At 41.0% G+C, this 288,358-nt stretch overlaps 6 protein-coding genes across 6 annotated transcripts; all 6 read right to left on the bottom strand.

The window, feature by feature from the left end:
* Window positions 1-87,160: 87,160 nt before the first annotated feature.
* LOC307249835 (ADP-ribosylation factor-like protein 8B) lies at window positions 87,161-93,208 on the bottom strand. The gene is made up of 7 exons (XM_080026701.1): window positions 93,051-93,208; window positions 91,568-91,648; window positions 91,353-91,426; window positions 90,925-91,018; window positions 90,502-90,569; window positions 89,560-89,630; window positions 87,161-89,463 (listed from the first exon to the last, which is right to left on the bottom strand). Exons 1-7 carry the CDS (start codon window positions 93,171-93,173, stop codon window positions 89,414-89,416), a joined length of 561 nt encoding a protein of 186 aa, XP_079882827.1. The 5' UTR covers window positions 93,174-93,208; the 3' UTR covers window positions 87,161-89,413.
* A 2,745-nt stretch (window positions 93,209-95,953) lies between these two features.
* Window positions 95,954-100,903, bottom strand: LOC307248912 (N-acylethanolamine-hydrolyzing acid amidase-like). Its single transcript, XM_080025455.1, has 11 exons — window positions 100,664-100,903; window positions 98,575-98,739; window positions 98,325-98,448; window positions 97,903-97,993; window positions 97,733-97,818; window positions 97,480-97,652; window positions 97,318-97,380; window positions 97,160-97,226; window positions 97,030-97,058; window positions 96,307-96,376; window positions 95,954-96,168 (listed from the first exon to the last, which is right to left on the bottom strand). Exons 1-11 carry the CDS (start codon window positions 100,837-100,839, stop codon window positions 96,151-96,153), a joined length of 1,062 nt encoding a protein of 353 aa, XP_079881581.1. The 5' UTR covers window positions 100,840-100,903; the 3' UTR covers window positions 95,954-96,150.
* Window positions 100,904-109,938: 9,035 nt separating this feature from the next.
* On the bottom strand, window positions 109,939-113,083 carry bhlhe40 (basic helix-loop-helix family, member e40). Its single transcript, XM_080025353.1, has 5 exons — window positions 112,749-113,083; window positions 112,569-112,632; window positions 112,347-112,454; window positions 111,870-111,993; window positions 109,939-111,413 (listed from the first exon to the last, which is right to left on the bottom strand). The coding sequence occupies exons 1-5, from the start codon at window positions 112,823-112,825 to the stop codon at window positions 110,539-110,541; spliced, it is 1,248 nt and encodes a 415-aa protein (XP_079881479.1). The 5' UTR covers window positions 112,826-113,083; the 3' UTR covers window positions 109,939-110,538.
* A 2,898-nt stretch (window positions 113,084-115,981) lies between these two features.
* itpr1b (inositol 1,4,5-trisphosphate receptor, type 1b) lies at window positions 115,982-209,053 on the bottom strand (the record flags this gene model as incomplete). The annotated part of the gene is made up of 59 exons (XM_080026491.1): window positions 115,982-117,261; window positions 119,737-119,898; window positions 125,167-125,327; window positions 126,464-126,629; window positions 127,673-127,821; window positions 130,395-130,487; window positions 130,853-131,042; window positions 131,442-131,606; window positions 132,150-132,325; window positions 139,126-139,248; window positions 141,493-141,703; window positions 142,225-142,332; window positions 142,813-142,947; window positions 143,352-143,447; window positions 143,716-143,826; window positions 145,156-145,356; window positions 146,535-146,797; window positions 147,510-147,693; window positions 155,728-155,912; window positions 157,819-157,948; window positions 158,777-158,824; window positions 165,097-165,132; window positions 166,470-166,581; window positions 169,311-169,459; window positions 171,028-171,215; window positions 171,322-171,442; window positions 173,700-173,828; window positions 174,031-174,156; window positions 174,591-174,842; window positions 175,079-175,279; window positions 175,455-175,580; window positions 175,994-176,131; window positions 176,221-176,283; window positions 177,932-178,099; window positions 178,223-178,388; window positions 178,481-178,535; window positions 178,792-178,921; window positions 179,010-179,203; window positions 179,785-179,944; window positions 180,041-180,182; window positions 180,269-180,520; window positions 180,927-181,118; window positions 181,211-181,330; window positions 182,212-182,384; window positions 182,476-182,634; window positions 183,745-183,886; window positions 184,072-184,232; window positions 184,311-184,410; window positions 188,298-188,452; window positions 189,369-189,404; window positions 189,502-189,606; window positions 189,820-189,966; window positions 190,288-190,371; window positions 190,556-190,654; window positions 192,932-193,090; window positions 193,935-194,021; window positions 194,253-194,368; window positions 205,546-205,616; window positions 208,962-209,053. 59 exons carry the CDS (start codon window positions 209,051-209,053, stop codon window positions 117,175-117,177), a joined length of 8,250 nt encoding a protein of 2,749 aa, XP_079882617.1. The 3' UTR covers window positions 115,982-117,174.
* Window positions 209,054-220,258: 11,205 nt separating this feature from the next.
* Window positions 220,259-224,562, bottom strand: setmar (SET domain and mariner transposase fusion gene; the record flags this gene model as incomplete). Its single annotated transcript, XM_080026877.1, has 2 exons — window positions 224,424-224,562; window positions 220,259-221,062 (listed from the first exon to the last, which is right to left on the bottom strand). Exons 1-2 carry the CDS (start codon window positions 224,523-224,525, stop codon window positions 220,259-220,261), a joined length of 906 nt encoding a protein of 301 aa, XP_079883003.1. The 5' UTR covers window positions 224,526-224,562.
* Window positions 224,563-239,520: 14,958 nt separating this feature from the next.
* Window positions 239,521-249,463, bottom strand: lrrn2 (leucine rich repeat neuronal 2). The gene is made up of 2 exons (XM_080025343.1): window positions 249,184-249,463; window positions 239,521-242,607 (listed from the first exon to the last, which is right to left on the bottom strand). The coding sequence occupies exon 2, from the start codon at window positions 242,444-242,446 to the stop codon at window positions 240,293-240,295; it is 2,154 nt and encodes a 717-aa protein (XP_079881469.1). The 5' UTR covers window positions 242,447-242,607; window positions 249,184-249,463; the 3' UTR covers window positions 239,521-240,292.
* Between the last annotated feature and the right edge of the window lie 38,895 nt (window positions 249,464-288,358).

Genomic DNA, 288,358 nt, shown 5'->3' with positions numbered 1-288,358 from the left:
TCTTATCGGCGATAAAAAAAATATCGCCGTTAATCTCTTATTCCACCTGTTCGGCTCAGGGAGCCAGTCATTTGTACAGTTCAGCTTGGACTCGGCCGTAATGCTGCTGCACACAGACACACACACACACACACACACACACACACACACACACACACACAGACACACACGCTGCATGTCAGAGACGAGGGGCGAAGCTTCTCTCACACACCCGCCGCTCTCTCTCTCCATCACTTGCCCACGACACAATCGGGTATTGGAACGCAGGGTGGGTGTGTGTGGCCACCGGTCGCCACGTGACTATAAGTTTCCAAGTTTTAAACAACTATCTCTTCAACGTCACCGTACCCGAATCCTAAATATCCCCATAGCAGACGCTATATTTCATCGGGGGGAAAACTTTGTTTTGCGCCACAGTTCAGACTCGGCCGTAATGCTGCTGCACACACACACACACAGACACAGACAGGCACACACACACGCTGCATGTCAGAGACGAGGGCGCTACCAAAAAGACGAGAGGAGCGGTTGGAGCAGTTGGAGAGTTTAGAGACACATGCGCACACATTTATTTACATAAAATCGCAATCGCAGTCATTTGTGCAGTTATGTAAAATGTTTCACTAAGGAAAATCACAGAAAAAGTAACGCACAGTGACTTTGATGAGTAGGCCTTACTTTAATCTGATTACTGGTTTGGAGATAGTAACGCGTTAGATTACTCGTTGCTGAAAAAAGAGGTCCGATGCCGGTAACGCGTTACTAAGTAACATCTTGTTGAACATTATTTATTTTCATCACCAATTATCATAGTAGAACAGCTTCCTCAAGCAGTTTGTGATGCATGTTGGAAACAGGAGATGAGCCCCTGGTCTGATGCGCCACCTGGCTTGAGAAACACGTTCTCAAAGACTTACTTTGAGTCATTATTTAGGAGCACACACATATTATGAATGAATTCAAATGAGACATTTTAATCTAGATTAATCTAGATTAATTCCAAAATTAATCTAGATTAATCTAGATTAAAACAATTAATCTATGCCCACCTCTAGTTGAATTACATGTCAGTAGGGGTGTTCACAACTATTTCCAACAAATGTAGATATATTGAATTTGATTAAATCTGAATCTGAGTGTGAAGCGGCTGAGATGAGCATCAGCACTCTTAATCTGAGGCCATGGTTATCAGCAGGAAAACGATGGATACTCTACTCCAGGTAGGGAATGAGTCCTTACCCCAAGCGAAGGAGTTCAAGAACTTTGGAATCTTGTTCACGAGTGAGGGGATAGTGGAGCATGACATTGTCCGAAGAATCGGACCAGCGTGGGCGGTATTGCTCTCACTTTACTGCACCGTTGTGACGAAAAGAAAGGAAAGCTTTTGATCTACCGGTCGATATTCCTTCCCACCCTCACCAATGGTCATGAAGGCTGAGTAATGACATAAAGAACAAGATCGCAGGTACCAGCAGGCAGAATGGCGGTTTAGGCTTCTGGTAAGGATGTCCCCTGGGCGCCTCCCTAGGGCAGTGCTTCAAGCACGTCTAGCTGGGAGGAGACCCAAGACTAGGTAAAAAGATTATATCTCCACACTGGCCTGGGAATACCTCGGAATCCCCCAGTCAGAGCTGGTTAATGCGTCCGGGAAAAGGGAAGTTTGGGGTCCCCTGCTGGAGCTGCTGGCTAGTGAGATGATAAGTGAGTGAATCTGATTGGTCATGTCTTGCCTATACTGTAGTCGACTGATAGTCGAATCATGTTTTTTTCTTCCTTTTCTGCTCATTGATCTATATTCTCATTTGTGAGATTACCATGGTCATTTTTTCATACTCTTCACTTGATCACAGGTAAAACTGCTTTGTGCTGACTGTCCCATTGTTTTCCTATGGACAAGGCGACAGCGCCTGAGTAACCTGGGGATTCCACTGGATGTGTTTGAGTTGCGTTAGGGGCCATGGCTCCGCTGCAGTTTTGCTCGGTGCTCCCTTGTCCATCAACATCCAGTGTGGAGCTCGGCCAGCAACACCAGACAGCTGGAGTAGGGAGTCCAGAAAGTTCCTGTGGTAATTACAGAATTAACACTGCAGCTTTTAATTTTATTTAACAAGTACATTTAACAAACGTGTCTTTTAAAAAACAAGGTTCAGTTTCTTGGAAAGAAATGTTAGTGTTTAATCTTTCAACTGTCATTTGTCAAGGTTGTGAGCCTGACAGACACCTCAACTCTATCGTGTTGGTTCCGCAACAAAATCCTAAATATCCTCTCAGAATCCTAAATACAAAAACCCTGCATGGATGGTACCACAACAGTTTCTTCCTAATTTGGGCAAAACATTTAACCACAACGGAGTGGAGTCACTGAAGTTTAGTTCAGATGTGAGTTGATGACCCAGGACAAAGCTGGAAAATGATCAGATGTCATACCATGCTCATGCTCTACAGATGTTTTACCCAGGCCTCCAGGTGACAAGTTCATTGGGTTTTATCCACTCCTAATTATTGATAGTGCCACAGGGTATCGCTCTGTATTTAGATGATGATATATGAACAAGTTATGTTAAGGCCTGGGCCAAAAACTCCCCACATACTCTCCTACACATCATCTGTCATGATCTTTAATTGTTTTCAATTGGGCATGAACACAGCAATCCTGTCAGTAACGCCCTGTTTGAAATGATTCAGGTTTTAATTTATTTTAAAACAAGAGCAGGAGACTTGATCAAACAGCACTCTACATGAACCTATTGAACCATAACTGTTTTGGTTTCTATTCTTGGCGTGACTTCTGTCTTTCCATGAAACCCTTTGTGCTCTCCTTATATGACCTATTGGCAGTGTCACCTCAAGAGGGTTTTCCAGCAGGGATCTGCTCTCTTGCATCGAACCTTAGCTTGATGCATGGAATTTACTAAGACCTTTGGCACGTTAGCATGACTCACACTCGCAAAAATACGCCGTCACCCTTAGCTAGAAAATACTTTCCCTGTTACTTCAAAGATAGCTCTTTGATTTTTGCATAAGGAAAACCTATTTGTGATACTGCCTCAGGAGTTCATGTCTAATTATGGTATAGAGTGAGTTGGGAGTTTGAACACAATGTCAGCATGTCACCCGGTGGAACTTGTGCCAGGTCATTAAAACAGCCCAGAGATGGAATTCAGACACACAACTTATTTCAGGGTGGATCTGTTGCTGTCAGTTTTCTGCAGGCAATATCGATGACAGGCAAAGCACTTGTCATAAACGCTTCATAAAAAGCTAGATAAAAAGGAAAAAATAAATCTGCTGTGTAGAGAGACTATCCTTATCCCACGTTTAAGTCATTACATGATTGATGAACAGCTACAAAAAACAATACAGAATAGAGGCAATGGCTCAGGACATTGGCCTGGTTCTCATTGAAGGTAGGATCGCTGTTTTGCATGTCCTGGTGAGCACGTTTAGATGATGCCCTTGCCTGAACTGCAATGCACAGAACATCACTTTGAGACATCTGACTTGGAAATCGAGGACGGTGCTATTGTTATGGCTCCAGTGTAATAGTTTGCCATGTGGCTTAACTGTTTATACCTCTGGCTTTATTGGGAGCACTGCAGTAGGAAATGACCCACTACAGGAACGTGTTAGCAAATATCTCCAGGGCACTCACACTGTTTCCCTCTCGAATAAGAAAGGATGAAAGGCTCTTTTGTGGAGGTCTGAGGTAACAATTCTAGCCATGGAGCGGGCTCATTACCTTAGCATTGGAAGTTTTCTCAGGAGAAATACCTGCAGGGATGCATGCAAATTGATGGTGTAAATAGTGGTGAGTAATTGGAGGACTGTCCCTACTTAGCAGGCGAGAAAAAGGTAATGAAAATGTATAATGGAGGGAGAGCTGAAGAGGAAAACACCACATGTATCTAAAACCTGCAGCTTTCCCAGATAGAGAGTGAGGGAATGCAGAGTGGAACAGGTGATCAGATAATCCCCCCTGTACCGGCAGGCAGCCCGACAGCACACTCAAGTTTACGCCAGCACCTCTCTGATGGAGGTCTGGATAGTGACACACAGCACAGAGATGAGAGAAGAGAGATAGCACACGAGGAGATTAAACAATATGCCTCACAACAAAAGAGGAGGAATAGATGGTTGTATTTTTGCTCCACTCAGGGTTTTCCTTTTTTTAACATTTTTCATTCTAACGTTACTACTTTAGAAATAACTGCATGGTTGGTATCAGTGTGTGATCAGCATGTTCAAACTCAATCTTGTTCGTTTTAATATTATTGAAAGTAAAAAAAGGCTGCAATTGTATTTAGTATACTGAAACCGTTCCCATCTGAGTTTTGCTAGAAGCATGGTTTGAAGCGTGTGGTTTCTAAATGCTAACTTTAGCATGTTAATATGCTAAACTAAGTTAAATCACCTGGTTGAAAGTAAGCTCACAAGCATTGAAAATATGAAACAAGCCGTATAAAAAAAGTGTTCAATAAACTTAACAAGAGCAATCAACAACACAACAACTCACAACAGTAGCATCTGCTGCGTTCATTTACATTTTCTCATTTTAGAAAATGTGTTACCTGGCATAATGATACAGCTGTTATTACCAAAGTAAATATGACACGTGACATGTTACATAGCACATTAATCCCAAATGTAACATTTGTGCCATCCAAAGTTTGTCAGCTTAAGCAATTAAACCCTATCCAATATCAACAGAGGTTGTGGTGAGCATTCTGCTCTGTGGACTCTGACCCGGCACAATATGACTTTCACAACTCATGCTTGACAGAAGTCTCAGGGGCACTTTACACAGTGAAAACGTGACAGTTTTCCCATTTTTGGTTTAAAAAAAAACCCTGTTCAGACACAATTTATCTGACATCTTCACTCGTACACATGTTTTCAGAGGAAACGGGACGAAATCGCTGTTGTAAGCATGCAAGCCAATAGTCAGCGGTGCAAGCCTAGTAGTTAGCTCTTCCGGTACAATTTGATGCATAAAACCTTACTGTAACCGAAAATTAATGCCACTAACGTTCATAAAGCGGTTGGTGTAAGCTTGGGGTTACAAGTATTGTAAATGACAAGCTTTCTGTCCTCTTGTTTCACCGCATTGAACTCGTGAAAACAGAAGACATGCTGATAGTGAAGAGGCTTCGTGAGCGGCTACCTTCCTGTTAGGCGTGCTTCAAAATAAAAGTCAACTCACGTGTGTCCAGTGAAATGCTATTAATGTTTAGCCAGTGAAATGCTTTTACTGTGAAGCCGTAGCCTTAATGCTCCTTTTGTTGAACAGTAGCCTAACTTAACCGCTGCGCACTGATAGTGTTTTTTTAATGTAGAGAGAGCCGTGTACCTGGCATATAGAAGTGACACACGTTTATTTTGCTAGAAAAACAGGCAGAGCACAAATCTTTCCCCAGCCAAAGTGGCGGGTGGGTGGTCTCAATAACTTACTGCGGTAATCGCTTGGACTAAATTGGCGAGTGTTAGCCTCTATTTTAGCCCTGCACGACACTCTCCGCTGATCACAGTGATGGTGCCGAGGAGACACCGTTCATGTTGTCTTCTAACTTTATAACTCGCTTGTGGGTATTTTGACAGCAAATGTTATAGACTACGCATGTGTGAGGTTGGAGCCGTGACGTCAGCGTTACCAGGGGAAATGGTTTCGGTGTTTACAAGAAACGAAAACCGTTGTGTTTTCCAAAAAATCCTCCCTGGGAGGTGATCTCAAAAACTTGCGGTTTCATGCGTGCGTTTGCTGTTTTCATGTAAATGATATAGTGCATCCGCGGGAATTTTTCCGCGTTTGCACCGTTTCGTGTTGTCGTGTAAAGTGCCCCTCACTGTGTCTGAGGGCGCACTCACACTAGGGCCGCGGCCCCGTGCCAAAGCTCATTAGCATACTAAAGTCTAGAACGTTTGGCTAGTGTGACCACGCCATCCGTATTCCAGCACGGAACAGCCCCTTGGCCACGGCACACCTGGGAGAGGTGTGCCGTGGCCAAAGTACAGATGCTAATGAGATGACACGCGCACAAGCAAGCGCACAGGCGGCGTTCCTGACGTGAATTTATTAAGGATGCATTGTCCGTTAACGTCCGCTGCCTTACTAGTCGGCACCAGAATTGCCCACCACTTGGACTTGTAGCTATAATGTGTGAGAATTAACGTGTGTGTAAGCCTATGTGTGGGCTAATAAAAGAGGGAGAGAGCTAATTAGGTCGGCTCAGAAAGCACAGCAAAAAGGTTTTCGTGTTTACTCACGTTCGTCAGATGATTTTTTTTCTTTTTCCTCCCGTCAGCTGTCATAACTGCATTTACGCATGGCGGTGGAGACGCACCCAAAACAACACACCGCGGCCCGGTGATAAGGAAACAGTAGCCTACACTAAGGTTTAACAAGAAACTTTATAAAGACACTTAAAAAAACGATCTCTGCCCATACAAAAAGTTCTGACTTGGATTTGATGGAGCGATCGATGTGTACAAAACCATCCGGATACATATGGTCTGATGACGGGCCGTTATATTAATAATAAACAGCGTGCTGCACAAATATGAGACTGTTCACCGCGACCTATTACATCAAGACTACATTTAAAAAAAAACAATAGCTTAAGGATTCTCGTTGCTCTAATGTGGAAGTGGAATATTTGATGCAAATTTGGCCGGATGAAAATATTCACAAACAGTCGTATAGCCTACAAGTAGACTAAGCTCCAAATCCTAAACGCGCACGGTGACGTAGGCAAGGTGCAAGTGTGCCCAGGCCACGAGCAGTGTGAGCACGGGCCTGCGGGGGGAGTGGGGAGGGGGGGGGGAATCGTGCTGAATCGTGCTGAGCACGGAACAGGCAAACGGCACTAGTGTGAGTGCGCCCTGAGCCATTTTATCTTCCTTTGATTCTTTCTACCTCTTTCTTTATGCAAACACAACCCTACAGGGAGCCCCTGCCATTGCACACACACACACTCACCTGTACCTCACCTCTGGGCTTTCCCACGTCTGTATTTACATCACAAGAAGAACTGCAGGACACACTGGGGGTCCATTGACGGGGAAATTTGCCTTTCACAAGGAAACAGTTATTAAAAGGAATTCACAGAATTCAGCTAAGGGCGCACTCACACTAGTGCCATTTGCCTGTTCTGTGCTCAGCACGATTCCCCCCTCCCCACTCTCCCAGCAGGCCCGTGCTCACACTGCTCGTGGCCTGGGCACACTTGCACCTTGCCTACGTCACCGTGCGCGTTTAGGATTTGGAGTCTACTTGTAGGCTATACGACTGTTTGTGAATATTTTCATCCGGCCAAATTTGCATCAAATATTCCACTTCCACATTAGAGCAACGAGAATCCTTAAGCTATTGTTTTTTTTTTAAATGTAGCCTTGACGTAATATAGGTCACGGTGGACAGTCTCATATTTGTGCAGCACGCTGTTTATTATTAATATAACGGCCCGTCATCAGACCATATGTATCCGGATGGTTTTGTACACATCGATCGCTCCATCAAATCCAAGTCAGAACTTTTTGTATGGGCAGAGATAGTTTTTTTAAGTGTCTTTATAAAGTTTCTTGTTAAACCTTAGTGTAGGCTATACTGTTTCCTTATCACCGGGCCGCGGTGTGTTGTTTTGGGTGCGTCTCCACCGCCATGCGTAAATGCAGTTATGACAGCTGACGGGAGGAAAAAGAAAAAAAATCATCTGACGAACGTGAGTAAACACGAAAACCTTTTTGCTGTGCTTTCTGAGCCGACCTAATTAGCTCTCTCCCTCTTTTATTAGCCCACACCTAGGCTTACACACACGTTAATTCTCACACATTATAGCTACAAGTCCAAGTGTTGGGCAATTCTGGTGCCGACTAGTAAGGCAGCGGACGTTAACGGACAATGCATCCTTAATAAATTCACGTCAGGAACGCCGCCTGTGCGCTTGCTTGTGCGCGTGTCATCTCATTAGCATCTGTACTTTGGCCACGGCACACCTCTCCCAGGTGGCCGTGGCCAAGGGGCTGTTCCGTGCTGGAATACGGTTGGCGTGGTCACACTAGGCCAAACGTTCTAGACTTTAGTATGCTAATAAGCTTTGGCACGGGGCCGCGGCCCTAGTGTGAGTGGCCCCTAAGGTCTTTCCAGGCATTAGAACATCGCTTTTTTTTCTTGCAGAGTTGCTGCCGACTTGTCTCCTGCCTCCATGTGTATGGCTCATTTTCTATTGATGTTTTCTGACTATTAAATAATATATACGTTTATGTGTAAGGTCTCTTTTTATGTACTACTGGTGCAAGGTGGGTTTAACTGAAGGGACAATAAATTGATGCAAAGTGGAGCCAGGTAGAGGATGTTCTTAATAGCTATCAATTATCATTATCACCATTGGCTTGAAGACACAACTGAGTGCAAACTACAGTATATTGTCATTAGTTTGAGTTGAAAGTCAAACGTAATCCAAATTTCTATATCTGCCAGATAACGTCCATATTCAGTAAAAAAAAAAAAATACCAAAAGCTTTTTAAAACTAACAAACCAAAAATATAACTTTGGCCATGTTTAGGTGAGTTGAAGCTGACGAGATGCCACCGTTTGATCCAGACTGACATAAAGATGTAAGGGGGGAAAATTAATAAACCAGATTGAAATTCTCCAGCCTTACACTGCTGCTCCCAGGAGAGCAACCAAGCAAAAGGAATATCTGATAAAACAGAGAGGAGAAATAGGCATGGAGAAACTTTGGGTTTTAAATTATTGAGGCATCTTTCGAGGGTTGTGGTGTATACATAGGCTTGTGTTTATGTGGGATACCTCATGAATAACAGCAAATAGACAGGATTGTGGTAACACATGGACTACAAAGTGTCTGATCGAGTCAAATTGAAATCCCATCATAATCCAGTTACACCTCCAATTTTCCGCCATATTCAAAGCCATACGCGTGGCTCATGCATGTAAAGAGGAAGTTTATAACAGCCAGCTTGATCGTGACCCCCTATCCTGTTACGGTTCACCAGGAAAATCTTTAATGTCTCTCGCTTTGAGTTGAATTTTTGAGGTAGTGTGGCCTTCACACATGCAGTGCCATGTGGAGAGTAATAGAAATTGGTGTTGAGTATGTGGTATCCATGGTGACCATTAAAGGGAGGGATTCTCTGCCAGCATTGTGTGTGTCTAGACCCTGTAAGCGTCTCCAGTTGGTCGAAGCAAGTCTGGCGCGTCTCGCTTTCATGTGCTAGATCAGAGCCATGCTAATGTTGCTTTCAGTGGTATTAGCAGCACTCATGCGCCCATAGCAACCAGTGATCGTGAATGGTGTTATTTGTTGTTAAGAGCAGTGCTAGAATCAATAGATACACTAAACATGTTGCCTGTTTTGTTGTGATTTTCTGAAACATAGAAAGTGAATCTTTTAAACGGTATGCCTGCTGTTTGAACTTGAACCGACATTACAGCACATTTTTCTTGCAGAAACCTTATTTTCCTTATTTGGAATACTTATGTTTCAGTGAGAAGCATCAATGTGTAATTAAAAAAAAATCTATACAATTTTCGGGTTGCTATGTCACTCAGCACTGTTTCAAGTTACACCGCTGTACAACAGCTAACTTATATCAGCTGCTGGAAATGCTGCTAATACAAGACTGCTATCAATTAGATATGAATTATTAACGACAGATTGAAACACATGTCTTTATGCAGTGAAGACAGATTAAAATGATGCATCAAACTTTCACTGAGAGGAAACAGCTCCCATGAATAGCTTGTACTTCTATCTAAACATAAGAGGCTATCAGAGATGGTTTATGGGTTTATGGGTATTTATAAATGTCCTCATGCACATGCCTGATTTGATGCACACCAACAGTGCTGTGTAAATCATACTATAAAACCAAGGTTTTATACATGCAATTGACATGAATGAAATAAGTTCAACACAGACACGCAGAGCAAGGTCTTTCTAATAATAATTATAGTTATTTACAGTTTGTGTCTTGATTTGCCTCTCATATAAACGGCTATTATTCACACCCCATCATCTCAGCAACCTACCAAACATTCAGCCTGACCCTGAGCGGACATGTCCAAGAGCAGCACTGATGTGCGTGATCAGTATGCCGAAATGTGTGGCACTAACAGATGTGTGGCCACAGTGCAAGGTACTTAAATATGATATATACATTCAGTAAGCCATGTTAGCCAATGGATTCTGCAGGATTTTCTGCATGGAAACATGTGGTATCTATATTCTTTCATAGTTTCTGTCAAGGAAGACATGAGAAGTAAGATAAAGAAAAAAATATTCAAACCTGGATTGTTGATTTAACCCTCGAACAGATGCTTTTTCGAGACACCACTTAAGGGATTATTTCAACATTTAAAATGTTTAACTTTTGCCTCACCCTGCAGCTAAAGAAAGGGCCACAGAAACCGTTTCTGTAACTGTGTGTGCATTTTTGATTTTGAAAAAGGAAAAGGTTGTTCATCCAGGTTAGGTTAGGCCAAACACTGGTAATCAAGGGGAGCCGGTAAGAAAAATTAACTTTACAACATCACTAAACACTCCTGTGTGCTTGTTGGGACTTTATTTACCACGTTATGTTGCAACCTACACTCACACCCACTTTATTAAGTACACCGGTTCAATTTCTTGTTAACACAAATAACTAATCAGCCAATCACATGGCAGCAGCTCAATGCATTTAGTCATGTAGACCTGGACAGGACAGCTTGTTGAAGTTCAAACCGAGCAACATAATGGGGAAGAAAGGTTTTTTTTATTGACTTTGAACGTGTTGATGGTGCCAGACGGGCTGGTCTGAGTATTTCAGAAACTGCTGATCTATTAGGATTTTCACGCACAACCATCTCTAGGGTTTACAGAGAATGGTCCAAAAAATAAAAAAATATCCAGTGAGCGGCAGTTGTGTGGACGAAAATGCCTTGTTGATGTCAGAGGTCAGAGAAGAATGGGCAGACTGGTTCAAGATGATAGAAAGGCAACACTTATGGCTACTTCCAGCAGGATAATGCACCATGTCACAAAGCTCAAATCATCTCAAACTGGTTTCTTAAACATGACAATGAGTTCACTGTACTCCAATGGCCTGCCCAGTCACAAGGGGCCTCATTTATAAACGTTGCGTACGCCCAGAAGAGGGCGCACGCCAATTTCTAAGCAAATATTGGGATTTATAAAAACCAAACTTGACGGGAGATGTGCGGTCCTCCACGCAAACTCTGACCCATGCGTACGCACAGAAAGTGGAGAAAGGAGAAAAGGCGACTCCGTCGGCACATGTATGAAGTGCGAGAACGAATGTGTTTGTGTAAAATGTATCCAGATAGGCCTATTATAAGCCATGTAGGTCTATCATATATTGGGAGTTCCTTTGCAAAACGGATGAAGCCATTCTTACAACTAATGAACAAATGCCTCCACGGATTTTTCCATGGAGTGATACCAACAAAAACAAAACGAATTAGGATCTTAAATAGCCTACAAACAGAGATATATGAGTGCAAATAAAAACAAAACAGCAACGTTCGAATAAGCTCTGCAGTTATTAAAGAATAACCTATCTGCATGTTGTGGAATTAATTCTGATAATATTGAGGTGGAATACAGCCTATTACTTTTACACTGACGCTGTTCTCGATGCCTCAGTCAGGCAGACAGGAGTGCACCTTTTCATACACTAATGATAAGCCTACTGTACATCACATAGGCTACTGTGATTTTTTTCACGGCTTTTAGTCCGTTTTATCTATGTGTTTTTCTTTGTGTTTAAGCACGTCGCAATTGTGTTTTGAAAGGGACTGTGAAGTTTATTATTAACCCGCCGCCGCCCGTCACTGCCCCGGGATGAATTCTCCGAATCTGTATCTCATGGTGCCCCCCGCTCGTGGCACAAACACTGTTGTGTGAGTGAGGATATGCACTTGTTTGCGTCCACATTTATGTCGGATCACTTCTTTTTATTTCGGCCACAGTGTTCACAGAGATCGCCACAGGCTGCACTCTATCGCCTTTACGCTCACACTGCCACCAAACTATATTTTCCCTGTTCGCCACTTCTCCAACGGGTACTTCGGGGTGACCGCAGTGATCCACACCGTGTGGAGTTTATTTTTCCATTTCCCTTTCAGTCGGCGATTGCCACTACCGCCTTCATGCACTCAGTAAATGATATTAATTTGGGCGTGTCGATGACTATGTATGGGTAAATATGGGCGGTACGTGAAGCCCGCAAAGGCTGCGCCACATTTAGAGTTGATTGTGATTTATAAAGGGAAACAGGCGTAGGACGTGAGTGCGCACTGTTTTATAAATCCGAATATTTTTGTTCGCACGTACATCCTACATTTCTTCCGTACGCCAGCTTCCACGTGAATCCCACGCAAAGCTTTATAGATGAGGCCCCAGATCTCAACCCAATAGAGCCCCTTTAGGATGTGGTGGAATGAGAGTTTTGCACCATGGATGTGCAGCTGCCAGAGCTGCAGCAACTGCATGATCCTATCATGTCAATATGGACAAAAACCTCTGAGGAATGTTTCCAACACCTTGTTGGAATTATGCCACTGACAATTAGGGCAGTTCCAAAGGCGGTCCACTCCTGTACTAGCAAGGTGTACCAAATAAAGTGGCCAGTGAGTGTATATTTTCCCAACTTGTCATTTTAGAACCAAATACATACTTGACTGTAACAGGCCCTTGCTGGTTTCTTTCCAGTATCTATTTGATTCTAAAATGATATGAAGTGTAACATAACGTGGTAAATAAACAAGTCCCAACAAGCACATTAACATTTAGTGATGTTGATAAGTGTATCTTTTGACTTGCTCCCCTTGACTACCCCCTTGAAATGCATGCACAGTTACAGGAATGGTTTATATCACCTTTTCTTGAGCGAGTGAAGAGTAATGCTAATAATTAAAAATTGTGAACTATTCCTTCAAGTTTTAGAGTTTTATAAATGCTAAAATACAACATTAACATCATAACCATTTAATGAAAAAACCCTTAAGTACAGGTCGTACTTTAACTTTTTTTTGGATTCTGTGCAAACTAGAAATCACACAGCATAATAGATACACAACAGCCAAAGCATTTTAAAATAAATTCTTAAGTGGTATAACACAAGTTGCAACACATCTACATTCAGCCAAACATCAGTAGAGAATTATTGTAATATGCAGATTTATTCAGCCTTTCCTCCCGGGCAGCATCAGTAGGCCTACATAAAGCTTGTCAGTGTAGCCAAAAGGCTCAATAATAAAAAAAATATTGTCTGTTTTTGGTTACAGTTGCTGAATGTATCAGTCCAAACACTTTACTTTTGTGTTTCCAAGGAAAACTGACAGAGCGCCACTGCTTCTTATCACCTGAAAAAAGCTGTAAATTACAACCTCATGGGGGAACTATGAACATGGGCCTCGGCTTAGCTGTGAGTTGGATGTACCTGTTCATGTCTGCAGGCTTGGCTGATCATCTCATTGCAAACTGACGCCATCACAGCATGTCAGTGCAGTGTTGTCACATATTTGGCTTCCGAGAGCTGAAAGAAAAGAAGCTTGCGTTTTAAAATATCTTGCTGCAAATAAATGAGCCCTGAGGAGATCTTGGCAAACTTGGTACAATGTGAACTTGACTTAAGCTAAACCCATTTTCAACAAACAGGTATTTGGTAAGTCAACAAAATACAGGACTGAAATTAGTTCTCAGTCAGGCAATGAGGCACTAAATTACTAGCAAGTGAAATTGATAAAAGCTTTAAGTTAAAGGACTGAGATGATTACTGTCCGATTTCGTAATAAAACGCTGGTAACTTCTAAATAACCAAAGCAGACTAAATATAAATCTTAAATATGAATGTTCAGACCGTTATACTAGTATGAAAGAAGACATGTTATGGAAGTGAAATGGCCAAAAATCGCAAAATTTACCAGTGCTAAATAAAACAATGTTTTTGCCTATTGTGTCTGTCCTTAGGCTACCCTCCAATGGTGTACAGAACATGTTGACAGCTGGTTCTTGGGTAGTTTTCAGCTGATATGAAAATGCCATATAAATTAAGTGTTAATTACCTGTGTGTGGGAAAAAGTCCATGTACAGAACAAAACCAGACCTTTGCATTTTTCACTTCATGGCCATAAAAGCTTTTGTTAAAGCGCCAGTTGGCTTGGAGAGTAAGTATTATCTTCAAACATGGTCAGCCATTCAATGTAATCCTAATATAACACAAAAGAATAAAACAGAGTAGCTACATATTATATAAGATATGCATCTGCAGACTATATGGGGGGACCTGAGAGGGGTCTTTCTTGAAGCTCTGATAAGCATTTACCACCTGTTCCCCAGAGCCACAGATCCTGGCATTTGATAGCAGCTCAATCAGCGTGGCATTGCTGGTATTTCAACCTTTTGGCAGCGTTATCGAGTGACAGATAATTACCTCATTGTGCTGCATCCATTGCCCTGCCAGCGCTCTCGATAGCAGAGCAGGGCTGATATCAGCCAGCCCAATGACCCTTTAATGAAATACTGTATTCCTTCATCCCTCTTGCTAATCCAGCCAGCTATCTCATTAGGTATGTGGTTGTGTGGTATTTGGAGCAGGTGGGCCTGCCTTGTGGCGGATGCTGCTGACTGACATCCCCCTTTCATCTCAGGCCCAGACCTGCTCTCTTTATACCTTTCATGGCTCTCAGCCTTGTAGCCACATGGAGAGAGCTGTAGAAAAGAGAGATGGAGATAAAACGCAATATCAATAGCTGCAATGGTGACACATGTCATCTGGATGTCCAAGAATGAGATCACCATCAACAAGTGAAAATATGGGTAGGGCGTTTTAATAATAGCAGACAGAGAAACTCTATCGTGTGAAGTACTGTACATGTTCCATGCTGTCAAGACATTGTTTAATGATGTTAGAACCGGGACAAACTGTAATGTATTGAACTAACAATGATTTATGAGCACGCTAAAATGCGGCTTGTCATAGGGACTATTCGTGGTATCTGGCGCGGTCTGGGGTTATGACCTATCACACACATTCACACACACAGACTGACATGCTTTCCCACACACTTAGCTCATGGTTGGCACACATGTCACAGCGTTTTAGCATAGAGTCTTGGACAGCTGTGGAGTAGCAGCAGCTCTGTCACGCATGCGGGACAGCAACATGGACAACTGACAAGGAACGCCACACTTGACATAAAGTTGACCTAAATGACAGGCCTCATCTACAACATATACCATTACAGAACCAATGACAACATGGTCAGTGTTTGTTTGAATTCATCCAATTATTAGCTAAATTAAAATCTTTGTTTTCATACAATGGATTAACTATTTATCAGTGTATACAAAGACTGCATGTTGTCGATATTCATATTGCACAAATTCCCAGCAATATATTTTTTAATTATTGAACTATACAAATACTGCCGCTATCAGCAATAATTAATTAAATCATTAATTAAATTAATAAATGAAATTTGGTTAATGATAATAGAGACAAGTGGCCATCAAAATGTTCATCAACTGTTTTTGTTTTTTATTGAATTGATCGTATTCTTGTAGAAACAGAATGGTACTTAACTTACAATAATTTTAAATTAAGACTGAGGCAATTACTCACATTTGATAACAATTCCAATAAACATGTTTTCAGGCTTGAATAGTGATTGACTCCAATAGTAAACTGTTCATCAAAATTGTCAGCAATTAATTTACTTTAATGTGTAGCTGAATCAGAGGTCACCGAGGTTGGGACCTCTGTATTTTTTACGACGTATATAACTAAAGTCTTGAAAGAATTGCCTTTGTTGCAGGAAATGTTTTCTATTATGTTCCCATTTCTCATCTGATCACGTCATTGTGTGTGAAAAACAAACAAAAACAGATAATTTCTAAAACTATATTAGGGATCTGTCCATGTGAATCAACATGTCTATTCTCCAGATACATCTGGAACCTATTGTAACATGATTTTAATCAGCTACATGAGCAAATCATGTCTTTGGAGGATCAAGATGGTGTTTACATGTGTGAAGACTCGCTGCAGGTTACACTGCTACATATATTTAATACCTTTGAAGACACTCATATCGCTCTCCACAGAGGGAGGATTTGTAACAAATACAATAAAGTAGATATCACCACATTTTTTCCTCCAAACCTCCCTTTAACTGTAAATTCAAAATATTGCCTTCTACATGATGTCAAACAAGCTTTTACCGACACATAAAGATGTCTTCAGTTTGAACAGTAATCTCTGGAGCACACAGTCAGCCTGTAGCAGGTAGTAATCTGAGGCCTGAAAAGTCATTTCTCTTTGACCTCTCTCTTCAAGGCGCTCTGTAATTACTTTGACCCACAAAGACTAACTGGCTATACTTTTCACACTTCAAAAGAGCGCCGCCCTCACACATTCACTCTGAAGATGAATACAGCTGTTATGATACAATCTAAGGGTAAACACCTCCAGGAGGTCAAATTCCAACTTTTCACTGGACTTTCTTTGCTATTTCATGCTCGTCAGTCAATTCAACGTTGTACATTGTTGTCATTTTTCTTCCCTTTAAGAGGTTAAAGAGACTGGGCAGAGGCGAATAACTAAAACATGTACTGTATGTTGGAAATGCACACAACGCAAAAAGCTTTTGGAGATCCCAAACACAATCCAAAAACAATCTAATTTCACCATTTCAATGTTCACATTACAGTAAAGCAGAAATTAAAATGGCAAAATGTATATTGTATTCAGTCTCAATTGCCTACAGCTCATTTCAAAGCTTCCATTATCTATTAAAGGTACGCTGTTAGAAGTATGTAACAGCTAGCTAGCATCATGCGGTTTCCAATTTTATTTTTGAAAAACTCTGGCTTTGCAGCAATGCAAGCAAGAGAAAGCACCAGCAAATAATACATTTCTTTCAATGTGTTTTACATTTATTATATCATTACCATATTATGCTCATTTGTCCATTGCACAACATAGCCAAGCAAGGCACTGAGGCCTATTACACCCTTTTGCGAGCTTTGAAAATAATAGATAACTTACTTGCAATCTGAATATATTCTCCACTAAAACAAGTTCCCCTGCAGCTCTCCAACAAACTCTTTCACAGGGCTTGTACGCAATAGTAAAGCAGCTGATGTTAAAGGAAAACATCAAAACAAATGCAAATACTTTACCTTTGTTTTGTTTTGTGTGTGTGTGTGTCTGTGTGTGTGTGTTTGCGTGTGTGTGTGTGTGTGTGTGTTCAATTCAAAAGAAAGCACACAAAAATGTGGTTGTTTAGATTTCACTAGAACGTCCCCTCTTAAGACTGACAAAAGAAAAAGTTAGACAATTATGGATAATGCTAGAGGAGCTAATTATAACAGCAAAAAGAGAACACATCTCTATAAGCTTAAAGAAAATGTTTTTGCTAATACTTCCGTCCCTGATATTAGTACATGCAGAAAGTTACTGCTTATTTGAAGGTAAAACATTTATTTACAATTAGTGGCTATGATTATGTTCATAATATTTGTATCACAGAGAAATGTTTAGTAATTGTTAAAGTTAAAGTCATGTCATGTCATTTATTTTAAAAAGAAACAAAGGAAGTAATTGTAGCAAGTAATAGGCACAGACAGCCCCATTGCTGCAGTGAATGGAGTCCCCTTTTTGATGTGTAAATATCGAACAACGATACAAGTCCACTCTTGGCAAATTCTTTAAAAAAGGCTGTACAAGTAAATTGTGTTTTTTATTTATTTTTTTATTACCAGAAATAGAATTCCACACTTCGATGAATTCGATGATGAAGACTGACAGTCCACTGATGGTAGTGTTCTCGTGTATTTGTGTGTGTGTGTGTGTGTGTGTGTTTGTCTGTGTGTGTCAGCATCTTGGTTTGTTCAACACAGTCCATATCATGTCTAAATCATTTATTTATTTATTATTCTTTCGGACAATTCAACCAATACACAATTATTCTCTTTCGTATCTTCATACATCTTACTTTGTGTTGTCCGAAGGGTGACGGAAGAAGCCAAAGGCTTATCAGGTCCCGCCCCCATTTTCATCAGATTCGGATTTAGATACACAGATACACAGTTATTGTTTCAGAAAATTATAAAAAAAACAAAAAAAAAGACGCGTGTTTTCAACACGCGGTCAATGGCATTTAGAGACCAACTTAGCAGTTCTCAGCTCAGTTCAGTTTGTCTGTGTCAATGCAAAGTGTGAAGTGGCCTTGTATGTGGCCTGTTCAATTTCTTATCTGGTAGTCTAAACACATCTGCAAAAGTATTCAAAAACATACAAGTCTGTCTGCTGGCCTCTATTATTCGTTGCAATATTGTTGTGATAGTGACATTCACATTGTGCTCAGTTTATTAGTCTGTAATTTTCAATAATTTTTTAAACATAATTAGGGGGCCAAGCCCGAGTAGGGCTGGGACCGCGTTTTGCAGAGCAACGCGGTTCCCAAGCCCTGCGGGGCAGGGAACCCTATTGTTCTTGTAGGGATTATTATTATTATTCCTATTCCTTACGTAAAAGTGGTGCTGCAGCCCAAACCGTAAAGGGTTGGGACATGCCACTTGCATCACTAGATTCAGACATGCCGGCCACTAGGTGGCGCTACAACAAAGGAAAAGGCGTTTTGGGCTATAACTTCCGCACCGAAAGGCCGACAGTCAAAAACTTTATATCCACAGATGCCCACAAGTCAGCTGCATCTTTTGAGATAGGCCACGCCCATTTGCGATAGGATAGATCTTTTTCTACGTCGCAAAAACTGTGTCAGTCACCAAAACATACTCCTCCTACAGTTTTCGCCCGATTTGGACGAAACCAAAAGCATTACGCTCTACCGACTCCCACGAGCAAAAGTGGGTCAAATAGTTTTTCTACGACCATCGGAAGACCAAACGATAGCGCTTTAAAGATTCGCAAAAATTCCTTAAAAAAAAAAAAAAAGGGGATTTTCTTGAAACTGAAGGGAGACTATCATGGGGCATATCTGAGCCTATGGCCAAAATATGGGCTAGAAATTTCTATGTGGGCCGGACTTATTAAAAAAAAGAGTTTTTCAATTTTTTGGCCTGTTTTCGCCATTTCCTAAGTCTTTCGGCGGGAAAATGGGAAAATTCAAAAAAGTGTCTTTACAATGGAGAGGATGACAATTTGATTTTGCTATAACTCTCCAACCGAACATCGCACATTCAAAAACTTGACATCCACTTGTTTGGTACATTGAGCTGCATCTTTCTATCTAACGTAGTTTTGCGAATGTCATCCATAGGGGGCGCCAAAACCACAAAAAGCAAAGGAAATGCGTTTGGGGCTATAACTTCCACACCGAACATCCCACAGTCAAACACTTAATATCCACAGATGCCCACAAGTCAGCTGCATCTTTCTACATAACACAGTTTTGCGAATGTCATCCATAGGGGGCACCAAAACCGCAAAAAGCAAAGAAAACGCATTTGGGGCTATAACTCCCACACAGAACATCCCACAGTCAAAAACTTTACATCCCCGGATTCCGTGAAGCGAGGGGCCGGCGCCGCGGATGACGACGCCCGATCCCGAGTCGCGTGGGAGGCTTGGCCCCCGTTCACAACTGCTTGCAGTTCTAGTTTGTTTTGAAATTGCTCAAACTGCAACTCCCTTTGACATCTTCATCAAGTTCATTCCACAGCTTAATACCCTTTACAGAAATCGAAAAGGATCTAAGTGTGGTCCGTATATTTTTCTCAGTGAATTTTCCTTTTCTTCTTAAATCATGTGAAACTCCTCTTTCTTCAAACATTACTTGTTAACTGTTAGGAAGGCTTTTTTTTAAGCCTTGTAAATAATTTGTACGGTGTGGTAACCACATCACGTAATTTGAGAATTCTACCTTCAATAAAGAAGGTAGTGTTAGTGTGTGCCCTGTAATTGGCCTGGTATATAATTCTTATTGCTTTTTTTAAGAATCTCCAAGGGGTGCAATTTACCTTTGTAAGTGTTTCCCCACACCTCAGCACAGTAATGCAGATGTGGGGAAACCAAACTCCAGTATAATGTTAGTAAAGCCTTTTGATTGAAAAATTGTTGTGCTTTCCACAGTATAGAAATACTCCTGGCTATTTTGCCCCTGAGATGGCTAACTTGTTGTTTCCAGCTTAATTTGTCATCAATTATTACCCCTAGGACTTTGTGTTGCTTGACCCTTTGAATTTCCATCCCATTTACCTGGCTCATAGATAGTAAATAATATGGATGTATCATCCGGGCTGACCTCAGTTATTCACACGGCATCCAATAATCCTGGTTTGTGCGCGTCGCCATTTTGTGAGATTTTTACTCCGCCTCACGCCGGGGGGAGGGAGATAGCTGACGTATACCTCTGAGGCAAAGTGAGGGACAACGGGCGGAGAGCTGTCACTCAAGAGATTGCGCCAATACATTTTAACCTCCAAAAGAATAAAAACTAGCGTGGTACAAAAATATTCACCCCCCTCAGTGTTGTCATGGAGATATGACCTTAACATACAGACTAAAATGGTTTTGTGGCACAGGCTGTAAATAGGTTTAATAAGACTTTGAAAACGGCCTGTCTAACAAGTGAGTCAAAGAAAAACTGCTCGGTCTTGGCACCACCCCCCAGTGGCACTTCCTGGTTACTACAGTTGTGGTCACTTCCTTATTTGATGCTAGTAAAAATCGCTGAGGTTGGGGCTTGGTCTAAATCAGTTACTACATTACAGTTATATTTCGGTCTCTTTTATGATCCAATTCATAAACTCATTTGTGGGGTTAATCAGCAAGCTGATATAAATCAATTGGTAAGACCCCGGAAATAGAATTTTGCATAGAGGTAACCATTACTGTATTTGCAGAGGTCACTTTACAAAGTACCAATTGTTATGATTTTTTATCATATCAGAGTTACGACATTCACACACTGACACAACAAGATTTTCCATTCTTCATCAGCATGTTGATCAGCACCAAACAAGCCCAATACCTTGTCTTCTCTAGCTAATGACAGCCCACTCCCGGCAGGCTTAGCATGAGCCTTGTTCAAAGCAGGGGGGATTACAGGAAAATTAAAATTAACTGGCTGATGTCATCTAAAATTACTTGTTTGGCTGAGGGCAACATCTAACACTGCTTTATAGAGTCCCCTCATTCACCCATATTCCTGGGTGCAATTAAATGCCACACTTGTTCCACAAGGGAAGTCAGACAGGATATTACAGTGCCTGACTTGAGTCCCTATGTACTGTAATACTACTTCTGATGAAATAATGTCGGCAAATCAGTGGTTGGTTGAAATTAATATTTTTTCTAACAGTAAATGATCTAATGGCGAATAAAATATGATATCTGAGTACAGGAATGCCACTGTCCTTTCTGTGAGGCATGGCTGCAATTCGCAGTCTTCACTTAAAATACCAGTTGTCATTCTGTAATAAAATGTAGTGACCTTTTCTTGTAATTTGTAGTGACCCTTCCTTGAACTCAGCTTGAAAGCATCATCAAATACAGATGTGCGTCTGGTGGCAGGGCAACTACTGTTATGAACAACTGCTATTCACAACAGTGTTAGTAGTGTGATGCAGAGAATTCACACAATGGAACATTGAAATTGATTGGCAGGACCCACAAATAAATAAATAGACATAAGGTCATGATTATTCACAGCTTAGTATCAACTTAAGGGTCAGATCAAACAACAGTGGTGAAGGGAGGGGCATTGTGACCACAATTCACAATCACTTAAGCTGATGCACCACAGGGTCTTCAATAGAAATAGCTCATTTTATATCCAGTTTCCCTCATGCTGATTCTTGCACATAACCCCTTGACCTCCATCATTTCTGCCAACTTAAGTTAGTGAGTCCACAATTCATTTAACAAAAGAGCAGAGAAAAAGATAAAAGCACAAAGCACTTACTTCCATACCCAGTGCACGTAAAGGTCTGCTTTTGGTAGTGGCTATATATTTTTTAATTATATGCATAACTGAAAGAACCAAAAGTTTCAGATAATGTCAAAAACACTGTGTTACTATTCCCCATGCAATGGTCATCTCTGAGTAGGCTTTAGCAATGGTATTCTGTGCTCCTTTCCACACCTTTACTGCTTACAAGAATTGTGTTTGTGTCAAATCCTGATATGTCTTCTTACTCTGTCCCATAAAGCTGCATTGTTATCCAAATACAAGTAAACACTCTTCGGTGTACCACACTGTTTCAGTGGGTAGCACATTTCTTCATTATGCTGCGAACTGGCTCTGTAGGTTATATTGTTTCAGTGCAACATGCATCATCCTGCTATGTAGCCAAAAAAAATTATATTGCAAAATAGTCCCTAACAAGAACACTGTTTACTCCTGTTTTCTAAAAATATATTTTCATATACTCATTAATACTTTTTATATTGATTTTACAAGATGTTGAAAAAATAACAATCATAATAAATGTGAAATGTAATTTTAAATGGGCTGCTAGTAGTGAATTCAACAGTGAATCCGCACCCAACTCTGCAGTTCCCCTAAGCTCTACAGTATACAGAGCATTTTAGCATTAAGCCTTGTATTGCTTCACTCTCATGGCTCTCATCAATCTTGTCTCATGTAGCAGAAGCATCCAGCTGTTTTCAGCAAAAAAAGCTCTAATGAAGCGACTGTATGCCACCTGCCCAGTACAAATACACATTACAAAGACGAGTTTATCTCCCAGCTGCTGAAAACAGTGGAGCAATTAGCAGCTGAAGAGCCAGAAATAACTCTTACGGCCTCCACACACATCCTACATCTACCTCTGGAGCGCGTCGCCTTCCGTTACTGCTGCCTCTGGAGCACTTTTTTCGGCCACACATGGAACGTCTCAGCAGCCGCTGCTGCTGCAGTGCTGCTTCTAAAAGCCCTATCTTTCTACATAGAGTTTTCATAGATAATTCCCATTAAAAATGAAGTTCTTTCGTGTCATTTATGATGCATATGATTTATATTGAGTCTAATATTGAGTCTCGACAGTAATCCGTGCGCCCCATAAAAAAAAAAGGCAATGGGGCCCCCATTGCCTTTTTTTTTTTACACACATTTTCGCTTGTCAGAAGTTTTATTTTGAAAGGGACACACCAGGAAATGGTTAAACTACAGCGAAAGCTGCCGGTATGAAGTCAATATGACTCTCAGTAGAGTATTTCTCTAACAGTTAAAGCAGAGAAACCCGAGAGAGAAGCGCGTCTCTCAGAGCAAAAATAGGCGAGCCTCCTGAGGTAAAGTGGAGCGTCACTGCAGACTCACCACCGACGGGCATCGGCAGCGCGTCCGAAGTTGGATGTGTGGCCGCTCTAGGTTGATTACACGGTCGGAGAAAAAAAGTCAGATGCAGACGCGCAGTAGAGGTAGGATGTGTGTGGAGGCCATTAGGAGTTGGTGAAGACCAAACCAAAGCTGGCTGTAAATCAACGCAATGTTTTTGAGCTGTCCCAACATGGTTGAAAACATGCATTGTAAGTCGCTTTGAATACTTAACTTTGATTAAGCTAAATTAATTCCACCACCAAGCTTTGGAATTCCTACCATTTTTTATCGTTATGATAAACCTTTTTGCGTGACTTATCAACTTACTGTAAAATAAAGCATGCACACCAAACAGAAATACATAACTGACTTATTTTGGTGAAACTCTTCCAATGACATGTTGTGCGCCCAAAAACAAAAGTGAAAATATTTTTTTTTACAAACACTGTTCATAGAGATCAAAATGGAGTGAAAAGTAGAAGGAAGCCATTACTCTTCCTTACAAAATAAAATCCTTTACAGGAGTAACCTGATACCCCGAGTCCCCATATTTAAATTACCCTTCCGCTCTAAATCTTTACCGATAGAGATGCATTTATTTCCCCCGCCTCCCATAGAGGAATCAGAAACAGATGTAAAGGGAAACACTACCGCTAGCAAAACAACACAGCATGATTAGGAAAAGGAGGATGAATGACAACATGAGGGGCCCCCTAAAAACCTATAAATGGACACTTTGCAGGACAGGCAACATTGTGTGATGTGGAGCAGAGAGGTCTGATCACTTCAGAGAGCTCAATGGAGATTTTTTTTTTAAGGAGTGAACTCTGAGAAAGTGCCAGGTCACGATGAAGGGGGGCGCACGGGTGGAAAAAAACAGTCCCGATGGTTAAAGCCTGACCTGGCAGATTAGATGGCCTCCACATCCCACTAAGAAAAAAGCAGGAATACCACACCGTGTGACCGGAAAGATGAGCCATGCAGTGAAAGCTTTCTGTGTTTTTAGATTCACAGCAAAGGTGGCGGCATTTCTTTTTGGTTCATCGTATTACAGTGAAGCGGATATATCTGCCGTTTTAGACATTAACCTTTTGGCTGCTGTGTGTAGTGTTAAAACCAGCCGACATGGAGCAGAGCTTGGCTGAGTTCATTGTAAGCTGGTGGCAGCTGAATACGCTGTGACAGGCCTGCTTGGTCCCTGTTCTCCCACCCCTGTGCTTCTGGAGACAGCCTCCACTGCAGGAGACTTGTCAAGCCCAAGGGTCTGGTTAATGCACTCTCATCCACTCAGACATATACAACCACACATACACAGCAAAACACACACACACACACACGTGCAGAAAACACACACATGCACACAAAGACCTTTTCACTTTCTGTCACAGGATACTTCCAGTCTGCAATACCACCTTGGAAATATTTGCAAAGGCATAGACATGAGGTGTTCTACTAAATAATGCATATTTCAATCATGGATAAGTTAATAACATTCCCTGAGCAAACTCAGACGAAGATTGGTGCAAGTTGGTGCTGAGTTTGTCCATAACATGCCCCCATGGGATCCAGTCCTTAAACAATCTCCACCAAAGGATCAAAAGGAAATGTTTTATTTTAACTCAGGTTTCGACCATCATTTCTATCTGTTATGGAAACTCAGCGGAGTAATTGAGAAAAATAGAGAAAACTGAAAAAATGTCAACTTTAAAATGATTTACGAAAATACGTATCTTGCGTTGTCACATTCTGCTAATTCCAGGGTTGCTCTAGAGTGTTTGGACACCCATGTACGATTGTGACTTTGTCTTGAGTGTTTTTGTAATGAAAAATATAATTAATGGAGGCATGGACACAAAGTCAAAGCCGAGTTTTGATTGTGAGCTTTAAGATGGAGTCAGCGATTCTGTAAAACGCTTGTTGTCAAATCACTTGCCATAATCAATGAATTTCAGTTTGAAAGCTTTATATAGATATCTTAATGTTTTGGTTACCCCATGGAAAAAAATTGTATTTGCTGGTAAGACATCCATCACAGTTTTACAGTTGAACGAGCGTCTCTGTGGTTCCTCTTTTACCTACTGGACAAGCACAACGTTTTCATGACCTAAAAGGGTTACTAGCCAACATTTTGTGTGCTTTCTTTTTAAAACTTTTATGACAGTCTAACCACTCATGTCAGACTCTGTTAAAGCAGTCCCAAATCTGAGCAATAACTTAATTACTCAGGGGAGTTCAATGTTATTATACCAGATGGAGATTATGGCCAACATTTCTCAGAAGACTCAAATCAAAAGAATGTCTTTATCTTGTATGGTGACAACATTGAGTGGCTCAAACTTGTAGAAATGCTAATGGATAATAGTGAGAAGTCAATGTGCTCCCAGTCTGCCCTGATCAGTTTCCAAAGCTCTGCTGCATCTGCTGAACTCTAAATTAGGAGTACGGAACTTGCTATCACAAGGATCATTGCTCCCTTCTTATCAGTCAGGCGTGCTCTGAAGGCAAAACAATTCAAGACTGGATCCGAGGCACGCTAGTATATTTATGAGGCTCTGTGAGGAAAGTTCAGTCACCTCCACTGGTTCACTTTTATACTGAATATGGCAGTTTGGACTGCCCACGCTTTATGGCTTGGATCTCTTTCAACAATGTTGCATGTTTTATTACCAAAATATCAGTTCCCTCTGACAAATAAGATAAAGCTGTTAGAAAGAATGGCTTCAAGGCTAAACCAAAGTTTGGCATGCAGCCCCCTGCCGACTCATTCCATCATGTGCTGAAGGCACAAGGCTGACATTAACTATATTTAATATAGATCTTTATTGCTTGTGAAGCCTTTGTGGTTGACTGTTCAGGATTATGTCAGTGTGTGTGGCTACTAGGGGAACAAAAAATCCCCTCACCCAGTGAGTGGAAGGCTGATTGGCTCATCCACCAACAAGTGTGAGTGTTTTACTATGCTTCAATCTTTAATTTATGTGTTCGTTATCATTAGGAAAGCAGGGGAATAATCAAACCTATTCAACTTTGGTATTGCAACAAAATGGAACTGCGGTGCAAAAGCGACACAGATACAGCTGTTGTTGTCTCTGAAAACACAAGCGATTGTGTGCAATGAATAAAGTCCCCTTGATTTTCTCCCAAAGCTTCACTCTTGAACTGTTAGTCTTTAAGAGTGAGGGAATCCAATTTTCATATTAGGGGCTCTTGAACTTTTTCAGCCCAGACTGAATGAATTTGGCCTCATCCTCCTGAACCTTATTAAAACCAGTTGGTGCTCTTTGGATGCAGTGATTCCTAATTCGCCTATGACCTAGAATATGGACTTCTGCTATCAATACAGTTTTCAAACAGGCCAGCAGACCCTATGGGTTTCATCACTGGAGGTACTGGTAACACAACATAATGAGGGTTTGAAAGTTTAGTTTAAATTTAGATTAGGAGAACCCTAACCATATCTGTTTCTCTCTATGATTGGTTTGGAGTGGTACTGGACAACTCAGACATTAGGTCCACTCTGAGGTAGGATCATCAATGTATATTTGTCTATTGCCAGTAACCTGTATGCCCAAAAAGGAATGTACAGTAGTTGGTTAATGATGTGCTCCTTGGAAGTGACAACTTAAGTTAAACAACTTCCACGCCCTTGCAACCCACCCTTGCAACATTAAGGGGACAGTTCTCCGTGCAGTGGGTCTGAAGGAATCCTGCAATTAGATGTAAATTGTGAGGTGTGAATTTGTCCGATATGGATGTAAGTCCTAGAGATACTTGCTAGTTTGTGGGACACTATGTTTATTTCTACAATGACCACGAGAATAAGGAAGACAAGCTTTCTTGGCTGCCCACAGTCTACAGTAGATGGAAAGTATGCCCACCGTTACCAAATGCTAATGTTTGCACAACGTCTGGCTAAAGCAAATAAGCAAACCCACTGTATGTCTTAGGTCTGCACTATGTCAAAACACTGGGATTTCAGCTTGCGTGAGCAAATGAAGAAAACTCGGCTCCATCTGAGCATGTCTCCCATGTGGCCGCTTGGTGTTTACTCCCATCATGCCCTGTTAATTGCCCGCATGTCTCTGGAGCCTGCTGTTATATATTCCCAGGGATAACTGGCATTGTACAAAACCATATTTCATAAATTGATCTTATCTTTTAATCGCCTTAATTGCCTGTACTGCTTTGAGGTTTACCTGGTCTCGTTCCTCAGCGAGTCTTAATCTCAGGACTTCAAAACAAAAGACAGACATATGTTAAACAATGCCTGATATAAGGAGGGGAGGCTTCGCCCCGCTGTGGGTCCAGGCGTTTTCACGCAAGTTCTCCGCACGGAATAGCAAGTGCCTGCTGGGAAAGCCTTTGTTGTGCCATGATGGGGAATAGGGGTATTTGACTTAGATCTCAGTGATTGCTGCTGGTGGGCTATGACTACTACACACCATTTGCTGCAGCTCTCTTCCTACATGGGAATGCATGGACCTGGATTGCTTTCAGCACAAACATTATTCATTTATCCTCATTGTAACGCCAAAATCATACAATATGAGATAAGAAGATTAAGAAAATGGTATTGCATAGTGTTGGTATTTATGATCCAAATTGTTACATGAAATTAATCTTTATCATTCATAAAATCTGAAAATATGTATTTCAACTCTTTCAAATTAGGTTAAATTTGGTAATTGTGCGACTATTCGAGGTCCACTTTGTATATGCTATGACTGACTCGGCTATCGTAGTAGAGTTGACCCCAGTCTGGCAGAGACTGATGCGTGCACACAGGGGACCAGGCCTTATCATTACTGTGAGAATGTTGAGGTCCCCACAGATAGAGATGTCATCTCATATGCCTTTTGTTTGGATGGGTTTACACTTTTATCACTCGCATATGGAGCCGGTCTGACCAAACTGCTCACGCACAGGCTGCAAGCTTCCCACAACCTCACAGTCTCTCAGTTATCTGCCTAAAAGAAGCTATGACTGTGAGTCAGCGGCATGGGTCATATGACTACAACGGGTTTGCCACATAGTAAATCATCTTTACAGCTTACATTTTGTTTTGTTCCTGCACATCTGCTTTTCATCACACACATTTGGGATGGATTTTCAGCAGGCCTTCGCAGTATCAGGTCTCCATTCAAAATCCGCGAATGGCTTGTCGCTTAACAGATTAATAGGTGAAAATGGAATTGGTATGGGAGTTTTGATTGAAAATGTGTGGTTCATAACAAACTGCTGATGAGGTGTCGCTTCTGAGCAAGAAAAAAAACTTAAAATGGCACTCTTGGAACATTCTCCTGGAAGTTGGGGGTGCTGCTGCTACATGCCTGTTTCTTATTTGCTAGTACAACGCATGCACTTATTGCTATACACACTTACTGTAGGCCTGGACATTTTTAAGAAAGAGGAGAAAAATTATCTTTAGACTTGAAGTATATTTATACCTTAATTTAGAATATGTCATTAATTACACTATATACACTCAACAAAAATATAAACGCAACACTTTTGTTTTTGCTCCCATTTTTCACGAGATGGACTTAAAGATCTAAAATTCATTCCAGATACACAATTGTACCATTTCTCTCAAACATTGTTCACAAATCTGTCTAAATGTGTGATAGTGAGCACTTCTGCTTTGCTGAGATAATCCATCCCACCTCACAGGTGTGCCACATCAAGATGCTGATCTGACATCATGATTAGTGCACAGGTGTGCCTTAGACTGTCCACAATAAAAGGCCACTCTGAAATGTGCATTTTTTTGCTTTATTGGGGGTCTGGGGACTCAGAACCAGACAGTATCTGGTGTGACCACCATTTGCCTCATGCAGTGCAACACATCTTCTTCGCATAGAGTTTATCAGATTGTCAATTGTGGCCTGTGGAATGTTGGTCCACTCCTCTTCAATGGCTGTGCGAAGTTGCTGGAGACGGCTTATGGTGGAGAAATGAACATTCAATGCACGAGCAACAGATCTGGTTGACATTCCTGCTGTCAGCATGCCAATTGCACGCTCCCTCAATGCTTGTGGCATCTGTGGCATTTTGCTGTGAGACAAAACTGCACATTTCAGGGTGGCCTTTTATTGTGGACAGTCTAATCATGATGTCAGATCAGCATCTTGATGTGGCACACCTGTGAGGTGGGATGGATTATCTCAGCAAAGCAGAAGTGCTCACTATCACACATTTAGACAGATTTGTGAACACTGTTTGAGAGAAATGGTACAAGTGTGTATCTGGAATGAATTTTAGATCTTTAAGTCCATCTCATGAAAAATGGGAGCAAAAACAAAAGTGTTGCGTTTATATTTTTGTTGAGTGTATATTTACATTTGTAATATTTAAACTCCACAAAAAATATCAATCTTATGTCGGCACTTCGATGATCTGGTGAGCATGATTGTAAAAAGTGTAAAATAAATAAAATTATTTTCTTTTTATCCATTCATTGTTGAAGATATCTCATTTTCTGCTTTAATTTTTTACTTTAATGGCTGTGTCTTTCTCTGCCACTACCATGCCATTGGCATTCCAAATGCACCAAACTCCAAATACTGCGGTAGGCCTAGGTCTTTCTTTTTCTCACTCAAAACACTGTGTACTACATCACTAATTATCCAGACCTGATAGTCTTAAAATAACATATCAGGTCACCCAAGTATCATTCTGTTCATCAGATTTCATTTTAAAAGTCCATTTAGGGGCGCCACTTACAGCCACGTCATTGGTCCTGCAGACTTGTAACATGCAGCGGTGATAACGCTGCCCTGATAATTCCACCACTGATTGAAAACAGTGAACCATACACCTCTGGTTGTTGTCTGGAAATGGAGAGCCAGGGAGCTTGTTTGACTGACCTTTCCCATCATTAATCAAGCATACCAGGCAGGACTGTGTGTGTGTGTGTGTGTGTGTGCCTGACGTGCAGCTACAAACAACAACATGCTACAATCAAGCCTTCAAATGCTACACCGATCATTTTTTACCAACGTTATCATGCTAATGAGATAAAAGTGAGTCAAAAGGTCAGCGCTGTGCAAATTCACTGCCTCTGGTTCCTCTAGGAAAGGCACGGTTTTTAAATAGGCAGCTTTCCCCATCTAGCAACATGAGTGTTTTGCCTTTTTTAATCAGTGATGTCATCCTACATCCATGCTAGCACTGTGAACAATTTTTGGTATTTGAATATACAGTTAAGAGGTCAACTACCAACACTCTAAAATAGGACACAGATCATTTGGAAAACCATACCGCACAAGTTTGGTCAGCCAAAGTGTTACTCTGAGGGGCGTCGATTTTTGTGGTCACATGTAAACCATCTGGTTGCATATGCTGAAACGGGTCCAGAAAGCACATAGAACGGGATGGTGCACCAGAGGCTCCCCTTTCTTTGGACTATGCTCACTGCCATACTTGGAAACACACACACACACACGCACACACACACACACACACACGCACACACACACATACACACATACACTTACAACTTCACGCAGAGCTTTGCATCTGCCCTTGGGCCATCATTGACAGAGTACCCACCATCCCAGTGTAACCCGAGTGGTGGCGACTGGACCGCGGTGTAGAAAAAGCTGGAGGGGTGGTCTATAAGAGGCTTCCAGCGTCAGCTAATGGGGGGGAACTTCAAGCAGGGTGCAAGACAGACAAGAGAGCAGCAATGAGACGCCACGAAAGATCAGGGCGGCACTTCCCCTGAAAGAGGAGCGTCAAGGAGATTGGGTTTCCCTACAACTTGTTGCCTGGTGCTAAATAAACGCTGGCATGTTGTGTGGAGACACCCTACACCCTGGCTGAAAGGGTTTGCTCACCCTGACTTGTACACAGCACCTATGTTCTGACCCACCTCGTGCCCTCTTAACCCCTTTATTTCCTTTTTCCTCTGTGGGACCTCTCTTGCCCATTGCTCCGACAGTTAATGGTCGCCTGTCACTAACAAGGACGGGTGAGTATATAGGAACTGTATATGTTCTAGTATGAGCATCTCAGTCTTGGTGAGGCATTACAATCTAATATTTTTGTTAGAGAATCAACTGCCTGCTGTGCACATGCAGACTTGTGATGATTCTCCCTGTAGTACTGCTTTGCTTCAAGATTCAGGGCCAATTCCAGACCAATACACGCTTTGGATTCTCCCGATTCGGACCTCCAAGGGTACACCCCAATATTAATCTTTCGACCAATCCATCTCAGAGAGAAAAAGGTCTACCCAGTACTACCAACCTCACTAACTGGCTTCCATAGCACAAAGGGAATTTATCATTAAAGAAGCACAATCAATATCTCTCACCCCCTGCATGGCAAAGCATGGCAGGGAAGCCTGGTGCTGAGCTCGGAGAGGGGAATGCTGGGTACCAGAGGAGCCAATTAGAGAGTGAATGTCGGTTATCTGGTTAGCCCTCAGCTGTGGGAGTGGTGCTAATGAGGCGTACTGTACCAACATAGAAAGGCCGTTATTGCAACATGGAAGATCAGTGCACTTCCTAATCTCATATGCTTGTACACTCATTCAAATAATGTATTATTGATGCTTTAATTCCCTTCTGGAGCTTCATGTAGGCAACCAAAGGAATGTCTGCCAGCTACATGGACACAACATGCAAGATCATGTCTGACACCATGAAGGCACTTCAGCAATGCTCCAACATTCCCGGGGCCTGCAGAATGCTCTTCTCGGCAACAACATACATGTAAGTGTATGTTTGGGAATTCAAATGCTTACAAAGGTGGATTTCACACGTGGTAAAATACCATGTGGTAAGATAGCTGGACTTTCTTTCAGTTTTTTGCAGATATAAGATGAATCAGAAAAGACCACAATGTTCCAACATGTTTGCAACCAACAAAAAGTCCAGACACAGCACATATTTAATACTACATTTCACAAATTGAAAAACCTACCTTTGAAAGTTACCTCTTTTGCTGATCCAGTAATTACCAATTAGCTGTGGTAATGGCTTGCACCCAGGCAGACTGTGGTGCAGCATGCCGGTTTTATCTTCATTAAAGAAGGGGGGCTGTGAGCAGCGAGGCCCATTTGACCCCTCTCTCCTGGGATACATCCCTTGGCAGCAGGTCAGGCTTCATATCGGACTAAAACCGTTTTCCTTGCCTTGTTCTTAAAGCACATGTTTCCTGCATGCTCTCTTGGGAGAGCTTAAGTATAGGTTTTTATTGAGCTTCCCCAAGGTTTTCTTTCTATTCATTTAAAATAACAGTCGTAAACCAACATTAGCTGTTTACATCAGCCCAATCAGCTGTAGGCTTAATATGATACAGTGTGCATCAGTATATCTCAACCACTCTAAGCTCAGCAGGGTGAAGCTTGTAAAGCTAAATCATTGCAGGGGGTACTATGAAAGTACTTATCTAAAGCTTATTACTCCATCTACTAAAGCACTTCCGGCTATGGGCTTCAGTTCAGCGCATATTTCTGCCAGTACTACATCCTAGGCCAATGATGGCCCTCTATAGTGTGGGTTTAAACTTCCTCCTCCACAGTCTTGTCTGTGAAATTGGAATGTGCTTCAATGCTGCAGTGCTTTTTGAACAAAACCTCTGAGATTGAAAAACACAATATAGAGGCCAATATCTGCCGTTCTGTCAGCGTGGCCATTGACTGTGCACCTCCCTCGGTTCCGTAGGCTCCTCACCAGGGTAAATATTTACAAATGTGCACTCAATAACATCTGCTGCGGCTTGGGCTCTGCAGCATGGTGGAGCAGGGGGAGATGAAGCACATCATGAACTCATGGGAACGTAACATGGTCTCAGGTTCTCTCCGCTCATCGTGGAAGCTTCAAATGCCACAAACAACTGGTCCCAGATGTACGTCATGATGCAACACAGATGAATTAAAAGGCTAAGGGAATACCTTTGATTGTTTAGCATCAGGAATAGATAAGTTGCTGTTGGCAGGATTACCATAGTGTATAATGGACCGGCAGGATGGGACTCATGTGAAACATCTGTGGAAACAAAGGCACTTTCACTCTAACCAATGAAGCATGTCTCTGGCATCTTAATAGAGCATTAACCAGTATTTATATAAAATGATATACTAAGAGAGAATACAATTACAAATGAACAATTGAGCATTATTTTGCCAAAATGTTGGCTAAATGACAGAAAATAATTTTTGCACTTGTGGCTCACGTGACAATAATTAGCTTTTTACAAATCTCTACAAAATATTTTTTATTTAATCTATTTCTCAATGCACTATATCAATACAAAGAGAATGCAGGGTGTTCTGTTTCCTACCACAAAACAGTTGCAGCACTAGTGCTTGAAGCAGGTGCAAAAAACACTTCAATCCTACAACAAATGTCTTCCAACATTAGTCTTCAACCTGTCTTGAAGTTGTGCATTCAGCATGCTGTATCAGTGAACACAAAAACACTCCAGTGTTGCCTCGACAGGTGCATGAACACACCCCGCTTAAGGCTTTTTCATGCTCTACCCTGGGAACCGAACTGTGTCTGTGCGCTTCCGTGAGCACAGGGAAGCCCAGTCAAATGTTTAAGCTTTGATGGAGTGAACATATGGGACTTCTGGAAGAAGAGACATCAGCCAGAAGACAAGCTACTCTGTGTCCTTTCTTGCTATGCCAAAAAATGTCCCTTGTCTCACATAAATCAGCCCTTTTAAAAAGGGTATACTACTGGTAAGTGGTATGTACATTCATGGGTAAGGATGAGACTGTCCCTTTTGATTTACAATCTAAGGTTTTGTGGGGATTATTAAAATGTCATTATACATGACCACAGAGTTTAAAGATTGTGACGGATACTTTTTTTAAAACCTTTTCTCAGCTACGAATTTGATGAATCGAGCAAATCTTATAACACAAATTATTCCCTGTTCCGAATCCCTGCTTTACCTTTGTTAGTTCAAAGGGTGATTCTATATTAATCATTTATGTGGGAAATGCTGTAGGGGAGAACGGGGTAATTTGTCACACGGGTTGGTTGTCACAATCGTTATATCTCGGAACCAGAAGGCGCTGTCTGTGAAATTTTGGTATGTAAATATCCAGAATTGGGATCAGAGGTCACCTACATAGTCTTCCTTGGAGTTAGACTGCTGAATTTGAGGTGAGAGGACTGTTTGTGTTTTTCATGTCGAATTGAAAATATTTAGCTCCTCAGTATTTTTCTTCTAGGCTTTTACACAATGGGTTCATAACAAACCAGTTGTTAGCCATAAAAAGTGTGAAGGGTAAACTATAGTTAAGATTGTGGTTAGTAAGCTAATTAGTTGTCAGATGGTTGTTGGACTTGATGCTAGCAAGAAATTCAAGTTGGGGTTGGTTGTCACATGTTATCCAAAGGCTACAGCCAGAAACAGGCCCGGTTCTAGAAAGTCAGACTTGGGTGGGCCTGTAGAAATTTTAGGTGGGCACACTTTTCAGGGAGAACGAAGATGCGAGCGCACGCAAAGCGCGCAAGCCGAAATTTTTTGCCCTTGTAAGATCTCTGCGTCTGCTTTTTGGCACATTTACTGTGAATTGTGTAGAACACAATATGCAAATAAACGTTGAGTGTTGCTGTGTGGGAGATTTGATTCTTGCACGTTTTTTTCCCAAAATGTTTATGAATAACATATAATATACATTATATACAACATAATGTATCTATTTTTCTTAATCGCAGTATTAACTGTAGGCAGCCTGAGCTGATTGAAGAGAAAGCTTTGGGACTGGGCAACCTGGATGGTGGTAGTCCAGAGCTATATACTATACACACTACTTTCCACTATTGCCTCTGATGTCCAGCTGGGTGAAAATAGTAGCCAGCCGAGGCCACGACCCTGCTAGGGGGGTCCGGGGGTATGCCCCCCCGGGAGATTTGTTTTTACCTTTTTAAAGTGAAATGCATGAATCTGGTGCCCTTTGAGAGGAAGATTAAGAGGCTAAATCTGAGGAATTTTGTGTGAACAAATAATTTGGAGACACTGGGTCGGATGAATTAGAAGCTACTGAAGAAAGACACATGGATTTTCCATAGAAATATACATTTGAAATAAAATAGTATGCAGGGTCCTCTGTGATGGGCTTGGTGCTCTTTTTCTTTTACGGGACATATTTTTCTGTAATATAATGAATTAATTTAAATGCAGTGAGAGGAACGAAGCAGAATAATTCTGTTGTCCAGCTACTGTATCTTTTTTTCCACAGACGAGGCTGAAATAGGCTATAGACTACAGTATACACAGTGCATGGGCAACTGAGGGCAGCCCCATTTTCAAATATTTTTAAATAAACTCAATACACACTGTGCATGCCATGGACTTGAACGTGATGTGATCAGTTAACCTCGGATTACCTCCCAGATGAACTGATTCAATTATTAAGCTAATAACTATCTACCAAAACATTGTATTGCTTTTATTGTATGATAATTTACATTTACATAATATGATGTTGATATCAAACACACAAACTAAAAAAAAAAAACAATGTTGCCCCCCTGGCAGTCGGGACCCTAAGCAACCGCTCATTCCACTTATGCCTCGGGCCGGCTCTGCTGACCAGTGACCACTATAAGCGGGTGGGTAACTTGGAGGCAGGCTGTCCTGCCCACCCAATAATACAATTAGAAGCAATGCATGTTAATGGTATATTCTTTAGTATTAATTAATTGTCTGAATTTTATTTGACATTTTCTTGGACAGCGAATGAACAGGTCCGTCCGATAGTGGATCTGGACTTCCACCAAAAAAAAAATAAATGTTTTATTTTTTATTTTTTTGGTTGGGTGGGCACGGCCCACCCTGGCCCCTGGCTAACGCCGGCCCTGGCCAGAAAAGGAACCCAATAATGAAATAAATTGTCAAGCTGTATCCTCACTGACACCCCAGAGAAGGAAAGAATAGAGCAGGAAAAGGCAGCTAGCATGCAAAAGAAAAAAGGGCAACAAAATCAAAACAACCCAGTGCATCCCAAACTAGACCAGTTGCCAAGGCTACAATAAGTTATGTAGGCCTATTTGTCAACTTGACAATGCAATTAAATGTTCAAATTTAGTTCTACTTTATTTCCTTCTTTTTATGATTATTCCCATTAAGATAACATTGTGACAAACAACCCCATAATGTGTGACAACCGATGATTAATTTCTTCATTATTACAATAAGATAGAAAAAGTGAGGGGTACACATTTCAAGCCAACACCTTAAGCTTCAATTTAATGTAGGAATGACTATTGAAAGATGTTTTGGTGATGAGCAATTCTCACTAGAGTAAAAAGTGTGCCTACTTACCCCGTTCTCCCCTACCATTCTGTATATTGTATTTCAATATTAAACATTTAAATTTAAATTATGTATGTATGTCCAATAAGTGGTCGAATCCCTTTAAAAAATATATTATTTCTGCTGGCTTTTGCTGGTTTTCATGTGTAGAGCACCTGCTTTTGGTCTAACCATAACTGACTGCCTCAGATGCATGGAACAGAATACTTGATGCTGCGGTTTTCTAATATGTAAAAGCTTTCAGAGCCCAGACGAGCAAGAAGCCGCACTGCATGAAGATCAGCAGCATATAAGGAGGATGGGTCATACTGCAAACCTCATTTGTTTTATGACGCATGACATTCACTTGAAATTACTGTTGAGATTGTGTAAAGGGCAAGAGGAGGGAGAGGTTCATCTGTAAGATAGCAGACAGTTACCGTTATATGGGGGTGGATGTGGCAACAACGCATCTCAAAAACAGTCCTGATGTCATTGATAAAAATTATGTTACAAATTGCTGTATTATGTTATTCTTAACAGGAAATGACTTGGAAATAATGGGCATAACCCTAATCTCAAACACATTATCATACATAAACAACAGTGTGCATATACCAAATGTGACTTTTGTCTAAGAAGATTGTGGGAACTGCTGAAAACTGTTTTAGAAGTTTGCAGGTCCAGATAGGACTTGGGTTGCAGGGTCTTAGATATTAAGAGTTCAGCAACAAAAGTAGAGATGAATACCATTCATAAAGAAATTGAACCAACAGCAATGAGATTGTTCTTCACTTTATTGCACAATTAAAAAAAATATATGGAAAAACAAGTAAAAACCTACCGTAGATATCTATAAATGAACCCTTCACATTAATTTAAATGTGGTTAGAATAAGATAGGAAAGTTAGACCTCTCACCTCTTTAATTATTATGATGCTTGAGTGAACATTCCTATCTCTCCAGCCGAGAAAAGAGTTATTTTTTTGACAGCAGAGGTTTTGGCTTGAATGCTCTGTACAATAATATTTACATTTATTTTTTATTATTACTATTTATTATTAACTTTTTTTAACTCTTTTATCTGTTTCTTCCTACGAAAAAGCAAAGACGGACCAGAACCTGCTGCCTGTGTACTCCATGACTCTTCTGTAGTTGTATAGTGGAAATGCGGATATGAGGTGGACGTGCCTCAGTTTTGGCAACGGCTGAATCATTCACCATGAGTGGGATGATTCAGCGGTGGACTGGAGCAAATCAACGGGAGCCCTAAAGATGTGGATTTGTCAAGCTCACTGATGCGTGGCTCGTACCAAAAACACACTTTCATCCCGGCTGAGAGATGAGCAACATGAGCTACGGCTATTACAGTCTCTGCTCATGTTTCAATGAACAGAGTAGCAGGGAGATATTTAAGTTTTGCGGTTGTGAGCAATATGTGGATGTGGCCATTATCTAGTGTTTATATGGAGTTTACAAAGGTTATGGTCTCTGAGGCTCCCACCTCCACTCTTACGTTGGACAATGCACCATAAAAACCCCTCCTCATAACCTGATGGTTGGCCTCCTTTCCCACGCTTGTGTGAGTGTGGGGGCCCCTGGCACCGAAGGCTTATAAAACCCAGCCCAGGTTGGACCCCTCCGGCAGCGTGACAGACGGGGCACCAAACTGCCCCATACCACCCCCCACAGCCATGGCATAAATAATGCCTGTGTAAGTGAGCTGCATGCGTAGCCCCCACAGCTGCTGTGACCGTGTTTTTTTTATGAGTCGGGGTATGACACTGTTCCTTATGTGAGCTGTAATGAGCTCTCCTACCACTGCTTGCTAACTGGATCAGGTAAGGGTGGGAATACTTTGTCTTTACTGGGCATGCTGTTTAGTGTTGAGTTACTCCACCATTAATGTGATAGTTGGCAATTAAGGTGTGGATCGTTCGGGCTGTCTGCTACCATGCTGGCCTCCTACTGTCCCAGAGTGAATTCAAATGAGAGAATGAAAATGACTGCTCTGTGCAAGGCTGGTGCAAGTTGTAATGGTTAACCAAAATAACCAAGTCTTAAAGCTAAGGCATTTCTTCTGGTGCCCCCATGAGGACTTCTGAGTAATTACAAAATCATTGTTGGCGCATAGGTAATCAGGTAAGCCTTCGGTGATCGCGCATGGATTCTATTCCTTCTGCTGAACGCCCATATTGGATTTCTTAGCAGTAGAATGAAACATTTTGCCGGCGATTCTTGAGCTCCTGCCCGCTTGTCAGGGGGTGACACAATTTGCCAAACATAGAAATACAGAGAAAGTGTTGTGGAGCAGATAAGCCTAATCAACTTTCCAGTCAACTAATTTGGCAATGGCTTGAATAAAAGCAACATTCATTTATATGAAAAAGTTACGCACTTTAGCTTTAATTGTTAGAGGTAGGCTACATTACATAAATTAAAGCATACCTACATTACAAATCATATATGGCAATATACTGTATATTTTCTATTCTTCTGTTTTCGGCCATTGTGTTAAATCCAGTACCATCAACATTGAATTTCACTGCTGGAATGTCTTTGGACACACCTTGCGTAAGTCAGGGTTCAATTAATTTCAGCTTTCCAGGCAGAAAATTAAGTCAGTGTGTTGCCGCTATGGCTCTTGTTGTGGCTCCGGGTGAGTGCCGCAAAAGAATGGCCTTGCTCTGTGCAATGTTATTTTTGTGCATTGGTGTGATAGCAGGTCAACAACCCTACAATCACTTCCACGCCTTTTTTTCCTCCAGTGATACTGAGTAGATCAGTTGACCAGAGATTAGGCAAAACTGGATCTTCCAAACCATACAGGTTCAATAGTGTTTGTTGTTTCTAATTTTAGGATCAGCTAGTTCCAGCCTGTAGCAATGCTGCTCCTTTATTATCATTTGAGTCTTCTACATGAATGATCAACTATTGAATAGTTTGCCTTTATTTTTTCCTGGGACTTCCGTCTGAAAGGATACCTGTAGCATCCCCGGCTGAATGATGATCTGCTCTTGAACTGATGTTTATTATTCCTTTATTTTTAGGTTGTAGTTTTACAAAATAATAAAGCACCGTAAAAGCTAGTGCCCTACAGCCAGGTGCTAGACTGTTGTAAAGAAAAAAGACATCGGCGATTACAATTTTCCTTTTTTCAATGTCAAGTGAACAAAAAACACTCTCAAAACCGTTCATTTCCGTTTCCTGTAAATAATCCTTCAAAATAAAAGCACTCGCGTATAACGTATACAAAAAGAATACTAAAAAATAAAAGGCTGTAAATCTAAAGTAAATATGACCGTGGGGTCCGTTACACTCCCACCAAATCAGGAGTAGTTTCAACCATTATGGGATGTAAACACGAATGATTTCTAAACTCAATTAAGACCTTAACATACTTTACAAGTCTATCCATAACAAAAACCTGATTAATGTTCACACATCATTCTCTTCTTCATAACATGAATGTTATGCCCTTTGAGAAACAAAATGGTTAATCAGTCTCTAGAAGCAGGATCAGCTTCTGAACTGGGCGTTCAACCACAGACGGCTTGCCAGATCGCTGTCCCCCTTTTCCAATCTTCTGGTCTCCGAGGCGAATCTTTACTCTTCTTACAAGTCCATCTTGGTCAGTCACTGTTTTTACAACCCTTGCCAACCTCCACTCGTTCCGTGGTAGATCGTCTGCCTTCTCGATGACGATGTCGCCAACCTTAATGTTCCTTCTTTGAGCATGCCATAGCTGTTCTTCTTCAAATGTTTTCAGTTTCCAACGTTTAACACACTGACGTGTGTATGCAGCAACAGTTCTCTTGATTCTTATGATCAGCTTGGTCATGTGATGATCCTTCGGAGTGATCAGTGGATGTTTCTGTGAAGAAGGTAGAGATGCATTTTGTAGTCTTCCTCCCACCCTCAGGAGTCCATCTTGATCAAGACAGGCATCCAACTGATTTAGCCTGTTCTGTTGCGGAAGTTGCGAACCCTTTCTTAGCAACTTAATCTCTTCTATGTCTGGGGGTATCTCCTGGATTCCGCTCAGCACTCCGTGGTGGGGAATACATGATTTTTCTCCTTCCTTAACCTCCTCAGGAACTTCCTTAACAGCACCCTCTCTTTTTATCTCATTCATGCACTGCATGTAATGCTCCTTGTACCTTTCAACCTTCTGCAGCTTCCTCTCAAGATGACCGAGCTGAACCGTTGCCATGTCTTTGTTGTCAGGTAGATAAGGCCTTTCCTTAAAGGGGAGCTGCATCTTGTAATGACCTTGAGCGTTCCTTCGAATACCTTCCTTTAACATGTTCGGAAAAAGAATGTCATCCTGAGACACAGTCTTCCTGTCTTTGCTGGAATCCTTTAAGTCAGACGCTAGAACCTTAATAGCATCTGCTGGTGTTGCTGGAGGGAGCTCTCTGACAGTCACTCTGTGGCATATATTGGTGATGCTTGGTGAGTTGAAGTGGGGTGACGAACAGCCAATAATGCTCCACCCTAGATCCGTGCGAACTGCATAAGGTTCATTTTCTCCTCCCAGAATAACCTTTCGTGGTGCCAGTGCCCTTGAGCAGTTGTATCCTATTAAAAGGCCAACTTCACATTCCAGCTGCGGTGGAATTTCATCTGCGATTCCGCTGAGATGATTCCAGTTCCTTGCCGTGTTGCAGGTAGGGATGTGTGTACGATTCACTGGTATACAATCCTGGGTGTAAGCAGGAGGGAGATCAATGACGATATTTGAGGTGAAACCTCGCACTCTGAGACCTGAGACCTTTTCGCTGTGTATTAAAGCATCCTTTCCAATCATTGTTGTTAGCTTCAGTTTTACAGGGAGCGCTTCTGTTTTCAGGGATTGACTAACCTCTCTGTCAATGAAGACTGTATCACTTTGGGTGTCGAGCAGGGCGTAAACAAGTTTCTCCATGCCTGGACTGTTGTTAGATGAAACCCATAATGGCACGATCATTGCAGTGTTGACAGTTGGCTCATCTGTACCCACGCTGAGTGACATTGTAGTAGCTGCTTCATCAGTGATGACTTGATTTGAGACCATGGCTGGTTTAGCTTTAGTGTAGCTGTCGTCATGGAGACAGGTTGGGTGTTTCCCTTTACAAGTGTCACATGAGTGTCTGTTACGGCAGTCTCTTGCACTATGACCTGGCTTTAGGCAACCATAGCAGAGTTTCTTCTCTCTCACGTATTTTCGTCTTTCGTCCAGAGATTTCTTTTTTAACTCAGAACACTGATGTAAGCGATGATTGCTGTCTTGACAAAGCATACATGGTGGCTTGACGTATACCTTTGGCTGCACTTGACTTTCAGTCTCTGGAACAGTTTGTGTCTTGAAAACATTGGACTTGGCCTTCTTTTCTTGGTGAGGACGTTTTTCTGTGGGTAGTGTTGCCCCCTTGACTTGGTGGTAGTCAAGAGGGTGTGATATAAATCCTGATTTGAGAAACAAGAGACACGAAGCAAAACTTTCATTAGTCTCGATCGCAGGATTTTTTCTGCACCAGGACATTTATTTCTTCCAAACATCCTGAATTTTACTTTATATCAAAACAATATAAACATATTCAACATTTTTCTTGACACTTAAAAAGTGATTTCTTATTAGGTTACTCTTTTGGTCTAAGTTAAACTAATTCACTCAGTACACAATGTTATCAAAAGAAAAATACAAAAAGTGCACTAATTTAGCTGTTATTTAAAGCGGCAACGAGTAACATTTAAATATCTTTTAAACAGCCTCATGTTTCCTCTCATAATCATAAATTACCTTTAACAGCAAACGAGACCATCAGTGCAAAGAAAGACGTTTTTATATAGTTTTTATTACTGCATTTGATCTGGTCGTACACCCAGTCCGATTTTCGGTTCACGCGTGCATGCTCTATGGTCACATATCCGTATTGGTCGCAGATTTCAGTGTGGCGCAGGAACGTGATTTGAGAAGCCTATCACTCCAGGTGAGGGAAGGGGATAGGGAGACCAGATCCCAATTCACCAGATGTGGGACAAAGACTACGTTTGTGCGGGACAAAGTGCCGTTTTTTTAGCAAAATAAACTCGTGTCACCACCGGTAATGCCAGAGACACGGCTTTCTATATTAAAAAAACACTATCTTTAGATCAGCGCGCAGCAGTTAAGTTAGCTACTGTTAAACAAATAGAGCATTAAGGCTGCGGCTTCACATTAAAAGCATTTCACTGGCTTCACATTAGCATTTCACTTGACAAACGTGAGTTGGCTTTTATTTTGAAGTAACAGGAAGACAAACGCTGAAGCACTGCAGGCAGCACCTTCACACTGAGCCCAGCAGCCCGATACACAGACAAACACACACACAGACAAACGGAGACTGCTGTCTCCTCACAGCTATCGGATAAATGCCAGATTATAAAACACGCATTTAAAAAGGGGGGCTCACTTTCAATAACAATGCTTCTAACTGCTAGGGTGACCAGATCGCATTTCCATTACTTTTCACACGTCCCGCAAATTGAGACGTTGTCCCGCGGGAGCCTTGTTTGAGACAGTTATTTGTCGTCATAATGACTGATAACGGGGCTGAACCATCAAAGAAAAAAAAGAAAATGCAATGAAGAAAAGGGAGAGTGATAGGCGGGCGGGAGGGCGTTGCCAAGCAACGTATACACAATTTCACGGAGTGAACCTAGACTGCAGTGTTTACTCCTAAATGAATGAGCGGTAGCCTACTAAAACAAAGTTTACTTTGCCTCACCAGCATCATCAGATGACCATTATTCATCTGAAATAGTCATTATTTACAACAACATAAACACATTACCTCATCGTGATCCATAACTAACTGCCGTCTCTCGTTCATTCGCTTTGTGTGGGGACACATACTCGTTCAGCTCCGTGAGAGGTGACAATGGATCAACTCATTGCAATCAGGTGTAGTTGATGCTGTGTCACTAACCACTCTCACCGAGCCGAAAAGAGTCCGGTGCCCTCACACTTTCAACACACGGACACGCACTATATTGCTTCCTGATTATTTGAATCTTGCACCCCCTGCACGAGCTTCACGACAGCTGGCGTCGTAAAAATACTACCGCTTTTGTTCAAAGGTGTCGCCAACGTGCCGACTTACTCGTTGTAGCTTTAACTTCTGTTCATTCATCAAAAACAACTTAACATTACAGAATGCACCTTTAACAGGTCTACGTTCGCACACAATGACATATCCCATTCAGCTGTTTAGCTACGGTACGGGCGTCACACCCTTGCATTGTCCTCACACTCACGTGCCTCAGCATAGCATTACAACACTAGTCACTTGATCATACATAGATTAAATCCACAAACACATATTACAAACCCACGTTTGGTATAAACTAACTGTAAGCGGCTAAACCGTGCCGAGGTGAAACTCACGGCTTCATGAACCCAATGTCAGCATAAAGCTTGTAAGAACCCACTAGCTCCGCTAGCTTAACAGCATTAGCATGTAGCTTCATGGTCACGATCACACAAACATTCACAAAACAACCCGTTACTCTTATTCTGACTGAAACTACTACACTCATGACCTAACTAACATGTTTACTCTTCAAAGTATGCTGTGTGTGTGCATTTTGTAGGACTATTAACCCACCTGATTTGAGAAACAAGAGACACGAAGCAAAACTTTCATTAGTCTCGATCGCAGGATTTATTCTGCGGTGCCGTGCCCCCGTGGTATTAATGATCCCCTGGGCGCTGTGCGCCCTCTAGTGGCTTGGTGAGTCATTATAGCGAAAGCTGACATTTTAAAATAGATTATTTAGTACAAAACAAAAACAAAAAAAATAAAGGGGTGTCTATTTTTATCTAACTAAACCTTCTTTTACACTTTTTACTGATGCATCACATGTATTCATATTTTTAACCCTTTTCACACAATGTAGAACTACTTTTTCTAACCCATTACACACTCCCCTGCTTTTTTTTAATGTCTCCAGACATTAGTCTGTGTCTTTTAGAAGTGTTTGTGTTTTGGCCTGTCAATATGCATATGGGTAGATTTGGTATGGATACGGGTTCAGATATGTGGGATAAGGGAATGGGAATGGTAACATGTTTGAAGGGGCTGGGACAGGTTGGCTTTGAATTAACATATTCACACCTGCATTCCATTGTTGGTATGATGGTTGTCCCAGTGTCGCATAGGTGAACATTTCCTTAGGCCTTGCCGTCCGCTGGGATCTCCTGAATCCATCTGCCTGAGCCTGATTGTCCTCTGCCTCAATCTGGTTCTCCACCTCATCGAGGATTTCATTCTGAGGGTCTCCTTCATCTTTATCAACTTCAGCTTCTGCTTCGACAGGAATGAATTCATCAGCTGAAGCTCGGAGCACTGGCTGGGATGGAGGAACCTCCTGATGTCGACGGGGTTGTTGTTGTTGACTTCTCGTTACCATTCTGTAGCATGGAATCTGGACGTGTGGGTTGTACGTGAACTCCTCTTCGTCAGAACTGTCCGTAGCTGGATCACTGACTTCTAGAACTGTCCGTTTTGTTTTTTTAGGTTTAGACTCCCTTGTGCGGTGTTCTGCGGGGAGGTACTCTTCCATAGGTAGTTCATTTACTGGCATGAGTAGGTTCCTGTGGAGCACACGCAAGTTTTTAGAACCTTTTTCAGATTGAACCTTGTAGACTGGTCCATCTCCAACTCTCTCCACCACTCTGTGAACTACTTGCTCCCAGTAGGCACGCAACTTCCCTGGACCACCTCTCTCCGACAGGTTTCTCACCAGCACGCGGTCTCCTGGCTCAAGAGCAGTGCCCCTGACTCCTCTGTCATACTGTTTCTTGCCTTTAAATGACGATTTCTCACTGTTGTTGGCAGCAATTTCATATGCAGAGCGCATTCTTTCTCCCCATTTCTGTGCATACGACTGTCTGTCAGATGTCTCAAACTCTCTTTTAGGTGGAAACAGTAGGTCGACAGGTAACCGTGGACTTCGGCCATACAGGAGGAAATGTGGCGAGAAGCCAGTTGCCTCATGTCTCGTGCAATTATAGGCATGCACAATGTGGGACAAATGGTCTTTCCACTGAGACTTTTTTTCCTCTTCTAGAGTTCTAAGCATCTGTAGAAGTGTGCGGTTCAGCCTTTCCACGGGGTTGCCTTGAGGGTGGTAAGGTGTGGTCCGGGAATGGGCGATGCCAGACAGTTGTTGTAATCTACTGAACATGTTGTTTTCGAACTCTCTTCCCTGGTCATGGTGCAGCTTCTCAGGGTATCCGAATCGAGGAATGAAGTCCTGAAATATCTTATCAGCTGCTGTCTTACCAGATTTGTTCCTCGTTGGATACGCCTGAGCAAAGCGTGTAAAGTGGTCAATTACAACCAAGATGTATTCGTAGCCCTGGCTCTGCTCCAGGTGGAGGTAGTCGATGCAGAGCAGTTCGAATGGAGCACTCGTGGTAATGTGTCCCATTGGAGCTCTCTGTGGCACATTCGGGCGTTTCTGTTTTATACAAGTACATCTTTTGGTTACATAGTCCTCAATTTCATCCTGCATGTACGGCCAATAAAACCTCTCTCGGGCGAGATGGGTGACTTTATCTGCACCTACATGGCCCATGTCATTGTGCAGGGTCTTCAGCACTTTCAATTTCAGTTTCTCAGGGAGGACCAATTGTCTGTGTTGCTCAGTCCTTCGATACAGAATCCCATCCTCCACTCTCAGCTTATTCCATTCACAGAGTAGTTTTTTTGTTTGTCTCTCCATGTTCCTTTTGTCTCTTTCATTTGGAGTCCAGTTTTTGAGTTTCAATGAAATGATCTCTTTGATGGTTGGATCCTCCTGTTGAGCATTCAAGACATTTTCTGGGGTAAAGCTGGCAACTTCATTCAATAGTACGTCATTTTCAGTTACTTTGTCGAGCTGCAATGCCGCTATCCAAGGGACATCATTTATATGTGCTGCCTTGCTTCCGTGCCACACTGCAGACACAACATCAGGTGACATGAACTCAGTATGCTCACACATTCCTTGCTGGAGACTAATGGGGTACCTGGACAGAGTGTCGGCATCCGCATTCATCTTACCAGGCCTGTATTTTATATCAAAGTGAAAATCAGCCAGTTCACCGACCCATCTATGCCCAACAGCATTGAGTCTGGCTGTGCTAAGGACATACGTTAATGGATTATTGTCCGTATAGACAGTAAAGGTCGGTGCATAATATAAGTAGTCACGGAATTTGTCACAGATCGCCCATTTGAGCGCTAAGAACTCAAGTTTTCCGGAGTGGAGATGGTAATTCCTCTCAGCAGGAGTCAGAGTTCTTGAGCCGTATGCAATGACACGAAGCTTGTTGTCTTGCCGTTGATACAGTACAGCACCAAGACCCTCATTGGATGCATCTGTGTGCAACACGAATGGGAGGTCGAAATTTGGGTAGGCCAGAATGGGAGGGTGAGTCAACATGTCCACCAAATTTTCAAGTACACTCTGGTGTTCTGATCTCCAGGTGATGGGCGTTTTTGGTGAGACCTGTCCTCTGTCTCCTTTCTTTGCTCTCCCTTTGTCTCTTTTGAGTTGGGGCTTGGTGTTATTGCCATCTATTCCAGCAGGTTTCTGTAGGAGCTCAAACAAGGGTCTCGCGAGCCGAGAGAAATCTTGGACGAAGGAGCGATAATACCCAAGAAACCCCAGCAGGGAGTGAACATCTCCAACTGTGCGAGGTGTCTTTTCTTTCAAGGCTAAGACAGCTTCCAAGTCCTGTGGATCAAGTTTGACTCCTTCTCCAGACACCAGACGGCCAAGGTAGCGAACTTCCCTCTTAAATAACTCGCACTTCGCTGGTCGGAGTTTGATGCCGTTGGTTCTCATGCGACAGAGCACTTGTCTGAGATGTTTCAGGTGGTCTTCAAATGTAACGGAATAACAGAGCACATCATCAAGGTAAGGTACGCAGCATTCATCTCTGATGTCTTCTAGTACACCCTCCATACATCGCTGGAATGCTGCGGGTGCGTTCGTCAGTCCAAATGGAATCCTTATCCATTCATACAACCCCCACGGTGTACTGAAGGCGGTCAGGTGTCTGTTCTCTTCGCTCACGAACCCTTGGTGGTATGCACTGCCTTGATCTAGAATGGAGAACCATGTATTGCCCCCCAAACTGTCAAGCAGGTCTTGGATTCGTGGCAGTGGATGGCGATCAGGGATGGTCTTCTGGTTGAGACCTCTGAAATCCACGCAAAGACGCAGGCTCTGATCTTTTTTTCGGACACACACCACTGGTGAGGAGTAGGAGGAGACAGATTTGCGGATCCACCCTCGGTCGAGGAGGTTCTGTACATACTCTTTAACCTCCTTGTATAAAGGCTTTGGTATTGAGTTGTAGGATTTCTGGACAGGGGTGTTATCCACAACATTTATCTTAAGATGTAAATTGGGTATAAGACCTATATCACCCTCTCCTCTTGCAAAAACATCAGACTCCTCATATAACATTTGGCGTACAGCTTCCTGCTGCTGCTCGTCAAGGTGATCCACATTGACCTTAGGGTGCCATTTTTCATTTGGATGTGACTGTGTCGAGCTATCAGCATCAGCTGTACTGCTGGGTGTGCTAATCTGGGCAGAGCATAGTTGGGTGTCACTGGTAGGGCTGCTTGCTTGCTGGGGAGGGCCGAGTTGTATTGGCTTGCTGTCAATTATTGTCTCAATACAGCCTAAGACAGATCCACATCCACACATCCACTAGCGCTGGAAACAGGTCTAGTCCTTCTGGCATGACACCTCCTGGTTTTGGTTCAAACAGCATTGTCCCTCCCGCTAATCTGGACCGGAAATGACATTTCACTTGGCAGATTTGGCCACTTGGAATTGTTAACCCTTTTTTCCCAACTTTGACAGTTGTGCTCCAAGGCTCTGTTTTGGCTGAAGGCTCTGCTTGGGTTGGAACTTCACGGACAACTGAGACTAGCGCGTCAGCTGTGTTTGGATTGAGTTGCATTGTCTCTGCTAGTAAGTCACTCAAATCGACACTTCCTGGGTCTTCCAAACTCTCCAATATGATTTCTTCAATAACATTGAACCCAAGCAACAGTCCACTTATGCAGCGCTGACTTACCAGCATGGGTTCATGTATGGCTAAACATCCATGTTTTGCACTTTTTATCTCAACCAGTATCTCTGCCCACCCCTCGAAAGGTAAGTCAGACCCATTAGCAGCAATAACTCGGAGTGGGTGGTCTGGGAGTAACTTGTCTATGGACTGGATTTCGACATGTGGTAGGTGTGTTTCAAGCCATGACTTGTCAAGAATAGTAACCTGTGCTCCACTATCAAGTAACATCTGGGTTTTTACACCATTAAGGTAACATGTGACCGTGCATTTCCTACCAATAAGGTTGGCAACACGACTTCCTCTTCTTACTCTGGGCTTTGTTGACACCCTGCTACTGATTGGAGTTTCATTTTTAAGTGAGGCTACTGTGACTTGGGACTCTGGTTTGGTTTCGGTCACTGGTGGTCCCTCCCAAGTGACCTCTTCCAGTTTTCCGAAGGCTTACGGGTAGCTAGACAGCCAACAGCTCTGTGACCCTCTTTGCCACACTTGAAACAGTGGGTGCACATGACAATCCCTTCTGCTATGCATGTCTTGCATTTCCCTCTAGGTACTGCAGATGGTTGAGCAGATGTTGTCTGTGGGGTATTTACAGTCTCTACGTTACTAACAACAGGGGTAAGGGCTTTTTCCAGACTCTTTGCAAGAGCTGAAACTTGAGCTGTGAGTTCATGGATAGCAGTACGGTTGGCTAGGACCTCTGCTTGGGTCTGCAGGACACTTGCTGGGGTCTCAGCTGGAGACTGTGCTGCTCTTTGTTTCCCCCCTTATTGTGTGGAATTTACAGTGACTGTTCTATTTTTTTGCGTCTGGCCCAGTCGTATTTGTCTCTCCATCTCCTCACTCACTAATCGTGTCATGAGATCTAGGATAAACTCTTCAGTGGTGCTCAAGTTAGCAATATGAGGTTTAAGGTCTCGCCTAAGGTAGGAGTATTTTTCATTTAGGCCCTGATACAGCGAGTGGAGGAACACACCTTGGACAAGTTTACTGTCGTACTGGAACTCAGACTCACTCTGCTTTGCAGCAAACATGACACGTTGTTTTAACCCCATTAAACGGTACATGAATTGTTGTGGGTTTTCCTTATCCTGTTGTTTTGCCTGGCTAAGTTCCTGAAACAATTCTGCGCTACTCTTATCTCTTAAGTGTGCTCTGAGGAACCGTTTAAGCTCAGGTACAGTCAACTTATCTTTGGTATTTAGCATGTCTTTAAAGGTACCAGGCTTGATAATCTTTAGGACAGCACGGATCACTTCTGACTCTGAAAAATTCTCAGTTAACCCCTCTTCAATTTGTTTGCACAGAGTGTTATAGCTTACATCAGAATCAGTATCGGCAATCTGCCCACAATGTAACTTCATCTCTCTACGTGGCCACATATTGGAAACATTTCTCAACTTGATATAATCAGTTACATCACCTTTCTGTGTAGCTTTGGGTGATGCCACATTTACCTTCTCAGCTGTTACAGATACTACTTCAACTGTCTCTGTCACTTCTTCAAACACAGGCTCCTCTTCATCCTGCGGCTCTTTCTGTTCACTCATGAGATCGTTGAAGAAGAGCAGGCGACTCATACCTTGGTCCTCTAGACTTCTCAACTGGTCACTGTTCATAGCATCCATAATGAAGTCAAAAAGTTCCAACTCTGTCGAATCTTGTCCTGGCACCTCTTCCTCGACCACATCCTCGATGGCAGCAGCAAGCTTGTGAAGAGCATCTGTGTCTGCGGAACTGGTCAGCTGTATGAGCTTTCGCTGAATCTCTCTGCGCAGATCTTTTAGAGCTGACATCTCTGGGTCTCTAAAGTCTGTCGTCGCACTCGTTGATCCAGGACTGGTGATCAGGTTCAGTTGTAGCAATTAGCTCCCCTCAGCATTAGAAGCTAATCCCGGACGAGCCCCCAAAATGTTGCACCCTTGACTTGGTGGTAGTCAAGAGGGTGTGATATAAATCCTGATTTGAGAAACAAGAGACACGAAGCAAAACTTTCATTAGTCTCGATCGCAGGATTTATTCTGCACCAGGACATTTATTTCTTCCAAACATCCTGAATTTTACTTTATATCAAAACAATATAAACATATTCAACATTTTTCTTGACACTTAAAAAGTGATTTCTTATTAGGTTACTCTTTTGGTCTAAGTTAAACTAATTCACTCAGTACACAATGTTATCAAAAGAAAAATACAAAAAGTGCACTAATTTAGCTGTTATTTAACTTCTGTTCATTCATCAAAAACAACTTAACATTACAGAATGCACCTTTAACAGGTCTACGTTCGCACACAATGACATATCCCATTCAGCTGTTTAGCTACGGTACGGGCGTCACACCCTTGCATTGTCCTCACACTCACGTGCCTCAGCATAGCATTACAACACTAGTCACTTGATCATACATAGATTAAATCCACAAACACATATTACAAACCCACGTTTGGTATAAACTAACTGTAAGCGGCTAAACCGTGCCGAGGTGAAACTCACGGCTTCATGAACCCAATGTCAGCATAAAGCTTGTAAGAACCCACTAGCTCCGCTAGCTTAACAGCATTAGCATGTAGCTTCATGGTCACGATCACACAAACATTCACAAAACAACCCGTTACTCTTATTCTGACTGAAACTACTACACTCATGACCTAACTAACATGTTTACTCTTCAAAGTATGCTGTGTGTGTGCATTTTGTAGGACTATTAACCCACCTGATTTGAGAAACAAGAGACACGAAGCAAAACTTTCATTAGTCTCGATCGCAGGATTTATTCTGCGGTGCCGTGCCCCCGTGGTATTAATGATCCCCTGGGCGCTGTGCGCCCTCTAGTGGCTTGGTGAGTCATTATAGCGAAAGCTGACATTTTAAAATAGATTATTTAGTACAAAACAAAAACAAAAAAAATAAAGGGGTGTCTATTTTTATCTAACTAAACCTTCTTTTACACTTTTTACTGATGCATCACATGTATTCATATTTTTAACCCTTTTCACACAATGTAGAACTACTTTTTCTAACCCATTACAGTAGCTCTGACGAGCGAAGAGCGTTAAAGGACGTGATGGGATGAGATAACCTCTGCTTCCATTAGCATGAAGTCAACAAAAACCTTGAAGTTGGGAAATTCCTGCTTGGCTTTTATGCTTTGAGTGACTTGGCGGTTCCATCGCGTTGATGCCCAGTCAGGTAACTTTTGAAGCATTTTCTGATTTTCTTCACAGTCATTCAATATATCAAGACCTTTGACGTGAGGCATGGCTTCCTTACATGCTTGCAGAAAATCAGCAAAGGACCTAAATCCCTCAGCATCCTTTGACTGGACCTTTGGCCAGTTAGCCAGTTTTTGCCTGAAGGCTCTCTGTATAATGAATGGCTGGCCATACCTGTCGTTGAGACGGTTCCATGCATCCTTATAGGCTTCATCGTCACTTCGATAAAATAAGCCCTCAAGTGTGTCTCGAGCTGGCCCTCCCCTCATACTTTCTCAGGTAATGCAATTTGTCTGCAGCACAGATGTTCTTTCTGTCGATGAGCGAAATAAATGTAGCCTTCCACTCAATAAACTGTATTGGGTCACCTGTGAATACAGTAGGTTCTGGCACCGGAAGCCTATTCAAGGCTATACTGTCTTGGACCGCTTGAGCAAGATAAGACACATCTGTATGTGGAGGTGGTGCTGCATGAAGAACGTTAGTGGTGGGCTGCTGCATAGGAGCTAAAGACACAAATCGCTGTGGAGGAACATGCTGCTGTCTCCCTGTGTTGTGATTCTCAGAGAAGACACTAGCCTCCTGCTCTGCTTCCTGGTTATAAACCACCAACCTAGCTCGAGCGGCTTTCAGGTCCTTCTCTGCCTTTAATCTTTCCAGCTCACGTTCCTGTGCTTCAAGATCTTTTCTCTGTTGTTGAATCTTTTCCTTTTGTTTTTCCTCCTCCAATAACACTTCATACTCTGCTTCCTTTGCCGCCAGATCTACTGCAGCGTCTACTCTTTTGGCTGCTATGACGGAGTTCAAAGAGTGGTGGCTTGAACGCGATGCTGTGGATCCATAGATGGAGCGTGCATAATCCCTGTTAAGCAGCTGACGAAGACGTAGTTTTACTGCTTCACTGTCGAAATCTCCATCTATGCCTGTTATCCTTTCATAAGCTATTTTAATAATGGCCTTTGTCACTGCCTCACATGCATCGACACGGCGTCTTATCTCACTAGATGGAGTGACATGATCTCTAATTTTCACATAAATGCCGGTAACGTCATCCTTTCCTTTCTCTAATGTGTCTATGAGATCTGCAATTTGACCCTCAGAAATGTCTAACTTTAGCTGATCTCTTGCCTTACGTGCCTCAATCTTCCATTGTTCATATAGATATATTAACCTTTTCTCTCCTTTTTGCGCCTCTTCCTCCTGAAATGCAAGCATTTTTTCCGTGGGGTTCCTTGCTCGACCAGAGCGGCGAAGTTCACTAGCCTGCGAGGCATCCGTTGCTTGGTCTGAGTCTCTACTGTCCAAAAGTAAGTTTTCAGATGCTTCCATTTTGTGAGGAGTTGTTATTTCCTTAGACCATCACATCGAGTCCTCCGCAGTCATCGTGGACATCAATGAGCAATGTGGTAGGACTGATGAGTGGCTAGCTTTTACTGTAGCATCCCCGGCTGAATGATGATCTGCTCTTGAACTAATGTTTATTATTCCTTTATTTTTAGGTTGTAGTTTTACAAAATAATAAAGCACCGTAAAAGCTAGTGCCCTACAGCCAGGTGCTAGACTGTTGTAAAGAAAAAAGACATCGGCGATTACAATTTTCCGTTTTTCAATCTCAAGTGAACAAAAAACACTCTCAAAACCGTTCATTTCCGTTTCCTGTAAATAATCCTTCAAAATAAAAGCACTCGCGTATAATGTATACAAAAAGAATACTAAAAAATAAAAGGCTGTAAATCTAAAGTAAATATGACCGTGGGGTCCGTTACAATACCTGTAGTCATTTAAAAACAACTCAAATATAAAATGACATTCTCATTTACAATACAGCACTTATTCGTAAAGGCATCATTATTTTAGTATAATCTTGTGTATGAAGGTAATTCACCTTCATGTCTGTAAGTCAGCTGCAGACAAAGTTTTGAACCAACGCACAGAGCTAATGTTAGTTAGCTAGCTAGAGCTGGTAAAATCTACCAGCTACAATTGACATTTCATCTGACGGCTAAAAAATCAACATGAGCCTTAAATAGTTTCAGAAATAACTATGAATTTGGCATGGTAAATCTGCTAACAGCATTATTTTAAATTATGTATGTGTTGTGTGAGAATAGAAAGCTTGGCTGGCGTGGCAACAGTACCTAAGGGAGTCGGGCTTAACAAGGGGTCAGTTAAACTCTTTAAATACACAACTTAGAATATGGCCGTATAGTATTGCTTATACTATATCCACCCATGCTTAACCACATCCCTCCATACTACATGACAGGCTTTAAAGCATGAAAACACCATATATATTAAACAATGGACTGACAACTATAATCCATAAAAGTCATTGTTAGCAGACACCGGGGGGAAATGTATGTCTTTTGTGAGGAAAAGGAAGGGAAATGTTTGAACAGACTTGTTACGCCAACTCACTGCAGACCTGAAGGCCCGAAGGTAAAGGGGCTCCACTCTCCCTCCTTTTCCATTAAAGTCACACAAGCAGAGTTAATGCCCTCCAAACTTGTGGTGTAGTATTACGGTCAACCCTATGAAAACTATGCTGGCTGCGCATTAACCAATGTCATATGTTTACTGAGCGATGGGCCGTTATGCCCCAAGACGTCTTAAAACCCATTCATGACTTTGGGACAGCAGGAGAGCCTTTACACACTGATTGGAGGAGGCACTGAGAGACAGGTTGTGTAAGTTTGAGAAGTTATTGTATGTCTCTGTCAATCTGAGGCCAGCCAACTGTAAAAGGTGCTGTACAAGGTGAGAGTCTATAACCTTTCTAGGGTTTCTAGAGTGTTAACACAAGTAAGCATCTCTACACACACTGTTCATCACTTTTATGAGGGTCAAGTGGCCATGGCTGTGTGGAGGAGACATAGGAGGAAGTGGCTAATGACTCTGTGTTTACTCAGGGACACACGCAGCAAGACCATTGGCTCAATTCATACCCTCTTTGCACCACCCTTACCCTATGGCACAGAACAGGAACCATTTAAAGTGTATTTACTTAACCTGATTAACTATGTTACTCATACATATGCTGATATGTCTTTAAACAGTAAGTGACCATTTGCTCGAATACTCCAAGCCTAGCTTTGCATGTAAAGCTTTGGATTTCTGTACCTGGGGCTGTAATATGATACTTTGTACATTTTTCGGTTGTATGAAAATGTATTAAACCCAAAACATGAGCAAAAACGTAATGATTAAAAAGTGATTTTGTCTGCTTCAGTGTAAGGTACATTTACATCGGCAAGGTCAATTTTAATCTAATGAAGTGTGCACATCATGGATGCATTTAGGAAAACTGGATACCGTGTTCAAAGATGGAAGTTCCTCGGTGGGCACGTACACTATGTACGCCAAAAAAAGCATCCGCAGACTTTCTCATGCTGACCAGTCATTTTTACAGCCGCTCCTTTTCCAATAGCTGTGTCTGGGAAAAATGCTTTTGGGCCAGCGTGCGTTATTTTAGGAACATAGAACTTGCGATACGAAACTTCACATCCCAATTTTGTTGCTATGGGGCTTGGTGCTCATGCTTATGTTTGTATGACTGTTAAAGGCACATTGTGTAAAGGGAAAGGCATTTTTCAGAACAGATTTGGTAACAATGGTACATTTATTTTATATTGGATGTCCGTTGTAAAATACACCTGTTGGGAGACGAAGAAGAATTACAATAGAATAAATAACTAAATACATCTTCACCTCATCATTTGATTTTGTGAAAAAAGATATCCCTCATCAGACGACTTTGGCAATGGTGGATGATGCCATATTTAGAAGCAAGTAACTAGCTATCTGTCCTTAATAGGCCACCATAGCTTCTGTTAATTCTCCTAACGGGAGGGGTAGACATGGAGCGTTGCGATCTAGATCTTTCACCACTAGATGATGCCAAACACACCTTAACTACACACTGCAACTTGAAATTCAAACAGCCTCAATAGCGGATAGTTTGAAAGGGGCTGCGAAGTCTGTTTTGTATCACACAGGTGTTGCTTTGTCAGGTGTCAAACGGGGAGAGGACATGTTCATTTTGACGGACAGCAGGCTCGTTCCTCCTATCCAGTTCATCTGAAAGCGCCTCAGTGTGCTGTCTGCTGCTTTTTAAATGAGCGATTGTTAAGTATTTAAAACACGCGGAGGGGGCCCCTTTGATGGACATGCAAGTTGTAGGCAGGTTCTCCCAGGTCCTTCTGAGTGACAATGTAAAGGGATAGAGGTCGGCTGTGGACCTGGTGCTTTTTGCCTCTTTCATTTCCTCCGAGGGTGAAGCGCCGCTCCCCCTCCTGCCTCCTCGTCTCGATGAGACCCAGAGAGAGGTCAAGCCACAGCTCAGACATAGAAAACCTCTGTACAAAATTCTACACATACCAAGCTCTGTTGGTCCTAAAAAGGGCCGATGTGCTCTGTTCCCTTTCTCCTCTCACGGGACACAACATTTAGGGAAGCAATAAACTGTACCAACCAAGTGATTGCGATGTGTGGTCAGGTGCTGTTTTTCTTTCCGTGCTTAATCTGCGAGATGACAATGTGCGTGCCGGAGCATAAGGAGAATGCCAGGAAGTGTCCTGAAGCAGAAAGACTTAAAGCTATAGTGCGTTACTTCTATTGCCCCCATGAGTAATTCTGAGTAATTACAACAACACTGTCGGCACTACATTAGGTTGGCCTTGGGTGATCGCCCATGGATTTTTACATTCTGCTGTAAGTCCAGGGGTTTTCTAAGCAGTAGAAACAACAACTGAAACATTTCTTGGGTGCTGCTTGGAATTTTTCTGAGCTCAGGGTGTGACACCAGTTTGTAAACACTGCCATATTGAGAATTACAGAGATAGTTTTTTGGAACTTTGAATCAACTCTTTTGGCAAAAAACGTTGGAACTATAGCAAAAAGTATCGATTGCAACATAAATGTTCACCATTCCGGTGCAAATCTGACATAAGAGGTCGTTGCACAACTTTCCCTCACTTTGTTTCTGTGACACTCAAGGATTTATTTCCGCACTGTCCCCTGAAAAATACAAGTTCCAGGTCAACCAACTACAATGTCCTGCCTGCGGTTACCCAAACACAGTCAACTGGACCGCTGCTTCCTGTTATGAGAGATTTCGCTTTGATTTCCACTATTGTCAGCGGTGGTTCATTTAGCCCCTCCGCCACATAATGGCCCTCTTTTGGTGTCTGTCTCCTGCAGAGTGATCACCCAGGAGCAGAAGGAGAACAAATAGGTGGAGAGTGAGTGACGATGAATTAAGTTGCTTGTTCTGTGTGTGCCGGGTCAGACAGTGCATGGCTTTGTGTGTGTGTTCTTGAGGGGGCTGCAGAGAGGTCAGGACACTGACAGACACACAGGTGTGGCTGCTGCTGCTGATGAACAGTGCTGCCAAGTCTGAAAAGAGAGACAATACTCAACCTTTGGAAGGCCGAGCGACAGCTAGGAGGAAGAGAGCAGAGGCAAACTCATGATGGAGGAAAATACCAACATGGACTGTGGAATGTTTTGATTAAGTTAATCAGAAAGACATTTACAAAATTCACATTCACATTTATGGTATTCCTGCAAGCATGTGTGTGTGTGTGTGTGTGTGTGTGTGTGTGTGTGTGTGTGTGTGTGTGTGTGTGTGTGTGTGTGTGTGTGTGTGTGTGTGTGTGTGTGTGTGTGTGCTTGTGTGTGTGTGTTTATATACTTGTGTGGCCTGTATCCTTGACGGATGACCCAACCTGTGAGGAAAATTATCATTGTGAGGATATTTTGGCTGGTCCTCACAAAGTTCCAACAAGTGTCAATTATTTGATTCCAGTTCTATTCAATGTTCAGATTTAATTTATTCTTTTCATCCTGATTTTCTCTACATTTTTAAAAGAGAACTAGACCAACTCACAAATCAAAGTAAGTTTTATAGGTTTTGGTGAGTAGTAGGGGAGAACGGGGTAATCTGAGCCACTTTTTACATGTGCTCCCCTCTAAGCGAGCTAAAATGATTTATCACTCAAATTTACACATTCGCATTAATTCAGGATGTTTCCTAGAAATGGGCATTAGCAGAATTGTTTCAAGACAAAGGGCAGTGAAAATATGATTGTTTTAAAAAAAGTTGTCATGTGGCTCACTTTACCCCAGCTGTGGGGTAAACTGAGACAGACCAGAAAAATCAAGGGGGTAAACTGATCCACTTACTTTTTCACTCTGAAACTACCATAACAACACATATTGTAACAGTTAGAATCCTGAAAGCTAGCCACACATTCCAGAACTAATGTCGGACTAGTAAAAGAATGATGGGGTTTGGTCAATTAAGCAAAGCAAATTTTCTAAACACTTCACAAAATCAAATACAATGTATTATAATTAAAAAGGTTTTAATAAGATTCAAATGAAAGATAGAACCAGTTAGATTAGAACACAGTCTGGGGGTCAGAACACAGGACCCTTAGAGCCAGCTTGTGTCTGGGGGTCAAAGCATAGGAAAATCAGAACCAGTGAGAACAGTCTGGGACTCAGAACACAGGAGAAGACCCAACTGGATTATAACATTAGCCTGTCATACTCTACAACTAGGCCTACTCTACATTCCAGCCCTGAAGGTTACAGGGAAAGATGAGAAGGTGCTCTTTCCGTGTGGTTGCCCCAGGTCGTCTTCCTGGTGTATTTCCTTGGCATGATGGCTTTTCTACAATGTGTCTGACATTAAAATAAAACATATGTAATGTAATATTACATTAAAATAAGATTAAGACTAAACTTAACTTGTGCTTCAAGACAGTGTCTCACTTTCCCCCACATCATTTGGCTCACTTTCCCCCACCACCACAATTTGAGAAAAAACTACCTCTCTTAGCATTTCAGGCTAATCTTTAGCTAATATCATCACATGGTTTTTATATGTTGGTAGTTCATCAACACGTATGATAGAAGTTTTTCTACATGAATACATTTGCTTTGGCACAACAGTTGATTAAGTTGACAGCCTGAAAATGTACTTTTACATGCAAAATACTTATTTTGTTGAAGAAAAACATGCTTACCACAGCACCATGAGGTCCTCTCCTTCAGGGCCATGGGGAAATGAGAGGGGCTTGAAAACATATATCTCACATGACCAAAAATGTTTTCCGTTGCCTAGATACAGGGGGTGGCTCACATTACCCGATGCCTCAGATTCCCCCGTTCTCCCCTACTGCATATGTGTAAAAAAAACGGCGTCTGTGGCAGATCTGTGCAAAATGTTGATAAATTGCCTCAAATGATGTCAAGATGCTAAATTGGACGTTACCAGCAAAACAAACCCCAACTCTCTGACTGAGCTGGCTGCAGTCAAAGTGCATTGTGGGAAATGAAGGGGCCTGGTTTTGACAAAGAAGAAGAATGCATGAAATAAAACCTCTCAATGCTAAATTGGTTAAGTCGTCTTTTAGCACAATGCTGGATTCGCTGCTGCATGGCCAGAAATCAAAGATAAGTTGTAGGCTACCACCTGAAGATAAATCCTAATCCAACAAAGTTCAAACTATTAATATTTATGCATATTTTAAATTGATACAGGTTGACTTAGTATCTATAGTTTAAATATACTATCAAATTTAATGGTACAGTCAATTGAGGGTGTTAAAGTTGTATGTTATGCTTTACGTTGCAGTGTGTAAGTGTGTGTGTGTGTGTGTGTGTGTGTGTGTGTGTGTGTGTGTGTGTGTGTGTGTGTGTGTGTGTGTGTGTGTGTGTGTGTGTGCTTGTGCATGTGTGTGTGTGTGTGTGTGTGTGTGTGTGTGTGTGCGTGTGCTTGTGCCTGTGTGTGTGTCTCACTGTTGATTAAACTGTAGCTGGAAGTGCAATTATGCTTCTCTCCTGTAGCCAGTAGAGCAGAAAATGGCCCTGACAGTTCTAAAGGAGGAGACTCATCACTTTTTTTGGTCCACCATCCATCCACTCCATGCAATACTTCAACCACAACGGGCAGGTAAAACTTCAGCTCAAATAAGTTTCTTTGGAGGATAAGTTGCTGCTACTACCTCTGCCATCCAGCTTCAGCCAATTAGAAAAACTGCAACTGTGGGGCAAACCCCTACAATCCCTTCATTGTGAGGGACCTTCAACCTGTCAAGACCTACTTTGTTTTCAGTGTCCACACCATGTCTCCTACTGCCACATTCCCACAGCCCCACACACCCAAAAAAAAGAAACCCAGCCTTCTGCGGTCAGAGCTGCAGTAGAAAAACAAAACCCCTGTTGCCAGCTTCACATGAGAACACGTTCAGATCCTCATGTGATATTGATGAAAAGCTCCGCCCTGACGGGTTATAGATTTTTTTTTCTTTTTACTCAGCCTCCTTTGAAGAATATCCCAATCTCTTGTTTTTGTTTCAGAGGTTTATCAGCAAAAGAGATGAAAACATGTACTCCGGGGATTGCTGCCGAGATCAGAGATATGTGCACTCTTTTCCCCCCAAACGCGGACGCACCCACGTGGCGCGGATGTCTCTGAGTCTTTTCACAGGGTGAGCAGAAAATTGCATGGGATGATCAAACGGAGCTGCAAACACTGACTTGAGAGTGCTGTCCAGTTGTCCAAACTCTGAAGTCTGAAAAACAAGGGAAGAGCCATATGCTTATAGCTTTTTATGCTATAATTCCAGTAATGGATGACAGCTGCATTTTCTCTGTCAGTAGCATCCTTCTTCTTGGCCTAAAAGGAATTAAGAGTGAAGACATAACAAAAAGGGGTGCCCAGAAAGACATTACACTCAAGTAGCTTCTCCAATTGTTATTTCTCTTCAAACAGTCTTTTCCTCTCTGCGCTTTTCTTTGTAACCGCTCGCTCTGTCTGGTCAGATTTAACCATAAGTATATCCTGTCACCCTCAATCCACAACCTCTCACGGTGGTAGAGCATTTCTTGCGGCAGGGCAGACCACAGGTAAATATATTTAGAGCTAGCCCATACTTTTCCAATTCAGAGGTTTTGGCTCCAGATTCTTCAGTGAATGGTGGACATTTCCCTATAAAACCATCAAGAGTTTGGATGCTGACACTAATGCCCGGTCTCTCTGTGACCACTAACATGCAAAATAATTAAACCCTGATTACGGGATCACAGGCGGTGTCAGAATACACAGTATTACACACACTTAAACAGACACACACTAATTATACCCGGCTCCCTCTTATTTAGTGAGGTCTGGGTACTGTATAGACCAGAGTGGCACTCGTATGTGACTATGACAAAAATTGCATGAATTGTATAAACATATACTCTACAAGAGATGTGACGTATCCACACATCATTTGAGGCTAAGCTTCACACCCAAAGGCATGTCAATTTGTAAAGTGTTCAAAGTGTTTTTTTCAGGAATTTTTTTCTTGGCTTTTATTTGATAGTGACAGTGGAGAGATGACAGGAAATGAGGAGAGAGGGAAATATAGGAGGAATCACATGCAACAACGAGTGGGCCGCTTTCTAGCTACATTATCCTGTGTTTTTTCAGACCCAAACTGCAACCCTGCTGTCACAGCACCAATAATGCTCATTCTTTACACTGTATCATTATTTGTTCAACTTCTGTGTAGAGAAGCTACAATTTAAGAAGTCACTAGTAATGAAGATCTATGGCCACGGACTTCTGTAAAGCCTTTGATGTCTCTACCCCACTAATTGGCTTATAGCCAGAGGAGTCAACATTTGTGGAATATTTATGCATTTGGTAAGAGCACACATAGCACAAATCATTCATAATTACTATAAAGAAGTTCCAGCCGGGGTTGAGTGTGTCTTCTGTATGATTACATGACATTTCAACCGTGGATAAATGATGCTAGTTCTTTAATTCACAGCTGTCTCGGGTTGATTTGCCATTTTTCTTACTGTACACACTTTCTTCGTTAAGAAAAACGACTAGTCTTTCCAGTAGGATTGTCCCTATGAGGGACACACATGTGGTATGTGACTGTGTCAATGTTTTAACCACTGTATCTGTGCTGAGTGCCTCTCTTCACAGACACATCCACGTGCCTGACCGCATCCATCCCCAGGAACAACATCTGGAGGCCACATGTTCTCAGAACCTGGGCGGATGGACCGGAGCCAAGGCCCAAAACTGCTCAGGGGGACATTTTATGCAAGGCTGGGATTGCTGGATTAACCTGACTGCGTGTCAATAATTTTTAATTACCAGGACCTCTCATGTGATGTGAGCTCCTTCGCCACGTTTTGGCTGAGCTAAAGAGGTGGAGCATTTGATTGTTAGCAGGATGGCAAACATGGCATTACCTGCCCGACATGATTGAGCTCTGCTTTGACAAATAAGGCTCCAATTGTGATTCGGCCTGCAGTCTTTTGTTCTATTGATTCTGCAAACAAATAATGCATTACATTTACAAAAACCAGAACTGTTTTGTTTAACATAGCTATAGTTCAATGAACATCCCATTTTTATTTAAAAAAGCAGTGTTCTGGCATGTGTAAGCCATACATCAAAGATTCACATATCATGTAGTCATTTTCTAAACAAGAAAACTGCTGAACAGGCTTTTTGGCTCTTCAAAGTGGTTTCCCAACTTGCAGAGGCTTGAAACGAGCTTGAAAAGTATTGTATCATGTTCTAAGTTAGTCCGACTTATCGTGCATGTATTTGCTGCTAATCAAGAATGTCATGAAAAGAAAATCAAATTCAAATCAGTCAGCTGGATAGCTCAGTAGGTAACGCCACTGAATTCTGTGCAGAAACCTCAGGACTCAATGATTGCTAATAGGAGTTAAGGTCTTTTGGCCAACTTTAGCCACATTTCGACATGTATAGCAGTACATAGAAAGTGGAATTTTGGTTGATGCGATTCATCACTGATTACTTCAAAATGACTACATCGTCATCAGTTTCCTTCTAAAGTTGACTTTATGTTGTTATTAGTGATGACGAAATATACTTTTTCCAGCCAACTAACAGATTAATGGCCCCGGGGTTAGATGACACAATGTTTGTAATCAGAGATTTCGAAATCATTCCAAACAGTGACAACATATCATCGGTTTCATGCACACGCTCTCCTTTTTCTCAACAAGGTTCTCCGCCCTTTGATAAACACTGACACTTCCCCCGGTGCCTGTGAGCACCACTTGTGTCCGCTGAAATATTAACAAGTACTGCGGAAGTATTTTTTTCAAGTCAAGTTAAAAAACTTAGGTATTTTGGGGGGATGACGGCCATGCCCCCAGAATACCTCACAAGTCATGCTCTTATGCAATTATGCAACAGCGTTTAAAATAGTTTTTATCAAGTGGGAAGCTTATTGACTGTAATTGGATAATAAGAATCAACATCCAATTGATGTGGTTTATTCGCTGTATTGCACACAGCGTATGACATCGTGCATGCGTGCAAAAGGCTAATCATTCCAATTTGAGTATAACTGCACATTGCATAAAGGTAGTTTTTATATATATATTGTTTTAATGAATACTTGATGCTCCAAAATCTAAAGACCACAGGGAAAACATTTTACCAATGCACTAACGCACATAGTGAGACTGTCAGCTACGTGACAGAAGAATATTACACCATTTTCTTTCCGACCCAGTGGACATACACAGGGACCTGAAGAGCTTTTTGCAGCTATAGCTGTTGGGTCTTGAAGCGGTTAGAGATTTTCAGTGTTGATTAGTGTCAGCAGCTAAGAGAGTGTGAAGCCCCTAAACCTCGTGAGACTGGCATCTGCTGGCAGGACAACAGCAGGTGATGAGACAAAAGGACATGCGGGATGGAAATAGAATGGGGACACACACAACTGAAGTGCTAAACGGACATAGTTGAGGAGTCAGACAGTGGTAAATCGGTATGAAGACAGGTAGTGTTTAAACACTTTGGGATACTTGAAGATTGGATTTTTCTTCAGGTACATTTATTACTAAAGGAACAATATGCATAATTGTTGGCTTAAAATGTATTGGCTATATTACAGTGGACAAAGATGAAGAGGATTAAAAAGACTACATCCCATGCATCCTAACAAAGAGAAGTCTTGGAGGCAGAGGGCGTGACTCTGTCCTGTCAATCACTCCTAGCCTGTCAGCTAGTCAGCAGGGGGCTGGGAGGAGTGCAGAGTGTATCTTTTTCATGTGTTGGTTTGAATTTCCTGGAAATTAAAATTCCTTTCCTCCTAAACGTTCCCTGAGCAGCTTTGAGATGGAAAACAAATCGAGTCTATTTAAAGATCAAATCCAAAGGGTTAAATCAAGTCGTAAATCTATCCACTCTCAATGGCAGCATCTCTTTTTGTCCTAATCTATCAGTTGTAATGCCGAGTAAATTAGTGCATGTCACATGTTTGCCAAAAATCGAATGATAAATGACATCCTTTCAAGTACTAGGTGTGGGTGAAGCAGCTTGTCAGTTTGAAAATGTCTGCGCGACTTTTGTTGTGTGTCAATGATATTTTACCTTACAGTGACTGCGGTTTTTAGACAACCCTAATTAGGCTTTCAAAGGCCGCACAAGCGCTCTGGGGTGTGCGTGCAAAGTGTGTGAGAAAGAAAATTATTCTGCTCCTTGTTTGCATGCATGCAACTAAGTTCCACTGCACATACAGTACGTAGCACATTTGCAAGTTTGTGCAAGCAAATGTGTGTGCATTCTGCGTGACCCCAAGTTAGTCATGCCTGGCACTGGTCCCCCAACATGAGAGTAATACTATCCTTCTTCTGGTCTGACTTTGAGGCTTAATAAAAGGAAAATTGTGGTGCCCCTGGAGGAAAAGTTTGAGTAAAAACCAGTCCTGTTCAATGCCTTACTGTGGAGTATGTAATCACAGGTTACCAGGGACAAACAAAATGGCATTTTATACACCAATAGGTCCAACTCTGTCTATATGATCGCTTAGCTGCAGAGCTATTGGAGATTTTTTATCCTTGCTGTGTGGCACACTCACTCACACAGACTCACTTCACGGTGTGTGGAGAGAAACACGTCGCCTATTGATACATGTTTATATGTCATTACACATCAAGAGGGAATAAAATGGAAAATGGTGAAGGAGAGTCTGTAAAATTAAATGTAAGTTAAACGTCATCTACTTGACTCTCCAAATCAAACAGCTAGAGGACTTTGAGTTGAAGGTTTCCTTTTGATAATTAATAATAATAACATCAATTTATATAGCACCTGTCAAGGTACCCAAGGCCACTTTACAAATTACAGCAAAGCTATATATTTTGTTCCACTATAATGTCTTACGGCATTATAGCTGCACAGCTTTAGCAATGTTGTTTGGTCCACCAGTCCAATTAATAAAAAAAATATCAAATTGACTGCCATGACTTGCCATGACAGACATTAATCGTCCCCAGACAATTTTGCTAATTACTTTGGCTATCCCAAGATTTTTCCAGTTAACATTTTTTTTTCTATTAGAAAATGTTTGCATACCGACATGCTAAAGTAGGATGGTGAACATTGTAAACATTGTAGGCCTACTGTACTTGTTATCTTGGCATGTTGTTGTTAGCGTTTAGCTCAAAGCGGCAGAGTGCAGCCTCACTGAACCACTAGTAGGCATTATAGCTATCTTGTAAATTCATATTTAATTTTGTGAAATGCAGTTCACCAGTGCAAAGAAATATAGTGAATCCACTGGCTCAGGTTTTTTTCTATGCAATGTATGACAAAACAATATATAATAACAATGATAAAATAATTTCATGCTGCACACATACCATCCAATCACAAGTCTCTTCTCAACTTTTGTTTGAAAGGGCATGATGCATGTCTGGGTGGGCTGAACATGCCCCTGCCCCTAGCTACCACCTGAACTGAACTCAACCATGTTTGGACAATATGGCTGCCTGAAAAACACCTTGTCAACTGAGGCTCTGTGTGTATAGGCCTACTGTATGTCTATTCATGGATGATCCTTCAGACATTGCACATGTCCTAGTCCTTTGTATTTACCCATTGTGACTTTTATCTGCATCTACTCAAAAGTGGTGACATGTTTAATCGGATGTTGTGAGGGTCTCCGATCCAAAGGACTAGACGCTGTCATGTGAGATGCTCATCTGAAATGATAGCAGGAGACAGAAAGATTAAGGTTTGGATAAACAAACACAAACACACTCAAACAGACAGGTGGAAACTGTCATACCACTATAGAGACGCTGATGATTTCACAGACATCAGTGTCTGCTCCATGTCATTCACAAAGATGAAAGACGGGATTCTCTCTCTTTGCAATCAAGCTGCACGCTAAGATGACAAAATATGTAACCCTTCTGTCTCCTGGGGCTAAGTGAACAAACGCAATCAGTTTGGACTGTGATGAGATCGTAAGGTTAACAAGATACGCAATCTTTTGTCTTATCGTGATGAAAACAAAAATTTTTAGTGAATGCTTCAGACAAATGTTCCAGTCGGGTGGAGGGTTCCGTGAGATGCTGGATCCTGAATCCAATTAGCCTGAGGTCTGTTTCTCACAATGGCACAACGAAAGCAACAAGAGATGATGTATCAAATATAACCACTTACCCTGAAAGAGGGCATTTAGACCTGAGCTCAATAGGTATTTTAAATTAGGTATACTTGTTCACATAATGCACAGAAGATGATGACATTACAGGACGTTGTCATGGTTGGCTTCCATTTGGTCAGTGACGTTATGTGCCACTACCAACTGTGTCACATTGTGGAGAGACATAGAGAAACCATAGCTGGAACCACAATCTGATTATAGAGGCATAACACCAGTCACAAAAAGAACAAGGAACCTTCAGTTTGTAATGCAACTCTACATTAATAACAATGCTCCCATGGCAGGAGATGAATTTAAGATATAGAATGTTGCAGTCACATTACACTTGCAGGGTAGAATTAGTGCCCCGAGGTCACATCACCCACCTTCTTTCAACAGCATCTGCAGCTGCAATAGCTGGAACCTATTCTAATTATTGTCTCATATTTCATAGAAAGTCTCACAATTCAAAGTTATTAGGCTGTGTTACAGTCAGGTTAAGTGCAGGTGATCCATATGTGTGTATGTGGTACAAGGCCTTCGCTCACAAGTCATGTGTGAAGATATCATCAACGCAAGGATGAAAGAAAAACAGCTGTCCAAACTTATTCAGAAGACATCTTGAAGGTAAAAAAGGAAAAACAAAAAATGTCAAGTTGTAAACATATGTCACAGTTTAGAGAGGACTTCCCGAGACAAACCCACCTGGTTCAACCGACTGTGCTTGCTGTGTATCAGCAGATTCAGCAACCATGGTTGTCCTCTGTAATGACTAATGAGGAAATAGTACTTTTTCCAAATACAGTGATTTAGATATAGTTATGTTGTTAAACTGCTGGCTTGTTCACAACCCGAATATCATGCCGCTTTTCCAGGTTTAAAGGTCTTCAGATAACAGACATATTACAGATGCCAAAAAGCAAAAGCATGGGGAATACCAGAATACTGGTGGAAATGACCTGTATGTACTTTTTGGCCTGCTATTGGGAGAGGGTGGGGAAAGTCCCAGTTCACTTTGTTTGCTGCACTTTCAGTTAAGTTATTGCTATATTGCAGGCTATCATCTTCCAATAAAAACAGATCATGGTACATCCTATCCAAGTCTTTGGTTAATGCAGCCACAACATCCTGTGCCCCCTTTCTCTCCAGGCACCTCTGGACAACTATTACTTACCTTTCTACCAGCACTATCACCCTCCCACAGTTGAAAGACCTCTAGGCCCCAGATCACAACCTCTATCTAATTTATACTCCACTGTGCTGCGGAGGTCACAAGCCTGTTGGCCTTGTTTATGTGGTTGCTGCTGACAAGTCATTAGGGTTTTGACACTTAAATTGTTGTTTTACTGAACTCTGATGTCCCGCATGGCGTACACCACATTCTCCTTTTGAAAGAGAAAGCTGTTTTGAATGTCTTCCAGGACACAAAGTAAAGGCCAAGTCAATAATTTTGAGGTTCAGACTGAGGTTGTTTTGCACGGACAGACAAACTGAAGCAATGTTACTGACATTTAATAGTAAGGGAGGCGAAGATCTGGAGCATTTTTAAATATTTTGCAGGCTTTTTTCAGAGAGAAGTGGGAAGAAAAGGCCTTTTAACTAATGGACGATAGTTCTTCATGAGGCACATATTATAACTGCCAAACTCTTCTGTTTTATGTCTAAATGTGACTCCTGTGGTCCTTTACTTTCTTCCCTTTTCTCTCTCATTCTGTCCTCTCAAGAGCCATAATTGGCTTGGACAGCTACTGGGAAAACTTGGAAGATAATTTAGAAAAGAAAAATCCTCTGTTTTGACATAATTACCCCTGTAAGGAGGGCAAGTGGGACCCCCTTTGAGACTTGATTTCTACAACTTCTGCACTTGTAAACAAGTATTTTCTGAATGTGCTGAGTGGAGGATTTTGGCAAAAGGTTGCAACATCGAGGCTGGAAAATGAGTGTGAAAAGAAAATGGGAGTGACAACAACTTCTCAATTGACTCGTTTCCAATGAGCAGTATAGGTCGGTTTGGTACGGTATGGTTTACTCTGACACAGTGTAGCCCACCAATAAAGTCAATGAAGAAGAAGAACTTGACACAGTAAAGATTTGCCATTTGCCTGTGGATTTGTTAACCTTGATGGACATGCAGAATAAAACTGAAATGAACATTACTCTTTCGTGTTTGGACTCTCCTGTGTTTTGCCCTTTGGAAATTAAGGTTAAATACATGTCACTTCATTGTGAGCTTTTACAACTATTACAAGTGACACATTGAGCTGGTGCCGACCACGACAAATCCATCACTACTCTCAATTTAGCTCTGAGTGAAGCGCCACCCTCTGTCCTTATGCACATGCATAAGACTGATGATATTTTCATAACCCGGTTATGGTGAGGTAATAGGCTATAAACGAAGGCCTCCGCCAACAGCTGCAGTGAGGATGACATTGGCGACAGACCCTGGGATCTAAAATGGACTGCACTCATCCCCTCACACCTACATGGCCTGAAATTCATTGTATTTACAAAGAAATTACAGAACAGGGACAGAATAAAAGGGTGCCACTCTGAAGCCAGCATACGGTGAGTAGGCCTATTGGGATTTAAAAGGTTAGATTGTATTCGAAGGATTTCTACACACAGAATTAGTATCTATCATGTGTTGTCAGTAGTTTAGGTGTAGTCATGTAGCTATAACTAGTAGGCTCAGGATAACAAATGAATAAGGTGCAATGAAAGCAAAAGAAAGGAGGATGTGGTGGCTGTGTCTTCATTTCCTCCTCGATAATACTTTCCAGAGACCCATAAATTGAACACAGCCATGATGACAGCATGATTAAATAATTTGTCTGCAATGAGAAATGCACAGATTCATTATTAATTTGATTTGTAAGTGACTTTTAACTGGAGAAACAGACAGAACAATTAGCCAAAAAATAAACCGGCAATTGAATTCGATAAACTTCTTAATGACACAGTTAAGAGACTGTGATGATAAATAACAAGAGCGCTCAGGAAATCCTGCTTTAGTCTTGAGTCAGTCGACAAAATATACATTACTCACGGGGCCACGTTATAATCAGCCATCATGCATACAATAAACACAGTTTATTTTGAAAAGTAAATGGAAACAGTTCACTTGGAGCTTCAATGGCCAGAGGTTCTGCCAACATCTGTATGTTGTCGCAGCTGTCCACATGAAACATGATGAGCGCCTTTGTGTGTTTATGTGAGGGTCAAGGAGGAGGGAGGGTGGGGACACCAGCCCGGCCTTCAGGTAGCCTATTTCACATCCACAGATTAAACTATGATTCCAGTTTAACGCATATAAGGTGCAAACCGTATCTGCTTTTGCCGTTTTAGTGCGATGCCATTTGGCCATTTCTTTTTAATTCAAACTAATTGACAGCAAACATTATGTAAGGTTTACAGGGGTGTACAACCTTCTTAATTTGAAGTGTGCTAAACTGCACTGAATTGCTGTGGCTATACCTGTTGTAATTTCCATTTTCACATGGCACATGATAAGCCTAATGACGGCAGATTTACAACTAACAATGTTTGAAACAATGAGTAGACAAAAGCAGTTTCTCATTTCTTGCTGCTAACTGACAATGTTTTTGCTGGCAATGATGACACCACCATATTTTATCAGATAATGCTAGCTAGCCAATTAGCTAAAATTAGCTTAACATGTTGGTCGAAAACTCCTCCAGGTTCCTTTTCAATGTTTATGATAAGCCAAAATGGGATAGGTTTGGCCGTATTTTACTATATTCATTTGTAATTTCAAACTGATGTTTTCATTTTAATTTTACAAGAGAAAAATGTATTCAAATGGGGGTTAACTGAATGAATGCTGAACAGAATGCTTTCTCGGTTGTTTTTTTAAGTTCCGCAAATTAACATGGAGCAAAGCAAAATCGCTAAAGATAGCCTGCAAACATTAGATTGTAAACTAGTCAGCAGGAGATGCTAATGGCTGCAGCTTACAGCACACAAACGATCTAATTAAATTAATTAGACTTAGGCTCTTGTGATTTTGGTTTCCGGAAGGTAAAACCATGACATAATTGAGGCCTAGTATGGACCACAGCGATGTGTTTGTTTTGCTTTGAAATTCCTCTGTGGTGGTCGTGGTATGGAGTGGGGGTCCTTGGGGACAGGCGCGGCACTCATCCAGGCCAGAATGGAACAGGTGGCTATTCCTGTAACCAGGCCTTTCCCTAATACCAGTGTGCCGAGTGAGCGTGGTGTTAACACTTTTACAGCTCCCCTGGGCAACTTAAGACCCATGGATAGCCTGTGTAAAAGCCTGTGGTGACAGGTCACCTTGGCAGAAGGTGGCACTGTCTCCCTGGGCACTCTGACAACAGGTCACACCAGTCAGATCTGTGGACAGACACGCAGCCTCAGCATCAAGATGCTGCTGGAGGGAAACACAATAAAACAGGTGTTCAATGTCTAGTTATACTTAACACTAAGGACCAGTGTTGGGAACGTTACTTTGAAAAAGTAATTAGTTATAGTTACTCACTACTTGTTCCAAAAAGTAACTGAGTTAGTAACTGAATTACTTTACAATAGAAGTAATTAGTTACCAGGGAAAGTAACTATTTGCGTTAGCCTAGTGTAAAAAAAAAAAAAAAAAAGTTGTCAATTTGGATTTTTCTGAGCAGTTTTCACAAGTCAGTTGAAATGAGTAGAACAGACAGGTAGGCCTACTTGTAGGCTACATAACCTTCAATATTTATTGCACATCAACAGACAGCCAGAGGTTTAGGCCTATCCTGCACTTCAAGTAGGCCTATTTTGTTCTCAACAAAAGTAGTAGAGGAAACTGCTGGAAGTACCGTGCTGATCTGCTAATATCACTGGATTCACTTCAGGGGTGTCGGCTAAAACAGCCAAAAACGTCAGACTATAAAGCATGAGACGATGAGAGGAGGAGAGGATTTATCCTGTTTATTTCCTTCTTTAACATGCACAGCAGCATACAGATCCCAGGAAAAGAACAATAGCAATATTCGGCTCGTGATGACACGCTAAACAGCTGATGCAACCGGCGAATCGCGGCCGTTTAATAACGTGCATAAATTACAATTTATAGAGATCGGGAAACTCCATGCACTTACTCACAAGGGCGATGCAAACAAACTCAGGGAGAGCACGTTTCAACCGTGGATTGATAGGTGGTTAGTGCGGCAACGTGCAAGCTCACACAACAGAGAGAGAAAGAAAAAGAAACTTCACTTAACAGGCGCTCCGGCTGACTGACGTGACGGCGCTAACTGACAGTTATAATGTCATCCACACTGAATAAAACACACCGGTCTCCTCACTAGCAGTTTGTGTAGTATGGAGCCAGGGGTGCGTTCGGATTACACAGTTTATTCAATCAATTCATAGTAACGCACCGCATTTAACGTTCAGTAACGATAACGGCGTTGTAACGACGGAAAAAGTAATTAGTTAGATTACCCCGTTACTTAAAAAAGAACGGCGTTACCTAACGCCGTTATTTTAAACGGCGTTATTCCCAACACTGCTAAGGACTGGATCATCATTATACGGAGAACTGGGTGTCAAAATGACTATATTATTCATTTTTACACCAATAAACTGGCACCTTGTTGGATTTACCATTATAATAAGGAAACCATGGAAAGGAAGTTTAGCATAAATGGAGCGTTAGATTTTTGAGTATCATATAAATAATAATCAAAAGCTGCAAGGGATATTGGATAAATAATCATGTCATCCTGGCTTTGTGAAATTCAAAAGTCTGGAGGATGAATGTATGTGTCACTGCCATTTAAAGGTGGAACAATTCCAGACAAAGCTTGTTGAAGAGAAATGTATTTTATGTCAAATCAGAGAATATCTCCTCATGGTTCCGCTACCTAGTATGTAACAACGACTGCTGCTGAATGCAATGGGGACCGGACACCTATAAATTAAAAAACATAAACATTTCACCATTTTAGAAACAAATCCTAATTTTCAGATACCTTAATAGGACACACAAGAGATGAGAAAACCACTACACGGTTCAAACACCTGGCAGCAATTCCTCAATATCATAACATCTCAAGTCAACCCTGATTCAAATATTTAATCATGTTTGAACTTAAAGTTTAAGTATTGGCTGCATGTTGATTTTCCTTTTCTTCCCTGTAAAACTAGTACAGGAGGCACTCCAAATATGTGATTCCTTCTTCTTGGCTCATTGGCTCACTAAGATCAATATTGTGTCTCTGCAATCTGAATGAAAGCAGGGAGCTAATACGCATAACATAGAAAAGACAGACACTTTCATCCCCTCACAGCCCGATAAAAAAAAAGTAGTACAAAAAAGTACAATGTGTTTCTGGCCAATTGATACATTGTGGCAAATCATCTATTTCAAAGAAAAACAACTAGAGAAGTCAGTCCATTTTCAGTGTGTTGTGCTATTCTTTGGCCAAATAAACTGAAAACCCCAATTTGATAAATGAATGTCCTTCATCTGGAGGCTTGCATTAGTAGAGACATCAAAGGTATTACAGACATCAGCAGTGTGTTGCTCTCACAAGACAGAGACAATGTTTGACTGGTGTAGTGATAATAATGTAATATAGGAAGGCTTTTATTTCACATGGAAACCCTTTTGAGTAGTTGATGCTATGTAATGTTATACTGTTGGTCCAGAAATGTGACTGCATTCATTTATACGGGCGGCCGGCTGACATTTACAAGAAGCTATTTACTGACTTATAGGCTCAACAGGCCGGCTTTTAATATGAATGTTATGTTGCATTTGCTTTACTGCGGAAGCTTAATCAAAGAAATAAACTGTGGCATGCAAAACAGGTGAGTGGACAAATTAACATATGGATAATGATAATCTATTTTTTTAACAAGTGTTGTTGTTTTATATGCAAACTGATTTGTAGCTATGCCAGACTTTTTGTAAAATACTATCATCCGGTCAAAATTTGTATTTGTCTAGTACTCTGGTAAATGACCAAAAACCTCTCAAACGAATGGCATTGATATCAGCCTGCAGCTGGTACGCTACACACTAAGCTGAGATGATAAACAAGTTCAACTTTTTACCTGCTAAATATCTGTATGTTAACATTGCTGACATTAACATTTAACCCAAAGCACTGCTGTGCCTAATTGCAGCCTCAAAAGCTGTAGACACATAGCCTTAGTTCTTAAGTAAGTCCCCTTTTTCACATTACATTCATCATTAGTTGAATTTTAAACAAAGAGATGGATAGGTTAGAAGGTACATTCATTCTTCATGTCTCATATAAATAAGAAATTAAAGGCTTTTCTACTCTTTGCTTGGTTTACATTTGGTCTTGATTTCCCAGAGCTAATATGTCCTGTGTGTCCCGGGGCGACAGTGACACGGGAGCTTATTGAGAAACTAGCCAGTCCATCAAAATTATGAGCAATATCGACCCACCGAAGAGAGATATCATACATCAACCGGGGGTATTGCTCTTTCATAATGTTCAACAAACGTGTATTGTATCCCTAAAAAGAAATCCATCAACTAACACCAAGTTTCACAGAACCCTTATAGCAACAATTACAGGGGACAAACTGTTACAATACAGCTTTTGTGAGTGCAGGTTGTATAAACTGCAAGGCTCACGGCCAAGCTGTCCACGACCACATCTGTTACCATCTGTATACCTGAGCTGTGAAATTTATAATCTGAAGGTCCAGGGCAGTACAAGAAATAGGAACAATGAAAAATGTGTTCACTTTAGAACCTTTGCTCAGTACAGTATCTTTGTATATATAGGTCATGCAGGACCATAGGTGCCTTGTTTGGAGTGTTTCTTCACGCAAATTTACAGCAGGTTGATCATGTCTTCCCACGGGAGCCTTTGCTCACTCTTCCTACATATCCCTGGCCTCAGCTGTAGAGGGGGAGGGCATAAATCTCACCCCTTAAGAGATTACACACTATTAAAGGCATATGATCCAGGTCGGATGGAAAGCAGAGCATGTGGAGGGGGCTATACAGGAAAGACTCCAGCTCGCCTGGAATGACTCTGGCTGACACACTGGCCCCGTTCTCTGCCCCATTCTCAGCCCTTACAAGCAGGATATTACTGGAGTCCTATCGGAATATTTGATTGCTGATGGTCAAAATCTAATCTATTGTATTGTATCAAATTCAAGGGAGGGGCTGTAGTGTATCTACAAATGTATGATCATGTAATGGTCCGTTGACCCACATAGTCAAGACATGAGAAACGATTTTAGTTTTTTGTGCTTAAGTAAGATATATGATACATCATTGACAGCGAATAAAGGAGTGACACATTGATAGATTAGCACACCTGTGACCATGACTGTGATTGGAGAAGGGATGGTTGGACAGACCGCTTGAATTAACACAATCCAAGGGCGAAATCTTTAGTCGGGCTGGCATTGGTGGGGGACCAACTCCAAAATTAGCTTTGGCACAACCGCTCTCATACAACCTGCAGTCCTTTGCACTCTCAACATGAAAGCCTCCAGGGGAAATTATTGTAAATGCACTCTGTTGAGCTGACATCTGGATGAAAAATGCTGAGTGCTCTTAACGAGTCCCTGTTGTCTCAGTTTTGATAGTCAAAATCTGCATTAATGCAAAGCACAGATGATCACTGGGCTGCTGTCCCCCAAGAGAAGAACACTATAGCGTGTTGAACTGTTTATTGCATCTCCTCACAGCAAGAAGAAAATAAAAAACGACCAATGCTGTGACCAAAATCACTCTAGCGCTCACTCGTGTGAGACTTTTTGAGGGGCAAAGATGTCCCACTCAGAAATAGGATCCCTAGCAAAATGGCGAGGGGCTAAATATAGTGCACTTTAAAGTGACAACGAGTACATTTTAAATATCTTTAAAATAACCAAATTTTTCCTCTGATAATCGTAAATCACCTTAAACAGAAACGAGACCATCAGTGCAAAGAAAGCTGTTTTTATATAGCTTTTATTGATGCCTTTGGTCTGGTCGCACACACAGTCCGATTTTCGGCTTGCGCATGCAGGCTCTATGGTCACATCCAGATAAGGGAAGGGGAGCCTTGTTTGAGACAGTTATTTGTCGTCATAATGGCTGATAACGGGGCAGAACCATCAAAGAAAAAAAGAAAATTCAATGACGAAAAGCTAAAAGGGAGAGTGATAGACGGGCGGGAGGAGGGCATTGCCAATCAACATAAAAATTTAGCAGGAGTGAACTAGTCCTGCAGTGTTTACTCCTAATTGAATGAACGGTACTAAAACAAAGTTTACTTTGCTTCATCATCATCAGATGACCATTATTCATCTGAAATAGTCATTATTTACAACAACATACACACATTACCTCATCGTGATCCATACTGCCGTCTCTCGTTCATTCACTTTCTGTGAGGATACGGAATCTTTCAGCTCCGTGAGAGTGGTTAGTGACTCTGCATCAACTAATTTCAATCAGGTGTGTGTGGCACTGACTGGCATTGAGTTGATGCAGTGTGACTAACCACTCTCATGGAGCCGAAAATATTCCGTGCCCTCACACTTTCAACACGGACATGCACTATATTGCGTCCTAATCATTTGACACTTGCACGGCCGGCACACGCCAGAAAACAGCTTTACGACAGCTGGCGTCGTAAAAATACTACCGATTGTGTCCAAAGGAGCCGCCAACCGCCAAAGTTACTCATAGCCACTTTAAAGTAAATAGGGAGTGATTTAGAAATCAACCAGACTAGCATCTCTGTGAGGCTGTCCTCCGAGGTGAATGCTAACAACATGCTAACAACAGCATTCAACATATTCATAATGAAAAAGCTAGTACTTTACTATGTTCACCATTGAATCAAATGTTTGCTTGCAACTAAAACACAAAGTAGCTGATGATTATGTAATTGAATTAGGTATTTGGTCATAAACTGAAATTTTACCTGATGATGTTGCTGTATGGAAAATCAGGGGATCACCAAAGTTCTTACAGTTAATCCGAAGGTGCTCATAACTGTTCATAGCAAATTCCATGACAATCCATACATTTTCTGTTGAGATATTTCAGTCAGCCACCGAAGCAATGGGCCAACCAATAAACTGACGTTGTATTACCCAGAGCCATGCCAGTAATGTGACCAAAATAGACACATGCAATTGAACTGAATTACTTTTTATTAGATGGCTATGCCTGGTCTAGCTCCAGGACATACACAACCCTGAGAACAGATTAATTTATTTCATATCATTCATGGATCTGTCTTTACGTCCCCCTAGTGTTCTGTTGACTGGGAGAGGAGTCAGAGGTGAGATCTGGAGATGATCATCTCTATCTGATCCCTCAACCTAAAAGCCTTCCCGATATAAACCCTTTCAGTTTATGGATACTTACACTTTATAAAGACCGACATGTACACACGCAAAACCCCATCATTTCTTGATTGATGATGCCCATGAAAACAGTATGAAACAAACGTCTAGCTGTGCCAACATAACCTCTGTGAAAAATGAAATAAAAATGAGCACATGCCCCGTGTTTGTGGTTACTTAAGACAATCCGACACACTGTGAGTTGCTTCCCTTCTGACAGCCGAACAAAAGCTGCTCTGTTTGAAACAAAACATCAGAATGTGCGAGAGGCCCCAGACTTTACTTGGCTTCCCCCCAAGCTCTCCAATGGCTCATCAAAGTGAGAATAAGGAAGGAACTCCGCTGTGGTTTCATGGCAAGCTCAAACACGGGCTCAGCCTTTCATAAGATGAAAAATTGCCATATTTTTCCTTTTTTTTCATTCAGCATTTGTAACAAGAACACTAAAGATACAGAGCCAAATCAACAGTTATGTTCAAATAATGCCTTTTGTGTGTACATACAAGTTGAATGACATACAAAATGAGTGGACATCTCGTAAAATCGCATAAGGAGCGTTATGCATCCCCCACCTAGGGCCTACATCTGTATCTTAAATAACGTCCACGCCTCATCTGGAGTTAATGTCTCTTGGCTAAAGAGCTGGCTCTTACAACAGGCTCCCTATAACAACCAAGGGTGGGGCTGATGAACGAAGACAAGTTTGTTAATGTATCTCTCCCAGGGTGGGTGGGAGTCAGGCTTCAGGCCAAGGTCCCTTGGATGGCAGGCATGACAGACAGGAGGAGGGTGGGGGGATGGCTGGACCAAGGTGCCTGGGAACCTTGCTCTAAGAGGATGACAGCTCTATAAGTCAGGCCCTGATAAAGCCGTCAGGAGTGACAATCTCTGGGCCCCAGCCAACGCAGCGTCCGTCCTGCTCAGATAAAGTGGGACAGGCCATCCATCAGTCCGGAGACAGAGAGCCGGACCCATGCTCTCTCTCCCGCCACAATGGAAACCACTCAATGACCAGCCGCCACTTGGAATGTACGGAGCCTCTTGCTCTTCGAAGAGGCTAGCGGTGGCAGAGGAACAAAGATGACTGTGAACCCTCTCCGGAGGGAATCATGCATAGAGATTAGTGGGAGTGTAGCCTGTTAAAGAGGTAAGAGGTGACACGTCTGCGAGTGAAAAGGGTGGAGATGGCGGTTGACAATGGTGGGGGACACGACAAGTCTCTTGCCCGAAGAGACCACCACGACTGCAGACGGCAGGCCAACACTAGAGGAACCTTTGTACCATAATGAGAAAGCAATAAGCCATGGAGAACTGCAAATGTCACAGGATGCATTCCACACGTCAAGCCCACGTGAAGGCAGACAAAGCAAGTGTCACAAGGGAGATGACAGAAAATACCATCTCCAAGGCCCGTTTAAAAAAAGGATGTGCAGGCTATAATATGTTGTCAAATATCGGATGGAAAAGGAGATTTGATTATGGATACAAGCCACAGGACTGGACACACACACACACACACAAACTATTTTGAAATGTAAAATTGCCAAGACTCTTGTGAATACACAGTACTGTAAATCTAATTATTCAGTGCAAACATCTTCCCATGGAAAAGCCTCTTCACTACCTCCTCTGTATGGACCTCTCGCTTTCTGCTCCGTCTTTGTGCTGTGGTCTGGAGCCAGGAACTTGTCTGTGTATCGCTCCAAAGAAAATAGAACCAATTTCACAAGAACAAACAATGATTTGCCTTCTGTTTACTCAGCATTAGCCTCCTGGAGATGCATATGACGAGATCTGCATTGGTTGAGTACCGGCACCTTAATATGTCTGGATACTGTTTGAAGTTATTATTGTAATTTTCCAACCGTTAAATTCATTTGTATACATTCAAATAAATTCAAATATACCAAAACTAATGCATTATGTGGCTTTTCGCGCAGAGGAACATTTCCAATAAGTGAGCTCATTGTTTGCCTCAGTGTTTACAGGGGCTGGCTAATGTTTCTGATAAGTGATGAAACTGGAAGTGAATGGCTTTACATTTCCACAAGTATCTGGCGTATGTTCTTGGGCCTGTTATTGAAAAACAATAGGCCTATTACACCGTTTTGTACCAATGTTAAAGGAATGGGTCAACATTTTGTAAAGTATGTCAATCACTCTCTCCATTACAATTACACTATCGATACCACTTTCATTTTTAAATCTCTCATAGCCTATCATTGAACTCAAGTTAGCTAGCTAAATATGAACAGCTAGCAGCTGGTAAGTTTTTGGTTAGCATAAAGTTTGCTTTGTGCTAAGTCAACATAACTCACTAAATAACACATTGTAGGCTTATCTTGTTTGTGTTTTGTATTCAATAGCTAAAGCGTAAACAATTTCAAGTTGTAGTGAAAAAGGGTGTGATGTGGAGGATATGTATGTTATAGCTTTTAAGTATGTGAGCATTTAAGGTGTAAGGTGGACTTCGTTTTCTATAGGCTGTTAGCTGTCCCAATTTCAAGTCTTTATGCTAAGCTAAGCTCATCAGCTGTTGGTCGTTGCTTGATAATTAATGGACAGTTATCAGAGTGGAAGCAGCAAGCATCAAAACTAACTCCCGGAAATAAAAGAGAATTGTTTCAGAAAAGGTCAAGAAGACTATTCCGACTGTGGCTGTGAAGTTTCTGCATGTCTCGACTTCTCCGTTAGAATAAGCGTCAAGCTTCTCTATTGAGTACCTGCCTTCGAGTATCCTAGGACACCAGGTTTTGTTTACTACCAAACTCTGGGGGATTGTTCTAAGTGTGGCCTGGCACTAGAACGAGGAGTCGTACTTCACCAGAAATAGCAACTTGTCTTCATTTTGTCAATGCCAACAGCGATGAAACTGCATTCCTGTAAAACAATAGCATTCCGGCCCTGCTTCATCATGATTCTGCTCAAAGACATGCAACCCTCAAATGTTGTTCTAATAGGCAAATCTTTAATCATGCTCTCAGTCAGAGTCGTTTTTAACTCGGCAGCAGAGTGAGTGTGAAGGACATGCTAACTATGTCAAAGAATGTAATTCCTTTTTACTGCCGCGATCGCAACGCCTCATCTCCTTTCCTGTGTATATACAAACACTTTCCTTTGTCAGATCGTGTTGAAACACTTCTTTAATTACAACACAACACATAGAGGTGGTTGGACTGGCAATCCCTCACACAAAATCATGGCAACGGAATTAATGACTGGAAAGTTTGCTTTGGAAATGTCTCAACCACAACATGCTAAAGCTGAACCGCCACTTGGAAACCATTGCAGGCAAGGCAGTGTAATTAAAATGGACAGTCCATTACACTCTCACACACACAGAATAATACAGTGTGGAAAGCATGAACGTGTTGTAGGAAAGAAAAAGGACGTCATAATAAAAACTCAGTTTCTAGTATGCATTAGTAAGACTTCGCTTTCATACGGCTCACTTTTCTGTGTTTCTCTCTGCGGGCTAGCTTGTAGCTGAAAAGAGTGAACGTACAAGGCAGGTGGTTGAAAGTTGCCAAAGTTCTATTTTTCCCATTCTTGTGACTGATGTAGCTTATAGGCCACAGCTGTTTCTCATCAGCAAAACCTATAGCCTTCTCAGGGTTTAGAACGACCCACAGGGACAAACTGCTGCTTCTGCGGCTATGAGCAAGCATAAATCATGTTGCTCAAGAGACAGTACTGCAGAGATTTTCCCTCACGTAATTAAAAAAGAAAATGTATGACAGAAATATTCAAACAAATGTAGTCACGAGAATTAAGCCAGAAGAAGAGCGGCGAACGCGGTCTGTCTCTCAAAATGACATCACACACGCACCGTACTGGAGGCCTCTTTACAAATGCCTTTTCATCTGGAGCTATATATGCTAACTCCATCATCGGTGCACATGCAATGTGATGCGCGGCAAGGATGACGAGTGACCCTGGTAAAGTTGTAGGAGTCATGGCAGTGGATCAGACCAAGGTAAAGGCTGATTGGCCTGGTGTTGTCGGTCCAAGGCCAGCTACCTGCAGAGGAAATGCTCCGCTCATATCAAAGGCAGGTTGCCCGGTTTGGATCCAGCTGTCACCTGCTTTCCACTCCATCTGGCCTGGGGGAACATCTGTCCCTCTCATTGAACTGATTCCAAAGTCTCATCAAGGCCTTATTGAGAGGAGCGGGGACGGTGGGAGCGATGCTGAACTCTTTATGGCAGTCAGGCTCATCACTCAGGGCGCTTTCAAGATTCAAGATCAAGATTCAAGATGGTGTGTTTGTCATATGCACAATTACAGTAGCAGTTGTTGGCAATGAAACTCTCAGGCTCCATTTCAACAATGCAATATAAAAGAATACAAACGTGTAAAACACCTGCAATGTTTGGTTTGATTGCCACAAACTCGGGTGCATTTTCACCTTAGCGTGTTGTTCGTTTGTGCTGATGAGGACACAACAATCGCACTTGGGCGCGCACCAAACCAGCGTAGCAAGACCTTGTTGAAGAGGTGGTCTCGGTACGCTTCTAAACCAACTCTTGTGCGGTTCGTAACGTTTGTGGTGAGAACGGGAGCGGAATGAGTCCGACCCAACTACTACAGGAAGCAACAGGCTCCCCCTAGCCAGCTTTGCTATGCATTAAGGGAAGAGGAAGACAATCTTCTTCCTGTAGTTTCTCTCTATAGTTTTCCCGCATGGAAATTCAGAGCAATTGTAGAGAAGACAAGTTCAGGGACTACGTTATTGCTCAGTAGAAACGATAGGTGTGAAAAAGAACCGAACCTGTTGAAATACAAGAACAATGTATCATTCTCGCATCTGTTGTGAACCGAGGAAGCAAACTATAAGTTGGCTATCAGGTGTGAAACCTGCCTCAGAGGAAGAAAATAATATTCTCTAATGTCTAGCGCAAAAAGGAACCCTCAACTATAGGTTTGGGAAAGGAATGCCGACACCTTAAAATGGTTTTCAATTGAGCCTTCAGGTTGTTACAGTTTACACTACGTTATTGTTTTGTAAATCCTTTTTTTCTCAACATTCCAGCCTGCAGTGCACCATTTGTTCTGTCAGTCTCTTTTCTTCCCAGGGTTTTCAGCCATTGTCAACCTGAAGCCACGGTGACTGGAGCATAATAGACTCACACGGCCCTTGCAAAGCCCTGTTAACACACTTGTACCTGATGCTGAACGCAAACAAAGAGCAGCAGATTCCTCAAGCATCCAGCCAGGGGGGCTGCAAGCGCACAGTGAGGACACCCTTTGTAGGGATTTTGGACAACATTTATCAGAAAAGACACATTTTAGTCACATGTTGCGTTATTTTATTATCTTTTAACTATTGTCTTGTGGGGTTTAAAGACCCCCTATGGTCTAGTATGTTAATGAATAATTCAGTCTAATTATTGGCTGAGTTTGATGCTCAGTGTGAGAGAATAGTGGTAAATCAATTAACTCAACTTTAACACCATAAAATAAGGAGACCAAAACTTAATGTGCACATGGAGTAGCCTAATACACAAGCAGACTAAAGTGCAAGAATTGTCACAATTGTCGTATTAATGTTTCTAAATAAAGTGGTCAAGACAAAGTCCATCTGTCTATCCGACTTTATACCAAATCATTAATAGATCAACAGTTTGGGAAATATATTTATACGCTTTTTTTGCTGAGAGGAAGCTAAGAAGATCAATAGCTCTCAATAGATGCCCATTAATATGAATCTGCTTCCAGCAGCCAGTTAGATGGCTGCTCCCTGTCTTAATGCTAAGAACGTCTCTGTGTCTGTGGCTTCATACCAAAAAGACTGACATGAGATTGGCATTGATCCTCTCATTCAACTCTCGGCAAGGAGGGTAATAAGCATATTTTCCTAAATGTCAAACTATTCATTCAACTGTGCTAATGGCAATAACTGTGTCTCTGGGCTCCATAGCTGTGTGTGGTTGGCATCCCTTTGGAAGAGACAGAGCAAGTGACCTCAGGGAATATGGATCATATCTAACCTGCTCCAGCTTGCACGGTGTGGCAAATGACGCATCTTACTTTCATCTGATATACAGCAGCACAAACACATTGAAGATTGATATTTCATCTTCTTAGTCACATGAGGTTGGGGGGGGGGGGGGCAATGGTTATTATGTTCAGCCACTGAGATTAAACTGACCAAACCACAACTCGAGACATGGCAGGATTTACAAGTTCAGTTGTTCACAGCCCTTTGCATTGCTATTCATCCCACATACCAAGTACACTCCCTTGTTCAAATAATTACACTCCCTACATCACCTTTTCATTAAATATACATAAATCCAACATGGTTTAATAAAGTGGACTACAGTGAATCTGCCTTAAAAATGCAGACTGATAAATACTCAATCTATATGTAAATATGAGGTACATTGGGAAGGAAAAAAATTCAAAACGCAGGAAAAAATGCATTAGCCGCCCTGTTTGATGAGAGCCCCAGGAGCTGAAGTTATGCTTTTTAATGGAATCAAAGAATGGGAGAGTGGCGGAGCAGAGGCAGGGAGGTGAGAGTGTGGAAGCCTTCACAGGAGAGCTGGCTATCTGAGAGGACACCGGATAACACAGTGGACCTGTAAGATTACTGGCACCGAGTGGAAATGGAATTATTGCATTTTGAAGTCTCAGCAGCTTTTCTTATTTTTTTTTGTTGCACTTCCACAATCACAAAAAAAGAAGAGGAAGTCATGGTTTACGTTGAGAAAAAATAAATACAAACTTTCTCTTGTGATGCTCAAACTGCTTCTGTTAGGGCTCGCAGCCACTCTAACTAAAGCAATGCCAAGTGAAAACTTCAGTGTTCCCAGTATAAAGCATGAAACAGAAGTTAAGTTTTAAACAATTTTAGTTGGTTTACTTACTTAATTGTTCAAATAAACACCTACTAGCTTTGCCAAATTCACAGTCAGAAAGAGTAAACAAAGATAAAACATTCTAATGCTTAAACAGTCTATTTATTATCTAACATAAGTCTGAACCAAAGGGGTGGAGGACCTCTGGTGTCATCCATAATGCAGTAATTTTCTAAGTAGGATTTCAAACACTTATTATTTATATTAAAAAGAAATGTACGCTTGTGAAGAATTGAGCATCAAAATGTGATGTGAAGAAAGCAAAAAAAAAAGCAAATGAAAATTGCATTGGGTCAAACACTCTCAGTGGTGTATCTGCACTAATAAACATAAATTCCAGCTCAGCTGAGGAATGTATTCGCCTATGGAGTCCTATTAAGCCGTGCTATTACAGGGCGTGTGTGCATGTCACCATCTGTCTTTTACAAGGTGTAGAGCAGTAAAGGATGGTGATCTGTGCCACACAGCCCTGTATGAATCATGTGACATTCCACCTCCAGTGATTAGTGCCAAATTAGAGTCTACAAACAGGAACCGGAATGAAGTGTTTGCAGATGCATGTCGATGCCTGGGCTTCAACAATCTAATTCCCAGACAGTACATGTAGGCTAGTTTTACAACTTTATTACAACGTATTGACGTCTCATAAAACATGGGAGGCTTTTACATCATGGGGCAAATGACCCTAAAGTTATCTCAGCTGAAGACAGTGGCGCCCTGATGTCATTGCCGTCACACGAACAGAGACGACATAGTGGCAAACACCGGTAAATAAACAACTGGGTGCCCCTTAAATATGAACGGCTGTTTTCATTATTTAAGACCTTACTCAAGCCGTGCGTTTGGGATTCTGTTTCGTAATCCTCTGCTGAATTTTAGATTTAATATCTCGCCGTTTAAAACTCTGACACCGACACTAAGCGCTGTAAATCAGATGTGAAACGGCCTTCACCTTTTAGAGGCACATGTTCACAGCATGGGGGATTTAGTGCTGGGTGCACTGCAAGGCCTGTATATCATAAACAGTATGACCCTCAAGTTTAAAATGCTGGAAGTGGACTAAATGTTATTGCAGGCCCAGTCTGGAAGATAGAAAAACTGTTTATAATGACAAGTGGAATCAGAGGGAGGAGGAAGGAAATGGGGATGATTCAGCCTTGATGGGGATACTGTAGTAGTTGCTCACGATTGCAGAGTGAATGTTAAATAAAGCCAGATGCACGACTAAAACAGGCACACGTATGACCATACGCCAGGAGCAAAAAGCAACTTTGTCACAGAAAAAAAGTGTCCTTGTGACTTAGACAGATAACAGAGTGACCAGGCTGTATAAAGAGAAAATGATCAAGAGGCTACATAAACCAATGTGTGTTTTTCTTACAGTACTGCTGTACTCAAAGCACAGCGCAGGCGTCCTACAATTAGAGAGACAGTACAGGGGTTTGTCTTCTGGAGAGACAGGAGTGAACAAGTCACTTTGAGCGACAGCAGTTTCAATTTAGAAGTGTCAGACTAGGAAGACATTTTACTGGCAGGAAGCTTCGTGCCATGTCAAACTGTTGGTATAAGGTTGCTATGGTTCAGCAATAATTGAGAGTATAAGCTCAAACCTGGACATTATTTAGACCACAGTTTATTATCATATACAGCAGACCGTCCATGATGCTGTGCAGATGTGTTCCTGTCTGATTACATCAGCATGAGCGTTGAAAGTTGAGTTACATCCTCATAATTGAAAACACCCATCACCATCTCTTTAAGGGGAGGATTTATTGAGCTCGGGGGCTGCAAGCAGGCAGCTAAGGCAGAGTGAGAGTTACGAGGGAGTTGAATCACGTCTGGAGGAATATTCCATAATTCAAGTTATAAAAGTTTGGTGTAATTCTGCTGCTGATGAAGAGCCATTCATGGGACTGACACAGAGGTGCTCGGACAACACTCACCGAATGCAGCAGGGAGCACACAGTCCTGACAGGTGGAAGCTGCTAAAACAGGTTGTGTTACATAATGAGGCCGTGGGTAAATGGAGTGTAACTACATTAATAGTAGCCTATGTCACGCCTCTGGGTCTTCTCCCTGACCTCTTCCACACTTAAATCCACGTGGCAGATTTGTAACCACTGCTTAATCCCCGTGTGGTCACTGCAATTGTAAACCACACACAAATCTAAAGTTGCCATATGGACACAAACAGACACACACACACACACACACACACACACACACACACACACACACACACAGAGTCACACACTCACACACAGTCAAACACACACACGTTCTTCGCTGACCCATGGAATTTATCGGACGACACCTAGATCCATCCACACGTTGTAAGTACTGCCCGGGGCATACACTAAATGCCAGCAGCTGCTCATTAACCACTGCGTTTAAGCAATGAGATTAACCAAGGTGTTCCTGCTTTAACAGCGCGGGCCTGCTTTCCTGATGACGGCTCCGACCGTGCATAAGAAAGCCTGCTCACTTTATGGCCCCCTAGTTTGGGACACACTCCCTCCCTGTGCTTGTCTGAACATTGTGCTTAGCAGAGTGTTACATTTCTCTACGCAAGAATAGCCATTCTTCTGCCAAGAAAACGCTGAGAGGTGTTAATCCTCTATTATGGGATCTGCGTGTAACAATAGCTGCTTAATGGAAAATACAGAACCTTATCCATCCCCAAAAAAAGGCAGCCAGGTTAAAGCCTCTGAAAACCTGCTCCAAAATAGTCAAAATCAATAATTGATATAAAAGTTGGGTGTCTTAATGAGCTATTACAAAAATATGATAACAAAAAAAGTTCATTAATATGATAAAACTGAGTAACAAAAAACACATTTTTACTGTAAAGACAGTTCAACAAGACCGTGTGGGTGTGGCCGTATCAAACAGTCTCCATGGCAACAGTGATTGTTTTTATAGAATGTTTCTGGCAGAGAACTGCCATGATTGGTTCAAAATACTTATTGTGACATATAGGCCTACAGTAGGAACGATCATAGCCCGCCTAATCTTAAGTGAATTTCTGTAAAGTGAATCAACTTAAATTTCAATATCTTTCATTTTGATTGATAACTATGCTCAACTTACTATCATGCACCTAGCTCCCTAAATTACATAGTTAGAAGGATTGTGTGGATTTGGGTTTACATGGGCTTTAAGGCTGGATATGAAACTTACGAAGGGAACTGCAGGTGCTGGTAGGCTGCCTGGTGAGCTCCCCCTTAGGAAATCCTTTGTGGATGATGGTGCTGTGAAAAGTCAAGCAAGAACTATAGTGACAATAGCTGCAAGCTCTGTCAGTCAACTCACTCAAACACACACCATGCAATTTTAGTCTTGAGGCTGAAGTTAAAACCTTTCCAGGCCTGCACAGAAACACTGTCCTTAAATCATCACTATATAAAAAACAGGTTCATGATGCAGGAAAAAAAACTTGGGACTTGACATTCTGTAGAGAAGTCAAAGCTCCCATCCTTTACCTTTATCCTTCCAAAGCCCTCTGCTTCCACCTAGTGGTGACACACTAAAATACAAGAACTCGGACGCTACACTTGAAATCCTTAAAAATAAAAACAAATTTATTAGCAATCACATGGGAAAGACTGCATTACATCTACAGGAGCAATTGGTTGGAATAAAAATGCGAACTTCTTATTTACAAAAGTGTGCAAATTGAATGTGAATAGGCTCAGCACATGCACATAGAAATTGCAAATAGGCTATATTACTATTATTATTACACAGGTAACAAAGCTTTCTCCCAAATATAACAGCCCCCTCACTGCTGCCGTGGTCCCAACAATCGACATTTAGGATTTACGGTGATCACCGACGGACAGAGCATCAGCATGTGAGATAACAAGAGAGCATGTGATGGATGGGTAGACAGCATTACAGTGAGAGCGTATAAACTGCGTAGGCCTACATACAGTATTGTAGCCGAAGGGGTAACTCCTCTTCATCCAGCATTGCTCACACACACGCACACAATAAACACACTTTAGTTGATCAAAACTGGCCAAGCAAGAGGCAGGTTAGTATACACTGGTCAAACCTGTGAGAAAATATTGTGTTGTCGCTGAAAGGACAAGGTGCGTCAATCAACACGTCGCTTTTAAAGGAGACAACATGGTCATCATTAGACTGCTAAGGCTTTTACAAAAAAATATTAAAATTCAGACAAGGGCGGGGCAAGGCATGAGTGACATCGCAACGCTATAGACTAATCGTCTTCTGATGTGAGATCAGTCGTCAGGACCAATACTGGCTTTCTGTTGTCCAACCCAAAATTTAAATATATATATTTTATGCTTGTATGGGTGTGACCCAAGTATCTTTCCTAATGCTGTGTGTGTGTGTGTGTGTATATATATATTAGGGATGTCCATGGTTAACTGGTTAACCGTTAACCGTTAAGAAGATCTTTAACCGGTTAATACTAAAGGTTAAACGGTTAAAAAAAAAAAAATCATCTTAATTTTTCTGAAATCCGGACTCTTATTTTGATATCGCTAAACCGGATGTAAGAATGCCAACTGTCGGTAGAGAATGAAAAGAGTTGTGTAGGCTACGCTCAACTTTATAATAGGTCCATGGAACGCTCCCAGAAAGATATAAGCTATAATGTTTCATGTATTTCACTATAAATAGGCTACATTAAATCTTAACGGTTAACCGGTTAATAACCGTTAATTCTTGTGGTTAACCGGTTAAAGAAAAAATTCTAAATGGCCATCCCTAATATATATATATATATATACACACACACACAGCATTAGGAAAGATACTTGGGTCACACCCATACAAGCATAAGTTCAAGCTAAATAAAAAGACACACAGGCTGCAAGAGAAACAGAATTCAAAGGACCCACCCACCAAGCAAAGTGTAACATTTTCTCACAATTCATTGACAACGCACTGCTGTCTGTTCTCAGACATCATAATGCTTTAGTATTACAGAACATACAGTAAAAACAGGATTGTCGATGGGTTGGTGATAAGTGTGATCCAGGGATTAATGCTGTGAGTATTTCTTCATAACATTGGGTGAGAAGTTGCATTGGGCCATAACTGACTGGCATGCTCACTTAGCCGAAGGCACTTAGAACTCTGCTCACCTAGTTTAGGATTTTCATACATTTGTTGTCCCTCAGGCAGGCACAACAACCACTCAGTCTTACCTTCTCTTCAAGTGTAAACTTTCATTTAAATCTCTTAATAAATTAGATACTTCTCTATGCCAGCAAATCAAAATGTAGGCTGTGTTGCTATGAGTTTAGCGGGAAATCAAAGGCATTTAGCACAGGGGAAACCATCTGCAAAGAACTTTAAAAAGTTACAATCACAACCTTTGTCACGTAAACACCGAATGTTGGCAGGCGAGGGCATGGGGACTGCTGGGACTTTGGATTTAGAGGAGCTCCGTCCTAGTGTAGCCGGGGGAACAGCACGCTGCAACATCATTGGATTTGAATGTCGAAGGGAACATTAAAAAAACAAAACAATAACTCCTTGATGTACACAAACACAGCGTCTCCATGGTGACCGGCGATAAGGCATGATGGGTGTGGGAAATCCAAACCTTGGAGCACAGATACTGAAACAACTTTTTCCAAGACTCCAGATAGTCGGGGGCAGGCGGGTAGTGCTGTACAGGGGGCTACACATCTATGGAAGTGTAGTAGTGTGTGGTGGTGACGGTTGTGAGCAGACAGAGCTGGATTACTTCACAGAGGCAGTGGAGGGGGATGGCTGTGGTAGGACCCATGACCATAAAGGGGGCTGAGGCCAGAGCAGAGACCGTCACTCTCAGCTTCTCCGCGATTTTGAATGTTGGATGAGCCACTGCAGTGTGATATCTGTGAACATAAACACATGTTTGTTATGGCCTCAGCAAATGTTGAAACACTTGCAGTTAGATGAAAAATAATTTAAACTCAGATCTGCTTTTTCACCTATGTTGTCCTTCTCTTTGCAGGAGACAGAGTAGCAGCAGATCTCTCGGTCCTGAATGGCAGATAGATTCCTGAAAAAGGTGAAAGGAGGAAAACATCAAGTACATAAATAAGAGTCTTGTGTTTAATAGCATAATGCAACTAGTTGTCTTGCCTATTCAATGGCTCGTTTTCTCTGAGCAGTACAGTTCGGTTTGGTACGCAACGGTAACCCTAGTTCTGGCTTACATTTCCACTGCCGACAGTAGCCTTACTTGGTAAGCGGGGTTTATGCTGGATAGCGATAGCCTCAGAAGCTACGTAAGTATTGAGACATCATAGCAGTGGGACACAGTGTAGCCCACCAACAAATTCAATAAAGAGGGAGAACGCGACACAGTAAACAAAGAGCTGCAAGCCAACCTTCTTCTCAAAACACAATATTCTTCACTCTTGCCGAGGAGATTACACACTTTATTTTGCGCAAGGAAATTACAATTGTTGATCTTAAATACCTAATATTTGTGTCCATTTTAATTTAGGGAACCTCCAAATTATGACTATCCCCCTGACACAGTGAATAATTGACCTGCACTATATGGAAAGACGTCTTTGGACACTCCAACATTACCCTTAATTGTTTAGCATCTCATTCCTCAACTGTGAGTAATAATATGCTGCTACCAACAGCCTCCATTTTTCTGGGGAAGGCTTTTCACAGTATTTCTCATGTGAAAAATAAATATTTTACCAAGGGTAGACGGATACCCATGTCCACATACTATTGGCCATATAGTGTCTAATTGAGAAATGTTTGTCATGGTACATTTTGGATCACCGCTGTAAAGACTCACATAGTACTGATTTATCATGCACTACTTATGACTATACAACACTTTACGTCCCTGATGCTTGTGTGCAGAGTTTTCAACGTAAAACACACAGTATTCTTGAGTGCCTCACATTTTCTCAATGAGCTGCTTCTCATCCAGTGCGTTGGGTAGGTCACGTTTGTTGCCCAGTACTAGAACCTGAGAAAAAAAAAAGGGAATAAGGGCTGATTAATATCCAGCACACGGCAATGTATCAGCATTATCGCACGATGTTAATACATAATTTAAAAGGATTTCTATCAGCTGTGTGCTACGCCCATCACAGAATACTCAATGAAAGGACAAAATAAACTGTCCGTGTGTGACTATCGATTAAGCCCGTCAAACGCTGTCAGGTCAACTCTCCTGGCGGCTAAGGCTAAGATTGAATCAAAGCTTGTGACCAGAGTCACTAGACCAGCAGAAAGTCAACGTGATGGACCAATCGATGAAGCAACATTATGAGCTATTTTTCTTTCTTTGGGGGCCAAAGATCACATAGCGGTCCTCTTACAGCAATGCCTTGTAGCTGTGGTTTGTCTAAAAGGTTGTGCAGTTCATTTCTGGAAGCTTCGATCTTCTCTCTGTCTGCTGCGTCCACCATGTAACTGCAAGGGGGGGGGGGGGGGGGGGGGGGAGAAAATACAGTTAAAAAAATTGGTCACACTGAAATACCAGTGTCAGAATATTCAGTGAATCCCTTTTAAAAAACATTAGCTTGAATATAAAAAGTATTACTATGACATGCTCATTTGTAAAGTGATTTTGTAATAATGAAATTATAAGGAAAGATTCAAAACATAATGAGCATTGTATTTCGTTTCTATGTATCATTTTCATTCACTTTTCAAGCTTTCCCAGCAACCTTAGGAAGCTGAAATAGAACATTTTGCAGTGGGACAAAGGCCACCTTGCTGTACTCTGGAGTGTCCACAAACTTACACGATGGCATTGACTCCTCTGCAGTAGCGCTCCCACATGCTTCTGAAGCGCGGCTGTCCACCTATGTCCCATATCTGAGGGGCAGAAAGCACATTATGTTTCGTAAGCAAAAGAGCAGTGCCGAATACAGCATACAGCTCTAGGAAGTGCAACGCAGCAGATGTCATTTTGAAACAGTGAAAGCATCCAGCAGGATATGCTTTTGTTTGGCCTACCTTTATCGTCACATTGCCTTTAGTGACCTTCCGCATGTTGAAACCGACTGTGGGGATCATGTCCTCGTTGAACTGGCCGGACTGTGCAAGACAAGAGGTGGCGTAATGGGTTAATATCCCATGTGACATTGTTGAAATACACACACTGATTGGAATAGAATAACAAATACTGACACGTGTCTACTCTGTCCCTAACAGTATTGCACTCATCATTTTCATTTCATGTTTATTTGACAGGAACATTTGCTATCACATAGACCCTTGAACAACACATCTCCAATGAATGGGTCAGAGAAGCAGATGAAGAAATGTCTTGATTACAAAGTCATTTTGTTGCTTCTAGCCAGATACTTGCCCTCTGAATCATGCATCACGTGAAGATGATGCCAACTATGCATCAGCATACTGTCATTACCTTCCGACAAGCTGTCTTCAACCAACCACTGCTTTGTTAGCAAGCATTTATCTTAAAAGCAAGGCTGGGTCCCCATAGACCTAAAAGCTAACTAAAAAAACTACTTCCACAGGCACTACTCACTCAGCACTTGATATGCGTGATCAAACATTTTCAAATATGCCAGATAACTTCAATAGCTTTGGTTGTATGCGGCCTGGGCCCCAGTTTGACAGCATGACAATGTCTGTGTGAGAGAGGAGGAAGCAGCTTTGATCAAACATAATTACAGATTACCTGACATGATTCATGTATAACAACAGAGCTTGTGAATGATGAGTCCAGTAAAAGGAGGAGCCGGCCTACAGCTCAGACTGTCTGCAGCTCTACAACTGGACTGCTCCTCCCGACCACAGTTTAGCCTAAAAAAACCAGACACAAACGTGAACTGGAATAACCCTTACCTAGCTAAGGCTGTGGCAGGCTTCGCAAGCAACACATAACAAAAATTATCATAAAACCTTTGTAACATTAACAGTGACAGCGTGCCATAAAGGTGGACAAGACATGTATGTTGGTGACGAGGCATAAACACACTGAATCCATGTTATTCTGATCAAGTACTTGTGATGGTACAGACAGCTGTCAACCTGTGGCCTCCTGAGCTTTTAAGTCCACCTCGGTTAGGTTAGAAGACATACGAGCAGACACACACTGTTTAGTCAGCCCGTGTTGTCAACATATCATGGGTGTTGTCAACATATCCTGGATGTTGACACAGAAGCAGCTATTTTACAAAGCCCTGCCAATCCGCTCACATGACCCCGCTTTGAGAAGTCCTGAGCGCACGGTCATACCAAGAAACTTCGTCATTCTAGCTAGTAGCCAAACAACAACCGAGTAACGCCTGGAGCTACTTATAAGACACCAACACTGTCCAGTCACGCATGCACGTTCCTGTATGTGAGAGAACAATAACAATACCCTATACATTTTGTGGCGGTTAAAGTTCATTTGTAACTCATTCTACCAGGTAGTAGCCCGGGGCCCACACACCGACAGCGCTCGCTCACTTTGCTAGCTACTTACCGCGATAACGTTGACGAATGTGGTTTTGCCGGAGTACTGAAGTCCCACTAATGTCAGCTCCATCTCCTCCTTCCAGAAGAGGGTCCTGAACCAGTCCAAAAGCCTGTTTATTAGGGCCAGCATCTTGGATAACACAGTAGTCGCAGTCTCTGCGGCCGTAGTCTACACAGGAAGTAGCTGTTGGCTGCTTTGTCATATCATGTGATCTGCTGCTGCTGGTGTTACGCTGAGTTCTGCCTGCCCGCCAATGGGGAATAGGCGAGCCTCGCGGGGGCGCGCACAGCTAAGGCGGAAACTAGCAGACAGTTACACATTTTGAAGCACTGTTCGAAAAATAAACTGTAGCCTATATAAAGTTTGAAAACCATATAATCTTATTCTTTAGGTTTATAAATGATAGTATTTGAACGTTAGAGTCATCAATGTTATGTTAGACCTGGTTTAAGCCTAGGCCTACTGACTGTAACTGTTTAGACCAGGGGTGTCCAAACTTTTTTCACTGAGGGCCACATACAGAAAAATCTACGAAGGGCCGGGCCGCTTTGCAAAATTAACACATTTATCAGGACATGTAGCTGCTCTGATGTTTAGTTTCATAGTGTTTTCGTAAATTGTAATCCTTCTTCACGGCAACACTTTACTTGCACATTAAACAGATACATTCCCCCTCTTGTTAAATGCCATTGATACACCCAGTGTTTTCTGCTTTTGCGTCCAATGTCCAGCTTGGTGAAAATAGTAGCCAGCCGAGATCCTGCCCCTCCAAGGGGGGTCCGGGGGTATGCCCCCCCGGGAGATTTTTTTAAGTTTTTAAAGTGAAATGCATGAATCTGGTGCACATTGAGAGGGAAATTAAGAGGCTAAAGCTGAAGAATTTTGTATGAAAAAAAATGGAGACACTGTGTCAGATGAATTAGAAGCTATTGGAGAAGGACACATGGATTTTCCATAATAATATTAATTTAAAATAAAATGTTATGCAGGGTCCTCTGGGATGGGCTTGGTGCTCTTTTTCTTTTTTGGGACACATTTCTATGTAATATAATGAGTGCATTTAAATTATTTAAAAATTAAAAGGGCCATATTACATTATATTTTTTAAATGTGCCACGGGCCAATCAATCAGTTTTGACAACCCTGCACTAGTGGGTTAACTAAGAATTTTATTTTTTTTTTTTCAAAGGGCCATATTACATTATATCTTTAAAATCGGCCGCGGGCCAATAAAAAGCGGGCCGCAGTTGGCCCGCGGGCCATAGTTTGGACACGCCTGGTTTAGACATTTTAGAATTGTTTTATCAACTTGTTATTCTATTCGTCTGTTGTTCTTTATTGCTTTGTATGATGGTTTGGTCTGTTTGAACTATATGTTTATACATAGGTAAGGAATGCACTTCTGCCAAATAATGTGTCCACAGTGTAACTTTATTTATTTGGATCTCTGATGTGCTGCTTGTGCTCCTGAGCTCTTTGAAGGTTGTCCAGCTTTCAGGTAAATATGAAGGTGAGCGATAGCCAAGAGATTCAGAGCGAGCATTGTCTTTTTAATGCAAGATTGCATATGCTCTTAACAATATCAGTAATTCCCTCTGATGCCCACTAAGTTATCAGTCACTTATGATCTGTAAAAATTAAATATGGTACTTTCATACAGTATTGCCCCCTACAATAACTGCTTTTATTTATTTAGGGTCTTTATTGCAGCTGAAATGTGTCTTATTTTAACGCATGCATATCTCTTCTGTGCCTATGTGATGAGAAAGTGCCACTCCAAGTAGGACAGTATCAGTTTTTTTTTTAACGAAGTGCATTCACACATATAAATTGCAAAAGTTCTTTAAACAGCATACACGCCTGCTCAGGTCTCCAAGACTATTGCTTGTCTTTCCTCAGCCATTTGTGCAGACTATGAGCCAATAATGAAGACAATCTTGGTAGGAATTGATTGTTAAAGTTCAACAGACCAGAACCCAGTCGATGATGTAGATGCTGGTGCATCGGCATCCTGCATTGATTTGACCTAAGCCTGTCCACTCAAACTGCAGGAATGTCACTCACTTCTAGATGAACTGGCTTTTTGCACCTTAAGCACAGTCTGGTATCCCCAAGTCAAGGCAGCACTTTATCCATTATCTTAATGTGATATTTGTAATTGTATCCAGTAAAGAAGAGTGGAAATGGGATTCAAGATTCAGCAAACAGAGTGTTTGTCTATTAGGAAACAGATGAGATAAATGATGAAACAGTATTGGCTTAAACATCCTTTCTGATGGCAGATTTCCCAATGTAGCCGGCGAAGGAGAGAGAAAGCTGAAATGATAGCTCCCTAGCCGCTCCCAGCAGCAGGATCAGCACCTAGGAGAGCGCAGGGCCAGTCCACTCCTGACACATAACGTACAGGGGGCAATAGCTAGAGAGGCCTTAGAAAACCATTTGCAGCCTTTGATGTGTAAAAACAGATTTGAAAGTAAAAATAAGTAGTTGTGTGTTGCAACTATATTGGCTATATCTGTGAGACAAGACGAAATGGGGCATGTTGCTACTAGCCATGATGGGCCCCTTTGTCTACATAACCTTTGTTTACATACCAGTTCACAGGGCCTGCTATGTATTAACACCACATTTTTGTTCAGTGCACACACAGTACGGACAGGTAGCGGATCATGAGAATATTCACTGATTTGAACAACAAGCGTTCTAAAAAAACGCTGACTCCACCTTTATCGTGAAAAAAAGGTAATCAATAAAATCTACTAAAATCTTGAAGTGAAAACAACGTGAGTAGCCTACACACATCAACACACCTTAACTTTAGGCTCTGTCACTTCAACCGTTCTACAGACGACTCAAGAGGATCTCGATCATTAAAATTAAATTAAAAACTTTATTTAGATTGGCACATACATTGCAGGTACATTAGGTGACAAAAGTGATCACAAAATGTTCTTATATTAAAGGCATAAAAGCATTGTACCCCTTAACGTCCAGTTCCCTTCAATACTCATTGTTAATAGAATCTCCACAGGATCATGAATCAAAGTCCAGACACACACGGTCACTGCAGCAGAGATGTGCGTTTAGGTGACTGCCCGAAGGCCATTCAGTTTGGGCGACAGCCCTTGAAAGAGATTAGAAACAGGGATTGAGAGAGAGAGAGAGAGTCTTGTGTTATCAGCTGCAAATCACCTCTTTATGGCTTATTATTTTTGTCACAAATTAAGAGAGCAAAAAAAAAATGCATTTAAGTTGTAGTTACCTCTGGCCTGATAAGTGAAGTGTACATCTCAGGGGTTGCTGCACTCATCGTTGTTGTGTACACTGTGATTCTGGGAGATTGTCAACATAAACAATGGACACTATCAAATATCATGCAATACAAAACCTTTATTAAAACAAGTTAAGTGTAGTGTCTCTCCCTAAGGTGAGACACTGCAGGCAAAAACTTTTTTTTTTTTTTCAAGCACTGGTCAATTTAAAGATGTTTAGCTATGTTGCTTCCATATACTATAAATTAAAGGTCCAAAACCTTTGCTGATTGCGTCTGTATATTTATCTTATACAACCATCTTTAACAGCCATTATTCTCACCATTCTTTTTTTGAATATTTTTAACCAAAAATCTCAATTTAGGGAAATATAGACTTATATACACATACATCAACTACACTTTCCATTATCATTCTTCACACTTTTCTGAAGGTTTTTATTTCTTCATATGTTGTTAATTGTCTGATTTAAGGTGCATTTTCTTTATGACCTTGAATGTTTTGACTGAAACTCAGCTAATGCTTCTCTATTTATATAGGCTATGTGCCTGTAGAGTAGGAATGTTCAAACAAAGGCTTATTGATATTATTAGCGAGGTGGGCTAAAGGGAACAGGAACTGCTATGTCCCTTGTCAGCAACTTGAACAGAACAGTCATGGGATTCCTTGAAACAAAAAATGAGAACACAATGAACAGACAGAGTTCTCCTTACCCGTTACACACTGGGAACATCGACAACACCTGGAGGATGAGACTTTGTCACAAATCTGTTCAAAATCTGCCTAAACAATGTTTTCTTATAACATGTACTTCCGTCCCCTGGATTATTGGTGTATACTTGCCTGATAAAGTGTATCCATGTTGATGTGATCTTGGCCAGTAGCATTTAGTGCTTTATTGGCCATGTCTCTGCAAAAACGAACACACAACAAAAGTAAACTAACAATAACAACATCAACACTGTGCAAGCATTTTGTCATGTTAGAAGATGATGACCCACCTTCGATGATCCCTGGCCGGGGGAGGAAGCCAGTGGTCAAAGTTGGTCTCCACTCTGAACCATCTGAAACGGGGAATAGCACAGTTTTTATGTTTAATGTCATCTTAGCCACATACATCTCAAGGAAGTAAATTGTCCATGGATCTTGTATATTGCCTTTACCCTCCATGCAGGGGATCAAGGGGCCAGATATCAGCGGGGCCCATCCGGTCTCTGGTGATGACGACCCCTTCACCAGCTCGCACCCCGCCCACAATGTAATACACGCCGGTGATGATGGGGACTTTGGAAAGACGCATCACTGCATCCTGAAAGTCCACTGCTTGCTCCAGTGTCTGCATTAGGACACGCTCGATCAGTCAACCGTTTCCTTTCCTCATACAGTGATTATTGCCCACTGTGCTTTCCCACTCACCTCCCTCACCAACCAGCTGACCGGGGATCTCCGAAAGAGAATTGCAGAAACCAGGTTCTTCCACAAGTTCCACAAGTGATCACTTCCTGATCATCGCAATAAACAAATTTGACTTCAGCAACATTTCAAACTCAAGCTCAACTGTGGAGGAAGAGTGGGGTCTTTCTTACCTCGCTGGTCGCCAGAGAAAGTGAACTTTTTAGGACTCTGTCCCGTCCACAGGCCAACGTAGCCAGCAAAAGAGGTCCCACGGTACGCCACCTGAATGGGTGTGTCAACAAATAATGACAAATCATATCCATTGCCCACTTAGCCATGATGCAGGGGACTTCGATTTGGCACCTGCTTAAAGGTGGAGTAAGCAATTCTGGAGAACGCTTGATGTCAAAATAACTTTTTGTCAAAATCAGTGAATATCTCCTCAGGATCTGTACGTAGTATGTGTGCGCTGAAAAAAAATCTGGCGTTAATGCAAAACCTATATTTACTGATTTAACAAAAATTGATTTTAAAAGCAAGTGTTCTCCAGAATTGACTTTTGAGTAGGTACAACAGCTACTTAGTTTATACATGCTACAAATCCATACTGTACCTCTCCATTCTTGAGGAAAACTACATTGATGGTCATGTTCCTCAGAATGGGATGTGGATAATCGAGGTTCCTGCCGTGGTAAATGCTCCCGTTTGTGTCCTGAGCTATGACGCTAGTGCAAAATCTAGGAATGCATAAAGTGTGTTTGCATGTGTGAGAAGGCTTTCAACGTAATCCTGTATTTCTTGTCGGACACTGTGTGTGCCTCTGTCATAAATGTGTAATTTATATTGTGGAGAGTCCTACGTACGCAGTCACTTCGTAGGCAAAGTTGAGCATGATGGCGTCTGCCAGGCTTCCTCCTATGTTTGAGGCCATGCCACGGATCTCCCCGGCATAGGGCTGAGGGATGTACTTTTCCAAGGCCATCGCAACAGGTGTAAGGGCCTGGTGCACCCATTTTGGAACTGAAGTGCTGAGAGATTAAAGATAAAAACAGTTGGGAGTGAAATCACTGTCAGCACTACTACTAACGTAAGACAAACACAGTAACACAGTGCTCATTAAAATTGGAGTCAGTTATTCTAGAGAACACTTGTTGTCAAATCACCTTTTGTCAAAATCAGTGAATATCTCATCGTGATCTGCTACCTGCCCGTAATCTGTGTGCGCTTAAAAAAAACTGTGTAGGCCTGTAAACAGGCATTTAGCTACCTTTGTTTACATACTTATGTACAAAACATATTTTTGTACGGCACACACTGTACAGAAAGATAGCGGATCGTGAGGAGACATCCACTGATTCTGACAACAAGTGATTTCGACACAAAACTGTGTTCTGAAGACTCAGTGACTCCACCTTTACCCAGCAGATAGTGTAGCTTACTTGCAGAAGAAGGTTCACAGCATTTGGTAATATTACAGTTACATCATGTTAGTACATGTGCATTATTTGTACTTACTTGCGTTTACATATGTTATCATTTCACATCCTTCCATATTGCATAAAGAACTTTTCCATTCTAAAATATTCCATTTTATATTCTATGTCTTTGATTAGATTTAATATGCATATTATTAGCCTATTTTAATTACACGCACTATGTCGATGAGAATTTGGGAACAAATAGTTCCATTGCCAACGACTGATTTTGCAAATGTTGAGCACATGACCCAAAGATAATGAAATGGAAAGCTAAGCGTGTTTACATTTCGATCAAGCTAAACACTAGTAATAGCGCATGGCTATTTCTAATGTAATTTCTGCCAAACGTACACTGTAAGACATTTCCCTGGAAAAAAACATTAATCAACTGGCAGCAGGGTTGCCATTTTAATACTGTTAAATGAACATTATTTTACTGTCACTAAAATTGACAGGATTATACTGTTAATGAAAAAAAGGGATGAACCTGGACTAAATGTTTGTTATGTTGCTGTTTGCACCGTGAGTGAAGGGGATGTTATATTTCATTGGGCAGATGTGTTTCATTCCATATGTAAGTTTACTATGTCCCCTATTTGTTCAAATGCTAAACACAGAGATCAGCTTCTGTTTGTTACTTCAAGACACTTGTCACAATATATCAAGTTCAATGGAATGATTAATTTATATTGCAAATTGTCTCCTGAGTTGAACTAGGGATCTTGCTTAAGATTTCCACAAACCGTTTGTTATAACCAAAAATAACGGTTAGTTCACACAGAAATGTTTTATTTAAACAAAATGCATAGTGACGTAATGGAGTGAAACATCCCCTTTACTGAGGGTGCAAATAGCAACATACCAGACGTTTAGTCCAGTGCAAGTCATTGTGGGAAAGGGGGCGTCTCTACAATACACTTTGTTGTGCTTACTTGATTTATCGAAGGCAATCCGTTTCCTTCATTCTACTGAGTAAACATAACTTCAGACTAACTTGGTTTAATTATGTTAACTGAACTTTCCATTTCCAAGTAAATATAACTCAACTTTAAGTAAACTTAACCAGAGGATATAAAGTAAACAACACTTATTAGTTAAGATGTGGATGGATGAGGATTAATGAAGAACACTGTATAAGCTTCACATCTGCAGGCAGCTCATTTCAAGTTGTCCCTTCTAAGTTTGATGGTAAATTAACAGGAAAGTTCAGTATTTTTGAAAAACATTACCATTCCGTAACATAACAGCAAAGGACTGTAATTTAACAGACTGCCTTTTATATTAACAGTTAAATGCTGTTTTTATAAATAACAGGTTAATGCTGTTGAAATCCTGCTGTAAATTTACAGCAATTGTTTACAGTGTAGCCTTGCACTATATTGAGGACTACAAATTAAAACATTACTTCGAATGCATAATTCATAGTGACATTTAACAACATGAGGAATGCGGAAAGAGCCCACCGAAAACTTACTCGATCACCTCTGCGGCGGCTTTCTTCAGGTATTCTGGGTCAAAGACTTGGAGCAGAGGGGCCCACCGCACTTCTGGGTCTTCATCCAGGCTGATGTTCACCGTGGGTGGAGCGAACTGTGCCCGGCACGACGCCATCACGAGCCCGAGCAGCAGAAGCACCGCAGCCTGCACCATTATACCCGGTCCGCTCCAACACAGTCACTGGCTGACACTGACAGAAGTTCGCTCTAACACAGACACTGGCTGACACTGACAGAAGTTCAAACTCTCTCAACAGCGTGACTGTAAACAGAGGGACTTCCGCTCCCAGATTTTCAAAATAAAAACAACATTAATAAAATAATAGCCTAGTTATATGTAATATAGTAGCCTAGTTATATGTATCATAACTAGTAATGTATATGTTATATGTATTATTAATAATACACATTATCATCATTATTGTTAGAATAAGAAATGATATAACTAAAACTACAGAACTATAATTTTACCTCCAATCGGCCTATTATAGGGGAGAGTGGCCTAAATTGTGCCGGTGGGGAAGTTGTGCCACCCCTTGTTTCTAAGAAACCATAGAAGAAATTGGAAATGTGACCACATATTTAAGAAGACCCTTCCATTTAACTTATCCTGTTAAGAAGGGAGAAACATGGAATAAGATATAAGCACATTTAAGCTAAAACAAACTGTTTATTGCCTTTCAAAGTAAAATTTCCATTATCAAGGTTTTTTGATTATTGTATCTGAACAATTATAGACACGTTTGAAAACATTTGACACATGTTTTAGTGCTTTAGTATGCTACACTTTGTGTCTATATAGTTAGCACAATGTCAGCCCTAAACTGCTGCATCATGCTTATTATCCAAAATTCTGGGTTGGGGTGATTTGTGCCAGAGGGCCTGGGGTGAGTTATAAGTAAGTAAGTAAGTAAAATGTATTTATAAAAGCATATTTATAACAGTTTGCACTGTCCAAAGTGCTGTACATAGTGCATTCAGTATGTAAAAAATTAAGGTAAAATAACAATAGCCAAAATGAAAGACATAAAGCCCAGACATCCACATATAAACAAAGATAGTAGTGCAGAGGTAAGCTAGTTAATGGGAAGGAAAAGCCAGAGTATACAGATTGGTTTTGAGGCAGAAATGGAGGGGGAATCACATTTGTCAGGTGGCAGTTGCACTGTAAACAATTGCTGTAAATTTACAGCAGGATTTCAACAGCATTAACCTGTTATTTATAAAAACAGCATTTAACTGTTAATATAAAAGGCAGTCTGTTAAATTACAGTCCTTTGCTGTTATGTTACGGAATGGTAATGTTTTTCAAAAATACTGAACTTTCCTGTTAATTTACCATCAAACTTAGAAGGGACAACTTGAAATGAGCTGCCTGCAGATGTGAAGCTTATACAGTGTTCTTCATTAATCCTCATCCATCCACATCTTAACTAATAAGTGTTGTTTACTTTATATCCTCTGGTTAAGTTTACTTAAAGTTGAGTTATATTTACTTGGAAATGGAAAGTTCAGTTAACATAATTAAACCAAGTTAGTCTGAAGTTATGTTTACTCAGTAGAATGAAGGAAACGGATTGCCTTCGATAAATCAAGTAAGCACAACAAAGTGTATTGTAGAGACGCCCCCTTTCCCACAATGACTTGCACTGGACTAAACGTCTGGTATGTTGCTATTTGCACCCTCAGTAAAGGGGATGTTTCACTCCATTACGTCACTATGCATTTTGTTTAAATAAAACATTTCTGTGTGAACTAACCGTTATTTTTGGTTATAACAAACGGTTTGTGGAAATCTTAAGCAAGATCCCTAGTTCAACTCAGGAGACAATTTGCAATATAAATTAATCATTCCATTGAACTTGATATATTGTGACAAGTGTCTTGAAGTAACAAACAGAAGCTGATCTCTGTGTTTAGCATTTGAACAAATAGGGGACATAGTAAACTTACATATGGAATGAAACACATCTGCCCAATGAAATATAACATCCCCTTCACTCACGGTGCAAACAGCAACATAACAAACATTTAGTCCAGGTTCATCCCTTTTTTTCATTAACAGTATAATCCTGTCAATTTTAGTGACAGTAAAATAATGTTCATTTAACAGTATTAAAATGGCAACCCTGCTGCCAGTTGATTAATGTTTTTTTCCAGGGAAATGTCTTACAGTGTGGTTCTACAAGGGCGGAGCAGCTAGTGCAAAGTACATTTCTGAGAGTTGTGCCATTGGCATGGCTGTATACGCTGGTCACCAAAAGAAAGTGATTGTCTACAGTAGCTCAGAAGAGACTGACATCTCTATTCCACTTAACGACACCACTGATGAGAGTTCAGATGGCCAGAAAGATGATGATGGTGACTTTGTCATTGTGAGCTTTGCAGGTAAAACCATTAGATCTGCTAGGCCTTGTTTAAGAAAATTGTCCTTCAATCTTTGTAAAATATTTACTTTATTTACTTTAAATAAACCTTAAATAAGTGATTGTCTAATGGATTTGTCTTACATTACAGTGTATGAGATATACAGTCATATGAAAAAGTTTGGGAACCCCTCTCAGCCGGCATTATAATTGACTCTGCTTTCACAAAAAAAATATAAAAGTGGTATGTCTTTAATTTACCAGGAACAGTTAAGTACTGGGATGTTTTCCAAACAAATATTTTTTGAAAAGCAGTATTTGGTTGTATGAAATAAAATAAAATGTGAAAAACTGGCTGTGCAAAAATATGGGTACCCTTGTGGTTTTGTTGATTGTAATGCCTGTAACAGCATGTAAAACTGATGACTTTAAACACAAAGTTGGTTGGATTATGTTGTTATGCCTTGAACCTCATAGAATTGTCTGTTTAATCATGATAAAATGTATTTTAGGTGCCTAAATGCAAGTTGCACTTCTCTTTGACTCTCTGCTGAAGTGAGACAGAATGGGATCATCAAAACAGCTCCCAAAAGATCTGAAAAACAAAGATTGTTCATTGTCATGGTTTAGGGGAAGGCTACAAGAAGCTTTCCCAAAGGTTTCAATTGTCAATTTCGACTGTAGGGAACGTTGTCAGGAAATGGAAGGACACAGGCATAGTGGCAGTTAAACCCAGGCATGGAAGACCAAGAAAAAAACAGGAGCGGCATAGGTGGAGGATTGTGAGAATGGTTGCACACAACCCACAGATCACCTCCAAAGGCCTGCAAGAACATCTGGCTGCAGATGGTGCATCTGTACATCGTTCAACAATTCAGCGCAATTTGCACCAAAACATCTGCTTTTTATAAAGACCAAATAACTTAATTTTTGTCTCATCAGTCCAAAGCATTTTCTTCCAATATGAAGCTGGCTTGTCTAAATGAGCTTTTGCATACTCCATGCAACTGTATCTGTGGCGTGGGCGCAGAAAGGGCTTCCTTCTCATCACCCGGCCATACAGATGTTTTGGTGCAAATTACACTGAATTGTAGAACCATGTACAGATACACAATCTGCAGCCAGATGTTCTTGCAGGTCTTTGGAGGTGATCTTTGGGTTGTGTGCAACCATTCTCACAATCCGCCGCATATGCCGCTCTTGTACTTTTCTTGGTCTGCTAGACCTGGGTTTAACTGCAACTGTGCCTGTGTCCTTCCATTCCCTGACAACGTTCCTTACAGTAGAAATTGACAATTGAAACCTTTGGGAAAGCTTCTTGTAGCCTTCCTCTAAACCATGACAACGAATAATCTTTGTTTTTCAGATCTTTTGGGAGCTGTTTTGATGATCCCATTCTGTCTCACTTCAGCAGAGAGTCAAAGAGAAGTGCAACTTGCATTTAGGCACCTAAAATACATTTTCTCATGATTAAACAGACAATTCTATGAGGTTCAAGGCTTAACAACATAATCCAACCAACTTTGTGTTTAAAATCATCAGTTTTACATGCTGTTACGGGCATTACAATCAACAAAACCACAAGGGTTCCCATATTTTTGCACAGCCAGTTTTTCACATTTTATTTAATTTCATACAACCAAATACTGCTTTTCAAAAAATCTTTGTTTGGAAAACATCCCAGTACTTAGCTGTTCCTGGTAAATTAAAGACATACCACTTTTATATTTATTTTGTGAAAGCAGAGTCAATTATAATGCCGGCTGAGAGGGGTTCCCAAACTTTTTCATATGATTGTATATCAATGGCACAATTTCCCCCATGGTATTCTCTCCAACGGCACAATTTACACCACACCGGGGGCAAGTTGTGCCACAAGACAACTTTTTTTCCGAAAGCTATATTTCTTCAACAGTTTATTCCAGATCCAAAGTTTTTATTGCCAGGGATGCACAACACCCCAAAATATATGTACATATTTGAGTTGGAGACGTTACTGTCCTTTAAAGTCACTTTGAGTAAAAAGTGGCACAACTTAGGCCACTCTCCCCTAATTGTTTGGCGTATTACATGCAGCATTAAGTTACATTTACTATAAAGGAATTATAACAATGAGTAGTCCTGTAATGTTGTAGTTGGCCAAGAAAAGTGTGCTTTGCGGTCGGGTAGTTTCTAAAAATGCTTCATATTTTATAAACTGATGAATATGTGTTTTGTATGTAAAATCCCTTCTGTGAAAAGTATCCTGAGTAAAGTTACTCACATGTTACAACCAATGTTAATAAGCAGCACGTTACTAATACATAGTTATTATTTATGTACTATTTGTATTGTTATCATTAACAATAACATTATCATACCATCAACGCCTTGCCTCACTTGTAGAATTTATCAAAAGTAATTTATTATTATAAATGAAGTGTGCGGGTGTACAGGGGTAGTGACACTGAGAAGGTTGGACCACTAGAGTGTATTCTTGGTATAATACAGGAAGTCAGTTATAGGAATCAGGGTAACTGAGGTTAAAAGAGGAACTTTGTGGTTTGGTGTGAATTTGATATTCCGTCACAGTTAACACAAAAAATTCCAGCTAAGACCAAAGGTCTCACTATCAGTTGTCTTTTTTTTGACTAAGTTAAAATACAAATATTGTGCATGTAAAGGTTGGCACTTAATAAGCACTTCATTGTAAACCAAGTAGGCCCTACATCAAACCCTTCATCACTCTCCAATTGTAAAGTAAAGCCTATAAGTTATAAGTGAAATATTGTATATTAAATGGCTACATGAGGCTGTTATAAACATTGACAAGTGACTGTCATTCCCTGCTCGGAACATTATCTACAGTTAACATGAAAGAAAGTTCTGTGACTCAGCCGGACCTTTGTGCCCAGTTGCTGTGCGCGCACAAACACACACACAATGTGAAAATCTTTTTGTAAATCTTAACAAAATACTGTACATCAAGATATGAAACTCCAATAATGTGACCTAGTGAGCACAGGGTCTTTATATGTTATCACATCTTTGAAACGTATTTCTGAACTTTTTCACTAATGTATTTAAGTAGTATAGTTAACCAGTCATGCATTTATTATGCTAACTAAAACAGCACTGTGAAGGGGTTCTCACATTGTCTCTGTACTTCACAATTTGATCTTTGTGTCCTCAGTAGTCCTCCACGTGGCCAGACTAATGGTGTTTTATTATCATGGACCGTCTCTTTTCTATCCTGCCTCTGAGCCATGACATTTCTCGCCCCCTTTTGCCTCATCCTCACTGCCCACACTGTTCTCAGAAACAACAACCATGTAACCCATATCCATGCACATAAGTTCCACCATCATCCCAGGCCGTTGTGTCCTTTGGTACAAAGAGCTTCAAAGTTAAACTTCTAACAGCCAATATCTCAATAACAAGGCACTTTCGTCTCTGCAGATCTTCAGGAGCCAGACTTTTATCTTATGACTGTAACACTGGTGTCAGGGTTTTCTACAGTAGCCATCAGGGTTGCTACTTTAAGCAGCAGGAATCAAGGGAGGCCATATACTGCCACGGCTCAATTATGAATTCCCCTCTAGTGATCAAAGGATACATTCAGAAATTAGTTTGAATTAATTGAAAATGAAAATTTATGAATATAGTCATTCATTGAAAATGAAATTGCGTGAATCTTTGTGTTTGGTGTGTGATGTCAACACTGCCATGGTGAGAGCACGGGATTATGAGTCACCCTGCAACAGTCAAATATTATGTTTTAACCCTCATCCATTTCGGCCCAGAGTTAAACATCTCATCATATCTCAGAGGTGTTTTATTTTACCATTCAACTTGTTCATGACTTTCTGAATCTACTTGTTCCTCATGACATTTTATGATTCTCTTCTAATTCCTACTTTTTAAAATACAAATGTATTGGGGCCATTTTGCCCCAGTCAATTCCACCTATGTAGTTTTAATAAAAACAACTATTTATTGAGTTTATCTTTGCCATAGTTTCGAATTTAAAGAATCACACACCATCAGGGAGAGTAGGGGAGCTCTCTCAGTCAATTTGAAGTTGACAGACAGCAGAGTAACTCTAAAACTGATATTTCCATAAAACACTGATATTCCTGTAAAAAAAACAATATTTCAATTGTTTGCATTGAGCATATCAGCTTTTACTCTCCTAAAACGATTACAATCAGTTTCTCTCAGAATACATTATTTACGTAACTAATTATGTTTATTGAAGACAAATAATGTATTAATTTTCTTTGATGGTTTTTTCTTGCAGTAATTTTTACTTGGGGTCTCTAGTGACTGCGTCGGTAGTCTATGTATATAAAATACGCTGGCAGGATTAGGGTTAATATATGTCTAAGACTGGCCTCGTCTTTTCAGCCTGAAGGCTAGATTCTTCAGTGGGTGTAGCTGCCCCATCCATGCTGTCGTTAACCTACATCAACTATTTTCTTTGACCACATGGAGGCAGCAGAAACAAGCCATAGACATGACATGTTTTGTTTACCATATACTGTATGCTGTTAAAGTTCATAGGGTTAAAGGTGCTGTAAGCGGAATGGTTCTTTTAGCTAACTTCCTGTCAGTTATTGCAGTTAGCAGTCCCCTCGCTCCTCCCTACGTCACCACATTAATGCACTGCGGTCTTAAAGCAGCAAGTTATCTAGCATCATCTCAGATCCATAAGTGTCATAAAACATGATAAAAACCATCAAAACAGACATTGGGAAGGATTTTTACCTGCTCCGCCATTGTAGGCGCATACACATTCACCCATCTGTTGCTCTGGCGTGCACCGGCAGTGAGACCATGGAGTGTATATACGAGTGAGACGAGTGTCGGTTTATAGCGTTCTCTCTTCTGATTGGATAAAAATTTCGGGATACTACAATAAGTTTATTTGCCGATTACATGCAGAGTAGCTGACTGAGAGATCGGCTTTATGAAACGCGCACATTATGTAAGTGATCACTGTATGAATAAAGAGCGATTTTACACTTATATTAACATAAATAAACCGCTTACTTCACCTTTAACCTGCTGCTCATTTACATCAAGCTGATACAAGCAACATTAGCATTCACTTGTAATCCTGTAAAACATATTGATTGGAGCAGCAGACTTACTATCTTCAAATTCTATAGTATTTAACAGAACCAAAACAAAAAGCATGGTATTTTGATGAGGGGTTTCACACTGAAATTGATATACTTTAAAAAAATTGCTTCTGACATATTCTCAGATTGGGTTCATCAGTTGTGGTCAAATGAATGGCAGCCTCTGCTGTATGAATCGCTAATTCCACAAGGTGGCGCCAGCACTGCATTTTTGAGCACATTGATTTGAGTATGAAAAGTCAAAATGCCATTTGAGTTGGAATGTTTTCACACAGACCAGCACACAAATTGAGGAAATAATGTTGTGATTACAAGAAAAGCAAAAGGGCCATTTCCACTTTTTTCTGAAGGAGCTTTGGTGGGTGGTAAAATGTGATAAAAATCCTTTTTTATTTTCACTGTTACTACAACAGTATCACCACCCAGGAAAAAGCATCCAGACAAGCAACAGGAGGTTGATGGAGATTGCTCTTCCATATTATTAAATGTGAAAGTAAATCAAAGATCAAAGAAATCCGTTCCCCCGCAACCTCAAATACCATTTTCATCCACTGTGGTGTTCTCGAGTTGCCAGACCCATGTTCTGCTCCTACTCAACACACTTTCAATATTGTTACAATGGCTACCGTTAACCATATGAACTGTTTGGGATAGGAATTACTAAACCAAGAAAGTCAAATTCAGATAACCGAGTGGATTTGTAGTTAATGTCTTCTTTTTTGGAAGAAAACCAAAAAGCTATTATCTCTAGTTTCACTAATATTGAAGAGTAAAAGATAAGTTGTTCTTGTATGGTGTATGATATTCATTGCAGTAGTAAGCAACATATAGTACTGATCATGCCAATTCTGTTGAGCTAACAGTTGCACTGATAATGAGAATAATAAAATTGCTTTAGAAATGCTTTTGAATTTGAACATGTTAACAGCTTGTAATCTGAGACATGCTATTGATTTACACAGGCCCCGCAGATGTATGGGTTATGTAAGTGTTATGTAAGTGTGTGTTGCCGAGTGCCGATGACACGTCCACCCCATCATGCAGTCAAACACAGATTCCATGTATAGGGAAAAGAAGCTTTTATTAATATTTTAATATATATCAATAATACTTTATATACAAAATATGTACAACAAACAACCTTTTGTTACATTTTCAAAATAAAAATCCCAAGTACCTCTGTCTATAAAAAACTATTATTTTTCTTTGAACTTTACATTCACTCTCTTTGCCACAGGCACAGACATTTAAAGCAAATTACATTGAAGCACCTGCCATTGTTGTGTCTTTAAAGGAGCAAAGTCAACAGCATGAGCTAAAGTCAGGCCTTGACTTGACCGGGAATTTATGGGCAAAATGCAAATCTGGTTGCACACAACGCTAAATACTGTACACGTTCTCATGGCATACAGCGAATGACTACCTCAACCATCCATACTCTGGTAGCGATGCAAATACACTCAATGGGTCACGTATCAAAAATAGAGATGTACGAGTAGGATCGGATGAACAAAAAAAATATTACAAGACATGACTTCACAGGAACTCCATCTAGTCGCACAAAGAGTCACAAATTAAAATCGTGAAATATGGCCACATCCATCTCTCCAGCAGACAGTGAGTGACACACCTCGTACGGTCGGTGACAACGCCCTGAATTCTTTGAACACTGCGAACACTTGTGTTCAATTTGCTCCAAGGGGAATTAAAGGATCAAAGGATAAATGTCTTTAGTGAGGAGCCAGACACTTTATTTTTTTGGTAATATTGTAGTCTAAACTAAAACGGGTTGATGCAGGTCATAATAATAATCATTCAAGCAGCATGTACAATGGGGCCTTTTGTTCCATCTTTACATTCATTACTGTGTGTGTGTGTGTGTGTGTGTGTGTGTGTGTGTGTGTGTGTGTGTGTGTGTGTGTGTGTGTGCAAATAAGTAGGACCAAATAATTGTTTGGGGGGTGGAGGGAGAAGTGGGGTGGCCTTATCTATGCCTTACATTCTAGGTTTACCTCTGACATTCAACAGAGTGCGGAGAAGCCAACCTCGCTTAAAAAGAACCTGCGCACTCATCGTCTTAAAAAACTGACCATCTTCACAGTGTTTCACAGCCATGCAACAGGTGATCTGTATGAGCCTTCGCGTGGGTACATCAAGTTGCCCAAAAAAGTCCTGTTTTCAGTGTGCTAAGGAGCTGATGATAGACGATAGGTGTCCGTTTGGGGTTCAATGTCCAGATGGGCCCACACACAACGGCTGTGGTTTGAAAGGATACCAGTGCGTTTGTGTTCATTTACCCCTCTCTTCACTGGGCCCTACCAACATTCAGAGGGAAACATTCCAAAAACGGAAACACATTTTTGTTCAGTCTTCGGCTTCCAAGTTCTGATTTGAAGCTTTGTGATGAGCGGGAGAGTCCATGTGGTTCTGGTGGGGAGATGCTGACCTCGGGGACATCACCATAGATGAGTGTTGTTGAAGTGTCTCCTGGGGAAAGCTTGAACCACTCATGCCCGGGTACATTACGGGCATGCCACCAGAGTACCAGCATTTCTCCAGCATGGGCAGATAGGCCGCTGCTGTGGCAGCCGTGGGGGGGATGAGGTAGAAGGGCAGACAGAACGGAGGCTGGTTGGGGGAGGAAGAGAAGCTCATGTAGCTGCCAAGACCTCCTGCTGCTGCTGCTGCTGCCACCCCGTGACCGGAGAGAATATCGTCCTCCGAGGGGGCTGACCTGGACTTTTTGGCCTTAGGCTCGTCCTTCTCCTCCTGCTTAATGGCACCTGCCATCCTCTCAGACGGGACAGCTAGGCGTTTGAGCTCCCCTTCCTTAGCATGGCTTTCCGACCACTGATTGGCTTGGGCGTCGCGCTTTTCGTGTTCTCCACCGTACCCGCTGTCAGTGTCCGTGTCGCTGCCGCTCTGCTCGCTCATCCCATGTGGGTTAGTCCTTTGAATGACGGAAACAGAGTTCTTGGCGGGGCCCTCAGATCTTTGGGGCTGCTCAGTTGGTTTCTTCAGTTTGTCAGAAGATGGCTGGATGAACTGGTCCGTGTGAGGGCTGCTGCTCTGATGCTGCAGGACTTCAGACGCTACCTTCTGGATGTGGCCGATGACATGGGAAGGAGTCAGGTCCTTGCTGCTCTCTTGGCTGGCCAGGTAGTGGAGGACCTCTTTAGCGCACAAGTGGAAACCAGAGCGGAACATCTCCTCGCTGCAATCTTCACCTCCATGATCACCTGGTTAGATTAGAAATACACGTTTAAAAATAAATCCTAAATGCACATATATGTATATTTGTTAAATCTTACTACATAACTATGTAACAGGAATTTGTGGTCTCTTTATTTACTGCTCTTCCAAGTCTTAATATATAGCTGGATATTTATCCAAAGCGTGTTTTTGTTTTAATTTTTGACGCTAGTAATACATTTTCGATTAATGTCACTTCCTGAGTGCCTGCGTGATTCTGTCAGGAATGTAGTGGGCAGACAGTAGAGATTAAAAGTAGTATTTAGAGAAGAAGTCTATTCTAGTCATAGTCAAAAAATTATATTTTTTTAATTGAAAATCTTACATAGTTTAGCTTTAAGTCAGTTCTGATAGATGCAACATGTGGCAGAGGAGCGGTCAGTCTGTGGATGCTTAAGAAATAAACAGTGTCTACACACATCATCACACGGCATCAAACATACCTATTTGCAGGTCCTTCTGGAGGGAGACAATCTTCTGCTGCTGCTGCTCCAGGAGGGTACTCAGGGCTTTCACATGCTTGAGAGTGAGCTCCAGCACCACGGCTTTCTCCAGATGACCCAGCGTCTAAAAACAGGAAGACCTTCGATAAGCATGTTGATCTTTCTTATGTAACACATTCTGCAGCTCAACCAGACGGCGAGCCTCGAACGCCCGGGGAGTCATGCAATCCACGTTTACACGCACACAAATGCTCAACAGAAAAATTCCAATCTAAAGCCTTGTGAAAAATTTAGAAAATTCTAAATTAAAATATATAATTTCAAGAAATTGTCAAAAGAAAAACCTTTATATTTGTTTGTATCTGGGCTACTTCTAAAAAAAAACTGAATCCCAAAGGCTAGAACTGTGTGGTCTCAGATTGCCTGCATGCTGGTAGCAGTGAGTCAGACATGCCATATGTAGAAGATAAGACTCACGGTAAGCTTCAGATGTTCTGGCAACAAATCCTTCAACTGGGCAATGCACTCGTTGATTCTGTCGCGTCTTTTCTTTTCGATCAGTCGGTGTGGCAACTTGTACGTCTCCTGGAAGAGGGTAGAAAAATAGGTGAAAAATAAGTAAAAGAAAATCCAGGCTAAAGTTTTAAAACTGACACATGCAGGAGTAATATTAGGCACTGTTGTTAACTTTGTCTTTACCTTGCTGTCATCCACTCGCTTCATGCCCCTCCTGGACTTGTACATGTAAATGGGACAATCCATTCTATGGAGGAGGCAAGATGAAAAATAGTTAGTCTTTAGTTTGGTGGCAGGTTAGGGTTCAGAACAAAGGATTTGGATACAACAAAACTAAATAAAAGTAGAAAAATCTCCTCTTACCCTTGCATTTCAGCTATATCCAGTGCTGGGTGTTTTGGAAGACAGGGAGGTGGTTGCCCACTGGTAATCCTCTCCATGTTGCTTCACTGTAAAACCTGAATAAATGACTTCAAAAAGATCTTCAAATCGTCCAAATTCGCTTTTGCAGTCGCACTTCAAAATAAGAAAAAAAATGTCTTAAAACAGAGAAAAGTATCTCCTGTTATCCAGTGTGTATGTCTGTGTTCCCGCTGCAAACAGTGTTGTCACTCCAAAGTCCGGACTCAGTAGTAATGTGCGGGGAGGCTGCACGCTCGGCTGGATGTGTGAGAGCTGGGTGGGTTTTTGACTACGTGTTAAATAAACCCTGTGACTGCGGGCACGTCTCTCGGCTAGAGACACAAACTCGACATCGTCACATGAGCCTCACGTGTTGCACGGCGCTTTCAACTCCTCACCCTCCCCGCACACACACACACACACACACACACACACACACACACACACACACACACACACACACACACACACACACACACACACACACACACACACACACGCCTCCCCCCGCCCACACCGGCTGTTGAGAGTACAACCCATTTGTGTAGTAGGCTAGTCCTCCCAAGTCTCGTGTACCACCACGCTCCAGCTCTGGAGGCAAAAGCATGTTTACAAAGACAGTAAAGCGGACGGAGCGGAGATAGCCTTTGTTCTGTTTTGTTTTGTGCTTGGTTGCAAGTATGGCGGCTATTCGGCTACATTGTGACAATAAAACAAGCGAATAGGCTACACTGTAGCCTTTTTTTGTCGCGCGGGACAATAACAGCAATAAACGTAGTTTTTAGCTTGTTGTTAATTAGCTTAAGGCCTGTATGGGACGGGTATTAACAGTAACGAAATAATGTAACTCCAGTGAAAAGGTCACACTAGAGTTTCAACCATGTGTCTTTGTGGTAGCCTAATAATATGTTAATATAAGGCTACAGCTAAGTTGTTGATCGACTTCAGTAAATGTAAAAACAAGCATATTGCCTAAAATAATAGGCCTACAATAATATTCTTGGAATATTTCCAACCGTTTTTATAAAGACTGAAGACTTTATTAATTGAATTAATTAATTAATAATGGCTTCTTCATACACTTCGTGTTTTCATTGGGCCTAAGGTTAACATTACAATCACTCCTGGCCCGACATGTGTCACGCGCTCACTAGGACACCGTGTCATTTCATACTGTACACGGTGCCCGCACGTGCACCTGCAGTAGCAGGGAGGGAGGACACTGTGGCCGTAGCAACGTATGCAGCAGCGTTTTTTCTCTTTTTTTATGCCGCCGCCCGCTGCTCCCGATAGATAACACTAAACCCTACCCATACTCACTCAGCGTGCTGTCACGTTGAGCTCCTCATGGCCGTGGCGCGGGAGAACCGGGGGAGCAGTCACATATCCCTGCCGGTGACGTCACGCGCGCCGCAGTCAACCAAGAGTGGCCGATTCGCTCGGTCGGTTCCTCCCGCCGACGTCCCGGAGCAGCAGGGAGACCTATAGATAGAAATACACACACACACACACACACGTGTGTGTGTCAGTCCCAGTGTGTGTGTGTGTGTGTGTGTGTTTACGTTTTTATCATTTCAGATTATTTTAGTAGCCTAGGCATATTATAATAGCCTAAATGACATTTTGACCGACATTGCTAACATTACCATGATGCTGCTGCTGGACTTCACTAAACTTTTCCACGTAGATTATTGTTTACCAGGCCAGACATTTTCACAAAATGTTCTCCCCAGTATTTCTACTCAGTGGTGGAACTATATTTAAGTTGTTTACGTTAAAGTAGGCTAGCCTAGTAATACCACTATATAAAAAAAATTGCATTCAAAAGGTATTAATGCAATTACAATTTAAAAGCTGTAGGTCCTATGTGTTGCAGTTGGTCGAGGTGTAGCTTAATCAGTTGTGAAGTTTCAACTACAACATTGCATCATATTCTATAAATTGTCAAATTCTATCAATTATATTTAGAATGTATACATGTAAAATAATTGATGTGTTAAGTATAGCCTACATTATATTGCAATCTTAATTTGAAAAGTAACTTGTAATTAGGCTATAGCTGGTAATTTAATTTATTGTTGTAGGTATAAAATAATATATTTTACTCAAAATTACTCAAATTGTGCTTAAGCACAATAGTTTAGTGAGTTATTTGCATAGCTACTTTCTACTTCTGCGTTCAGTTGTATCTGTCAAGTGTCATTTGGCACAGCACTCATTTTGTCAAGACTACATCACAGATAAAAAAACAGTTAGCTGTGAAATGTTCCCTATGTTCTAATAATGTCCCCAATGAGCAGTTAGCCCATTGCTTATTCTGTTGAAGCAACACTTTAATGAGTTATATTGGCGTTAAAATGTTTCAACTCTGCAACCTTCATAAAAAGCTGTGAAACGTTTGTGTGATGGATAATAATGTTGATATTTGTTATTATCTACCATGTTAGGAGCAATGAAAAATCAGCGTCTTAGTATGAAACTTACTGGGGGACAGTCATCTACCAGGAGTTGCTGAGACTGAAAGGCAAATCAGCACCAGCTTGTCTGAAGACAAGTGGAAAGCAAAGAATGTTCCAAGAAACCCCCTGATTAAGGATATATGTAATTTAAATGTATATCCATCAAATTAAACAAATGTACTGCAGGAATTTGCTGGCTTCAGACATGCATATTTCCTGTTGACAGAGGTAATTTTCCTTTGAACCAAAAGATTAATTGAGGACATGCACATAGCCTAGTGTAATTTATGAACTGAAAGCGCTGGCAGAGATTCCTGAACTTCATTTGTGGAGTGTATTGTTCATTGTCAAAAGGTGGTATTTATAGCTGTGACTTAAGCGTCACATCTATGCACGTTGGACCGGTTTATCCTCAATATTCCTATAATCAATTATATTGCATCACTTTATGCCTTATGTCTACTGACCTGATTTGAACTTCACCAACACAGGTATGAGTTGTCGAAGACACACTGATGTGTGTATGTGATTGCATATATGTGTATAAGTAATCTGAGGCAAACAGATTGTTGAACAATAAAAACCCCAATAAAGCAAACAAATGGTTTCATTTATATATACAATTTCTAATATTAAAATTCCAATAATGTCCCCCCAACAATAAACAAACACAACAGTAAGGATAATGACATACATTTTAATAAATCATTCTACTTTAATATACAAATGGTCAAGTACAAGTTCTCAGATTTTAAATTAATCTAAATATTCACGAGTTACAATTTGTGTATTCTCAATCTCATTTTTCTATACAAAAGCAAAGATAAGCAACACACTTTATGTACACATATTAGTCCAAAAAAAGGAGCTCATTCAAACAGAGACATGAAAACCAACTAGTACATCTTAATGAACATAGGTGTAAAAGTTAGTGTCCCTGCACAAGCAGAAAACTCTGATGGGACTTTAAATTAGGACAAAGACATGGCACAAATGGAACAAGTTTGCTGCAGAACAGCAACATTATGCTTATGAGGTTAATTATAGTAAAAGTTACACATCTCCTGAGCAACTTGTTATAGCATGAGTGATCCTTCGTGATTTATACAGTATATTAAACCGACAAGCAAAATATTCTGTCCTATAGAACCCATTTAAATAAGAAAGCAAATGTATCATCAAATAAGTTAAGCACAGAGATATATATGACACCATTGGATTTACACAAGTGAAAGAAAATATCCATATATATTGCTCTCTCACAATATACTACCCCTAAACATTTCAATAAAATTAAATAAATAAAAAAATTTGAGAAGGCCAGCTTATTAAATATTATCTCTATATTTGCGTAGGTAAAGATGACCAACTTTCCCCTATTTTATACAGTGGCAATAAAGTAAAGACATTGGCCTACTCTTTTAAATAGACATGATCTATGGAACTTAAATCCACACACCAATGGATGTTGCATATTAAGTAAATATATTGCACAACATACAAAAATAAGACATTTAATACTGCTTGTTAGGCCAGAAACATAAATAGAAAACATTCAAATCAAACAAAAAACAGGACTTTTTTTTCCTTCCTGTCCAGGCAGCTATTTCAAGTTTCAAGTTCCACCATTAAAGGCCATGTGAGGAAGGAACCCAATTTATATTTCTCTACATAGAAAACATTTGGCACCAATCCCAACTGGACTAAACAGAACAAGGTGGGCGAAGTGCTACTTTTTGCAATAACACGTGCGTGGGGTAGAGCTACACATCGCCTTATGACTACCTACTGTATGTTACAGTGTTTCCCTACCGTTCTAAGTTACACTCACACTCAGCGCAGTAAACGTTATGTGCGAGGGACTGCGCTCTCTCCGTCCAGACGCGCAGTCGATGGCGGAGCTGCAGCAGGGCCGTGGGCAGCTGACCTTATGCGGGCTGCTGGGGGTTAACGTTCATGTGCTGAGGGTGTCCCAACAGGCCTATCCGCTGCTTCTGCTTCCTCTGTTCTGTCATCTGAAGAGCATGGGATAAAAATATAAAGATCTTCAAATATCCTTCAATATATTCCTGTCGGCAGACTCTTTGGCATCTCCCCTTCATTACAATTACTAACTAACTTACTGAAACAGATTCTTTTGAAATCCTGCCTGCCTCGTCATCCACACGGCCTTGTCCTCTGACGAAAGCAGCACAATACAAACTACTAATACTGAAACTTAGTCTAAAAGAAATTTCAGAGATCAAGCAAAGCCCATGAGTCATAACACAGGTGTTAACCTTTATACCGGCAAGAATAAGACTGGCTTTTCTGCAAAGAATCAACTTAAGGCAACATAAGATTGCAATTTTCACCTCAACACTGAAACACAACAATAGTCAAAGTGAGAAGACAGAGTGGTCTTGTAATGAGTGTCGCAGGAGGAATACATCTGCGTAGAGGGACGTGTGATAGAAAAATATCAGTGGATAGTCTGAACTCAATTTGTTTTTTTTACACTACAGTTTTCTAATTAAGATCATTTTACTTGGCTTGACCGTACAAGGGACACCTGTAGCACAATTATCCTGTCTGTGCTCAGCTGAATGGTTGCCAATTTCTTCCAGAAAAAACTGAGAATTTATATTCATGAACCCACATCACTCTATCGGAATTGTTTTAAATAAAATAAGTCGAAACAGGCCCTCTGCATTTGTTGACTAATGGCTGCCGCCACTGTGCCCTTCGCAGCTTTTGGCAACACAATAATCATTTCCCCCTGTCTGGGTCAAAATGTCTCGGCAACACTCACTTCCTCACACATAGTTCTCATTTCAAGGGTAAAGACATTTTTTACAATTCTGTTTACTAGAAACAGTGAATTGCAGCAATTGTGCAATTGAACTTATTGGCCTTTATACGCAATATCAGCAGAATGTATTCTTACACAACTTAGAAGTCAAAATTGGTTGGAAATGATTGGAAAAAAGCTCTTTCAAAAGAATGCTATCACAGCATTACTGTATCACTAATCAGTCTAAGAAGGTAATCAGTTCTAAGGCTGGATGAATCAGTGCTTCTTTTAAATAACTTCTTAAAGCTAATTTTTATAGAATTGCTATTATGTGATTCCGTCTTTTATAGTCTCTCATTGTCTCTTTTTGCCCTATCAACTGTTAATTTAACGATAGGCTAACTTATTAAAAACATTTTTGTCCTTTAAAATCTACTTCATCGGGGCGCTCCGGTGGCGTAGTGGATAGAGTGCGTACCATATTAGCTCCGGCCATCGTTGCAGTGGTCGTGTGTTCGAGTCAGACCCGTGGACCTTTACTGCAGGTCATCTCCCCTCTCTCTCGTCTACCCATTTCAACTCTGTACTGTCTAATAAACCTTGAAAACGCCAAAAAATAATATAAAAAAAAATAATATAAAAAATAAAAGCTACTTCATTTTCCCCTTTTCACTATTACAATGTTGGGTATGTGTAATGATTTGATGTGTTTGATATATATATATATATATATATATATATATATATATATATATATATATATATATATATATATATATATATATACATATATATATATATACATATATACATATATATACATACATATATATATATATATACATATATATACATATATATATATATATATATATACATATATATACATATATATGTATACATATGTATATGTATATATATATATATACATATATATATACATATGTATATATATATATATATACATATACATATATATATATATATATATATATATATATATATATATATATATGTATATATATATATATATATATATATATATCAGACTTCCATGTCTTCCATAAAAAAAATAAAAGCTACTTCATTTTCCCCTGTGGGACTCTATCTCCCTCTATGTATAAATGCATATATATATATATATATATAAATGCATATATATATATATATAAAAATGCATATATATATATATATAAAAATGCATACATATATATATATATATAAAAATGCATATATATATATATATATATATATATATGCATTTGATTTTTAAGTGCTTTTGTTTCCTGTCAAAGCACTTTGTAAACTATTGTTTTTAAAAAGGTGCTCTACAAATCACGATATTACTATCATATTATAACCTAATCCTTTTTTTAAATGAATTTTATAATATTTTGTAGTATTTCAAAGTTGAGAAAGGCTATATGCAGTAAATAAATAAATCATAAATAAATATCTCAGCCAGCAGATCAACAACACTATCAGATAGATAGAAACAGATCGTTGCTCTATGATGCAAACAGAATGGGGTTGAGAACCTTGATGAGAAGTGCATTGAACTATGACTCAGCATCTTCAGCATTTAGTAAGCTCTGCATCTAAAAGGGTAACGAGCGGCAAACAAGCAAACCTCCAGCACCGTCAGACTTCCATGTCTTTAGAGAAAAGCTGTGTTTTCACTGTCATAGTCTTTGTCTGTGTCCGCGTTTCAACCCACCTGTTCTTTGAGCTCGGTCAGCTGGCCTGAAAGGTTGGTCACCAGTTTCATGGTGGACTCCAGCTTCTCCTGCAGGTTCCTGATCTCATTCTGCTCCCCGTCTGCATCGCTGCTGACCAGAGACATGGCCCGCATCCTCGGAAACCAGTCCAAGTTGTGCTCCTGGTAAATAACAAAACAAAGCTGAACGGTTATGGACAGATTTAAACATTTAAAGGCGGCGTCAGCAATTCTGAAGAATGCTTGTTGTCAAAATCACTTATTGTCAATATCAGTGAATATCTCGTCAAGATCCACATACTGTGCTCGTGTTGAAGAAAAATCCAGTGTTAATACACAGCTTAGACTCTGTAAACTGGCATGTTGATAGCTAAGGTGGACCCCCTTTGTTTACATATCCGTTTACAGAGCCTAGGCTGTGTATTAACACCAAATTGTTTTGCACACACACATTATGGACATATATTCAATGATTTTGACAGAGTCATTTTGAAAACAAGCGTAATCCAGAATCGCTGACTCCACCTTTGAGGAAACCGAAGCATCACATTCTGTATGGTACTACTTACTTCAATCTTTTTTGCAGTTTTCTAAGAAGTGATTATAGTTTTTTCTAAATTAAATTAATCAAGTCAGCAGGTCCTTTTTTTCTTTCAGTGCAGCTGAAAACCAAAAACAAACCCTAAATCTCTATTTGATTACCCTATTTTTATTACCGTAGGCTGTTTTGTCTCAGTGATGTGAAGCATATACTCTAAAAGCGGAATCAATGAATTATAAGGGACTTTCCATATTACAATCACATGGGATGTGAGGCCATTCATGAAATCAATTTTAACAGGCTCTTTATTTATCTGTGGCATGTTTTCCTCAAGTCAAATCTTATAATACACATGGCAAACTTCCATGAAGCTGTGAACAAAGAGAGAAAACTTCCTCATTTTGATGATACATGCATAGCTTCACATGCAGTGCAGTACCGAGACAAACACGCAGCCCTCGAATGCTACTGTGAGCCACAGACAATAGTCTTAATAAGCTGTTTCCCCAAATTCTGAAATCAAGTATACTAGCCACAGTAGCTGGAACTGAAGAACTGAGCTGGTGTGAGTTATTAAGTTGGAGTTGCTGCAGTTATATTTGCAATCTGTTCTACACATTAATTGACACATTTTGGACTGAGCTTCTGACTTGAAGATTAGCATCTCGTTGGCACATACTGTATGTGACTGATGGTCTAAACTGATGGGCCAGCAATATCAGTTAAGAACAAAAAGAAAAAAACTGTTTTCCAGATAGCTGATGTGCGACAATCTAAAAAAAGATTAGGAATTAAGATGTAACCCTTAAGATTCTCATGAACCTCTACCCTGTTTTTTACATTTACAATATATATTTACATTTAGTTAGTTACGCCTCTATAGTTTTCATAGTTGCTGGCTGTATGATGTTTCTACTAACCAGTCCAGTCCAGTTTTATTGTGACACAGAAGATACTCAATGAGTATTTGCTGCCCCTCAGCATTCTGGGACCTGAAGGAATAAACTGCACATTTTTATACCCCCAGTGATAACACAGTTGCTGCCAAATCAAAAAGGATTATTAAAAAAAAATATATATATATGTATAGATATATGTTTTTTCACATTTGAAAAAAAATAAACAAGTAGGCTTGATTCATAAAATCCATATAAAGTATTCTTAGGGCATTATGTGATTTAAAATAAACTTTTTTTGTAACCTGAATGCACTTTACTTATAAACTTGTTAGAATATGGCAGCAACATGAAAGCCAGCAGTTACCTCTGGGGCAGTTGAGTTCAAACAAGGACGAGGGCCACTTGGCTGCATTCTCTACATGTTTCTCTCTCCTCACTTGACCACCACATGCCATTGTTATTGTGAACTGTCTGAGCCTGCTTCCCAATAAGCCAAAGCCATGGGAATTAATTCATGTTTAAATCTTCACAACATAAACACACATCCCACACAGCCATGTCAGCATCATGTGCCCTCCATCAACATAGCCGTCGGTCCTCGTGCAGCTTGAATGTAAAGGGAGGATGCTGTGTGTGCAGCCGCTGAGGTCACAAGCTCCAAACAACTGCTTTGGAAAAGTCCCTTGGTTTCAGTGGTTTATTTGGAGACATAGGGGCGAGTGAGGTGGCCGTCAGAACCACAAACCAGTACCGGGTCAGACGGAAGCAGAGGGGAATCACACAACACTCAGATAATGAGCAGCACAAACTCATTCTGAAAGAAGACAACTGTGCTGTGAGCAGTTTTCACTTCCTGAATGCAAAAAGACAGAAGCTGTGTTTACCTAGTTCACCTGCCCACCTCATCACACATAACTATATCAGAGCACAGCTCAATATATAAAGCTATTTGATTAAATTCATGTTTATATTCCTTGCAATATCAAACTAGGTGAGAATTTACAGTTTGTATCATTCCAGTGCTTTAATTGGTCTTTACAAGTCTGTCTATTAAAGAAGAAATAATTAAGGATCTATTACTGTCACCAGTGCTTCTCACACTCTGCCTGCGGGCCGAAGGCACACATACTATGTTTGTTTGAATGACCGTGTCACCAGCGGGCCCAGCCCTCTTTCCAACCCCAATGTTTACAATTGAAAGTGCTTCCAGTAAACTGAGAAGAGCAAGCCACGGCTTAAGAGGCTCTACAACGTGCTGGTTAAATGGAAATGACGGAAGTACATTTTTCATTATTAAAACCGCAAGGCCATGACAGAGAAACAGGATGCTGTGTGGTTAAAACAGCAACAGAAAACATCACAAGTCATGCCACAAGCCACCTGACGAGCTCACAGCCCACTCACAGTCAACACGTATGCAAATAAAGGCCAAAGAAATCTCACACACACTCAAAACAGACACAGACACATATGTTTTAAGCATAATTTTCTATACACAGGTATACAAATACTGGTATCCTGGAGCTGGGCCATCCTGCAGCCCTGAGCCCAAGGAGAATGATGGCAGTGAGTGTGAGCCGACCTCATCTTTTTTAAACCTTAGATGTGACACTTCACACAGTGCCCTCCATCATTGACGTCAGTCCCAGTCATTGTCAGACTAGTCTCACTTTTACACCCCCTTCTGTCCTTTTTACTTCTTCCATGTTACAGCAGCATCAAATAGATCGAAAGACAGTGGGAGAAGCAGTGCAGATCGATGATGCAAAACACCAGTGAATACTATAAAAAACACCATAAAACACTGCAGAAATAGCTAACAACAGAATATATATAGAGGCAATTAAATAATAACACAATTCTTTCCTATAAATAGCAGTAATTTATTCTACCAAAATGATCTATTATTCATGATTTGTTTTGACTTTGTTTAGCCGTTTGCTTGATTTCTACATTTGTATTCCTTTGTGAACCTTTGTATGGTTTTATAATCACCCCTATTGATTGTTAAAGCTGGGGTGGAGGATTGGGGAGAAAATGGCAGTAGTGATAAAGATTTGAATCCAAATACCTCAACCGCTCCACTTGTTCTCTTTGGTCCCTCCCCTATGGTCCCTCCCTGACACGCTCTACACCAACAATGTCGTGCCAAAGTGAACGGACAGTCCCAACAGCCAATAAGAACAGAGAATCGGAGCCTCGCTCTGATTGGTCAAAGTGTACAGCTCATGTTAATTTTGACCAATCAGAAATCACATTCCCTAGCTTTAATATTGCCCCCTAAAAAAATGCAAAGACTAATGATAAAAAAACAAAAAGTTTCTTTCCTTAGTGAGCACTTTAAATTGGTGAATAGCATACATATTTGTTAGAAATAAGTATGTAAAGCCTTCTCATTTAGAAAATAAAATACATAAATTAAAAAGTACAGTTCATTTTCCTGCTACAATTAAATATTTTGTTTTCTTAATAAATTAATTTGCTTAGACGCTGTATTTGAGGAAATTTAAAAAGTGAAATAAAATAACTGCTGCATCTTTTTAAGGACAATTTAATTCACAATAAATGTTAAGGACATGATCTGGGTAAATAATTTCATAAATGTGTTGTGAGAGAAGCATTGTTTTTTTCTGAATCAAACACTTGCATGTGAAGCTGAGGGTTAGTCTTGAGGATGACTGGGTCAGCTGACGGGTCATCGGGGTCTTTCGCACCATGTGTGCCCTTTCTATTCAGCCTGCCCTTGACAAACTAATTTTGCGTCAGTGGGGTGCAAGGTTAATAGGAGAGAGGATGTGGGTTAATCCCAAATCAGGTGGTTCCTCACAAGACTGAGTGTAGCAGATAAAGGCTGCAAAGTGGGCTGACTGCCATCTAATAAGAAACTGTGTCAGAAACTGACAGCAGTACAAGTACGTCAGGAAAGCATCCACTTCAGAAGAAGGGGCTTTCCTTTGGCAGTTAAACAATAATTTCTAATTGCTCACAGGCTACAAGTATGATGCAACAATCAAAACAAAACAAACAATCTGTTTTCTTTCTGCTTTTTATCTATTTGAATGGCACATTTCCACAGGGTGCAAAGGTGTGAAATAAATTGTGACAAAAATACAGATTGTACCCAGGGGCGTGTATCTGATGTGTTTCATATTTGTAAAGCCAAACACAATTACTTACTGGTTAAGATTTCAACTCTTTCATTATCAAGTAATGTAACTTTTTGAAATAATTTAGATAGTATTGTTATGTTTTGGAATTCAAAATAGAAAAACCTGTATAAGTATAATACAGATATCAAAATCTGGCTATGTTCTGGCCTGCCTTAAGGCTTATCATCAAGTTGTATGCAGGGAGAGACCTCTTTGTGTGTGTGTGTGTGTGTGTGTGAGTGTGTGTAATGATTAAGGCATGGCTGCTTCAGGGGATTAACACATTTTATGCCAGTGGCAGGCTCTGTCTGAAAGTTAATTCCCCAATCACAAAGCTGACTGATGTGTTAATACTTTGGAGGGATTCAAGGTCACGGAGGCAGGGATTACATAATGCAGTGCTGGTACTCTGGGGCAAAAGAGGCAGGAAAAAAAAAAAACCTGCCCATTGCCAGTCTAGAGAAACAGAAAGGCTGCAGTAATCACTTTTGTCCAAACCCACATAAACATGATCGCTGGAGTCAAAGTGCCTACACTGTTGTTTAGGAGTGAGGGCTAACCTCAGTAAAGACCACAACTGTCAAAGTGTTGCACGATACTTCTGCATGTTTAGTCTCGCATGCATTGTTACCTGCAGTAGCAAACAGGGGTGGGGCAAAGCTTGATTTTGAAAGAATATGAGTTCAAAGAAGTAAGGGTTTGTAAGATACTTGACTAAGTATGTATTATTTATTCCTAACAAGCCCCTCCTTTCTTTTGTTTTCCCTTTAAAAGCCCTTAAGCGTAGACCTGAATGTTAAGAGTTAATAAGCAAAATGCATGTGCATGACAACATCCTTACCCTGATCATTTCAGCCACATAGCTCTCGGGGCCAGTGTACTCTGTGGAATCCTTCACCTTCACCAGGACGATGAAGAACAAGTAGTGCCACATGTTGTGCTCAACTTTGATGTGCTCCTCAAAAGTCACTGTCTTATTGTCAAACTTGTCTCTCTCCAAACCTAAAAATGGAAGGACACACCCATAAAAACAGAGGCAAGCATGCACATGCGCACACGCACACGCACACACACACACACACACACACACAAACACAAACACATACAAACACACACACACACACACACAGAATAAACAGAGTTCTCAAATTTTTTTGGCAGAGTTAAGAATAACACTTTGTGGCAACATGACGTAATCACTCTTGTGACTGAAAGAGGATGACTGAAAAGAGAAAACAAGAGGAAATGGGGTCACAAGGGATTGGGCCGATAAAACGTTAGAGCTGAGATCTACTAAAACATTTTCTCGCATTGTTTGTCAGACCAAATCCCTTAAATCCATATACATTATAACACTGCAACAGAGGAATTATCCTTAATGGTGTTGCCCAACACTTAACCCAAGACTGACCAATGGTTGGTTTGGCGTAATGCCAAGAAGTTAGTGTTCAGTGATGGAAGAGGCCAGTGTGTGTGTGAGTGAGTGTACAGTCTAACATGGTCAAGACCCATATGGCAACAGGAAGACACACTCCTCCTCCACAGCAGTACCTGCCATGACTAACCATTCATTCTGGGAAGAGGAGGCGTATGGTTGTTTACACTACCAAGAAAAGCAGCCCCCATTATAGCACAGAGCCCTGATGCAAAGCTGCAACACAGCAGTCGCATGCTCATACAAGAGCAGGCTAAGAGCAGACCACTAGTTTGATTTCTCTGGATATCGTCATCTGCAAAACTTCTGCATCTTCACACCTGCTGATTTGTACTGCACAACTATTGCTATACAGTGGTGTGACAAGTGTCGATTGTAGCTTTCGAATCGAATGGAACAGCAAGACTTTTCTGCCTTGTTCAATTTCTAAGAGGGAGTGTGTGTGACTACTATGAAGCGATGATGGGAAAAAGAGAGGATAAGATGTGTTAAAGGTCATGAGTCATGTTGACGAAACACATTGATTGTCTTTTACTGACTGCTGAGTAAGCGAAACGGCTTTAAAAAAGGTTTCGAAAAGTGTGCGACCAAGACAGCGGTTTAATGGCTAACAAAGACATGTTTTCAACTTTTTTTGTTGCATTGTTTGCAACAGTATCATACCGAACAACATTGAAAATGCATTTTGAATTTATTTCCTCACCGCAAATAAAACAAGTAGTCTTTAGGATTTCCTCTTTTTTCTGCTTCTCACTCCTCAGGTCAGCAAATGTATCGATGATGACACCAAAGATGAGGTTGAGGACAATAATAATGACCATGAAGAAGAAGAGTAGGTCGTAGATCACCCTGGCTGCGAAGAGGGGCTCCTGTTGAAGGCAAACAGGAGAAAACTTGTAAAAACAAGCAACATGAGCTGGGGACACTGATCCACTTAGTAAGTTTAAAAACAGAACAGAATCTATTCTAAATCTGACATCAGTGCTGAGAGATGTCTTCTTTAACTGCTAAAATGTATTGGATGTCAAGTTGTATTTAGACCTAGAGGGGGTCAAAAAACTATGTTTATGTAAATGTGGACTATTAAATGGGTAAATGTGGACTCTCATTAAGATCCAATTTCCCTACTGCCAATGGGATACCACATTGGAGTCAGTGGCAGTGTCCTCTTTACAGACAGAGCGCTATGTAGTTGTTCATAAGCCATGCATGTGTGTCGAACAAAACCCGATACAATTTAAAACAGTACAGATTATTCCGATGAGCGTTGACTGATGTTTATATAAGTACATATGGGCCGAGCTGCAGATCGAACACACACGATAATGTACAAGCTACTCTTTATCCTGTATAAGTACTATTAATGCTTTTTCTTCACGGTTATGAAATTCCTCTTTGCAACCGCTTTGACCCAGCAGCGGATCACATCTTTCTCTCACAGGGGGGTCTCTTTAGAAAAGCTGTTGACTTCTCTGCACTTCTTACAAGCCACCCTGTCCTTTTGGAATTATTTTTGGAAATAGACATCCATTAAATTTTTTGCTTAACAGGTCAAACATTTAATGCGGTTTTTGAAGTTAAGATGTACTTAAGTAAAATCATGAATTCACAACAGGAATACCCTCTTCAGATGTCATAGCAGTTTTTATTTCATCCACTTTAATTTAATTGTACGTAATATAATCTTTGTGTGTGTTATGTGTTGCAAGACTGTTGGATGTGTATTGCAATTTGTTGTCCAGGTGGTACGAAGTCCAAGTTTTCTATAACCCAATAGTTTGAGGCCCACAGTTTGAAGGCCCAAAGGGTAAAAAAAAACTGTGTCATTTTGGAAACAAAATGATACTGTTTTTTTAAACTGTTAATCTAATTTTGACTTATTTGTGACCTCTTCCTTGTTGTTGCTTTGTACCTCTTTGGATGGCTTTCGCAGGACGTCTCCAACACCTCCTCCACTCCTGAGGCCGTGGCTCAATACTGTCACAATGCACATGATCAGGGAGTCACACACTCGCTCCTTGTCCTCAATCACCATCGCTGAAGGCTGCGCAGCAATGGACGCTATAGAGAAACATTAAGACCGTCACTTCTTGTAGAGGCTAATGATAAGTCCATAAAAAAGGACAGACCCAACAAAAATAACAGCTACACAAAGAATACCTATACATCTGGAGAACACTTATAAAACTGGAGAACCAAGTGTTTAGAACTGGGTGACTGAATTAGGGAAAGTAGCTGCATACGAAAGGATGTTATACTGTACAGTTGTGTTCAAAATAATAGCAGTGTGTCCTTATCATAGCTTGTATTTCCAAACACGCAAATCCATTGGGGACATTGCACATTCTATTCCAAATCCAAATATGAAGAAACTTTTGTCAAATGTTTCTTCATCTTTACAGAAAGTGAAGAAAAAGGAATATTAGACTGTTCAAATAGCAGTGTCTGCATTTTTCTTTACAACTCAAACATTTACTGTATCAACTGAAAAATGCATGAAGATTTAGCTTTCCTATGAATCACTGAACTAATATTTAGTTGTATAACCTCTGTTTCTGAGCATCTGTGTTGAAGGGAGCCGACCAACTTATGGCACCTGTGAATAGGTGTTTCAGCCCAGGACGATTGGACTACATTCCACAATTCCTCTGCATTTCTTGGTTTTGCCTCAAAAACAGCATTTTTGATGTCACCACATAGGTTTACTATTGGATTAAGGTCCAGGGATTGGGCTGGCCACTCCATAACGTTAATCTTGTTGGTCTGGAACCAAGATCTTGTTCGCTTACTGGTGTGTTTGGGGTCGTTGACTTGTTGGAACACCCATTTTAAGGGAATTTCCTCTTCAGCATAAGGCAACATGACCTCTTCAAGTATTTAAATGTAACCAAACTGATCCATGATCCATGGTATGAGATAAATAGACCCGACACCATAGTATGAGAAACATCCCCATAACATGATGTCTGTGCCACCATGCTTCACTGTCTTCAAATTGTACCGTCCCCAATGCATTTGCGTATATGGAAATAAAAGCTATTATTAGGATTTTGATCTTTCCTCAATTTTTTAAACACACTGCTATTATTTTGAACACAACTGTATATACAATGCAGGACAGAACAGGAAAATTGTGGATAATGTACCTTAACACTACAGTATATACTGTTTGTGCCAATGTAAACATTAGGTGGATGCACAATGTTGTAAATAATATATTGAGGTTCTCGATTGCATTGATTCTTTGATAATGGCTTGAGAATAAGTCCACCCTATAAGTACATTTAATCATTTTGGTTACGAGTTAGGGGATGGGATGGTTACTTTGTTTGTTGTAAAAGACTGCATTATGTATGGTATGTTGTATGACTGATTTGAATATTACAAAATAAAATAGTCATAAAAGATTTCACTTTCGATCCAACAAACAACCGACAATATGTATGCATTGAATGCATGAACGCTCATTCCATGATCGGTTAATTCAGTCAGCCCGATCCGGGGTCTGTGAGGTCATTACAACACCAGTGACTTGTTTTTTGTGTGAGTTTGTTGAAAAAGTTCCCAGACTAACAACATTAGCCAGCCTGGTGGTGATGGATAGGGAAGCCTGTACTTGGTCAGGCTCCAGGCATTTGGAGGAATCGACACAGTTGGATGATCAATTTTAAGGTGGCGGCGCATGTGTTCATCTTTGATTGGAAGCCTATCCCATCAAGTTCAGTAGGTTTGCAAGAAGTTGTTGTTTACTGCGAGAGAGGCTCTCTGCGCCATAACTGAGTGGACCCATCAAACTGCTTTTACTTAATGGTACCTAATCTGTGACCTTTTCAAATCTGGGGCCCCTACACCGGTTGTTAGGCCTCTGTCCCCTGAGTCGCACAAAGGTCTAAACCCCCAGCTCCCTGAAAGAACCCAGTTGGCCTGGCTAGGGTTTAATCCCATGACCAGCCGGCCGCCCGATTTAGAGCTCAGTGGGATGAATCTGCTCTGGCTGAGTCAGATGTCTGCCAGATTATAAAGACCTCTGCATTAGGTCTGCACAAATGATCGTAAAAAGTCATGATCTTGATCCATGCAATCTCATTTTGTTTCTCTCACTCATATCCCCCTATGCATTAAAGTAACACTGAATGTTCACTTCTTTGCCAGCGAACAATTACCGCTGCTATATAAATGACAATTAGCTACGCAATTTAAAACGAAACAAGCTATTAATGGATCATCACGCAAACGACTCAATAGATGTTGTACCTTGTCAGTGTTCCTCCTTGAAGCCCTAAAATGTTGATACTGTAGACTTGTGTTTTTAACCAATAAGCTTTGAACACAGCGGTTGGTTTTCCAAACGGACTGGGTGCTAGATTTTATTGATTTATATTATGTATTCTAAAGCTGTTACTTTACATTTTATGTTTTCAGGATGTCTTAGTGTGAGTGCATGTTTTTGTTGAAAAACAAGAATTGTATGAGAGAATCGAGATATCAATTTCACTTGGGAATCTCTTGAGAGGCATGCATGCACAAACATGGGAATTCAAACATAAAAACAATCTATCTATCTTTGACCCTATCATCCGACCTCAACCGCAGGTCACACAGTCACAAGTCACCTTTCGCTTTTGTTGACCTACCATCCGCCACAGCCTCCCTTGAACAGTTCTCCCCATTTTCTTTCTGACACACTCCACCAGAGAAGAACTCTCCCACCATGCTGGCTCCATGCTCTGTTCAATGGGCAAACCAAGACATTTTGAATTAACAAATCAATATATATATCAAATATATATTGATTTGTAATTATAATTTGTACATGTTTTATAAGCACGGGTTTGTTGGTGATGCAGAAAGTCAAAAGCCAAAAGTGTTGTCACAAAGTAAATGCATGTACATTTAACCGGACACATTTTTTATGTGTGACTCAGCTTCTCTTTGACTACCGTACATGTATTTTCACAGACATCCAGAGTGTCTGTTTCTGCTGCAGAAAAAACTCCCATGTTTCAGTCTCTTGACTGTCTGGGTCAGAGAGGGCGAGTTATTTAAATTTGTCCATGTAAGGGAGTGAGAAGAAATCTGAGTTTGAAAGTACCTAGTGTTTTGTTGGGTATCCTGTCGACGGCCAAAATGAAATCGTCTTTGAAGAAGATATAGCCAACAATGGAGAAGAGGTAGACAAGGATAAGAGCCAGCACGGCTGTCAGAAGAATGGAGCGGCCGTTGCGGGTCACACTCTTTATTACGTTGAGCAAGGTCTCTTCTCTGTAGACCAGATCAAAGAGCTGCAAAAGAACAGGGATTGAGAGATGTGTGAACAGAATGTGTGTGGAAAAACTGCAAGACGAAGACAAGAGAACCGAGGGTGTGAAATGTGAACAAGTGGGATAATAAAAAGACACAGTGGACAAAGGATACAGTCATAGTTTGGATTCCAGCCTTTATTTAAAACTCCATATCATTATCAACTAACCATAAGATGATGGCAAAGAAAAGTGCACTTTTGTGACTTATCAAATGGAGATCCTAATTATATATCATGCAAATGAGAAATGAAAAAAATTGTTCACTAAGCTCCTTATCAACACATTTTTATAAGTATACCACTACCTACAGTGTATGTGTCCCTGTGTGTTAATGTGTGTATATGGTTAAGATGATGTGTTTGATGTGCGCTCACATACTAGCAGGCTGTAGAAGAAGACATGGACGAAGACCCCCAGGCTGCAGATGATCAGGTAGAGCAGGTGGTACAGGAACTCCACGTCCATGATCATGGCTATGTAGCCGCGTGTGAAGGTGCCACGGTTCCCAACAAAGCTCGTCAGGAAGATGATTTTATTTAGTAACTGAAGAACAATGGACACACACACACACACACACACACACACACACACACACACACACACACACACACACACACACACACACACACACACACACACACACACACAGAGGACATGTAGAGACCAGATATCAAACTGAGAACTTACACAGCAGGATCTCTGTGCAAGAATTCAAATACTTTTCGATCAGACCACTGTAATAAAAGAGGATGGTTGACTGATGCCAGCTAAGTGTGGAATCCCCCTGGCTCGTACATCAACGCCTAACAGCTACGAGTGACATTTATTAGCAGCAGCTGTACTAATAGCCCAACTGTTTTTAAACCAGAGTGTCTACTGTACAAGAGAATGGCTATGTTCCTGCACTGTGTAACACACACGTTCTGTGTCAACGAGGTCAATGTTGACTTAGTGACTGGCATGTGACTGCGCCTTGGGCCAAGGCAAATTCCAGTCAACCATCTATGGGGCAATAAAAACAATGTATCTAAATGTGGCACGGCCCATAAGTTCTGTTGCATAATGCTCAAAGCCTTGAACACTTACATTGAAACAGCCCAGCATGAGCAACGTGGGCTCTAGGCCTACAGAAAAAATCAAGCGCAGGATGGTGGAAGCGATGAGCACCCGGATGCCGTGAGGCTGAGGCAAGACGATGACTATAGCCAGAGAGACCAGCATGGCCATCCACAGCATGGCAGACAGGTGGGGCTCCAAGGGACCTGAGGAAGGAGAGGTGGGACTTGTATCACCGTGTAGATTTTTGGACTATTTTACAGGTCACAAATTATTCTCATTTTCAGGTTGAAAATGGCAATTAGTTTTTTTTCTACTAGAAACCGTTTTCATGGTGTTTCCAAAAACCCTTTATATTTATGACAGTGCATTGCCTATTCTCCTCTTTTAATCCTCTGACTGAATCAAGGACCCATCTTAATGTTGAAAAACCATACAAAAGTGCATTTTGCATAATAGGTGACCTTTAAGAATGAGGCTATTGTTCTCTTCCGACAATGTCAAAAACACGCTACTCCTCTGCAAGTGTACAACACACTTAAACATGGCTTATAGCATTTGAGATAAGAAATCGTACTAAAAAGTTTTAAAATGTGGAAAAAGTCACTTAAAAATCAAAGATAGTTGCATTATTGTATGCTGAGCATACAGACTCTATGCATCAACGCTTTCTGTAATGTCTTATTGATGGACAAAGACATCCCAGTGGTTTCATTTATCAACCCAGTAGTTTAAGAATGTAAACAATAAGCAGAGCTCTTTGCCTGTGTGTGGCTGTGATGATTTTTTACAGCTATGTATTTTTCATCAATCATTGTAGATCTGCAAAGTATTATTATGAGTTCACCAGACATTGGCTCAGTGCCAAGTCCTGACCCGCATGGAGCAGAAAGGCTGCGTCACATTGCAAATGTCAATCTGATTTATTTGTGTTAAAACACACACACACACACACACACACACACACACACACACACACACACACACACACACACACACACACACACACACACACACACACACACACACACACACACACACACACACACACACACACACACACACACACACACACACACACACACACACACACACACACACACACACACACACACACACACACAAAAGAGGCTCAGTCAGGTTTTCTTTCCACAGAGGAACCAGACACACCACTCTGAACATCTCCCTCCCTTCTGAGGCCTCCCTCTTCTCATCACTCTGTGCCCAGATCACATGACGGGTACACGTTACATAAGTCCCGCTTGGCTAAAAATACACCTCAGCTATATTTACCGGGGATGGTCCTGGGTACTGCAGGCCGCCTGGGCATTGGGACTTGGCAGCCAACCCAGACACAGAAGCTTGTGTGCGTCACACACCTTAAGCCTCAGACCTGAACTGTCTTACTCTGCAGTTATAAGGAGATAGAGAGACTGACCTTTATACTAAACCACTAGCACAGCCAATATTGTAATGAAGTATGATAACGTGATAACTGCCAACAACGAAATCAATATTCACTTTATTCTGGACAGGTTTTAAAGCAGGTATTTAAATTAGGCAATAGTAAGGAAATGTGATACTTTATAGATAATGCCATTAAATCAAACAAAGTGATACAAGTATATTATTACATTATTGGCTCTAGTTATTAAATTTTTGAAGGATTTTTTGTAAAACCCGGCCAATAATCTAACAACCATCCAATAATGTAGACTAATAATTTAATACATTATGGGCAAAAAGCTATAATGTTATTGGTTCAGAGGTTTTACAACGTTATTGGCAAGTTACTACAAAATGTAACAAGTAGTACGCAATTAGCCGTTATTATTACATTACTGGCTGCTACAATGCAGCCCCGTGTTTGCAACATGATTACGATTTCTATGTTTAACTTGCATACCCACGCTTCTTTTCTTGTTGATTCTGCATGCACAGTGGCATTGGAACAGCACCTGTGAACGGGTGGAGGCTCTGGCACTTTGCCCACTCCTGCTCAAGGCTTACCTACCATTTTAAATTACTATGTGTCTGAATTGTGCTACATAAATCAACTTGCCTTGCCTTACCTGACCCCATTCAAAACCCCATCTGACTCCAACCACTGCATCGACAAACAGAAGGTTTACAGTATAAAGTCATTCAAGGTTCTTTTTTTTTCTGGGACTTGCGTACATGTGGCCACCACTGGGAAAAGTTCCCAACCACAGTTTCTCTTCAAACAAACCACGTAGAGGAAACACCCATTGACAGAGTGAGGTGAGCGGCTGATACACCGTTGAGGGGGATTTTCTTTATTGTTTAAGTTACCTATTCAATCATCAAAAATCAAGCATGCCTTTAAAGCTAAAGAGACCGCAATGATCACAATGTCAGACTTAAATTCAGCAGTAAATTCTTGTCATGATCATAGTAAGTTCACTGGAATAGTTTTGTTTATTCAGGTTTACAAGCAGTTGGCTTCAATATTAACACATGAATCCACAACACAGTGTGCATGTGTCTGTGTAGATATTAAATATTCCCCATTGAGCAACTCAACAAGTGGCTGAGATTTTCTGCCTTTTCACTTGATTTCTGCACGGTTTCAGTTTGAAGCCGGCGGTGATGTGTCCTGGAATGAACTGCTAATCTCTCAGAAGACCTTTGACACTGAAAACCACATGGAGTTTCTAGAGCTAAGCTAACAACTTCTTTTTTTCTCTCCTTTATACTGCTGCGCGGGAGTTCAAACAAAAGGGACCTCGCCGTTTGACCCCGGAGAAGAACAATTGAAAGTTTATGCGGATCACAATGTGCGTCTTCTCTCCGCTACTCTGCACTGGAACAATGAATGCCTTAACGGCTGTGGCTTTTCACTTCCCCACAAATACTGCCTTCAAGAAGAACAGAGAGAGAAAAAAAGGAAAAGTGAGAGACTCAAAACAAACAGAAAACCACTTAAAACCATGCTCAGGTCTGTCATGCAGGAGTTAGTGTTACTCAGAGATGTCCCCTTTGAATGAATTCTTTATCTCCTGAGTAATCTTTCACACCTTGTGACCTATCACCAGACCAGACTTTCCCAACCTTAAATCTTTATATGTAGGCCCCATGACGGGTCCAGACTGACCTGCGGGTTAATATGGTGTGGGGTTAAGAAGGTCAAAAATGTAGACTCACAAAAGGATCTCAATTAGCCTTTCTTATGTCTTTGGAATTCTCTGGAAAAGCATTAAAAACAAATTTTGCATACCCGAAGAAAAATATAAATAATAATTCATACCTGTTATTGTTAATAAAAAGTTAATTTGAGATAACACTGATATCTATTATGCCTCAGGGTTGGACAATTATTTAAACTGTTTATTTGTTGATGATGCATGACAAAATCAAAATAGTTTTCATAGATAATAAATAGATAATAGTTCAACCAATTAAATTAGTATAGACTTATTTTCTCAATTATGTAGTCTGATGCTGCTGACTTATGGGATGGCGGGTGGAAGATTTTAATGTCAATGCAGTTAGTTCACATTATCCGACATGGTTGTACGCAGAGTCAGTCTTGTGAAAATTGTGTGTATTGAAAATGTAATGCTAAATCCATTTATTTGATATATATTACCTTGACTACGGCTGATATGGTTTTTATCTACCTTCTTATTATCGAGCGAAGTTGAATATATTGGACTTTCCAAGTCAAAATTACGATTTGTTTGCTGATGACATTTACAAGACCCAAAGCACTATTTTTAAAATTCCTTTTACGGCAAATGCCTGCATCATGACACCTAACTACTCTACTTTGTGCAGAAATCAAACATGCAAAGCAACTTCATTTTTGTTTTCAAAGTTTGAATATGTGACCTGATGTGACACAGATTAACACATAAATGCAATGTCACGGACTAGATGAAAGTAGGTGTCTGCCATCTGACTTTTTGCTGTATGGGCCTCTTATCAACAAGGTGTGACTTTCAATGGCGTCTCAAGCTCCGCAGTCGGTAGCATGATATTGTGTTACCTGCTAGAGAATCTAGCCTTATGGGGAGAGCCGTCTTTAAGTAAGAACAGTATGTGCACTCGCAATCATGCACGGACTCTAACCTAATTACCGTATTTTCCGCACTATAAACCACACTGGACTATAAGCCGCAGGTGTTATAATGTTTAATTACCATATGTAAGAGTTTGTGCACAGAGGGGATTGTCTGGAAAGAGATGGCTGCTTGAGGAAGCTCCCGTTTATAAAAATGTTAACAAACAACTTGCATATTTGCATAACGTATTCAAGTGTTACAATTTAGAGCAATAGTAGCTACTAGGGATGGGCACGAGTGTTTTCGCTACTCGTGTGATCGCTTGCATTCCTCGAGGATCAATCGATTCCTCCTTAAACTTTTTTATATTTTTAGAAATAGAACGCATCTGTCTGCAGAATAAAGGTTCACCGCAATAAAGCGCTTAATGCTTATTGTCAAACAGTCACAGTTGCCATATGATATTAAGGATTTTTTTCCACAAGTATAAAACACCTTTTCCTCACTGAAAGTAATTAAATAGACAAGCCACAATTTAAACCGATCGAGTAGGCTATGCGGTGGGGAGAAAAAAAGCATGGGCTGTAGTTGTAACAAAAAAAATTGCTAAGTCACCATTTAAAATAAGAAGGACAGCAAATAGTATAAAATGATTGTCCTACAATTTAACTCACCAAAGCAGTAGACTTAGTAGCCTATATCCAACCGCGTAATGCTCACTCCGTGAATAATTACCGCGACTAATTCCTCATTAACGGAACTTTACACCGGTTGGTTTTTGAATCTCATCCCCATATTCCATAGTTAAGGCTTCTTAACTGTTGTTGGCTCGGAGCGAATGTGCCTAAAGTAAGCCTTGCTTCTTCTTTACTTTTCTTTCCAAGCGGAGAGCACCTTGCATGCTCACCTGTCCTGGAGTATGCTCATTACTAACTGAGAGTAACAGGTGTCATCTCCCCTTTTTATAAACGTAACTTTATCATCTGCTTTGAAATAATTGGACAGTTATATTCCTGAAAATGGTCTGGAGAAAGGAGAGACCGTGTTCAGCTCCGTGGTGGCACGGAGGTGGCAGTTATTTGCAGTTGCTGTTTGACACAACAACTTTGTTAAACTTTATTTTATCCGTTTTGTGCCGTTTTGTACACGTATATAACATTTTAATCCACCAATCGAGTTCATTTGAAACGAGGAGTACTCCAGTACTCGATTACTAACGCCCATCCATAGTAGCTACAGAACATATACTGTGCTGTGTAATAACAGGGTCGAAAAATGGGGAAAAAGTCGCGGCTTATAGTCCGAAAATGACGGTACCAAACGTGTTCCTTCCAAGACTGTGTGAGAGAATGACACGAGCAATCTGATATTATGTTAAAACAGTCTCAAGCTCAGGAAAGGGCACCGTATCGATAAACAGGTCAGGACCTAATTCACAACGAATCCATCTTGGTCTTTTGTGTTGTATACACAGTTTACGATCCAAATCTTGAGCTAGGATTACATTCTCACACACCTCCACTTGTGGTGAAACTTACTTTGGTAAGGGAGGTGTGAGGCTACACCCAAACCACAGGCACGAGAGCACAGGTGTTCCGTGGAATCCTGTGCACATTAAACACTAATAATGCATTAACCGAATGTGACCTCAACACATGACAACTGCTTTGAATACGCAAAGGAATGGTTGCTCAAGCCCTCATTAGAATGTACTCCTGACTGATGTTGTAAGTCTGTTGTGACATTGAAAACATTTGTATTATTCATGATTACTTTGGATTTTTTTTTTACAAGCCAGCTTAAAGCAGATCTGAAGTTTTTGTCAGAGAAAAGAGTCCACACGTGAGTCCTCCACCTATTTAGCATTTCACTCCCTTGATAAGTTGGACAAAAGGCAGACCATTTAAAAAATTAAGTATGAATAGTATTGCAGCAGAAGCAGAGATACCTTCTTCTCTTTTTTACAAAGTCTTACTTGTCAAAACATTGTGCCTACTGTTATAAAACTGATTGTCACAACAGGAGCATTCCTTTGGTGTGTGTGTGTGTGTGTGTCATTTAATTGGTTTTGGAAACGTAAGAGAAATAGCAAACACAATGCCCTTTCCTCTTCAAATAGCAGAAAGAAGCACTTGAACGCTTTCCGATGGAGCTGAAAAGAACCTTTGAAGGAGCTCCCGTTGGCCTCAATTCAACTGTTAACCTGCGTCAGGTGAGGACAACCTCCAGTGTCAGACTGAGCCACCTGATGTTTAGTTTTACATGGCAGCACAGGGCTGCACCTGGAGGGTGTAACGTGTATGGGTGATACACTATCCTTCCAGGCCCAAATTAAAAAGCTTTACAAGCCAAATTCTTTTCATGTTCATCTTTGTTATACAGGTTTATAATCCAAGCACAAGATGTTCTATCAGCCTCCTGCTGCCCCACCCTTTTGCCTTCCCCGAACAGTGAATGTTTGTGCCATTCACTCCCATTTCCTGTGTTGTGATAGTCACACTCATTGTGTTAACCACAATGATAAACATTATCGGGATTCCATTTAACAAAAAAGTTGATAAATGTGGAGTCAGCGATTTAAGAGAATGCTTGTTGTCAAAATCAATTTTTTGTCAAAATCAGTGTATTTCTCCCCACGATCCGCCATCTGTCCGTACTGTGTGCGTGCCAACAAAAAATCTGATGTTAATACACTGCCAAGGCTATGTAAATTGGTATGTAAACAAAGGGTATGTAAAAAAAGAAGGCCCACCGTAGCTTGCAACATGCCAATTTACAGAGCCTAGACTGTGAATTAACTCTAGATTTGTTTGGGCACTCACACACAGTATAGACAGATAGCGTGATTGTGAGGAGATATTCACAGATTTTGACTAAAAGTGATTTTGACAACAAGCTTTCTCTAAAATCGCTGACTCCACCTTTAAATGGGCCAAAGGAAAGAGAAGGCTTCGAAAAGGTGAACGCTTTTTCAGACTGACCTCCATGGACGCTCTCCAGAGGGTAGAAGAAGGCCACAAGCAGGTTCATGAGCACAGCCAGGTTGAAGGAGATGCTGCTCCAGAATGACATGTTCCTGGAGCACCAATATAGAATGGGCTGAGCTGGAGAAAAGGATATTGAAACAAATGTAAACAGGTCAAGCTCTGTACCATCCAAACCTTGTGCACGTTATCAAATAATTACACATAACACTTTAGTTACCAGTGAACGTAATACACACAGTGACTGCTCACACCAAGGGAGAGTAAAAAAATCCATAGAAATTGTGATTTCCAATAAAATGTACAAAAAGTTAAAACAAAGATTGTTTGCCACGTTTCAACAATTTGACTCTAATGAGTCGAGAGTCGATTGAGTGATTTAAGAAATGTTCCAAGCAATGTACAGTAGGTTGGAACACATTGATCAAACTGATTCAGAAGGATTCTGTTTGGTTTAGGGTTAAGTGCCATTATAAACTCTCAACAGTAAACAAAGGATTTACTTTGAAGTGTAAAAACTGCACAAAATTCTCATGCTCATTTCCCATACTCTAAACAATGCTCTACTTTTAAGGAGAGTGAAAACACATGAACTTGGACACACACACACACACACACACACACACACACACACACACACACACTTTGGTCAGGAGATCAGTATCTTGGCCAGTGCTATTTTGAGATCTGCTGTTCATATGAAAAGTAGAACTGCGGGTGGGGGACTTTTGGCAACAGAAATGGCTACATTCATGACGAGCGCACCAGCGGAACAATATGGTCTCCAGCTGTGCTGATTCATTCAGTTAGAGGAGAGGGTGGTTGTCATCAAGTGTTATCACGTTATAAACAAACCATCTTCCATTGTGGGACATGAGCCCATGCTCCAAAAGCGGTCACTTCATTGGTCTGAACGACTATATTAAAAAAAAGTTTCAAAGTTTGAGGATTTATGAGATTATTTTTTTTAAATTTACAATTTTTTTCTGGATGGCCTGTGAACAGCTCCCCCTGTCCTGGCATGCTGTTTATGATTTCCCTCATGCTGCTTTTAGAGCTGCCCCGTCCATTACCCTGCCTTGATTTTTCTCAATAGGGTTGTGCCATGTCAGAGGTAAGGAATGTGTGACTGAATGACCCCTGGCAGTGACATGAAGCAGGTCAGCCCATTAATCCCATTAAGATTGGACAGACTTGGGAGCATTGTGCCAACTCAGTTGGCTAAATTGCAACATGTACCATCTTATCCGTTTTTTTTCAATCACAGGATCTTTATTACATGTCAAAATAATTTATTTCCTGTCCCTGTTTACTGTTACCATTGCCTCTCAGTTTTCTGTTTCCAGGCAAAATATAGGAACCTAACATGGTTATCTCCTTCCAAAATATACCAACGAACAGAATAGGTTTGTATACCGACCACAACTATCATGTTTATCATCCACTTCATCAGACTCACAAAGTTGACATCACTCTCTCCTGGCCAAACACATATTTTGTTATCACATTTTAGGCTTTAATTAACTTATGTCATGGAAGTTTTTTAATCAGTTAAACCTTGTGGGAATAAATGAACTGAAACTTCTCAATATAAACTATTTAATAAAAGTAGATAAAACAACAGAGTTACAGAGTAAAGTTTCCAACCTGCATGGTCAGCCCCCGACGGGGCTGACCCTATCTTTTGGTCAGACAGGGATTTTAAAGGCCCCCTTCAACAACGGGGGTGTCAACTAAAAGATGGTCAAACAGGTCTCAGGGGTTTATTGTGGTCATTGTGGTTTATTGTGGTCAGCCACAATAAACCTTAAATTAGTTTAAGCAACTGTTGTCAGCACATTTCTTAGAGGAAATGCACATGTGTTAAACTGATGTGATATACATATAGAAAAACAGATCAAAACGATGGTTACAAATACATTTGCCCTCACAACTTATACTACATTTTAAATAAGTTCCTTATCAAGGTTTACATGTTATCCTTACTTCCATCCCTCCGGTGTTCAGATCTGCACTATTGCTGGGTTTAATTACGAGGGAGAGTTTGTGGTCTTTGGTAACAAATTCTATTTTTTGATACATATAAAAAGAATGTGCACTTGTTTGTATGTATGACTATTTCAGATGGATCAGACTTGTAGTAGATTATACCTGCAAAAGATTTTCGCAATGCTACCAACAGTTGCTATTTGGAAACTAAGAAGACCACCAAAGAAGAAAAGAAGGATGTCATTTTAGCTTGCTAAATGATGAAATTTTAATATGGTGTGTTGGTGCTCTTGGGCCTGGAGAGACCTTTTAAACCAGGAACCAGAAAATACAAAGTTGAGGAAAAATACGTACAGGGAACTGTGTTTGGGTCACCGGTCGCCTCTTGAGTTCCTCGCAGCTTCTTCTGCCAGTTCATCTCGTTGAAGAGGTCCTCGGAGCTCAGGAAGAAGTCATTGATCTTGCTGCCTTGCTCATCCCGCTCTGTAGTGTAGTAGACCCGCAGCTTGGACTCTGAGGTGAGGAACTCGCAGATGTTGGGCACAGGGAAGACTATCTGCTCCATGGTGCGATCCAGTCGTACAATCTGGACACAAGCACATACACAGCAATCAAACACATACTCTGTCACTGCAGGCAAGTCAGTTCTTTAAAGCCAAGTGTTAGGAGATCAATCATTTATATGATCTGACTGTAATTGTAAAACGCAGTTTGCGACAATAACCAAATAAAAAGAGTAGTTTTCTGTCCAAAAGCAGCTGGTAAACAAAGTATGCCCAGGGCACTGCCATCAATCAGCATTCCTTCTTCTAAAAGATGAGTGCATACAGGAAAACGTGCAAACGTGCCAGACAAGCTTGCCGTTCTGTGGAGGTGCATGAGACTGAAAAGCAGGCCAGAAAAAACACCACCACACATACCTCAGGCCAATTGTGATGCCAAAATATGTCACAATCATCTTCAGCTAACAGATGTTTAATAATAGCTGTCCAATAGTGAAATCGTGGGAACGTTTCACAGTAGTAACTTAAGTTAAAAAAACAAAAAAATGACAGTAGCAGATCCAAAATGGTGCATTCCAGTTCAGACATGGAAGTTACAACTGACCTCAATCTGAGCAGTGTGTTTGGCATAGAACTCCAGGGCCTCATCACCCTCTCCATATGTCCCCCCAGGCTTCAACATAGCCTGCAGTTCCTTGTTGTGACGGGCTAACTGAAATTAAAGAAAAAACACAATCACATCAACGATAAACAAGTTAATGACAGATATCGATTACAAAGGCTGTTTTCTATTGTTATCAGAAAGGTGTGCCTTAGACGTAGACATTTGTTAGTTAAGAATGTGTTGAAAAACTGAGTGAACACTTCTGCAATTTAACAGCTGGGTAAATTGATTGTTTTGACAGTAAGTGTTGTTCATCTATAAGTGTCGTCGTTAACCTAATTCATAGTTTGAAAAGACGCAGCTATTGGGCGGCGCACAGCCTGAGGGCTGAAAAAGAGGAGATGCGTGTAGAATGGCAGGTATCACATGTCTTTAGCAGCCACAGGAAATTATGCAAGCATGCATTGAGTAACAGTAAGTCCATTGAAAACGTAGGTTGTGTATTAAATGATTTGGCCGCCACATGTCCCATAGCATTGGATAAGGGGTGTTACAGAGTGTCACGTCAATGTTACGCTGGAAACTTACTTGATGGGCCAAGATGTAGATGTTGTGGCCGACATTGCGTGGAGAGGCAGAGTGCTCCTCCTCTCCATCCTCGCCCTCCTGTGGCTCCTCCACCTCTATCTCACCCTGCATGTAGGCCTTCTTGATCACTTCCACCTGCAAGAGTATTGCCAGTCACATAACAGCCACTAAAAGGTGTAGTGAGCGATTCTGGAGAACTCTTGTTGTCAAAATCCATTTTTATCAATATCAGTGATTACAGTATCTCCTCACAATTTGTTTCTCTGCGTACTGTGTGTGCAATGAAAAATAATCCAGTGTTAAAACATAGCCTAGGCTCTGTAAACAGGAATTTTGCTATCTATGGTGGGCCCCTTTTGTTTACATACCGGTTTATAGAGCCTAGGCTGTGTATTAACACCAGCAATTTTTTCAGCGCACACACAGTAGCAGATCGTGACGAGATATTCACTGATTTTGACCAAAAGTGTTTTGGACAATAAGTGTTCTCCGAGTCCACCTTTAATACTTTCTGACGAATCATGTAGCATTATACGCACCAGCTCTTTAGGCCTCATGTTGTACAGTATCCGCTCGGCGTTCTCACTGTCGTGGCGACTCTCCATAATTGCAAGGAGAAGCTTGGAGGCATTATTCTACAAAAACACAAGAGGAAAGATTATAGTGCAGACGGAATCGGGTTTGTTGTTCCCTGTAATGAGGGAATGACATCTTCGCACACCTCATTTAAGTCAACAGTGTTTCCAGATTTTCTTTTGCATTAGGAAATTAAAGCTACTTTCAGTGATGTAATTGGAACAGCTACTCTCAAACAAACGCTTATATATAGGTTATGTAAAGCTATAAGGGTTCTGACGTGGTGCTCTCTCTAAACAGCCACTGAACCACCCAATAATCCCTCACTTTGAGTTCCAGCACCAGGTCCATCCTCTTCTTGCCAAGGGGGTTGATGTCATTGAGGATGAGGGCGATGATGATGTCGATACCATTGCATTCATGAGTGGCGATGCAGTTCTGAGGGACAAATAAAACAAAGATAAATGAGAAAGTAGACCGGAACAGGTTCACAGTTTTGTGTTATGTCACAGCAGGCCAGTATTCTTAGTTATGACCAGATAACACATACAGTATAATCAGTAATCTACTGATTAAGAGGTCAACCTCTTACATTTGACTCCACATTTCGTCTTACATTTCTCAATACTGATGATGATTAATACTGACACAACATTAACTGATATGGCTTTTAATAAAGTCACAACACATATTCTAGCACCAATCAGCCATGGTTAGACTAGGCAGAATTAGAGCTGTTTTGCCACGTATCTTATAATCAAAGTGTGAAACGCTGCATGACAAATCTTCAGAAGTTTGGATCTTTACTTTAAAAGAAGAAATTGCAAAACATTCTAAATACATTTGTATTCATTTATTGAGTGTTGGCTAGAAAATTAGGTCACCAAGACAAGTATTTTCAACAGCCAATGATTAAAAAAAAGAATTTATGTTGGACAGACAAAATCTCAATCTCAGTTCCCCAAGGCAGCATTCGAGAATATTATCTGTCATACAAATACATATTTAAAACACTTGATCAAATTGCCAACACTGGCACAGTCATGTGCTTATGGTCAAGTAGGTGCTTTGTACTCCCAAATTGCAGTTTAATTTAGTCAAGCATCACCCCAAACTATAAAAGGCTTGTGGCAGCCAAATGGTTTGAAGCAAAAATGTTGCCACCATATTACAGAGATACCACACATCAAAACACTAACCAAACTATTTCTAGCCCTCGTCTGTCCCTTTTTCTATCTCGGTAGCTATAAACAAAAAGCTCTGTTCAGTCTGGCAGTCCCCCTTCTAGCACTGTTTGAGGGAACTGAAACCGGTTCAAACAGCGGCTGCATTTGGCCAATTGCTTGTTCAGCCGTGCCAGTTTCACACTTGCCGTAAACTGACCCAACAGCGGCATGAACACAGGATGCCACGATCATGTGAGAAGACCAAGCAATGCTATTCCATACCAAATAACTGACATGGGCACATTGCCCGGTGTGGCCCAGGGTCACACTGAGGGACTGGCACCCGAGTGCTGGGCATGGCAAAGACTAATGCTCCATACTAATTATAGCACTCACAAACAAAACAACCAGTATGTTTACCAAAATCAAAAGGTCACTTATGTAAGCTTAGGATAATTTGATAAATCGTTGAAACAAAATAACTTTTGAAGACTTAAATTAAAAGGGGCTCTCTACAGAGAGGGAACTGACTAAATATACTTTTGAAAGCACCTCCTAAGTGTGAGCTTGCACACTTGTGTTCTGTGTGTACGTGCATCACCTGGTTCTCGTGACAGGGACCTTGGCAGTACTCAGTCAGGCTCTCCACAGTCTGGTTGATGAGTCCCACGTTCTTCTCGTTGATGTAAAGTCCCAGCAGCCCCAGGCCCCCTGTGGTGCTGCCACAGATACAGTCCAGGAACTGAAGGGTCTCACACACCAGATTATAGTTGTTCTTGTTATTCTGGTTGCGAAGGAAGTTCTGGGGATGAATAGTGATCAACATTAGACATATCCTTCTTTCTCGGGATCGGTGTTATTCCCAAAAATATCTTTGTTAGAAAGAAATGACTAATACGAAAGCTAAGACTGTAGGACTTGATGCCAGCAGCAGATGCATCATGGTCTGAGGGAGTGGGTACCGGTACTAGAAACAATCTTCGACCACGGAAATCTAAAATTAATTGTCTTTCTCTGAAATATAGAAATATATATATTATTGAAGTACCTAAGAGGACCTTTCAGTCTTTGTTGATTTTAGCAGTACCTTTGGACATAAGCGGTATTGTATTTTATTTGAAAGAGAGACCACAGGATGCATCACGATGAGTTAAAGCATTTATATGGGACTATGACCGAATAATAATGGTAATATGACGATGGCTAAGCAGCTTAAACTTTGATTTAGTACCGTTTGGGAAACACGGGCTGTCCAGGTCGGTCTGCCGGCCGTAAATAGTTTTGTAAGTTCCCGGAATAAATCGGACCCGTGCAAAGGCATTAATAATAAACTATATAAAAATAGCATTCTTTTAACTGATGGTAATGTTTACTGTTACAGTTCATTTTGGATCATCAAAGGAAAAATTCGACTGCTTCATCAACTTTTAAAAGTTCTCTCGTACGAGGTTTAAGTAAAGAGTGATGAGGCCTACTTTCGTTTTCTTTATGAGCATGTTAGCCTATGATGCAGTCAGACAATGACTCTATGTCTTTTGAAAGAAACAGAAACATCTCAATGAAATGATGATTATCTGTGCTCCAAGGCCAGCAGTTCTTCAAGATGTTGCACCCACGCTCTGGGTCAGGATGGAGACACAGTGATTCAGCACAGAGGCAGCTAGCATTTAATGGGGGGGGGGGGCAAAAAGGAAGTCTGATGTCTGGGCTGCTGCAGCCAGCCAGCCATTACCAAACAACAACAAACTCCTCATAGTGAAACCAGACCAAGACATGCCATATATATATATATGGAAACAGCTGCATCAGGAAGTTCTGCAAATGGTGCCTATTTTCTAACACGGTTTCGATTCTGTATAATCGAGTGTGTGATGATAGCAAATTTGGAACAAAGGTCAGGAAATATTAGCATGACATGAGCTGGGGTTGAAGGTGTGTGTGGGGCAAAAATAAACACAAAAAGAGGGTGTAATGGCGGACCTGCAGTTCTGGGTTGTGGTTCTCGCAGAGCAGTTGCATGAGGCGCAGGATGGGCTGCATGATGGTGATGATGACGCTCATCTCGTTCTCCTCCTGGCCCTTGTCAGCGGGCGGGACCGGCGTGCCGTCGGCGGCCGCCTGGTGCTCCTCGGCGTCCACCTCGCGCCGGTAAGTGGTGATGGCCTTTTTGGTGACGTCAGTGGCCTCCACCAGCTGCTCCTTCACCTCCTCAGTCACCACGGCCACCACCGGCGTGTCTTTGACTATAACCACAAGGTTACAGGAGACACAGGACACAGATCATTGGAGATTAAGACGCGGTGTCTATAAAGGATGCTTATTCAACAAGTGAAGTGTTTGAGTGCAGATTTGTATGATCACTTAGACGCATACAAGTCTTTTTTCAGGGAAGTATCATCATGGATTTTTCTATTGTGTCTCCGTTTATTAAGGTGAGACACTGCAGGTGAAATGAGTAATATGGTTAACGCATAGGTGATTTAGGTGACAATCTAGATGTTGGATAAAGCATTTTCGACATATTCCTAATAACAAAATGTATCATAAATCAGACAATTAACAACATATGAACATATTATCCAGTAGTACACTTGAGAATAGTGCTAAGAATGATTATTGAAAGTTACGTTGAAGTTTAGTGCTTTAGAAGTTGAGATTTTTGGTTCAGAGTATTGAAAAAAAAAATAATGTTGAGATTGATGGTTAAAGATGTGTATAGGAGAAAAATATACAGATATAAACAGAGTAAATTAGATAATAATAGTACAGTACTAAACAAGCTGAATGATGAGACACTTTCTGTTGTTATACATAGAGCGTTATACATACTGTGTGTACACATAAGACAACAGAGTTAAAAAATAAAATAAAATTGTTTTGTGTCATGGCCTTGTGTGGTTCCCTTAAGAATATGACGCAACCAACTTTTTTGGGGACTTAAACTCCCCCCCTCACCCTTCTTGCCCGCTGGTGTGTCTTTATCCGGTGGCTCATCATCCTTCTTTTTGCTGCCCAGGTCACTAGTATTGACGGACACAGTGGCTTTGATCTCCTGCTGAGCCAGCTTCATGCGCTCATAGAACACTTTGAAGAATGCCTCTGACTTGTTGTCTCCCGTTAAACGACGGAAGAATGACCGCTAGAGAAGGAGAGGAAGGAAGAGGGTTACACATGTAGTAGACAATACACATGTAGAGTCTAGTTTTCATTAAGTTTAAAACTCTAAATTACTAAATTAAAACTCAAACGTTTTAAAGAATGGTCACTGGTAGTCTGCGGCAGATGGAAAATTTAACACACTCTTTATCAACTAATGTTGTGCAAAAAATGCTGATTCACGGGGGTTCACTTTGCCAACAGGTTCCCGCTGCACTTTGCATGAAGTGTGTGTTATTATTTTGCTTCCCATGTTAACGGGACCGCCAATACTATCCCCGTGTCAATTTTAAACTGAGCTGCGCAGGACTGACACACAGCTGATACGAGCTGCGCTTCCACTAGCAAAAATACAGTAAAAATTATGTTTCACATCGTAGGCTACAAGCCACATAATGTGGAATTGACATAGGCCTATAAATTATAACCATATGAAACAACAATATTTTTATGTTTTTCTTCTTTATTTTTAGGCTAGATGTAAGCCTAATCATTAATGATTTTTAACCCCATATTATATCAAACTGTAGATCAGGCAGTAGTCCACCCCCCCTTCCCCTACAATGTAAATGACTCGCAGTCTAGCCAACAGATTTTGATGACGCACAGTTGTTTTTTGCTGATGGCACACAATAAACACGATCGCAGTATATATCTCCATGATTGTTAACAATTTCGCAGTTTTCACTTAGTGCTTCCTGCTTCTCTCCACCCCAGAATGTCTGTCCAATGAATGAATAACCTCAGATCACATGTGGTTTTGCTTCGTAATGCCGGTTCACTTGCAAAAGGGGCAATATGAAAGTGGACGACAGCAAAAAATCTAAATTCTATTTGGTCTGGACCAAATCAAGTGAACTAGCGGACTTTCCCAGTTTGAATACACCCTTAGTATGCTGCTTATCATTGTCTCCTTGTCTGTGTGATATTTTCTCTGCAGTGCTGAGAGCCAGAGGTGCTGTTAGAAGCTGTTACATAAGCCTCCCCTTACAGCGCCAGGAAAACGTGCTGCTAGGCCTTCCCCATGCTCACCTGATTTTATACAATCTTCCCACTGCTCCCTGAGGACAGCGTTGGGCGTTGACACTTACACACAGGCAAGCAACGGCAAAAACAAAGACAAGGTTTACATTCAGCCAAACTCAAATACATTGCACACACAAAGACGCAGCTACACACACCCTGGCAGGGTTACACTACTGTACATGCACCTACTTTACGAGTACACTTGTGCGCACACACACACACAAACAAAGGCGTGCCGACACAGCACACTTACACATGGAGAAAAAAAACACACACGCACGCAAACTCACACACACAGTATTAGTATCTTAGTATTGGCCTCAATCATCTGAAAAAATAAATAAAATACATTTGTGTGATTGCTTTTATGAGCTTTTCCCAATGCAACAGAAAAAAAGTTGATCCAGCGTGAGTAAGAGGTTTGTGAAGTCAAGGTGAGGGAGGAAATGTTCTGCTTATAGGCTGAACTACACAAAGGGCCATCTTGTTTTGGAAGCCTTGTATGCACGGAGCAGTTGTTTTTCTGCAACAGGCTCATACGTATGTTCTGTCCCATTTTCCCCTCGACAATCCCTCCTTACATAAGACCTGTAATCAGCTGAGTGGTTACAGTGAGGGCACACACAGCGCCTCAGCTCCAACACGGTTACATCAGCCCACAGAGCATGGGAGCGAGGGAAAGAGGAAAACCCTGCCATACTTTTCTGTGCCAGAAAAGAACGAAGTGAGCGTGTGTGGTGTGAGAGGGAGGGTCCAAAAAAGCAGGTGTTATCACATACAGTACATAGATTCTGCGCCGGCTTTGAAAGCATGTTACATAAGACTCTTTCCAGGTTCAGCTCAACTCGGTTACGTTTCTAGAAAAGCGATGCAAAAGGTGAAACACAACACGCAAAGGCAACCTTTGAAAAATACGAAATCCATTTGGTTTGAATCTTTGCGGACAGACACCTGACTGTGTCCTCAAGTCCTCAATGATGCGGAACGCTCAATGCATTTAGAAAGCTCGAGTTGTTTACCATCTCTCTTTTATGCAACAGTTCTTCTTGCTTGTATTTTTTCAAAGCTGTTATCATCATGTTGTTGACAAGATAGGGTCATTTGTTGATGGTGATCTGATTAAGAGTCAGCAGAAGACTTATGCAAGTAGGCCGGCTCCTGCAGACAAAGCCAACAGCTCCAGGATAGCAGCTTTACAACATTACCATATTAAAAAAGACCGCATGACTATGGCCGTAAAAACTCAGTTTCGTCAGGGAATCATTTAGTCAACACAGAAGGAACAGCATGCAACAGCAACCACTGCCCTTTGCTCTGCCAGCAGAGACAAGTAAATTAGGGCTGAGTATCAAACCCCTGTACTTTATGTCTGTATAAAAGTATAAAAACATTTCAAACAATAAAAGCTGGCATTAAATGCTTGCTCAGATTGTTCCTCCCCTTTACTCATTCTGTGACCAAATAGTTTCATACATGTTTAAATCACAGTCTTTTCAATCTCAGACTGCATTTCCTTTACTTAGTTAGAGCACGGCTGCTTGTGTTTGGAAAACTATTTACCCTTTAGAAGTTTGACTTATTTTATTAAATGAAAAAAGGATAGATAAATAAGTCTTCTATTTATTTAAGATCAGTATTCATTAAATATTATTTAAAAGATAGCAAACTCTATGGTTGACATGACAATCCACTTAAGAAATCAGCTTTTAGCCTATTCATGAAACATGAGAACCTGTTTTTTGTGTCTTTTTGGGTAATTTACTCAGTGAGATCCCAAATTGTCATCAGGTTCAGTGACTATTTCCATGCTTTACTCAAGTAGATATATAGGCATTATTGCTTTTGCATGTTTAAAATATGATTCCAGTAGAGATGACATAATGTGATAAGACAGAATCCAAAAATGCACTTTCTTGACACAGAGACACAAAGACACAGGTGCAGAAAACAACAACAACAACAACAACAACAACCATTTTGAACCATGTGTACCAAATTTAGCCCCCACTCCTCCCCATTGACTGCCGAGTCATTCTCTAAAGAAAATACTCAGGCAGCTAATAAGCCTCAGCTTTTTTTCTTTCTTCTCCCGAGGGCAGCTTAGCCTCCAAAGTGTCCCACTACAGAAGCATTAAGCCTCCTGGGAGCTCTTCAAGCACAGCAGGTTTAAAGGTGGAACTCATAATTCACTCTCCTGCTCTATACAGATTTAACATGGTGGCAGAGCAGACTGGGAACTAATTTCGGATTATTCTGCACTTCTGCGTTTCTCTAGCGTTCCCTGTCAGCTGCCTACCCCTCGGCTCCTGGCATCAACACGGGCACAGTTATGTAAGGCCTGTTTATACCACCAGCGCTCTGTTTCTATCCGTCTCCCGCCTTTGCAGCCTGACACCTTGCTGAGTGACAAAGCCATCTCTGTGCTTATTGGAGCGTTATTCGGTGTCTAAACTATGCCACGCCCACGCTCTTTGAGGTTATGACAAGACTGCCAGATAAGGAGGTTGGAATGAAAAATTAAATACACATGAGTTTGTGTTCGCAAGATCCAGTACAGGCAACAAGCCAGGGCATAGTCGAAAACGTATCCAGTGACTTATACAACAATGAATTACACTTCTATAAAGTGTAACGGTTTTCTAAAAAGGAAAATTCCATGCCAAATCTATAGTTGAAAGGGAGCTGGTATGTTGATGAAGCAGAGAAACGCCTGGAAATTCACTTTACAGAGGCCTTTAAAAGCGCTTCCAGGAGGTGGCCATCAAGTGAACTGGAGAACCAAAGCGGAGGTGGAGGGAATTAAATCATGTTTTGGAAAGGGGCTGAGTGTAGCGGCGTGCCACAACAAGCCTATTGAGTAAGATAGGTGGCACCTGTTTGCTCCTGTGACAGTTGACGATCTGAGGTCACGAACACGGTGTTGAGTAGAGGGATGGATGGTGGGCTAGGGCGGAGAAGAGCAGTCTGCACTTCTTCTCTTACATAACACACATAAACACACACACACACTCTCTTCACGGGCTGTTTTTGAGATGAGCTTTCCTAGCCTCTAAGTATATCTGGGGAGTGTGTGTGCGTGTGTGCATTGGCAAATGGGGTGTACAGATGATTATGTCTGTTTAAGTTACACCAGTAGGGTCGCAGCATTTGCTGTTTGCGACTGGGAGGGAGTGAACATACGTGTCACACAACACGTTAACCTGTTTGTTGTGATCCGCCCTGGCTTAGGTTATTTATTGAAAGTTGCTGAAGCTCAATAGATAATTTTAACATGCTTGTAGCACCATTGGTGAGTTACTTAATGTCAGATTTCTTCAGAGCCAAAATCTGTCGATAAGACAGTACATTAGATGAGTTACTTCATACAGGTTTTTTTGTTAGAGCATTTAGTTTACAATGTGTCAAGCAAACCGCCAAAGGACTATTTTCAGTGGGGAGATACAAAGATAGGGAATTAAGACAAAGAATGAAGGATAAATTGCATCAAAGAGATATTTCTTGTAAAACCACAAGTCATACGGTAAGGTAAGGTAAGGTAAGGTAAGGTAAGGTAAGGTAAGGTAAGGTAAGGTAAGGTAAGGTAAGGTAAGGTAAGGTAAGGTAAGGATATCTTTATTATCCCCAAGGGGCAATTTGTTGTACACTTGCATAAACCCTTGCATAAACCCTTACATACTGCTATTTAAGAGGCCAGTTGCCATAGAGACAAATTAGTTTTTAAGTCTGTTAGTCCTACATCTTGGCAGAGTATAATGGCCAGAGGACAGAAACATGAACTCCTTGGGCATGGGGAGACAGGGATCAGACAGGACTGAGCGGGCTTTCTTCAATATCCCAATTTTGTACAGGCTGAACAGGTCAGTCGAAGTTATGCCTGCAATCTCGCTGCACACTTTGACTATACACCCTGATAAGGTGCATCAGTGACATCCGGAAGTCTGCTTTTTACCCTACAAAGTTATCGTATCTGCAGGGTTAGACAGGTCATGACTCAATGAATGATATGCACGCCCCAAGAGACTTTCAAGTCTTTGAAGCTCACTTACTGGCCTGCATTCAGATCCGCTGTATTCCGTCTGGGAATTATTGTGAAACGGTAACTTAAAAGGTGAAGTAAGCGATTTATTTATGTTAATAGCAGATAGGAGCAGGTAAAAATCCTTCCGAATGTATGTTTTGGTGGTTTTTATCATGTTTTATCGCATTTACGGATCTGAGATGATGCTAGATAAGTTGCTGCTTGAAGACCGCAGTGCATTAATGTTGTGACGTAGGGACGAGGGAGGGGACTGCTAACTGCAGTCACTGAAAGGAAGTTAGCTAAAAGAACCATTTCTCTTACAGCACCTTTAATAAAGGGCGTTTTACTTGTAAGTGGACAAAACAAATTAGATGTATTTGTTGTTGTTGTAGAACAAGTTATCTTAAGCTGTAGTCGGCTATAACAGCTAAATGAAAAGTATTTGAACAACCTGCTTGTGGCTGTTCACCAGTAAATCCAACAACTGAAATAAGTCACTTCATGAGTCTTTTAATATTCTTCACCCAATGCTCCACTGTGTCGTGTGACATCATGGCAAGGTCTAATTATTTTGCAGGGCGGATAAACATCTCTGGGGAGTCAAGCAGTTGTGGCCTGTCCAATGTGAAAGTCAGGAAAAGACTAAAACAATTGTGTTCTGACCCATTTTCTTTTCTGTATACCCTGTCCGGCTGCCACATCAAGTCCAGCTATATCACAGACCTTTGGGCACCAGATGAATTCATTCTGAAGCCAACCAACAGTCAGCTCTCCATCTCTCTAAAACTTGCCTTTTTCCCAGAAATTCTGTTAGCTAGGCTACGACCCTTGATTACCCCAAAAAACAAACAAACAAGACTGCTTGGAGAAATCTGTGGGCTTGTTTTTGTCCTGCTTTTCATTTAGAAAACAAGAACCCTTCTGTCCTCGAAAAGGGGATAGGCAACCCATCGTTACGTAAGGCATAAAAATGTGGTACATCTGCTGATATGTCGTAAATTCACTGTGGACCATCCATGACCCTTCAACAAAGCTCACTTGTCCCTTAACCATGGAGAAGAAGGAGAAAAACACCTAACGTAAGTTCTGAAACAAGAAGCTTAGTATTGTCTCCATGTCATTCAAGCCAAACTGCTAAGGTTTTAAAGTTCACTTTGGAGGTGCTTTGCTACCAGCAAATGTAAAGAAGGCAAACTTCCTTCTACACAAGGTCACAATAGTCAGTGGTATAAATTCAGACATTTAAGATATGATTCTCTGTAATTTATACAACTTTGCCTTTTACCTAGGAAGTACAATAAATGTGAATACTGGCTCACATCCTAAGCACTCTCTGTTACACATTTGCATTCGCATCTGGGTCCCAAAGAAGACAAAACACTTTGCAAACATTGACAATGGCCTGGGGTGGGAACACCAAAAGGTTCCACACCCTGTTGAAAATGCTACAGGCTACTCTCAGCAGTGGACACCTCACCTCAAGAGAGGTCAATCAGCCCATGAAATGACTGATTTCTCCTAAGGTAGGCTGTAGGGAAACGCTTTTCCTAAGGTCTCGTCATAGTGCTACTGAAATCTATTGAATTTTCCTGAGGCCTCCGAGAGGTTTTGCCTTTTTACTGCCCATCAGAAGAGCATGACCCATTTAAGTGTCCGGTTGGAATGTTAGGAGGCCCATGGCCCTGGGCGTCATTCAGCCAGTCATTCAGAGGGGCAGGATGCAGATTATGTCACAGGTGTCATGTGAGTGCCTTTGTGTACATTCTGGGAAGTCAGGTCTTGACAGGTAACAGTTACGAACGGGGGGGAATCCATTATTCAAAACTGATTACTTACCTTACTGTTATCATTCTTACCGATAATGATTCAGAACAGAAGACATTTAACATGCTTTCAATTCCAAATGAATGCAGATAAGGTTTCTTCAGTTGTTTGTATTTGTATTTAAGTGACCTTCACCATGAAAAATTACTTTAACTGCTTGTTATGATTCATAAAAACAAGAGCATGAAAACAGTGCAACATTTCTTGATTAATTATAGTCTTTTGAATTGAGAATCGATTTTGAATTTAATTGTGACAACACGATTGGGAATAAAATTCATCCTTCAACTCCCAAAGATTTCCACCAAATGCAAATAGGAGCCTATTACGCAACAGGCCTGTTTATGCAAGACAACGCACAGGAGCACACATACACAAGCCACAAAACCAGACTATGCTGATAAACTGCATCGCACTCTCATGCTAACAGATACACGCACACACATACTGTATATTAGTGCATGCGAGCAGACACACAAACACACATGCACGCCACCCTGAAAAGCTGAAATAATGCGGTTGCAAACACAACAGCAGCTCTCTCCCCTCTCTCAACGTGCTAGCTGTGAGGTTTGCAAAGAGTTAGCGTTGCCTTAGCAACCCCTGGCTGGCTGCAGGGAAGCAATGATGACTTGTTTGGCTGCACAGCTTTGACCTCTCCCAGCAGACTACTGTTCCTCTTCCCTTCTGACTTCCCCTTTCTCCTCCACTTTCCATCAGCCCAACATCACTTTCACCTTTTTTTGAACAAACCCAAAGATCAATATTTTTTTTTAAACGTGTCACAATGCTTTCTTCACCAGACTGTAAAGGCTTGCTTTTAAAGTGCCCAGCCCAGGTTGCCTCAGTGACAACTGAGTAACTTTCTTTTTGGCCATTCGAAGTCATCCGCGCTGCAGTCACTCAACACGTTTTTGTTGACAATAATGGCTCTCCTGCAGGGCAATAACTTACATTCTTCACAGCACAGCTTTGAACCCCTGAGATAACATCCCCTTGTTGAGATTCGGCTCATGCTTCTCTGACAGAGGGGCATGCTTTTAGTAGTCTCATTACATTTCAGTGTGTGAGTGTTGCACCTCATTAACACTTCACACCCGCTCTCCTCTACACTGTGCACTCTTGAACCCAATAAACCCCACTCACCTGAATGACTGTGTTTCCGCCCTCCAGCAATGCGATGGCCAGCAGTATGCTCTCCTGGAAGATGCGGTCACTGGTAGCGGTCATGATGAGGTCAATGACCAGGTCGGACGCCCCTTCTCTGTCCAGGTGGCACTGGACCTCTGCCAAACTCAGATCCCCTCGCCCTCCGACCCCAGAGCTCACAACTATGGGTCACAAAGGGGATTTAGATTAATACTTATCAAATGCATATTAAATGAAATGTAGGAGTTACATCATACTGGAGGCATTATGCAGTTTGATGCATGCTTTTATCCAGGGTTAGAGGGATAGTTCAGTATTTTTAAAGTGGAGTTGTATTTAGGTATAGTTAATATGTTACCTTATTCAGATTGCTTATGTCATAATATTGTTACTTATAGCCTACTATTAACTTATACTACTCTGATCATTGTTTGACGAACTGAGTGTAAGTTAGTTAGATTACAAAGGACAGAGTTGAGTGGTGTAGATAGTTGCAGGTGGAGAACTTGTTGCAAGTCTGTATTATAAAAAATAAAATAATAAAAACTTAAAATCAACATTTTTACTTGATTGTGAAAAATGTAAAGTTAGCTGGTTCATCGCAACCTGTACCATAGCTTCTGTGTCAACAGAAAATGGCCCCGTAGGTCGGTATTTCAATAACAAACAAACAAACCAATTATATAACCCCATACTTTTTCAAGAAAGTGTCTTGAACACATTGTCAAACTCATAGAATTAGGTGATATTCAGATTAGCAGTGTAGGAAATTAATTTTAAATTGAAAAATTAACATTTCTAACGTTGGTGCCCAAGGGATGTATCTTTCAATAAAAAACTAAAAAATACAACAAAACAACAACATTGTGTTGACAGCAATACAAGCATATCTGATGAACCTGAGACTGAGGACTGAAAGCAACTCACATACTGCACACATTTTCACCAGTGAATATCAGAATAATCAGAGAGAGACTATTATCAAATGAAATAGGCTATTTTAAATGTAAGTGAATAATAAAAAGTCCAGAAGATGTTTTTATTAGGTTTATTTAGTATGCCCTTTGTTAAAAGGGATTGCTGACAGAATAAGCCACAGGTGTATTTTCTTTCCATTCAGCCACAGAGCACAAATAACATCAAATGTGTGTGGAATCCATGAAGGGACTTCTTCTCCCACTGCTGCCGGCTACCACAGCCAGACAGGGAGAAGCAGTGGTGAGATAACAGCACCCATCAGAGCCATCGCTGGCTGGGCGAGCCACTGAATCAACAACACATCCCATTCTAGACGGAGCTTGGCTCTCCGGTCGCTTGGCAACAACACGGCCTGCGGTAAGCTCAGTACCAGAGCCAAGGTCCAAGTGCTTATAAGGAGGACAAGGCCATGGCTGTGAATAAGATCTTATTTTTCCCTCCCGCTCTAATGCATTAGAGATGAACGATGAGTCATAGCTGTGATGAGAGACACGCAATGACTGGCTGGAAGGAATAAATGTCAGTTACCATCTATTGCATTTTTGAATGTCAGTCACGATTGAAAAAGATTGAGAGAGGGATGGATGGATGGCGAGACCACTTCAGTTTGCAATACATGTTTTCACTAATGGCCTTCTGTAAATGTGAACCCAATGCACATACTTTATGAATAAAATGTAAATTGCTGTTGATTAACATAGCCGACTCACGTGAAAGCTATACTTTTGAGCGGAAATTGTCAGCGACACTATGACTATTCGTTGTCATGTGTGTCATTTGTGTGAAAAATAGACAAAACTTTCCGACACGAGAAGAACTGACACATACTCTGTCAACTTGAAATCTTCATTGAAATTCATAGTGATTTAAAATAGTTTGAACATGTAAACCTTTGACCTAAGTATTACACAGTGCTAGTTTAAATAACTGGCAAAACACAGTTTATGAAAGATTTTTTTATCTTGTCTTCTGTAAACTAGGCCATTTAAACTTTTGGTTATTTATTTCTGTGCAGTGCATTTACCTTGTTGCAGCACTGATCTAGTTTCGTGAATTAAACCATTTCAAAAACCTTTTCTCACCTTTATAAGCAAAACCCTATGGACTCACCTGTAGGAGATTTCCCCGGTGCTCCAGCAGTTAGCGGACCGTTGCTGAAGGTTGTGAGGCTATCTCTCCTCTGGCCAGGTTTGACGTTTCCATAGTATCGATTTACCAAGATCTGCCGCAGAGCTTCGCCCTATAGGTGGAAATGGATGTTAGGCGAAGAAGTCCAATTAAAAAGTTACCCTGCCACCAAAACTGAGCTGGAACCCACACACCAGTGTTATTGGGCTGATGTAGAAGTAAAAGACTAGAAAGCTAATGCAAGATGACCTTCAAACACACCAGTAGTTTGAAGTCCCACATCAAAAAGGTGCACAATATATAGCTGTGAAAAGTTGCATGGTTACATGAACCCATACAAAAAGAGGTGGCCCCCTTGGAAAAACTTGTTGGAAAATGTATTTGATCTCCCATCTTCTCATAAAAGTATATTTCCGCCACGTGTGAGCCTTGCTCCTATTTCAGTCTTTTTAGAGCTGCTCAAGGTAGTTAAATAACAATATTTAAAACACCTCGGTTGTGAAGAGGTCTTGTATTAACAATCAAAGTAAAAGAAAAAGAAACAAGAAAAATGGTGCCCCTGCTGTTGCCTTGAAGGCAAATCTCAATAGGACATTCCCCTTGTAAGAAGCATCTTGTTATTTGACCTTTGCCCTCTGACATCTTTCAGTGATCTTCAAAGGCACATTGTGTCCTCTCCCATCTCAACATATGATTCATACATTCAGTGTTTCCCCAATCAGGGGCCAATCAGGTCGCAAGGAAGAGATGAACACCCAAGGTTAATGTCCATCACTTGTTGTTCTTCACATATTACATATCTTAAAAACTTAACAGGAGAGTGAGGACGTGCCATGCTATGAAAGCAGTGTGACTGTGAGGGCATCACAACAGTCAATTATCAACCATCGATATGATGGTGGTCCGGACCAGACCACAGCAAACCAAACTCAGTACCTACCCTCCTTTGATCCTCCAGTGTCTTCTGTGGCTGGTTGGGATCAAGCTCCTTAAAGGTGAGGTGAGTTAAGCAATAGAATAATAAATTAAAATAAATAAATAAAATAAAATGGTTGGAAAAAAAAATTAGAAAACAAAAGAGGGTGTTAATACAGTGCAAATTAGTCACTTTACTAGCATGCAGGAAATTGTTTGCAAATTAAATCGTGCAGTTAAGAGGGAAGTGGTTGTGTCAGGGAAGATGTGAGGTGATGCAAGGGTTCATGCAAAGAGGACTGATATTCATTCTAACACATCGTACAGTATACCTACATGGAGTTAATTATGAAGTTATTCCCATAGCTTATTTTAAAACATCTTCATTTTTTTTCTACAACTTCTAAAATGTCTGAATATTCAGATGCTCTTGACAGTCCAGTGTGGGACATGTGGTGACTCCTTCATTACTTTACAGTAACATAATTTACATAAGATAAAGGCAAGCTGCCAGAGGGCGGGAAACACAAGCCATGAGAATCAGGGGGAGAGAGAGAGAGAGAGAGAGAGAGAGAGAGAAAATAGAAGCTCTGTCCATGAGCCATGAGATACAAACACACACCGTAAGCACCAATCTGGCATGGAAAAACACCTCACACATGACTCCGACGCCCCCTCCCCACTGTATGAAGGTCCAAAGGAAAGAAAGGAAATTGGACTATGGGAGATGTACGAAAGGCAGGAGGGAGGGATAGAGGGAAGAACGGATGTCAGTGCACAAACAAAGAGCCGATATTTATCAAAATTCGAGTTCCACATAGGGAGCAATATGCCAGAGGAAGGGGGGCCCCTCAGAAGCACAAATACTACACGGGATGGATTGGGTCACTCGTCTATTTAGACAACGATATGTTTAAGACTGAACACAGGTATAATGGGATGGAGTCAGTATATAAATACGACAGATGCTATTTTGATCAGCAGAGACCCATATTACGGAGCAATATGGGTCTTTAAAACACACCTCAGCAGGGACTTCTGGCTCGGGTGGAGGTGCCAGCTGATTGGAAATAAAAAGGATGATGTTAGTGAGTTTGAAGATGTTGAACAAGTTATGTTGCTGCCTCTAAAGGGAAGCATCCCCACTTAACACTCCACCTTACGAACCTCACGTCCCTGAGGTCTGGATATAGCTTTGTTCTGCTTACTAAGATTGCCTTGTTACATGTTAAACTGTACATCATAAATGTGCATGACTTAAAGAGCCGGGGGCAGAGAGAAAACAGACTAACCGAAAACATTTTGCTCGCTGAGATCTTGGTGATAAAGGATTTACAGTATGTAGGAAATGATTTCCCTTCAATGGGCCTCCTGTTCATGGAGCTAGCCTAATGACACAGCCTGGATGATAAGCAGCATAAACGTGTTGCAGCAAGCAAGCATAAAGAAAGAAATAAGTGTTCACTGTTTACTTCCTGCAGCAAAGTGTTGCTACCTAAACCACTACGAGTACGACTATGTACAGTATATTCATCTGAATTTGCATGTTGGTATGAAGGCGACGTGAGAATTTGTTTGTACTCCAGAAGCATAAGACAGAACTGCAATCAGTTATAAAAACAACTCACTGTCAGTGTTTTTCCACATAACTTAAAACTCAAAAAATGTATTCACCAACTTCCTTAAAAGGGCATAAAATTCAAATAAACACATCATTTTGTGGGTTGCTGTTGCTAATGGGAAGACAGATATACAGTCAAATAAAAGCAGTGTTAGCAAAAGTGGTAGTAGTAAAAATAGAAAGAATTCAATAATATTTTAAATAACAATAAACATTATAAAAAAAATGGTAACCAAATGGAAGAAAGTACTTAATTTTTTGGCACAATAATGCTCCCTCAACTAATAAAATGTATTTGAAATTAAATTAAACTGAATAAAAATGTGGTATGAAGATTCCCTAGTGAGCATAAAGGCTCAACTTTGTTTTACTGATAGAGTAAGGGTTACACACACACACACACACACACACACACGGAATTCCCCTCTATCAAGCCCCCTTTTACGTCACATTTATTTCCACAGAAAAATGGTGATGCATCACGACATCTGCAACTGAAGACAAAGTCAGCATCCATCCTCAACATCTTGTAATTCAGGTCAAACTTTAACTTGAACTATCTCCATGGAGGCCATGCCAGGCAAATAAACACACGCTCTTAAGGGTCATAGTGATTTCCCTCTAGATTTCTCCAGGAAGAGATAAAAAATCCTTTGGTTTACATTAACATAAGCCATACATAGCCTTATCCCATATTCCAAACAGCAAGACACCAAGCAATGCTTTGCCCCCTCCTTGAAGTCATCAAGGAAATTGGCTGTTCATAATCAAAGATACAAAGACTTGAGTGTGCTCTGCTGGCAATATGAAATTACCCTGTAACAGAGGCAGATCTCAAATAAGCAACAGGTGTTGTTTTGGCGGACAATTCTAGCCCCAACCCATCGTGCGCTGTCTAAATGAAGCTGCATCAATTATTTGGTCTCCTGGAAGATGTGTGTGTGTGCTGCACTTGTATTGCCAATTACCACTGAAGGTCACACATCAGTGGAGAGTTTGAAATTCCAGGAAAATGGAGGAAAAAAAGAAAGGAAATAAAATTGCTGTCTCTTATGTAACTGCTTCCTGAGAGCTGGCGGGAGCCCAAGAATCGTGCAGAATTAAGTTAAGGAAACTGGGACAGTGTTGCAAGTTGCTGAGGAAACATCTGCAGCTCCCCCTGTTGACCGAGGAAAGAAACAGCAGTCAAAGCTTCGACTTCACCCACAGTAGCAGGCATGAAGACAAACCAGGACAAGCAGAGTCTGTCTGAGGGCGTTTGGCAGAGTTTAAGCAATGGGAGAGTCAGCTGAATAAACTGAACACTACTGACAAAAAGCTACAGAGGACCAGTCAAAGGAGAAGAGAAGAGCCTGGCAGAGAAAGTGAAAGCGAAATGGACAAACAATAATATGTCAGCAGGGATGGGGTCAGAAAACTTAAAATGAGAAAAAAGGAACAGGTAATCTGAGAAAATCTCTAGCCAAACAAACGGTAATTGGTCAGGATCAAGAGGAGATTGTGATGGGCTGGAAAAAACACAAATAGATGAGAGAGATATTCACACACACGCACACAGTCCACCACATCAGCACAGCCATAGTCCCCTTACATAAGCCTAACTACATGTTATGGGTTACGTGCTCGGCATCAGCCACCGGCAAACCGCATTACGTCGCCAGAATAAGAACCGAGACATCATCTCCATCTGACCCCTCCGACCTCCCCGCAGTCTCGCAAAAAAAAAGTTCAAATGCAAAACGTGTGCAGTGAACGATAGGATCGGGCCTAACAATGAGGGTGGCAGGGAAGCTGGTCATGTCTTGTTTTCCCTGTGGCACGCATTTTTATCACGTATTCTATTTCTGGAAGAGTGAGATAACCTTGGCTAATGGGGGGGAACCGTCACTCTGCTTTATCCTGCTCTCTCGTCACTCATCCATGGATAAAGACATACACACACACACACACACACAAACAAACTCCAACACTTACACTATACCCTACGTAAAACTTATTAATACGTGGACCTTAAGTAGTTTTAACCCTAAGTCCTTCAAAGAGGACCTATGATGCTTTTTGACTTTTATGACCTATAAACGTTGTTATGATGATTCATAGTCATGCTTAACCATATTAAATTATCAAATAATGACTTACATGCATTTCGACGTATTCCCTGCTGACCGTCTGGGGTGTCTGTGCAGAGCACTAAACACTATTCTAGCCAGTCGAGAAGTCACGTGTTCAAAGCGGTCTACCCTTTGTAACTTTGTGACGTCGCATGTAACTTTGTGAAGTCACCACGCGGATGTTTCCATGTATGGTAATGCTGTCACTTCCCTGTTCGCGTCTGCCTCGCGTCTGCCTCGCGCCCTTATAGGTCCATGCTCGCGCTTCCCGCCACTGAAAGTGTTCCGGAAGGAAGGTAACCAATCACAACGGAGTGGGGTTTGCAGGAGGGGGGGGAGGGTAGCGGAGATGGCCGATGCACAGGCGGAGGGAGCGGAGATTGCCGAAGCACACACACTCAAGTGTTGACAGGACGTGCTGGATCGCCAAAATAAGAGAAAGAGCTTCCCGAAAATCTACATAGTTTTTTGTGATGTGATTCGTGTCAGGTTGCTCTATAGCAGTGTAAAACAAGAAATTAAGACCAGAAAAGTAGTATAATAGGTCCCCTTTAAAGGCCTGTCCCGAAGTGAGAACTACCCAAAGGTTTTCCTCACTCTTAAAGTCTAAACCTCCAATTGGTTCTCACACACATAGTTGTACAAACACACACACGCGCGCGCGCACACACACACACACACACACACACACACACACACACACACACACACACACACACACACACACACACACACCAGGACTTTAGAGGTATGATGGGGTCTGTCAAATACTAGTGAAACTGACAGCTGCAGTGTGGGAGTTGGGGTGTGTTGCGACAGGTCAGAGAGCAGCAGCGGGCTACACACTAGTGTTACATAACAGCCAGTTTATCTAGCTGCTGCCGAGAGGAAGTCGGGGTTTTGGCCTGCCTGTCTTTCCATCTAAATGATATCCACAAACACACATGCTGCCGGTCAACAGTCAACAGTACTCAGCTAATGAGAGTGCGGCGCGTCAATGACTGACACACACACACAGCATGTGCTGCGGGGGCGAGCTAGTATGTGTGTGTGTACATTCTTGAGATGCATATGGCAGGAGTGGACCAAACAAAGCGCTGGTGTCTGAGAGCAGCTCTGTTTTTGTAGGAGAAGGGGATTTCCAAACGCTACAGTAGCAGGAGGGAGGGAAAGAGGAGGGGAAAAAAAGACATAACAGACAAACTGAGAGCGTGTTGCTTCCTGGCAACTCTGGAAAGAACCTTTCCAACAATTTTCTCCATTTCCCCCGAACTAACATCATTGTTCACTTCCCTTGCACTCAGCACACTGTCGATTAAGTGGCTGGCCCTGTGACTGTTTTTCCTGCTGGCACAGATTCTCCTGTTCTAAAACTGTGTACTCGCACTTTCGACAGATGCACTGGTTTCAGAAGAAGCTAGCAAACAGGCTAGTAAACGTTGATGTGTGCAAACAATGCCATCAAAGCAATCTTTCAACCTCACAGTCAGTGAGTGTGTTTTTTTCTAAGTTGACATTGAGATGAATCTGTTGAAGTGCAAACTCGGTAGCTGCTACCATGTTATCCATGGCACCTTTAGGACTTCTCATGTGAAAAATACTTTTAGTCCTTTAAAAGGATATTGTTCCAGAATAAACATAGAAATAAATCAACCAATAGCATAACTAAATGTTTCTAGAACAAAAACCCCTACAAACTAAACATAGATTTGAGTGGGATGGATCCCATCTCATGATATTATATACTATACGTGAGATGTGGTTCCCCAGTCACACCCACAAACAGAAAGGAGAAACCTGTTTTATCCACTTCCTTTAAGGCCACAGGTCATGGCCACAAACCTATTTTTGCAATGCACACGCTGCCGCACACAGTCCAGCAGGCCCCCTGTGCTATGAACTGTTATGGAGTATCCCCAGCTATATATACACACACTCACACCTGTTACTGTCTACATCCATTACAGAGGGGCTGAGTGGCACGTAGATCGAGTGACCAGAAAAATTTAAAAATGGATGTAATGCAATGTATCACAATGACCCTAATAAAAACTACCTTAACATGTTCTCTTTTTTTAGAGTTTAAGTTGTTTGTTCATTTAGTGACATTATACTATTGACATGAAGTTTAATCAAAAATGAAATCAAAAATGTGTCCCTCCATGTAAATTCGTAATGAGCAATCTCAGCTGCATATATGTGCCATTATAGATATCTTTAGAACGGTTCTATTACAAATAGATATTCAAATGAACTATCCGAATGGATCAATAATAGTGTTCCTGGGATTGTCTGGAAAACAATCCAGTAATGTTACCTGCAGTCTCCAGAATGTGTTCAATAAATTAGCATTCTTCTACAAACTCATTGTTCACTTACAGAGTGCACTTAAATACACAAAGTTACAACTGGCACAACAGACAGGCACATTGCAAAATATATGAGCTAGATGATCTAGAGCAACCACAAAACATGGAGGTATGGACTAAACTACCAACAGGCGGCACAGATGAGAATGCGTTGCTAGAAAGCCTACTTTCAGCATAAGCATGGCTAAGTTGTTAGTGGCAGACAAGTAAAATGTACATCACAATAGTAAGTAAAATGATCAACCTCAGCCACATCCATTTCATCATCAAAGGCAATATGCTGCAAGAGAAAAAGTATAAGGGGCAGAGAGTTAGCAGAGCTAGATTAGTGAGTTAGAGCTCGGTCTCAAGTGTGCAAATGTAAAGCTTTACACAAACGCATGTTAGTGAAAACATTAAAAGGACAGCATGTTAAATGTCAATAAAAGCTCATTTGGCCATATGAATTTGCAGGTATAAAGAATCATAGTTGTAAAAACAACCACCCACATTCATGTTTTATAGTATTGAAACCACATAAAAATCCATGTTAAATTGGAGTCAGCGACTCTTGAGACCGCTTGTTGTCAAAATAAGTGAATATCAAAACTCAGTTTTTTAAATATGGCCTCTTCTATTTTCCTGCAGCTGCGCTTAAGTCACAGAACCTTTGTTCCAGGAATTTAAAGTAAACATACAGTATGTGGATAAAACAAAAAACTGCTGCAGTAAAACCGGTCATCATTGCCACTTATGTAAGAAAAATTTAGCATGTGTCTGTGCAGGTATGAGCAAGTGCTGGCTTAAGTAAATCTACAGGTGTTATCATTCGATTCTGCCTTTGCAGATGTAGTGTACGGCTACTGCTGTTTCAAATGGTCTTTCTGTGGGTGCACATATATTATTAGGGAGTTGGCAGATATATACATTCAGTAATGTTTGAAATAATGCTAGTGTATTATGTGTTTCAAGTATGTTGCTTTTCTGTGTGGTTGTTGATTTAATAGACCTCTGCGGTATGCGGGCTGAACATAATGGCTTCAAAATCACATGTAAAAAAAATCTAAATTCCAGTAATGGGTTGACTTTGTTTCAACCTATGAAGACAAAGTGCTTTTGCTGTTAAAACAAGCGGACTGATAAGAGATTAGTACAGGCCATTAGTATCCGATGAGGTCATTAGTATCCAATGAATGTTGTGCAAATGGTTGAGCGAGAGAGTCCAAGCATGCATGAGGTAAATGGTGTTATTCCTCACTTCAATCATCTAGACTTCCTGTTTGATAAGAAACTTTGGGAAGAAAGCAATGAGGGAATCTCTTTAAATTGTCTTGTATATGTGCCAGTTTTTGCCAAACATAGAACTAGACATGAAATATATCCACAAACTGCCCTGGCTGCAGTGATTTCAAATAAAGTTGTATTACATAAGTATGGATCTTTTCTATTCTGTAGCTGTAGAGGCTCCAGAGGCACCAAGCAGAGCCAGTTGTTTTGATCTGATGTCTTCCAGTAAGTTTGGTGCAGTGGGACAGGGAGCACTTTATCCTGAGAAGTGTTCCATCTCACGTGTGGGTGGATCGTGGGCACAATTGCAGGTGAGGAGAAATAGAAAGAATCACAAAAATAGGTGCGTACCTTCTCCCCATAGCCCCGATCCTTTGTCATCATTTCCCGCAGTGTCTGCAGTACTTTGATGCACAGACGCTCCTCATTCTCCTCCAGCAGCTGCTTGGTGTGTTTGATAAGCCTAGAAAAAGTAGAGGAATAGATTAATAGAAGCTGCAGTTCTCCAACCACATAACTCCATTACTTAACATGCCTCAATCCCTATTCAAATCTAACCATATTGTTTGGGCTGATTTCTATTGTACAGCAATTTTGTTTTGCAAAGCCAAAGCCATAGATCTTGAGCATAAGGGCAGGACAGCTCAAATCTATGTCTTGGATGTAAATGAAAATGACAGAAAATGACAAAGTTATGGGTAGTTCACAGTGCATCCTGCAAACTTCTCAGAGCAGATGTCATTGAGCTCTCAGAGACATAGAAAGAGCACTGTGATTCCCAGAGTTAATGAGAGTTGATATAGGCTTTTCAACAAACTACTGTACTCCACAATGTCAGCAATTATAAATTGTGTGCTGTTGTTGCTGTTGCAGGGAATATCCTATGTTTCCTGCCAAGTTCCTTGTAATCCAATTTGAGATTACCATTAAAAACACCATATATATGTCAAAGAATAGTTAGTACATTCATGCATACTTTTCATTGTGGATTTTCAACAGTTGGGACATGTTTTTCATTTGATTCTTTAATTTTGCAACAGTAAAAAAACATTTATGGTTGATTGGAAATCAAATATCCATATAAGATGATATAATACTTGGAATATACTTTGTGTTTGGTTTCATTGGTGTAAAAACTAAGGCGGCTGGACCTTCAGTGCTCTCATGACAGGAAGCTCAACATCAAGGAACTTCCAGTTACATGCAAAACAGAGATGTAATTGCACAAAGGCTTTTTTGTTCTTTGGTTTCATGGGCACTGACAGCCCAAGCCCAGCCTCTCAGTAAGCCCTTTTCTCTAAAAGGATGTCCCATCCTATCTTAGACTGGCGCAATAATACTCAACATTCTAAGCTTAAACATGTATTATTTAAAGAAATCTGCTCAATGAAGCGTAAGAGAGTCACATAATCCAATTGACTTCACTCAAAGAACAATGTCCTATTTGTGGAAATGGTTAAAGTACACTCAACAAAAATATAAACGCAACACTTTTGTTTTTGCTCCCATTTTTCATGAGATGGACTTAAAGATCTAAAATTCATTCCAGATACACAATATTACCATTTCTCTCAAACATTGTTCACAAATCTGTCTAAATGTGTGATAGTGAGCACTTCTGCTTTGCTGAGATAATCCATCCCACCTCACAGGTGTGCCACATCAAGATGCTGATCTGACATCATGATTAGTGCACAGGTGTCCCTTAGACTGTCCACAATAAAAGGCCACTCTGAAATGTGCATTTTTTTGCTTTATTGGGGGTCTGGGGACTCAGAACCAGTCAGTATCTGGTGTGACCACCATTTGCCTCATGCAGTGCAACACATCTTCTTCGCATAGAGTTTATCAGATTGTCAATTGTGGCCTGTGGAATGTTGGTCCACTCCTCTTCAATGGCTGTGCGAAGTTGCTGGATATTAGTGGGAAGTGGTGCACGCTGTCGTATACGCCGGTCAAGCACATCCCAAACATGCTCAATGGGTGACATGTCCGGTGAGTATGCTGGCCATGCAAGAACTGGGACATTTTCAGCTTCCAAGAATTGTGTACAGATCCTTGCAACATGGGGCCGTGCATTATCTTGCTGAAACGTGAGGTGATGTTCATGGATGTATGGCACAACAATGGGCCTCAGGATCTCATCACGGTATCTCTGTGCATTCAAAATGCCATCAATAAAATGCACCTGTGTTCTTCGTCCATAACAGATGCCTGCCCATACCATAACCCCACCACCACCATGGGCCACTCGATCCACAACATTGACATCAGCAAAGCGCTCACCCACACGACGCCACACACGCTGTCTGCCATCTGCCCTGAACAATGTAAACCGAGATTCATCCGAGAAGAGAACACCTCTCCAACGTGCCAGACGCCATCGAATGTGAGCATTTGCCCACTCAAGTCTGTTACGGCGACGAGCTGGAGTCAGGTCAAGACCCCGATGAGGACGACGAGCATGCAGTTGAGCTTCCCTGAGACGGTGTCTGACAGTTTGTGCAGAAATTGTTTGGTTATGCAAACCAATTGTTTCAGCAGCTGTCTCAGTGGCTGGTCTCAGACGATCTTGGAGGTGAACCTGCTGGATGTGGAGGTCCTGGGATGGTGTGGTTACACGTGGTCTGCGGTTGTGAGGCCGGTTGGATGTACTGCCATATTCTCTGAAACGCCTTTGGGAGACGGCTTATGGTGGAGAAATGAACATTCAATGCACGAGCAACAGATCTGGTTGACATTCCTGCTGTCAGCATGCCAATTGCACGCTCCCTCAATGCTTGTGGCATCTGTGGCATTTTGCTGTGAGACAAAACTGCACATTTCAGAGTGGCCTTTTATTGTGGACAGTCTAAGGCACACCTGTGCACTAATCATGATGTCAGATCAGCATCTTGATGTGGCACACCTGTGAGGTGGGATGGATTATCTCAGCAAAGCAGAAGTGCTCACTAGCACACATTTAGACAGATTTGTGAACAATGTTTGAGAGAAATGGTAATATTGTGTATCTGGAATGAATTTTAGATCTTTAAGTCCATCTCATGAAAAATGGGAGCAAAAACAAAACTGTTGCGTTTATATTTTTGTTGAGTGTATGTATACAGTATAATCTGAATATGACATAAACAAGAGAATAATAACTGTAAATGGGCAAACAATAAACCGGGGCGGTTTAAAAATTAGTCTTACTTTGATATGAATCCTCCACTTTCACATTTCTTGCGAGCTTCTGTGTTTTCAGGGAAGAGCAGCTCTGGACGATGCAGGACATCCACCAGCACAGAAAGCTCAGCTTGGACCAGCGGCCTCAGTCTGTCCTCCAGCGCCGACACTATGTCCTTCAGAGCAGAGGGACACACAACCAGGGATTAGACATGGCCGGGAACTGTTATATGTTAGTGTGTTCTGGGACAAGTTCATAGTCTTCTTCATTATGACCCAACTAATGAAAAAACTCTTCCCTGTTTATTTTTTTTTTACTTCAAATGTAAATAAACCAATTTACGATCACATCCCCATATACACTTGATCTTCATAAGTCCGGTGTTGACATAATACATGTTGTATTGATATTTATAACACTTTATTTATGTATAACAAGGGGAATCATGATTGAATCCACTTAAAGTGATAAAGAAAATCAAAAGCCCATTTTCATATTAATAATATGACATTTCAGCCTCTCACTCATATGTGTCAATATTTTTCTGTACATACATCCAGTTCAGTTATGTCATCTTAGAGATACATCTAGTATGGACATCAAAATATCCGCAAGGTTTCCTTGTTTATTAATGTCAGAGAGACAGAAGGGCATGTATACAGGAAGGGTTTGGTCTGATGTTTAAATTGTTAATTTTTATTTATATTCCTTTTCAAGTAGACAATAACAGCTGAACTGTACCAGACAGGTCAGAGATCTTTCAGGCTTCCAGTGAATACTGAGTCACGTGTTAAAAGAGGAAAGGGTGTAACAGCCAGGCCTGTGACTAAAAAACACTTGTTTCCCCACTTCTACAGAATTTAGTTTGTCTTACAGTAACCACAAGAGTGACATCACTCCTGGCAAATTACCAAGGCTTAGAGGAGTCTGGAGAGGCCCCTGGTGGTCACAACACATACACCACTTTTTGAATCCCTATTTACCAAATTACAGTCAGCTTACTCTAGTCATTGTTGACTTTGACTGGCACAATCTGCCAGATCTTGTGATCTTAAATCACACCAGTATGCATTAATAAAAAATTAAAATACATGATATTCTTTGATTGGATCCAGGCTTTACAATAGTTGTAGAGACAATTTAGTATTATATTTTTAAAAAGTGCACTTGTCAGATCTTGTTTCAGATGGGCTTGTATTTTTACTGTGGTTACATTAAGAGTCCCCAACATAATTTCTGATCAGAGCAATTAAATGAATCAAAATTATGACTGGTGAGTCAATTTGAACTCAACCAGACTTTATTTGTAAAACTTTTTGATTGGGAACAGACACATTCTTCGGTGCTTCTCCGTGAGAATCATTTCAAGCCATTACAAACAAACAATTAACTAAATTTTGTTTATTTAGAAAACTGCAGCTACAAAGGAATAAACAGAGGGCTACTAGTTGGTCATATGTCTAATCAATTTCCCCAATCCAGGCTCCTCTCGTAGAGTGAATGTGGCACTAATAATCATGTTACTATTCTAATGGTCGACAGACAGATAGATACAATGATATCAAGAAATAACAAATACAAGTTTTACTTTACCAGTGTTTTTATTGCATTAACCTTTTGCATATTTTTTGTTTGTGTTTTGTTTAGATTTGCCCCCACCGATGTTAGATTAAATGTATGGTTATTTACATAAATTTAAACAAATTGCACTGCAATTGAAATAAAATATGCCCTGCTACCCACCTGTAGCCTCTCAATTATGTTTCTGTAGTCTTTGGAGGTGGTCACTGCGGGGTCTTTTTTGAAGCCAGTGGTCTTAGCAGAGAGTCTCCAGCTGAGGATGCTCTTCTGCACAACGTTATTGGACTTGACAAACAAGTTGTTGACCTGACTGTCCAGGTCCACTGGGATGGCAATGGCTCTGCTCTTAGCTGGGTAGAGGTAAGAGTGTATATATTTATATTAAATGCTTTTATCATGTAACACAATGCTATTCAATGAGAGAGATTGGTGGTCGGTGTTGGCCCAGAATCTTACCCACGTCGGACAGTACTTTGATGCAAGCCTCCACTGAGGCCTTCTGAACAGGGTTAAGCCAGTTACAGTGGTATACTCTGAACACTCCCTGAAGCAGTTGTACAAACACTGGTTGACGTGTCTGTAAGACAGAGACAGCAAATACACAAGCAAAAACACAGAATGAGAGAGAGGTAGGAATAGAAGGAAAACACTGTACTACTGTATAACATAGATTAAGGAGAACAATTACTAATCGGACTAATAATTATCAGTGTGATTATTGTGTTACCTGACTGCGTTCATTCATAACCCATTGTGTGCTAGGGATGTCAATGTGAGGATACTATAGCACCTATGGAAGGATCTACAGCTCCAAGTGCACTAGGCCAGATGTTTAGGATCATATGCAGTCCATAAACCAGTGTTTAACAGAGAGGAGCATAACTGATTTCTACCACCATGATGCAAGAACAATCCAACATTTAGCCACAGTCCTAGAGTACAATAAATACCTCGGTTATTTTTCCAAGCATGATGGCCTGCGAGAGAAACAGGGTTGTGATGTCATCGTGCATTGGTGAGCATCAGCAAGCAGAATTCTCAGAATGTTCAAAAACTTACATAAAAGGAGAATCAGCTATTTCTATTGGGGGCAACTCAGTACAAAGTACATAACAATAAACAGGGTGTCACATAGGTAACTCTATGCAATACTACACCACAAAGTTACTATGCCAGGGATGTAGTAATCTAAACAGTGTATTGGTCATGGTTGATTGGGAAAGGTCGAGGGCAGCAGGACTAAAAATGGAGTGTGTGCATCATCTACACTGCGTTCCGGCAAAACCTTGTGCAACACACCCACAGATCTGGGGAACAACAGAGTCTGTGTGCTGACTAAGCTATGGAAATGTGAAAACCCACACCGTGAAGATACTTCTTAACATTCAGAGTCTGCTGACAAGCACCCAAGGGTCTGGAAACTAAATGTGAGGGAGAGTCACCTTTACTTACATAAATTTGGCATGCCAACTATGCAGAGGGAAGAAACATATTTCATATTATTACACGGCACTGATCAATGCTGTGTTCTGTTTGTCAATTAAGACATTCTCCAGTCCGTTATTTCTCGAAAATGCCCGCTGTTAAGGTTGCTACAACGTTGCTATGGAACTACGGACTACCACAATGGATGAGGAGAGCAGGGAACTTTGGAGAACTGGTTAAAGGGACTCACACCCATCGTGCAATTGAGAATTACAGCACTATCATACCATCCCGCCTCCCTCTAATGCCCCCACACCCTCGTTCCATGCTTGTATCACTGGTTTCACTTCAGAGGTGTCGGCCAGAATACCACTTATGGCCAAAGGCGTCAGACTATAAGCATGAGACTAGGAGAGGAGGAGTAGGGTTTTATCCGCTCTTTATTTTCCTTCTTTCACAGGCACAGTCACATATAGATCGCGGGAAAAGAACAAAGGTTTAAACTCCGCTCGTGAGGAGACGTTACAACAGCTGCTGCGACCCGCGAATCGCATGCAAACTATATTATAACAGCGATCGGGACTGCATGTACATACTCACACACGGGTGATTCACATTTAAACTCAGATAAACACGTTTCCATGTGGAATGATCGCTTACTGCGGCAACGCTCACACATCTGACCGAGGGAGAAGAGAACGGAAACTAAACATGCTCTCTGTCCGACTGACGTCACGGCCCTAACTGACTGCTATCCACACTGAACAAAACACATTTTAACACACTGTAAGAACTAACAACACTGTAACTGAACGTTGGGGCCTTTTCTACAATGGTCGCTACTCGCTACTGTCTGCCGTGGAATCAAAACAAACCCTCTAGTTGAGAATGCGCAATACAGAAGCAGACCGCAAACAGACAGGTCTGTCGGCCAATCTTGATTGGTTGAATTTTATATATATTTTTCATAATATTATGAGATTGAAATCATTGTTTGTTTTTACTCCTGGTGGGTCTGTCTTATATTTTAGAGTGTAATTACCTTATTAATACCATTTTAACCTAATCCAAAAAAAGTGTAAAAATGCACCAAAGGTAAGAGTCGCTTTAATGTCTGAAAAGACTCATGTCAAGACGACGTGTGCACGTTTGTTAACAGAGTTTCATAGTTAACGCTGCTATGGAGTAAGTTCAGAACCGTAAGCAATAAAAGCAATTTCTAAATCAATAAAACCACACTTAAAACAACATTTTGCTTCAATTAATTAATTAATGTGTAATAAGCCGTATGGGATAATGTAAATTAGTGGGAAAATGTAACCTGCTCACTATACATTATCCCTTATATATGTATTGGTGCAGAGTTTCACTTTAAAATGTCAATTGCCACACCACAACATCTAGATTACCTGTAGGCTTGTGCTCTGGTCAGAGAAAGGAGAGCTAAAGAAACACGTGACGATGCTCATGACTGTCTCGGTTACATAACGCTCCAGCGTGGTGTCAGCATGCTTCCTGTCACTGGTGTTGTTGCACACCTTGGGACACAAGGACAGAAAAGGTATTAGCATAAGGCACGGCCACCCGATCACACATCCTGCACATGGGCAACAGCCAACATGTGTTCACTGCATGCTGTGTTGACATAACTGCCCAAACCCCATTACATTATATAAAGCAGGACAATGGATCACAACTCAAAAGGAAGACTTTTATCCGTCAGATAAGATTGTGGCTTACCCTGCAAATGTCCACCAGGAAGTTCTCAAACAGCTTCCACATATGGTTGGAGGTATAAATCTCCTTCATCTCAACCTCTGTGTCAACATAGCAGTGGTTGAGGAAGTTGATATAGGCAATCTTCACCTGTTGGGATCCAAATAAGAATACACAATAAGGCATTTAGTGTTATCTCGAACATCTTTGAGGTTTAAGGGAGACTCTTCATTTTCGATTAACAAAATATGAATTTAATGCCAGCTCATCATAATTACTATTTGTACACTCAATTTAGAGATAACTGCTTGCAACTAATTTGAACCTTTTCATTGCAACGTCAGTGAGCAGTGTAAGTATAGAGCAAAAATAACTAAATCTATTCCCCTGGGTAAATTCTGTACATAGACAATACATTGCATGAGGTGTACATATACAGTTTATAAGAGCTGAATCACACACCCACCCACATACCAACCTTACCTCTAACCACTATCATTTAGGGTTGAGAGAATCTTTGTTCACTGACACCAACAAAGACACACTTAAGCTGAAAATGAATAAATCAAACTAGTTCATTGTACCTCAGGGATACAGTCTTCATGGGTGACGACCCGTACGATATCATCCAGGGGCAGCAGGGAGTTACACTTGATCTCAGTGTAGACGTTCTTGCCCTCAGTGCAGACGGCCAGCAGTTCCACCAGGTGGATGTGGTACATCAGAGCGCTGTTCTCATCCATGCGCTCCCGCTCCGAGCGCATCATCTGGATCAGGGTCTGGAAGGAGGCACGGTCGTTGTAGAAGACCAGGATGTCCTCGCCCGAGTTCACCAGCTGAGTTGGAGGGTCGGGGACAGTTTTATTACCAAAAGATCTTGTTTTTACAGTACATCCGACAACTATCATTATTGTCAGCTCCAGAAAACCTCACTGCAGATGAATAGGGAAGATTTTATAACGAAAACTTAACCGAACAAAATTTATAATGAAACTTTGCCAGTTGATAGAACCAAATACTTAAATTAAATCACTATATTTTCTGGTTCTGTTATAAAGATCACAGAACCAACCTCTGCCATGACAGTGTCCTGACACTTCTTGATGAACTTGTTCTCAGCCTTCACGATGGTCTGCAGGAACTTGAGATACTGGACGTGTCTCCCGTGAGTCTCGGTGCAGTGGACAAAGTGCTGGACCACTCGTTCGTTGATCTCGCTGCAGAGCTGGAAGTTGTTCATGAAGATGTGCTGCATGGTGATGGCCTCTAGGATCTGAGAGAGTTGGAAAAAAAGACGAGACAAAAAGGACAGTCTGTGAAAAACTTATAATGGTGTGTGAATTTCAGATTTGCGTACTCAAAATATAGCATTTTTGAAACTGAACTGTATCAACTGTAGAAATCAATCCCTGTGTGTAAACATGATACATTATGCCTGTACTACTCACCCCTGGGTTAAGAAACAGGTTGATATGCTTGTGAAGGAGAACCTGATTCTGCTGATTCCCAGCACAGAAATTCTGCAGGAACTCGTGAGCCAGTTTCATGATTTCCTCCATTCGGACATCTTCGCCCTAATGCACATTACAAAGAGTCAGACTTCATTTTTGGTTTTTATATTACATGGAAAGGTGGAGTCAGTGATTACGGAGAACACTTTTTGTCAAAATCTTTTAAATTCTTGATGCTACCTGTCCATACTGTGTGTGCGCTGCAAAAAAATCCAGTGTTTACACAAAGCCTAGTGTGCTTGCTACAGCTGCCCGTTTACAGAGCCTAAGAGGTTTAATGTTCAGCACACACACACAGGTAGCGGATCGTTAAGAGATATTCAATGATTTTGACAAAGTGATTTTGACAACAAGCATTCTCCATAGTCGCTGACTCCACCTTTATTGTGGAAATTCAAATGGGTCAAAACTCTGCCGATTTTTAATGCTTCCTAATTATTCTGCATGTGTTATTATATTCAGTTGCCATGTGGCACCTTCTCGTAGGGTATCTGTAGGAGTTCGAGCACCACACTGTGAGCTCCCATGTTCCTCAGAAGCCTCTGCTGCTGCTTCTTACTCTTCTTCCCGGAGATCCCCTCCTGGACACACAGCTTACTGAGACGCAGCAGGATCTGAACACACACAGGAGGAGGGTTTTAACTACTGGCAAAACCAGTTATCACAAACAAAAATTGAAGATAAGAAATCTAAATGAGCATACCTCCTTTACAACCCTGTAGTTGTAACTGCTGGTGCTTTCAGTCTTCTTCTTGTCCGAGTCTCCCTGTAAAGATGAGCGATAAGCAATATTTTTCATGTAATATCTGTAACAAAATCTTTAGAGGCAAATTAACAAATTTCCACCGCTGCCATTCACCAACTACAAACTAGCAAAAACAATCAACCTCTGACAAAAAAAATGTAATTACTTGCAAGAACTCTTTAAAGCCACTACGAGTAACATGGTACGTTGGCGTCCCCTTTGGACAAAAGCGGTAGTATTTTTATGACACCCACTGTCGCAAAGCTGTTTTCTAGCTCGTGCCAGGCGAGCGAGTGTGAACTGAGAAGGGCGCAATATAGTGCATGTCCGTGTGTCGAAAGTGTGAGGACTCTTTTCGGCTCCGTGAGAGTGGTTTTGACACTGCATCAACTAATGCCAGTCAGTGCTACACACACCTGATTGCAATGAGTTGATGCAGCAGCGTCACCTAACTACTCTCTCTCACGGAGCTGAAAGATTACGTGTCCTCACAGAAAGCAAATGAACGAGAGACGGCAGTTAGTATGGATCACGATGAGGTAATGTGTTTGTGTTGTTGATGTAAATAATGACTATTTCAGATAATGGTTATCTGATGATGGTGAAGCAAAGCAAACTTTGTGTTAGTACCAACCGCTCATTCATTTAGGAGTAAACTCTGCAGTCTAGTTTCGCTCTCGAGAAATTGTATACACGTTGCTTGGCAACTTGATTTGATTTGATTTGATTTAGTTTATTTCAGACATCCACATACAAAACAAAATGAAAAGCATGGAAATACAATAAATATGCCTGAAAAGGAGCAGGAAGAAGTATACACTTATTTAATCCTACCCCTTTCCTTAAAAAAAATTAAAAATCAAAATATTTATTAAATAAAAAAAATAAAATAAAAATAAAAATAAAATACAAAATAAAATAAAATAAAACAAAAACAACAATTATATTCGCTTCTCTTATCTATATTCTCGCAACGCCCTCGTCCCGCCCGTAGCCTATATCACTCTCCCTTTTAGCTTTTCTTCATTGCATTCTCTTTTTTTTCTTTGATGGTTCAGCCCCGTTATCAGTCATTATGACGACAAATAACTGTCTCAAACAAGGCTCCCGCTCCCCTTCCCTCACCTGGAGGGATAGGCTTCTCAAATCGCGTTGCAGCGCCACACTGAAATCTGCGACCTATACGAATATGTGACCATAGAGCCTGCACGAGCGAACCAAAAATCGGACTGGGTGTGCGACCAGACCAAAAGCAGTAATAAAAACTATATAAAAACGTCTTTCTTTGCACTGATGGTCTCGTTTGCTGTTAAAGGTAATTTATGATTATCAGAGGAAACATGAGGCTGTTTAAAAGATATTTAAATGTTACTCGTAGCCGCTTTAATTACCACTGCAATATGCACTTTAAACAAGACCAAATAGACCCTACTTTTTAATGCAGCTTTTCTTTACACACTTGCTTTTACTTTATTATTGAACTGCTTGTGCGGTTTTATGTGAGTCTTATGTTGTCTTAACGTGTTTTGTTTGAGTCACAAACTGAAGGCAATTTTGTGCCTTCCGTTTCCATTTTTTTTCAGACAATAACATTATTTAAATTTTAATACATTCTTTTTTGATTAACTTTCCATCCTCATCAGTCCAACTAAACTTAAGTTTAATATACCTTCTTTTTGCTGTCTGACTCTGAAGGTCCGTCTCCGTCCATCCCATCTTCTCCTTGCCTCTTATACACCCACAGTTCAGACTTTTCCACAATAGAACGCAGCTGGTCCAGGTCTGACTTGATCTGCTTGTAGTTTTCCACGTCCTGACTGGTCACCAGCAGCTGGACCTATATTTAGACGAAGAGTGTGGATTTGCATCAACCTAAACTCAATCTCCGAAAATCTTTAACATTTCTCAATAACTTGTTTTGTATTTGTTGTTTGCCCAGATGAGTAGGAAGAAGGCCTACCTGTTTAAAGGCCATGAGGACTTCCTGCCTCTGGCTGAAGTGTCTGAAGAGCAGGTGAAGCGCTCCAGACACCAGAGGAGGGTAATCGTGCATGGTGAGGTGCAGCAGGACCCTCAGGAAGGTGCGACCGCCGTGGTCATCCAGGTCCAGTGGAGTGTTCTCCTCACTAAAAAATAGTAAAAAGTATTTAAATTACATGGACTTGATCTTGCTTTATTGTCAAAATAAATTAGGAAAGACAAAGGAGCAATGTATTACCTTCCTCCAAAAATCCCCTCTGCCTGTTCTTCAATGTTTTCAAAGTCAAAATTTCCTAGAGTTATCAAAGAAAAAAGAATACTCAGAGAATCCATGTAAAAAAAACAATTAATTAATTAAACAATCAAGATTTATTTTGTTACAACTAGCCTTTTTAACAGCAGACATTTTGACATGCCATAGAAGGAAAAGCCCAGGGAAACAAATAGTTATCAAGTGTCCCTGTGAGCCTTAACAGTGCTTTTCCCGGTAGGACAAGCCACATTGTATGTGCTGTGAAAGAAAATCTATTAAATCCAGGCGCAGCATACCTGGCATCTGATTATTGGTTCCATTCTGGCTGACAGTGTTGTCTGCTTGTTGGTTGTTCTCATCAAACTCGCGTTTGAAAATACAAAGTAGGCAGGAGATCCTGTAGTCTAACCGTACATTCAAAATAAACTGAAGGAAAAGATTAAAAGTTACTACACAAAGAAAAACACACAAAGTAATGGCTATCAAGGAAAAAGCAGTTGTCCTGAAGTTTTACCTGTAGAATCTCAATGACCTTGAGCTTTGTGTCCATGACCATGATGTCTTCTCTCTCCGGCTCAGTCTTTGTTTTCACCACATCTCCCTCCGGCTGATGCGTTGGTGTAACGGGCAATAAGCCGCCTCCTCGCATCACCACCTGGGTCATCAACTCCCCGACACCATGGATGGACTTCATCACATTACTGCCAGCTACAGGACATGCAGAAACACAGCAATCATTTTTTCAGATCTTTCTTTGTTAAAAATGTACAGAAGATTATTAGGGTCAAGGGAGAGAATTGTTTTTACATTTTTATAATGCACTTCTAGAATAAAGTTGTCATGTCGAGAATAAAGTGGAAATACAATTTTGTGAATAAAGAGTAAATACAATGTTGAGAATAAATGCAACAGGTAACTCATTTTTGCCAAATGGAGATGTCATCTAAGCTAAACTTATAACACTGCTCTCTATGTGCAGCGGGCTATGACTGTGACACGCAAGCGCAGGGACAGTCTAATGAGTGCAAAACCAAAGGGAAAAATATTCAATACCTTCACTTTTTAACAGTGCAGTGCATTTATTTAAGTCAAGCTTAGAGGATGTCTTGTCTCTCTTTTTTCCCTCCCTTGTCCATAATACTCTTAGCTACGTAAAAATGTAAATATGTGAGGCCAGTGTGAATAAATCATAAAAATTAAAATGTGTTTAAAAAGATTCATACATCACTTTACAATTGCATTTTTCCCAGATGAAGAGTGACGAGAGAGTTCAGCCTCAGAAGTTGCACGTTTACCTTTGTTTTCCTCGCTCTTCTGTATCTTGCTGACGGGGTAAATGGTGCTGACGTGGACACAGTCTAAAATGTTCAGCAGGATCTTTGTCAGGCGGAGCAGGTCGCTAAAGTTGTAGAAACCAAAGTATATGAGGTTCCTTGCCAGGTTCACTACCTGTGGAAAAAAGACAAATTCAAAACCCATGATTTATACTTTAATTACACCAATCTGACCTCTCATCTGCACATACCATCCACAGAGAGGCATTACCTCAAAGGTGAGCTTGTTTTTCTCCCTGTCATTGAAAGGAATGTTCTGGGACACCACCTCTCTCAGGTAGTTCTCCACGAAATCCATTGTGAGGCAGAATCGCTCTTTGATCTCATCTCTGGTGGTTCCATCGTTGTCGTAGCTGTATAAGTATAGAAGAAGAGATGCTGTGTGAAATCTTTGGAATGGTAGCAAAATTTCAACTCACAGTACACGTGATAAACTCACTCATCAATAGCAATCTTAGAAGGGATCTCGGACCAGAGACGGGCATATTTGACGGGTGTGACCTGCTCCTGAGGGTCCCGGTCCACGTGCATGTGCAGCATCAGGCGGCAGAAAGACGCCCGCAGGTCAAAGGGCAGGTCCTCGTCCGACATACAGCGCAGGATCAAGTCTACATCCAGCTGACCGGAGATCTTGTTGATGGCCAGATACTGACGGTCCAGACACATCCGGGCAAAGAGGTTCAGCTGGCACCTGTGACGATGAGTAGTATGGAAGTTAGAAAGGAAATATTAGGGAATTGTCTGCTTTCATCTGAATTGTGTTATTGTCAGCCTGTACACAACAACCCTGAATATATATTTGTGCCTGTTTTTTTTTTTTTAATTATTATTATTTTTTAGAAAATGTCAACGATGTTTCAATGGGGCACTTGAACTTCCCTCCTCTAATTTTGTGACGGGCCATTTAACACTAGAACTTGTTTAAATGTTCAAATTTACCCATGCATTCGTAGTCCAATAAAAAGTCATGAAGTCATACAATTTGTTTGTTGAATAACCACCTGTTTTTGGGTCCTCCTGTTTTATAATCTAAGTAGCCCATCTTTTTCTACATCTGTGTATGTGTTTTCATGTGTGTATAATTAAAGACATCTCACCTGTAGTAGCTGACCACATCCTGGTCATCTTTCTGGCCCTCCCTTGCATCCTGGGCCAACTCACGGACGCTCTTACTTCTAATCTCCTTGCTATTGTCTTTCCAGAACAACCAGACCTCCTCTTCATCCTCTGCCTCCAATGGACTCTCTCCATTTGTCATCGTTTCAATTTCAAACCTCGATAGGACCAACCTAGCATAATGAACGGCATAAATATTATTTCTACATGCTCATTTAAGTTAAAAAAATAATAATTTAATTATTGAGACAAAAGAAAAGCTAACTTGGTTTCGATGAGGATGTCGGCATTGGAAGGGTCCAGTACTGCAGTGCAGATAAGCTCCTGTGTCACAGGGATGGACTTTTGCATGGACACACAGAGGTCTGAGAGGTAATCCAGAAACCTGAGCACAGATTACAGTACATTCAATATTGCATTTGTTTTCATTAGACAATGGGGGAGTCAATCTGACATTGACCATGAGTTAAGAGATATACATGGTCAATGTCAGATTGTATTACAGGCTGTGTCAGGAAGTTCAAATAATAAAGATCACCTATTGTGCAAAATACATAATTTTTAATGGTTGTACAACCTAAATATTGGTCCCCGGTGTGACTAGAGACTCCCAAAGTATGAGAAAGAAACAACCCTCTCTCTTTTTCTCCAACTCCACCCTTCTGAAACCTGACGTCATATGGAAAAAGCCAAGCCACCTCAATACCAACCTAACCAAGCACTACCTCCACCTGTGATAAGCAACCCACCCCCCCAGATTCCTGTGATATTAACCGACAGAGTTTGATCTTGCGGGCAGTACCTGTGCCCCCACGTGGAGAACTGACCAATCAGAACAGACTTGGATTTTTGGAAGGCTAGCTTAAATGGATTGTTTCAAACTGGAAACAGGAGATTCAGCAATGGCACAGTGAGAAATATAAAGGGTTTTTGGAGACTACACCATGAAAACAGTTTGAGCATAATAAGTAAACTTTTAAGTGTCCAGACTTCTGGCTCAGCATGATTTACACATCATTAACAGCCCCTGACAGGACTTGAACACAACACAAGCAAACACTGTCAGCAATTCACCAGCAGTGCCAAGGTCATGGACAAGCAGTTGCACACATACTCCTGCTCACATTTGAATAGATTTACATGGATTTACATTCCTTAGGAGCTGTTATACAAACAAATTAGACCCAAAATGGCCACAGATGCTTTTTCTATGCCAGTTTATTTTTTGAACCAGCCAAGGACTGTCCCCTTTTCTGTGAGCCTCACCTCGGCTCCCGATTCTTCCTAACTAAAGTGACAAATGTGTCAATCTCGGCACCGGTGATGTGTTTCTCCAGCAGCTTCCGGTTGTTGTGGAGCAGAGCTGTTATTGTGTCTTCTGCCAGCACATCATATCCTATCTGCTTCTGCATAAAACGGAATTGTTTGGCTATGTATTCCTGTAAAGCGAAGGGAAATAGGGTTGATTACTGGAAGGAAAAGGCCATAGTATCAGGGATCATATTGTAGTTGTTGTATCCATCCACTTACCTGGTTCTTCCTGTAATCCTGCTGGGAATGGCGTAACACTCTGTAGCAAAGCCTGCAAATGTGTCTAAAAGGAGCGTGGCGCTGGTCTCCAAGCTCCTCCAATCGCAGCATGGGACCATCACCGCTGTCCGTGAAAGGGGCTTGGAGAAGTTTGAAAATCTGAAATAGGAGAGGAGACATTTAATAACTGAATATGTGCTCAGAATCTGTTAGGGATGCACCGAAATGAAAATTCTTGGCCGAAACCGAAAGAGAATTTGCAGTTTTGTTTATTTATTTTGCCAATTCTTTCAACATTGCATTAATTAAACTCCCAAATGTTCTCCTCAAACATAGCCTACAACTAAAAAGCCACCATAAATAAATAAATAAACAGTATAACCTTCAGATCTAAGAGTAAAATTAACATTTTATTAGGAATGTGATTGTGAACAACTCATTGATTTGTACCTTGACTTATGAGCATGATCTACAAAAAGATCGACTTATTGCCTTATTTTTATTTATTTGTCTAGTGCAGTGCAGAGCAGGTTGAGTTGCTCTAAAAGAAACTGCACCACAGCTCCCACCATAATGTTCAGACTACAGAATTTGCATCAGAGCCCTGATCATACAAATTAGAGGCTTTATTTAAACGGTGTCCATGCGGTGGTGGTGATTGTAACTTGGCACTGTGTATCCTCACCGGATGATTTCTCTAGTCACGCTGTCAGTTTGCTGACATGGCACTGTGTATCCAGGCTCGAGAAATGCAATCAGATCGCAAAAGCCTTTCCCCGCCTCAACAACGCTAACGGGCAGGATATCCCTGTTATCATTTTAGCTGTCAAACCAGAGCTTTTCTGCGCGGTGGCTGCAAGGTCTCAGTGTTAATGACACTGTTACCAACCATCACAAGGCTTTTGTGTTTCTAAGGTGATTAAACATCAGTCTTGGACGAGCGTATTAACTTTATGCTACATCAAGCATTGCACTGCGCTGCGCTGTTTTTCCTCTAGTTTGAAAAAATGCTCCCACACTGGATTCTGACATTTTCATGCACACACCTTACAGAACTGCTCCTGCAGCGCACTCACGAACAGACGTAGACTAGCAAACATGGTTACGTCTCTCTTTACTTGTTTACAAGCATGCAGCTCTTTTAAAAAAATATTTCCTTATTGTCTTTTGGTTTGTCAATTTTCTGTAATTTCTTTCATTTTCGGTGGCCGAATTTTCAGTGCATCCCTAGAATCTGTGGAGTTATAGTCTCAGATGTTTAAGGCCAACCTGTTTCAGGATATTCTGCTCTCTCATGAGTTTCTGTCTTTCCCTGTCGGGTTTGTTCACCATGATCTCCAAAACATCCTGCCCACTGTTGGGGATGTCCACCACAAAGAAAACTAAATCTTCCAGGAGCTTGGTCACAAATCTGAAAAGCATAAAACATTACAGGCTACTTCAAAAACAGAACATCTTTGAAAAATACAAAAGCAACTGCAGTATGATCTTGGTTCCCTTCCCTCAGAAATTGAGACAGAAATGAATAGTGACACAATTTATGCAACACATAATAAAGTAGAATTGAAAGTCTATAGTTGGTGTTTGCCCACAAACCTTCTTTCATTTTGTGTGATTGTGCCCTTTTCAAGCTTGCCAGCGATGGATGCCAACACTTTACTTGCGTCATTGGCAAAGTCTAAATCACGCACTTCTGCTGGTGGCACTGGTACGATGGCAAAAGCTTCCTTGTCCTCTTTTACTCCTGATGTTCCAATCTGGAAAGTTCATAGTTTTTAGTATATCTGCTCAGAAAAACACCAGCTGTTCTAAACAGCTAACCCTCATCTACTGACCTTTAACATAACAGGTTTCTCCTCCTCTTTGTCAATGGGGTTGTTGGTACTGTGAACCCACGTGTTGGTGCAAAGATGTCTTAGCCTAGCAAACGAGCTCCTAGAAGTGAAAGAGGAAATTATCCAAGGTTGATTACATAAAGAAAAAGCTATAGGGCACAGAACCGGGAGTGTTGCTTCAAAATCTGATCTTCTTGGAGAAGTTACATGTTTGATGAGTGCAATAACCTAAACATAATAGTGTCATTTTGGGGTTGAAACTGCTTGACCATGGTTGCCAGGAATCTAGATTGCCTTTTAATGTTACACCAAGATCTTTGTTTTAATTATTTTTCAAGAAGCCACGTTTATAAGGGGAGCCCTTAGCTCAGTTGGTAGGGCGTCCCCCCCCCGGGCCGGGCCCAGCAGCAGACCCGGGTTCGATTCCCGCCCGCGGTCGTTCTCTGCATGTCACCCCCCATCTGCCCCATTTCACCTCTGTCTCTCTGCACTATCAATAAAGCATAAAAAAATCACAAAAAATAAAATAAAAGCCACGTTAATGTGGGACTATTCATAATACGAATTTTAGGGATGCACCGATCCACTTTTTTTAGTTCCGATCCGATTCCGATATATGGGTTTTGGATATCGGACGATACTATCCGATAGGATATCATAATTGTTAAAAAAAAATGTGTTGGTGTTGATGTCATGTGTAAGGCTAGGAAGGCTTAAGCAATTCTAATTTAAAAGAGCAAGAAATATACACAAATGCATATAGGTTTATCTTAAAGACAAGACTATGCAAAATTTTAATGAAAATATAAATTATAGAGTCACACAAAAAGAATCCTTCTCAATGATCACTTCTACCCCACTAGAATATGTGTTGGTGTGTTTATCTACACAGTCTTCCTCTCTCTGGCTGTATTTTACATAGTAGAATTTGTCACAGTGCAGAAGCCTCTCCACTTCCTTGACTTGGGTTAGGCTTTGGTTAGCTCACTGACTAACAAACTGATATGTACTGTTTGTCAAATTAAAAAGTAGTGTCCTCTCTCCCTCCACCGAACGTCGGCGCATGCTCGTTTGCTCTTTAATAGTAATTATTTATTTATTTTGTATATCGGAGCTGTCAGTCCGATATCCGATACGCAGATTTCGGCCATATCGGACCCGATACCGATACTGGATCGGACCCATCCCTAATGAATTTAAGAATGTTTAACAGACTCATTAGGCAGGCTAACTCCATTGTAAGGTTAACATTGGATTTCGCAGAGGGCACTGTGCATAAGACACTCAAGAGATTTACAGACAGTCCCCGCTCCAGATGAACTATTTTCATTATAGACACACAATGAGCTTTCCTCTCTAGTCACGCTCATGCCAAACTATATACTGATCACACAACATATCTTGCAATCTAATGGACCAATTGCCAAAAAATATAACAAGCACATCCATAAAGTCGGGGGGCATTTGTTGCATGAAATTGCCTCTTTTCCTTCCCTAACCATTTTGTATAGTATTAAAGCAGCTGACGTTAGTGTGTGTATGTGTGTGTGTGTGTGTGTGTCAAATGGCTGCAGCAAGTCCTGACAGTCTTGAGAGAGTTGGCAGAAACAAGATGTCTAATTGTTTTCACCAAATGGTTTACTGATAACCAACTGCTTAATTTTCTTACATGATTTGCTCTTTTTTTCAACAAATTATGACAAAATAATTAATACAATTTACATACACGAAGAGGAATATCATAATTATAACAATGGCTTCCACAGCCGACTGTGTGGCATTACCGATCAACCAATGATGACCTTTACACTATCATCTCTTCCCCTTTAAGCACTAACCCCGCACACATAGTAACGACTGAGCCAACTAAGTACTAACCCATTCCACAAATGTAGAGTAAAAGTAGGTGTGTGTGTGTGTGCGTGCGTGCGTACGTGCGTGTGTGTGTGTGCGTGTGTGTGTGTGTGTGTGGGGCGTGTCAGGCCTCCAGCACTGACAGCAGAGTGTAGCAATATTCTTGGCAAGCATTACGTTTTAAACGCCTACTGAGGCTAACAACCTTACCTTTGTGTAATGCTTCTCCCAAGCATTAATTAGTCCCCTGGCTAAGGTTTTATTGAGAGGGTTATTTCAGGTAAAATAGGAGGTTCTAGCAGTAGTAGTCAGCAGTGTGTAGGCAAGCACCTGCCAATGTCAAGGACAAGTACACTTTTGGACTTTAAAACTAAACATTCCCTCTCACACAACAACAAAAAAGGGCTTATTAAAGAAGTATACTGTAGTTAACCCCAAAAATATATGTACGCAGGCCAGCGAACACTTCATGACAATTAAGTTGCTACCGACATATCACATAATTTTCTTACAAATATTACTGTTTTAAAATATATTTTGCAACATCAACGTAAACATTTAATCATGACCTGGGAGGTAAAGAGCAGATTTCTGATAAAACATGTATCTGCCAGATGACGTGATTGTTCATGACACAAACAAGCGTCTTACATGGCATTTTGAAATGGGAGTTTTTCCCCTCTTGTGCCTACTATTCATGCCTTTTCTCAGCTTGTTTACTACAGTTTCCTGTGTTATGCCATGCAGGGACTTTCCTTGCTGTCACTGGTTAGTATAATACCATGGAAAGAAGCACTGAAATTCACACAGAAACACACAGTTGTCAATGATCATTTTAGTAAGTGAAAGCACAAGACAATCCATGCTAGTGGATGTATAACATAGGACAAACAAAATGAATTAGATTTAAAACGAATTTGACTGACTTTCCCCTGGGCACAGTCTACATAGAAGCCAAATGTCTACCCAATGCAAACCCAATAACTAACTAAAAGAAATCAATATGTCTGATCCCACTAACAGTGTCTTTTCCTTTAACCAAACACAGAAGACTGGGCAACAATTTCTCATTTGAATATCCAGTCAATAAGTAACCAGAATAAACAGCAGGTCACCCACACCTAATGGACTGTACTGTACAAAAAAGGGTCCTTGTCCATAGTTGCAAAACCAAACAAACCTACCTCACTACCTAAACATCTTAGCGATACTCCAAATTCCCCTCCGACTCGACACGAGTCAAATGTTTAGTATTGCAACGGTTTGATTTGTTGCAGTCTTGACATCACTGTGGTCTTTTTGACTAGATAATGTGCTGTTGAGATATTAGTCATTTTACCCATTTCCCTCCTAATTTTCCAACATCTCAGAAACATGTTTTTATCAAAAGGGCTTCTAAAAGTTTGTGTGAAGATTATCATGTTTGTATCCTCAGATGTCCGAAAGTCATGTATACCTCTTAAAGTAACTACAAGGAGCTACAAGTAGAACTTTAAAATATTTCTGAAACAGCCAAATATTTCCTCTGGGGATCATAAAGAAATGTATCAGCAGACGAGACCAACCTCCTTGGTTGTCTCCTTGTTATTCTTCAGGTTACATCATGAAGAGTGATGGTGACTTGAAGGATGAGTGACGGTGTGGCCCTTTGTCTGGCAGCTTCTGAAGTCTATGGACATCTTATCGAACTCTACCTACCTACATTCTCACTATGGACATTTTTATCTCTTATGGATTGTTTCACTGTGTATGTTTTTATTGTGTTTGATTGTAAAGCCCACTGAGGCAAATTGCTATTTGTGATATTGGGCTATATAAATAAATTTGATTTGATTTGATTTGATTTGATCAGTGCAAAGAATGCTATTTTTATATAGTTTTTCTCAATGCCTTTGTCTGGGTATGATCCCCCAAGAACAGCAGCTGGCATCGTAGCAACACTACCGCTTCTGTCCAAAGGGGTCTCTAGAATGAGAATGTTTCAGAAATATTTAAAAGTTCCTCGTATCAGCTTTAAGCCATTTTAATACCAATGAATGCCTTTACTTAATTTTACATTAATTAATTAAATGCCTTTTAAGACTTTTTATGGATCTTTAGGAACCCTGTATACTGCATGTTTGTATATTGTACCTGGGAACCATGGAGTCCCCGCCTCTCAGAGTGGTAGGGTCCAGCTCAAAGATGGAGGAGATGTCCATGCCGTCGGGAACTGGCACCAGTGTGTACATGATCTTCTCCTGTGGAGCTCGCAGACGCCCTCGCAGAGCTTCATTGTCTGCATCAAGCTACAGCAAAAAAACATGCATAAAATATATAAAGACTGAGGGCAAAATTATCAAATATGCTATCATTTCTTAGCCATGATAACGCCACACAGTGCATGTTTTCACATTTAACTATACCACTGAAGCTGATTACATAGATTAGCTCTCACTCTTAACTGTGCACACATTAGTAGGATATGTGTCAGTCATCACTACAGGTTGTTAGGCCTTGTTGGCAAATAGTTGACAGGTAAACACACAACAGCCCCATTTGGGTTAGTATGGTTAGTACAACAGTGCCCCCTTATGGTGATTTTACAGTGAGACAGCTGAGATGATGGCATGGTGACACCCTGTGGTAAACTACAGGTGCATTTCAGTTTTTTTTGAATATCACAGAAAGGTTCAGTCAAAAAGTGAAACTTATATATATTCTAGATTCATTACACAGTGAACTATGTCTGTTCTTTCTTTTGTTTTACATTTGATGATTACGGATTTCAGGTCATGGAATTAAAAAAATGCAGTAGGCTATATGTGTAAGGACTAGAATATATAAAAGTTTCACTGATTTGAATTAAATGAACTTTTGATTTATATTCTAATTTGTTGTGATGCACCTGTACTGCTACTTAAATAAAGATACACACAACCCAGATGAGAAGAGTTATTCAGGATGTTCTGAAAGATTACACTGGAGAACAGAGAGGCAAAGACAGTAGGATGATCATGTGCCGACGACAAGACAATCAGTTTTTGGCTAGGTCGCTGCAGCCAAGTAAAGATTATGTGACAGTACCTGGAAATTAAAGGGGGTAAAGTCCACCTAGAGCAGAAAGCAAAGATCCAGCACAGTATTAAACAGAGCAGATCAATAGCAGTGGGGCATCCAGTGTGACGTTGCTAAGCAATCGGAACAGAAGAGATCAAGTCTTACCGAGGATCGCTGCTCGGCACTCTCCTCCTCAAAGTCCTGATTGACCTGGGAAACACATCTGTATGTCAAACATCTTCAGGTAAATAATTATAATAGTGTGATATGACTAGGTAAGCTGTGAGACATAGCCTACCTCACCCATCTCAGCTGCCATATAACACCCTGTGGCCAAGTGTTTAAACCTGAACAGGCTGTTCCAATAGCCTGCACCTCCTCTGCATGGGTCATGGTGGACCACCTGGCAATGGCAAAAACATGGTGAGAAGAAGACACACGTCTTATGTCAAATTGGTATAAAGATGCATTATTACAGTACATTAGATAGATTATCTCTGTTGCACCATAGCAATATTGCATCATAATTCTCGCTTTCTTCCAAAGTTAGGGCACCTTTTATGAAATAGATCACTAAAAGCCTTATATTAAGAGCAGACATAAACATGTTGCTAACCTCTACTTCCCATAGTGCTTTGCTGCTGGTGGCAGAGGTGGCAGACTGCCGGCCGGTTGTTCTAAGGAAAACGTGCTGCGCCTTCTTGTAGTCGTCACATGTGAGGAATTTCTCCTGCTCCGCATGGAACATCCGGACTACATCCCCCTGCCATCACACGTACACACACACACACACACACACACACACACACACACACACACACACACACACACACACACACACACACACACACACACACACACACACACACACACACACACACACACACACACACACACACACACACACACACACACACACACACACACACACACACACACACACACACACACACACACACACACACACACACACACACAATGTTTTGCCACTGTTTTTGCTTTTGCACGTATTCTATATTCAACGTTTATTTTACAATATTTAATGTGAAATTGGATTACTTTAAGTTTGCGCGAGGGTACCTACCCCTTTGAGTATTGTTTCCTTGTTGTCACTCCATTTCATGAACAGAACAACTTTCCAACTCGTGTTGCAATTTACAGAATTAACCTAAAAGGCACAGAACAGATGTTTTGGAACAGACCAGAGAAATGTAATTCGACCAAAACTATTCACAACTTATAATATAATGTTGGCTTTTAGGTCCGATATGACACTATAATGAATCAAATGTGGATCGTATTTTGAGTCATTGTTACTGAACAGCCCTGAAGTGCAAGAATTGTTCATTTACCTCATTGCATCCTTGGTTGTCAACTAGCTGGTGGCTGCTGGCATGTAGAGGCTGTCCGGCATTCACAGGGTTAAGGACCACTTTATCTCCAATCACCACCTGCAGGACCATTATAAATACACATAACATTAAATTTTTCATACGATTAAGAGATATTATATAATTATTAAAAAGGTGATGCGCAAGAAAGTAAAGGGTAATAGAAAATATAAAGCTAGATGAAATACTGATGCTCTAAGGGACCACTGTGTGGAATTGAGCACTCCATTTAACTTCCAAACCATAAGTGTGTCACGTCCCAAGATATTAGCCATCATTCTTCAACACTGCTATTCCCTTTTCTCACAAGGAAAAAATAACACATGGGTGGGAGAGATCTGGTTACATTGGCTCATGTTTGCCTTCAGATAAGCACTAGGGGGAGACATGGACCATCAGTGTATTGATAGGAATGGATCAGATGGAAAATCATTGAGGTGTAGCACTGACCCTGAGCACAACGTACTGCTTATGCCTATGTGTAGGCTTAAGCAGCAAGCATCCATAACAGAAATGTTGGTCAAATCATCATTCAGTAACTTATTTGTGCTTGCTCATAACACCTACACGACCTCATAACGACCTTACAGTTTGCCAGCATGAAACTGAAAAAATATTACCTTTTGATGCAAGAAAGGTTTTTACTGGACACCAATAACTTACACTGGCTTTAAGTTTGTCTATCCAGTGAACTTATCTATGATTATGTATCTTGATATCCAATCAGTATTCTATGTAATTATTTCATCCAAGAAAAAAGTGCACACTCTGATCTCAAATTAAAACATTTATACATACAGTATACGTAAGTGGGTTTTCTTCCCCAGATTTTTGGCGGTCCAATCAGCGATCAGAGGGAGTGGCTGAGAACAATGACGTGCACCAGATACAGTTGTAGTCAGAAGCCGGCGCATGACATACATCACGACCAAACTTTATGCGATTGGTTGGCAGAGAGTGGCACTGAGGAGATCCAATAGTTTTAAACTTCAAGAGTCACATGTCTTCAAGTGAGTTAACGTTGGTCAATTGAGCCATTCCAGACCCTCTGTACAAATGAAATTAAGTTTGATGATCTGGTAGGACCAGGCTAAATAGCAGCTATTTAAGCCTAGAGCCATTCCCCTCAAGCATAGCTGAAAGGGCTACAGGGCTACTGACACTCCCTCCAGTTACATCACTTGAGGCAATTTAACACTATCAGGAGCCACACAAGGTTTGATGCTGTAGTACTCCCAAATACCAGTAAATAAAGTACCGTGTGTTACCTTTGAAATAGATGACTAAGATATTGAATAAATATTATACAATATAAAAAAAGAAATGTACACGTTTTTAGAAGGTAGTCTATGCAACTGATCCTGCAAGTCAACCATCATGGTTCTAAAACATAATTGGGTGATTTTCATAACTATAATTCATGGACAGCATTGATAATAACCAGTCAAGGTTGGATCGGTTTTTCTTTTTCTATTTATCTTGTTGGGCAGGTTGTAGAAATGGTTGTAGAAACACAAACTCAAGCATGTGAAGAAACTGCAGAATTGTTTGTGAAAGCTGAGAATACACTGAATCTTTTCTATCCATCTAAAAAGTAACTCTCTTACATCGACTTTTATCAGTTATACAATATCAGTTTGTCAGCAGTTCCTCATACTTGGAAAGCTGGGCATTATAAAAACTAAAGGAAGAGGGAACTGCAAAAACTGGCAAGGTTCTCAGGTTGGGCTAGTTGTTTTCTATGTACAACTCATTCTCTCTTGTAAAAATGAGAGCCCACAAGACTTCAGCCCTCAGAAAAGTCTAAAAATACACCTTAAAAAGGTGAAGTAAGCGATTTATTTATGTTAATATAAGTGTTAAATCGCTCTTTATTCATACAGTGATCACTTATATACTGTAGTGTGCGCGTTTCATAAAGCCGATCTCTCAGTCACTCGCTCTGCATGTAATCGGCAAATAAACTTTTCGGGGGTCCCAAAACTGGTATCCAATCAGAAGACAGAACGCTACAAACCGGCACCCGTCTCACTGACAGTGCACTGCAGAGCGACAGATGAGTGAATGTGTATGCGCCTACAATGGCGGAGCAGGTAAAAATCCTTCCCAATGTCTGTTTTGATGGTTTTTATCATGTTTTATCACACTTGTGAATCTGAGATGATGCTAGATAACTCACTGCTTGAAGACCACAGTGCATGAATGTGGTGACGTAGGGACGACGGAGGGGACTGCTAACTGCAGTAACTGACAGGAAGTTAGCTAAACTGACCATTTACCTTTACATTTCTCATACTGAGCATAATTAACATGTATCCCACACCCCACTCTACCCACACTGTCGCCCAGGGATCGCAGCTTGTAGAAGGGCTGGATATAGAACCAGGATCCCTCGTTTCCCGCCGAATCCAGAGTCACTCTCATGGCATTCTTCTCCAACAGAGCAGGTAGGCGCTTGTTCACTGTCAGGTACTTGTTACTTTTCAAGTGCAGCAACTGTTGACATAACAACAAACAGTGTTACTTTGGCGCAGGACATGTGGCTGCTTCCGAAGACATAATGCATAGAGTCAAAAGAATAACAGAGGTTCGTACTAAGACACAAATATGTCACGATCTGGCACAGCTGCACCCAAGGGAACAATAAAATTCCGGAACGGTTATGTTTCTTTATTTCTACTCAAAATTACTGAAATACTTCTCAATCTGTTGTCCTTGAACGTTTCTCATGACCTCTGAAGGTCCATCTATTTATTCAACATGTTCTCCAAAATGTCATGAATAATATATTGCCAACCATACTGGATTCACAAGAGCTTTGCATATTTTAGGAGAAGACAGTGAGCAAAAGTAAATGCCCAATTTAATACTACAAGATATCAGAACAAGTGAGTTTCCATGGCAGAGCAGACTTTATGAGGTTTTAATACAAAATGCGAAGTGTACCTCTCTATAGATAGTGTTACAATATACAGTATATATGGCAACGTTTGATTTAAAGTTGGTTTGCAAGGACCTGCAAAACAGGAATAAATAATTGCACACTCTATTGTAACTTGGACACACTAGCACACTGCATGTACTGTACTCTCTACCTTAGCAGGAATGCATGACCATTTTTGGTTTTAGATGATCTCATACCTGTGTGCACACTATTTCTGGGCAATGAGCAACGCAAGATAAGACTGGACTACTTGATAGCACACTATTTGCACTGTAGCAATTATTTAAAACTCTTCTCGGATTAAAACAGAATTGTAGTCAATTTTATCAAGCGCAGAGTGTCATACATTGTGCAGCAGTTAAGTTAGCATTTTATCTCACAGGTTCCTGAACGCACCTGAATGACATTTCCATACTGGATGACTGTTCCCAGCAGCTTGCGGTTTTCAGACTCGTTCTGTTTCTTCTCCAGATCAGCAGCGTGCTACGAACACAGAGCAGGGAGCAGAGATGGAGGTGGGATGCTAATGAGATGCTCAAGGACACAATCGGTTACTGCATGACAGAACTAATATTACCCGGAAAGAATGATACAGTATGCTCCATAAACATATTTCACAGCAATACAAGACTGAAGCTGTCTGTCACCACTGCACTAATCTGTTATTTTCAACCTGAAAAAAATCAAAAAGCAGACTAATGATGCGATTCTTACATGGAGTTTGGTGAGGAGGACTGTGTCAGTGGTGCTGTTGCCTCCAGGTTTTGCCGCCTTCCAGAACTGTTTCTGTGCTGAGTATCTGTTCATAGGACACAGTCTGAAAAGGCAGTCTGGGGAAAGAAGAAATAAAATTTAATTCAAAAAGGTGTTCTAGTAATATCAGTGATGGGAAAACAGACACCATCAAGTTAATAAAATAGTACTTTAGAAATTAAAAAGGTAACACAATGTTAACCTGTGTAACTACAAGGCTGAATGGAGATTCAATTTAAAGTACTTGTGATTAAGTTTGGAAGTTCGGGGTTGAAAGTAGTACATTTCATATTGTGATAAAAACAAAGTAAGACTTAGCTACAGAACACATATACTTAGGAGCCTGCAGTAGAATACTAAGAATATTTGACAATTATTTGACTATTTTTTATTCTGAGTCTCTATAATGTTTGCATTATTCAATATCATATCAACATTAGGAGGTTGAAATGAGAACCATTCCGCACCATTCAGTGAGCACATTCATGATCTCAACAGAATAGACCCGTCTTATTTTGAACACTCTCCTTTTTTGCTTCCTTTATTTATTTATTTATTTATTATATAAACATTATTCTGCTCAGCACTTACATGTGGACACAAGCTATGGAAAGGTGCAGATCTGGTATCGGGATCATCAAACGGGATCAAGGAGGGATTTACCAAGCAGTCAGAGCAGGTGACTGCTCTTTTGGGGACCTAATTCTATCATTTACCCACAGCCAGTCCAAACTTCCTGCCAAAACTTCACACTGTTGCCCAGGGAATATTTATTCTAAAATAATCACACTAAACAGGATATGGTAAAAGGTAAAACACTTTTTAGCTGATTTTCTCAGCCCCAAAGTGCTTTACATTGTTTCACACACGCACACACACACACACACACACACACACACACACACACACACACACACACACACACACACACACACACACACACACACACACACACACACACACACACACACACACACACCAGGGACATTTCAAAATGTGGATCTTCTGCTGTGGTAGCCCATCTGCTTCAAGATTGGTCGTGTTTTGTGTTCAGAGATGGTATTCTGCATACCTTGGTTGTAACGAGTGCTTATTTGAGTTACTGTTGTCTTTATATCATCTCGAACCAGTCTGCCCATTTTCCTCTGACCTCTGACTTCAACAAGGCATTTTCATCCACACAACTGCAGCTCACTGGAAATGTTTCCTTTTTCTCTGTAAACCCTTGAGATAGTTGGTTGTGAAAATCCCAGTAGATCAGCAGTTTCTGAAATACTCAGACCAGCCCGTCTGGCACCATCAACCATGCCATGTTCAAAGACACTTAATCCCCCTTTCTTCCCCATTCTGATCCTCGGTTTGACCTTCAACAAGTTATCCTGTCCAGGGGCCGTATTCACAAAACATTTTATCTTAGCGCTAAGAGTACTCCTAAGGAGCACTAAAAGTTCTTAGTAAGGAGTAATTTCTTAAAACCTATTCACAAAGCTGATAAGACCAACTTTTACTAAGGAATGGGAGGAACTCCTAAGCTAAGACTAGAGGGCGGTGTTGACCCTGTTGCTATGGATGACGTCATGTTCATACCTTCTATGCCCACAGTGATTGGCTGAGAGGAAATGAGTCCCTAAGAGTGAATTTATGATAGAAACACTGTGGGGAGATATCCATATCGTGTCGCTGTATTAAAGTAAAGAGTTTTTATATACAATTAATGACAAGTGACACTGGTTTAACATGAAACCAAGATACTGCAGGGTTTCCCACACCTTCGTTCACAATTAGCCTACAATAGCGCCACATAGGCCTATTCATTTTAAATATTACAATGATTTGAATCGGAAAAAAATATCCTCATTGAACAGCTGCACGCCATGCACTCTCACTGTATTTCTCTCAACGGCGACTATGCAGCAATAGTCAGACAGCGACAAACCAGGAAATTCACCATTTAGAAACAAAAGCCGGCGAAATCGTAAAATGCATGCGGAAGGAAAAAGGCGAGACTCGCAACTATACAGTAGCGGACCTGTGGAACGGAGGAGATGCTGCGAAGCGCCACATATAGGCCTACTCTAGTAGGAAATTAAACCCAAACGTGACACCAACAGTAACTTTCAGTGCATCATAAACCCAAAGCAACTGCAGGAAAAGGAACTTAATAAATATTTTTTTATATAAATATGATATATATAAATGTGTCTATACTTTCTAGATATAGCTTTACTAAGATAATTAAACCCTTACAGCTATTAAAGGTACCTTTTACAAAGCTCACTATCATTAAATCTCTCCAAAACACCATCAAATGGTTGTCTGTGATTTACTCTTAGTGACTTAGGAGTCCTCTCGAGGACTCTTAGCTTTTCATAGATTTAGGAGCTAGTTTTAGCGCTAAAAGGCTTTGTGAATTACACTTATCTTAAAAAGTTAGGAGTCCTAAAATTAGGAGTGAAACGCCCCTTATTTTTGAGAGTTACTCCTAAATCAGCACGTTAGGACCTACTCTTAGCCTTAAAATGTTTTGTGAATACGGCCCCAGGTCTACACGCCTAAATGTATTGAGCTGCTGCCATGAGATTGGCTGATTAGTTATATGTGTTAACAAGAAATTGACCTGGTGTACCTAATAAAGTGGCCGGTGAGTGTACATCCAGTATAGCTACGTACATGTTAACTGGTACGAAGGACCTGATGAGATATAACCAGGGTAAAAATGGCCACTATGGGTTCCTTCACCAGAAATGCGGCCAACACAAGACTCTCTGGGGAATATCCATCACATGGCACAGGATGGAGGAGAGAGAGAAACGAGGCCAAGGACAAATGCAGAAAATGGGTCGATGGGAGAACATCCGTCTGCCAGGGACCAGCAATTAAGTTTGGAGAAAAAACATAACATTGGAAGCATGTGGTATGCATGGGCAGGGAGGTATATGGCAGAGCGAAGGTTTACAGTGCAACGCTGATAAGGGATGTGAGAATATTGCAGGATTCATTCATGTATTTGTTCAATTTTGTTTTCCATACATTGAAGTCACATATGAAAACTACATGATGCTTCTTTGCTTAGTTTTAAATTAAGTGAAAAAGGCAGATATGTCTGCTGCATTCATTTTTATCTGCTGTTGGTCATCTACCATATTTTAACTTGGTTTGAACTGCTAACCAAGAATAATTAAGCAAGTACAATCCAATCTTCTGACACCAAACTCTCTGGCCATGATGATACGGATGGTACACATTTAAAGGTGGAGGAGGCAGACCTTCTCACTATCCACTACCTGTCCATACTGTGTATGAAAAAAATAAATGTGTTAATGAACAGCTTAGGCTCTGTAAACCGCATGTTGCCGGCTATGGTGCTTTGTTTACATCACATTTGTTTACATACCAGTTAACAGAGCCTAGGCTGTGTATTAAAACTGGATTTCTTTCCACACACACACACACACCATGAGGAGATTCACTGATTTTGAAAAAAAGTGATTTTGAAAACAAGCTTCTCCAGAATCGCTGACCTTTATCTGAACAGTATAGGGCTGTGACTGAAATCCCTCGTTAACATATGGAGGGTAGAGAATGATTGAACAAGGGAGCGATTTCAGACACAGACAGCACTCTAAATTTAACTCTCAAGGCCAATCTGTTTTGCAAGTTTCGGTTCTGCAGCACACCTAATTGAAATGGGGGCTTAGACTGGGTATCAGGTGTCATTATGACGTATATCCTAACTGCAAAAACAGGTATCTCACACATGTCTCAAATAGCAAAAAAAACAGGTAGATCTAATAACATTACTGATGGCCACCATTCCACTGAAGAGTCAAATGCCTAAATGGAAGGCAGTCATCGTTTGTTACTGTACAGGTTTGGCAAGTCATATTGCTGTGAAAAAGTTCTACTGCTATGAGAAAAAAAATTGTATTCTTGCCCCAATGATAATAATCCTTTCCTCTATGTCAGATATGCTTGACTGCAGATTGCTAGCTTTGAAGATGGACTATTGAAAGACAAAACCTGTACCACAGCCTTTACACTGTGATTAACAGTATGTGCTCAGTATATTTTCCAAGACTGGGATTTTCACAAATACACTGCTTCTATGGATATCCACACATACCTTCATACATACATGAATATGTAAGACAAACCACACCCTGCTCTTCCATTCATTGATGACTCTCTCCTTTTCCTCAGTCGATCACTAGCTGACAGCATTAGTTTATTTATATGAGTTACTGTTGTCTTTATATCATCTCGAACCAGTCTGCCCATTTTCCTCTGACCTCTGACTTCAACAAGGCATTTTCATCCACACAACTGCAGCTCACTGGAAATGTTTCCTTTTTCGGACCATTCTCTGTAAACCCTTGAGTGAAAAAAATGTATTAAGGTAAAAATTGCAATTCTTATATCCTGCAATTTTCAAATCGATTCATAATTTGCCAAAATCGATTAAAAAAAATAGATTTTGTATTTTGACCTTCAAATCACATGCATTACAAGCTTTACGTTAAAATAGACTTATATGAAGGTGAATAAGACATGGACTTTTATTTGCTTTCATGCCATAATTTGCCACTATGCCTCTTTGCAGAGAGTTAACTGGAATAGATCCTGCAATCCTCTTTTGAACTGAATTGAGAAATCTATTTTTAATCGAATGCACTGTTTGAAATTCTCCAACACAAAAAATTTAACTAATTGAATAACAATCAGTCTAAACCTTAGCACTACAAATAGACCCCAGGGGAGCTCAGCTCCTTTGTGAGACAGTAAGAGTCAGGGGAAGAGGAGGAGAGAGAGCGACAGGAGGACGAGGACAAAGAAGGCAACAGACGGAGACACATACAACAGAAACACTATAGTGGACCATGTTATAGATCATGGCCTATCAATGAGGGAGCCTGGACAGAGAGTGCAGCCAAACCTGAGTCGCTCCATAATTAGGAGATTTAAACTGGATATCAGGTGATCATTTCCCTGTTGCTTCTCAAAGGATGACATTGAGTGTGATGTTGATGAGGCGATGTGGCCTGACGCAAACAGGAGGCGGTATCTATAAAATTATTCATAATCCAACCACCCAATTCTTTACAACGTTGTTTTTTTTACCATTGTTCCCTAATTTTACTGTCATTTTTTCTTAGTTTATACTGACACACTGAATTGCTTGAACTGCAGTCCTACCTATTCATTTTGTTTGTTTGAAATGGCAAAATAAACTATTATACAACATGTGTGTAAGCATTTGGCAAAAACTGTAAAGCATGTGTTGTTACTGTAGGTAAAGTGTATGAACATGCAAAGGCAAAGGCATAATTCTGCTGATAAAGCATTCATATAGTGTTTTGCATTTATACTACAGTGTTTTCCATTCTGCACATCATTGTTCAATGAGTGCTAGAAATGTCTAGTCATATGATGTGTGCTTGTCATTTGAAAAGAAAACACCATTTAGTGAAGAGTTAACACTGTGTTGAGGGTAAAGTGTGCTTTTGCAAGAGAAGTGAAGGATTTTGCATTTTGTGTTTGAGTTTTGTGTTTAGGGTTTTGAAAAAGTGAGGTAGTCTATCAAGAAATGTGTTTAAGCAATTGTGAAAAACTGTAATCTAAACAAATTTGTATTATATCTAATTTTCTATCACCTAATTTAGGGGTTGCTTAACAGAATTGATTCAAAAAAGGTGTTCTTGCTTCTTGTGGTGTCACTATCTAACCATGACAAAGGTGTTGGTTTTATTTGTCTAGGTTTTGAGATGTTAGGTTTCTACCACTACTCCAGCTCAACACACAGCATTTTACTAAAAAAACTCACTCACTCACTCATCACTTCAAATAAATTCCCACAATATACAGTACATACACAGTCTCACCCACAAAACAAGATGCATCACTTACTGAAAGTGGTGTCTCTGTGAATGCAGAATAGTGTGAAAAAGTGAAGCCAGAGTAATTACTGCATACAAAGTTCAGAGGTTTTTAGAATGTCTAACAAGGCCACACACACACACACACACACACACACACACACACACACACACACACACACACACACACACACACACACACACACACACACACACACACACACACACACACACACACACACACACACACACACACACACACACACACACACACACACACACACACACACACACACACACACACACACACACACACACACACACACACACACTTAATTTCATGTATCCAAGTTCAGAGAGAATTACGTTATGTTTCAAAAGCTGTTGCACAGCTCCCTGCTATACAGACAAGTTTAATAGCTTAAGTGTGCTAATACTACTCAACAGGGAAGTTGGGATTTAGTCCAGGCACAATTTGCTTCCAGCTTTAGAGAGGTGAGACTGCAACCTTAGCTGGGGTCAAACATGCCTATAAGTGCTGAGTATTGACTTCTGAATGTAATATGGCAACTAAATTGTCTTAAATAAAAGTATTTTAAACTAACAAAGGCAGTGCAATATGTGTAGTAATGTACTTTTCATTATTTGTAGTTGCATATCTGACAAGGTCTCCTTGGTCTTGGGATGACTTGAAGGTGACAATGGCACATTTAGCATGGGCGTGGTATAGGTAATTCTGCTGACACTGCTCTTTCATGATATTACACCAAAGATTTGAATATGATTTGAATAGCTCAGTTAGAATATGAACAAGTGAAGAAGTATCTTTGCATCCCCAAATAGAAAGACAGTGGTGTGTTCATATCCATAAGGTGTGCATCTGGACAGTACGCTGGACTGGAAAGTGAACATAGTGTCATTTTTAAAAAGGCCCAGTCCAGTGTTTTTTATCATGATATTGTTGAGTGTCCTTTTTTTATGCTGTCTTTTGTTGGGGTGGCAGCCTGACAGTAGAGGAGAGGAACAGGGTCAACAAACTAATAAAAAGGGCAGGATCCATTATTGGTATGAGCCCTGATTCTCTGGAGGTCATCACAGAGCAGAGAACCAGGAGAAAGCTTAGGACTGTCCTGTCCCGTGACGACCACCCCCTGCACTGCACTTTTGTTAGAAGTGGCAGGAGTGAACGTCTCCTGTTACCAAGATGCTCTACAGAGAGATTTATGAGATATTTTGTTCCTGCAGCAGCTAGGCTTTTTAATCAGGACTACTGATTTGATTTTTGCACATTGCTCATTAGCATCATAATATTGTTATTTATTAAGTACAGAGGGCCCGTAATTATTACTCTCTACCATACTTATTCTTCTGACTTCTTCTTACTTCTTCTTATTCTTCCGCACATTTTCGAGCTGCTACTCCTCCCACACCGTTTCACTTAGAAACGCAAAAATTTCACAGAACGTCCGTCCCTACCCCGAATGGTGTGCTATTATACAGTTTTTTGAATTTCCGCTAGGGGGCGCTGTTATTAAGCCCTGACTGAAGAAAGTTTGAGAGGCCACGCCCCGCACACCGTAAGTCCGATTCACTTGAAATTTCTCACACAGGTGTATGTTAGGGTGCTCTACAAAAAAGCCTCTGGGACCATATAAGTCCGCCAGGGAATATTTTTCGCTAATTAGCATAAACTGAAAAACAGGGTTTGAACCACAACTTTCTCAAATGTTACTTTATCAACACCAAATTTCTCACAGAGCCTCGGGGGACTATGACACACATGCCCGTAAAAGATTAGTAAGAAAGCTTGGAAAACATGGCCGCCATTGACTAAAACGTTTATGCAGGGGCGGGGCTTAATAACAAATTGGCCATAACTAATTGACCATAGGTCCTATCATCATGAAACTTGCAGGATATGTGCAGAAGACATGTGGTAGCATGGCCCTCTAAGCTTGTCGAGATTAACCCATAGGGGGCGCCACAAATGCGAAAACCATCATTAAAAAATGCAATGTTTGACAGGCCACGCCCCTCTCCCACTGACTCTGATTGACTTGACATTTCTTACACATGTACAGCTCATGGTGCTCTACAATAACGCCTCTTGGACCGTAGGAGTCGGCCATGATTTTTTTTCTTCCCTAATTTACATGACCTGAAATTCAGTCAAGTGACATCTACTTTGTGGATTTCCTACCTATCATCACCCAATTGTGTACACAGCATCAGGTGACCGACGTACACGTGTGTATAACGTTTTAGCCAGATAGCTCAAAAAAACATGGCCGCGCTTAACGAAAACGTCTTTGCTAAGAGCGGCCATTTTCCTGACGTTTTGCCACGATTGCGACCTTCGATCGGCCGCAACTCGGGACTGGAGTTCGGAAAGCCCGCGGCGGAGGTTCGTAGAAGCTTTCGCGCCCTACGCGGGGATTGGCGGCCTGTGCAGGGCTGCCCGTACTTTCAAAATCTCCGCGGGATTTTCTAGTTCCCTTTTTTAACCTTCTATTTTTACTATGGTAGTGGACCATACTCCCCCTGTGACCATGCTTGTTTTATGTTGGTACTGTATTCCTGTGTTGTATTGTATGTTCTACGTGGTTCAGACCATGTTGACAAACCAGTTTCCCCATTGGGGATCAATAAAGTAAATCCAATCCAATCCAATCCAAAAGGTACTGCTGCCTATCTGCAGTTCAGCCAATCTATATAACTTGCATTATACCGAACATGAAACACTTTACAGTAGGTCCATCCCACACTGCTCCCCAGTGTTACACCTTCATTTTGCACTTGATTTAATGTGGTTGCTCAATAAAAAAATAGGCTACTTCATGGTTAAAATCTCATATGGACAGCAGATTCTGTGAGGTAGGTCATCAAATGGACTAAGACATTTTTTACTGAGACATTGTTGAATATAATATTGTTTACACTTTTATTTGCCATGCATTGATCAAGCTTCAGCAGGGCAGCAAGGTTGCATTTCAGTCTGGCAGCCACGTCACTGTTGTCTCACTTCTAGGAAAAATCCATGTTTATTAAACAGCAGTTCTCTGCACCTGCAGTGAATCAATGAACATTGCCTGATTACTGGAAATGCAAAATCGAGTGAATAGCGCACACCCCCCATCATTGTGTCAGAGCGGACCATTCAATAGAGCAACTGCTTCATTACAAATCACTATTTTCACATTTAACAGTGACCAGAAAAACACATGTGAGACGCAATGCCATGCAGAACAGTCACGTCTGTGGTTTGTTTTTGTTGACTATGTGACTTTGAGGTAGTGTGAATGTAGAGCTGTATTATAAACACCTTAAGATGTGCTGCCTGAGATACTTTGAAACAACAAAAATATACATCTATAATACAGCCTCAAAAAGTAACATTCAGTTATTCACAGCAGTAGTTAAAGCTTCACAATAGATTAAACTACAGCTGAAAAAAATCCACAATAGAAGCGCTTAGTCTTGATATCGTATTGTTAGCCAAATAGCTGCCAGCTCATCTGCGCAGCTGTTCATGGTGTCAGGCCTGTTATTAGATGTGAGGATGCAATTGCAGGTTGCTGTCTTTAGCCTGATGCTTAACTCTGCCTGGCAATCTGCCTGGAAGAAACCACTCATTCTGAGGACTACACCCAAAGACACCACATGTGGCAGATACACTGTTACTGTTAAATGGTATACAATAATGTGCAAATATCTTTGAATCTATGTTGTGGTGTAAACAGATAATACAGTCCTAAAGAGTCAGTAAATCTAAGCGTGCGTGCGTGCGTGTGTGTGTGTGTGTGTGTGTGTGTGTGTGTGTATGTGATACTCGTCACTCAAACATGAAAGACAAGAGCGCAAGTTATGACAATGACATGTTAAATGACAGCCTGCAAGGCTTCCCATGTATATGTTAAGTGTATGCAATGTTCCATTAAATCACTTCAATCTGGAAAGTACACTTTTCCAAGGAAAGGAAACGGAAATGGCTTTGCTCATTTCACAATTCCCTCACTAAAGACCTTGTTCGGAAACCTGCCAAATGTGTTTGCTGGAAATTGCCAGCCAATTAGACACACTAAGCATCAACCCCATTAGCTGGTCTGTTGTCAAGTGGTAAGATGATCAACAATTTGTGGAGAGACATTTGACAGGGTGAGACTTTGCCATAAAAGCTGCACAGTGTATTGTGCCCATCCTTCCCTGGGTCAAACAGAACAACACTCATTGGCGTCGCTGCTAACCAGATGATCATAGCTACAGTCAACCCATCTTTTTTCTATGCTTAACAGCCAGATAATACTGTATGTCAATGTAGACATCACCATCTCAACATGGTTTCAAGAACACATTAGTAAATATTGACTTTGTTTCAATCCAGTTGCCCGCATGGACACCAAAATGGAATTCAGTAAAGCTGCTTTTGGTGGAAGGGGAAGGTCACACTATGACTGTGTGGTTTAAAATCTGAAAGCACTATTAAACCAACAATATTAAACCAACAAACAAAATCGCTATGGGAAACAGAGAAATGATTAAAGAATCCAAGCTGTTCTCCCTGCAGAGCTTAATAACCTAAATAATTATAAACTAATATAAGCAGAGAAGTATTAGTTTATTTACACACTCCTTCAACACACCATTATGTCCTAAACAGAGAATCATCTGACCAACCCTTTAGTAAAGCAATCATCTCCAAAGTGTGCAGCAAAAGCACACTCACACGGCTGCCAGTGCTCATCATATCTCCTTATATAGCAGTGATGAACTATATGCTTGTATTAGGTTACTATTCAAAAAGAAAGGTTACTTATCTAGGTCAGTCTTGTATTTTCATACAGCATTTTTTTAAAATGTAACCTTGATTCAACCAAAAGAACATCACTGAGGGGCACGTTGTGACGTAGTGGGTAGAGCGTGTAGCATTTGGCTCCGGCCTTGTCGCAGTGGTCGCGGGTTTGAATCCGACCTGTGGCCCTTTACTGCATGTCATCCCCCTCTATCTCCCCATTTCAACTCTGCTCTTGAACTATTAATAAAAAGGTTAAAAAATATCAACAAAAAAATCACTGAGTTTAAAAATATGCCAAGCTTTATGGTTGGCCACTGCTAATGGGAACTCGTGTAGCACATAATTGTGGTAATCAAGTTATGCATACCTGCCTCTAACTTCTAAACTACATCTGACCTGTCTGAAAGAACACCAAATACCATGTCTGAAAATGTCAAAATAAAAAAATAAAACAACTTTGATCTAACCTGCTGAAAAGTAAAACTGTGTGACATCAGCTCATCACTGATGTTATATACATTTCAATCAAACTGCCTAAATTCCTGACTTGATATAGAAATCAAGATATGAGGTTATTTTGAGGCCTTACCTCGGAATTTCTTGGGTGGGTTGTTGAGGTCGCCTGTGTCTGGTTGCACCACGCAGCGGTCATCCACAAGCCTGGGGGACACAGACATTGTTATGATGATGAGTCATACACTCAAGCCACATGAAGCTTCAAATAGACTTCAATACACACTTCAAAAGCTTTGCTTTTTTATAAACAAACAACCAAACTGGTACTGCCATTATAACACAATTGTTATGCTAATGAGGCTAATGATTTATAATGTAAAAAAAACCAATCTGAGTTAGTTAGAATCCATTCAGTGTTGTGCCCAAAATTTATCTTTTTGAAAAATCTAATAAAATCATCAAGTTTTTAGTACAAAAAATAGTAAAGTACATTCTCTATCATGTCCAGTCTCTATGTTCTCTAGTCATTCTTTTTTACAACAACGTATACACCGTCGACATTACAATGAAAAAAACATCACATACAGTACATTTCTTGAGCCTGAGACTCAAGAATGGAATTGACAAGGACTGCTGCTGTATTTGCTGTGCATATGACACCTTGTATCCCTCACGGTATCTGCTTTTTACTGATTTAATATTTTGGTAATTTATCAAAAGGCTGTGTCGAACTGGTAGAATCTTTCCCAATGTTTTCTTTTCTAGAAGGTCCATGAAGATGGACGTACGGTGGGGGATATCTTTGGCTAACATACTGCCATGATGTAAGACGATTCACTGTTGTGTCCATCTGTCTTTACTGAGCAGGACAGTGCTGTTAGCTGCTTAACCATCTTTCAACACCTGGCTTCCAAGCGTTTGTCTTATATCAAGTAGCCTGAATTGTTTAAACCTCTTCTACCCATTCAGACAGACCAACGACTGAGGGGATGTGGTTGTGCACAGTATGTCTGAAGTAGGGCACAATTGATAGATTGTACTATTGTTGCACCTGTAAAATAAACATACAGGTATAAAACATAAAACAAAATTCAACAGCACTACCTCATCATATTCTTCTGTAGCATTATTAATACACTTTGCTGCACAATTTTCCAAACAATGTACAAAATATGTTGGAAAAACACCATTTATTTGGCACCATGCATGCCCAGGATAGATAGTAGATCAGCATACATAAAACACTTCAGTAGAATTCTCTAGCCGGCCCAGTCAATTCCATCTTTTTATAGCAGGGCAGGACTACTGTGATGACAAAGGGAGGAAGCATATGGTGTGAGAACCTCCTCTATAAAAATGAAGAGCTTAAGCCTTGATCACACTGATGCACTGATGGGCCAAGGTCCAGAAAGAACAGGCGTTTCAGGGGTCATCCGTGTCCAAGGCCAAAAGGAAACCTCCTCTCTTGCATTCTGGTATACAGCGTGAGAGCCACTAGTGGTGTGGATGTGAGTAATAGATTCCTGGAGTAGGACTCGTTACAAATTAACTCAAATGGTGCACTCCATTTTTATTTTTTATTTTTTTAAATGTATGTTTAGATTAAAGTCCCTCCTTCGCTCGCTTCCGAAAAAAATACATGCACCAAGAAACAACAGAAACTGAAAGCTTCTCGCAGCGACTTTAAATTGTATTATTTATTTTAATCACTGTGGTTTTTATTTGAAATGGTGACTTATTTTCGGTATTTTGTTTGCATTATACGTTGGGTAGGCTATATTGACGTGCATTGTTATCCTGCAGACATATGGGTTCTCAAAATAGATATTGAAAATCGAGTACGGCCCTTGAGGAATTATTGCGAACCCTCAATCTTGGAATACACTACTGGTGCCGACTTCTCATAGCGACAGCCCAGTCTCCCGGCATCAAGATGTTGGGTGACATCCTCTCTGAGCCAGCAGTGGTAGATGCAGCCATCTCTTAGGGGTCACATTAAGAACTCTGACATCAGTGCAACAATGCTATTTATAGACACGTCCTCTAAGCTCTTGTCTTTGAGCACTGAGCAGCAGCAGTGAGAGGGGGTTTGTGGGGAAATGATTACTCAGCATAAAAATACCTGATGGGAAATTTTATAAACGAGCTCTGCCATGGTGGCGGCAGTGTTCAAAGCTGTGCACACGTTTTGTTGCCATGGCAGGTGACGCACACCACTAAACTGTGAAAGAGCCAGGTTTGTGAGATCCCTCTAGGAGGGAGGGCTCAGCGTGGAGCGGCCTGTAGTGAGTGGCAAATTGAATAGTGACAGGACAAGAGGAAGGAGATTGCAGCTATTACAAATGAACAACACAAATGCTGCGCTTATTTTCGTCTCGATACAAGCTTGATGCAAGAAAAGAAACCCTGCGTTCCAATACCCATACTTCCACCATACTATTTTGTCTGCCAGAAAAAGATGTATGATGTCACAAAACATTCATGATAAATGCAGTATGCCAAAAAAAATTAAAAATACCAGGATGCCCTATTCTATCCAATTGCAGTTTGTAATAAAAACCAGCATTCTTAAGTACGTAGTATAGTAAAAAAGAAAAAGTATGTGATTGATTTGGGACACAGGGATAGTCTGGGAAAATGAAGCCGAACGTGCCAGGTGTCCTGCCAGATATGCTGGATAGAGACATCGATGGTCATCCATCTGGCTGCATCTTATTCATGTAGCTCCCTGTTATTTCTGTAACTGTCGATCGTCAGCATTAATTTGCACATAATGAGATGAGCTCTGGTGCAACTTATTGCCTGCAATTAGGGAGGAGGGAAGATGTCAAGCACTTAAATAAATGGTGCTTGGAATGTGGCAGGAAGAAACTGGATACATTGAGAAAAAGAGTACTTTATTACCGCAGAATATCAAGGGAATAAAAGGAAAGCAATGACTTCTGCAGCATCTTTTTTCTGACTTCTGAAATACACTAGATAGGGGGCACAGTTTTTATTGAATGGTGTCACCAAATTCCAGCGGAGCACATAGGTTCTGCCTCATTGAGCTTGAGTCTAAAGATGGGTCAGTCCAGATTCATTTCGAGGGAAGGGGACACTGTGTTTCAAGAGAGGTATTCTGCAATCTTTTGTCTCCCTCTGTATAAATTCCAAGTCAATCTTTACATCAGCATACTTCAACTACATTCTCGCATCTGAAACAAGTTTTTTGTTATTTCTAAAAACTGGGTTCCACTGTTTCACTGATATCGAATCACCTTCTATTCAACCTAAGTGCAGGACCAAATGGGTAACGCTTATGTGGACACTGGTGGTAATAACCACCAACCAAACAGAGGATTTAAATATATCCATTATACGAATCAATCCATTATTATACCCCATACACTCTCTGGATCAAAAAACGCAGAAATATAGATCATTATTTGAGTGACTGTGTTTATTTCGTAGCCTGTTATGGTTTTACAACAGCCCAAGCCCATCAGGAAGACAGTGTCATGATGTAGTGGGGAAGTGCAGTAAAGTGAAAGGGTCAAATAGACTTACCCTAAAGTGCTGATAAATCCACAGGTGGAGCCCTCTGCATAGAGGGAACAAATGTCCCCAATATGGAGGAAACTGGACATCTTGTCCGACATGGTTCCTCAGGGTTGACTACACCTACAAAAGATTGACACAAAAGTTCTGTAAGGCAATCACATAGAGCAGAACCCAATTATTCAATATTAAGCTCAACAAGTCAATTAAAAAAGGTGGAGTCAGCGATTCAGAAGTATGCTTGTCAAAACAATTTTTTGTCAAGATCAGATGTTAATACATAGCCTATAGGCTCTGAAACTGGTATGTAAACAAAGGGTACGTAAACGGCTAACATCATGCCAATTCACAGAGCCTAGATTGTGTAAAAACATTGGATTCTATTTTCAGTGCGCACAAAATACGCACTGGTAGCAGACCGCGAGGAGAAATTGATTTTTGACAACAAGCATTCTCCATAATCACCGACTCCACCTGTAAATGATAAACAACAAATGAACCAATGACAATTAAGATAGACCATTAGTGGTGTATGCCATATATTACTAGCAAAGGTAAGCATTTGCTTGTTACAGCTTCCTGTTCCTGAATAGCCGATGCATTGAGTTGAAAAGATTTGTCATGATCATGACTTCTATGACTTTGACTTTGCTATGGGTGAGGTCTGTAGTCCAGTATTAGCCCATCCTCAGAGTACCAGTAAGATCACAAAATAACAATTTAAAGTAATAACCTAACATGATACATTGGTCATAAATTAGCTATAAAGTAACTGTTTGCCACTCCACGGAAGTTGTTAAACCGTAATTTTCTATTTAATGCATACATTTAAAAAGACATAGACTAAAAGCCATTAATGAATGCTTAACTTTACAGAATTCAAATTGTTAAAGTTTACATTTGCCAAAAAACACCTCCTGCATCATATCTCATTATTAGAATTGAATAAAATAAACCCTGCCAAGAAAATGGAAAGTTTCTACATGTTCACCGTGCTAGTTTAGCTTTATGAAACCCATCCATGTACATGAATGTAGGTCATTTAGTCTGTTTCCAGGTCGAGAAAAGTAAAAGCTACGGGAATGAAGATGACCTCACTCAAAGAGTTCAAGTGGTCATAGTGGTCCATCCTTTGACCGTTGACACAGACGCTGCTCTCGGTAAAACCACCTTAATTTAATTTGTATCATTATTTCAGCTTCAACTTTGACTTTGACATTGACATTGACTCACAGTTTGCTGCACTGAACAGTCAAGTGAAAAAATATCTTTCGCGAAGAAATCACAAAACAGGATATTTTTCATTTGGCATTCGTCTTTTCCTACGAATATTTGTGTGTGTTAAGCTGAAGGTCATATTTAACTAGATACAGTTGTCCATACAGACAAACATTAAGTTTGTTTTGTTATAGCCCATTGCCACAATGGGCTAGTAGGCTTATTTGAATAAACTATTATTTTGCCATTTCAAATGGGACAAAAACATCTGCTGGATAATTTAAATGTCAATTCAAACCGCCGTTTTCGTTTATCGCACGAGCTGCAGCACAACAGCAACAAATGAGCGCGTGGGCTACTTCCTTAACAGGGATGCTTACAGCTCATTGACAAAATGAACAATGTCCCAAGAGAAAACAACTGTACATAGATACGGACTTTACCTGACAGAAATGAAAGGAGGCGTCAAAGATAGAGAAGGAAAGAAACGTGTGATGAAGTGGGTCAGCACAGGATAATTTCCACAGCGCTATCCTCGGTTAAGTCCATGGTGGTGGAACTCCAGGTAAGAGCAGGCTGAGCAGCGTTATCTCTGACAGCTGAATGCGTCCTCGGCAACAATCCGCTTCTTACCTCCTACACATGTCACTGAGGGAACGCCCCTTTCGTTTCTATTTATACTGCAGCAGAGCTCTCTGGGTAATGCAGTTCCCACGCATTTTAATCCTCGCGAGCAACGCCCGTAATAAATAAACTATGCTCTAGTTCAAGGAGGCGTTGTTATCTTGGGGGGAGTCTTTATTTGATGTAACTATTATTTTGTCTTTTATTTTTTTTATTAGCCTACATTATTTTATTTAATAGTGCAATAGCCTACCCTACAGACAGGTGACCAACACTAACGGGCCTATATGACACGAGGAAATGGGGAACTACATCAAAACGAAACTAACAAACAAATAATAATTAATTAATTTATTAATTTATTTATTTATTTATTAAATCATTATTATTGTTATTAATCTGTAGATCAGAATTGTTCATCTTGGAGGAGGCTAAAGTGGTGGAATAAAATTAAAAATATTAATTAATATAATATTCTGTGTTTTTAACAATATTTGTGTGACTAGGAATTGCTATTTCTGTCTTTCTAATATTGACAATTAGCAAATGTTAGCAAAGAAAACGGAACATGCTAATTAAGATGGTGAATACATTTAAATATCGGTACATTGAGTATGTTTGAAGACATTATTTGGCCCAAAGCACTATATTTTTTAAGTGCAGCCTCCAGTGTGGCTGTAGACTTATAAGCTTACACTTCTGTTATTGTAGTAAGTAGGCCTAGATGACATCAACATTTAACATCTGTGTTTGATCATGTTTGTCTACAAAGAGCTGGTACAAATCGATCCTTTTAATGCTGGCTATCACATATTGTGGACTGTAGTAATCATTTCTCTGAATGATCAAATTCATGTGGACTGGAGGTTGTTGGCAATGTATATTATTTCATCTTTATGTTGTCAAAAACAGAAGCTCTCTTACAGCCTGACAAAGAGGGGGTCATGCTGTGCATGTCCAACTGTGAAAGGACACAAGATAAAGACATCAGATGTGGGTGCTGTCTCCTGTCAGAAACACTGATGCGGACACTAGTAATCAGACTTTGATGAGGATACTGCTATCTTTTTTTTTTCTTTTTTTGCAGGGAATAGCATAGTATATAGGCCTACTTATTCAGATAGATAGCATACTGTGTTTTTCTCTTCTCCCAATACCACCCGGTTTCTAAGTTTGTAACATAAGATTTGGAGACCTCCTTCTCACAACTTTGAGCGATCTGGTTTATATGCAACTGACCCATTAAATCAAACTGACACATTTTCAGTCACCGGAATTGGAACACTCTCAGAGTAAAATATTCAGAATCATTGCACTACCTCCCAAATAATTTGCCATATGAATAAAAGCGGTCCCATTAGATATTCCAAAACAGTGAATAGGCTTCACTCCAATTGCTCCATTAAAAACCTGCATACAGTAAATGTGTAAAAGCTTGATTATTCATAATTGTTCCTATTTGAAATATCAATGACAGAAGGAGAGACACAGGAAGAGTACTTTCATCCCTAAATGGGTTCAGTGGCACTAACCAAATCCATTGATGTGCTGTTCATTTGGTTCTTGGCTAGAGAATCCAGAGGGATATTAAGAGTGGAGTAAGTGGGGTTACACAAGTAGACATTTCCATATAAGTGCTTTGTACATTCCACATCTGCTTTTCACTGGGCAGAGTGAGGTCTTTCAAGATGGAAATGGACGAAGATTGCTATGTTGTAGGGCTGAGGCCAAACAAAACTATAAACCGTGATTCAAATTGTAATACTTTCAATGCTGGAGTGAAGAAAAACAACACTTAATATGCACGCAATGCCACTCTATGTACCGCTAGACTCTCCCGATTTACTGGTTGTGCAATAAGTCATAAATATAAAATTACATCACAAATGATATCCAAAGTACATTAAAAAACCCTTATGTAAAATAAATAGACTATGACACACCCTTTCTTGAATCATATTGGATGTTAAAGGAAGGATGAAGGATACGTTATTTGTCACACATACGAGCACTTGTGTCTAACTGCAATAATATCAAATTCATGACATATCAGTATCTTATAAACTAACCTTTTAATCCCCGCAATAAGTATTTCCAGGCTTTGGTTACATTTGACATAAGAGAAGTTAATTCCAGATCACTGAGTACTCAGTTGTCATGGATACAGTGTACAACTGGCAACCTTTCTACCAGCGTGAAAAAGAAAAATGTTTTCTGTATTTTGTTTGTGAGTGTGTGCACATGCGTACTGCGTGCATGTCTGTATGTACAGTATGTATGTGTATATATATATATATATATATATATATATAATGTATACACAAGCACAATTTGATTTGCAGCTTGGTAAACACAATACATCTGTTATTCTCTGGATATTTTGGTCAGTGTTTTGTAATGGTTCCCTGCCTGAACTTGAAGCTCTTGGCCTGAGGGCTTTGTCCCCACACACTGCATGGATGCAACGGACCCATTAATATAGATAAACGTGTGTTGATGTGTGATTGCTTTTCCACATAATGCAATGTTCGTGTACAAGCAGAAGCGCAAGTTCAGTGAATAAATACAGCACAACATCTGCATGCCAGAAAAACAGCATAACAGCAGATATGACAAACTAAAGTGACCATCCGTGTGGGTGAACAGATTGTGAGATTCATCATTGTGCATGGATAACAGTGAGTATTTCTTGTGCAGTCAGGCCTTCCCTGAGCAGCGATTGTGTGGGCACAATGCTTGGTAGTTTTCTTGTCTGAGGCCTTGATATAGTCCTCTGAGTGGGCCATGCCCGAAAACTAATCCTCGCATTCATCAGAAATGTCAGAGTAGCACTAAATATATTAGGAACAAAGAGCCTCTTGTGATTTCATTAATCCACGTTATTTTTTTAAATTTAATATCAAAGATTAAGTTCCAAAGTCCATATAAAGTGTATAGTCCTGTTAAAAGGAGAGCTGGGGAGAGGGTCTGTAAGAATGTGGTGGCATCCAACATGCTTTTCTGTATCTAGGACAGTGAACCACAGAAGACACAATGCCTCTGGGGGTGAGAACCATAGAAAGTGGCTTATCAGAATAATGAACTTCTTTTAATTTCAGTACTCTCCCATCCACAGTTGTATATTATTCTGTACAGGTTATTCTGTTCAATGTGACATTTTAATCTCTGTTATTGGAGTTTATTGGACAACTTGAACGATGAGTCAAGGCTTTTCCCAGAATCAATATCTAACATACACCAGATCACATTGTGATCACAGAATCATCCGACATAATGTAAAAAATAAGGTAGCATATACGAGTTGATTATCTTCTGCCAGCCTTTTATGACTCTGTGACAGGGGCAGGATGTCAACAACAGTCTGTTGATGACATCACGTCCTGTAGTCTCGAGTTGGCAGCACAGTCAAACTTTGAGAGGATTTTAGTAGCCTACCCTCAGATCCTAAACAGGACTCAGACATGGCCGGATGAATTACCACAGAGTTATCAGCCCCTCCCAAGAAGCCCTGCATGAAACCATGCTTGTCAAAGAAGCTTCCTATTTTTCTGTTCCAGACCACAGTCAACCATTGATTGACTAATGGGATAGGAGACATGCAGCTATACCACCCTTGCATAAGATACACAGAGTACACTTTATGTTCATCATGCAGTTTGATAAGGCAGATCCCATCTCCAGTCTTGCCTGCAGGACAACAGGTATTGGTATGGCGACCGTAGTATAAAGTACAGATATGCCTCACTAAAAATAAAAGACAATTATGCTGGTAAATTGTCCTGCATATTCCCAATGGAAACAATCTGATTAGTCCAGCTGCAAAGATATTCTAATTAGGCCTTGAGATTTGGTGTCATAACCAATATAGGAAAACATGTGCTGTATCTGTTCAATGTATGCCAATCGGCATGAAGAAGTGTATGGGTCATAAAAGTGTGAATGTTAAAATTTCTCTGCGACTTTTACATGATTTTCTGTCAGGCTCTCACAACAGGCTGAGTACAGAAAAGAGAATTGATCAAATAACCAGCTACATTCAGCTAGCGCCATCTTCGTAAACAGCATGCACAGAGGGGAGGATCCCTTCACCACGTCCCCTTGGTTTCGCCATAATCGATATGTCAGACCATACACAGATGTCAGGGAAAGTAATCTGCTAGGTGATTACTGGAGAATGATACGAGTCAACATTATGCATAATGTTGCTACTGTTTCATGCTAATCCCACTCAAGGAGGACGATTTCCGAGGAGGCAGTGGTCTGAACTCACCTATTTAACCTGCAGAACATGACCTGTTGTAAGCTTCTTTAACTGCAAGTAATCCATTGGGATCAGCAGGGTCGGAGGACTCGTACTATCACTACACTATAGAACATAGGCCTACCTGGTCACCAAATCGGTATGTGTAGGTGAGTATTAAACAGTTCTAAATTATCATTGAACAAAACAAACATAAATGCAAGAAAATGGTTCTGACTTCGACAGATTGTATAATTATACTAATTGATTCACACTTTTGCACCTGCAATGATTAATCAAATATAATAAAATGATATTCAGACATGTAAAAAAAACAATTCCTTCATATCAATAACATGCAGTGCATATCCTAACAAAAACAAAAAAAAGTCTGCGCTGGATGCTGCCAAGTCGAGACAGGACAGGTAATGGGATTGTCCCCAGCTTAGCTTGCACATAAACACTTGGGACTGACTGTTTGTGAGTGAGCTGTTGCACAAGGTTTAAAAATCTGTGCCATTGTAATCACTCACTCTATTAGTCTCAGCCTGACATGCACAGTTAGTGTCTTCCAACAATAGCTACACCATTGTCAAGTGCATTACCATGCCTCACCAAGCACTTGGACTCCGCTGGATCCTTTGAGGTAAGATTGGGTCATTCTGCAAGATTGTGATTGCACAGGGACATAATGACAGTGGGTAAAGCAAGGGAAATCCTGGGGCGTTATTAGCTTATGACGAAACCCTGCTTATTGAAGACACTGTTGTGAACATAGTGTCGTCGGTGTAGTTGAGAAGTATGTGTATGTGTAGGTTTGTGCCGCGGTGAGAGCAGCTGTGGAGGCGGGTGATCTCCTGGGCTCCAATACTTCCTGCTGAGCCCGCTGCAGGTGTCCTGGGCCAAATTTAACTTAACATCTGTGATGGGAGGAGGCAATTTGAAAAACCCTTCTTTCTCTAACACTAAAGTGAAACTGCAAAATACAACCTGTTCCTGTCTGAACAGGACACGGCATAGTAAAAAACGGACTGTTATCACGGTTGTATAATGTAAAAATCCTTATAGATGCTGGAATTAACTCCAAATTTTGACTCCAACATGTCACCATGTTCTTCACTTCTCAGCCAGCATCATGTCAGTCAAAAGTAGATAAATATTTTTCAAATTGGACTTTGAAATGCCTTTTGACAGCTGAGCACTGCAGATATTTCTTTCTTTCTTTATTTGATTTGGCTGCAGGATTCTTAGCAAGGACATCTGCTCCCTCACCGGAGATGTGTTCCATATTTGGAGTGCCAGTTGTAATTTCTCCACTGGTCACTAATCCTGAAGTAGTGCTTCTATCTCAATATGATGCATGGCTCTCATAAGAAGGTTTATCTTTGTATCATTCATCCTTTCAAGCTACACTTGGCAAGACATTTAGCTGAAAGTCTTATTCGCCTAAATCAATGTAGGGCTGTAACAGAGGGATCTCGATCCTGAACACATTCCATTAACGGGAATAAAAATTATTCTGATTGAATAAATTCACTTAAGTAAAAATAACTATCTAAAGGAAACCACCATAAGCTACTTCAATTAGCTAGCCAGTTCAGCTATTTATTATGAAGATTGATATTTTGTCTTTCAGAGTTAGTCCAAAGTGTCACTTTAAGTAGCCTACAGTATGCACTCACTAGAAGGGACTAAACTTAGTGAAATACTTATTTAGTCAGGTCTCTTTTTGAAATGACTTGAGAAACTCACAGAGTTCCGATTAAAGAAGAATGTAGGGCCTACAATATTTGATCTTTATCAGTCTGGACATTTTGGTGTAGGATGTGTTTCCTTTCAAATAATTACTTTCTTAGTTACAAGGCACAGTTTGTTGGCATTCTCAAAAGAATACCATTACTTAAAGGTGCTGTAAGCGGAATGATTCTTTTAGCTAACTTCCTGTCAGTTACTGCAGTTAGCAGTCCCCTCGCTCGTCCCATACGTCACCACATTAATGCACTGCGGTCTTCAAGTTATCTAGCATCATCTCAGATCCATGTGTGTGATAAAACATGATAAAAACAGACATTGGGAAGGATTTTTACCTGCTCCGCCATTGTAGGCGCATAAACATTCACCCATCTGTTGCTCTGGCGTGCACCGGCAGTGAGACCATGAGTGAGACGGGTGTCGGTTTGTAGTGTTGTCTTTTGTGATTGGATAAAAATTTCGGGATCCTCCGTTAAGTTTATTTGCCGATTACATGTAGAGCAGCTGACTGAGAGATCGATCGGCTTTATGAAACGCGCACATTATGTAAGTGATCGCTGTAGGAATAAATAGCGATTTAACACGTATATTAACATAAATAAACCGCTTACTTCACCTTTAATGACATGTCAGGCTCCGGCATCTTTGACATGTTTGTTTTTGTTCAGAAGGGGAAGTTCACCTTGTGTGATTAACTGGTGGTTGCTAGGTGACCATCCTGGAGAGAAGCTACTCATTTGCAGCCCTGCAGCTCTTCAACAGTCAGGATTTGAGAAAAAGCCTCTGTGCACCTCCACTGCTATTCAAATCACCTCCTGAACACACAGCTGGTTGCCATGGGGATTCCAGGGACATCTGCCTCAAAAATGACATGAGTCATACATTTGAAGAGAGACTGTAGTAGTGGATTTGGCTAAAAGGACAGCGGAATCTGGTTTATCACAGACACAACAAAGATGGCCAAATGAAAGGATTAATGGCTGCGTAATAGTGCTCAAAATAAATGTTTAATCTATCGGTAGCAAATAAAAATGGAATAAGCCCTTACCCATAACATTTGTTTAATTTGGTTTGAGAAAGGCCTGCTTTTTTTCTCTGCATAATCTCTGTCCTAGTTTTCTGTCAGGCCACAGCTTTATCAACACATGGCACTACACTGATAATATACTGAGCATCCGCATCTTTTACAAAAAAATAAAAACAATGATTAATGTGTCTGATCACATATACCTGCAATTTTAAAGAGTTTAAAGGGACCATTCAACATTTTGTCCTATAAACTTCTGTATTTACCAGAGTTAGATGAGAATATTGATACCACTCTGTCTGTTAAATATGAAGCTTATGCTTGCAGCTGGGTGAAATGGCTAGCCTGAAAGTGTCTCAAGGTAACAAAATCATCTTACCAGCATATCTAAGCTAAAATATTAGCACATTGTTTAATTTGTTTAATAAATACAAAACCATCCATCCCCTCATCATGTCTAACTGATCCCTTAGTTTGAGTTGTTAATTCCAGAGTGAAGATCAGATCAGGTACAATGCAAAGACCAGCCCATTTTTGAAAAGCAATATACCGGTAGGTCAAAATAACATCTTGTGCCATTTGCATCTTCACTGGGTGACACAAAAACCAATCAACTTGACAGCGGTCTCCAATCGGCAGAGGGCTTCCAACCCCCTCCATTTTGTCTCTCTCAGTCCCTGTGTGGCTGGGGCACTGGTCCCAATTCTTGATGAAACACGGCCTCCATCCTAATTAACCCAGATGTGGATATTAATAAGATGAAAGCAGGTCTAGACTAGAAACAGGGCATATTGAACGGAGAAAGTCCTGATTTCAGAATGTTCACACAAAAGTGGGTCACCTTCGCCCCTCCTGTCAGGGGAATAGGGTCGGTTTCTATATAAAAATCACCCCCTGGCCCTTTTTAATTGGCCCCACCTCTCTTGAGGTTTGAGTGCGATGAGAAGCTGAGAATATCTACAACATCTGACAGCTATAACTTTAAAGGTGGAGTCAGCCATTCTCAAGAACACTTTGTGTTTCATAATCCCTTTGTTAAAATCAGTGAATATCTCTTCACAATCTGCTACCTGTCCCTACTGTGTGTGCGCTGAAAAAAATCCAGTGTTAATTAACAGTCTAGGCTCCTCTGTAAATGGGCATGTAGCTTACTAAGGTGGTCCCCCTTTGTTTACATACACATTGTTTACATACATGTTTACCGAGCCTAGGCTGTGTGATTTTCTTTTGGCACACACACGGTACGGACAGGTAGCGGATCGTAAATAGATATTACCTGATTAATGACAACATTGATTTTGACATAAAATGTTCTCCAGAATCGCTGACTCCACCTTTAACTGAGTATGTTTTGTTTCTGACTGGAATGACAAAAAGCTTTGTCAACTATAAGGAGTACAGATCAATTCTGTAGCCTATGTGGCTTTTAAAAGCAACATATCGATTTGAACATTATTCCGGCTTTCATCATGTCAGTGTAAATGAGTTACCTTCCAGAACCAGGACAAGATGACAGATGCAACACTCTAAATCGAGTACCCTATACAGAACAAGCATCCCCTGATAGATGACATTGATTGCACAAATGACAGAACAGAAGCGGATGTCAACAAGTTTACTCTCCCAGAAAAAAATTAAAAACCTGTTGTCTTGAGATGTAGGTTTCATTGCATCATCTTACACTGAGTGGGAGAGAGTAGTGGCAGTTCTGGAGACAAGCAGGGGGCGGAACCCTGAACAGGAAACAATGATGGGCATGGACATGACTCATTCCGCTAATTGTGTAAATGGAGCCACCAACGTGTTGCATTGTCTTGTTCTAATGAGTGTCTGAATTAAACAAGGATTTCAGGGACACTGTAAATAGTCCAAGGCAAGAACTAAATAGACAAAAAAAGCAAAATAGAAAAATCAGGAGAAAAGACATCAGGCTTGACAAAAATATTTTCTCCATCAATCAGAAACACACCAATCTCTTCACATTCAAGCTATAGTGCGTCATTTCTGTTTCTCCTTATTCTGAGGAATTACAACAACTGTCACCTATGAGGTAAGCCTTTTTTGATGGAGCATGGATTTTATACCTGCTGTACATCCACGTTTTTTTCCAAGCAGTAGAATCGACGACTGAAACATCTCTTGGGCGCTTCTTGGGATTTGACAGGGGGTGACAAACAACTTCTACGCTGCCATACTGAGACATAGAAATTTGTGGAGCTGATAGGCTTGGTCAACTTTGTGTCAACCATTTTGTTGATGGCTTGAATGTAACGAGTCATTGGCATCTCCCAGTAAACATGGAGCGCTAGAAACCACTTACTTCCCCAACAGCTCTTCAGACCAACATAGCTACTTGATGTGAAAGTTTGTCTTTGTGTGTACCATGAAAAAGTTACGCACCAGAGCTTGAAGATAAAAAAAACTTTTTATTTAGTTTAGATTACTTCAATTGATAATAGATAAATCCAATGGAAGGAAGTGAACACAGTTCTCGGCGCCACAGTGGCACTCTTTCCTCTGGAGTCCATCTGTTCTACTGACCCTTAAGGCATCGTCACTACTTTGTGTGGCCATAACTTCTACAGGAGCTTGGTTGCTGTATCCTCCCGAATAGTCAAACGTCAGCTCCTCTCGTGCGTCAATGTTCCTACCTGCAAACAGCGCCAGTCTAGGAACCACAGAGTGCACACGTACTGGCTGCATTAACAGGTTTGGACAGCAGGAGTGGTTGAGAAAGCGACCTACATTTCCCACCGCGGCCGGGTCCACGAACGTCTCGGTGACGGAGCCTGCGCCTGCATGCTCCCTCACCGCAATGATGTAGTTATTTTCCATGGAAGTCTGGGCCAGCTGTCGGTGCCTGGCCTCCTCTAAACTGATCACCTCACCTGCATATTCGCACACAAATATCCCACATGGAATTGCTTGGAGTGTCCTTACCCCCCAGCCCTTGTTCTTGGTGCTGTAAACCTCTAAACCGAGTCTTAGTCCTCTCTGCACAGACCGGTTAGAGCAAGAGTCACTACATGAGCATAGGGCGTTACATTCAAACACAGGTGAGCAGTAACCGCAGTCTGTTGTGCTCAGGTTCAGCAGTGTGCCAGTGCTCGTGTCGTAAGCCCGACCGTGTGTCTGCAGGCAGGAGCAGCTCTCAGTTAAGCAGGAGTGGGACAGGCAGGAGCATCCGGGAAGAGTGACCTCACTTGGGTCCACAGTGCAGCCTGGTCCTCGAGTATTTTCTGGGGAGTACTGAAAAATGACAACGTAGAGCGGTTAATGTTGATTCAAGTGTTAAACAGCCGAAACTTCTTAATTGATTTGTCACTTACTTAGTAGATAGGATTAGTCTGCAACCAATTTGATAAATAGTTTTAGTAATTTTTTTTCAGCAAGTTTTCTTCATCTTATGTGAAATTAAAACTGAATATATTTGGGTTTCGACCAGTGATCGGACAAAACAAGACATTTGAAAATGTCACCTTAAAGGCCTACTTCACCAGTGGGAATATGAAGGTGTATTGAACTCTAATATCCTATGTAGTATAAATGTACCAAAATGTTAGAAATCGGTTCATCCTGGTCTATAGTATCTCCATATTTCTCCATACCATATGTCACAGCCTGTGCGCCGCAATGTTGAGGGCGTCATGGTTGGAATGTCATCAGGTGCACTGTTTAGAATTTAGAATTGCTCTTGTCCTTGAAGGCCACTGTAGCTTCTGTTATTATTTGTAAGGAGTGGGCTTCCCAGGAAACGTTACATTCTAGAAATTTCTAGTACTTTCTTGATGATGTCATATTACATACTGCATGTAGTTGTCTCTATTGTAACTGTTTTTAATGTTTCTTCATTTTATATGTCATCTGTCCAAGGATTATTTGGGGTGTGGGGTGGGTGGGGTTATAAATGTTTTGTATGTTTGTTAAAAAAAAGGAAAATTTCAATAAAAATCGTTTATGGAAAAAAAAAAAAAAAAAAAAAAAAAAAAAAAACGGTTCATCCTAGCCTGAAAAACAACTGGGAAAACTGTAGGGTTGAACCGATTTCTAAAAATGTTGCACATTTATACTACATAGGATCTCAGAGTTCAATACACCTTCATATTCCCACTGGTGAAGTAGGCCTTTAAGTGTTGTGAAATTGTGACAGGCACTTTACTAGTTGAATAAGTTATCAATAAAATGATCAATAGAGAAAATTCCAGTTAAATGACTGCACTATTTACATATACGAGGGACTTCTTTTGGAGCACAAGTCTGAATGCTTTGCAAATGCCAACTTGAAACACATCAACCTACGTTAACAACCGCATTACCACAGATAATTGTAGTTTCACCACAATCAACCTGATGTGACTTTCATGCCCTCAGGATTACATTTTTTTTTAAATCAAAATAAACTGGTTGAATGACATTGATTGCAGTCAGAAAGGTCTTCTAGAGCATCATGAGCCAGGAGTGTTAACAAGGGCAGTTCCTTTGGTTCTGGAGGAGCAGTTATTTTTAGATTCCTTGTACTGTACAGCACTCAGATGGTGTGGCTGTAGCCTGTAATGATTTGCTGCCATCTGCTGGCAGAACAACTCATTTAATTTGATAGAGATTATAACCAGCAGGCTTTGATCAGGCAATCTCAAGACTTTTTCCAGACGCTGAGATTGTCTGGTCAACGCTTAAGCAGGACAACATTTGTCACCATATTTCCTTTTCCGATATCTCATGTTTTCCTAACACCTGCAAACTGAAATCTTGGCATCACAAGAGCTAAAACAGTGATTGCCATCTTGCACGGAGGCAGCGCTACACAGTGAATATGTTGAAAAAGCAAATACTAGATATTTTCTCTTCAACATGCGTGTTCTCTTAAGTTTTAAGAATGTCACGTGGCCTGTGGGTTAATAACAACGTCACATTATTTCCACAGCTTTGATTGGTAGACAAATTGATTGTGTATTGTCACTCATAATTGATTTGCAGGTTTATTTTCTATCTTAGATTAAATACAAATGAGATGAGGCTCACAAATAACAAGTGACCAAGTCCGTTTTTTTTAAAACACATAGGGGAGAACGGGGGAATGTGAGGCATCAGGTATGTGAGACACCCCCTGAATCAAGGCAATGGAACATTTTTGGTCATTTGAGATATATGTTTTCAAGCCCCTCTCATTTCAGAATCGGCCATGAAAGAGAGGACCTCATGGTGATGTTGTAAGCATGTTTTTTTCTCACAAAAATGTCTTTTTTGCATGTAAAAGTATATTTTCTTGCTGTCAACTTAATCGATTGTTGTGCCAAAGCAAATTGATTCAGGTAGAAAAACTTCTATCATACATGTTAATGAACTACCAACATATTAAACCATGTGATGATGATAACTGAAGAGTAGCCTGAATGGCTGAGAGAGGTAGTTTTTTGGGGTAAAGTCCATTATATTTGAGGTAGCAAGGAGACTAGTCTGAATAAGACAAAAGACAATGTGGGCTGGAGGTGGGGGTTGATGGTTGAAGGGGTGTCAGCAAGGGCATGCTTGGCACGTATGTATGTCGGGGACTGGAGAGTGACCTTTAACATCAATAGACTCTAAGTAATATGTCTTTATTCAATGAATGATCCCAATAAAACAAATGCAGAAAAATATTAATCAAAGACTGAAAAGATGGAACATGACAGCTGGGTCTAGTCCTGTGTTCTGAGTCCCAGGCTGTTCTAGCTGGTTCTGATTGTTCTTTGCTCTGACCCCCAGACACTAGCTGGCTCTACGGGTCCTTTGTTCTGACCCTCAGACTGTGTTTTAATCTTACTTGTTCTATCTGTCATTTGGATGTTAATTATAGAATATGAATTATATGTTGTATTTGAACACTTGAAAAGGCCTACAACAGAGCAGTTGTTAGACTATTATGAACCTATTAAGTAAAAGGCTACCTGCTACAAGTCCGCTGTGCAAAAAAGGCCACAATGGTGAAAAAATAAAAGTTTGTGTTGTTACTTTTGGGACCCTTACTTACAGCCACCAAATACACATTCACAGTTTTTTTTTTTTTTTGGGGGGGGGGGGGGGGGGCATTTACAGTTTTTCTTTATTGCTTAGATAAGCTTAATGAAACTGGGATCTACATGATTTTCATCATCATCAAAAGTTCTAAATTTGCATAGGCCTATGTAGGCTACATGATTTCAACAATCATTTTCCAAACTCTTTTCCAAAACAGTTACCACAGATCCAATTCAAAGACATCAAACTGTGTTAAACAACAGGAGACGATTAGATAAAGATTAGACAACAAACACGTCAACAGGACGTAGGCCTATCAAAACAGTGTATTTGGTGCAGGTGCAGATTGCTGTATGGTTTGTTGTCATTAGTCACCCACCGCCATCCTTTGAGAAAAGAATAAGATGGCTGAATATAGAATTGTGTGTGAAGACTGAATTAAGGAATAGGCCTATATTGATTTGAAAACATGTCGTGTTGTTTGGGGGAAATATTTAATTTTGATGCATTTTTAAATAGTTTGTGTATGTGAATGTGTGTTAGGACCGCTGGTTTGGACGACAGTAGCTTAACATGTCCAACAAATTTACAGAGGCAAACTACGTGACGTTACCTGAAATAAAGGACGTGACAGTCTGGCTGAACTCCCCTCGAGTAAGACAGGAACCTCCTCCAGGCCGTTGCTCAAGTCCACACCATGTCTGTCAATATTCATATCCGAAGTTTACAATGAAATTGTGTCCAAAAAAAACCTCAGACCAGACCTAGCTACGAGCCGCTAACTTCCGGTGCCTTAATCCCGTGCTAGCTCTCTCTAGCGGTTTCTTCATGTTATCACACCACTTTTAGGCTTTCTTTTTTTAACAAGGAAATACAAGTTTGATTTGTGATTATTTGGCCATTTATTAAGGAACGGCTTTTAAATTTGAAACGAGCTCTTCAAGGACAAAAAAAACAAAAACATGATGGAAGTAGTCCCATAGTAGGGTTGCACCTATTTAGGCTGTTTATTTAGCCTGTCCCTATTGATAATTTTCTTCTTGTCAAGAATGGTACTTCTCAATATTTGTCCTCACATCTCCAGTTATCCATTATTTCACTTTCCCTTAGTAGTTTTGCAGTAAAATAAATGGTAAATGGACTTGACTTATATAGCGCTTTCTAGCCGATTTTCTCAGCCCCAAAGCGCTTTACATTTCTTACCACATTCACCCATTCATACACACACTCATACACCGATGGTAGTGCATTCATACAGCTGCAGTAATGTGATGTGACCTGCAGATGGCATTACTGGCTTGGCATAGTAGTCTGCTGTCATTTTGAATACACAATTGATATCTGCATATAATAGTAAGGAAGATTTTATTTATTTATTTTTATTTAACTTTTGTTTATCCTCGAGAGACCAATTGAGGGGTGACCCTCATTTACAATGACGTCGAGATCAAACAAATTCAAAGGAAAAACAACAATACATAAACAATATTCAATGCAAATACATCAAATACACAACAACAGGTGAAGAGAAAAACAATTGAAACATTTACACAGTGGTGAAGAGTGGCAGCAATTAAAATGAAATGGGTGAAAGTACAATATAGCCTAATTAAAACAGTTACAGGTAGAGTTTGGCAGATTTAAGATAGTTTGTTTAAATTGGTTAAAGGATATGAAGTTATATGAGGAGAAAAAAAAGTTCAATAACAGAAAGAATCAATTAAAGTTTGCCAACATAATTTCTCAATATAAATCAAATTGAATGTCAAAGAGCATAATGTACCTACAGAACAAGGCATGAAAACATGGCCATTGAGTGCACCTGTGGGCTATTGTTTTGCGGTAGGCTGGACAAACCCAGCTGTGTAAAGCATCCTTGTAGGCCTATAACCTTTTTATGGTGTTACAATGGTGTCATGTGCAATTGATATTCAGTGGTTTATTCTCTGGTGGCTATCTGAGGCAGATGGGGGGAGGTCATACTGTCAGCTGCCATTTCCAAGCTGCACACAAGTGACCAAGGCTCTGACAATACGCCTGCATGTTTGTCCTTGGGAAAAATTAAAGCTGTCAGTCATTAGCCCTGCATTTGGGTTTCCATAGATTGCATACTCAATCACAAGCTGAAATGACAGAAGTGAGTAGTACAATAATTTGACAAGTTTGACATATGAAAGAGGTATGTGCTGAAAAGTGTGTGGGCTATATGATGAAGAATTGTGTCCTGTATGGTACCCCAAAATAATCTATATTTTGAACAGCTGTATAAATTAAGATGTAGCATTTTTTATTTAAATTTTTTTTTCACCACTGTTGGTACCATGAAAGCCTTTTATAATATTTCATGTAAATTCATCCAACGGTTGTCAAAATCAAATGGGTTGATTGACCAAGTGACAGATTGCCATTAACCCTAGAGACATGATGCTCACATGAATCAATCAAATATGGAAATATAAAGGTTTCAGACATCAGGCCATTTAAGCACTCACTCATAATTGAGAACTTTTGATAAATATAGAGACTTATCTACGATCAATAAACACAACAACAAATAAACACAATTTTTTTGTTAAAACTAACTAAAGCTTAATTTTAATAATTAAACAACTTATGATATTTCTTTCTTCTGAAATGGCTATTTGTCATTTAATCTAATGCAATGATACAATAAGGGCTAGAGGCATGAAACTATTCCTCCCACATATCCCTTTATTCATTAAAATTTGTTGGCCTTAATTAAGGCCGGTTTACTAATTCACATGACAGCATTTTTAAGGATTTGGTGAAATAGTTTCATAATCTTCCTCATGCACCACAAATCTTAAGAGTAGTCTCATTGGTTACTAAGGGTGTATTCACACATGGAAAGTCCGTTAGTTCACTTGCTTTGGTCCAGACCAAATAGAATTTGGATTTTTTTGTTTGGTGTGGTCCACTTTCATATTGCCCCTTTTGCAAGTGAACCAGCATTACGAAGCAAAACCACACGTGATCTAAGGTCATTCATTCATTGGACAGACATTCTGGGGTGGAGAGAAGCAGGAAGAACGAAGTAAAAACTGCAAATTTATCATTGATATAATATGGAGTTAAAAATAATAAAAATGCCTACATCTAGCCTATAAATAAAGAAGAAAAAAATCTAATTATTGTTGTTTCATATGTTTATAATATGTAGCCCTATGACAATGCCACGTTATGTGGCTTCTAGCCTACGATGTGAAACATAATTTTTACTGTATTTTTGCTGCTGGACGCGCGACTCGCGTGAAGAATAGGCTCAAACTGAAACACAGCTGATTAAGCTGTGTATCAGCTGGGTGTCAGTTCGGCGCAGTTCAGCACCAAACTGACACGGGGACAGTATTGACGGTCCCGTTGGGAAGAACAATAAAAACACACACTTCATGCAAAGCGCAGCGTGAACCTGTTGGCACTGTAGGCTACGGGAGACGCTCCTCTCCATCTGATCGCTGATCCGCACGCATCATTATCAAATGTAATATTTTCGCTCGGGGCTCCCGGTCAAACCACAACTAATCTTCCTAACAATGGCGACAACAACACTTTCCCATAATGTGAAGCTGATGGCGATTTATTAAAAAAGAAAAGAAAGAAAAGGCGCAGTGCTTCCTGCAATTGGGTCGGATCGAGTCCGGCCAAATTCACACCACAAACGAACTGCAGCAGAGTGCGTTTTGAAGCGCATCGAGACTACCTCTTCAGCTGGGTCTCGGAGCGTTTGTTTGGCCCGCCCCCGAGTGCGATTGCTGTATTCACACCTGTCTGAAAGATGCGCACCGAAGGTGGAAGTGCACCTGAGTTCGTTTCAACCGAACTAAACACAGCATGTGTGAATACACCCTAAATTGTTTTCCTGTTGCTCGATCTTAGTAGATGCGCGTGTTGGTCTGGACACGCTCCGTTGAAGCTTTATCAAGAAAGTCAGAAATCTGGCTGGTGGTTTCAATTGGTTCTATCTAATATGGGCGCGCCAGAGCCCTTTATATGGTGCTCTGGGGAGGACGTAACCGGATGACGACAGTGACGTGCATGCGACGTCGAAGCCGTGATAGTAAACATCAAAGATGGCTGCGGATATGTTGTGTGAGTTTGAGACTGCTTTGGCCTCGACCCTTAACGATTTGGAAGACGGCACTCAAATCTTTCATTAGCAAGTAAGTGGAATGTTCTATTTTGCCAACCGACAACGGCAAACGTTTAATTTAACAGTTTAACAGCTGTTCGCTAAACAAAAGGGGCTTACGTCGCCTTGTGCATCGCTCTGATTGGTTGTAGTGCTATCCAACTGCGTGCAGTGGCATTTGAAATGCACGAGTAGGAGCCGCCCCATGAGTTGGAAATTACTATTGATCGTGGCCAGACCCTCTATCGTTCAAGATATCAGGGTCTGGATTTCCAGGCTACGATCTTAGCATTTATGGTGTCATATTAAAAAAAACATTAAGGATTGCAGGTACATTCTTGTGTGTACCTTAATTGAATTATCTATTGTGCTCATTTGCTACTTTGTAACCTTTGAAAGGGCTTTTACCTGGAGCAGATAATAAGACTTGACATTGTTGTATTCATTGTTCTGCCTGTCAATAGGTTGAGACAACTACCCACGCTCTCCAGATGAGGTAGGTTGTTGGAGGTCTTTAAGGAGCGCCATTGACAGGGATCCTTTTGACTTTAATGAGAACACACACACGCACGCACGCACGCACACACACACACATACACACACACACACACACACCATCGCAAAGCAGCTGTATATACTTTGAAGCTGCATGGACTACAATTGGTTGGAGAGTTAATGAACCGAAAAGCATGATAGACCAGGTTCCCCGGGGAGCTTACCAAACAACCGTCCAGCACTCCCTCTGCAACTCTGTTGATTGACTTGGCCTCAAACTGGCTGCGATGCTTCTCCCTGCTTGTGAGGAAAAAAGCTGCGCTGTGCCGTGGCCTAGTCTAGTGGGTGCAGCACTCCAGCCTGGTCGTCTGACAGTGGAGTACAAAGGGAAATGTTCAAAGGTTTCTCCTCATCTGCTTCTGTCCGCTTGACTAGGCATGCCTGTGATGAGTTGACCCCGGAGGTTTCACAGGGGCTGTTTTTTTCTGACTGCTCCACTGAGGTTATCAAAGGCTATCAAAGGCAGGGAAACAAACTAGGGTGTAGAGATGCTCAGATTAGACCAGAAAGAGGCACGGATTGTGTTTTATGTGTTTTCACAGTAAACAGAAACAACCCCCCCCCCCCCACACACACACACACACACACACACACACACACACACACACACACGCACACACACACAAAAAAAGGCGGAGTCAGCAATTCTGGAGTCAGCAAGTTTACAGAGCCAAGCATCGTATTAACACACAGTACAGACAGGCAGTGGATCGTAAGGAGATATTCACTTATTTTGACAAAAGGTGATTTTTTACAACAAGCGTTCTCCAGAATTGCTGACTCCACCTTTAACAAACACATATCATTTCACTGCATTCAAACTTTTTATTTGGGTGGATCAGAATTCGCAGGAGGATGATTTCAGCCTGCTTCAGTTCACCATGCAGCAGTCTTACCACAAGACTCCTGGGTGCCTGCCTCTGCTGCCAGGCAACCGCAGTGACAGTGTGATGCACACACATGACAAAGGTTTTTTGCAAAGCAATTAAACGCGGAGTCAAGGGGGTTCATCAGCCTCCAGAGGCAAACAACATATTCAGCCCACTCTGAGTTTAAAACAATTATGTTACATAGAATTTAAAAAAGAAACTAACAAGTTTTATAGTATTTATTTAAACGTTTTGCTCTTTAACTAAATATTTCCTAAACACAAAGCTACAACATAAGCAATTCTCAGCTGGCCCTAGAGCAGACTCCATCCAGTCTTGGTCCATTTGTAAAACTGTCTGTGATTTCGACACTTTTCTAACAAAAGCAAAGAACTGAACCATGAATGCACTCCACTGCACATTTGTCCTCTGGGATAACCACGCATATTTATCTAAACGTTTTGCTCTTTAACTAAATATTTCCTAAACACAAAGCTACAACATAAGCAATTCTCAGCTGGCCCTAGAGCACACTCCATCCAGTCTTGGTCCATTTGTAAAACTGTCTGTGATTTCGACACTTTTCTAACAAAAGCAAAGAACTGAACTATGAATGCACTCCACTGCACATTTGTCCTCTGGGATAACCACGCAGGGTGCACGCTAACCATCAGGAGCTGGATTTTCAATGCATCTTTAGAGGAACCTTCCCTTTAGCATTCCGATACATCTACATATTTTTCAATCAATCCTGACAGTGAACAAAATAACGTTGTATCTAATGTTATATTTTATAAAGGGTTCTGCACTACACAAACACACCAAAGATCACGTTGACATACAATTCCTATTTCAGAAGATGTAATGGCTCAGGATTTGGTGTTTAGAACAATGATATTAAGGCGATATTACATCTTGAAGAGCCTGCAGACACCTTCCTCTAAAAGCTGCAAGAAACGTAATCTTCATTAGCGCCCCTCAGCGCCTGAAAGTACTGTTTGTACTAAGATTGATGTGGATTTCTCTTTACAACTCGCTATGATAGCAAAGTATAACATGCTTACAGACCATTGAATGGCTTTTATTTCCTAATTTTTATTTAAAATGTTTAATGACTTTTTTTAGGACGCCCTATATCATTGCTGAATGGAACCAGGGATACAAGCTGGCAGGCAACTTTGACAGAGATGCAAAGACACAGAGGTGGAACAGTCTCAGGTTGGTAACATTTCTGTAAATAATCTTTACTGCTGACATGAAAGGACGTTATGTCCCTGATCGCTGTATTGCTGGAACTTTCCTTAAGTCTTCACAGTTAATGTTGCAGGAACGTACGGTGGCGCTGAGCATTCACCAAATAAAAAAAAGTTTCAGAGCAGGATCTCGTAATTACGAGATAATATCTCGTAATTACGAGATAAGGATCTCGTAATTACGAGATAAGTATCTCGTAATTACGAGATAAGGATCACCCTCTCATTCATCAATAACGATGTCTGTGTGTGTGTTTGTGTGCAGACGAGGTGAACCTAGCCATAGGAAAACGTAGGCAATAGCCTTGGTTTCCGGACTACAATGGGCCCCATAATCAATACACTTATTTTAAATATTTGTTTACTGTTCATTCATTAATCAGCGATCGCATCGGGTACTGAGGGACACACTTTCGGCTTTACGCCCGTGATCAGCTGCTGAGGTCCGACTGGGCTTTTCTCCTGAATAGTCCCAGTGACTGCATATCACAAAGTTGACATGGCTATACTCATTGTCATGCCCTCCTTGTAGAAAGTTCTTATGTGTTTGTATGAGTCATGGATTACACCGAGTTTAACGACTTCATTTAATCAAAGCATTCAATAAAACTGCGTTCCGATACAGTAACAAACAGGAGGTAAAAGTGAACTAGCCCACCGGGCATTCTGATTGGATGAGGCAACACAGTACGGTGGCTCCGGTGGCTCATAATGAACAAACTGCATATACAAAGTGAAAGTGTGTCCCTCATTTCCCGATGCGATCGCTGATTAATGAATGAACAGTAAACAGATATTTAAAATAATTGTATTGATTATGGGGCCCATTGTATCTAGTCCGGAAACCAAGGCTATTGCCTACGTTTTCCTATGGCTAGGTTCACCTCGTCTGCACACAAACACACACACACACAGACATCGTTATCGATGAATGAGAGGGTGATCCTTATCTCGTAATTACGAGATCCTTATCTCGTAATTACGAGATCTTTATCTCGTAATTACGAGATACTTATCTCGTAATTACGAGATCCTTATCTCGTAATTACGAGATCTTTATCTCGTAATTACGAGATATTATCTCGTAATTACGAGATCCTGCTCTGAAACTTTTTTTTATTTGGTGAATGCTCAGCGCCACCGTAGGAACGCTCTTTGAAATATAAAACATTCTAGGAACATTCCATTAATGTTTTCATATTACGCTTCTTTAGTCAAATTTGAGGAAAATGTCAGGAATCTTACTCTGTGTTGGTGGGGTCGGTCTACGTTCAATGCAATTTCTCACTCACCAGCAATGCTCTTGTTATGTGTGACAACCTAAATCATAACTTCGGTGTATTATTTGTGGCAGTTTATTAATTAAAATAAATATTCAGAACTGTACAGATTTTTGATTTTTTTTAGATATTTTTTTGGCATTTTTATGCTTTATTGACAGGGTAGAGACAGAGTTGAAAGTGACATGCAGAGAACGTCCGCGGGCTGGAATCGAACCCGGGTCCGCTGCTGGCTGAGGCCCATGGGGGGGACGCCCTACCAACTGAGCTATACAGAACTGTACAGAATTGTTTAAAATTAAACTCACCACTAATTATACAACGGTGACAGTTTTAAGAAAGGTACACTGACTACCTGCTTGAGGTAGCAATCATCATAACCCATCATTTTATTTGAGAAATATGATAGTTCTCACAAATGTAGCCAGCTTATGTGAACACTGGCATCCAAGGAAAGCAATATGGCATCCTTCATGGTTTCAAGTTATTCGGATTAACTAAGATTTAGAATGTAAGGCCGGTTCAAATCGCAGGTTTAAAAAGAGAGGGTTACAAAATGTCCAGGTGCAGTTGAGGACTTCGCATTTCTCTATTGCGTTCACTCTCATTAGAAAAACATGCAGTAACCCAGGTTTTGAGAATGTTTAACTGAGTACAAGGATATAACAGCAACGCATCATCTCCAGCAAACAATGCCCAGCGTCAGCCAGGCGTGTTCCCTTGTAGAGATGTTGAATCTCTTTCACAATGCTCCATTCTCACAATCCAATCAATACCTTTTGTCTGCTCCCACATATCAGGCTTGTGGGTCGGTGTGTTTTAAATCATCGGGTGTAATCACCGGCGAACACTTTCTCAGCAGGACCCTTTGTGCTGTGGAGAGACTGCTTGCATTTAGCTTGGTTTAAAAGACATGTTCACTGTGCCATTTCAAGCCTGCTGGTATGTCCAGGTCCAGTGCTGCAGTAGGAAAACCTGTCAGTAACAAGGTGCCCCCTGGATCACAATGGAAGGAAACTTTAATTATGTTCCTGGATGTAATGTAACCTAACCAATATAATCCTTTGTGCAAATATTTGCTATCGGCTGGGGCAAGAAACAGTTTGTCACGAAGGAATTAAAAGAGGTAATGTATACGTGGCCACAGACTCCTAGTATTTCACTGCTCTAAACATCAGCATGCTAACATGCTTACTGCGAAAACGCTAACCAGTAGATGTTTAGCAAATATGTTTGTCATGTTCACATATTACTCTGGCCTGATAGCAGGCTAACATTTGCTCATTATTCACACTAAACACAAGGTGAGGTTGATGGCAAAATAATGCTATGTCAGGTTTTGTAGGTTTTTGGCCAAGTATTGCAAAAATCAATATAGTATTGGCCAGGCGCTAGATGAAGGATAACCAAAGTTATTAGAAATCATTCTGTGAGGGAAATCAGTGTCTCGAGGTCATAAAATGTCAATCTATAATAGGTGTAAAGACTTCTCAATCAAAGCCACAAATGTTGAGTTACGAATTACGAGTCGCCCCTCATTGGTCTGGACACTCTCCATTGAAGCTTTTTCAAAAAGACCAGAAATCCGGGCTCACGTTTCAATTGGTTCTGTCTAATATGGGCACGCCAAAGCCCTTTGTATGGTGCTCTGGGGCGGATGTAACCGGATGACGACAATGACGTGCATGCAACGTTGAAGCCGTGATAGTAAACATCAAAGATGGCTGCGGATATATTGTGTGAGTTTGAGACTGCTTTGGCCTCGAACCTTTACGATTTGGAAGACGGCACTCAAATCTTTCATTAGCAAGTAAGTGGAATGTTCTGTTTTGTTGACCGACCACGGCAAAAGTTTAATTTAACAGTTTAACAGCTGTTCGCTAAACGAACAGGGCTTAATACGTCACCTTGTGCATCGCTCTGATTGGTTGTAGTGCTATCCAACTGCGTGCAGTGGCATTCGAAATGCACGAGTAGGAGCTGCCCCTTGAGTTGGAAATTACTATTGATCATGGCCAGACCCTCTATCGTTCAAGATATCAGGGTTTGGATTTCCAGGCTAGTTTTATGATGCATTTCATTCAACATGTCAAATGATTGTGCAAGATCAGCAAAGTCAGTAAGATCCATCATCTTAGACCCATGAATATCTATACATAATGTTGTGACCAAGATATTTTACTGGATAAGTAAAACATATTTAACAAAAAAGGGATAGGGATCCCCATAGTCATTAGGCATCATCGTTTGGCGACCAAACAATTTCTTCTTTAAAACATCTTTACCACAAACTTCATCACCGTCTGCACAGAGCCATCCATCAAAAGCTTGCTGGGTAAGAGCACTTTGTTAGTGGTAAATCTATCTTTGTACGTGTGAGAGTTTGGGAATATTAGAGAACAAGATCACACGTGCTGTATCTGCAGCGCAGCCAGTTGCTCTCAGGTAGAGGTGTGAAGTCACACCCACACTCTTCACAGAATAATGAAAATAACCAAAGCAGGTCCCTGCGTGATCGCTGCACCTAGCAAGAAGCTATGATAGCTTTGGCTATGCATACAGTACTCATTCCCTTGTATAAGCAATCTGTGTGAGGTAACCTTCAATTGGACCCTGTTGATCGTCTCCTCTTTAACAGTGGAGCTCATCACATTGTCCAAATAAAAATAGCGAGGAGGCATGGGCACTCTGGACCATTAAAAAGGCTGAGTGCTGCATGGATTACAATGAGCTATGCTTTTTGCTTTTCTGTTTCATGTGTGCCCCATGACTGTACTCAGTATAGGTGGAGGCTCTTGTAAAACATGTTTTAAGACATTATCATTTCAACTTTAATGGTTGAACTGTGGCTATTTATGCAAGGGTGCACTGTGCCCAATAAATATACACAACAATGTTTTCTGCACTAAAGCTGTTAACCTCAAGAGGAAAAACCTGGTTTAAATATTGAACAGTCACATTTTAAAACATTATCAAGTTGGTTGTAAAAACAGCAAAAAGGCAAACATGTGTCAAAGTCAATCTTTGAGAGGAAAAGCACTTGGAAAATGTCACCAGTTCCACTGTCACTGGCAACCTTTTGGGAGTTTAAACTACAATGCATGTCATTATTGTAATGAAAGGAAGATGTTAAGTTAATATACCTTTCATATTCCATCTCCATTGATTAGGACTCAAATCGAGTGGCTATTTCTGCTTGACCGACAGTGGTTGGTGTATGTTACATGGTAGCAAGATAGCAGAATAAAGTTTTCATGCTGACTGTTTCATATAAAAGCAGGGTTGATTGTTTCGGCTTTATGAGAAGCCATTTTGTTTTGCGGAATGCTCTAAAAGTTGACAGGCTTGTGCACAGCATAATTGCTTTTTTATGAAAAAACAACTTATAGACCAATGACTACGTCTGTGAATCTAATAATACATCTGTAAAAAGACGTTAGTATGGATCATATTTTGGAATTAGTTCAGTATAGGCTTTTTTATTGCCTGCCAGACAGAATGTTCAGTCCCAGCTGGCAGCAGTGATACCAGATGGTTTTGCTTGCTTGCTTTTATTGTTATATTTAGCACTATCTGACAAACTTGTGTCTTTTTTATGCATTGGCTGCTCTTGGGAAGCTCAAGTCACAAGCTAATTGCTCATAAACACCAGTCTTTAACATTTCATTGTTTGCTGTATAAATGAGCTGCACTGCCCATATTGTTGTTGTACATGCTCCACTACATCACATGGCAACTGTGTGAGTCCTAAACCACAAAGTAGTTCTGTTTGGCAACCTGAAGATGGGAACATATCCATGCACTCAAATTTGAATATGCAGATCATGTGATAAACCTGATGCATAATATTTCAACTCCTACTTTGAAGCTGCCAACTACCACTTAGCATGGTGTTAACATAAGAGCTAATGATCCCCCAGACACCCATTTCTGAATATACTTTATGCACTTCTGCATGGATAAGGCAGTGTGTTTTATCTCTGGCTAACTCGCTGACTCGCCCACATTTGCAACCTATGGGCCAAGGTTATATAGTTTGTGGGATTGAATTTGATATTAAAAAAAGTTATGTATGACTAGAACATCCTCTGTTTAGTATAATTGCCAAACACATTGGTTAGTTTTTCAGCTTAAAAATATTTTCTCTTTCAATTTAAAGGAAAACATAGGCTACAGCTTGAAAAAGTATGTAAGTTAGGTAGCCAAATATGTTTTTGCTTGGTAACTTTTAGCTGGCCTTTTAGCATGATATAATTTATAGTCATCAAATGCATACTGGTGTTTAAGACCATTAAGGAGAGCCGTGTGGCCATGCACGTAAACAGTGAGCTTTAATTTGAGTTCACTCTCCTCCTGTCCTCAAAGCTTAAAGGAATAGTTCAATGTTTTTAGCAGAACAAAAGATAAACTTTAGAACATCACTAAACGCTCCTGTGTGCTTGTTGGTACTTTTTTATGTAATTTTATAATACAATACATACATAACCATCACACACTTCATGGTTTCCTTCCAGTATGTTTAAAATTATATAAAGTGTAAAAAATATAGAGCGCAACATAAGGTGGTAAATAAACAAGTCCCAACAAGCACACAGGAGTGTTTAGTGATGTTGTTAAATGTATCTTTTGACATGCTCCCCACCAGTGATTGAGCTAACCTAACCTGGATTAGTGTCATTCGCCCATTTCTACAGTTTCTGTCACCTTTTCTTGAGCTGGAGAATGAGGCAAAAAGTTTAAAGAACTAAATGTTGAAGTATTCCTTTAAACCAATGTGTACCCCGCCTTTGCTTTATCCTCAGCTCTTCAAGCAGATGCTCAATCTTTTTGGCTTTAAGTGGAAAGAGAGCTGCAGTTTGGTGCTCAGGCTTGCCTCCTGCCTTCTTACTGCACAAAGATTACATTTTGATTCATTTCTCTCAACACTGCGGTGCCCCCACTGAATGCTGTGGGCGCTCTCACACATTTTAAGGCAGAGAGTTGAGGCCAGAACAACAGAATGTCACAATCCTAACCCAAAACCCCATTTTCATACCACCAACTTATGGTATGAAGTATCAAGCAGACGTCAATTTGCATGAAAATTGACGTCTGCTTGAAGACTGCTTATTTTTAAGGTTGTCCCATTTTGTCAGTTGAAAAATAGTGGTTCTGTTTAAAAGCTATAGTGTGTAACTTTTTCATATAAATTAATGTTGGTTATATTCAAGCCACTGCCAAATTAGTTGACAAAAAGTTAATTTAAGCCTCTCATTAATCATTTTTAAATGTCACCGTTTACAAATTGGTGTCGCCCACCGGCACTGGCACAGGAGCTCAAGAAGCACCCACAAAATGCTAAGAAAAAACCTGGACGTTACAGCAGAAGGAATAAAATCCATGGGTGATCACCGATGGCTTACCTCATGTAGATAGAAAGTGTTGTTTAAATTACTCATGAAGTTAGCTTTAAAAACCAAACTTTACAAATATTCACATTGTGACATTTTGTCTGTCTTCAGCTGCAGAATTGCATTCAGTTCCCCTCAAGCCTGCCAGTAGTAAAAAGATAAATAAAGTCCAGCTGAGGATCACTCTGTGCCATTCTACTTCAGCTTCAGTGCAACGATGAAGCTTTTCTCACTCTACACCTTTGAAAGCCTACATGATGTTTTTATGGTTTCCCACCTGCGGGGTTTTGACCTTGTCATTGGTATTACACATAGAGTCTGGGGACTTCTCTTACTTGGCTGCCAGCACCTGCAGGTGGATGGAAGGAGGGGTTGTCATGGAAACAGGCCACTGGGAAGGGACGTGGCGCAGGCTCTGGGGACATTCTTTGAAAAAGCTTCCATTGATAGCTGTCTCAATGTGCTGATATCCAGTCTGTTACTGGGCTACCCACTGAGACGACGAAAAAGGCTTGGTCGCTCTGAGCACTTAAAAGGACGCCAGTGGATTTTTTCAAAGTAGCAGTTTCAATGAGCAGGTTTTAACAAATGCCAGACTGCGGGCTGCTTTGTCCTCCTCTGTCCATCATTCTCAGCACAGGACACAGGCCTCCCTAAAGGCTCCATGACATTCACTGACAATTTTCTTGTCTCATGTCATGACATCTCTATACATGAAGAAAAAAAAGTGGGAAATGGTGTTCAACCCATTTCAGCATCTGCATTTTTTCAGTAGTGTGACATTAGATTCAATAGACTTTATCTGTAACATGTATCAATGAACACTTCTTCTCTTGTAATGTATTAATTCGATGCAAAGGTATTCGTAAACAGTTATTACATATGTGTATAGCACATTGTAATGTAGCTTTAAGCAGACATTATGATTTTTTTTTAAATGTTCGGGTTGTTAATTATTGCTTCACTCAAGGGCCCTTTTCAACATGTCTTCCTTAGCATTGGCCTTCATTGGTGATTGGAGTTTTTCAGTTATCATGGAAGTGAAGACGTATTTAAATGAATAAATCTTGAATAAAAGCTAGAATAAAACGTTTTCCTCATTAATGTATTTTTCTTTATATACATGGATATAGTTTTAGAAAAATGTGGTTTGCTACTCATTCATTAACTGTTTTGTAGTGTTTTACCTGTGAAAGAGCATGCTAGTGAACTAAGATGTTATCAGGGGAGACTAAACAGAGATCGTTTGATTGCACCACAAAGCCCAGAGCTGTCCGTCAACATCAGAAACAAATAGAGCTTCTGGACTCCCGTCTTGAGCCACAAGATGCATTGTAGACGAGATATAGACCTTGCAGAGACTCTGATGGGTTGTGACTAACTCAAAAAAATAATCTGTCTCACTAGTTTTTACAGAGTAAGCAGATGGTTGTTTCATGTCATGTCATTATACTGAAAGCAACTAAGAAAAGCTATCTTTAATGTTACATCAAATGAAACTCCAACATGGCACAATAATTAATAATATGCAGTCTCAGACGTGCTGTAAATTCTATTCCACAAGCAGTACAAACTGCTAAGAACATGACAGATTTGGCAGATTTTAGAAGGGCTACTTTGTTACAAATAATTCTGCATTCTGATCTTGCTGTAGCTGTCCATTATTCATATTATCACCACTTTCAATCATTATTCTCCCCACTTTTCTAATGCTTTGGTGATGGATGCAAAGGTTTTGTCTGGTACATTTAAGACAGTCAGGGAACAAAAAAGTGACTTTTGGTTTGAAGTTACTGACCGTATGTACTTCCAGGCATATTGTGCAATAATTAAATTAAACCAGGACTAGAATTTAAAGTATTCTCTGATAATTGCTTTGTGGAGGAAAACACTGCTGCCTGCATCTTCCATTCTCTCTTTCAACACTTATGTTACAACTTCAGCTATGCTCATTGCGCTGAAAATAATACAATCCTATTGTATGATATCAATATCAGATGATTATTTTCTTGCTTCTATGCTTTTGAACCTTTACTTTCAACCTCTAAATGTCTGTTTCTCCAAAACATATTTATTAAATACACAGTATACATAATGAATATTATGTACATTTATGAAAAATGACACTTGGTGTTAAAATCAAGGTTTAAAAAATATGAGGAAAGAAGATTTTATTAAACTTGCTCCCCATTAAACAACATGTTTGGGTGTGTAAATCACAACAAAACTGGTGATTGTAGACATGTTCTAGCAAAATAAGAAACAAAATATTTAAGAAATGTAAAAAGCCTTACATCTATATACCTAATTCATAACATTCGTTTTTCTATTGCTGGTTTACAGTAGCTACTCTGCAAACTAAAAATCTAAATTAGCATACTGTTATTTAATGTACAAAAAGTAAATTAAATCATAGCTGATACAACATTACAGAGGATTTGCTAACATTATTCAAAAGACGGTATATCAAGTCTAAACTTTGTCAGCTTATATTTGAGTTCATAGACAAATTAGTATATATATATATATATATATTTCAGTGCACAACAGTTAACAGTAAAACTGTTTTACAAGAAAAAGAAAGATGGCAGTCTCTAACAGTTCTGCCAGAGAATCGTGTGAAAATAACAGATTGGATATCAGCTTTTCCTGTGCTCGCGTATGCTGAATCCGTGACAATGCTCATGCTGTGTTCATTAAAACAAGACCTAAAAATAAAGCACAGTGAAAACTAAGTCTGGGAAGCTGAACAAAGCTGCCATATTGTGTGTCAAAATGGTATAGAGGTAAACAAAAGCAATACGTTAAATTAAAGATCTGTAAATCTTGGTCCGTCATTCGCAAGTCTGAGAGATCCAAAAAAAAACATATTGGAAACATAAAAGAAAAAAATTACTTAATTCGTTTTTACATAACGAAGCAAATATGTATATTTGTGCTCCTAAGGGAAACATGTCTCTGTATCTCCCACTGGATATTTAGCTCTCACCACATGTAATAGCTGCGTGTGGTGTCCACCTGACTATGTTTGGTCTCAGATGAGCCCTCTTTCTCCTTCTCACTGTCTACCTCCCACAAGTTGATCAGAGGTGGGTACAACTCATTTAGCGGTATTGACGAGGTTTTCTGCATGTACTTTTTCAGAGAATGGTGATAGTTTTTCCTCTTCCACCTTTTGGCAATGTACACTCCCAGAGAGGCCAGACTGATGATTGCAAACATCGTTCCCATGACTACTGCAAGAGCAGTGTTAGTCCCTTGGTCAGATATCTTCACAGTGAAGGCTGCTTGCTTGGTCGTCACATTCACACATGACTTCTGCATTTGTTGGTGGATGTTGGAGATGGTGAGACACACTTCGTACTCAGTTGCTGGTTGTAAATGCGTAAGGTTGTACTCATGGACATCCACAGGTACCCTGGCAGTGTAAGTAATATGTGGGTTATCTATTTTCATCGTGGCAGATGACCACTTAAGGTTAGAGGTCATTATGTTGGGGTTTATTTTCCAGGAGACCAGGAGAGAGTGAGATTCTGTTTGTTTGACATAGATCTTCATAAGCTGAGTGCTGTCTAGCAGAGTGCCGTTAACCCGTATAGCTACCACTCTTGTATCAGCTCCCTCTGAATTTTCAGCCACACAGGTGTATCTGCCAGAGTCCTCTACTTGGATACGAGAAATTCTCAATGTTCCTTCATTGGTGAGGCTGAACTTGTCAGACAGGGTGTCCATCACAACCTTGTTCCCCATTGGTGTCACCCAGTAGATTTCAGGCTCAGGCTGTGACATGGCTCTGCAGTCTAAATCCACAGTCATACCAATGTCAAGATTGAGATGGCTTGGGAAAGTATCATGGGAAATCAGGGGCAGACACTGGTTTGCTAAATTATTTTGCAGAACCTCCCGCACATGCATTCCTCTTACTTCTTGTGGCATGGCACAAAACATGGACAGAGGTTCCATAAAACGGACAGTGGTTTTGTTGGAGCTCATCCACTGGACAACACAGTCACAGCGCAGAGGATTGCTGTGGATGCTGATCTCACGCAAATCGGGGAGAGAGTCCACTGTGGACTGGTAGAGGGCATTTAGGGCATTGTTGTTCAGCATTAGACTCTCCAAGGCTGGGACATCACGAAAGGCCTGACGGTTAATGTAGGAGAATTTGGGGTTGTTGGTAGCCTCTAACTTTGTGAGCTCGGGAAGGTTATCCAGTGCATACCTGTCCATGGAAACCAGCTCTCCCATGTTGTTTATACCCAGTTCCTTTAATCTCAGCATGTTCTTGAAATCTCCTTCCTCAATTTTGTGCACTGGGTTTTTGTTCAAATCCAAGAACTTAAGGTTAGGTAGTTTCTGAAGGGCTCTCTGAGGAACTCGGACCAGTTTATTGTCATAAAAAGAAAGGCTCTCAAGATTGTCAAGTCCCACAAAGGCATTTCCTGGTACGTCAGTCAAATCCATCCCAGCCAAAACCAGGCTTCTGAGGTTGCCCAGTGGCTTGAAATTAAAGTCAATAATACCAACAACAGGGTTCTCCCCAATCATGAGGATCTCTAGATTGGGTGTAGGTTCAAACCAGGCGCTGATGATGGTCTTGATCTTGTTAGAGTTGAGGTGAAGCCTGAGCAGGTTGTGGAGCCCAGAGAAGGCATTTGCAGAGATGGTGTTTATCTGATTGTGATTGATGTAGAGCTCCTGCAGGTTGCTGAGGTCCTGCAGGGAGTAATCGGGCATTTCTGTGATCTGGTTCTCCTCCAGATGAAGCGTTGTGAGCTGTGACATATTGGTAAGGCCAACATCCCGTATGCTACTGAAGTTGTTCTGGGACAAGTCCAGCTCAGTCAGGTTGAAGAGCTGCTCCAGCTCCTCATTGGTCCTGGCAATGTAGTTGCTTTGAAGAAGGAGAACCTGAGTGTCACTGGAGAGGTTCCCTGGTATGCGTGTTAAGCGAAGGTCATTGCAATCCACGGTGATAGCTTCTCTGTAGGTGGATTGGGGGGTAAACCAAGGCCGGATCTCACATACACACAGCTGGGGGCACTCATTGCTCTGGATGAAGGATAGTCCTTTCGATCCCAAGGTCAGACCAGTATAAACTAGGCCTAAGAAAAAAACATCTATCCTCCTTCTAGCCATGCTGGAGAAGGACAGGAGGAGGAGCTGATGAATTTGGGAGAGAGTATGTTACAGTCATCAACCAAACTTTCCACTGATTAGGTCTTTCAATCAAGTGAAATGGTCAGCAGTTGATGCAAATGGTGGAGATTTACATCAATGTCCTGGAGTTGCAGAATAATCTGGAGAAAAAGACAAAAGCATATATGTCATTATACAGTGTCTACCCTACATTTTTAATGAAGACTGTATCAAATATTGTAAATATATAAACAAAATTATAGCCATGCTAGCAGTATGTTCCCCAGAGGAACAATCCTACTGACTTTAGTGATCCTCAAATTATTTGGTAAACCTATGGTTACCAATGTCAGTCTGTCATTATGTCTGTTGTTTGGTCCATTACTTATGGCTGAAATATCTTAACCACTATTGAAATTATTGACACAAAGTTTTGTGCCAAAATGCATATACCATAGAGCCTGCATAAGGTTGACATTTGTAGTTTTAAGTGAAATATTTCAGCAACTATTTAATGGAATGCAATGGAATTAGATAACACCATCAGGTCAAATGTTTAATTTGTGTAATACTTTGGTTTATAATCAAATACCTGCAAAACTAATGAAAACACTTTCCTCACTATAATGGTGAACATGTAGAACATAACTGCTGCTAAACATCTGCATGGTACTTTAGCTACTGTGAGAATCATCAGCATGTTTACGTTTGCTTTTAGCTTAAAGCAGTACTGTACAGTGTACACAGGTAAAGGTTCACAAAGCAGCAACCATGACTGTCGCATGTTGGTCTTTTTTAAACAACAATAACTAAATTATCACAAAATCATTCATGTTTGTTATAAATGTAACAATTACCTCGGACAGAAGATTGACTAAAAACAACAACTGCTTCTCCACCATCCTTGTGAGACTGTGAACATGTGCAGCATCAACAGATTTTAGAAAATGCAAGTTCAGCTCGTTACAATGCTTGCACAGAACACTGCTGAACTACTTTGGAATAAGATCAAATTCCACTGAGGGCTTTCATCTATCCAACAGGCCCATAAGGACTCGATCATTAGCTTTTCCGAACATCATTAAACAGTACGAGATTTAAGTATGTGCCATGCCTCAGAGAAAGCAAAAAAGATGCACGTCTTAATTTTTAATGCAATGTCTTCAGCATTCTGAATTTAGGGCAAACAAGAAAAAAAAAGTTTTCGGCATGCCTAGGATTTTTCCAGGATGATTGGGTAGAGCTGCCTGCATGATTCAGGACTCTTTGACATAATTACAGATGATGATTGGAGTAAACTATACTTTTTATGTCCCAGTCACAATCATTCTGTTAGTGAATACTGTATAAAGACATGATATGTCTTTGTTACACTTATGTCCCTCACCATTGCTTATTAAACGGATTAGGTTGCCAGCACCTCTTTAACAAGCTGTGTACTTGTAGTCTCTAACAGCAACACTTATTTAAGTCTGCTTCCTTAAGAAGGCACCCCATCTAGAGTAGAGCCATACGGCAACACCACAGTACCTTAGCCTTCTCCATCACACCCAGCTTTATGGACAACACCAGCTTAAGAAGATAGCATTTAAGAGGCTTTCAAACAGGAGAGCTGACTAATTCATCTTAATGCAAACTGCCTGGCAACAGCACCAGGGAGACAGGAGCGTATCTGCTCTGCTGCTGATTCCCTATGGGCTAGGGCGGAGCATGGGTGAAACATGGATGGTACAGAATCTGGTTTTAAAGCTTAAGCACAGTATATGGTGATGACTCCCACGCCAGTCAGGATTTGTGGATGAAGATACTGAAGTGGAGATTAGCTAGAGGTAGCATACTGGATTCAAACCCAGGGGAGAGATACACGTCACTTAGCACTTTATTTAAAAGCAATATAATAATAATCTCATTACGGATAATTCTTTAAGTGCTTGTTTGTCATTTTGTCAATGATTTCATTTTTTGTACCAGCACAATCATTAAAATAATTTAACTTCATCTCAGCTTTAACAAAGATTTTAGAATACATCCACTGATATATATTAAAAAAAAACATTAGATAACATAATTACTTTTCTTTATTTTTGAATATTACACTACGCATTAGGATTGTAAACAGGATTTAGTCATACATCATTATCTGCTCTTACATTTTTCCTCATCTTTTCCCCCTCAAATGGGGTTAATCTGAGATTCTCCCCCTATTTGGTAAATGCTCTGTCCGTGCTCCCCATTGTTGAATGTATGATGAGGAAGTTCCTGATCGCATTAAACATCGGACAGACAAAACATGAAGCATAAAGTGGGTTTGCGGAAAGGTGAAAAGGAAAAAAAAATGCAGTTCCGATGTTACTATGAGCAGTTTAAAAAAAATCACTGACAACATCCTGTTAGCCCATATTTCAACAAAAACTAAAAAGTTAAAAGAAGACACAGGCTTCACAGGTCCATTGTGATCAGTGTCCCAGAGCAACAGGAAAGCTTAAAACAACACAGCAGGTGGAGGAACACTCAGCAACACAACACCAAAGGCCGGAAGGCAGGAAACGGGAAAACCCAAGAGTTTGAACCACGGCCACCTTTGAACCTGTGAATAGGATACTCAAAATAAATACCAACAGCTTTAGATACACACTCTGTCACCTACAACACCATTGAACAATTCCTGCTTAAGGACCACTGGGCCATTTTAAAAGACTGTACTTTGTTATATGGGCTATTCTGAAGGTGTGACAGTAGTTCAGCTTCTATTAAGCCATCCATAATGTTGATTATATCAACATTTTATCTTTTAGACAAGGTGATGAGATTTCATTTAATCTCCCTAACCTACATCCCATACCTACCCTAACCTAATATTTATACATAATCATGCACATAATTGATATTTTTGAAATGTTTCAAAGAAAGACAATGAAATGAATAAGCATTTAAACTTACATGGGTGGGTTTGAGCAGACAACTGTGTAGGACAGCTGCACGGCATGTTTCCCTAAGTCCTAATGACAAGATAATGTATGTATACAATGCCGAGGTGATTTCTATTGTTTTTCTGCAATTATTTGATATTGTCAAGTTTAAAGTTAGGCTTCCATGGATTCATTATTGATTCTCTGGAAGGGGCCCCTGCACCTGCTGCATCATGCTGTAGTCTTTGTGGAAAGCCAATTGCAGCATTTATTGCATGTGGTCTGAAGTATACTTGATTTCTGAGTGTGCTGTTGATGGCTACTATTCTCCGACAAGCCCATGGAATTACATTTGATTGCTCTTGATGATCAGACATCAGTGTGAAGCTGTTTAACTCACTCAGGCTACCTCAAAAACTGGGGACCTATTCATGGCACGAATGGTTAAAGGTAATATAACCATAAATAGTAGGGGGTCTGAACATATCTGAAAGCAATCCATTTATTTTATGTATCAAAGATTATTTTCCTGCTGATGGACAATATGAAAGCCCTTTTCCAAAATCATTATATCTCCCAAAACTATAGCACTCTCTCTGAAGCACTCAAAGTTCCTTTAAGTTCATGGCTTGGTTTCCAAATTCTTGTCCAAGTCAGTCTGAAGACACTTACCTAGGCTCATCGACCAGAACATCTGTCCTCAAACGTGATACAAATGGAGAGACATGAGAAAAAGTGAGAATGTGATATTTTGCTTAGGGAGCTACAGTACATGTAACCCCACTGGTAAAATTAGTCTTTGAGCAAATCAAATTCATCTGCTCACACTTACAAAAAAATATATGTATTAATCTAGAATTGAGGGAAAACAAATGTACATGTTGAGAATGTGAGATAAAGTACCCCCAGGGAGCTTATGAACACATCTTGTAACCGACTGAACGGAACTGGTGACACAAACTGCTGATTTAGACGACAGAACTTTAGTGAACGGGAATATCAACAAGAAGCCGTATTGTGTATAGTTCTGTAGAAATGGTGAGAAAAAACGTCACTAATATATAAATAGAAAACTCAACGGTCTCCCTCTTGTTATCTTATCCTACAATGTCTCCATGTTAACACCAGAATAACTAGAGAGAAACACACATTAAAGCCTCTCTGAGTACACAATCCAGCAGACACACAAATAGTTACATCATCCGAGACTATAGTGTGAATGGGAACTATATCTTCTCCCAAGGGTGGTGAGGTAATCAGGACATTTACCTTCAATGTTCCCAACATGGGTCGTCGTGATCCCTTCAGTCGTGCCCACACCTGCCTCTAATGTTTTCCAAATCCCATCCCTCTCAGGATTTAATATAGCACACTCCACTCCCTCAGTGGAGTCTTGAATAAGCACTATTTGACATATGAGAACTTAATTTTTAAATGGTGCATGCAGCTAGTTTAATTATCGCAAGGGAATTGTGAGAGGAAACAGAGCCACATTTGTGTTGAAAATACATTATATAAGAAGTGACATATGGATAAAAAACATCCATGTTTCAACACACGCTGCTGGATCTCTTGTATACATGCGCGTATGAGTAAGTGTGAGCTTGTCAGTGTACACACTGTTTGGTTTGACATTTGATGATTAACATTGGGTCTTCCCAGGATGGAGACAACTGGGCCCCTTCAACATCAGCAACACTCATTGTATTGATTTAAAGGGCAGCTTGATTGCTGCACCTCTCAAAACTGGTTCAGCCTTCAACCAGGAAACGTAAGATCTCGACGGACACTTGTGTGCAAATCTTGGGCCTCTCTACAAGCCGATTGATTTGATTTGTAAAAGGCTGAAAATGTCTGTGGAACAACTGCGAGCAAGTTCTTATGGTATGAGAGAGCAAACGGCTGTGCAGATGCAAAGAAAAGTTATGCACTGCCATCAAAATTGTTTACATCGGAGATGGATTTTCTCCCGTTTGCACCAAGCTGAGTCTGATTTAGCATTGACACACGCAAATCGTGACAGCACCTTTACAAATAACTAGACTTCTACCACCATGAAATGCAGCCTCAATCCTGCCGGAATAAGGTTTGACAGTCTGCCTTGTCGGCCTTTCAGTTGCAAAGCAAGTAACCTAACCCTCTGATACTCTAGTATCATGCTGGCAAGGATCATGAAGGATGTGTGTGTACATTAATGTTTTGTGAGGGAGGCTGATCCCTCTTTGTTGCCTGGTACCTGACTGGGTGTAAGTGACCGTGGAGGGCCCACATATCAACGCATGCAAACTGCCACGCAACAAAACCGCCCATGACTCCTGTGCATGGCTGCAACACGCCTATCATATGGAGTGCAGGGTGAACTGAACTGTTTCTGAATCTGTTGTCTCTGGGCCCTGTGGCCCACAGGAGGACAAAGGGGTTAATGCCCCAGCCCTTCTTCAAGGAATAAAGGTTGAAGCTTGAGCTTTATACCCATGGGATGTAATGGTGCTTGGGGGGTGAAGCCTTTTACCCCCTCCCACGAGCCCTGCTGTCACCTCCTAACAGCCCTGAACACACACACGCTTGCAAAACGCACCCTGTTGTCACACTATACCCCCATGATCAAGTTAAAGAGAAAATAGACATCTTGAGAGTGTGTGTGTGTGTGTGTGTGTGTGTGTGTGTGTGTGTGTGTGTGTGTGTGTGTGTGTGTGCCATGTAAGGTAAAGACAGAGAGAGAAAGAGTGAACAAGAAGAAATCAATCAGGTAATCCTGCCCTATTCTGCACAGTTTGGAAGGATGAATTAGCCTTCTGCTCGCAACGGAATATGCTTTGTGAGACAGCAGAGCAAGTTTATTTTACAACGGAAGCCATTGAGTGGAAGCTCTTTGGCGTTTCACATAAAAATATAGTTTCAAGTCTCTGGAACAACACTCTTTTATTTGACCCAGAGGTTCACAGAGAGAAGATGACTGCTTGCACTATGTTGTTAAAAGAGGTCATAAATACATACATCTTGTTGGGCAGAGAGACTTAACAGTACGAGCAAAGCCCCCCGCATGAAAACCTTGGAAATAAACTCTTCACTTCTCTACAGTAGCCTATGTCCCCTCTCTGCCTAAAGTTGAGTGATGCCAGTCAGCAGTCTCCAACACAAAAGCGCAACAGCTGCAGCGACAGAAGTAGCGTTCGTGGACCACAATAGACCCCCTGCCAATGCAACCCCATTCTCACCAGACCATCTTTAACACAGGGAACTGTCTCTACCCCGAAGAAGACTCTTTTTTGCTACTGAGCTTAGAAGGGAGGAATCGAGACATCTGCCGACATACTTTAACATTAACATGCAAATCACATTCACACAACGTTGCGCATGCACGACGCACACGGCTCCTGCTGCCACTGCAAGTGCTACCGCAAAGGGATCAAAGTTTGTTTCCACTGGAATATCATTTGACGCATTATAAAAGGGGTGTTACATGAGTTGCAATTTGCAATAGGCTGCGAGTTAAGTTGGTTAAAATATGGATTCGAAACCGATTTGTAGAGCCTGAAGTGATGTAGTTCAGACCAGACTGCATTTATTAAAGAAAAAGAAGATCATGCCCTTGACTGTGTCTGCATCCTAAACATATCCTAACTCATTGCATCGCCCTTGCAGAGAAATGTGTAATGAATGAAAACAACTACCTACTACCACGTTCGACTAAGGGGTTTATGTGATGTGGCTGCAAATCACTAGAAACATTTTTCTCCAACAAAAAAATCAAAAATCAGCTATAAAACAAACTACACCGGCTACAGCATTGCAAACTCAATATTTCCTTTCCTAAGGGGGTCTCACCTTGTTGGCATTCCAGTCCGACGTTCCCTAGCGCACGCACGGGTCCTTTATCCAGATATAGACGCGTCAGTACACAACGCTAAATAAGATCAATGTTATTGTGCCAAGGGGGTGGTGGTGGTGGTGGTGGTGATGGGAAGGTATCCTCTTGGTTCAGCTGTGCGGTTGTTTACCGCGATTGTGTAGCTCGTGCAACCGATCGTCAGTCCCAGGGCGCCTCTGTGAAAGGCATGGTGCGGTCTGCAGAGAGATCTCCAACCTGCTGCAACCCACTAACGAGTCGGTGTGTCGCCCTGATATTTCTCCGCTCTGCTGCCGATGCCGCCTGCTCCTCCTACGGATGGAGAAGGGGAGAATAAAACGCTCAAAACACCTGGCGCTGTCCAGACCAGTCAGCTGATTCCCCAGCAGGCTATTGGCTGCGAGCGACTGTCTGTCACTGTCGGGCCCAAGCAAAGCAGAGCACCATCTGCTCCGGGGGCTTGTTGTGATGAGAACAAAGGCAGGAGAGGGCGGTGGGGGAATGGGGCGAAGGGGGGGATGTGTGGGTGGGGAGGGGGCCATCACTCCTCTGAGCCTCCTCCTCCATACACAGACTTTGAGGATTATATACCACTGTTTTACTCAGTGCCACTAAAGGATCACGAAGACCGTGAACTCTGAATATTTATTTATTTATATATTATTAATAGAAGGTGTTACAGTAAAAGTCAGTTTATGGTTGAACAGTATGACTTTGCTTATTCAGATATCTTTCGTTATGGTTGTATAGCATGCCTGCCGAAACCCCCAACATCCATGTTCCTTGGTTTAATCACAAGCCCACCATCCTTTAACAAGCAGCAGAACCTCATTTCTAAAATCGAGTGGACATCCCAAAGTTTCAAAAGCTATTAAAATTATCAGGCCGAATTATGGGAAACTGTGTAGGAAATGATGAAACACCTAGAAAGTTTTCCGTTTGATGGAATGAGGCCATAAAAACAAAGGCGTCTTGGGTTTCAACATGTCACTGTATGGAGTAGAAAGATCCAACAAAAAGTTGGAACAATCTGATGCCGGTGTGTGATATCGTCAGACAGTGTGGGTCAAATTCTAAAGATACTAAAGAGGAAATAAAAGTTAAACATTGAATATTAAACAATTTGAGCTTTATTTGGCTCATTCAGCATCTCAATATGTATGGCTACTGCAATCATATAGGCCTATTGTGTATATACAGTATATAAGCACAAACCAAACTTAATGGCCAGTCCAATCAGTTTTCTGACAGAAACATGTTTTATTTAGATATTTAAAACCCAGAGATGTGAACATGGATGATGGATCGTTTTGGAAAATACAAAGATTAAACACATCCGTATAAAAAAAACGGTATAATAGGTATGTGTTAGGAGTGCCAATAATGTTAATGTGTTGAGTGACAAAAGTCGAGGAGCCAGTACAGATCCTTGTGGTACCCCTTAGTTTTTCCTAAGGGAAAACAGATTATTTGCAAAGATCAATTGTGTTCTATCAGAAAAATATGCATGAAACCAGTTACGATCAAAAACATCCAGACTAAAATAATGTATTTTGTAAAGTACAATGGTAAACAGTAGCAAAGCATTAATAATTGATGCAGGCACGGTCAAAGCACAATCAGCTTTATTTTTCAGACATTTTAGCAGGCTCTCAAAATGTATGAGGCACACTAATTGATCCAAAGCCTTTGACAGGCGTATGTGGGGTTGCCCCTGCAGGACTTTAAGATAAAGTCTAAGAACCCAAACACACCACCCAAGGCTTAAAAAGAAAGCTCTGGCAACCAGTGTCGTTTTTATGGGCAAATGGCCATTTCCTTTTGATGTATTACTAAATGAGTTCCAGTTCAAATTGTTATACAAATCACTGGTTATAAACTAACAAAGTGAAAGTCTGGACCTGCACCTGGACCTTTTTTTTTGGAATTTGTTATTTGCTTTTTAGGAAATTATTTATAAATAGGTATATAGCATCTTAAATCACTTTTACGAGCCTTTGTTTTTTTTTATGTCAAACAATGACTAGTAATGCACCATTGTCTTTGATAATTTAGCAGTGCAAATCAATAGGAAACTATCAGCGGTTATTCACACATTGGCAACTACTTCCTTGTTAAAAGCTTCAGGTCATTCATGAGAGGCAACATAATCCCACACTAGATCAAACACGGATTACAGTATATGCACACACACAGGCCATGAGAGTAAGTAATATCATGCAGTGTCCTTTAAATAAATTCAGCTCAGTGCAGGGTCACATTAAACCGGGAGCTCGGGGTGAAAAGCATCCAGGCTCCATTAGCATTTGCGCGACCATGTACGAGGACATCTGTAAAGCATTAGCGCGATTTGAAGAATCCATTTGCCTAGGGTTGTGGTGAGACATGTAGATTATGAGCCCCGTGTTGACGTATGTGCAGAAGCTGAGTGTGCTGCCACCGCTCCTGCTCAGGCCTGTTGTCACGTCCCAAAGTGCATGGCAACTGCAGCAAAGCGAAAATGAGATGTGAAGGGGTTGAAATAAAGCACCCCCCCCCCGAATAAATAATTGCTCTTCCGTTTACAGCCACATAACCTAATCCTATCCACCTTCCATTGAATCTCCCATTTTAAAAAAAGCATTACGCTTGAACATCCTCCTGACTGGTGGCAAACATTCTTATAAACACATGTCTCTGTAGTATAAAAACACGTCTCTCTCAGTTAATGTATGCTCATTCTTGGTGCAGCCCTGTTGGAAAGCGGCACGCACTGTCCTCTAGAATCAATTTGCTCCACGAGTATCCTTCACTTTGAAGCACCGCCGTCGTAATACACACTACCACATGAGAGAACTGTGAGTTCTTGACACCTCAGGAGCAGGAGGCGAGGCAAACTCAACTGCAAACACTTCTTTCAGACGCTAATTTCACACATATTGTAGATTTGGGACATTTGGAAATAACTACAAGCACTTCTTTTTTATATGGCCACATATGCTCATGGCTTCAATCATCCTTTTAACTTGCTAATGTGACACAAAATTCTAATTACCATTCCATGCAGGAATATACACACTCTGACAGCAAAGTGAAGGGAGCTGCATTCGCAGTTTTTTGGGTTGGTTTTCAGACAGATAAAAATGTCCCTAAGGGCCAGGATCATCTACCTTCAGAGCCACCCTTGGTGAGGTGAAGAGAAAGGTGTGTGGGAGGGAGGCAGATGGGGAGAAACTCTTATCTGTACACCTCTTCTCCGGTTCTCACCCGTAGAAAGCGATGAAGACCGATGGCTCGCTCTGGCCCGCATCAGAGCAACAAGGCTGTGGTTACAGGCCGTGCACGGCTGGTCAAACACACACGCACGCACACACACACACACACACACTGTCCGATTCCTTCAGGAAAGGTAGAGGGAAATGTCAGATTGTCTTCATGTCTCATGACTGTAGCAGTTGCAGGGGTCATATCAACATGATATGATCCTTTCTACAGCCTCCTCCTCAAGTGAGTCAAGCCACTGCAGCCAAAGAGAGGCGACTTTACCTTGCACTTTTAAATGTCTCCATGTGCCGTTTGATACAGTGATACAGCCCCCAATCCTTTCGATACAAGCTTCAAATTCTGTGCTTTCTTCAGCTTGAAACAGCATTTTCCCCCGCCTGTAATTAAGCTAGCCACAAAATAACAAGACAAGTTTAAAATACTGTTCAGAATAATTTCATGACAGCCGGTTCAGTATCATGGACGGCACACATACTGTGGCTCATCTGTAGCAAAAGCGCTGGAGAGAGGGAGAATAAAACTAGTGGATTCAGTGCGTCATAGTTTCCACAGTATGATTCCAAGAATAATTTGATCCCTGATAAGAAGTAGTGTCTGTGTAGTCAAAGATGAGCCTATTCCTCTGAGGCGTAGACCTCCATCGGTGTCCAAAAACTATTAATAAGCCACGTTGGTGCACTGGCTGACACGTTTCTCTAGTGTCATAGATGGAGTCACTGTCACCCTCTTGTTCAATAGTGCCATACCAAATGTGAATTGACGCGCGGTTAAACAAAACAACAATATAACACCTGCTGGAACTCATCAGGGATTTTTCCAATCTAAAAAAGAGCGCAAGTATGAAATTTAACATGGACATTTCGTCCGCTTGCTTCTGCACACAAGGTTTTGCAGGCAGGGTGTTGAACAAAGCCTACCTAGTAGTTTGACCTACTAGTTTTGTGCTCGGAAGAACACAAGCTTGCTTAACATATCTAGCTTGCAGGAGAATAATACTAAGTTCTTCTTGCCAACAGTATAACACACCATCATGTCTCTAGTTATCACTGGTCATCATCAGGCCTGCTGGTGTGAGGGGCATAGATTGACTAACAACAATGTTTGATTGCCACCACATTATGTCCACCATCTTCCTTTACTGTCTAATTTTATTGTGATCTGCTGATCTGCATCTCGTCTTGGACTATCTGATCTTGAGCTAGACAGGGTCATCTGTTGTGTTGATGTACATTTTTATTTTGGAAAGCCTGTGTCAGACTATTATGACGACCTCCATCACTTGAGTTGGTGACAAACTCTAACTTCAGCCATTTTCCTGTTTTCATGGTATCGGGTGCTGCTATTGATCCCTCTGTTAACCGGTAGAGTAAACACTGTGGGCTATCATGCCTTGCCATCCCCTCGCATAATGAGACACTGTGCATGCTAAGCTCCAGATAACATAACAAGCTTCAAAAGAGGCTCCGAGCGCCTGCAACAGACACACAGTGTGCTTTGCGCGGGCTCCAGTCTCCGACGCGCTTTAATCTCTCAGTAGCTGGATTTAACAATGCTCTCATGCCTGCCAGGTGCAATCAAATGATAGTTCTGATTAATGGCAACTTAAGAGACATGTAATGAGAAACATTGCTGAAAGTGTTGTTTCTATGCAGCTGCAGAAGTTCTTGTTTCAAGGCGAATAACAAATGTGGATGATCTCCCAGTGGAGGCAGCGTGTAATGTAATTGCACTATATTGTTTAATATTAGCACCTCTATTTGCAGACGCTACGGCACCACGCGACTCCCCCAAGACTACACCGCAGAGACAAAGCTATAAATAGAAGAGAAAACTAAATAAATGGTTCTGTTCTTCAGGTAGTGTCCCGTGGAAGAAGGGAGGAGGGAGGGGTGGTGTGGAGGTGGATGTGGGTGTGAGAATGACTGAGGGCCCAGGCCCGGGGACCAAGCCAAGCCCAACGTGGCATGGCATTTGGCTGGCCAGCCTCCGGAAGGTCAGGCTGTCAGTACAACTGACAGTCAGCTGTACTGGAGCCAAATGATACAGCCTGGAGGAGGCAAGGAGCAGACGGAGATGCTCGCCAACCCCTGGCTGGAGCCACACACTCCCAACTCTCATTTAGTGTGACTCATCAGGAGGCAGGACTGGGAGGAAGAGAGCGGCACACGCCAGCCAAATTTGTACACAGTCAAGAGTGTGAAAATGGTGTGAAATATTTTGTATTTTTAGACCACAGTTCAGTGGAGGCTGGGATTGCGGTTCTACCCCGGAGGCTGGGAGTGTACCAAATATTTCCCCAACTGTGTTCTGGAGGCGGAAATTCTTTTATAAGACATCCCAGTCCAGTCTCAGAGGGACATGTGTAATAGGTATGTTGGTCTTCAGGGCAAAACGTTGTAGTTTCACAAAAACGGCCTTGGAATTTTGAGTTATTTACAGTTTTCAACAGCATACATGTCATATGACTTTCAAGTTCATCTCGGTGAAAACTAAAAACATGTCGGACTCACCTTTTATTCCCTGTGGGAAATTATATATTTTAGGATAGAATCAATATTAAATGTATTTATGATAAAATTTCTAGCGAGAAATGTGCATTTTACTTATATAATAATCATAAAATATAATAATCCATAATCTTCAGTCAGTGAATGTGTACAATCTTTTGTTTTATAGTCATTACGAAGATCATTCCAGGTAGCCCAGAATTTTTTTTTCAATGTCCGCCATATTTTTAGTTTTCACAGAGAGAACCTCGAAAGTCACGTGACATGCACAGTATGCTGTCCCCGAGAAAAATTATTGTGGGAAAAAAAGTTAGACCGGGTTGGACCTCCACCTCGAGGTCATTATCTCTTCATCTGCCCAGCCCTACCTCCCGCTATGTCCCTCCCTCCCTTGCTCTCTGTTCTGTTTATCTCCAGTTAGCCTCAGAGCTCACGTTGCTACAGTATTTCCTCAAGCCAGGCAAACCATCCTCCTAGGGCTTATTCAAGTGTCTGTCTTTCTGCTTGGCTTGGATTTCTCCTCAATAATGCGTCAAGCGGCAGAGGTTAGAAAATGCATCCCACTGACTGGCTAAATTTGATTTCATCTTGAGCAGGACAAGCGAGCCAATGAGACGGAGCGCAGACACCAGAGGATGCAGGAGCCAATTTGTCCTTTAATCTGTAACCAAAGGCCGTGCTGGTGCAAATCACAAACACGCTGCTGTTGAGTTTTAACTTCCTCTCCTTTTAATATTCCTAGACAAGCTGTATTAGAGGTCTAAGAAACTATATGGATCTAATAGCCACATCCATTAAAAAAGGAATAGAAAAGAGATTGTTTTATTTTATTTTCACACTGTTTAGTTCCTTCAAACACTTAAAAAAGATCTTATTACCAGTTTTTTATAATAAAATAATAATTTTTATGAGACTTGATATCTGAGTCGTCAGGTCTAATTATTGTACATGTACACTTTAAAAGACATGTATCCAAAGGCTTTGTACACCCACCCAGTTGTTTCCAATTACTCTGCCTGATTATATCTATGGTCAGGGGTAAGTTGGGTTGTGCTAACAGTTGCAAGGGTGAGAGAGATGTCAATCAAGCAGAGTTTGTACACCTACACAGTCTTGAAAAGAGGTCGAATAAGGCTTCATAAGTGAAAATACCTGTGTGGGTGGACTACGAATGTGCTAAAGTGAGATAAAAAAAAATCTAAATAGCCTATATATACAGTATACGATACGTGCTGTTTATAATCTTGTATTTCTTCTTTTGGACAAAATCAATTGGTTAAACTAATTTTGTGTGTGTGTGTGTGTGTGTGTGTGTGTGTGTGTGCGTGCGTGCGTGTGTGTGTTTGTTCTGCTTCCCTGTCATACTGGAGGTCATTGAGTTGTCTGGTCGTCTGCTTATGTTGCATGTCTTTACAGTCAATAATCAACACTCAGGATATGTATGCGTGGACATGTTCCCTTCCCTACCCCCCTTGTTTAAATATGCAAAAGTGATATGACTTGCACTCTGATACACAGTGCAGCCTGCCTACATCCAGCTCCTGGGCACCTGCAGCTAATACAGTAACTCGTCTTGTACCGACAAAAGGTCAGAGGGAGGGAAACGCTCACGTTTAGTCAGCTAACGGTTGCTAAACTGACTGTGGTTGCCGGGCAGATTTGACAGCTTCCTATTGGTTAGACAGCCTGATCACTTTATCACTTGTTCTTTTTTATCCCCTCACCTCGTGTAGGCGCCTTCTCCCCATGTAACAGATTTGAGAGGTGTTTCATTACTCAGTCACTTTTCAGACCATCTTCACTCAGGCATCACACATAGCCAAACCTACTTATACAAAATACTTATGAGCATATGAGCTAAAAACAACATAAAAAATGCCAAACATGCTCCCCCGAAAAAGCTTAAGAGTCTCTTTCTGTATCTGTTTTAAGGGTTTTCGGGGCTGTGGAACATGAATAAGCAAACACACAGTAAGAGGGTTTCTATGTACTCTGTCAGCTGTGTGTGTGTGTGTATGTGTGTGTGTGTGTGAGAGACAATGGCAGAGGAAGGATCCATGCATTTGGAGGAGACTCCCATCCTTATCCCAGGGGAGCACACATCCTTTGGACCACTGAAGAAGTGCAGTTTACACCACAACATGCACAAGAACACCGTCTTTAAATATTAATAACATCTGCCTAGTAACCAAACATGAGCTCGCCATGGGATGCTCATACCGCCAATGCCCACAGAGCAGCGAAGACCTCTCAAGCTCCAGAGAGGTCAGCTGTTCACTCAAATGGAAGGATTTATGCAGTGAAAACCAAGAAGGTGGAGAATGTATGTATATAAAAAAGAGAACAGAAATTCATATATTCCCACATGCAGCCCAGCCAAGACAGATCAAAAGCTAACTGATAATCTGCTCTTGGCTTCTCTGCCCTGAGCCCCAGTCTGTGGACACCCTCCTGTGATCACTGAGAACCTGCTGGGTGAAGCTGGGAGTGAAACTTGCATGTGTGAATGGATGGCCCATTTCCTGGGAATCACTTCTGAGATTCATAATCACGTTCCAGGAGCCCACAGGGCGCGGTGGTGATTTCAGCACCTCGGACTGAGATCCCACTTTAAAAGATTTGAATTTCCCAAGAGGAACTGTTCACGGTTTGAGAAGTGTCCTCACTAAAAATGCATTTGTTTCTCATTTCCTTATTCTATTCTTCATGCCAGATATAACGGAGATCTATTTGGAATCTCAATTGTCCTTGTTAGAATTTTTTTTCATTTTGATGTGTGCTCAAATACATATATACAGTATCTCACAAAAGTGAGTACACCCCTCACATTTCTTCAAATATTTCATTATATCTTTCCATGGGACAACACTGAAGAAATGACACTTTGATACAATGTAAAGTAGTCAGTGTACAGCTTGTATAACAGTGTAAATTTACTGTCCCCTCAAAATAACTCGACACACAGCCATTAATGTCTAAACTGCTGGCAACAAAAGTGAGTACACCCCTTAGAAAAAATTTACAAATTGGGCCCAAAGTGTAAATATTTTGTTTTGCCACCGTTATTTTCCAGCACTACCTTAACCCTCTTGGGCATGTAGTTCACTAGAGCTTCACAGGTTGCAACTGGAACCCTCTTCTACCCATTCATGACGACATCAAGGAGCTGGTGGATATTAGAGTCCTTGCGCTCCTCCATCTCCCGTTTTAGGATGGCCCAAAGATGCTCAATAGGGTTTAAGTCTGGAGACATGCTTGGCCAGGCCATAACCTTTACCCTCAGCTTTTTTAGCAAGCCACTGGTCATCTTGGAGGTGTGTTTGGGGTCGTTATCATGTTGCAATACCACTCTGCGGCCCAGTTTACGAAGGTTGAGTGCACATGGTCAGCGTCGTACACAGAGGTTGGCTTTGGAAAATAGACGTATGAGTGCTGCCAGCATTGCTGAAGGGCTTGAAGGGGTGGGGGGGTCAACCTGTCAGTGCTCAGACCATACGCCGCACTCTGCATCATACTGGTCTGCATGGCTGTTGTCCCAGAAGGAAGCCTATTCTAAAGATGATGCACAAGAAACCCCACAAAAAGTTTGCTGAAGACAAACAGACTACGGACATGGATTACTGCAACCATGTCCTGTGGTCTGATGAGACCAAAATACATTTATTTGGTTCAGATGGTGTTAAGAGTGTGGAGCGGCAACCAGGTGAGGAGTACAAAGACAAGTGTGTCTTGCCTAGAGTCAAGCATGGTGGTTGGAGTGTCATGGTCTGGGGCTGCATGAGTGCTGTCAGCACTGGGGATCTACAGTTCATTGAATTCTAACATGTACTGTGACATACTGAAGCAGAGCATGATCCCCTCCCTTCATAAACTGGGCCGCAGGGCAGTACTGCAACATGATAACGACCCCAAACACCCCTCCGAACGACCACTGGCTTGCTAAAGAAGCTGAGGGTAAAGGTTATGGACTGGCCAAGCATGTCTCCAGTCTTAAACCCTATTGAGCATCTTTGGGGCATCCTCAAACGAGAGATGGAGGAGCGCAAGGTCTCTAATATCCACTAGCTCCTTGATGTCGTCATGAATGGGTAGAAAAGGGTTCCAGTTGCAACCTGTGAAGCTCTAGTGAACTACATGCCCAAGAGGGTTAAGGCAGTGCTAGAAAATAATGGTGGCAAAACAAAATATTGACACTTTGGGCCCAATTTGGACATTTTTTCTTGGGGGTGTACTCACTTTTGTTGCCAGCAGTTTAGACATTAATGGCTGTGTGTCGAGTTATTTTGAGGGGACAGTACATTTACACTGTTATACAAGCTGTACACTGACTACTTGACATTGTATCAAAGTGTCATTTATTCAGTGTTGTCGCATGGAAAGATATAATGAAATATTTGAAGAAATGTTAGGGGTGTACTCACTTTTGTGAGATACTGTACATATGCAGTATCGACCTATGGAGGTGCTGTGCTCAGATGGCACAGTGATCCATGAAACATCATTACAAATTAAAAGATGGGAGGATGGTTTTACAGGACTATTATTGTTTACCACTGACAACAATATATTTGATAATTGAGCTTGTATAGGGATGTGTGTTCAACAAAACCCCAAATTAAAGATAAATTGTTACAAACAAAGTGGCATGGCTAAATGCTGGTATTAATTATTATATGAGGTATAAATCCATTATTTAAAGTCAAATGGGGAAAAGCCAAAGGTATTGATGATATACCAATTGAGGTTTATGTATTCTGTGTGTGTGTGTGTGTGTGTGTGTGTGTGTGCATATACTGTATATGCTTACATACTGTATATGCTTTAATTGTTGCAGAGAAAATGGTCTATCAAAGCTCAGATGCAAAACATTGTTATTTAATCCTCTTTTGTGGCCAAATGTCATGCAAACAAGTCCTTAATCCAAATAATCTGATCAGTGTGATATTATTGTCTGCCGAAGCTCCACTTGACAACATTGCTTTGTTCACCATTGTTGTGTGCCGTTATATTTGGCAACGTCTTACTTCTTTTGCATTTCATTTGGATGCCAATTTCAAGCCTGGTCTACCTCAATTAACACTCAATAATATGCCGCCAAAGTGCATGCAATATGAGTCATATAGATTCTACTCACATAAACAAATTCACTTAGCGTTGTCTAAGTCAGCGTTTGATGTTCCATGGTATTTTCAATAGACTTGTGACATTTGAGATCATTGTTCATATACCGTGCTGGCAGCCATCTACAGTGATCATTATACCAGCTGCTCTGGGAGTTATTTAAGAGTCATTAAAGTGGCTATAATCGATATTAAATTAACAATGGATCACATGACTATTACTCGGGGTCACTGGCACTGAACCCACAGAGACTTACCACAACTGACTTTACTGTTCCCCTTAGCTCTTCAGAGCAAGTCAATATTAGACGTGTCAGGTGCATACCCACCACTGCTGCAAATTAATGCTTATATTCATCTTAAATAGACTACTATTAGTCAAAACATCACAAGTTGCTCCCATTAAAAAGCCTTGTACAACCTGCTGGCAATAGTGATATACTATGTAACTGAGGCCATGCCATTACATCAATACAACATGCCAATTTTCATTGTATATTGACGAACTTTGGAGACAAATTAAAAGTAGTCAGATTGTTTAATTTTTCTGCATAACAAATCATGTTTAAAGACAGAGGGGAATAATTGTATTTACCCTACCCTCTACTCCGCCCGGATCATCACCCGCACCAAATCATCTGACCACATCACCCCTGTCCTCATCCAACTTCACTGGCTCCCAGTACCCTACCGCATCCAATACAAGACCCTACTCCTCACCTACAAAGCTCTCCACAACCTAGCCCCCAATTACCTCTACAACCTCCTCCAAGAATACACTCCCTCCCGCTCGTCCTCTGCTGGACTACTATCCATCCCCACATCACGCCTCAGCACAATGGGTGCCCGGTCATTCAGCTGTTCAGCACCCAGGCTCTGGAACTCCCTCACCCCACACATAAAACAGTCAGACACCATTACAACCTTCAAGTCACAACTCAAAACTCACCTGTTCAAAACTGTTTTTTCCACAATGTCTTGTTTTTAATGATTTTATGATGATTTTATGCTCTGTAAGGTGACCTTGGGTGCCTTGAAAGGCGCCTATAAATTAAATGTATTATTATTATTACTGTGTTTGCTAGCATGTATTTACTATGCAGTGACGTGCGGTCAGGGGAGGCAGGTGAGGCAGAGCCTCCCCTGTCATCATGAAAAGAAAAAACAAATGAGAACATGAATATATATTTACATATAATGATATTTGTCTACTGATCTGTGCTCTAAATTTAATTTACGTACAATTCCAATAATTTAAATAATTTTATTATCAAAATCGCTGAATTTGCATATTTCCTGTTGCCAGAATGGTGCCGTAGCGTCTGCAAATGGAGCCGGCCCGAGGCATAAGCAAACCAAGCGGCCGCTTAGGGCCCCCGACCGCCAGGGGGGCCCCCTCCAAAAAAAATATATTTTTTTTTATTTTAGTTTGTGTGTTTGATATTAACATCATAATATGCAAATGTTAGTTATCATACAAAAAAGTAATAAAATGTTTTGGTGTAGATCAGTGGTTTTCAAACTGTGGGGCGGAGTTGTGGCGGGGGGGCGGGATGAATATGTGAAAAAACTAAAAAAAAAAAAAAACTAAAAAAAAAAATTTTAGTTTGTTTTTCATATTAACATCATATTAAAGGGTTAGTTCAGGATTTTGGACATAGGGCCTGATTCCCAAGTTAGCCTGAGTGTTATTTATCATTGGAGACAGTTTTCAACACATTTCATTCAGTCCTTCTAGTTGCAGAGTTTGCTCGTGCTAGGCTAGCGCACGGGATTGGGGTCAAGCAGAGCTGCTACTAAAACAGTCTTACCCACTCCACAGTACACCCGAGGCTAATCAATTATAACGCTAGACTACAGATGTAAATGTCTGTGTTGATAGAATAATTTTAGAAATAAAACCAACCTTGCATATTGCATTTTGAGAGACTTGGTGTGTCTCAGCAGCAGTGTTTATATGCGGCAGCGGCGGACTGATACCTAGGTTACCGGATCTAGGTATTTCACCTGCCGCTGTCATTACTACAGACGCAGAGTAGCCTACAGTGCACGAAGGAATTGTATTAGCCTATTCAATAAACAAGATATGGCCACGTTTGGAGGACTTAGCGATGCGTCTGCTTTTGAAGATGATTATGAGGAATTTGTTGTATCCGCCAAACCGTACCTGTACGAGCCGGAATACACTGATGAAGAACTGGGAGAGATGGATGCTCAAAGGGCAGAAAGAGAAAGAGCGTCTTTAGAGACGGACAGCCCCCGCTGGAGCTGCAGTAGAGGACCGGGACAGAACAACGGGAGTTTGCAATTAGCCCATCAGGTACCTGTAGCTATACCATTAGCTAACGTTGTCACTCTCCAAAATGCATGTCATCATCAATCTATCAGTAGGCTAACATTATGAAAGGGGCAAGCTATTAGCTAGAGTAGCCTACCAAAAGTTATTACCTGTTCATCAGTGCCTGTTGGTGCATCTGAAAAGACGGATATGGCACCGCATTCGTTTTCAGGGATTTCTTATTGTTATTTTCTCGAAGTCGTCCGGTCTGAAATTATCGCTACAAATACACCGTTCGCGAACAGTTTCCGCCGGTGTACTGATGTCCAAGCCAGCAGCAACAAGCCACAGTTGCGTCCTTTCTGGATCTTGCACTGGACATTTGTGGAAACTTTGTGGTGTCCATCTGTAGGGTTTATTTGTACAATTCCTGGATGCACACTGACGCACCATGTTGCCTAGTCGTTCGTTTCAGTTTCTGTCCCATGCTGCTCTGTTTACTTTCTGCTGTAGTGATTCGGTTACATAGCAAAGTAAAATTCCGCTTCTGCTGAGAAAGTAGTCCCTCAAAATGCGACAATTCATGCAATGCGAGGTTGTTTTTATTTCTAACATTATTCTATCAACACAGACATTTACATCGATAGTCTAGCGTTATAATTGATTAGCCTCGGGTGTACTGTGGAGTGGGTAAGACTGTTTTAGTAGCAGCTCTGCTTGACCCCAATCCCGTGCGCTAGCCTAGCACGAGCCAACTCTGCAACTAGAAGGACTGAATGAAATGTGTTGAAAACTGTCTCCAATGATAAATAACACTCAGGCTAACTTGGGAATCAGGCCATATGTCCAAAATCCTGAACTAACCCTTTAAGCAAATGTAAGGTATCTTACAAAAAAAGGAATACAATGTTTTGGTCTAGATAGTTAATAGCCTAATTATTAAATCAGATCATCTGGGAGATAATCCGATGTAACTGTTCACGTCACATTCACGTCCATGCACAGTGTGTGTTGAGTTTATTTTAAAACATTTGGAAATGGGGCTGCCCTCAGTTTCCCATGCACTGTGTATAGTCTATAGCCTATTTCAGCCTTGTCTGTGGAAATATAGATAGCTGGACAAGAGTTCTTCTGCTTCGTTCCTCTCACTGCATTTAAATGCATTAACAATATTACAGAGAAATATGTCTCGTTAAAGAAAAAGAGCTCCAAGCCCAACCCAGAGGACTATGCATAATATTTTATTTTAAATAAATATTTTTATGGAAAATCCATGTCTTTCTTCAATAGCTTCTAATTCATCCGACCCAGTGTCTCCAAAATATTTGTTCACACAAAATTCCTCAGATTTAGCCTTTTAATTTTCCTCTCAAAGTGCACCAGATTCATGCAAGGTAAAAAAAAAATCTCCCGGGGGGGGCATACCCCCGGACCCTCCTAGGAGGGTCAGGATCTCTGCTGGCTATACTAATTTCACCCAGCAGGACATTGGAGGCACTATCTCTCTCACTCCATTGCACACTCAGTCACTACTATCCATGCTTAAAGGAAGCAGGATTAAACCACTGGATAAAGATGTTCAAATGTATTTTAAAAAAGCAAAACAAAAACATACTTCGATAAAGATGTTAAAATGTTTAAAGAAATGTGTTTTAAAACGCACAAAGATGTTTAGAATGTTTCAAAAATATGTAAAATAATGATAAGATCTTTCAAAACACACAGGGATTTTGATTTTTTTTTTTTGGGGGCGGGGGGCTCAGCTGAAATTTGTTCTCTGAGGGGGGGCTCACTCTCTCACACTTTGAAAACCCCTGGTGTAGATAATTAATAATCAGTTCATCTGGGAGGTAATCCGAAATGATCTGATCATGTCACGTTCACATCCATGCACAGTGTGTATTGAGTTTATTTAAAAACAATTGGAGGGGGGTGCCCTTAGCTCAGTTGGTAGGGCGTCCCCACCATGGGCCTCTGCATGTCACTCCCCTCTCTGCCCCATTTCAACTCTGTCCCTACACTATCAATAAAGCATAAAAATGCCAAACAAATATCTTAAAAAAAACAAAAAAAACCAATTGGAAATGGGGCTGCCCTCAGTTGCCTATGCACTGTGTATAGTCTATAGCCTATTTCAGCCTCGTCTGTGGAAAAAAAGATACAGTAGCTGAACAACAGAGTTCTTCTGCTTCGTTCCTCTTTCTGCATTTAAATGCATTCATTATATTATAGAGAAATATGTCCCGTAAAAGAGGGTCTGAATCTCGGCTGTCTAATATTTTCGCACAGCTGCACAGTGGAGGCACTAGCGGAAAACACTGGGTGTGTGAATGATATTTAACAATAATATAATTTCAGCGGCGCTAACATTGGAGAGGGGCCCCCTAATCATATTTCGCTTAGGGCCCCATGAAGGCTTGGGCTGGCTCTGAATGGAGGTGCTAATAAACAATAAACAATATAGTGCAATTACATTACGCTGCCTCCACTGGGAGATCATCCATATTTGTTTTTCGCCTTGAAACAAGAACTTCTGCAGCTGCATAGAAACAACACAGGCTAATTTACTTGTCTCTTAAGTTGCCATTAATCAAAACTATCATTTGATTGCACCTTTTTTTGCTCTTTTTTTTCACCCTCAGTCCTGTTTTTCGTTGTCCTTCTCTGGGTCACAATCTCCACATCCTGAACATACTATCTTTCATTCAGTGTAGGGAATAGTCAGACCTCAACACCATTATTATTATTTCTTATTGTGAAAACAGAATTACTTGTTTGATGATTTAAAGCAAAAAGAACAGACTGAATCTTCTGGGTCATATTTCCACCACAGAATCCATGATCATGACTGAGTGTCTTTACTCATCCCTACCATCACCCAACAAAACAAGAACAGAAAAAAAGTAATTTGACCCCGGGATCTAATATGAAAGCAGGAGAGCATGTTCAGCCACCATGTTGCCATGCAGTAGAAAGAACAGATAGCTGAGCAGGAACAACAGCAACAGTGTGCAAGTTCTTTTCAAACAACCAGTTTGGAAATGAAAACTGGATTTGCATGGTCTGTCTGTAGTATAAACACAGAGCAGAGACACATGGACAAATAGGTCAAAAAGACTAAAACTAGAATAAAAAGGTCCTCAGTTTGTGTTATCTAACTAGACAAAAACCAAATTACTACCATTTGAATACATATTCAATTTCATCAAAACAAAGAAATACGGAAACTCTGAAGTGCCAAAATTGTTTTCAAATGCAGAAAATGTGAGGGGCTTGGATGCAGAAGCTTTTCAACTCCATTTCAAACTAGTGATTTCCTCAATTGTGTTGCACAGTTTTTGCTTGTTTAACCATGTGTGGTACCAGTGAGCTGCTTAAAGAAGTCTTAGGTCGCATATTGTATTAGATAATTAGCAGACGCCTGCTACCATTAAGCTGGCTGTAAATGCTACACAAAAGGAGAGATTTACACCTGCTGGCCCTCGGTGGGCAGAGCACAATGCAGCTCTTATACACACATTTGCAAAAGAGGATTGGGTGTATGTTCAGCCCCCCCCCCATCCATCCCCCTCCATTGACTGGCACTTGAGACAGAAGGAGCTTAAGGACCAATCTCATGGGAATCAGAACATAGTCCAGTAGCAGGCTGCAAACAGCATGAGATCTTACCAGAGTAATGCTGATTGGCTCACTCAGCCCAAAGGGCCAATACAGGCTCTTGATTAAAGACCATCTTTTCTTGCTATGTTTTAAAATAAATAAATATGTGCATATAATCTTGGTTGCCCACATGTTTTTTGGGCAGATGACCTGTTGATGATGTACTGTCAACAATGAGACACTCCATACTGCTGCATACTAACGCTGATCTGCACTAACACTGGTCTGACTACACAGAGCAGTTACACATGCATGCCCAACAAAAAATATCTAAAGGATAGGCTGTATAATTAACAGTTGATTAGTTGCAATGCAATCCTTTGAGGGCATATTCATTCTGTGATTCTGTAATTTGACAGCCATGAAGTGCATTAGTAATGACTTGGTTGCACAGAACTTTGCATATCCTCCTGATTTGGAACCCCAACACTTTTTATCCGTGTAAAACAATCCAATGATAAGACACAAATACCATACCACACCATACCTTTGTCAAAGAACAATGTAGTTCATTTATTCTTAGCTACAGGATATATATACAGTCCTGCTCGATAAACTGTCTCTTGAGCTCAAATGTGCAATTATGGAATAGTTTCATGCTGGTGGACAGTAAACAACCTGACAGCACCAAACATGACACTGTCACTGGCTGAGTACATTTCCCACATTAAGTCGCTCTGTTTTACACAGTATAAGCCAGCACCAGAAGGGCTCCATTGTATTCTCCATGGAATGTTTTGTAAATCTCTCCTTTATATATCACTTTCTTGAAATCAAATAAAACCCTAGAACAGCCGATGTTTTAACTGATATATGCAATGCTGAGGTGCCGTTGAGCAAGTCACCAAACATCTAACCACTTAAGGGTACCGCACAGTGGCAAACAAATCCAATAGGGGTTGTACCGCGCATCCTCAAAGTGTGAATGTGTGTAAGTGAGTGGGGAGCAGAGTTCCTGATTGATTCTACCCTCATGAAAAGAATCTGAACTGATGAGGGCCAATCACTGAATAGTTCAAGGTGTAGACATTTTTCTGCCATGACTGAGTCATAATTAAACAGCATATAAATGATGTGCTCTTGCCTATACATTCCGGGATGACAATAAATGTTTTCAGGCAGGAGTCAGCTGTGGTGGAGTTGGGGGTTGGGGTTTGTGGACTTAGTGCAGCAATGACTTGCATTTCTATTATGGTTTTGCATAAATTGCCACTCTGCGACCAACAAGTGGAACTGATGCCATGTAAGGGTCTGGCAGGGTCGCCCCTGAAAGAGGGCCTGTGTATTAGCATTCTGCTGCAGAGCAGATGGAGCGTCTGCCATCCATATGCATGAGGCAGGCGGCTGCCATCCTATCACCTTGACCCTTGCTATGGGGCTGTGACCTTGGACTCAATGGAAGAGAATGGGACTAGTCTGAGCTTTATCCAACTGGCTGGGAAAAGTGTCTGAGCCTCATGACCCCAGAATATAGGCAGTGATTGAGCCTGTGGAGGAATGCCTCTCTGCTCTCCAACACCTGCCTGCTCACGTGCAACTCATGTTAGTGAATGATGGATGGGAGGGGAGGAGACACGAGAAAATGCCACAAAGACACCTCTGTATACCAGGCAGATGCCTTGGAAAGGAGCTTTCATAGAAGGGTGGAGAATAAGTAGCTAGAATAATTTGTTCTCACAGGATATGCTGAAAAGAGATTATAACTGTTAAACATAACATACTTCATCCCACTGTAATTATACTGTACATGAACAAACTGTATATTATTTTAAATGCCCTGAAATTGTCTTCTCTTTAACTATGAATGGAACAATTTGTGCAATACTTTGCGATAATTCGACATGCTGACAAAAGCGAAGCAGTAACAGCCACTGAATTATACAATTAACCTTTCCACTGTTCCAGGGAAACTGAAAACAATCACGGTGAAAAATGCAGCAGGAATGACTTCAATCCATAATTTAAATGTACCTTATACAGGGCTGCCTCAGCCTTGTTTGACCACTTCTGTGCAAACACATTTTTTCTCACCGTGATGGGAATTTAATTTACAGTCTTCAAAGGCCCTTCTGCCTCAGAATGCCAATGGAGGTGACCTTTGCATGAGAAAAGATGGAGCTACTGTGACATTCCATTTTGTAATGACACAGTGTGGGAATTAATTATCTATTTCTAAACACTCCAGGCAACAGCCACCATGTTGCTTTGCAGCAGAAAGAACCGATAGCTGAGGTAAAGTTAGGTGAGAAGAAACAATAACAGAAGTTCTATTCAAACAACCAGTTTGGAAATGAAAACTGGATTTGCATAATCTGTCTGTTGTATAACTGCAGAGCAGAGACACATGGACAAATAGGTCAATATGAGACAAAAAAATAAAATGAAAGGTCCTTAGTTTTTGTTATCTAACAAGACAACAATCTAATTACTACCATTTGAATACAAGTAATATTCATTTTCATCGAAACAAATAAATACAGAAACTCTTACGTGCCAAAATACACTCGATAATTTTTTCACATATTGAATACTGTATAACCACATGGTCACTTGCTGCTGGCACAACACTTAAACCAATACAATCCCTTTTTAAAAAGGCCATAAAAATCTTTGACAAAAAGCCATTTTCGTTTCACCATTGCATTGTTTTAGATAAACATCATTTATAACATTTTCATAACTTTGTTTATTTTAAAAATGCACGTTTTATATATAAAATGTTGCACAGACTTGCTCCTCCACCTTTGAAAGACTTTATTAAGCTGAAGTCTGCGAGTGGGACTGGCACCAGGGCCACAGCCCGAGGAGACTGTGACGTCCTATACAGACGTACTACATTCGGACAAACTGTTCTGTCAGTCAAAGGAACTAAATATTGTAATACTCTCCCACTCACAATAAGAGACTCACAAAATTATTCAACCTTAAAACACACCTCAAACAGTGGATAAAAGAAAACCAAGTCTGTGACCACCTTTAAACTCTTTTATTTTCTTGTATTATTTGTGCCCTTGTATATGTATACATTTTTTAACCTGTATTTCTTTGCATGCCAGGGACAACAGATGAAATCTAGCATTTTTGCTAAAATCTGGCATTTTTACAGCTGTAAATGTTACAGCTGTTCATGAATATGCACTGTCCCTAGCAAAAAATAAAAAATAATTCAAATGCAGAAAATGTGAGGGGCTTGGATTGCAGAAGCTTTTCAACTCCATTTCAAACTATTGATTTCCTATTTGGGTTTGCACAGTTTTTGCTTAAGATCTCTCTTAGCTAGTAAAGACTAGCTAGGTTAAACATTTCTGGTGCCTTCAGAATCGAATGCAATCACCTAAACAGTAAGTCACTGTAGCGCCACAAGCTTTACAATAACTTCCAAAAGTCAGAGCTTCAGTGGGGCAAAATTATATTAAACTAAACTCCCAACGTTTTGTAGAGGTAGGCATGATTTTCTTTTCTTTTTATGCTTATTCAGAGAACTGTGTTTTGGAGTAAGAAGTATTCAAGCTGTCTGAAATCAGTAGGCTAGGAAATATTGGGCCGGTTTCACAGACAGGGCCTAGATTAAGCCAGGAGTAGGCCTTAATGTGGACTAGTTAAACTGGGATGTTTGAGTCACTTTCATGGATATGGCTTAAATTTGGCTTAGTTAGTCTGAGACTATAGCTATATCCCATTCCAGAGACTTACGCGGTCTACGCGGTCTATGAAGGCTATAGCCTGTGAAGGCCGATTCGAAGGCCGAAAGAGCGTTGTTAAACGAGACGGTCTCCGCAGGTCTCCGTTTACGAGCATTTCCGGTTTGCGTAACAAGCCGTTACATTGCGTGACGACTCGCCACTCCTGTGCTGCCTAGCAACCCTGATTTCTGCCAACGGAGACAGCCTTGTCAACGGAGGAAAAAATAAAAAGAAGTTGCCTACCAGACAAAAAGAAAAAAAAGTACAAGAAAAAAAGAAAGGAAGATAAAAGTTAAGAAGATGGAGCAACACGTTGCTGTTTTGTTATTTTTTATTTTATTTTATGCCATCTCTGAAAAAAACGCAATGAATCATGGGATATGTTGGGCCGCGAAGGATCCATCTGTTGCAGCCTTCAAAACCGTGAAACGAAGGCTGCATTTCTCGGCCTCATATGAAGGAGCCTTGCAAATGGAACAAGCCTTTGCGCGCCGCTATGACGCAGTCGATCTTCAAATGCAGCCTTCATATAGCCTGGCATTCCCAGACCTGCCACTAGGCGCTGGCAAATTAAATTTGCTGCGCCTGTTGGTCTGGAAACTCTCAGTTTTTTTGAAAAAGACCAGAAATCTGGGCTCACGTTTCAATTGGTTCTATCTAATATGGGCGGGCCAGAGCCCTTTGTATGGTACTCTGGGGAGGACATAACCGGATGACGACAGGGACGTGCATGCGACGACGAAGCCGTGATAGTAAACATCAAAGATGGCTGCGGATATGTTGTGCGAGTTTGAGACTGCTGTGGCCTCAACCCTTTACGATTTGGAAGATGGCACTCAAATATTTCATTAGCAAGTAAGTGGAATGTTCTGTTTTGCCGACCGACCACGGCAAACGTTTAATTTAACAGTTTAACAGCTGTTCGCTAAACGAACGGGGCTTACGTCACCTTGTGCATCGCTCTGATTGGTCGTAGTGCTATCCAACTGCGTGCAGTGGCATTTGAAATGCACGAGTAGGAGCCGCCCCTTGAGTTGGAAATTACTATTGATCGTGGCCAGACCCTCTATCGTTCAAGATATCAGGGTCTGGATTTCCAGGCTGGCCTTCGTAGGCTGCAACCCCTGAATCGAGATCCAGCTATAGAAGTCCTGGAGTAAGGTAAGTAAGCCTGATTGTAACACCTGTCCATGAGCACATACTGCTGGTCCAACGGTGATCATAAAAACCCGGAGTGGAGCAGAAACACCATTGCTTGAGAGAAAAAACAATGGCAGAGGCTAAAAAAATCCCGCCAATAAACTTTAATGAATTTGAAAAAAAATCTCTTAAAAAAATAGTTTGTAACCATCTGGTTATTGAATCTAAAAGCCATACTGCTGGGACTGAGCAAATAAATAGTTGGGCCGCAATTTGCAACAAATTCAATACTAATGAAAATGTTACTAAGAGAACAATACACCAACTTCAGGTTATCTTCATTAATATCGGTATTTCACATCTTTCTCATTTATAATTTTGAAATTATATTTAATGATGTCTGCACTGATAGACTGTGGAAAATCCGAATCTTGCTTTTAAGAAGAGCTTGCCACAAGCTTTCAACAAAGGACAAAAAAGATGACGTTCCTTGAAAGTTAGCCCGAGAATTCCATGAACAGAAAATGCAATATCTGAAGGAAGTATGAAATGAAAATGAAAATTCTACAGGTCGAATTGGACATTATTTTACCTTTTTTTCACCAGGTAAAATTGCTTGAGGTCAAAATGGCAACAGCTAGAATTAATGAAATATAAGACAAACATAAGAAGAAAGCACAGACATGAGAAAACAGAGACAAATACATTCCAGTGGGTGAAGAAGAACAACAATTTTGAGGCAATGATAAAATATTATTCAGTGAAACATTGACACACTCCACACATGTGAGTCGAGTTTTAAAATCATTCAGTGATGAGTTCCTGCAATTTGAGTGTTTTTTGAATAGTGTTCCAGGCGGAGGGAGCAGAGTACATGACAGCCCTCTTCCCAAACTCAGTACGGGTTCTGGGGACAGAGGTGGAAAGAAAGTCCAGAGAGCGTAAACTGTATGACATGAAGTTGAAAGAGAGAGCTAGCTATGATTCAAACAAGATACAGTACAGAGACAATTGTGGTTACTAATCACAAGCCCCTTTTACACAGCCAATGAAAGCCGGGAATATGTCAGAAATTGTTCCGGGAATTTTACTACCTTGGGGGGGTAGTAAGATTCCCGACACAATCAGTTCCGCCTCTCTGTTTAAATGAACAGGGGGGCGTTTGACGTTCCATAGCCTACGTTCTAAACATGCGAACATGTTAGCAGTTGAAGGACGTGTGTTTAAGATTACCACGGCGTCCTGATGTCCAGTAAAAATCACCAAATAAAAGGAACGGCGTATAATCTAGCTGGTTATAAAGTCCGCTGCTCAATCCAAACCCCCACGCTTCATTTTGCAGAGTGTATGAGTCTATTTCTGCCCGGGGGAAGTTGTACAATGAAGTAGGAAAGCTAGGCTAAGCTAGGCTGTTACCGGATCGCCGCCGCTATTATCCTAAACCTGAGCGTATATCCACACTTAATTTCTGTCTATAGTAACGTGACTTCACACACTGTGTGTATGTCTGAATGGCAGAGCACTGCCCCCAAAGAGACTCGCTCACAGACAACCTGTCACACAAACAGTTAGTTGACGCAGTGAGCCGAGTGATTTTGTCAATTTGGTTGTTAACGGTCCCAGAGACGTTGGACTCAGCGCGTAGCGAGATCGACGCCGCTATTATTATCCTAAATCTGAGCGTATATCCACACTATATTTCTGTCTACAGTAACGTGACTTCACACACTGTGTGTGTGTGTGTGTCTGAATGACAGAGCACTGCTCTCAAAGAGACTCGCTCAGTCACAGCCAACCTGTCACTCTGGCTGTATCCCATTACAGAGACCACGCACTTGGTAGGACACGGTATCGCGGTCTATGAAGGCTAGAGCCTATGAAGGCCGATTTTAAGGCCAACGAGCCTTGTTCAATGAGACGGTCTCCGCAGGTCTCGGTTTACGAGCATTTCCGGTTTACGTAACAAGCCGTTACCTTGCGTGACGACTCGCCGCTCCTGTGCTGCCTAGCAACCCTGATTTCTGCCAACGGAGACAGCCTTGTCAACGGAGGAAAAAATAAAAAGAAGTTGCCTACCAGACGAAAAGAAAAAAAAGTACAAGAAAAAAAGAAAGGAAGATAAAAGTTAAGAAGATGGAGCAACACGTTGCTGTTTTGTTATTTTTTATTTTATTTTATGCCATCTCTGAAAAAAACGCAATGAATCATGGGATATGTTGGGCTGTGAAGGATACATCTGATGCAGCCTTCAAAACCGTGAAACAAAGGCTGCATTTCTCGGCCGCATATGAGGAGCCTTGCAAGGAGCCTTGCAAACGGGACAGCCTTTTCGCGCCGCTATGACGCAATCGGTCTTCAAATGCAGCCTACGTAGGGTGCAACCCCTGAATCAAGACACAGCCACAGACACCCACCCACACACACACACACACACACACAGGTGTGAGCGGAGTGATGTTGTCAGTTTGGTTAACTGTCCCAGAGATGTTGGACTCAACCGGCACATCACGGGGACAGTAACATACGGCCCTCTTACTGCAAGCTCCAGCACTCCTGCTCTCAATTCACCGGCCAGTGTTGTTGTTGTAAAGCAGCTGACCGGCGCAGCGCTAAATGCTTACGTCACACCTGACGCTGTTTACAAGCACCTCTTTCATTCCGGAACGCTGTGTAAAAGGGGCTACTGATGCGCCAGCAGGCCGGCATTGCTTGGTTCTGTGTAAATAACACCTAACCAAGCAGAGCCGGCAAATTGCCACTCTTTCGTTCCGTCAATATGCCGCAATCTCTGTGTAAAAGGGGCTACAGTAAAGATATAAGTAGAAAATAAAAGGTGTTCATGTTGTGTTTTGTCAATTTGTTATTCATGTTTGTCTGTATTTTAAATCACAACAACCACATTTGAAAACAGAATTGTTTTAGACACTCATTTTATTATGCTGAATACATCTTCAATTTAAATGCATCCATCTAATAAGCTCAAGCAAAGTTGTTATTTCCAGTGCATTTTCCATATTGAAAGCGGTCTCGAAATGTAAGTTCATCAAATAAATGTTTTGGATAAGACCTATCCACAAGTACTCTTCTGGCTGGCCTCTGCAGTGGGAGTTGGTCTTCATTTAGATATTCCAAATAGTCCATGATCTCTCACAAACACCACTAAACTGAAGTTAAACCTGCCTCTTTGGAGGATTAATTTAAACTCAAATGTAGACCTAGAGTAGCTCTTGTCGTCCATTTTGCAATTGGCTTTGTTTAATTCAGAATATCTTTAATCTAGGACTATTTTAAACTGAGTCTGTGCAAGTAGTTTTGAATTAATCCAGCTCAAACAGGCATTTTAGCCTCGGACTAGGCTTAAGCCTTGTCTGTGAAACCGGCCCATTATGCTAGAAACTGACCTTATTAGGTAATTTCTAAAAATGTCAATATCCTACCATTTTGTAAATTGAGGTGTATTGTGTTTTTTTTTTGTAAAATGTAATTTTAACTCTTACCAGTTTACATCATTATTCAAACAATACTATAGTGTCATATATAGTATGTTAACCATGTATCCATTCTTACTCTTCCCACATAAACTAACATAAATTGTGCAGGGGCGGCCTTAACGATCTGGGGGCCCCTTTCAAGACCTAGTGTGGGGCCTCCCACACTTTTTTATTTTCTTAAATTTTTTTGAATGCTGTGTATGCTGCCCGCAAAAGGAAAACAGATTGTAGAATCCAGTTGGTTCGTATACGGTTTATGAGATGACTGGGTGCAGACTCTTAAAGGGCCCCCCCACTCCTACCTATCCAGTCAGGTACACTGACTTTTCCGCACTTATACAATTAATGGTAAAAACATATTAAGGAAGTCAGTGTTTCTCAAAGGATTTAGGGATACTGTGGGAGGGACCCTGGTCCTTGTTGGGGGTCTGGGGGCATCCCCCCCAAAAGAAAATGTGTGCCTTTACTTTCAAAGGTTTTTTTTATTAAATCACAGAGTAGCAAAGCAACTGCAGTACAATGGATTATAAATGTTTCCCCCCCCCCCCCCCCCGAACATACCCCACCCATATCCCACCCAATTACAAACAATCCTGCATTAAGAAATTAGTACACAAAATAATACATAATGTTAAAAATAGCAGAAACGAAACACACACTTCAAGAAACAAAAACAAACAATCAACATGAAACAAAAAACATAAAGAAATAAAATTTAATTAAATAAAAGAGGGGAGGGGGTAGCTAGTCTTCCATTATTGTAGTTGGCTTCTTAAAATAGTTTAAGAAGGGGCGCCATATTTTGTCAAATTTATTCTCCGATCCCTGGGTAGTGTAACGTATTTTCTCTAGATTCATGCACGACATAATGTCTCTAATCCAATGTGAGTGGGAGAAAATGTGTGCCTTTTGAATTAAAATGCATCAATCTGGTGCACTTTGAGGGGAAAATGTAGAGGTTATATCAAATCCTGAGATGCAGAAGGAACATTATTTTTCAGATTTTTCTTAAGCAGGTAGCACTCTTTACTCTGCAACTGTAAAAACAGTAGATTGGTCTGCAGACTCATGTTCTATGATGGAGAGACTCATTTAAACAGAGACAGGGTAGATAGCTACTTTTTATGAACAGTATAGAATTTACACATAGAGGACGGGGCCCCATTCAATTGAATGGGTTGAAACACAGCTAAGGCCGCTACTGAAGTTGTGTCACTTTCCCATACCCGGCAATTACACAGGTCAGTTACTGAGCGTTAATATTTAGTAACATCTCATCACTATGTAAGGCTGTTATGTAATGTTAATTTGCACTCATATTCACATAATCAAGGGTTTAACTTATCTCTATCTAGACCTTAGAATAGTTCAGACCTATCCAGAGCTGTAACTCTCAGCTATAGTGAAATAACCACACACTCTATTCAGATTACTGTTCATACTGTATTCTATATATAGTACTCCAGAGATCTGTAGTGATTAATGAAGACCTATAGCTCACCCCAGAGAGATTTACAGTATATTGGATATATGCTCCCCTTCTGATTCAAACAGTTAACTTTATTTAACTGCTGCAATATATCACTTCTTTTGACTGCACCGTATTTGTCTAGTATTCCCAGCTTGGACAAGGACACAACACATTACTCACTGTAACCATGGGATTCCCACGTGGAAGGGAGGGAGTAGTATATTTCTGCTCAGGCGTGTGCATGCATTCTTCCGAGGAGCTAAGAGAAACGAGGGCACGGTGCCATCGAAAAAAAAAAACAAGAAGTTTGCCTCACAGCCAGAGTGTTGGGGGGAAAAGTTCTCTGTGGAGAGGGCTGGAGCGTGTGTCACGTTGATTTGCTGAGGCAAGCAGAACACAGAGACAGTGAGCACAATTGGGAGATGACACCGGGCATTGCGTGCCTTTGCATGCTACGAGAGCAAAGAAAGGACGGCACTGTCCTTTACAAACACCTGATAGGATCAATCCTGCAGGGAGATCGTCATGCATTCAGAGAGCACTTCTAATTGGTTTTATGTAGGCATACTCAACTCACAACGTTGAGTCTGGACAGGTTGTCATGTGGTATATCAAAACTATATACTGTGTCGTCATTGAATGCGTGAAAGTCCTCACCGATGTCTGAAGTGCTACAATGGCTTTCATCTTGCTGTTTGGGCTTATCTTTGCTCTGGATCTTACTTTCCCTGACAACCTGAAATACACATTTGAGTTTGTCCACGAAATCCTCATGAATCTGGATGGACACAGGCTCAAAACCAAAATACAGCAGTTGAAAATCAAGCTGTTCATGTGAAAGGAGGAATGGGTTACAAATAACACTGGGACTGAGAGGTTATTTTTTTTTCTTTTTTGTATTAACTGAGCTTTTGAGCCATAAATACTAGATTGCTCCTCCCTGGTGTTTAGCTGCCTAGAACAGTTGCCTGTGGAATTTCGAAATGGACAGTATTTTCAGAAATGTTTATGCAGTTTTATTATTGACTTGTACTTATAACAATATTCATATCCACACATTTAAAAATTAAGGATAAGTAATTAAGCCTCCATATATCCCCTTCAGTTGCTGGCCCTGTTCTTGGGTTCCCTGAGCTAAAGTAACAATTGAGGTCTAGCACATGCTGATTCTGTTGTGTTCATTTCTCTCATTTAAGGCTTCCGGTTGCAACTTTAGTACTTCAATGAAAAAAAACTAGTCACTGTGACAAATGTTTACAATATTAACTAATGAACCCTGGAGGAACAAAGACTCATAGAAAACAATCTATTGTAATATGCATAAGTGAATACTACATGTATCTAAGTATGTACTGTTCAGCAGACCCTGCATACCAAACGCTTTCAAATCAATATAAAAAGTGATCCTAAATAACGCTGAAGAACTTTTCCAATTGAGCTACTTTTCCTTACCTAAAAACATAATCAAACTTAGTGTTTTCATAGATAATTCCCATTAAAAATGAAGTTATTTCGTGTAATTTTTTTTCTTTTTTTTGCCACATTTTCGCTTGTTGGAAGTTTTATTTTGAAAGGAATACAACAGGAAATGGTGAAAGTACTGCGAAAGCTGCCGGTATGAAGTCAATATGACTCTCAGCAGAGTATTTCTCTATCAGTTAAAACAGAGAGACCCGAGAGAGACGCGCGGCTCTCAGAAAAAAATAGGCGAGCCTCCTGAGGTAAAGGGGAGCGTCGCTGCAGACGTGCTTCAGACGCGCATCAGCAGTGCGTCTGAGGTTGGATGTGTGCCCGCTCTAGGTTAATTACACGGTCAGTGACAAAAAGTCAGACGCAGACGCGAGGTAGAGGTAGGATGTGTGCAGAGGCCGTAATACACAATTGTTCTCAACTTTGGAGCTCCAATGTTTGCGTGCATTCTTTGAATTTAACTGTAAAACTGTGGCTGTGTTCGAAAAGCCCTACTAACGTCCTACTCATACTAATTTTGATGTCAACTTAAGTTTGTTGTGGTTGTGTATGCGAGTTTGTGTATGCAAGAAATGCCTGGATGAGTACTTACTTTTGGGAAGATTTTGTCTATAGGTTACTTTACTCAACCGCCCCACAATGCATTGTCTTTTCAAACGAGACAGAAGTGTTTCTAAATTATTGATACACAATCGATCGTTAAGTAGACGGTATGTAGTGTGTACATGTTGAGTAGCTGCACTGTTGGGTATTAAATAAAAGCACCTCAAACAGGTAATGTCTCAGGGGTGGAATGGGAGGGGGGATTTTTGAATAATTCATTTCCAACTAATAATAATAATAATATTTTTAGGTTGAACAAACACAATTTAGTTTAACTACTTATATAATTAATTATAATTACTTTAGTTTAGCTCTATTTGACACAACTATGTAGAGTTAACTCAATTTCATTTCATCAGATAGATGAATTTAGTTTCAGCTGGACCAACAAAAAAAATGTGTTGGATTAACTCAAATACATTATATTGAATCGATGGACTTGTTTTAGGTTGGGTTAACATAAATGTATTGGATGGAAATTCTGCTCACAATTTAATTTAGTTCATCCAATGAGTTATTTTTTTGAGTGCAGCCTCAATCATGCTACTGCTGTCACAACGCCCCACAGGAATCTGGTTGGCTGTATCTCATCTCTCTCAGCATGTCTCAGCTGCCACTCCGTAATGAAAATATTACAGTTTAAATGGAAAAGTCTAAAGCATTAATATATTGATATTTTTCACTTTATGGACTAATTGATTCATTTAAAGGTGCTGCATGGCATAAATTAAATTAAAAGACCAATTCAATTAAACTGTATACACCAGTTATGTTGAGTTGGTAACACAGCTGCTACCATGAAGGCGGCTGGGCGTGTCCTTGAGCGGCGCCTCAAGGCCTCCGGTCTGACTGTCTACAAACAGGCATACAGGGAACACAGGAGGGCATATGCTGATGCCCTGAAGAATGCACGGTCCAGGTTCTATTCCACAATCATTAACAATAGCCCGGGTAACTCCAAACAACTCTTTTCAACAATAAATCACCTTCTTAAACCCCCTTCACCATCCCAATCTGAGGCCACTGAGGAGAGGTGCAACATGCACATCAACTTTTTTAAACAAAAAGTAAATAACATCCGCTCAAAACTCTCCTCCACTGCTGTCCTGCCCCTTCCAACTGCTGACCCACCGATTGACTCTGTCCAGACCCTTTGCTCCTTCTCCAGCATCACACAGGAAGAGGTGGAGGACGTCATCAGGAAAATGAAGCCATCCACCTGTGCACTAGACCCCTTCCCTACAGCTCTGCTGAAGGCCAACATCTCTGCCGTCTCTCCGCTCATCACCAAAATTATAAACCACTCCCTCCTCGCCGGCCATATCCCATCTGCGTTAAAAACTGCTGTCATCAGACCAACATTAAAAAAACCTACCCTTGATCCAGAAGTCCTCTCCAACTACAGGCCCATCTCAAATCTCCCATTTCTGTCAAAAGTTCTGGAAAAAACAGTTGCAGCACAACTTCAGGATCACCTCATACAACATCACCTGTTTGAAAAATTCCAGTCTGGTTTCCGCCATGGCCACAGTACAGAAACAGCCTTGGTAAGGGTCACAAATGACCTCCTGATGGCAGCAGACACCGGCTCCCCATCTCTCCTCATCCTCCTGGACTTAACAGCTGCTTTTGATACGGTTGACCACAATATTCTCCTCCACCGCTTGCAATACACCATTGGACTATCAGGAAACGTACAAAACTGGTTCACCTCGTACCTCACTGACAGAACTGAGCACGTCGCCCTGGGCAAAGCAAAATCTCACACCAACAATGTCACCTGCGGTGTCCCCCAGGGCTCGGTGTTGGGCCCCACCCTTTTCTCACTGTACATGCTCCCCCTGGGCAGTGTCATTAGCAGGCATGGGTTATCATACCACTGCTATGCTGATGACACACAGCTCTACATCAGGACAACCCCCACTTCTTCTGCCCCTCTGCCAACATCCACACTGACCACCTGCCTGGAGGAGATAGAGGCGTGGATGAAGCTCAACTTCCTACAACTAAACAGCTCCAAAACAGAAGCCATCCTTGTTGGCACGCCACATCAGCTCCGCTCCCCAACCATCACCAATATCACCTTCTCTGGCCAAAACATCCCCCTTTCCACATCTGTCACCAACCTTGGTGTTAAAATGGACCCTCAACTCAATTTTGACACCCACATCAAACACCTCTGTAAGACAGCATTCTACCACCTCAAGAACATCGCCAAACTCCGTCAAACACTCACCCTGGCAGATGCAGAAAAGCTCGTCCATGCCTTTGTTTCCTCAAGGTTGGACTACTGCAATGCACTCCTCATCGGGATCCCTGGCAAGAGCATCCAGAGGCTCCAGTACATTCAGAACAGTGCTGCCAGGATCCTGATGAGGGTGCGCAAGCACGACCACATCACCCCCATCCTGAAATCACTGCACTGGCTCCCTGTCTCACTCAGAATTGAGTACAAGGTCTCCCTCCTCACCCACCAGTGCCTTCACGGACATGCCCCCCTTTACCTTCAGGAACTCCTCACCCCCCCGACAACCTCACGTACACTCCGTTCAGGATCCACTCACACCCTCCAAACCCGACATACAAAGCTGTGCACCATGGGTGATCGGGCCTTTTCTGCTGCAGCCCCTAGACTATGGAACGCTCTCCCTGACCAACTGAGGGCCCCACAGACTACAGCTCTTTTTAAACTGAACCTCAAAACTCATCTCTTTAAAAGAGCATTTGGCTAAACTTTCTTTGAGGTTCCCCCCTTTTTAAGCACTTTGAGATTCTTGAATATAAAGTGCATTATAAATAAAATTTATTATTATTATTATTATTATGAGTATAAAGATAACAAGAAGGAAGCCTTAAAGAGGACCTATTATACTACTTTTCTGGTCTTAATTTCTTGTTTTACACTGCTATAGAGCAACCTGACACGAATCGCATCACAAAACACTATGTAGATTTTCGGGAAGCTCTTTCTCTTATTTTGGCGATCCAGCATGCCCTGTTAACACTTTGCTTTTGACATTTCTGCCCCCTCCCCTCCCTTCCTGAAAACCCAACTTCGTTGTGATTGGTTACCTTCCTTCCGGAACACTTTCAGTGGCGGGAGGTGCGAGCATGGACCTATAACGACGTGAGTAGGAAAGTGGCAGCATTACCATACATGGAAACATCCGCGTGGTGACGACACCAAGTTACATGCGACGTCACGAAGTTACAAAGCGTCAAGCCGCTTTGAACACGTGACTTCTCGACTGGCTAGAATAGTGTCTAGTGCTCTGCACAGACACCCCAGACGGTAAGCAGGGAATACGTCATTATTTGATAATCTAGTATGGTTAAACATGACTATAAATCATCATAACAACGTTTATAGGTCATAAAAGTCAAAAAGTATCATAGGTCCGCTTTAAAGACTGGCAGTTTACCAGTTACTACAATTCATTTGCATATGGTGCATCTCTCCTCAACTCAAACACTTTCCCAAATTTGTCTTGTTATGTAACTAGTGGAGTCTGAGAGGTGTACTTTATGAATTTTCTCTCGAAAAAAATAATATCCAGAGTTGTTGTTGAATTGACTAAATATAATTTTATAATTATGAGTAACATGGAACGTTGGCGACCCCTTGGGACAAAAGCGGTAGAATTTTTACGACGCCAGCTGTGGTGAAGCTGTTTTCTAGCTTGTGCCGGGCCTGCGAGATTCAAATGATCAGGAAGCAATATAGTGCATGTCTGTGTGTTGAAAGTGTGAGGGCACCGGACTCTTGCTACACACACCTGATTGCAATGAGTTGATGCAGCAGTGTCACCTAACTACTCTCTCTCACGGAGCTGAAAGACTCCGTGTCCTCACACAAAGCGAATGAACGAGAGACGGCAGTTAGTATGGATCATGATGAGGTAATGTGTTTATGTTGTTGTAAATAATGACTATTTCAGATGAATAATGGTCATCTGATGATGCTGGTGAGGCAAAGTAAACTGTGTTTTAGTAGGCTACCGCTCATTCATTTAGGAGTAAACACTGCAGTCTAGTTCGCTACTGTGAAATTGTGTATACGTTGCTTGGCAACGCCCTCCCGCCCGCCTATCACTCTTCCTTTTAGCTTTTCTTCATTGCATTTTCTTTTTTTTCTTTGATGGTTCAGCCCTGTTTTAAGTCATTATGACGACAAACAACTGTCTCAAACAAGGCTCCCGCTCCCCTTCCCTCACCTGGAGAGATAGGCTTCTCAAAACTAGGTTACCACACTGTGATCTGCGACCAATACGGATATGTGACCATAGAGCATGCACTTGTGAACTGAAAATCGGACTGGGTGTGCGACCAGACCAAACGCAGTAATAAAAACTATATAAAAACGTCTTTCTTTGCACTGATGGTCTCGTTTGCTGTTAAAGGTAATTTATGATTGTGAGGAAACGTGAGGCTGTTTAAAAGATATTTAAATGTTACTCGGAGCTGCTTTAATGCCACAGACACAACAAATCACTCAACTTTTGGGGTGGATTTCTCAAAACTCTCTGCATAGGTAGGTGCCACAGTTGTTAAGTGAGAACCCATGGGATTTAAATAAAAAAGAAAAACTTGATTTACTTGATATATTTAAATATGGTGTGACGGTGACCTGACCCTTTAAATTCCTATATGTGTATATTTACAGTAAAGCTCAGAGCAGGACAGCTCGCTTTTAAGAATCTTGTGGTGTTTCCACCACCGACCCTACCCTTTACTTGTAGGGCGGGATTTAGGCTGGACTGCGATAGCCGCCGCCAGAATATGGGTCAAATTATCGGGCTGTGGAACAACTGTGGTCAAGCCAACTGTGGTCTTGTTTTTGCTTGGTCAAACCAGCCACTTCTTTATTTATTCCCCCCGTGTTGTGAGCGTATTACAACGGTAAATGCACAGAGACGGCTCGGTGCAAGCCGACAGAGACACTGAGCGAACAGCGCTAGCTGCGGCAGCTACGTGACATCGTAGCAGTGGGACACAGTGTAGCCTAGCCTTTATAGGTCCGTGAGTGTAGCCCACTGATTAATTTAATGGCGAGGAAAAATACCACAAAATAAACAGTGCTGCGCTCACACTTTTCGCCAAAACACAAGACTCTCTTGCTGAGGTGACTACACACCAGGGCCCCAGGACACTGCCTTTTCCGAGCTGCGAGCATGGACTAGTGGCCAACCCATTAGTACTGCATGCTGTGAATGGGAGCTTATTTTCCCATGAGCCTATAGGCAGATTTCCGCCGTCCACACCAATACAAGCGGCGAACAAGATTGTGTCTCCGCAAATTTTTTCTGGATATCAATCATAGGCTCAAACTTATCTTTAGACCATTTACTAATAAAACTGAAGTTTTTTCATTTCAAAACGCCACCTCAAGCGTTTTATTAGCCCAACGGCTTTTAACGGCTTTCAGTTGGTTTTCGAGGGAGGAGGAGGGAGTGGGCAGCCGTGGGCAGCTGAACAGAGTCGTAGTGAAACAAATGTTTCGGTTTTCGGCCCGGTCTCCGAAAACCACTATATTACTTTCCAAAAACGGAGTGTAATATAAATATCACATATAGCGAATCATCGGGGGGGCGGGGGGAGGTTAGTGACTTATAGAAACTGCCCGCTAAAGGCTAAATCCTTTAGCTTACAATGCTACAGAACGAGAATGATTCTACATCCGCTACATCCGCTACCAGTCCGCCCGGTTGCCGCCCCCTCTTCCATGATAGGTCCATGGTGCCGCTACGTCATACGAAAAGGCGTGCCTGGCTCACATGAGAGCAGTATGGCCGCTTCCTTGTTGCTTCTTTGCGCCAATGAGCAGCTTTCATACGCTTTCACAGGAATGAATGGGCGCCATGTTTCAATACGGTGTCCATTTCTTTATATGTCCATGCTACACACGGCGGAAATGATTTCGACCAATCAACGGACAGCAGTGTGTAGCTCCACCTTTTCGGCACCCTTTCAGGCGGCTGGTACCCCAACGGGGGAGTACCGGAAATAGGAGCAGCTTAGAGCGGTTAGGCTTCCTTATATCTGTACCCTACCCAGCTTTTGGCATATGGAAAGCCAAAATAACCGTATCGAAGCGCTCCAACCCGACCCGCTCTACTCGGTGGAAACGAGGCATAAGTACAGCCTGTTCAACTCTGCCACCTGTTCTGTGAGCAGGTAACTGTTTGTGCTAATCTTGTTTTGGTAACCAAATCATATACACAGTATCCACACTGTAAATAAGGCCAACGGAGATCAAGGCCGCTGCATAGGCGGGGAGCAGTAATAGCAGCAAGGATAGCAATCTCTCTGTCACAGATAGAAGCCAAGTAAACTCAGAGATAATCAATAGCATAACTGCCCAAACCTTTACCATGGGGGAAGGACATACTGTACTTCAACTACTGCTCAGCCGTTCATTGTCCTACTTTCAACATCGAAAGACAGTTTTTCTCCCCCAGGAATAACTGTTGTTTTGTAGTCTTGATGAGCAAACCAGTGAATTACCAGAGCACTGAAGTGCGGATTCAAAACAGTTGATTTCTTGCTGTTCCGACATTATCCCTGCGTTCCAAATCACATAATTTTTCTTTTTACTATACAACATACTAAAGTACAGAAGAGTTTTAGGGCCACAGGAGAGAGAAAAAAATCAAATAAGGATTTTTTTTTTCATTATGTCGAGAAATGTCAAGAATAAAGACGAATACTCCAACATGCTATTGGAGTTACTGGGTCATTTATGTATTTTCAGCATACTACAATTGATGTGCATGCATTGGGACATCCTAAATCTTTTTCTGGCATACTAAATAGTAGGGAAGTATGGGGATTGGAACACAGGGTATATCTTCATGGTTGAATGCACGTCGGAAGTCGCTTTGGATAAAAGTGCCTGCTAAATGAAATGTAATAATCAAAGTGGCTGGTAACAAACGTTGTAAGTCTCTTACTCCTTATGCTTATTTTTTCATATACTTTTACAGCAAGAACCTGGCTATTAAGTGGCATGCCCCTGCAGTTGCATCATCCCCATCTCCTCTTCTCACATTGTTTGAGCAGTCACAGGTGTCGAATATCTCTAGCTCACCATGCTGCCACAATCACACAAATAGTGGGCGGAAGAAATGCAAATAGCACCCATCAGAGGAGGTGGCCTTGACGAGATGCAGCCTGTCTTAAGGAAACAAATAATGAGAGCATAGAATACCTTTTAATCAGCCCAGTGCAGGTGTCCCTCTCCTTCAAGGAAGTTGAATGTGGGAGCTTTTGTCTGTCCAAATAAAACTGACTTCATACAGCTGTTGTCCTTCACCTGCCATACTCTCACTTTTCTGTATGACACCACTTACAGTGAGAGCTGAGCATACTGGTCTGTAACATACTTATTTTGCCTGAAGACAACAAAGGTTTAAGATGGGAACGGACTGACCTAATCATAATGTTCTACTATCTTGTTATTTTTGTTTATTAAAAAAAATGTTCAGTGATTTTTACTCTTTCCTTTACTGGTCCTGAAATAGCTGAATAAGCACTGTACCTACACAAAACTATCACTGTTAAAACCTAGTTTCATCAGCCTACGGCCTGAGGCCTTATGTTTCCCTGGAGACCATAATCCACCTCACAACCAGGGAATTTTCTCTTTGTTTCCACCATTCTCATACTTCCCTTTCAGCAAACAATGTAATACTTATTTTGCATGATCTACTTTAAAATTACACCACTCTGTATTCACGTTCTAAATCGCATTAATGAATAAATCTGCATACTATGTGTAAGACTACACAGGCCTTTTGTACATTTAAACATCAAAGAAGTACACATTTGCATATGAAGTGATGGTGTTTCCCTACAAATTAGAGGCAAACAAAGGTGAATGAAGCCCACCTGCCCTCATGTTAATACCAACCTGCGTTGCATTTGTATTTACAGTATGAAGATATCGTCATCCATCATAAAGGAAGATGTAACTTCTTGTGGCTAACCTTCAGTAACTGTTGCACTTAACAGAAATGTTTTTATGTTTTTGATTTAAATGTGCATTTTCTTGTGGTCTTGTCAGCATTAAGGCTATTAGTCTAGAGACGGAAGAATGGTCCACGTGCATAGGGTGGCTTTCACTCTTTAATGCATTGCCATTCAATGCACTTACAATTAGTCAGTGTAGCTTTAGCCTTGTTTCCACTGAGCAATTCCGTTTGGTACGAAACAGTAACCCTATGGCTGTATCCCGTTACAGAGACCGCCTCCTGTCTCGCGGTCTATGAAGGCTATAGCCTATGAAGGCCGATTCGAAGGCCGAACCAGGGCCGAACGAGCATTGTTAAACGAGACGGTCTATGCAGGTCTCCGTTTACGAGCATTTCCGGTTTGCGTAACAAGCCGTTACCTTGCGTGACGACACGCCGCTCCTGTGCTGCCTAGCAACCCTGATAGCTGCCAACGGAAACAGCCTTGTCAACAGAGGAAAAAAGAAAAAGAAGTTGCCAGATGAAAAGAAAAAAAAGTACAAAAAAAGAAAGGAAGATAAAAGTTAAGAACACGTTGCTGTTTTGTTATTTTTTATTTTATTGTATGCCATCTCTGAAAAAAACGCAATGAATCATGGGATATGTTGGGCTGCGAAGGATACATCTGATGCAGCCTTCAAAACCGTGAATGAAGGCTGCATTTCTCGGCCGCATATGAGGAGCCTTGCAAATGGAACAACCTTTGCGTGCCGCTATGACGCAATCGGTCTTCAAATGCAGCCTTCGTAGACCGCAACCCTTGAATCAAGATACAGCCTATATCTGGCTTGCATTTCCAGTGCCCTTACTTGGCAATCGATTGATTGCAGTGTGTGTAACTCCACCTTCTTGGGACCGGTCCCCCAACAAAGGGTTACCAAAAAAGGTATGGTTTGGTTATTTTGGTACCCTTCAGAACTTTTGACAACGGAAGGCATTGTGCATTCCTGTAGTGCTGGTAGTCCGTGCTTTTATGCCACGATTAGCTACAGGTGGGCATTATTTGCTGATATATTTGACATGACCTGTCCCTGGAAACACATTTATGCCCCCCTTGAGAGAATTACTGTGTGGGTAACTGTGTTGGTTGGCAGGTTAGCAGCTCTACTAAGAGAGGTTCACCTTGTAAAGTTGGCAAGTCAGAGGCGAACCCCCTGTCACTGATTGAATTAACTGAATCGTTTAAATACTGTTGGGTTGATGGGAGAAGAGCTGCAGGGTGAGTAAGTGGGCGTCGCCAGGTGCAGGCATGAAGAATTAATTCCTTGGAGTAGACAGGAGTTGTAAACCTTGATCTGTGTGTACTTGTGTGAAGTGCCAGCACATAGTCATATCCATGCTGTTTATTGACCCGTTACCGTTCGTCAGCCCTACATATATTAAGATCTGAACATAGCAAAGTTAATGGAGGAGTCATGCATTGTGTTTTATACCCACTGCAAAAGAATAAATCCAGTCATGTACAACACTGTCTTTCCACTGGAGCTTGTGAAGGCTTGCTAACATTACCAGAAGCTATGAATGAATTTCCAATCCAAATCTAAGCTAATCTTTAGCAAAAAAGCATCTAACATAATATATTCATTGTTGGAACTCTGTTAACATAATAATAGTATACCAACAAGAGCGCACATGAATACATAAATAAATAAATGTATTGGATGATTGTAGATGAATTGTTCATACAATCCATAATGTTAGCTATATATTACTAGCAGAGACCAAATGAAAATTTGACTTATCAATAGAATAACATTACTCATCAGAAATATCCCATTTGTTACTTAATTTTCAAATGATTTTCATTCAGTTCTTTGTCTTATTATTAACATGGAGGCAAAAAAGTTGTCCTCAAATATTTCCCTGCATAGGTTTTGTAGAGCTATATTTTATGTGAGTGTGTGCTATAGCAATATTCATGCAGGTTTACTTTGTGTTTCAACTCTATTTTTAGGCTTGGCATGCTCTTGTTGGCTCTTTTGATGTGCCTTTGATTCCTGTAGAGGTAGCTTTTTGTCCGAGCCAATACACGTGAACAATCAGCGGCAGAGTGTTGTTCCACTTTTCTGCCGTCTGTGGGTGGCTATAATGTAGAGAAATGGCAGTACAAAGGGACACACAGTGCTCTGTAGTGACAGTTGCAAGATTTGGGATCACAGTTAATGGCTCTGTGGATCTTTGTGGTGCGACAGAGCACAACACAGCTGCTACTTGTGCTGCTTTGTGGCCTCTGGCCTGCCACCACCTCTGATTTTAGTTAGCTTTTAGTATTCAGCTGGTGCCCATGGACTGCTGCCCATAAACAGAGAAACACTCGGAAGCAAAGACTGCCCTCTGATTACTTTGGACCATGCCATCAGCAGGTTGCTTCACATTTAAATACAATATTCCTCATTTTCTTTTTAAAACCATCTTGGCTCTCAATATAAAAATTCATAGCCTACACAGCTGTTGAAG

Source organism: Ammodytes marinus (assembly GCF_949987685.1).
Source record: "Ammodytes marinus genome assembly, chromosome: 4".
In the NCBI taxonomy this organism is placed as follows: domain Eukaryota; kingdom Metazoa; phylum Chordata; class Actinopteri; order Uranoscopiformes; family Ammodytidae; genus Ammodytes; species Ammodytes marinus.
The sequence above is the reverse complement of the archived record's forward strand: the minus strand, read 5'-3'. Positions and strand labels throughout refer to the sequence as shown.

Bases quoted from the DNA above. Each gene is read 5' to 3' on its own strand.
- LOC307249835 (XM_080026701.1), bottom strand. From the start codon at position 93,173: ATGCTGGCCCTAATAAACAGGCTTTTGGACTGGTTCAGGACCCTCTTC. The intron at 91,019-91,352 runs GTAAGTTTGTGG...CCCCCCTTGCAG, and splicing joins AGAGGAGTCAATGCCATCGT to TTACATGGTGGACGCAGCAG. The intron at 90,570-90,924 runs GTAAGAGGACCG...TTTTTTTCTCAG, and splicing joins CACAGCTACAAGGCATTGCT to GTTCTAGTACTGGGCAACAA.
- LOC307248912 (XM_080025455.1), bottom strand. From the start codon at position 100,839: ATGGTGCAGGCTGCGGTGCTTCTGCTGCTCGGGCTCGTGATGGCGTCG. The intron at 98,449-98,574 runs GTACGTAGGACT...ATGCATTCCTAG, and splicing joins TTTGCCTACGAAGTGACTGC to ATTTTGCACTAGCGTCATAG. The intron at 97,059-97,159 runs GCAAGTATACAC...CTCATCCTCCAG, and splicing joins ACATGGATACACTTTATCAG to GTGTTGTCGATGTTCCCAGT.
- bhlhe40 (XM_080025353.1), bottom strand. From the start codon at position 112,825: ATGGAGAGGATTACCAGTGGGCAACCACCTCCCTGTCTTCCAAAACAC. The intron at 112,455-112,568 runs GTAAAGACAAAG...ACCCTCTTCCAG, and splicing joins AGCGAGTGGATGACAGCAAG to GAGACGTACAAGTTGCCACA. The intron at 111,414-111,869 runs GTATGTTTGATG...TAATCTAACCAG, and splicing joins CCAGAAGGACCTGCAAATAG to GTGATCATGGAGGTGAAGAT.
- lrrn2 (XM_080025343.1), bottom strand. From the start codon at position 242,446: ATGGCTAGAAGGAGGATAGATGTTTTTTTCTTAGGCCTAGTTTATACT.